The sequence below is a fragment of the Cricetulus griseus genome, chromosome 4 (genome assembly GCF_003668045.3).
Source record: "Cricetulus griseus strain 17A/GY chromosome 4, alternate assembly CriGri-PICRH-1.0, whole genome shotgun sequence".
Classification (NCBI taxonomy): domain Eukaryota; kingdom Metazoa; phylum Chordata; class Mammalia; order Rodentia; family Cricetidae; genus Cricetulus; species Cricetulus griseus.
This window is the reverse complement of record NC_048597.1, coordinates 133,401,183-133,684,564: the sequence shown is the minus strand read 5'-3', so window position 1 is coordinate 133,684,564 and position 283,382 is coordinate 133,401,183. Positions and strand designations below refer to the sequence as shown.

General features: G+C 46.8%; 9 protein-coding genes, 1 long non-coding RNA gene and 2 pseudogenes across 25 annotated transcripts in view; 6 read left to right on the top strand and 6 right to left on the bottom strand.

Moving 5' to 3' along the window:
- The window catches only part of Col5a3 (collagen type V alpha 3 chain), a 51,795-nt gene extending 9,835 nt beyond the window's left edge, over positions 1-41,960 (top strand). The window contains exons 10-72 of the mRNA XM_035444199.1: positions 384-488; positions 1,332-1,478; positions 3,946-4,059; positions 4,158-4,304; positions 6,417-6,464; positions 6,537-6,578; positions 7,066-7,128; positions 8,145-8,219; positions 8,316-8,402; positions 8,860-8,916; positions 9,009-9,062; positions 9,842-9,895; positions 10,586-10,639; positions 10,721-10,774; positions 10,952-11,005; positions 11,633-11,677; positions 11,798-11,851; positions 12,409-12,453; positions 12,582-12,635; positions 12,754-12,798; positions 13,885-13,938; positions 14,029-14,073; positions 14,205-14,258; positions 16,059-16,103; positions 16,300-16,353; positions 16,493-16,600; positions 17,794-17,847; positions 22,112-22,165; positions 24,258-24,302; positions 24,530-24,583; positions 24,711-24,755; positions 25,273-25,326; positions 25,448-25,501; positions 26,081-26,134; positions 26,254-26,361; positions 26,519-26,608; positions 27,092-27,145; positions 28,258-28,365; positions 29,135-29,242; positions 29,327-29,380; positions 29,931-29,984; positions 32,112-32,219; positions 33,063-33,116; positions 33,303-33,356; positions 33,436-33,489; positions 33,610-33,663; positions 34,572-34,679; positions 35,334-35,387; positions 35,557-35,610; positions 35,790-35,843; positions 36,204-36,257; positions 36,411-36,518; positions 36,638-36,691; positions 37,267-37,320; positions 37,490-37,597; positions 37,880-37,933; positions 38,015-38,050; positions 38,875-38,928; positions 39,462-39,660; positions 39,747-39,859; positions 40,398-40,466; positions 40,731-40,970; positions 41,066-41,960. Coding sequence (XP_035300090.1) covers positions 384-488; positions 1,332-1,478; positions 3,946-4,059; positions 4,158-4,304; positions 6,417-6,464; positions 6,537-6,578; positions 7,066-7,128; positions 8,145-8,219; positions 8,316-8,402; positions 8,860-8,916; positions 9,009-9,062; positions 9,842-9,895; positions 10,586-10,639; positions 10,721-10,774; positions 10,952-11,005; positions 11,633-11,677; positions 11,798-11,851; positions 12,409-12,453; positions 12,582-12,635; positions 12,754-12,798; positions 13,885-13,938; positions 14,029-14,073; positions 14,205-14,258; positions 16,059-16,103; positions 16,300-16,353; positions 16,493-16,600; positions 17,794-17,847; positions 22,112-22,165; positions 24,258-24,302; positions 24,530-24,583; positions 24,711-24,755; positions 25,273-25,326; positions 25,448-25,501; positions 26,081-26,134; positions 26,254-26,361; positions 26,519-26,608; positions 27,092-27,145; positions 28,258-28,365; positions 29,135-29,242; positions 29,327-29,380; positions 29,931-29,984; positions 32,112-32,219; positions 33,063-33,116; positions 33,303-33,356; positions 33,436-33,489; positions 33,610-33,663; positions 34,572-34,679; positions 35,334-35,387; positions 35,557-35,610; positions 35,790-35,843; positions 36,204-36,257; positions 36,411-36,518; positions 36,638-36,691; positions 37,267-37,320; positions 37,490-37,597; positions 37,880-37,933; positions 38,015-38,050; positions 38,875-38,928; positions 39,462-39,660; positions 39,747-39,859; positions 40,398-40,466; positions 40,731-40,970; positions 41,066-41,212 — 4,632 coding nt within the window. The 3' untranslated portion in view covers positions 41,213-41,960. The remainder of the gene's footprint in view (positions 1-383; positions 489-1,331; positions 1,479-3,945; positions 4,060-4,157; positions 4,305-6,416; positions 6,465-6,536; positions 6,579-7,065; positions 7,129-8,144; positions 8,220-8,315; positions 8,403-8,859; positions 8,917-9,008; positions 9,063-9,841; positions 9,896-10,585; positions 10,640-10,720; positions 10,775-10,951; positions 11,006-11,632; positions 11,678-11,797; positions 11,852-12,408; positions 12,454-12,581; positions 12,636-12,753; positions 12,799-13,884; positions 13,939-14,028; positions 14,074-14,204; positions 14,259-16,058; positions 16,104-16,299; positions 16,354-16,492; positions 16,601-17,793; positions 17,848-22,111; positions 22,166-24,257; positions 24,303-24,529; positions 24,584-24,710; positions 24,756-25,272; positions 25,327-25,447; positions 25,502-26,080; positions 26,135-26,253; positions 26,362-26,518; positions 26,609-27,091; positions 27,146-28,257; positions 28,366-29,134; positions 29,243-29,326; positions 29,381-29,930; positions 29,985-32,111; positions 32,220-33,062; positions 33,117-33,302; positions 33,357-33,435; positions 33,490-33,609; positions 33,664-34,571; positions 34,680-35,333; positions 35,388-35,556; positions 35,611-35,789; positions 35,844-36,203; positions 36,258-36,410; positions 36,519-36,637; positions 36,692-37,266; positions 37,321-37,489; positions 37,598-37,879; positions 37,934-38,014; positions 38,051-38,874; positions 38,929-39,461; positions 39,661-39,746; positions 39,860-40,397; positions 40,467-40,730; positions 40,971-41,065) is intronic.
- A 4,230-nt stretch (positions 41,961-46,190) lies between these two features.
- On the top strand, positions 46,191-46,552 carry LOC100763579 (annotated as a pseudogene).
- Positions 46,553-80,175: 33,623 nt separating this feature from the next.
- Positions 80,176-135,510, top strand: Olfm2 (olfactomedin 2). 3 transcript variants are annotated; one of them, XM_027411460.2, is made up of 6 exons: positions 80,176-80,677; positions 127,722-127,871; positions 130,309-130,455; positions 130,730-130,949; positions 131,259-131,365; positions 134,425-135,102. In XM_027411460.2, the coding sequence occupies exons 2-6, from the start codon at positions 127,863-127,865 to the stop codon at positions 135,100-135,102; spliced, it is 1,161 nt and encodes a 386-aa protein (XP_027267261.1). In that variant the 5' UTR covers positions 80,176-80,677; positions 127,722-127,862. The 3 variants fall into 3 exon arrangements, 2 of the variants coding, with proteins under 2 accessions (XP_027267261.1, XP_027267259.1); XM_027411458.2 differs by lacking the exon at positions 80,176-80,677 and adding an exon at positions 81,322-81,456 and having other exon boundaries at positions 134,425-135,510; XR_004769564.1 differs by lacking the exons at positions 80,176-80,677; positions 127,722-127,871; positions 130,309-130,455; ... (1 more) ...; positions 131,259-131,365; positions 134,425-135,102 and adding exons at positions 81,320-81,456; positions 94,267-95,096.
- Positions 135,511-139,107: 3,597 nt separating this feature from the next.
- Positions 139,108-149,054, bottom strand: Pin1 (peptidylprolyl cis/trans isomerase, NIMA-interacting 1). The gene is made up of 4 exons (XM_027411461.2): positions 148,918-149,054; positions 145,270-145,488; positions 140,422-140,532; positions 139,108-139,643 (listed from the first exon to the last, which is right to left on the bottom strand). The coding sequence occupies exons 1-4, from the start codon at positions 148,973-148,975 to the stop codon at positions 139,534-139,536; spliced, it is 498 nt and encodes a 165-aa protein (XP_027267262.1). The 5' UTR covers positions 148,976-149,054; the 3' UTR covers positions 139,108-139,533.
- A 9,444-nt stretch (positions 149,055-158,498) lies between these two features.
- On the bottom strand, positions 158,499-160,321 carry Ubl5 (ubiquitin like 5). Its single transcript, XM_027411456.2, has 5 exons — positions 160,166-160,321; positions 159,844-159,910; positions 159,612-159,695; positions 159,428-159,465; positions 158,499-158,651 (listed from the first exon to the last, which is right to left on the bottom strand). The coding sequence occupies exons 2-5, from the start codon at positions 159,897-159,899 to the stop codon at positions 158,608-158,610; spliced, it is 222 nt and encodes a 73-aa protein (XP_027267257.1). The 5' UTR covers positions 159,900-159,910; positions 160,166-160,321; the 3' UTR covers positions 158,499-158,607.
- A 320-nt stretch (positions 160,322-160,641) lies between these two features.
- Positions 160,642-166,799, top strand: Fbxl12 (F-box and leucine rich repeat protein 12). 7 transcript variants are annotated; one of them, XM_035443491.1, is made up of 4 exons: positions 160,642-160,906; positions 162,081-162,917; positions 163,025-163,097; positions 165,347-166,799. In XM_035443491.1, the coding sequence occupies exons 2-4, from the start codon at positions 162,832-162,834 to the stop codon at positions 166,166-166,168; spliced, it is 981 nt and encodes a 326-aa protein (XP_035299382.1). In that variant the 5' UTR covers positions 160,642-160,906; positions 162,081-162,831; the 3' UTR covers positions 166,169-166,799. The 7 variants fall into 7 exon arrangements, with proteins under 7 accessions (XP_035299382.1, XP_027267251.1, XP_035299383.1 ...); XM_027411450.2 differs by lacking the exon at positions 162,081-162,917 and adding an exon at positions 165,073-165,258 and having other exon boundaries at positions 160,643-160,906; XM_035443492.1 differs by adding an exon at positions 165,073-165,258 and having other exon boundaries at positions 160,643-160,906; positions 162,081-163,097.
- Positions 166,800-178,512: 11,713 nt separating this feature from the next.
- On the bottom strand, positions 178,513-201,677 carry LOC100764753 (zinc finger protein 426). 5 transcript variants are annotated; one of them, XM_035443489.1, is made up of 7 exons: positions 201,475-201,668; positions 200,150-200,257; positions 194,371-194,456; positions 192,254-192,380; positions 187,629-187,700; positions 186,637-186,689; positions 184,981-185,045 (listed from the first exon to the last, which is right to left on the bottom strand). In XM_035443489.1, exons 3-7 carry the CDS (start codon positions 194,434-194,436, stop codon positions 184,998-185,000), a joined length of 366 nt encoding a protein of 121 aa, XP_035299380.1. In that variant the 5' UTR covers positions 194,437-194,456; positions 200,150-200,257; positions 201,475-201,668; the 3' UTR covers positions 184,981-184,997. The 5 variants fall into 5 exon arrangements, with proteins under 5 accessions (XP_027267254.1, XP_027267256.1, XP_035299380.1 ...); XM_027411453.2 differs by lacking the exons at positions 184,981-185,045; positions 200,150-200,257 and adding an exon at positions 178,513-178,908 and having other exon boundaries at positions 201,475-201,664; XM_035443488.1 differs by lacking the exon at positions 200,150-200,257.
- On the bottom strand, positions 178,915-184,025 carry LOC103161690 (zinc finger protein 121-like). The gene has a single exon (XM_027411445.2). It carries the CDS (start codon positions 183,336-183,338, stop codon positions 181,614-181,616), a length of 1,725 nt encoding a protein of 574 aa, XP_027267246.2. The 5' UTR covers positions 183,339-184,025; the 3' UTR covers positions 178,915-181,613.
- Positions 201,678-210,746: 9,069 nt separating the features above from the next.
- LOC100765042 (zinc finger protein OZF) lies at positions 210,747-222,117 on the bottom strand. 4 transcript variants are annotated; one of them, XM_027411442.2, is made up of 7 exons: positions 221,881-222,008; positions 221,475-221,590; positions 218,794-218,884; positions 217,898-218,024; positions 215,744-215,815; positions 215,185-215,267; positions 210,747-213,799 (listed from the first exon to the last, which is right to left on the bottom strand). In XM_027411442.2, exons 3-7 carry the CDS (start codon positions 218,824-218,826, stop codon positions 212,489-212,491), a joined length of 1,626 nt encoding a protein of 541 aa, XP_027267243.1. In that variant the 5' UTR covers positions 218,827-218,884; positions 221,475-221,590; positions 221,881-222,008; the 3' UTR covers positions 210,747-212,488. The 4 variants fall into 4 exon arrangements, with proteins under 4 accessions (XP_027267243.1, XP_027267244.1, XP_027267242.1 ...); XM_027411443.2 differs by lacking the exon at positions 221,475-221,590 and having other exon boundaries at positions 222,004-222,117; XM_027411441.2 differs by lacking the exon at positions 221,475-221,590 and having other exon boundaries at positions 221,881-222,017.
- A 257-nt stretch (positions 222,118-222,374) lies between these two features.
- LOC103161691 lies at positions 222,375-239,160 on the top strand. Its single transcript, XR_003484632.2, has 2 exons — positions 222,375-222,510; positions 238,691-239,160. It is a non-coding gene; the product is annotated as an uncharacterized LOC103161691 (long non-coding RNA).
- On the bottom strand, positions 227,909-228,166 carry LOC100765331 (40S ribosomal protein S27-like). The gene has a single exon (XM_027411457.2). The coding sequence runs from the start codon at positions 228,140-228,142 to the stop codon at positions 227,984-227,986; it is 159 nt and encodes a 52-aa protein (XP_027267258.1). The 5' UTR covers positions 228,143-228,166; the 3' UTR covers positions 227,909-227,983.
- A 25,601-nt stretch (positions 239,161-264,761) lies between the features above and the next one.
- On the top strand, positions 264,762-276,977 carry LOC100774275 (annotated as a pseudogene).
- Positions 276,978-283,382: the final 6,405 nt, after the last annotated feature.

Below are 283,382 nucleotides of genomic sequence, written 5' to 3'. Positions count from 1 at the left end.
AAACCCGAAATGAATATGGTGGAAGGAGAGAACTAAATCCTGAAGGTTTTCCTCTCACCTCTACATGCGAGCGACCTGGTACACCTGTGCCTGTACACACACTCACTTTAAATAAATCATGCTGGTGTGTTTTCTCCTGTGGTGTCATGGGGCTGGTGAGAATTTTGCTTCTGAGTTACAGGTGGAGATGCCCCAGGCCTCCCCCTCCTTAGGGTGACAGACGCCTCAGGCCTCTCCCTCCTTAGGGTGACAGATGCCCCAGGCCTCCCTCTCCTTAGGGTGCTGTGGGTGGAAAGCTCCGAGGCTCTATGGAAGGAAGAGGCAGAGATATTCTGGGGAACGAGGGACAGAGACATGGTGCCACTCCTTTTCCTCCTGTGCAGGGAGACATTCAGGAGCTGCTGCTGATTCCAGACCCTCAGGCTGCCTTCCAGGCCTGTGAGCTCTACCTGCCTGGCTGTGAAACCCCGGATCCTACAACCACAGGGGTGAGTGAGGGGCCCTGGGTGACTGGCTCTAGGTTTCGAGAAAGAGCGGGCTATGACCCAGAAACAAGGAGTCGAGCTGCTTTCCACCCTGAACACAGGACTAATCCCAGAAGAGATGGCCTTAACCTCAAGTGACATAGCATGCCAGGTGTGGCGAGGCACATCTGCCATCTCTGTATTCAGAGGCTGATGCAAGAGGATTGTGACTTTGAGGACAACCTAGGCTAGATAGCAGAATCCTGTCTCTAAAACAACAACAACAACAACAACAACAACAAATCAGTCCGGGCACGGGGAGATGGCGCAGTCAGGAAAGGACCTTCGCTTTCAAGCACCAGGACCTGTTTGGTCCCCAGAGCCTGTGTGGAAAAGCTGAACATGGTGGCACTTGTAACTCCCCGTGCTGGGAAGGCAGAGACAGGCAGATCCCTGGAGCTCACTGGCCAGTCAACCTGGCTTAACTGGTGAGCTCCAGGCCAATGATAAAATGGGTCTCAACAATAGTAAAAATAAAAAGGTGGATGGTGCCTGAGGAATGACTCCCGAGGCTGACCCCTGGTCTCATGTGCATCTGCACACAGTTGTGCACACTCCACACACACACACACACACACACACACACACACACACACACACACGCACGCACGCACGCACGCACACACATGCATGCACACACACATGCACACACACGCACCCACATGCATGCACACACATACACACACATGTAGCTAAGTGAACCACAGGTTGAATGACAATGATGGACCATATCATGGCCCTCAGTGAGTCAAGGATGGCTTTTCCAATGGGGAGAGTCTCTAGTCCTGATTAGAACTCTTTCCTCAGGCCCCCAAGGGTGAACCAGAAAAAAACACCCCTCGTCGCAAGGGCAAAGGAAAGAAAAAGGGGAGGGGCCGAAAGGGGAAGGGAAGAAAGAAAAAGAATAAGGAGACCTCAAGGCTGAGCCCAACCCCTGGAGCCTCTGAGAACCAGGTAAGAACCTGGGACCTCCCACTTTGCTCTTCATTGTCTGATTCCGACCCATTTCTGGTCACTCATCTTTGTATTGGTCCTCAAGGCTTGACACCTGAGCTCTGGTTCTCTCAGCCAAAGGGGATGCCAGGTCCTGTGTCAGGGGCTCTCCCATGTCTGTTCCACACAATCTCCAGTCTAGAGGAGCTGGAGGAGACACCTCTGAACACAAGAGGGCCTGATGATTCTTAATGGAATCATCAGGTGGGGTGACTGGTGCATCGGTTATTGTGCCAGTATGTGGGGTTCACTGCCAGGGGTCATTGGTGAGGGTTATTCCTTTGATGGCACCATTTGGGAACTCATATTGAAGTTCCAGCAGGGGAACACAGATACTCCCATACTCCAGCTTCAGGACAGACCCATGTAGAGCAGGGTGGGAGGAGGGGGACACCTGCCTAGCCAACTGACCAGCCCAGTCAGCCCTGGAGATCAATGGGATGACAGAGGGTGCTATTTAGTATTGCTGGCTGAGGATGCTGTTTATTGAGCTAAGTATAGCCAGTTCCTAGTTGGAGGTTTCCACTAGGAGGCCGTTAAGAAGGGTCACTGTTGGTGTTTTGGTGTTCTTTGTTGTGTGTGAACTTTTCCTGGGAAGACAGGGACAATAGATAGGGAGCCAATGACCTTAAAGGCAAGAACAACAGGGAACTAAGGTACAATTCCACTCAGGTCTAGCTTGGGGAACCAATGAGTGTACTGAATGTACTTACAGAGCTAAGGTGAGGGTTACAAACAGGGGTGTGGGTGACCTTTAAGACACCCTATGCATGGACGCTTACTTTCCCCTTGGCTATGCAAATGGAGTCCCCTTCAATTAGCGTTACACACTCTTGCCTTTCTAGAGATCAGGAGGCCATGTGCAGCCCAAGGAGAATTACAGATAGTTGGGAGAGAGGTATAGAAGAGAGTGGCTGGAATCTCTGATGAGTGGCCAATGGCCCTCCCCACTGCCTCCTTCTATAAAGGAATGGCCACAGGCTGGACCTTGAGGGTCTTTCATAGCCACAGTTGCTTTTGATGAAGGTGGCATAGCTATTAAGGATAGCGTTGGAGGACAGCATTCTGTACTAGTGGACCTGTTTCATTCCTATGGCTGTGCTAAAATATCCTGAGCAAGGATCTAGAGAGATGGTACAGAGGTTAGGAGCCCTTGCTGCTCTTGCAGAAGGGCACGGGTTTGGTTCCCAGGACCCATTTACCTGGCTCACAATAGCCTGTAACTTTAGTTCCAGGGGATCTGATGTCCTCCTCAGCGATCTGCATTCATGTGGTCCTCCAGCAAATGCACACACACACATCTGAAAACAAAACCCAAACCCGCCTATCCTGACCAAAAGCAAGTTGGAGGAGAAAAGGGGGCTTATTTCAGCTTAAAGTTTCAGCCTGTTGTTTTGGGGAAGACAGGGCAGCAACTTAATGTGTCACATCCACAATCGAGAGCAGAGAGAGAATAAACCCACGAATTCTTGCTTGCTTGCTCTCAGCTAGTTCTGCTTTTCTTGTACTGTTCAGAACCTCCTGCCTAGGAGGTGCCAGCCACAGTGGGCTGGGTCTTTCCACGGCAATTAACAACCAAGGCATTAGTTTAAGGTTAAGAGTTATTTGTTAGGGAGATTGCTAGAAGACACAATAGGATCATTTTTAGTGGAATAACTGGTTATTTCGGGGATCACTAAATAGTGACTTTTGTTGGATGATTCCACTGGTTGGGGGTCACAGTAGGCTCCCTGGATAGAAGGGTATCTGTCTGGAGCCTTTGGTGGCAATTATGAAGGTGGGGTTCACTTAGCAGTCATTAGTGCTTGGAATAATTTGGGTTAATTTTGTTGGTTATTCACAGGTGGATCACTGGGAAGGGGTTCTAAGTCATTGGTTGGGTCACTGCTTGAAGTCCTTGGTTAGAGGGGTCACTGGTTGTGAACCACACGTCAGTTCCAGATCTTTCTACCCCATATGAATTCCAAGAGTAACATGCCCTGTCAGCCCCTGGTTCTGACCTATACCCCTGTGGCTTTCTTTCTCTGCCTTGACCCAGTTCTTCTGCAGCTGTCCAGGCTGGAGGAGCTGCAGCCTGGCTGGCTGATGGTTGAGCTGGGAGAGAGCATGTGGGGCTGGGCTTCCGGAGTCTGGCCCTGAGTGCTGGCTCTTGACTGTAATCACTGGGCCCTGGAGCTGATTCAGTTCTGCTCCCAGGCCTGGGAGACTTGGCCCTGCTCTGCTCCTCCTGGATCTGGTTCTCCCTCTGGCCGCCTAGGACCAGTTGTGCCTTCTCCTCCACCAGCCTCTGTGCTCGGTGGAAGCTACCTCTGTCGACCCATCCCCAAATTGGGGGCTGCTCTAAGGGAGAGATCTGGCTCCTCTCTGGTCGCCTGTTTGTTGTGACTGGCCTTGCCCCGTGTCTGACACTCCTTCATACCTGCTACAGACCTTCCTTCACACCCCTGAGGCAGAGAAGCCAATTCCCCACCAGCCTCCGACTCTCACACCCTTGGCCGTCACCACCACTGTGACTATTGAACGAAATGCCACTGTCTTGCAGGTTGGTGGGGAGTGGATGGTGATGGGCCAGGAGGTGGGGTGGTGAAGGTGACAGATGTTAAGGTCAAGAGCAAACCTTGACATTCTCAATGTCCGCAGCAGGGATTTGACTCTGATACTGAAGCTGAACTCAGGACTCCAGAGAGTGAGGCTACTGAGGAGGAAGAAGAAGCAGGCGGCCCCACCATGCGCCCCAAGTTCCGGGCAGCAGAGCAGCCTATACAGACTGAGTTCCAGATCTTTCCTGTGAGTCTCGAGGGGCTGAGTCAGGAGACGGACTGTGTTTGTCTTGTGTCAACTGCCTTGGTGTGACCCTGGTGCAGTTGCAGCTGAAAATGTTTACCAAGCACTTAACAGTGTGACAGAGACCAGTGATGAAACTGGCTTTTAGTCTAAATAGGGTGAGAAGCCACTTGACTTCCAGTGGAACCCTGCTTTTAGCTCTCTGAGTGCCCTGCCCGCTGAATGGACAGTAGGGGGAGCCAGAGAGTCAGTGGGGAAGCTTGTGGTGTTAGCAAGCAATGTGAGAGAGAATACTTTGCTCCTGCTGGAGGCGCTTGTGATGGTTAGCATTGTCATCTCCACGGGCTCTAGAATCACCTGAGACACAAGCCTCTGGGGCATGCTTGTGAGGCATTATCTAGATTAGGTTAAATGAGGGAAGACCCACACTAAATGTGTGGCGCAGGCTCATGGGCTGGCGTCTCCTATTCAGTTAAAAGGAGAGACGGAGCTGAGCACCGCTACTCATTACTCTTGCCCAGCGTTGTGACTGTGGCTGCAGCATGACCAGTTGCCTCACGATGCCTTCCCTGCTGTGGTGGATGTTTCCCCTCAAAGTGTAAGCTGAAGCAAACCCTCCCACCACTAAGCTGCTTCTTGTCAACAGTTTCGTCACAGCAAGGAAAGTAGTGCAGAGAGTAGAGAAAGGCGTGAGGTAGGAGTGTGGTGGGACATCAAGTGAGCCGCAGGACAAAGTAGAAGTGAGTTCCTCTGGGGGTCTTGAATTTGTAGCGTCTGTTTGACATTCAAGTAAGATTTCAAACCAGGGTGGTTAGAAGATTCTAGAACTCAGGGGAGCCCATGTGGGCTGGGGAGAAAGGCTTGGGACTGACTCCTGAGCAGAGAGACAGGGTTCTTAGTGAAAGCCCTGGGTGGAAGCGCCTAGAGGGTCAGCCTGGTTCTCCTTGGTGCTGACCCTGACTTCTTGCCCTGTCACTCTTCTTGGCACTGTGACAAAATACCCGATAGAGACAACTTGTGGAGGAGAGGCTTGCTTTGCTCACATTTCAGAGGGGTCGGTCCACAGTTGCCTGACCTCACACATTTGCATGGAGCATCCTGGAGATGGGAGGGTGTCGTGGAGAGGATGCAGTCCCTGGAGAAGGAGAGGCAGGGAATGGTGGTGCTGGTTCTCTGCTGCCTGTTATCTCCCTCAGTAAATTCTCTCTGCAAACACCCAGACACACCCACAAGACCACAGTTATATCTCAACAATCTCCCAGGTGGTTTCAGTTTGTTTGTTTGTTTGTTTTTTGAGAAGGGTCTTATTATGTAGCCCCAGTCATTCTGGAATGTGCTACATAGACCCAGCTGACCTTGAACTTCTGGAGAGCTGCCTGCCTCTGCCCTGTACGGGCACGCCAAGTGGCTTGTCTTACTTAGGTGACTCTAGAGCCTGTGGAGGTGACAGTGTTAACCATCACATCTGTCCCCAGCAACGAGTGCTGGGATTAAAGTGTTTGCCACCACACCTGGCCTCTCTGATGCTACTTCAAATCCAGTCGCCTTTAACCCCAGCATGAAGAAGGCAGAGACAGGCAGATTTCTGAGTTTGAGGCCAGCCTGGTCTACAGAGTGAGTTCCAGGATAGCCAGGGCTACACAGAGAACCCTGTCAAACTCAATGAGGATAAGTCATCACATGTGTCAGGGGTTATAACTCTTTGCTTTATGGGTGTCACACTCTGACCAACTTCAGGGTTGAGTAAGGGCCCAGCATCAGTGGGTAAGAGGCAGGGCCATGATAAGGACCCTTGGAGCTGCGCCCTTCACCATCTCCTTCCACGGTGGAGTCCAGAGACTGAATTCAGGTCGCTAACTTGTAGGGCATGCACTTTTTTTTTTCTTTTTGGTTTTTCAAGACAGGGTTTCTCTGTAGCTTCAGAGTCTATCCTGGCACTCGCTCTGTCGACCAGGCTGGCCTTGAACTCACAGAGATCCCCTGCCTCTGCCTCCTGAGTGCTGGGATTAAAGGTCTGTGCCACCACTGCCTGGCTTAGGGCATGCACCTTCACAAACATCTGCCCTCATGTCTGTCTCCTTGCCCTCACGTCTCCTCTTTGCCCACTGTCCCCAGGGTGCTGGAGAAAAGGGAGCAAAAGGAGAACCTGCGACAATAGAACAGGTGAGAGGGTGGGGGCTGTGAGGAGGTGAGGGGCCTCATGAGAACAGGGGTCACACTTCTTTTTCCCTCCAGGGACAGCAGTTTGAGGGACCTGCAGGAGCCCCAGGACCCCGGGTGAGTACTGTTCCTAGTCCTGCATTCCACCCTCTACCCACTCTTGATTCTAGAGGCCCAACACAAATCAGTTATACTACCAGACACTCATGTGGCTGTTTCTCTCTCTCATCCTTCCTTCCTTTTCTTTTATAAAACCCAGGTTGGTCTTGATCTCACTGTGTAGCCCAGACTGGAATCCATCTCTTGATCCTTCTGCCTCAGCCTCCTGAGTGTGCATGGAAGGGATTAATTATAGTGTTGCCTGGAGGTTGTTAGATAGTGAGTCCTCAAAGGATGTGTCAAAAGAGGTCTATGGTGTGAAGTTGAGAGAGTTGCAGGTCACAGACCATGTGGCAGGGGGTGGTGGTGGTGGTGGTGGACGGGGAGGACTGGCTAAGAGGTAGAGTAGGGAGGCCAGCCTGAAGTCAAGGTCGCAGGTGGGTCAGAAGCCAGCTGCGCTCCAATTTTGCATTTCCGGTGACTTCTTTTTTCTCTGTCTTCACAGGGAATATCTGGTCCTTCAGGCCCTCCAGGCCCTCCAGGCTTCCCTGGGGACCGAGGTCTACCGGTAAGAGACTCCCCACTGAGTGTACCCCTCTGCAGTGGTGTGGGGTGTGTCCCTCTTCAAGGTGGGATTTCAGGTTGGGAGTGTGGAGATTGAGCATGGGCGGGGGCTGGAATTAGGAACACCATTGCTGAAGTGGTGACACTGGCCCTGTTGCTGATATTCCCCCATCTGTGACCTCCCATTGGTCATTGAGGAACTATCCCATTTTCCTCCTCATGCCTGTTTTATGTATCTTTAAATATTTTATGACATTTTAATTTATTTATTTTGTGTGTGTGTGTGTGTGTGTGTGTGTGTGTGTGTGTGTGTGTGTGTGTGTGCGCGCACGCGCACACACATGTTGGGTGGTGGTGTGTGCCCTGGCACCTGAGTGGAAGTCAGAGGACACCTTACAGGAGTCAGTTCTCTCCTTCCACCATGTGGGTCCCAGGGGATCAAATCAGGTCATCAGGCCTGGCAGCATGTGCCTTCACCTGCTGAGTTGTCTTGCTGGAACTCACTCCTTTAAAAATATTCATTTTATTTATTTATGCCTGTAAGTGTGCATATATGTGAGTGCATGTGTGTTCACACCTGTGCACATACAGAGACCAGAGAGGGCTTTGGATCCCTGAAATCTGGGTTACATTCCTTTGTGGCTGCTTGGCTTATCACTTGGGTGCTAGGACCCAAACTCCAGTCCCCTGTTGAACCACCCTTCCAGCCCCAATGAGTCTACATCTCTCTCTCTTTCCCCTACATGTCTCTGTCTCCCTTGTTTATCCATTTCTGCAATTCCCCCCGCCTTTCCTTCTTGAGTCTCTACTTAGTGTCTCTCTTATTGCCTTTGCCTCTGTTTCCGTCTCTTTGCTCTCTTCTCTTTTCCTCCTCAGTCTCTCTCTCTCTCTCTCTCTCTCTCTCTCTCTCTCTCTCTGTTCCTATCTTCCTTGGAGCTCTCCCTCTTTCTCCCCTCTCCCTTTCTGTCTCCCATCCTCACCTCTGCTCCCTTCATCCCTCTGTCTCACTCCCTCTCTCAGGGTCCTGCTGGCCTCCCAGGAATTCCAGGTGTTGATGGAGTCCGGGGTCTACCTGGCACCGTGATTATGATGCCGGTAAGGAGGAGAGTGTCCCATCCTCGGGGAGTGGAGTTCTGACTTCGGGGCTACCTTTCTGTGGACCTCTACTCATCATCACTAGTTGCTCCCTAGTTCCATCTTGCAAGCAGCTCATCATCAAAAGGGCCCCCAGTCTCCTTCCAGCAGGCCCAGGCGCAGGCAATACTGCAACAGGCTCAGGTGAGTGGGGTAACGGGAGTGAGTTTATATGAGGGACGGCAGAAATAAGACTCATGCAGGACTGGGGTGGGGGATACAGAGGACCTCTCTCCTGAAGATGCTTGCCTCTTTTGTTAGAGTAAAATCCTGAGTCTGGGTAGTTTATAAAGAACAGAGCTAATAATTCTGGAGGCCTCCTGGTTGGGTGCATTGGGACTGGTGGAGGGCAGACCATGACAAAACAGTAAATGTACTAGGACAGGACATTACTCTCATAAAGGTGCTGACTGCCATTGTGGGGACCCCAGCCTTCTGATTTCATCTAATCCCAGTCTTCCAAAAGGCCCCCTCAAAGTGTTATCAGCCTATGAACTGGGGGACACATTTGCAACCTGTGAATGGGAGAGGTGCAGGGCGAGTTCTTGTGTAGCGTTTCTGTGGTCTCCTGGGGAACTCTTGTTTCTGTCTGTCTTTACAGCTCTCCATGAAAGGGCCCCCTGGTCCAGTGGGGCTCACTGGGCGCCCAGGCCCTGTGGTGAGTAAGGGGTCTGCATTGGGGAGAAGGATACACCCCTGCCAGAGGACGGCATCACTCAAGCTGTGTTACCCCATCTCTTGTCTTCCAAGGGCCTCCCTGGATATCCGGGTCTGAAAGGTGAATCAGGAGAAGTAGGGCCACAGGTGAGATTGGAGGGATTTTTTGGGGGGGGGATTAGATGGGGAAAATTTCCTCCTAAGGATACAGGATAAAATGCCCGTTGGAGAAGACAGAAATAAACCTTTGAAATTTCTGCCCCTCCTAGAGAGCGATTTCAAATAGGTCCTGAGCTAGGGCCTGGGGCTAGGCTGGTAAAGCACTTGCCTAGCATGCTTGAAACCCTGGGCCACAGCCTCAGTATCACATAGACCAAGTGTGGAAGTGCAAAGCTGTCATCCCAGCACTTGCAGGTGGGGTGGCGGGCTACGGGGTGTTGAGGCTGGAAGATCAGGTGGTCGAGGTCATTCTCAGTTATTTAGACAGTTAGAGGCCAGGCTGGGGTATGAGACTCTGTCTCAAAAATAAATAAAACACCTTTAATCCCAGCACTTCAGTACCCAGAAATAGGGGTAGATTTCTGTGAATTCTTTTTTTTTTTTTTTTTTTTTTTTTTTTTTTTTTTGGTTCTTTGAGACAGGGTTTTTCTGTGTAGCTTTGGAACCTATCCTGGCAGTCGCTCTGTAGACCAGACTGGCCTCAAACTTACGGAGATCCACCTGCCTCTGCCTCCTGAGTGCTGGGATTAAAGGCGTGTGCCACCAATGCCCGGCTAATCTCTGTGAATTCAAGGCCATCCTGGCCTATATAGTGAGTTCTAGGCTAGCCAGAGTCACATGGTGTGAGCCTTGTCTCAAAAAAAAAAAAAAAAAAAAAAAAACATAAGCCTTCCTTTGTCATTCTTCCTTCTTGTTTCCCACTGTAGGGTCCCCGAGGATTACAGGGTCCTCCTGGACCTCCTGGCCGGGAAGGCAAGACAGTGAGTAACTTCTAGGTTCTTCAGTTGTGCTCTGCTCACCACCAGCACCTAATACAAACCCGGGCTTTGTTCCCTCTGGGTCTTTTGTTAGCAAAGGGACCTGAGCATTGAAGGCAGGTGGTGGATTTGCTACTGAGTGTACGATGAAGGGATCTGGCAGGTCATACTTCATAGGGACCTGAGAAGAGGGGAAATGCTTGGCCTGGGATCTGCAGTGTAGGCAGGAGCAGACGAGGAGCAGTCTGACATATAAAAGCAATCCTGCAGCTGGGCATGCAGTGCACACCTGTAACCCCAGAACTGGGGAGACCAGGCGGGAGAGCCTTTAACTTCTGCATAAGGTAAAGTGCTTACTGCTAGGTCTGGTGATCAAAGTTCAATACTGAGACTCACCTGATTGGAGAACAGAGCCGACTTCCAAAAGTTGTCCTCTTACCTCCATATGTGAGCCTAGTCAGTGTGGTGGCACGTGACTTTACTCTCAACATAGTGAGAGTAGGCCAACCAGGGCTATACAGTGAGAGCTAGACTCAACAACAACAACAACAAAAACAAACCAAAAAAAACAACAAAAAGAAAGTAGCCCCTGTGAAAGGAGTCAAAAAAGTCAGTCATAAGGATGACACTTGACATGCAGAGGGAAGGGCCCTGGGAAGTGTGTCCTTGACTTTGGCCTAACTTTCTTCATAGGGCCGAGCTGGAGCAGATGGGGCTCGGGGTCTCCCGGGAGACACAGGACCTAAGGTGGGTGTTGGGGCCAGGGCTGGTTGGGGGTGGAGAGTGTCAAGGTCAAGGGTTCAAGGCAACTGCTGTTTCTTCCAACAGGGTGACCGGGGCTTTGATGGCCTTCCAGGGCTGCCTGGTGAGAAGGGCCAGAGGGTGAGTGTGTGAGGTGCCCTCCCAAGTCCATGCCCTTGTCCCAGCACCCATCACTTCATTAGCATCAGAGCTTCACACTGTCTGAGCCTTCATGTCCCCACGCTGAGCTTTCTTTCTGAAGTGAGTGGTTCCTGCCCATGCTACTCCATTCAAATCCCTCCTCCTTCTCTGCTCTAGGGTGACTTTGGACATGTAGGGCAACCTGGCCCCCCAGGAGAGGATGGGGAAAAGGTAAGTTGGAGGAAAGTTTAGAAATGAGGCCAGCTTGGAGGGTCAGAAATCTAAGGATCAAGGACTTGGGTGATGGCTCAGCAGGAGAGCTCTTGCCTAGAATCCCTCAGTGTGCTGGGACAGTGACTCGGTAGAGCCCCAGAATAGAATCTGTCAGTGAGAGGCTGGGGGCGTGGCTCAGTGGTGTAGCATTTGCCTACTATGTATGAAATCCTGTTCTACTCCTAGCATTGAAAAAAAATTAAACAGGCCTGGCTGTGGTGGCTCACGCCTTTAATCCCAACACTCGGGAGGCAGAGGCAGGCAGATCTCTGTGAGTTTGAGACCAGCCTGGTCTACAAGAGCTAGTTCCAGGACAGCCTCCAATGCCACAGAGAAACCCTGTCTCAAAAAAAGAAAAAAAGAAAAGAAATTGAACAGAAGCAGGCTGATTGGTATCTGGGGACTGGCTAGGGCTGGATTGGAGGAGCAGGAAGCCCCAGAGGCCTCTGCAAGGCAGCATTGGAGCTGACAGCTTTAGGTTAGGATGTGGGATGGTAGGTTGAGGCCTGGAGTCTGTGAGACATTAGACTGACTCTGAAAGGGGCTGTACTTCCCCACTCCAAATAATGATGGCACTTTCCACAGGGCCTGCAGGGACCTCCAGGGCCCACTGGCCAGGCTGGAGAGCCGGTGAGTATTGGGAGACCCCTACTCCTTTGCTTGTGGTGGGGAGGTGATATCCCCTTGGGCCATGAAACTTCTAAGAGTATACACCTCTGATGCTGGGATTATGTGGCTTCTTCCTTGCAGGGTCCCCGAGGTCTCATTGGCCCCAGAGGCCTCCCTGGACCCCTGGGACGCCCGGTGAGACTCTTGCTGGCTGTCTGCTCCCTGTCTGTTTTAACCTTACCTGTCTTCCCTTACCCCAGCACCCCCATACTACGTGTGTGTGTGTGTGTGTGTGTGTGTGTGTGTGTGTGTTTGTGTGGCACTGAATAATCTCACAGCCTCCCTTTTCTCTCGATCCCTCTTTCCTTTCTGTGCACAACGCGCACATCCACGTGTGTGAATGTGGTTGCCTACACCACGGTGCAAATGAAACGTGGAAGTCCCGGGACAGTTAGGAATTGGCCTTTTTTCACTGTTTGAGGCTTTTTCTGTTGTTTTCCCACTGTGTCCCTGGGGCTTGCTGATCAGCTCCCTGTAGGGGATTACAAAGGCTAATGCTACCTGTCAGGCTTTTGCCTGGGTTCAGGGGATTCGAACTCAGACCTTCATGCTTGTATAACTAGTGCCTTTACCCACTGAGCCAGCTCCCTAGCTGGAATATTCTTTCTGTTGCCTGGTGTTTCCTTTTCTACATGTTTCTTAGTAGCTCGTACCCATATCCTGATCTGTCCTGGAATCCTCTGTCCTCACAGGGTGTGACCGGAAGTGATGGTGCGCCAGGTGCCAAAGGCAACGTGGTAAGTATCCCTTGCTCTTCCAACAGTCCGAGCCCACGATCATCTGTAGCCTTGTCTACTTGGAACTTTCCTGATCCTTCACACTCGGAACCTTCCTGGCTTCACTGAACCTACCCCTTTCCCCACAGGGTCCTCCTGGAGAACCAGGTCCTCCAGGACAGCAAGGAAACCATGGCTCCCAGGTTCAAGCCCTCTATCCCGACGGTGGGGATGTGGTGACAGGCTGAGCCCCAGTCCTGCTTTGCCCAGTTTTGCTACCCACTCACTTCTCATGATTCCCTCACCCTCTTTTTATCCCAGGGTATTCCAGGCCCTCAGGGGCCCATTGGCACTCCTGGGGAAAAGGTAAGTGGCTTTTCTCATGTCATCAGGAGAAGCTTCTCTCAAGGGCCCCTTTGAGGGACTTCCTCCTGATGAATAGTTACATTCCAGAAGCCAGCCCAGAGTAACAAGAGTGGCATTGTTGGGGGAGGGTTTCCAGGAGAATCTCACCAGGCTGGCAGACAGAGGAGCTGTTGTTAGCACAGAAGCCCACATAGAAGGGACTCCCAAGATGCTAAGGGGGTTAGCCTTCCTGGGGACCAGAGTGCTCTGTCTTTGTCCCTCTGCACATCTGTGGCTTGCTTCCCTGGCAGATACACTTGTGTGTGTACCTGTGTGTGTGTGTGCACACCCGCATGCAAGTGTGTGTGTGTGTGTGTGTGTGTGTGTGTGTGTGTGTGTGTGTCCTGGTTTGCTTCTCTGTTGGTGCAGTAAAACACTGATTGAGGAGGAGAGGGATCATTTGACCTATGCTTCCATGTTCCTGAGGGAAGTCAAGGCAGGGATCTGGAGGCAGGAACTGAAGCAGAGGACATGGAGGAGTGCTGCTCATTGGTTTTGCTCAGCCTGCTTTTTTTACACAGCCTGCTCAGGGTGATACCACCTACAGTGGGCTGTTCCCTTCCACATCAATCATTAATCAAGAAAATGCCTCATTTCTGGCAAACATCTGATAGGTCCCAAGATGGACACAGCACAGCAATCAGATCCTTCCAGGAATGGAAACTGGGACTAGGAGCACCTCAGGGCCACCTAAGCCCTTCCTTCTGAAGCAGTGGGTGGGATGTGCTTTCCTTCCTTCCTTCCTTCCTTCCTTCCTTCCTTCCTTCCTTCCTTCCACTCTTTCTTTTTCTTTCTTTCTTTTCTTCTTGTTTTTCAAGACAGGGTTTCTCTGTAGTCCTGGCTGTCCTGGAACTCACTCTGTAGACTAGATTGGCCTCCAAGAGACCTGCCTGCTTTTGCTTCCAGAGTGTTGGGATTGAAGGCTTGTGACACTACACCCCCAGATGTACTGTCAAAGAAAGGAGTCTTAAAGGTGTAGCATACCCCTGCAGTTCTAGCAATTCAGAGTATGAGCCAGCCTGGATTAGACTGTTCCTTTTCTTTCAGGGACCCCCAGGAAACCCTGGAATTCCAGGTGTCCCAGGAGCTGAGGGCCCCCCGGTAAGAATCAGGAACTGGGGCAAGAGGAAGGTTTGGGCATTCGTATGGCAAATTTGAGCTTTTGATGAGTTGATGTGTTTCTCCACCAAGGGTCACCCAGGCCATGAGGGTCCCACAGGAGAAAAGGGGGCCCAGGTGAGTGCCCAGGAGGGTGGCTGTGCTGGGGACAAGGTGTAGTACGTAGTTGTGGGACAGTAAGGAGACAAAGGGTACTGGGAACAGGGACGGTGTGGAACTGGATAGCACTGGCCTTATTTTCTTTTCAGGGTCCACCAGGGTCAGCAGGCCCACTGGGCTATCCTGGACCTCGGGGTGTGAAGGTAGGTAACACCAGAGGGCTTGAAGGTAGGATGGTTCATTAGTGTCGGTGTCAGAAAACCAACTTAGGGCTAGACATGGTGGTGCCTGTCGGTGGCCCCAGTATTTGGGAGGCAGAGGCAAGAAGATTGCTGCAAGATTGAGGCTAGCCTGGGCTATACAGTGAGTTCTAGGCCAGCCAGGGCTGAATTGCATTATTGTATTTTGAGACTTCGTCTCACAAACCAAACACTAACAACACACACACACACACACACACACACACACACACACACACACCTGTAATCGAAGTACTTGAGGGAGGAGGACCAGCATTTTAAGATTAGTCTCAGCTATACAAGTTTGAATCCAGCTTGCCTTAAAATAAGAATTAAAAAGAGCACTGTGGCTGTAGCTCAGTTGGTGGTAGCATGCTTGCCTAGCATAGAGGGAACCCAGGTTTCATACCCAAACCCTATACTCTCAGTGTGGTGGTACATGCCTTTTGTCCTAGCGTTGAGGTGGTAGAGGCACAGGGATTGGGAGTTCAGTGTTTTCCTTAACTATTAGTGAGTTTGAAACCAGCCTGGGCTAAATAAGACCCTGTCCCCAAAACAAAATGAAACAAAACAGACAAAAAACCACCTCAGCACTCGGGAAGCAGAAGCAGGAGGATTTCTGAGCTTCCTCACCATCCTGGTCTACAGAGTGAATTCTAGGCCAGGTAAGGGGAGCTACTGTTCCCCAAAACAACATGAGTCCCTCTCTCGATGGGCACTGATGGTGCACACCTTTAATCCCAGCACTAGGAGGCAGAGGCAGGAAGATCTCTGTGAGTTTGAAGCCAGCCTGGCCTAAGAGTGAGTTCCAGGACAGCCAAGGCTATCCAGAGAAAATCTGTCTGGAAAAAACAACAACAACAAAAAAGTCCCTCTTTAAAAAAAAAAAAAAAAAACAAGACAGAAAATAAATAAATTGAAAAATAGTATACTAATGGTTCTGTTTTATTGTTAGTACTTTTGTTCATCTTTTTCTTTGCTTAATTTATAAATTGGACTTTATCATATGATGTGTGCACAGAAAAGGCAACACAGATAAGAACTGGGTCTTATCAGCTTCAGGCAACCCCTGGGGGTTTCCTTGCTTATTTTGCAGATTACTGGGGGACTGTGGCTGCAGCCTGTGTTGTATCTGAATCTAGACACTTTGTAGCCAAGGGAGGGGCTAGTGGCAGCCAAAAGCTTTCTTAACTGTGGACCAGTGAATTACTGTGGGGCTGCAGAAAGCCATGCTGTTTCCAAACACATAGTTGTATCAGCTCCAACTGCTAGTTCATTCTGCAGCTGAGCCCAGTTCCGTCTCAGCCAAGTGCAGTTTGTCAGTGTGCTACAGGCAGGAAGTCAGTCCAGGGCATGCACGGGATAGTCATGCTGTCACCAGGCACAGAGTCTCCTTGTGGTCAGCACAATGGGGGAAACTCTCCCCTGCCTTGGGAGCGAGGCTGGACTCTGGAATGTTCTTTCTGCTGCCAGAAGGAACTATGGACACTGTGTCCTCAGGAAGTAGAAATGAATGGCACGGAGATTCAGCTTCCCTGTTCCCCCTACGCATATGAACTTGGGGCGGGTGGTGGCTACCAGGCATGCAGTGGGTGGGTACAGTAAGCTGAGAAACACACTGAAGGGCTCTGGGGAGACAGGGCCGTTTCCTTCATGGCTTCCCACCACACACTTACAACTGTCCTAACAATTTTAGGTTAAGGGGGAAGTCTAGAGCCTTCCTTAAACAGGAAAGGAGACTGAGAGCTCTTTTAATTTTTTTAGGGTACCTCTGGCAACCGGGGTCTCCAAGGAGAGAAAGGAGAAAGGGTGAGAATGGAGGGGTTCAATGGGGGAGGGGAGGAGGGAGTCCCCATAAAGAGGCCCTGGCCGTGGCCCTTCCCTAAAGCCCTGACTTCTGAGCTTCTCTTCCATCCTTGTTTCTTTCTACTACTCCCCCTTTCTCTCCCCTTTCTCCCTTCTTCTCACTTCTCCGTCTCCATCTCAATTTCTATCTCTCCCCCAGGGAGAGGATGGCTTTCCTGGCTTCAAGGGTGATGAGGGACCAAAAGGCGACCGGGTAAGACCAGCTCTAGATGAGGGACTGTGTAGGTCTAGGGTGGTTTGGGGAAGACACAGGGAATGAGCTGGGGTTCATTAAACAGGATGGGCAGAGTAGGAAGGAGGAATGACTATTTCAATCGTCCTTTTTGTTTCAGGGAAACCCAGGACTCCCAGGTCCCAGAGGAGAGGATGGCCCAGAAGGACAAAAGGGGCCTGAGGGACTGGCTGGGGATGAGGGTCCCCCAGGAGCAGCAGGAGAGAAGGTGATCAGATGGGGGCTTACTTGCTGCTGTCCTGCCACCCAATACGGAGATAGAACCAGGGATTTTCACATGGTAGAAAATAGCTGTACTGTAGAGCCATGTCCCAGCTCCTCACTGGGGAATTCTAGGCAGGGGCTCTATCACTGAGCCATTCCCCAGTCCCTCACTGAAGGATTCTAGGCAGGGATGTAAGGCTGACCTAAGTCCCTGCCATACTTAATTTCTTTGCTGAGCATTGTAAGAGCAATAACTTGCGCATACCTGTGGGATTTTTGTTTTGTTTTGTTTTCGAGACAGGGTTTCTCTGTGGCTTTTGGAGGCTGTCCTGGGACTAGCTCATGTAGACCAGGCTGGTTTCGAAATCACAGAGATCTGCCTGCCTCTGCCTCCCGAGTGCTGGGGTTAAAGGCGTGAGCCACCACTACCTGGCTGCACACACCTGCGTTTTATTCTCCACAGCTACTTTGTGTAATACACATTTTTAAAGATTTATTTTGTTTTTAGCAGATCATGGTGGCGCATTCCTTTAATCCCAGCTCTGGTGGGCTGGAGTTGGGCCAAAGGTACATAGATCTCTATGAGTTTGAGGGCAGCCATAGTCTTGTCTACATAGTGAGTTTTAAGACAGAGCTACACAGTGAGACACACACTCTCTCTGTCTCAAAAAATGAAATATATATATATTGTTTTTAAGTTTTTGGCTTTTTGAGACAGGATTTCACTGTGTAACCCTGGCTGTCCTGGAACTCAGTCTGTAGTGCAGGCTGGTTTGAACTCACAGAGATCCACCTGCCTCTGCCTTCTGAGTGCTGGGATTAAAGGCGTGCGCCACCACAGCCCAGCAAAAAAGGAAAAATTTATTCTTATTTTTAATTGTGTCTGCATGAGTCATTCACACATGAGTGCAGGTGCCTCTGGAGGCCATTCCCTGAACTACGGTCACAGGTGGCCATGAGCTCCCTAATGTGGGTGCTGGGAACTAAACTGCTGAGCCATGTCTTCCAGTCCCTGTAGTCAATATTTATCCCCATTTTACAGATCTGGACACTGGTTTGCACGGGTGAGTGAGCTCCCTGCAGGCACACCCCTCGTAGGAAGTCAGTTTCTCACTCTGCTGTGCGGGCATCTGAACCTTCCCCTCTGGCCTCTAGCTTGCAATGTCTGACCTTTGTCCTACAAACTTTCTTCTATAGGGCAAGCTGGGAGTGCCAGGTCTCCCAGGTTACCCAGGGCGTCCAGGACCTAAGGTAAGAGGCCTTGACACTAGAGGTGGGCAGGGGAAAGGTTCAGGCTGTGATCTGAGGGCTGAGGGCAAAGAGGGGTGTACAGCTCATGGGTCATGGGGAGAGCGTGAAGTAGGACCTGGGCATCACGGACTTGCTCTCAGATGGCCACTGCTTATGACCTACACGATCCTGAGTGAGGCTCTTCAACCCACTTTCTCAGCGGCTGAGTAGAGGCGCCTGTGGTGTCTGCCTTCTTCACTTGATGCTTTTTGGTGTGGCTGTTTGGTCCATCAACCAGCCGGGTGTGTTAGACTGTTTTCTATTGCTATAATAAAACCATATGAAGCTGGGTACTTTATGAAGAAAAGAGGTATGGTTAGCATAGTTTTGAAGACTAATAATTCAAAATCAGAGGTCTCTACTGATTGAGCCCTAGGTAAAGTCCATCCCTGGCTGAGTTACTTTGTTAGAGGATGATGCAGTGGTGAAAGCAGGTACAAGTTAGAGTGATCCAGGGATGGGATGGCCACATTTATTCCTTAATAACCACCCTCTCAAGACCAGAGAGACAGCTGTCAGTACAGTGCTGGCTGTGAAAACACAAAGCCCGGCATTTGAGTCCTGGTGCCCATGTGAAAAGCCATATGTGGTGGATGGCAGTGGGGAGGTGGAGAGGAGGGTCCCTGGGGATCAATGGGCAGCCAGTCTAGCCAATGAGCAAGCTCCAATTTTAGTGAGAGACTTTATCTCAAAGAGTTAAGGTGGAGAGGCTAAGGAGATGGGTCAGTGGTGAGAGAGCTTCCTGCAACAAGCATTCGAGTTCAGATTCCCATCTCCCACTTACACATCCAAGCTGGAGAAATGGCTCAGCAGTTGAGAGCCCTTGCTGCCCTTCCAGAGCTCAGTTCTCCATTGCCAGCTCAACTGTCTATGACCTCAGTGCCAAGGGATATGACATAGTCTATTCTCTGCCAGCAATCCTCTCTCTCTCTCTCTCTCTCTCTCTCTCTCTCTCTGAGACACACACACACACACACACACACACGCACACACGCACGCACACATGCACATACTAAAACAAAACTCTTAAATGGGAAGGAAAAAAGTCCAGGCAAGGCCTTGTGTGCACCTGTAACCCCAGGGCCTTGGGTGGGTGGGTGGGGCGAAACAGGAGGATCACTGGGGTTTGTTGTCCACCAGCCTGACTCCATGTTCAGTGAGAGACCCTGTCTCAAAGGAATATGACGGAGAGCAAAGGGGAGGATGTCAGGTACCCTGCTCTGGCCTCTGCTTGGACACATGTTCATACACTGTCTTAGTTTGAGTTTCTGTTGCTGTGAAGAGACACCATGACCATGGCAACTCTTATAAAGAAAATATTTAATTGGGGTGGCTCACTTACAGTTTCAGAAGTTCAGTCCATTATTGTCGTGGTGGGGAGCACGGCAGCATTCAGGCAGATATGGTTGGTGCTCACTTGCAGGCAACAGGAAGTTGACTGAAAGTCACACTGAGTGAAGCTTGAGCAAAACAGACTTCAAAGGTGACCCCCACAGTGGCACACTCCCTTTGAAGGTCATTGTCTTTCAAGCTACTGCATGTATCATGTGTGCATGCCCTCACATGCTCTCACACATGCATCCCACACACTAAAGTGGAGCACAAAGAAGTCACCCAGCATTGACTTCTGGCTTCCACATGCGTGTGCACACACAGGGACACACATGCACCAAACAAAAGCCCTCTTGGGTGAGTGAAATAATTCAGTAGGTGGAGGTGCTTCCTCCAAACCCCAGGACCTGAGCTTGGTCCCCAGCACCCCCTTGGAGGAAGGAGAGAACGGATCCCTGCCAGTCGTCCTTTGATGACCACCACATGTATGTGATGGTACACATGCACCCAGAAAATAGACATAGTAAAAGTGTCTTAGTTTTACTGAGACAGAGTCTCACTGTGTATAGACCAAGCTGGTCTTTAACACAGAGATCCACCTGCCTCAACCTCCTGAGTGGTTGTCATCAAATATTTTTTTTTTAAAAAATACCTTTTCTAAATGTTTTTTTTAGATTTTATTTATTTTTCTTTTGAATGGGTGTTTTGCCTGCATGTATGTCTGTGCACCATAGATGCATGCAGTATCTGCAGAGGCCAGAAGAGGGCGTTAGATTCCCTAGAACAGGAGTTACAGGATGTTGTGAGCCTGACATGTGGGTGCTGGGAAGCAAACCCAGGTCCTCTGGAAGAGCAGCCAATGCTCTTACCTGCTAAGCCATCTCTGGGATTTAACTGGGTGCCATGAGAACTCTTAACCCTCCTTGCTAGTCCTAAAGACCTCCCACTACACTGCGCTCCTAAAGGTGCCCAGCCAGGGGTGGGGCCCACAAAGACACTGGAACCCCAACAAAGGGAACTCACAGAAATGAGATCTGTCCAATCTTGAATTGATTATGACCTAACAAGTCTACTTATACAGAAATGAGGTTATGTAGAAACATGTGTGCCAATGTTATGAGGAATAAGAATTCGTGTGAGATTGTGCCACACCCCAGTCTGCATCCTGGGCGATCCAGCGTGAGTGTTTGTGTAAAGTCACTTGAGAATTGGAAGATACATGGAAGCAAATTTGAGTGCAGCATTCTTTTTTAAAAATTACATTTATGAGCCTGGTATGGTGGCACATGCCTTTGATCCCAGCACTCGGGAGGCAGAGTCTGGTTGATCTTTGAGTCTGAGGCCAGCCTGGTCTACAGAGTGAGTTCCTGGACAGCCAGTACTGTTACACAGAGAAACTCTGTCTGGAAAAACAAACAAACAAACAAAACATTTATGGGCTAGAGGTTAAGAGCTCTTGCTGCTCTTGCAGAGAACCTGGATTCAGTTCTCAGCACTCACATGGTGACTGTAATTCTATCTCTAGGGGACCCAGGACCCTTTTCTGTTCCCCATGGGCACTAGGTACACACAGATAGGACAACTCATGGTCAGTTCTCTCCTTCGGTCATGTGGGTGCTGCACATCAAATCTGAATTTGGGTTGGTAGCAAGCTCCTTTACTCACTGAGACATTTCACCAGAAACAGAATTCTTCCTGAGTTCCATAATTTTGTTGTTTGGAGTTGACATGGTTGCCTTGCCCACAGCTCACTGAAGACCAACTTTTTCAGACAAGATGTATTTGGCTCACGGTCTTGAGTGGCCCTGTGACTTTTGCTTCTGGTGGCAGGATGAAGGTGGCAGACAGGAGCCACTCACATCATGAACCAGGAGAGTGGGAATAGAGGAGAGAGGTGGGGAGACAAGAGAGAAAGGGAAAGGGAGGGAGAGAGAAGGGAGATACAGAGAGACAGAGGGAGACCAAGTCACCAATCCCAGCCATAGACATGCCCCCAATAAGCTAACGACCTCCCACAAATTCCCATCCCCTTTTGTTGGCCTTTGGGTTGCTTGTTTTGTTTTTGTGTTTGTGTTCAGATGTGTGTTGGCCTCCATATGTGCAGATAACCCTGGGCGTGGAAGCTGGAGCCTGATGTCCAGTATTTCCCTCCATCACCCCCACCTTGTATATTGAAGCTGGGTCTCCCACTTGAATCCAGAGCTCACAGAGGCCAGTTTTCTGGCTAGCCAGTTTGTTCCTTAAGGGACTCCCTGCTTCTACCTCCTGAGTTCTGAGACTACAGGGGGGCTGCCACACCCACCCACCAGCCCTTCTTATTTTTTGTTGAGACAGGGTACCATGTAGCTCTGGCTGACCTTGAACTCCTGATCCTCCTGTTTCACCTCGAATGCTGGGACCACAGGCAGATGCTGCCACACCTGTGTTATGTGGTCCTGGTGGTGGAGCTCAGGACTTCCTGCATGCTAGGCGGGCGTTTTACCAGATGAAATGAGAGAATGTGCGAGTAGTCCCCTGACATTCTCCCATGGCTTCTCTATGTGTGTTGGCATGTGCACCTGCACACATAAGTATGCACGCCACATACACATGTACACAAAATTATAAGTGACGAGTGACTGATGGCTTTGTGTAGACCTAAGAGAAGAGCATTTAAGGTGAAAGAAGGGATGTGTGCAAAGCCTCTGTGGAGGGAACATGCTAGCATACCTGGGGAAAACGGAGGAGGTCAGTGTGGCTGCTGTGAGGTGAGAATCAGAGATGAGGTGTGCAGGAGGGTGGAGGCTGAGCTGGGGCTGGAGGTGATGCAAGAAGGCCAAAGGATGGAGCCAGGGGCTAATTCCGCCTTATGTTTACTAACCCCAGAATCTCATGTTTCATTCTGTCTGTTCAGGGATCTACTGGATTTCCTGGACCCCTGGGACCACTGGGGGAGAAGGGCAAAAGGGTGAGTTGTGATTCAGGGGGTATGGGGAGGGTCAGCCTGGCCCAAGGGCAGAGCTTTTGTATGCCAGGAGGTCAGTGTTGGGACAGCTGTGCTTGTTAGAATAAGTTTCCCTGTCAGCCAAGGCGTTCAAAACTCTCCCACAGGCACTCCCACTGACAGACGTCTGCTCCCACAGATGCTCCCACTGACGCTTCCACAGACAGACACTCCCACAGACACTCCCACAGACAGACACTCCCACAGACAGACACTCCCACTGACGCTCCCACTGACGCTCCCACAGACACTCCCACAGACAGACACTCCCACTGACGCTCCCACTGACGCTCCCACTGACGCTCCCACTGACGCTCCCACTGACGCTCCCACAGACACTCTCACGGACACTCCCATGGACACTCCCACAGACACTCCCACAGACAGACACTCCCACAGACAGACACTCCCACTGACGCTCCCACAGACAGACACTCCCACAGACAGACACTCCCACAGACACTCCCACAGACAGACACTCCCACAGACAGACACTCCCACAGACACTCCCACGGACGCTCCCACGGACGCTCCCACGGACGCTCCCACTGATGCTCCCATAGACACTCTCACGGACACTCCCATGGACACTCCCACAGACAGACACTCCTACGGATGCTCCCATGGGCTAGCCTGATCTAAACAATCCCTCATTGAGACTCCCTCTCTGGATGGTTCTAGATTGCTGAAAGCTGACAATTCACACTAACCACCACAGGGCTGGAGAGATGGGTCAGTTAAGAGCACTGGCTGCTCTCCCAGAGGACTGGAGTTTGGTTCTCAGTGCCCTGTCAGGCAGCTCACGACCATCTGTAGCTCTGGCTCCAAGGGGTCTGATGCCCTCCTCTAGCCTCTGGAATACCTGCACTTTCTTTTCTTTTTCTTTTTTTTTCTTTTTCTTTTTCTTTCTTTCTTTTTTTTTTTTTTTTGGTTTTTCAGACAGGGTTTCTCTGTGGCTTTGGAGGCTGTCCTGGAACTCGCTCTTGTAGACCAGGCTGGTCTCAAACTCACAGAGATCCACCTGCCTCTGCCTCCCAAGTGCTGGGATTAAAGGCGTGCCCACCAACGTCCCAAAACACCTGCACTTTCATGTACCAACCCACACCCAGACACACACGCACATGCACACACACACAAATAAAAATAAATCTTACAAAAAGAAAACCTAACTGATACAGCTCTATCCCTTGTCAACAGGACACACTAACACATCAATTTAAAGCCATAACCCCCCACTTCCTGTCCCCAGAGTCTCATGCTTCTTTTTTGTTTGTTTGTTTTTGTTTTTTTGAGATGGGGTTTCTCTGTGGCTTTGGAGGCTGTCCTGGAACTAGCTCTTGTAGAACAGGCTGGTCTCAAACTCACAGAGATCCACCTGCTTCTGCCTCCCAAGTGCTGGGATTAAAGGTGTGCACCACCAACGCCTGGCAATCATGCTTCTTTCTGAATGTAAAATATAACCTAACTTGAAAAACCTCCTGGTCTTTCTTTCAAACTGCCAATGCTTTAAAAGCCAAATATAAGCCGGGTGATGGTGGCGCACGCCTTTAATCCCAGCACTTGGGAGGCAGAGGCAAGTTCTGTGAGTTCGGGGCCAGCCTGGTCTACAGAGTGAGTTTCAGGACAGTCAGAGCTGTTACACATAGAAACCCTGTCATGAACCCCCCTCCCCCATAAAAACCCCAAACCAAAAAAAGCTAAAGGCAAAAACAAATTACAATGCCATGGAAATGATTCCTATTCACAAGGGAAGACTAGAGGCATGGTGAGGAAATACTGGACCAAAGGGCAACTGAAACCCAGCCGGGAAAACACCAGATTCTGTAGCTCCATGTCTGATATCTGGGGCTTCTGGTTAAAAGGGCTTAGGGCTCCACCCCTCCAGAATTGTTGCCTACAACAGATGTCTTCCCTTTGGGCAAGCTTCGCTACGTGCATGCAGTTTCCTTTGCAGATAGCCTTGTATTCATACATCCCCATCTGTAAACACATATGTATCTGTGTATCTCATGAAGCACAAGGCAGTTCTCACTTGCTGTTTTGACTTGCTTTCCAGGGCAAAGCAGGGCAGCCAGGGGAGGAAGGAGAACGCGGTGTGCCGGTAAGGAAATGACTCCTGCTCCACACAGGAGAAGATCTGAGGGAAGATGGGTATTGAAGTCATGAGTGGGCAGGCAAGGGCTTGGGTCCTGTCCTGTCCCTGTCCCTCCCTGGTGGAGCTGGAGGGACTCTGGAGGAAGGGACCCTGTGTGGTGGCTTCTCCCAAGCCCACCCACCTTCTCACTTCTCTCCTTTCATTTTTCTTTTTAAAAATCTCTTTCTATGCAGGGCACTCGAGGAGACAGGGGACAACCAGGGGCCACAGGCCAGCCTGGCCCCAAGGTATGGGAGTGAGTGGGGGCTAGGGGATGACCAAAGGCCCTTTGTCTATCTCAGGCTAACTCAGTTTCCTGCCCAGTCCTCCCAGTTGAACGTGTTCTGGGCTTGAAGCTCATTTCTTCTGTTCTAGGGTGATGTGGGCCAAAATGGGTCTCCTGGGGCCCCTGGAGAAAAGGTGAGTGAATGCGTGTGTGAGAGTGAGTGGGATTCTGAGCAGTGTGTGTGTCTGTAATGAGCTCAGCCTCTAAGGCCAGAGATCTATGAGTTCAATTCCCAGTTGTGCTACTTGCCTGCTGTGTGACCTTGGGCAAGTTGCTTAGCTTCTCTTTCTTCAATTTCCTCTTTTATAAAATAGGGTAATCACGGTCCCCACCTGAATGGGCTGCAGTGATGAATAAGGTGTGCTGCCTTAAACAAAACAAAACAAAACAAAACAAAACAAAACAAACCCTCTTTGTGCTTGTCAGCATGTGGAGGTCAGAGGACAGCTCGAAGGAGTTGGTTCCCTCCATCCAGCTGTGGGATGTGGGGATGAAGCTCTCTCAGGTCATAGGCTTTATCTGCATAAATGCAAGCACCTTTACCCACTGAGCTGTCCTGCCAGCACTGTACTGGCTTTTAGGGTCATTTTTGTGGACTTAAATGCAAGACACTCAGGAGAGATGAGGTAATGAATTTTGGTTCCATTTCAGGGTCTCCCCGGTCTGCAAGGTCCCCCAGGATTCCCTGGACCAAAGGGTCCCCCAGTGAGTGATGTCACCCTGACTCTGAGTCAGTGGGGAAGGGTGCAGGGTGGTGTGGCTCTAAATCTTCTAAGTCTTCTAAATGAAGCTCCGAATCTTCATTCCCTTGTACTTTGTTCCCCAGGGTCCTCAGGGGAAAGATGGGATACCTGGTCACCCTGGACAAAGAGGAGAGTTGGTGAGTGACCCTTGACCTCTGACTCCTGACTATGTTGGGCCTTGTATGTGGACAGAGGAGCATGTGCTTGTAGATGTGGAGACCAGAAAAGGGTGCTGGGTGTCTTCCTCTGTCTCTCTGCATCTTACCTTTTGGGACTGAGCCTGAAGCTTGCCATTGTGGCTAGGCTGGCTGGCCAACAATTCCCAAGACCCACCCACCTGTCTGTTCTCTACAGTGCTGGGGTTACAGGCATGAGAACTGTTCATGGCTTTTACGTGGGTGCTGGGATTCAAGCTCAGGTTCTCTTGCCTGAATAGCAGGTGCTCTCACTCACTCAGTCACCTGCCTGGTTCCCACCTTGGTTTTTGAGACAGGGCCTCTCACTGGAATGTGGGGTTTGCTGATTAGGAAAGCCTGGCTTTCTAGTGAGCCCCAGGGGGCCACTGGTCTCCATCTCCCTGTCACTCAGATGAGGCATGGGTCACAGCACACCCAGCTCTCTGCATGGGTGCACAGGGCATTTTACACACTGAGCCCAGGCCCTTGGGCTCCCCTTTTCTTCTTCCCATGTGACACCCCTTTCTGTTTCTTTCCTAGGGCTTCCAAGGTCAGACAGGCCCCCCTGGACCAGCTGGTGTTCTTGGTCCTCAGGTCAGACTGGGCCCCAGCAGCCTTTTTCCCTATTTTCATCACCCAAGAACACACGGGGCTGGAGGTCTGATGTACTCCCCACCCTCAGGCTGTTCAAAATGTCCCATGCTTGTTTCCAGGGAAAGGTAGGGGACGTGGGGCCTCTGGGCGAGAGGGGCCCCCCAGGGCCCCCTGGACCTCCTGGTGAACAAGGTCTTCCAGGCATGGAAGGCAAAGAAGGGGCCAAGGTAAGATCTTGGATAAACTGCCCCAAAGTCATCACCCAAAACATGGGCCTCACATTGTGGGAGGAACAGCTGGAAATTAGCCACTTGGGAAGGGGGTCAAAGTCTGGGGGAGACATCCCATTTCTGAGTCTAACTTCCTTTCCTTGGCTCCCTGCAGGGTGAGCTAGGACCCCTGGGGTCCCCCGGAAAGGAGGGGCCACCTGGGCCCATGGGCTTTCCTGGCCCCCAAGGAGCCCCTGGTGACCCAGTGAGTATCTTTGGAGAGTCCACTGGAGTGTGGTGCTGAGGGGCAGAGAAGAGGAGGTTCTTCCAGAGTGGCTACAGTGATGGCAAACTGGAGAGGGGAGCCTGGCTAAAGACATGTAATGGTTATGGCAGCCGATGAGATAGCTCAGTAGGTGAAGAGGCTTGCTGCCAAGCCTAGACCTGAGTTTGGTCCCCAGGACCCACATGATAGAAGTGTCCTCTGACCTTGACAAGTGTGCCATGGCAAGTGTGAGCCACACACACACACACACACACACACACACACACACACACACACCACACACACACACAGAGAGAGAGAGAGAGAGAGAGAGAGAGAGAGAGAGAGAGAGAGGGTAGCAGAGAGATCTGCAGAACTCAAGGCTCACCTGTGGTATGTCTTGGGATAGTGAGGGTCCCACAAAGTGAGGGCAAATCCTTGGGATCCCTGGGAGATTTTCTGACTGGTCATTTCTTCCCTCAGGGACCCATTGGTTTGAAGGGTGACAAGGGTCCCCCCGGCCCTGTTGGGGCCAATGTAAGTATAAGCACTGGCTATGGGGGAGAGGGTTGGAGAGGCTGTGTCTTCAGAGCTTGAGGTTTTCAGGGTAGAGCCTGTGCTTTAGGGGAGTGCGGGTGTTGAGCACACCCAGTTTCGACCCCCAATAACCCAAGTCTCACCTGGGAAGCCTCAGCTTCCTCTTCTAAAATAGCTGTCACAGGACTGGGTGGGGAGCTGGCTTGTCACACAAGTTGGTAAAGTCCTTGCACACAAGTATGAGAACCTGAGTTTAGAACCCTAGCTCCTGAATGAATGTTGGTGGGTGTTGGTAGCACACCTGTAAATCCAGCCTGGGAAGCCAGAGACAAAGGGTCCCCAGAGGAAGCCGGTTAGTGGGACTAGCCATATCAGTGAGCCCTGGTTTTGACTGAGAGACCCTGCCTCGATAAATATGGCGCAAGATTGAGGATGAGTCCTAGCAACAACCACAGGCCCACACATACACACATGGCACACGCACACACACGTGTGTCCATATGTGTACACACACATACACACGGAAAAAGAAAAATATTATATGGGCCACATGTGGTAGTGCAGGACTATCCACCGGCATGTGGGAGGCTGAGGCAAGGGGAGGCTAGCCTGGTCTACTTACTAAGGCCCTGTTGAAGGGAAGAAACAGAAGGGAGGGAAGGAAGGAGGGAGGGAGAGAGAAAGGAAAGGGGAGAGAGATGGGAAAAACAGAGTACATGGAGTGTCGGGAAGAGGACTTTAAACCGGCTGGTTGTGGGAAGCATCCCTGAGAGGTCATATCTGAGCCGAGGCCAGAAGAGATGAGCAGCAGTCCTGGGGGAGCCTGGGTATAGGACCACGTTCCACAGGTTTGAGGAGCAGCAAGGTCTGTGTAGCTGGGGCTGAGTGAATGAGGAGAAGATGATGGCAAACCATGCGGTTGTGGTGGGGGCAGTTCATACAGGGCTTCGTGGGCCTCAAGAGGAGGAAGGTGGGAGCCACTGAGATTTGTGGAGAGGGTCATTCCCTATGTGCTCAGGAGCACCCTCTGGCTGTGTGTAAGATGTGACACTGGTGTCAAAAGTCCTGTCGTTTTAATCATTCCTGATTCCTGGCCCTCCTTCCTTTTCCAGGGCTCCCCAGGTGAACGTGGTCCTGTGGGCCCTTCTGGTGGCATTGGGCTTCCTGGCCAGAGTGGTGGGCAAGGCCCTATTGGTCCTGCTGGTGAGAAGGGGTCCCCGGTAAGTGTCTGTTGGGTGACTTTTGCTGGGGAGATTTGAGCAAGCATCTACTCACTCCAGATAGGACATCAACAACTGACCAATGAACTTCTATTTCTGTGGGCTGGGGAGAGGAGCACTCAGTGGGTAAGAGCACTTACTGCTCTTGCAGAGTACCTAAGCTCCGTTGCTAGCGTCCACCTTGGTGGGTTCACAGCTGCCTGTAACTCCAGCTCCAGGTGATCTGTCACCCTCTTCTGGCCTCCGTGGGCAATTGTGCCCATTTGCACAGACCTACCCATTCACATACACATACACATATACATAATTAAATATAAAATAAAACTTTAAAAAAGCCGATTTTTAAAATGATTTTTGCTCAAGTCCAGCTTAATGAAGTTGTGGGCTTATTGGGATTACTTACAGGAGCATGGGTGAGGAGTTACAAAACATAGCTGACACAAAGATAGCTGCATTACTGAATGGCCATCCCAGTCTGGCTCATGGCTCAGAAGAGCTACATTCCTGGAGCTCCCTGTGCAACTTTCAGGCAGTTTGACAGGCCAAAGACTCTCCCTGATAGTTGTTAACTGCTCCTACAGCCTTGAGGAGGGGGCCTGGTGAATCCTGTAAGTTTCAGGAACTTTCTGAGACTTGTGGGTTGTTTGTATCCTGAAACTTAAGGAACTATCTTCAGGATGGATAGTTTCAATTTTAAAGAAATTTTTATATGGATGTCTTCCCCTGTGTCCCCTGCTCCTAACTTTTCTCCATCCTCTTCTTCCATCAGGGAGAACGGGGTGCCCCTGGTCCCACTGGCAAAGATGGTATCCCAGGGCTGCCAGGGCTTCAGGGACCCCCTGGAGCTGCGGGGCCTTCTGGTGAGGAAGGAGACAAGGTGAGGGGACTAAGGGGAGGGACTGCCCAGGGAAAGTGTGGGTCTGGTGGGGGCTGGACACTTCCTAATGTATTTGTCCTGCAGGGGGAAGTAGGGATGCCTGGTCACAAGGGAAGCAAAGGGGACAAAGGAGATTCGGTGAGTGGGCCCCCCAGGGAGGGTATGCTCATGGGAGGGGATGGCCTAGGCTCTGCTTCCCTCAGCCGAGTTTTGGCACCTAGCTCACTGGAGCTGAAGGTCCAAAGGTCCCTGTCTGAGCCCTGACAGCACAGAAGACTAAGAAAGACCTCTCTAGGGATGGTGCCATGGCTCAGGGGGTAAAGGCATTGCCACTAAAATCCATGACCTGCATTCCATCCCCAGGACTTTCATGGTGGAAGAAAACAATTGACTAGTACAAGCTGCCACACACATGCACGCACACATACAAAATACATAAGATAAAAATTTAGAGAAAGGGCCCTCTGGACCTCAAAGTCTCCCGTTCTTCTGTGGTGAGAATCTGCCATGGCCTGGAGCCAGCAGCTCTTCCCCCAGAACTTAAGTTCCACACCCATTCCCAGCACCGACAGGTTCCTCTAACCCAGGCTGTGGCTGAGGCTGACTTGATCCTCCTGAGTGCTGGGACCACAGGCATGACCTCCACGCTCAGCTCTTACAGGATTTTCTATTTTGTTTACCACTTCAGGGCCCACCCGGACCCACAGGGATAAGGGGTCCAGCAGGCCATCCAGGCCTCCCGGTGAGTGCGCTCAGCTTGGTGACTCTGCCCTGGGTCTCTGAAGTGAAGACAGTGTGCCACTCTTCTGAATAAAATCCCAGCATCCTTGCCCAACCTTGGTCTCCCCTCAATGCCAACACCCATGATGAACTCAACTCTGACCTTGAACCCCCTCTCAGCCCATACTCTCTGCTTTCCGCATTGATCTTTATCTGAATCAAATACCCAAGTCATGCAAATCCCATCTTTGCCCTGTCTCCCCCTCCAATGCCGGCCTCAAGTGGGAACTTGAACTTTGAATTAGACTCCAGCCTTGCCTTAGTTAATTTTCTGTTACTGTTACAAAATCACTGAGGCTAAATGATTTATTTGGGTGATTCATGGTACTGGAGGCTGGGAAATCGCTAACAGTGGTACTGGCATCTGGCCAGGGTCTTCTTGCTTTATTTCAACATAGTGTGTTCTTAGCAAGTATGTGAACTTGGGTCTTTCCTTCATTTTCTTATAAAGCCGCTAATACACCATTGTGGGGCCCCACCCTCATGACTGTATCTGATCCTAAGTACTTTTATAAAAGGCCCTACCTCCAAATACTATCAACATATGTCTTAGTTAGGGTGTCTATTGCTGTGAAGAGACACCATGACCACAGCAACTCTTATAAAGGAAAACATTTAATTAGGGCTGGTTTACAAGTTGGAGGTGTAGTCCATTATTACCATGGCGGGAAGCATGGCATGCAGGCAGACATGGTGCTGGAGAGGTAGCTGAGAGGTCTACACCTGGGTCTGCAGGCAGCAGGAAGAGAGCTGACACTGAGATGCAAAGCCCCCCGCCTAGTGGCACTTCCTCCAGTAAGATCACACCCACTCCAACAAGGCCACGCCTCCTAGTGGCGCCACTCCCTATGGGCCTATGGGGACCATTTTTATTCAAACTATCATATCATATGAACTTGGAAGGAGGCTGAGGATGGGATTTAGTTGGCAGAGTGCTTGTCTATCATGCACAAAGTCCTGGGTTTCATCCCTAGCACACCAAAGCAGAAAGATCATGAGTTCAAGGTCATTATCAGCAACAAAGTGACTTTGATGTCAGCCTGGGCTCCATGAGAGACTGTATCAAAGCGACATGAATTCTGGGATCAAAATTCTAAAACTTTGAGTTTTGTTCAGTAGTAGGCTGATCCAAATCTTTCCCTGAGGCCCTGATATGTGAAGAAAGCATAGTTCCTTCTCTAAATGAGGAGCGTGGTGGGCAGAGCCAGCAGTGGCCTGCAGCCAAGGCCTTGGGGAACTGTGGCTTCAGATCCTAAGCACCCAACTTTTCCCACCCTAAGGGCTGCGGTCATCAGGCCCAAGACTACTGGTGAAAGACTCCCCTGAGACCCCTGTGCCCCCTTGTGCAGCAGTGACTGACTAGCTTCCTCTGACTTTGTCCCGTTGTGTGACAGCTTTCTGCTGACCTTGTCCCATTTCCCCTTTCAGAAACAAAACAAAACAAAACAACAAAAACCTCTCTACATACGATGCTCTATTTCTTTTGCGGGGAGGAGGATTTTTTTCCAGACAGATTTTCTCTGTGTAACAGCCCTGGCTGTCCTGGAACTCTCTCTGTAGACCAGGCTGGCCTCAAACTCACTGAGATCCACCTGTCTCTGCCTTCCTAGTGCTGGAATTAAAGGTGTGCGCCACCATCCCCAGCTTGATGCTGTGTTTTCTAATAAGCTTGCTTAGCATAAGACAGCTTGTGCTGTCCCCGACCCCAGCTCTCTGTCTTCTCATCTCCTGGCTACCTCCTCCTTAGGAACCCTGTCACTGAAGAATGACCTGCTGGTCCAGGTCAGAGTGTCACCAAACCATATTAGGTCATAACTTCCAATCTATCCCCAAAGACCATCTGAACCTCCTATGAACCCTGTTCATAACTGTTCCTGAACCACAGTCCTGCCTCAGCATGTGTCAATAACTTAAAACATCACCTGGTACCTCATTTCTTCAACTTTGATCCTCAGCCTCAACTTCACATCAAACTAAAACCTGACTCTCACCAAAGCTGGTTCCATTCCCTAGCCTCTGTCCTAACCTTTGACCCTGTCTGCAGCCATTGATCTGGACACCAATGTGTTTGTCCCCATCTTCTTCATAGGGTGCTGATGGGGCTCAGGGTCGACGGGGACCCCCTGGCCTCTTTGGGCAGAAGGGAGACGATGGAGTCCGAGGCTTTGTAGGTGTAATTGGTCCTCCAGGGCTGCAGGTATGTGTTTAAGTTTGGGGGTATCACCTCTTGATCCCCTCACCTTGGGCTCCAATCTTTGTGTGTGTGTGGTGTTTGTTGCTATCCCTGAGTCCTCGTGATTTATACAGATGAAAAGCACAGAGGGCTGAACGTAATGGCGCACACCTTTAATTCCAGAACTCAGGAGGCAGAGGCAGGTGGATCTCTGTGAGTTTGAGGCCAGCCTGGTCTATGTAGAGTTCCAGGCCAATGGGCTACATAGTGAGTCTATCTTAAAGCAAACAAGTTACAATATGAAGGTTGGCATGTGTGCATGTACATGTGGAGGATGAGAATTGACACAGTGTTTCCCTCTATTGTTCTCCATCTAATATATCTATGTGTATATATATATATATATCTCGTGTGTGTGTGTGTGTGTGTGTGTGTGTGTGTGTGTGTGTGTGTTTGTATGCACTTGCATGCTCATTCACACTTTGGCACACACGTGTGGAGGTCAGAGGACAACTTGTAGGAGTTAGTTCTCCTTCCACCATCTGGGTCCCAGGGATCAAACTCAGGGCATCAGGTTTGGTGTCAAACACCTTTACCCACTGAGCCATTTCGATGGCCTTCCTCACCCTATTTTTGAGACCATGTCTCTCATTGAATTTGGAGCTCCTTGATTTGGCCACTGACTGCCATCAAGCTCCAGGGGTCTCCTGTCTCTGCACTGGGGTCACAAGCAAGCTCTGCTGTGTCTGGCCTTTTGAGAATGGCTCTAGGATGCAGACTTGGGTCCTCACACTTGTTCAGGAGGTGCTTGACCAATGGGCCCTCTCACCAGCTGTCTGAACTACAGTTTGATTCTCTGTTTCGCAGGGGCTGCCAGGCCCTCCTGGGGAGAAGGGCGAGGTTGGAGACGTGGGATCCATGGTATGAACTTTCTGGGGGATATGGAAGATGTGGTGGGGGATTGGAGTGACCACTGACTCATCTGGAAGTTCACGGGGTACACTATTGTCTTAAGGGTCACACACATCTCATAGGTTATTTGTGGCTACTGTAGCCTTTCTGGTGGAATCATGCAGGTTCATTGCCTAGTCTTTGGTTCTTTGACAGGGTCCCCATGGAGCACCAGGCCCTCGGGGTCCCCCTGGGCCCAGTGGATCAGAGGTGAGAATTCTGGAATGGGCAGAATGCCTCTTTGGGTCTGCCACACTTCCAGGAACTCACACTCCCCTTGTGTCTCCAGGGCCCTCCAGGGCTGCCAGGAGGAGTAGGGCAGCCTGGTGCTGTGGGTGAAAAGGTAAGAGGAGAGCTTGAGCCTGCCCAGGATGGAGGGGACAAGGCCTGACCCTGCTGCCAACAGCTGTGTGAGTACCCTTCTCCCTGCCTGTCAACTTCCTATTTTCTTTGCCTTTCACAGGGTGAGCCAGGGGATACTGGAGCCGCTGGACCCCCAGGAGTTCCTGGCACCCCCGTGAGTCTCTATAGAACATTGCCCTTGTACTTACCACAGGGGACTGCTGACCTTGAGCATGTCAGGCTACTATGACCTCCAGGTGGTTCTTAGAGCACCCCAACTCCTGGACATCCTTGGCTATCTTGACGAAAGGAAGATCTCAGGGAATTCCACAAGCTGCCCACTGCATAAGGGTACAGGGCTGAGGAGACAGCTAGGGTTTTTTTTTTTTTTTTAAGAATTTTATTTATTTATTATGTATACAACATTCTGCTTCCATGTATGTCTGCACAACAGAAGAAGGCGCCAGATCTCATAACAAATGGTTGTGAGCCACCATGTGGTTGCTGGGAATTGAACTCAGAACCTCTGGAAGAACAGCCAGTGTTCTTAACTGCTGAGCTATCTCTCCAGCCCCAGCTAGGGGTTTTAATCCAAGCAATAAACCTTGAATTGAGGGAAAAGTTGTTCAAAGGGGGACCATTATCTAATGCACCCAAGGGCAGGCAGCACATGGGGTAGGGTAGACCAATGGGCGACTGAGTCACCATCCCTGACTCAGATAGTCCTAGTTCTCTGGCATCAGGTTCTCCTGGAGTTGGAGTTAACAGGTGTTATGAGCTGCCTGGTGTGGGTGCTAGGAAATGATTTTGGGTCCTTTTCAAGAGTAGTATGTACTCTTAATTGCTGTGACACTTTCTAGCCCTGCTAATCTTTAAAAAAAAGCTCTATATTGTATTTACTACTGTGTGTGAGAGTGTGGTGCATAAGTGGAGGTCAGTTTTCTTTGACCATGGGTTCCGGGGATTGAACCCAGGTTGTCACACTTCCAAGCCAAGTGTCCTTATCCAAGGTGCACTCTTTGTTATGCTCTGAAGAGACCATGCCACTCTGACCTTTGACTTCTGACCTTTGTTTTTACAAAGGGGCCCAAAGGCGAAATAGGTGAAAAGGGGGATTCGGGTCCATCAGGAGCTGCTGGACCTCCAGGCAAGAAGGGACCCCCTGGAGAGGATGGCTCTAAGGGGAGCATGGTAAGTCCTAGGAGGACACAGAGCAGAGAATGTGGGGCCCTTGTTATATTAGAACCTGATACCCAAGATAGGCCAGGCATCTCTTCCTCCTACTTGTTTTTAATTTTTCTTTTTCAAAAAAAAACGTAGGTGTATGGGCATTTTACCTACATGTATGTCTGTGCACCACGTGTGCACAGGTCAGGAGAGGATGTTCCATTCTCTGGAATTGTAATTACACAGAGGGGTGTGAGCCAACTTGTGGGTGCAGGTGCTGGGAACAGAACCCTGTTCCTCTGGAAGAGCAGCCAGTGCTCTCAACCACTGAGCCAGCTCTGCAGCCCCTCCTCTTCCTATTTTCTAATTCTCTGGGACAGCCTGATAGAGACTGGATGAATCAATGCAACAATGAATGAATGAGTGAGTGAGTGAGTGAGTGAGTGAATGAATGAAATATGGAAATAGAATGGAGAAGCGGAACCCTCCTGCTGGCCCTGAGCAGTCTCTTATGCATGCAGCTAACACCTCAAGGCCTGAACTATAAAACCCCAGCCCTTCACTTCCTGTTTTGTTTGTAACATGTCCCCTCAGCTGGCTGGGGACATTACCTGGGGTGTGAAGGAATGACTCCTCACTCATTCTGAGATGTCATCAGTCAGCACTTTTTTATTCTAGGGCCCTACAGGACTCCCTGGAGATCTAGGGCCGCCGGGAGATCCTGGAGTTGCGGTGTGTGTAAACTCTTCCTGTAGCCCAATATGTTTCCTAAATGTGTCTCCATGTACCCCATCCCCGCCCCCGAACCTGGACAGCTGAGAGGCGTGAGTGACCTCTTGCCTCTCCAGCCCCATCTCTACCACACCTACCCCAAGACTCCCCCACTGTCTCCCCTCCCTAGGGTGTGGATGGCGCTCCAGGAGAGAAGGGAGATGCTGGTGATATTGGGGGGCCGGTGAGTGGGGGGCAAAGTATTTGGGGATGGCAGAGATCTAGTGATGGGAGTGGGTATCTAGGGCGTCTGCAGGGGCCCATGATTGTGAGTGATTGGTGGGGGAGGAGGTGGTGCAGGGCGGTGTCTGTGGGACTGTCTTCAGTTGTGAGTTGATGCTGTGGCTTCTCTTGGCTAAACAGGGGCCACCGGGAGCTTCAGGAGAACCTGGTGCCCGTGGACTCCCTGGCAAGAGGGTGAGCGATGGTTTACTGCAAGGGTCTCAGGTCTACCTCATGTTAGGCAGTGCAAGAACCCCCTCTCCACACACACCCCACTCTTACAATTTCTGAAATTATATTAATTTACTTACTTATTTACTGTTTATTTAGGTGTGTGTGTGTGTGTGTGTGTGTGTGTGTGTGTGCGCGTGTTGTGTGAACATACCACAGTTATTTGTGGAGGTCAGAGCACAGTTTATGGGAATCTGCTCTCTTCTCCTACCATGTGGGTCTCAAGCAACGCCCTTTACCTGCCTAACCAACTTGCCAGCCCACACACCCACTTTTGACATAAACCTGAAAGTTCACACTGACCCTCACACTTGCCCTCCTCAGGGTCCCCCTGGCCGCATGGGTCCAGAAGGCAGAGAGGGAGAGAAAGGAGCCAAGGTGAGTACCCCCGGGATGGATCTTTGTGTCCCCTGACCAGAAGCAGGCCTACCCCTCCCTCTGAGGCTCCAGCCTTCAGCAGGCAGTCTCAGGGGACTGAGATTGCCTTCCTCAGTCCCCTGAGACTGCCTTCCTCACCCCTGTCCATTTCAGGGAGATGCAGGGCCTGATGGGCCCCCAGGCAGAACAGGCCCCACTGGGGCTCGAGGGCCCCCTGGACGGCTTGGGCCTGATGGTCTTCCCGGGATCCCCGGTCCTGTGGTAAGTGGTATAAAATGGGGAGGGGGCATCATTGTCAGGGCTTCTAGCTTGGGGCTTCATCACAGTTGAGGCATGATGTAATGTTTACACTGGACACCCCTGTTCTGTCTCCTCCTCAGGGTGAACCAGGCCTCCTGGGACCTCCGGGGCTGATAGGCCCTCCAGGGCCTCTGGTAAGAGACTTCTCTATCCCTGTGACCACAGCTCTGAAAGCTACACTAGGCATCCAGGGGCACAGAGTGGGCAGTGGTGCTGACGGCACAGGCTAGCTCCTCACTGCCATGCATCTGCCGACCCTTCTAACTGACCTCACACAACAAACCTTCACACCAGTGGCCTGTGTTCATCCCTTACAACAACCATATTTTAATGTTCTACACTGACCCCATCCTGGTGTCTACACTGACCCCATCCTGGTGTCTACACTGACTCCATCTTGATGCTCCACACTGACTCCATCTTGATGCTCTACACTGACTCCATCTTGATGCTCTACACTGACTCCATCTTGGTGATCTACACTGACCCCATCTTGGTGACCTACTCTGACCACTTCTGCTGATCCTGACCCCTGGCAATCCCAGCCACCCTCCCTCCCACCCCCGTTTTTCTCACTACACCTCCTGTCTCCTGACTGTCCCATGGTTCCAGCCCTGGTCATTTGCATTTGAAAGCTGGGTGGCTCCCTGGTGTACCTTACCATCCCAGGTTTTCAAGGAATCCCAAGCTGAACCTTATGTTTCTCTAGGGCCCCCCTGGCCTCCCAGGACTGAAGGGAGATGCTGGCCTCAAGGGGGAGAAGGTAAAGCCTGCCTCTTTCTGTTCTTTCCCACACCTCCCTCAGGTTTACCTCCTGCCCTGGACAGAGGGCGGGGGAGGATTGGGCATTTACCGCTCCCCAACTCATCTCTTCTAAGGTTCCAGGAGAAAAAAATCCCAACATGTCTGTTTGATGTGCCTTTCTCTTTCAGGGCCACATTGGGCTAATAGGGCTTGTTGGTCCCGCAGGGGAGGCCGGTGAGAAAGGCGATCAGGGGTTGCCAGGAGTGCAGGGCCCTCCAGGCCCCCAGGGAGACACCGTGAGTGTGTGTCCTGTCCTTGGCAGGGAAAAAATGTTCAAAGGGGTGATTTGAAGGGTGGGGGATGTAAAGTGGGGGGCTGTGTTTGGGGGGATGGGAGCCTGTAACTGGGGACTGTCATGTAGGAAGCTATGTCTGGGTACTTGAGGGCGTTTTAGAAGAGTTGGGAGTTTGTGTATGACTTCAGACATTCTTTGGGGTGTATAGAAAGATGTGTGTGTGGGAGGTGTTGCCTAATAGGGTAGAACCCCATTAAGGATGACCCCAATGTCCCTTTTCCAGGGTCTTCCTGGCCCGGCTGGTGCATTAGGTCACCCTGGTCCCCCAGGTGTGGTGGTGAGTGTGGGGTATTGGTGGGATGGAGAGGTCACCGTGATGGACAGGGTTGGGACCTCAGCATTCCCTCTCTTCCCACAGGGTCCTCTGGGACAGAAGGGCTCCAAGGGGTCCCCGGTGAGTGACACTACTCCCCTGGGTTTCCATGTCCATGGTCCCCACCCCTCTCCACCCCACCCTCCCAGCCCCTTTCTTTGTTCATTGGTTCACTCATCCTGTGTTCAGACCCTACTGTTGTGTCCTTGGAGTCTGAGGTGCTGTGTGTTGTAGGAGGAGTTTCTGAACTGCTGTAAGGATAGGAAATTGTCATGCTCACTAAGTTGTGGCTTGCAGGAGGTGCTGTGCATACATAGGTGCTGATTTCAGAGGACAAGGGAATGAAACACACAACTTAGATTTAGCACAGGACACCGAGAACATCTCCCGGACCGTGTGTGTGTGTGTGTGTGTGTGTGTGTGTGTGTGTGTGTGTGTGTGCGCGCGCGCGCGCGTGCGTGCATATATGTGAATGTATAGACACATACATACATATGTGTGTCCTGCCCTGGGTGGGGTTAAAAGTGTGCAAGGGTGATGACTTGAAGTGGGGATATGGGTCAGGGATGAGGGGGCTGTGTTGAAGAAAGTGGGAGGCTGTACTGGGGAGTTTAGTGTGGGAGGCTGTGTCTGGGGGCTTGGGAGGCTTCTACACGTATCCATGGGTGTATGTATGCACAGCTGTTTATGTATGCACATGCATGTGTGTGTGAGTACATATGTGTAGGTGTGTATGCATGCATGTGTGTGTGCAAGCGAATGCATGTGTTCAGATGTATGCATGTACACGTGTTTATGTATGTGTAGATGTATATTTGCATGTGCAGGCTGCACATGTATGTGTTTGTGTTGGTAGAAACAGGTCTCCATTGACAAGATTCATTCTAAAGTGATCTCTCCCACAGGGATCTCCTGGTCCTCGTGGAGACACTGGGCCAGCAGGTCCTCCTGGCCCCCCGGTGAGTTCCTAGAATCTGGAGGAGAGCAGGAATCAGGCTTGGGGTCTTCCAGTCTGTGGTTCAAAAATGCAGTTCCTTGAAATCCTTGGGAGCAGTGTAGCCCAGTGGGTGGTGGCACACACCTATCGTTCCTGCACTGCAGAGGTGGGGGTAAGAGAATCAGGAGTTCAAGGTTATCCTCAGCTATAGTGAGTTTGAGGCCAGCCCAGGGTACATGACGCCCTGTCTCATAACAAACAAATATCCAAAAGACTTTCAAGGACAGTCTGAGCTTGGGGACGGCTTGTGGCAGTCACAATGAGGCCATTTGTGAGGCTCTGACCTGGGCTTTTCTCCCTCGGGCCTGCCTGCTCCATCCCATCTCTCTCTCCCTCCTCCTCCATCTTTTTACCCGTCTCTGTCTCAATACCTATTTCACTCTCTGCTCCTCCCTGCCCTCTCCTTCCTTTTCCGAATCACTCTGCCTCCCATGTCTTCTCTGCCCATCTATCTGACTTTTCCTCTCCTCCATTTCCACTCCCTTGTGAGTCCAGGGTCCCCCTGCTGAGCTGCATGGCCTGAGAAGGCGCCGCTCAGTGTTGGACACCCCGGAAGGTGGCCTGGAGGAGGTGGTGGCCTCACTCAATTCGCTGAGTTTGGAGCTGGAGCAGCTGCAGCGACCTCCTGGCACAGCCGAGCACCCAGGCCTCATATGCCATGAGCTTCACCACCACCACCCACACCTGCCAGATGGTGAGGTCTAGGTCCCTCCTGGGAAGGGCGGGCAAGGGCTTCCCCATTCCTGTCCACTGACCTATCTGGGTTTGGCTCTGTGGTAGGATACTACTGGATTGACCCCAATCAGGGCTCCTCACGGGACGCCTTCAAGGTTTTCTGCAACTTCACTGCGGGAGGTGAGACCTGTCTCCATCCAGACAAGAAGTTTGAGATGGTGAGTCAAGGAAACCATCCTGTCTCTCCCCCACCTCCTCCATCTTTGGCCACTGGTGGGACCTTATCCTGCCTTCAAATGACATATGTCCCTCCTGCCTGTGTCAAGTAATGCTGTGTAGTAGAGGAACTAAATATAAACCTCCAGGCAAGGGTGCTGCCAAGCAATAGAGCACTTGCCCAGCATTCATGAGCCTCCGGGTTCCAGCTCCAGTGCTATACACAGGGCAGGGGTGGGGTAGGGTGGGTGGGGTGGCTGTGTTTCATCCCCCGAAACTTAAAAAGCATGCTTAGTCCCAGGCTCCATTCCCTAGCAGTACCAAGCCTTCTGTCCCCTCTACTTGAGCATGGACAGGGCCCTGGGTTCCACCCAGTCACCACAGAGAACGGTGGTGAGGGAGCTGTAGACCCATCTGCCAGCCCCCTTGCTGTGCCCTTGCTGAGGGCACTGCCTGTGGCATCCATGATCCACCATGTCCACTGTGAGGAGGTTGAGGGGACTTGGGTTGGTGCCCAATGACCGGTTTAACCTCCCTCAGGTGAAACTGGCCTCTTGGTCCAAAGAGAAGCCTGGAGACTGGTACAGCACTTTCCGCAGAGGGAAGAAGGTGGGTTGCCAAAGGCTGGCTTGGAGGATGGCATGAGAATTTGTGGGAATTGGTGTGGGAATTTGGGATGGATAGATAGATAAGGGCATGCACCTACAGAGCATTGGGCTCAATTTCTAGCACCACATAAACCAGTTCAAGGCCGTCCCCAGCTACATCAGGAATTTGAGGTGTGTCGGGTCTGCCAGTGGACTGACTCTGGGAAGCACGCTCCTCAGCAGGAGCAGGAGCAGGAGCCCCTGACCCTACCTTGCTCCACTGCAGTTCTCCTACGTGGATGCTGATGGCTCCCCGGTGAGCGTGGTCCAGTTGACCTTCCTGAAGCTGTTGAGTGCTGCAGCCCATCAGAGGTTCACTTACTCCTGCCAGAACTCCGTGGCCTGGCTGGATGAAGCTGCGGGTGACCACAGGCGCTCCATCCGCTTCCGAGGGACCAGCTGGGAAGAGCTGTCCTTCAACCAGACTACAGCAGCTACCGTCAAGGTCTCCCATGATGGCTGCCGGGTAAGGTCGTGGGGTTAGGGGGCTGGCTAGCGTGGAGTGGGGAAGCCTCCACTCCCCCTCGCTCTAACTCCCCCTCCATGCCCTCTCCTGGCCAGCTCCGGAAGGGACAGGCGAAGACCCTCTTTGAATTCAGCTCTTCTCGTGCCGGTTTTCTGCCTCTGTGGGATGTGGCTGCCATTGACTTTGGCCAGACAAACCAGAAGTTTGGGTTTGAACTTGGCCCCATCTGCTTTAGCAGCTGAGCTTTTGGGGTGGGAAGGAGGTCGAAGGGAGCCCATGTGGGGCTACTTGGTGCTGAGGCTTTGAGGCCTTCTATTTATCACCAGGGACTCTGGATCCAGGGTTGTGTGACTCTGTTCTTTCTCCTGTGTGTGGATGAGAGTGGAGAGCCCAGCTCCCTCCTGTTCATCCCAAGGCAATAGCCAACAGTATGCTGGCTCTTTCTCTTCTCCATCCAATCACCCACTGCCTCCCCGAGACTTCCACGCAGTGAGCTTATAACTCAGAGCTGATGAAAGCCCCGCCCCTGCCTCTCCACCCTCCACCCCACCATCAGTGCCCTCCATACCTCTTGGTGCTATACCTTCCCATAGTGACGCACTGGATACCTCCTGGTCCCTGGCTGGGACCCTCCCCTCTCACTCCCTGCCCCGGGATGTGTCTTCCTTCTGCTTCCTTGACCCAGCCCTGCACACTCTTCCTCTCCCCACCGTGCCCTACTCCCTGTCCCCAGGCATTCTGGGGACCAAGATGTTGGGCACAAATCAGGATCCTATATGGTGCTGGCCTGTTCATAACTGGGAACTGTATGAAAAGGGGAATGAATGCTCTGTGGTCTATTTAATCTGCTTCCTTCTGAAGGAAGTCTGGGGTATGATGAGAGATTCCAGAAGGATCTCTACCCTCCCTCACCCAGTATGCACCCATCTTTCCCAGGTCACAGGGCAAAATTGGCATCTCAAGAATAAAATAAGAAACTGTGCTCTCTTTTTTTCTTTTTTCTCTTTAAAATGTTTCATTTGATAAGGGTAGTGGTGGTATGTCACAACATAGGTGGAGGTAACAGCATGTGTGAGGAGACCAGAGCGTGTGTGAGGAGACCAGAGCGTGTGTGTGGAGGTCAGAGCATGTGTGTGGAGGTCAGAGCATGTGTGTGGAGGTCAGAGCATGTGTGAGGAGACCAGAGCGTGTGTGAGGAGACCAGAGCATGTGTGTGGAGGTCAGAGCATGTGTGTGGAGGTCAGAGCATGTGTGTGGAGGTCAGAGCATGTGTGTGGAGACCAGAGCATATGTGAGGAGACCAGAGCATGTGTGAGGAGATCAGAGCATGTGTGTGGAGATTGGAGGACAACTTGCAGGAGTTTGTCCTCTCCTTTCACCAAATGGGGTCCAAGGATTGAACTTGGGTCCTCAGACTTGAGGATGGCAACACCACACCTGCTCAGTCATCTCTGGCTTAACTTTCTCTGTCTTCCTTCTTCCTTCCTTCCTTCCTTCCTTCCTTCCTTCCTTCCTTCCTTCTTTCCTTCCTTCCTTCCTTCTTTCCTTCCTTCTTCCCTCCTTCCCTCCCTTCCTCCCTTTCTTCTCTTGTTTATTTCTCTTTTAGCTTTTAAGACAAAGTCTCTTATTGGCCTGAAATTGGCCAAGTGGGTTAGCCTGGCTGGCCTGTGTCTGCCTCCCAGTGCTAGCACTACAAACACCCAGCACCACACTGTCTTGTTTTTCAACCTTGGTTCTGGGTGCGAACTCAGACCTTTATACTTGTGAAACAAGCTCTTTACCAAGCACTCTCCCCAGTCCCTGGACACCTGTCTTAAAAATTTAGGAATGCCTTCTGAATATCATGTGTCACAGAGGCTGAGGGCCTCTTAATCTTGGGCCTGGGCTGGCCAGCTTTCAGTCCTGTGAGGAAACATCTGGGGCAAGCAATGCCGAAGGGCAGACTAAGCCTGTGCTTTGGGGGCTTCTTGGTCTGTGGTGGATTGGTCCCAGCACTTTGGACCTGGGGTGGGGCAGAGAGATGTAGGGGAACACATGGTGGGGAACATGGGGTACATGGTGGGAACATGGGAATACATGGTGGGAACATGGGGAGTGCATGGTGGGAACATGGGGATACATGATGGGAACATGGGGATACATGGTGGGAACATGGGGATACATGGTGGGAACATGGGGAGTGCATGGTGGGAACATGGGGATACATGGTGGGAACATGGGGAGTGCATGGTGGGAACATGGGGATACATGGTGGGAACATGGGGTACATGGTGGGAACATGGGGATACATGGTGGGGACATGGGGATACATGGTTGGGAACATGGGGATACACGGTGGGGACATGGGGATACATGGTGGGGACATGGGGAATGCATGGTGGGAACATGGGGAGTGCATGGTGGGGACATGGGGATACATGGTTGGGAACATGGGGATACACGGTGGGGACATGGGGATACATGGTGGGGACATGGGGAATGCATGGTGGGAACATGGGGAGTGCATGGTGGGGACATGGGGATACATGGTGGGAACATGGGATACACGGTGGGGACATGGGGAGTGCATGGTGGGGACATGGGGATACATGGTTGGGAACATGGGGATACATGGTGGGGACATGGGGATACATGGTGGGGACATGGGGGTGCATAGCTGTTCACCTCACAACACTCAGGAATCAGAGAGCAAAAGAGGAAGGAAGGTGCCAAGTTTTTGAGACTCATTCAAGGGCTCCCCCGTGACCCAATTCCTTCACTGGGCCCCACCTGAATCTTTTTCTGATGTCACTATCAACTAGAGACGAAACTATTAACATACAAGGCTTTGGGGAAACGTGTGTGTGTGTGTGTGTGTGTGTGTGTGTGTGTGTGTGTGTGTTGAGAAAAGGTTTCCCTGTGTAGCCCTGGCTGTCCTGGAGACCAAGTTGACCTCGAATTCATAGAGATCCACCTGCCTCTGCCTCCCCAGTGCTGGGACTAAAGGCCTGGGTCACCATGCCTGGTTTGCTTTGGGGGATCTTTAAGATGGTTCAGGAGATAAAGGTGCTTGCTACCTGTGCTGGTAACAGAGTTCAATCCCAGAACTCACATGGCTGAGGGAGAAAACCAACTCCTGCAAGTTGCCCTCTGACCTCCATAGGCATGAATGCCCTTCCCCCAGTAAATAAATGTAAAAAATAAGAATTTAAGATTTAAACCAGGCCAGTCGTTGTGGTGCATTCATTTAATCCCTGTCTTTGGGAGGCAGAGGCAGGAGGATCTCTGTGAGTTTGAGGTCTGCTTGATCTACATAGCAAGTTCCAGGAGAGCTACATAGAGAGAGACACCCTTTCAAAGAACCAAAATCCAAACAAAAAAAGATTCAAATATCCAGGGACTATATGTAGAAGTTGAAATATTCCCTCTTTTATTTTTTTCAAAGAGTCATGTAGCCCAGACTGCCTTGTAATCACAGTACAGCCAAGGGAGACCTTAAACTCCTGGTCTCCCTGTCTTCACCTCCCCAGTGCTGGGATCACAGGCATGCACCTCCACATCTGGGTAATGTCTTGCTGGGATGGAACCCAGGGCCTCTTGCAGGCTAGGCCAGCACTCTGCAACATTCTCAGTCCACATGTTGACAGTAGGCCTTCAAGTCTCTGGCTTGCCTGAGAGGATGGCTCCAGAGGTTTCCATTGTTCACGGTGATAGTAGGAGGTGAAATGAAGAGTGTAAGGTTTGAGTGGTAGTTCAGGGTGAGTCTCGAATAGAAAGAATTCAAGTAGGAGTTAAGTTTGCTGTGATTTGGAGATTGGAAAGCAGGGGCTGGGTGAATTCACCTGAAACTGAGGGCAAGGCTGCAGCTCAGTAGTAGAGAGGTGCAAGGTTCTGGATTCCAAATCTACCTTCTCAGAAAAAAATTGTACCCCAGGCGGTGGTGGCACATGACTTTAATCCCAGCACTCAGGAGGCAGAGACAGGTGGATCTCTGAGTTTGAGGCCAGCCTGGTCTACAGAGCGAGTTCCAGGTCAGCCAGAACTACACAGAGAAACCCTGCTTTAAAACACAAACAAACAAAAACATGCATGGGAGATGACTGGAGTTGGAGATTGACCTCCTTCCTCTACATTGAATGGGCCTGTGGCTGTGGATTGAGGAGGGGGTCCTTTGAGTTACAGGTGGAGTGATGCGTGAGAAAGAGTAGAACAGGGGGATTGGAGAGATGGGTCAGTTGGCAAAAGCACTTAACATACTGCAAGCTTAGGGCCCAAGCTTGATTGCTGGGACCCATGTAAAGGTGGAAGGAGAGTACTAACTCCACAGAGCTACCTTTGTCCTACACACACACACACACACACACACACACACACACACACACACACACACACGGAATTCACAATCAAGAATAGTTACACAGCATTGGAGGTAGCTGCACTGGTAACTTGCCCAAATCATGAAGCCCAGATCTTCACAGTTCTTTTTTTTTTTCCTTTTTTTAAAAAATTTAAATTAGGAACAATCTTTTTTACATGCCAATCCAAGTTCCCTCTCCCTCCCCTTCTCCCCTGCCCCCCCACCGACCCCTTATCTCATCCCCTTTCTACTCCCTAGGGAGGGTCAGGCCTTCCATGGGGGATCTTCAAAGTCTGTCATCATTTGGAGCAGGACCTAGACCCTCCCTCATGTGTCTGAGAGAGTATCCCTCTATATGGAGTGAGCTCCCAAAGTCCATTCTTATACTAGGGATAACTACTGTTCCACTACCAGAGGCCCCATAGATTGCCAAGACCTCCAAACTGACATCCATATTCAGGGGGTTTGGATCAGTCCTATACTGGTTTCCCAGCTATCAGTCTGCGGACCATGAGCTCCCCCTTGTTCAGGTCAGCTGTTTCCATGGGTTTCTCCAGCCTGGTCCTGACCCCTTTGCTCATCACTCCTCCCTCTCTGCAACTGGATCCCAGGAGTTCAGCTCAGTGTTTAGTTAGCTGTGGATCTCTGCTTCTGCTGCCATCAGCTACTGGATGAAGGCTCTAGGATGGCATATAAGGTAGTCATCAATCTCATTATCAGGGAAGGACATTTAAGGTAGCCTCTCTACTATTGGTTAGCTTGTTAGTTGGGGTCATCCTTGTAGATCTCTGGACATTTCCCTAGTGCCAGATTTCTCTTTAAACCTACAATGGGGAGGCTACACAGCAACACGGCGGAGGCGGGATTGATCTTCCATAGAAACCTCCACCATGAATCTCGTCAATAAACCCAAGAGTGAGATGACCCCAGAAGAGCTGCAGAAGCCGGAAGAGGAGGAATTCAACACTGGTCCCCTCTCGGTGCTCACACAGTCAGTCAAAAATAACACACAAGTGCTCATTAACTGTGGCAACAACAAGAAGCTCCTGGGACGGTGAAGGCCTTTGATAGGCATTGCAACATGGCGCTGGAGAATGTGAAGGAGATGTGGACTGAGGTCCCCAAGAGCGGCAAGGGCAAGAAGAAGTCCAAGCCTATCAACAAGGGCCACTATATTTCCAAGATGTTCCTGAGTGGAGACTCTGTCATTGTGGTTCTGCGGAACCCACTCATTGCTGGCAAGTAGAGTAGAGGCCTCTTCCCTCTACCTGTTCCCAGCTTGCCCTGCCGAGGCTCACCCTGCCCAATGGAATGGAAATAAAACCCTGTGTTTTTTTGTAAAAAAAAACAAAAACAAAACAAAACAAAAACCCAAAAAACCAAAAAAAAAAAAAACCTACAATGGCTCCCTCTATTATGGCATCTCTTATCTTGCTCTCCTCTATTCTTCCCCTAACTCAATCATACTCTGGTTTCTCTTCAGATCATATAAATCTTTTTTTTTCCCTACCCACAAAATCCACATCCTGGTTGACCACACTTAAATTAACAAGAAGCAGAACTATGGAAGCCAGAAAGCAACATTAGTACATTTAGGGACTTTCCTGGTTCCTGGGACTACAGCCCAGGTCCCTAATGGGTTGTCTCTGCTCCTATTTGGCAGGTGTACATGCTGGATTTTAAGGTCAGTATAGTGCCTCTAACATGGCGTCAGTTGTGCTGAGGCCTGGGGGCTTGTTATAGAGCAGGAGCATTACGATTTTGACATCAGTCTGGGCCACATAGCAAGACCTATCTCAGTGGTTATGAGACTGATCTCCCGGATGGGATGTGCCTCTGTGGGGTCTGCGGAGACCTCGGTTACCATGGGCAGCTTGGGACTCGGTATAGTGCCTGCTGAGGTGAAGGTGGGTTTGGATGGAATTGCGGGTTAGATGTTGGCCTGGGTTTGTTTTTTTTTTTAAACAGCTTTGTGGAATTCTGATCTACATAACATGTAATTCACTTGTTTAAGATATATAATTAAGTGGTTCTTAGTAAATTGAAACTTGTTCTACCATTGCCACAATTTTAGGATGTTCACATCACCCCAGGAAAAAAATCCTGTATCCATAAGCAACTGCTTATTCTTCTCCATCCCTAGACGGCTTCACTATTTATTCTGTTTCCAAAGACCCACCTCTGCTGGCATTTTTATATACATGGAATTAAAGGGCTGGGGCGACCGTGAGTAAATGCTTGTTGCCAAGCTCAACAATTTGATTCAGTCTCTGGAACACACTTGGTAGAAGGAGAGAAGCAATTTCTGCCAGTTGTTCTCTGCCCTCCTCACTTATACATACACAACCATACCATGAATGAGTAAGGGCAATGGGAAATTTTGTTGGCAGCCAGGTGGTGGTGGCTCATGCCTTGAATCCCAGCATTCAGGAGGAGGAGGCAGGCAGATTTCAGAATTTGAAGCTGGTCTAGTCAATATAGTGAGTTCCAGGCTAGCAGAGATACACAGCAAAACTGCCTCAAAAAACAATAATTGTGTGGGGTAGGGTGGGGTGGGGTGGGGTGGGGGTGTTTATCCTGCTGTGTGTCTGCTTACCATGTTCATGCAGTGCCCACGGCGGCCAGAAGAGGGCGACTGATCCCTGGGACTGAAGTTGTAGATGGTTATAAGCCATGATGTTGATACTGGGAATCGAACCCTGGTCCTTTGGAAGATTAAGTCAGTGCTCTTAACTGCTGAGCCATCTCTCCAATCCCAAAAAAAGGAAAAGAAAAGAAAAAGAAAAAATTGTTTTAAGGGTTAGGCATAGACTCATAGATAGAACTGTACCCTGAATTTCCCACCCCACAATGAGGGATTGGGGGCATGGCTCTGCAGGAGAATATTTACCTGTCATAGCAAGACTCTGGGTTCCATTCCCAGCACCACAAATAAATAAATGCGGATGAATAAATCATGTCTTACAATACCCAAGACAGCAGTGTAAATGTTGTATGTGAATAGTCATTGCTTAGGGACTAATGATAAGGAAATTTTATGGAGCCAGGACTCAGCTGGCAAAGGACTTGCCTAGCACACACAAAACCTGGTTCCATTCCCAGCGTGGAATGAACCAGATGTCCTGGAATTTGCTTGTTATCCCAGCACCTGGGTTAGGCAGGAAAGGCAGGACTCCAACATTATCCTCAGTTACATAATTCGGCTTGGGGCTAGCCTCAGCTCCATGGGATCCTATCTCAATAAAACAATAAGCAATTCAAGCCCTTGCTTAGTCAGTACAATCCTTGGATTACAATCATGAGGAACTCTACAGGATTTCCAGAAGCCAGGTGAAATACAGCCAGACAGACTGGCTTGTACTTGTAACCTCAGAGCTGAGGAGGGAGAAACAGATGGATCCCTGGGACTGGATGGCCAGCCAGCCTAGTCTACTTGGCAGTCTCCAGGCCAATGAGAGACCCTGTTACAGAAAACAAGCTGGGCAATTGAGCAATGACAGTGGAAGTTGTCCTCTGGCCTTCTTCACACTAAAGCACACATGTTCCACACACACTTCAACCTGCCAGCACACAAACAAGAAGCAAAACCAAATATCTCAGCAGGGCTCAACACATCACACATACTCTGGGTTTTTATTTCATTTTAGTTTTTTCGAGACATGGCTTCTCTGTGTAGCCTTGGCTGTCCTGGAATTCTCTCTGTAGCCCAGGCTAGCCTCATACTTGCTAAGGATGATCTTGAACTCTGGATTCTCCTGCCTCCTCCTTGGTTTTGCAGTTCTGCCCCCATCTCCCCGGGGTTTTATGCAGTGTGGGGATGGACTCCCCAGGTTTGTGCATAGTAGGCAAGCTCTCTACCCAGTGAGCTACAGTCCTAGCCCATATTCTCTTTCTAATTTTCATAGTCCACAGGAGATTAGGGAAGGAAATTGAGTCAATGATGGGAAGTTGCCTTGCCCCATGTATTCTCTTTTCTAGATAGAGTCCTGTAAAGCCCAGGCTGGTCTCAAACTCACTATGTGGCTAAGGATATCTTTGAACCCCTGATCTTCTGCTTCTGTTTCCCAAGGACTGGGTTACAGTTAGAAGCCACCATGACTAGTTTTATACAGTGCTGGAGACAGCCTGAGTCTAGACAAGCTCTCTGTCCATTTATCCAGGTCTCCACTCACACGGTCCAGGGTCTGAATACAGATCTTCCCTGGTTTTGCAGTTCCACTCCCCATACCCCCAGGCTTGCCTTTTGGAGAGAAGGGATGATTAGTACATAGCTTAATGGGGATGCTTTAATTAGCCAGGAGCTTGTTAATGAATGAACAACTCGACCCTATAAATTTCAGGTTAATTGACAAAGGTGTAAGGAGGGAATTTCAGTCTGAGCTCAACTCAGTTTACCCAGCATCATGGCCAGTACTCAGGTGGCTACTGGGAAAGCCCCCAGCTGATTTGCATATTCAATAGCTCTAATTAATCACTCCATTTCCTCAGCAAGTACTGATAGTCACTGTTCCCAGCTGAGGATGCAGGGGCTAGCAAGGGGCTGCCTGGGCTGCATAGGGAGCCACTTGTGAATATGCTCAGTGGAGGCTTGTACACGTGGGCACATAGAGCTTCATCAGACCAAGACACACGCCTTGACACACACAGAACTCAATACGTTCAACTCATGCTTGTCATTGCTGCGGCTCAGACCTGTGCTTTTTCATTTTTTACATCTTTTAAAATGGAATTTATTTATTTCCATCCTTCCTTCCTCTCCTCTTACCTCTCCCTTTCCTGCTTGATTTCTGCAATTTTATGTGGTGCACACGTGTGTGTGTGTGTGTGTGTGTGTGTGTGTGTGTGTGTGTGTGTGTGTGTGTGTCCTTGTTCACACAGGAAGACTAGAGGAGGATGTCAAGAGCCCTGCTCTCTTTCTCTTCATCTCCTACCCATCAGACAGGGTCTCACTGAACTTGGAGCTAACATAGCAAGCCCCAGTGATCCTTCTGTCTCCATCCCCAGCGGTGCTGGGGTTACAAGTGCACAGGATCACACCTGGCTTGTTTTTAAGTGTGGTTACTGGAGCTCTGAACTCAGATCTGCTGGCACCAAAAATGCTCTTGCCCACAGAGCCATTGCCCAGCCCCCCCCGTTTGTCTTCTCTTCTTCCCTCTCCTATCCTTTTGTCTTGTTTTGTCCTTCCTTCCCTCCTTCCCTCCCTCCCTCCTTCCCTTCCTCCCTCTCTCTTTCCCTCCCTTCTTTTCTTGAGTTTTTGACAGAATCTCATGTAACCCATGAGTTCAACGACAAATTGGAGGCTAGCTTGAGGTATCTGTGAAAGTTGGTCTAAACCCCACTCCCCAAACAAAAGGATACCAGTTAACTCCCCAAGTCCCCGGTGACACCTCCCAGGTGTGAGGATGGCACACTTCACCACACTGTTTCTTATGGTTCTGGGAAAGGAACCCAGGGTTTTGTGTGTACTAGGGAAGTGCTCTAGCCACTGAGCCACAGACCCAGCCCCTGTGCTGTTGTTATAATTGAGGAAGGGTCTGGCGGTGTAGCCTGGGCTAGACCTCAAGACCTTCCTGCTTCTGCTTGTGCTGGGATGACAGGCACGCAGCACCACACCAGCAGACAACGGCCTTTTTTTTTTTTTTTTTTACTCACAAACCAGTGCAGGCAGAGCCTGGAATAAGCTCTGCCACACCTTCTGGCTAACATCCAACCTTGGGGGTGGAACCCAGGTTGCATAGTCACCTGAGCTAGAATCCTGACTCCAGCCCTTTATAGTTGTGTGACCTTGGGCATGCAAGTTAGCCTCTCTGAGCCTCACTTTAGTCTCCAGTAAACCTGATTCTGGAATTACCGCAGGAGTGGAAATGAACATGGAACCACTGAGGAGGAGGCAGAAATGTGACTCCTCAGGGGTAGGACTGCTCTGCTTCTAAGTCTAGTTCCGAGTTCCGTGTGACCGCAGATGAGGGCTCTGTTTCCTGTCTTGGCAGAGCCAGGAAGCCTTACTGGGTCTCCTTGTCCCGCCAGCATGGCCCTCAATTCCCAGGCCTGTGATGAGAAGCACATGTTCTGGCCTCCGGCCTGCCTTCCCTCCCTCCTCTGCCCCCACTGAGGCCTCCTGAGTCATCCTGGCTGCCCCTTCTCCCAGGCTCATTCCCACGCCTCTGGGGCGGCTGCTTGTGTGTCAGAGGATGTGTGTGTGTGTGTGTGTGTGTGTGTGTGTAACCGTGTGGACTCCTTGCCAGCGATGGTGACTGGGAGGTGACTGCCCAAACCGTGCCTTTGTGGTATGGTCTCTGTCATCTGCCTGTGCTGTCCATGCAAGTGTGCACACCTGCACATGTTAACCATGATCTTAGCTTTTTTGTTTGTTTGTTTGTTTGTTTGTTTTGAGACTATCCTGGAGCCCTCTGTGCAGACCAGGCTGTCCTTAAACTTAAGAGATCCACCTGCCTTTGCCTCCCAGCGCTGGATTAAGTCATGCCGCATTGTGCCAGACCCTAAATTTTATGTATTGATTACATTTTATTTATTTTGTGGTTGATGGCTCATTCATGTCCACGACACGACTGTGGAGGGTCAGAGAACAACTTGCAGGATTTGGTTCTCTCCTTCTACCATGAGGGTCCTAGGGATCAAATCCAGGTGGTTAAGTTTGGAGGCCAGCCTGTTCATTCACCGAACCATCTTGCCTTTCCTGGTTTGTGTGTGTATGTGATATGTGTTTTGGCATATGTATGGTGTGTGTGTGTGTGTGTGTGTGTGTGTGTGTGTGTGTGTGTGCGCGCGCGTGCGCACGCGCGCGTGCATGTACTCAAGTTTGTGTGCCTGCCTGCGGCATGTAAGACATTAGGGGCCTCCTCTCTTGCACCCCAGTTTATTTCTTTGAGACAACCGATCACTGCACTGGGGTCACTTTTAATAGGCTGCCTGGCCAGCGAGCTCTCAGGATCTGCCTATCTTGGCCCCAGATGCTAGGGTTACAGTTTCAGTTTTTTACTGGGGTGCTGTGGCTTGGAACCCAGAGGTCTTGTGCATGTACAGTAAGCCTTTTTATCCACCGAGTCACCTCTCAGACCCTCTTATGGTTGCTTGCTCTTGAACTTGTTATGTGTGTAAATGTGTGCACACGTGTGAGCTCTGCTGTGAATGTGTGTGAGCACATACATGGACACAGTTGCTCCATTGCCTCATTTATTTTGTATTTATCCTTCGACAGTTTTGTTTATGTATATATTTTATCATGTGTAACCCCTTTACCTTCTCCCTCTTCTGCTGAACCCTTTGCTGTTCCCAAGAAGACTACACCTCCTCCTTTTTTTTTTTCCAGACATGTTCCCTCAGTGAACCTGGAGCTCATAGGTTCAGCCATGCTGTCTGGAGACAGAGACCTGGGGGTCTCCCCCCCACCCCCACCCCCAGTGCTGACAGTACAGGAGAGTGTCAGCACACACAATTTTTTTTTACATGAGTGTTGAGGATTGTCAGGTCTTCATATGCTTCTGCAGTAAGCAGGTTACTGACTGAGCCATCTCCCAACCCCTGTTTGTTATTCTTTGTTTTGTTCTTCAAAACAGGGTTTCTGCGTGTAGCCTTGGCTGCCCTGGAACTTGTTCTATAGACCAGACTGTCCTGGAACTCACAAGGATCTTCCTGCCCCTGCCTTCCAAATACTGGAATTAAAGGTGTGTATCACCACCGCCCGGACGGGATCCAAAGCTACACAGAGAAACCATGTCTCAAAAAACAAAACAAACAAGCAAAAAGAATGTAAGAGAGACAGACTGGGCTACAGCTCAGGGTACTGTTGCCTAGCATGTTTGAGGGTGGGAGTTTGGGTCTCAGCATAGCAGGAAAGAAAGAGGGAAAAGGGAGGAAGGAGAGAGAGAGAGAGAGAGAGAGAGAGAGAGAGAGAGAGAGAGTTCAAGGAAGACAGGTGTGAGAGAATTTAGCTCGGTGCAGTGCTTATCCGTTTATCCAGAGCTTGAGTCAGAAGGTGGTTTAGATTTAAAAGGGTCTTTGGTGTGGGAGGGGCAGATGGGTTAATTACAGGCTTGAGGTATCAGAGCTGCACAATGGAGGAGGCTCTTGTCAGCTGAAAGTATCCTGAATATTTTCTGGGAGGCAGAGGCAGCAAGATCTGGAGTTCAAGGTCATATTTGGTTACATAGCAAGTCCCAGGCCAGCCTGGGCTAAAGGATACCCTATTTCAAAACCAAACAACAACAACAACGAAAACGCAGTTTAAAAAAAATATATGCACGTGGGGCTTTGCATGTATGCTGAGTTCTTTGTGTATGTATGCTGGGTTATGTCCTGGGTGTGGTGTGTTTTATGTGATGCGTGCAATGTGTTGTGTTATTGAGTGTTGTGTTCTGTCTGTGCTATGACATATCTGGTATGCTTTGTAAGCTGTTTTGTTGTTGGTTCTGTGTGTTGTATTGTGTGGTGTGTGTGATATGTTGTGTGTTGTGAATACTTGCTAGTGTAGGTACATGTGTATGTGCACATGGAGAGAGGCTGATACTGAGTGTTTGGTTTTGATTGTCAGGCAGGGTCTCTCACTGAACTTGATACTCACTGCTTCAGCTGTGCTCAAAATCCAACCAAGTGCCGAGATTAGAGACTCAATTTGGCTAGGGAATCTGCCTGACTCTACCACACCCAGGTTTTCTTGCAGGTGATAGGGATCTGAATTCAGGCCCCCATGTTTAAGAAGCAGACTTCTTTATCAGGTGAAGAGTCTCACCCCCCCCCCCAACACACATCTTCATGGTTTAGCTCTGGGAAGCAAGAACCACACCAGGAGCTAGGTTTGATGTAGTTTTCCTGCTTCCCTCACTAAAGTTCAGATGTTAAAAGGCGGGGCTTAGTGTAAAGTGCTAAGACCAGTAGGGGGCACCGAGAGGCGGCATAGTAAAGAGCACTGGACTACGTAAGGGATGAGTGGGATCCTGCTTACTTCCCACTAGGCTATGGTTGAGCTTTTTGTTGTTCTGAGTGGGTGTGTGTGTGTGTGTGTGTGTGTGTGTGTGTGTGTGTGTGTGTGTGTGTGTGTGTGTGTATTTGTGTACATATGCCATAGCATGCATTCAGAAGTCAGAGGATAACTTGTAGAGTTGGTTCTCTCCTTTCTACATGGGGTCAAACCCAGATTGTCAGGGCTGGCAGCAAGTCCTCAATGCCTCTTATTCCTTTCTTTCTTTCTTTCTTTCTTTCTTTCTTTCTTTCTTTCTTTTTCTTTTTTTTTTTCTTTTTTTTTTTTTTTGAGACAGAGTTTATCTGTGAAACAGTCATGACTATCCTGGAACTCACTCTGTAGACCAGGCTGGCCTCAAATCCTAAGATCTGCCTGCCTCTGCCTCCTGAGTGCTGGGATTAAAAGCATGAGCCACCACCACCTGGCTCTTTTTATTTTTTCTCAAGGCAGGGCTTCTCTGTGTAGCCCTTACTGTTCTAGAACTCACTGGGTAGACCAGGCTGGCCTTGAACTCAAAGATCCACCTGCCTCCACCTTCCAAGTGCTAGAATTAAAGGCCATCAAACTAGCTTATTTTTTTTTCTTTACTGGCTGCCATTCCGACTGGGTGAGACAGGATGCCCACACAGTTTTGATTTGCATCTCTCTGATGACTGGTGAAAGACAGCCTTGGGGTTTATATTACAGCAACATAAAGTGGGGTGAGACCCTATGGGACTTGGTAGTACAAATTGGCCGAAGGCTGAGAGGATGGGACTAGAGGTGGTGAGTCTTGCTGGCTCACCAATGAGCTGCTGCCTCTTCTCAGGGGAGGTGGCAGCGGTGCACAGGCAGTTGTGTGCACCACCTCCCAGCTTTCCATATATGTATATATGAAGGCTGGAGAGATGGCTCAGTGGTTAAGATCACTGGCTGCTCTTACAGTGTTTAACCCCCAACACGAATGTGGTGTAAACCGGTTCCCAGGGTATCCCACCCCCTCTTCTGGCCTTCTAGAGCACTAGGCTCATATATGGCCCACTGAGATCCATGCAGGCAAAGCTTCCATACTCATAATTTTGCTTGTTTTTGAGACAGGTTTCTCTGTGTGACTGTCCTGGAACTCATTAGACCAGGCTGGCCTTGAACTCAGAGATCCGACTGCCTCTGCCTTCTGAGTGCTGGGATTAAAGGTGTGCACCACCACTACCCAGCTCAATGTATTTTTGAAAGAAAAGTATTTTTTGATGATTGTGTGTATATGTGTAAGGTTGTTTTGCCTGCCTGTATTGTGTGCACCATGTATGTGTCTGGTACCCCAGAAGTCCAGAAGAGGTTGTCTTGTTCTTAGAACTGGATTTACAGATGGTTGTGAGCTGCCATGTGGGTTCTGGGGAATTGAACATGGGTCCTCTAAAAGAGCAGCCCATGCTCTTAACCTCCAAGCCATCTCTCTAGTAATCCTCAAAATACTTTAATAAAGCCTGTTGCACAAGAGATTAAGAGGCAAACAGGGAAAGAAACTTGTGCCTGGAAGTTTGAATGTGGGCTTCTCAAAAAGAGTTACAGAGGGAAAGACTCACCTAAGTGAACATTCAGGCTCCTCGACAGGTCACAGTGAACTGCCTCGGCATTAGCCATATAGACATTTTATCTCCTCTCAAAAGGTCACTAAGACACCCTCCCCTCTTCTCTCGTCTATACCTGAGATTATGGGGTGGCTCAGGAGATGCCTTGGATGGAATTAGAATTGGATAGGATAAAACCAGAAGTTGCTGGGTTGCACAAAAGGTCTGGGACCTATCTGTCCTTCCCTGTAAATGAGTTTTCTGGTGAGATTCCTAAATGATTGCAGATTTGGGACTGGTGACTGTGTTGAAATTCTTGATTCTTTGCAGACAGAGGCTTTCCTGTCTCAATCCCAGAGCTCAGGAAGCTAAGGCAAGGCCATCCTTGAGTTCCAGGCCAGCCTGAGCTACACGTCAAGACTGTGACTCAAGCAAAATAAAACAAAATTTGACTACGAGAACCTTGACACAACCAAGGACAGCAAAGAGCATAGTGCCAGCCCCAGGCTAGTGTGCTGGTGGTGGCACAGGCTACCTGTGAAGCAGGACACTAGCCACAGTGTGGTGGGGACCCTGACATCAGCACTTGCCGCCATGACATTGAATATATCTGCTTTGGTCCCACGATCAACAATGAGAGCCCAGGGCTGGGCACGTCTCAGCTGGTAGGACACTAGCCTAGCATGCATAAAGCTCTGGTGCCATCCCCAGATCTGAACTGGGTACAAGGACACATGCTTGTCACCCCACTACTCAAGTGGTGGAGCAGGAGCTCTGTCATCTTTGGCTACATATGGAGTTGGAGGCCAACCTGGGCTACATTTTAAAAAGTAAAGCAAATAGTGTGCTATAGGGGTTTCCACATGAGGAATTAGTCACAGGGATATGAGGCAAGTTTGAAGAGTGATTTGAGAGACTAAGAGGGATCTGTAGGGTCAAGCCTCCATCTTCCTACAGACAGGAACCAGGGAAGAACTAGTCTTCAAAGTTCCAAGTGGCAGGAACTGAGCCTCAGCGGGGACTTCCTAAAGGGACTGAAACCACAGAGGTAACAATAACCGTATCTAGACTCATTTGCAGGAGGAGGAATGGAGAGGGGGGAGGAAGAAAGAGAGGGAGAAGGAGAGAGAAGAAGAGATAAGGACAGACAGGGAGACGGGGAAAGGAGATAGAGACACTCTGGTTTTGTCTTTCTTCCTGCCCTCTATTCTCCTAGTATCAGGCCCTGGCTACAAGCAAGGGAACATGGGAGATGTAGTTTACAGGGTGCAAAGGGTGCCTGGGAAATGTAGTTTACAGGATTTGCTTGTGGAAGAAACTGGAGAGACAGGTAAGTAGAGGAACTGAGGATTTAAGGACCAAAGGTTACCCATGCCACAGAAGCCATAGGTTGTCTGTGGAAGTGATGGCCTCCCTGGCACTGTTCATAGAGCACACTTACTATGGTCTGGATAGGCTGGTATGGCCCCAAAGGCTGGTAGGTTTGAGCACTTGGTCCTTACCTGATATTGTTTTTAGGAAAACTGAGAACTATTCAGTAGAACTGCATGGTGGGGGCTGGGCCTTGAAACTGGAATCTGCTTGACCTGATCGCTCTCCTTCCTCATTCGAGAAATACCGGGAGTCTCTACCATGCTCTCTGGCTGCCATGCACTCCCACCATGATGGAGTGTGATCTAACTGTAAGCCAGTGAGGCTGAAGAGATGGCATAGTGGGTAAGCAAGTCCCAAGACCTGAGTTTGGATCCTTAGCACCCACATAAAAATCCAGGTACAGGGACAGAAAGATGGCTCAGTGGTGAAGAACACTGACTGTTCTTTTAGAAGGCAAGAGTTCCATTCCCAGCAACCCATGTCAGGAAGTTCACAGCTACCTATAACTCCAGCTCCAAGGGCTCTGACACCCTCTTATCTGGCTTTCATGGGAACACAGAAACACAGATACACTCAGACACACACATAGAGACAATAGAGACACTCACACAGACAGACAGACAGACTCTCTCTCTCTCTCTCTCTCTCTCTCTCTCTCACACACACACACACACACACACACACACACACACACACACACACACACGACCGTGCCTTTAATCCCAGGGTGAGTAGAGGCAGATGGATCTCTGTGAGCTTGAGGCCATCCCACTTACATAGAGAGTTCTGGGCCACCCAGGGCTCCATACTGAGACCCCGTCTCTCTAAACAAAAGCAGGTGCAATGATGTGCTGGTTAGTTTTGCCCACTTGACACAAACTTAGCATGCCTGGTAAGAGCGAATTTCACTTAAGGAATTGCCTTCATCATTTCTCTAGGGTGTTTTCCTAGTTGGTGGCTGATATGGGAGGACCCAGCTTGCTGTGAGCAGTACCATCCACAGGCAGGTGGTCCTGGGATGTAGGAGAAATCAGGTGGAGGAAGTCACGGAAAGCAGCACTTCTCCATGGCCTCCTTGAATTCCTTCCTCGGCTTCCTTCAGTGATGGGCTGTAACCTGTAAGTCAATAAACCTTTCTCCACCCAAGTTGTTTTTAGTTAGTGTTTTTAGCACAGCAACAGAGAGGCCAACTAGAACAAATGGCATGAGTCTACAGTCCCAGTACTGGGAAGCAGACAGAAGGGTCTCTGCAGGATACTGACCAGCCTAGTCTAACCGAGTCAGTGAGCTCCAGGTTTAGTGAACTCAAATAAACTTTCTCATCCATTTCCTCTCCCTTGAGTTGCTTTGTTACTTTCTCATACTGACTGAGAACACCTGGCAGGGGTCATCCAAACTGAACAAAGGCATCCCCTCCCAGACCACAGCCATCCCCATTTACAGTACAGCAACTGTCCTCCCAGCCTAAAGAGCCCTCAGAGGACTGCCCCCGAGGAGGGGTCCCGAGACCCCTCTGGGGCTACAGGATTGATTGAGAAGCTAAGATTCTGCCTCAAGACCAGATCCCGTCTTTAGAGTTCTCAAGGGCTCTGGGGACTGGGAACCAACCATCTACCTATGTGTCAGAGAGATGCCTCTTGACAAACAGCCTGGGTGAAGAACAGAGGTGTCTTCGTGTCTGTGGTGATGGTGAGGTGCACACAAGGGTGCCAGAGGAGGACAGCAAATCTTTATCACTTGTCAGTTTACTGCCTCGGGACAAGTGACTCCCATGCTCACCATCTCTACAGGGTTAGCTGGCCAGCAAGCTCCCAGCATCCTCTTGTCTCTGTCCCCCAGCTCTAGGGTTACAGGCACATGAAGCCAGGCCCAGTTTTTAAGTGGATACTTAGAATTTGAACTCAGGTCCTTTTGTTTCTATGGCAAATGCCATCTCTCCTATTCAGGGAAAAAGGTGTCTTAACAGGAAACCTGTTTGGCTAAGGTCACCTGGTGTGGTATTGACACCAGGACCGCTGGCCTCCTAGATCTCCCTCTTTGCCTGTGCAGAACTGTCACCAGAGTGCTTACTGCAACCCACTAGAATCTGCAAGGTGGGGGCCTTCTTCACCTAGCGTATTTTTGTGGATTCATGTGTGGTGCATGTGTGATGTGTGTGTTCCTGTGTGCACATGTGTGTATAGGGGCCAGGGATCAATGTCAGGTGTGTGTTCCTCAATCATTCTCCACCTTCTAGTGTGAGTGGGTATGCACAGGCATGTGTGCAGACACCAGAGCAGGACACTGGTACCTTCCTCTGTCTCTTTCTGACTGATTGCCTGAGACAAGGTCTCACAGGACCCAACACTCTGGTTTTCATCGAGGCTGGCTGGCCAGTGTGCCCTCAGCTCTGCCTCATCTGCCTGTCTCTGTTCCCAAGCCTCTACCTCCCTCCATCTTTTATGGCCAATTTCCCTGTAATCTAAGTACATCCCTCCTCCTACCTCAACACCCCCACACCACCACAAAAGGAAATAAAGAAAGATAGATAGATAGATGCCATTGAGAGGCTTCAGGAAGGGAAGGAGATTGGGGACACTCCTGGCTAGTACTGAAAAGCAGACAAAGACTGCAGAGTCTCCCAGAAGAAGGCGGGACAGGGATGCTATTCATATGTAAATGAGGTATGAGGCTTTGCTAATATTTTGATTCTCTTGAGAATCCAGCCTGTCATCTTGCACCATTAATACAGGACAGAGGTGGGGCTGTGGAGAGGGCCTATGGGAAAAGGGTGACCTGAGAGAGGGGATAGGGAATGCCCCTTGTTGAAGGCCACCCAGCTGTTCATCTCATTGGTTTGTCTCAGTGTCTTTTCTGCACTTTCCCCCACTCCCATCTCTTAATTTAATTTTTTTCTTATATTTTTATGTATGCACTTATGTTTGCGAAGGTCAAAGGACAGCTTTCTCGTGGGTCCTGGGGATAGAGCTCAGGTCGTCAGGGTGGGTGGCAAGCACCTTCACCCACTGAGCCATCTCAGTGGTCCCTCTTCCTGTTTTTTGTTGCTGAGAGAGGATCTCAAGTACTCCCAAGCTGGCCTCAAATTTGCTGTGTAGCTGAGAATGCCCTCAAACTCTTATTTTTATTTATTTTTTATCAGGGGCTCCCTTTACACTATGAACCTGTAGGTTGTAACCCCTTTGGGGTCCAATAACCCTTTCACCGGGGTGGCCTAAGACCATCAGAAAACAGATATTTGCATTACAATTCATAAGAGTAGCACAACATAACATTACAGTTATGGAGTGCAACAAAAATAATTTTATGGTTTGGGGATCATCACAACATGAGAAACTGTATCAAGGGTTAGGAAGGTTGACATCTAGCTTGGAGCTGGCTAGACACAACTTTGGGGCCCTGAACTCACAGAGATCCCTCAACTCCCTTAGTGCTGGCATTAAAGGGGTGTGCCACCATGCCCAGATGACCTCTGACTCCAGATCCTGTCTCTACCTCCCAACTCCCAAATGCTGGGATGACAGGTGTGTGCCACCATGACTGGGTTCTGTGTGTGTGTGTGTGGTGTGTGTGTGTGTGTGTGTGTGTGTTGTGTGTGTGCGCACGCGCGCGCGCGCGCGCATGTTTCCAAATAGGGTCTTACTCTGCAGCCTTGGCTGGATGGAGACTCTCCATACAGCCCAGGCTGGCTTCAAACTTCCAAATCCCCTTGCTTCTGCCTCCCTAGTACTAGGTAACAGGTGTGCACAACGGCGCCAGCTTTGCTCTTTGGCTTTGCGACCCATGGTTCCCAGTGCCCACCTCTGCCCCGCCTTCCTTCCTGACATTCACCCCTTCCCCAACTTCTAATTTCCCAATCTATGCCTCAGTTTCCATGTTGATTATTGAATCTCTTTTCCTACTAGGTCTCCTCCCTAGTCCTCCCATCCCTCCGCTAGCCTTATCTTCTTGGGAAAATCCTAGGATGAAATTGACAAGAACGTGACAGCCCCCTCCCCCATCTCCTGACCTTCTACATCTAGGTTTAAGGGGATGGTGAGTGAGGGGCTGCCGGTTCTAGTCCCTGGCTCCCTTGACTCACCCGTGTCAGCTCCCCACCTGCTGGCAGTGGCCCCACTCTGCGGGGCTGTCGCCCGGAGCCGGGCTGGGGGCGGGGCTGGGGGCGGAGCCCGCGACAAAGGCTGGGCGCGGGGCGTGGAATCCCGGGCCGCGGGCGAGGCGGGGTGGAGGCGCTCGGGTCGCCCGGGCGGGCGGGCGGGGTCGCGCCTGGCGGCGGGTCCCCATTACCCAGGCGCCTGTCGGGCGGGGGGCGCGTCATGTGGCCGCTCACGGTCCCGCGGTTGTCGCTGCTGCTGTGGCTGCTCTGCCCAGGCCTCGCCGGACAGGTAGGGGCCCCGCGGGCAGGTGCGGGCGCTGGGGAGCCCTGGAGGGGACGCGGTCTCGGAGGGGTCCCGCGAACAAGAGCTTTGGGGTCCCACCAACCTCCCCTTCCAGAAACTGCAGGATGGCGAGGGGTTTATGGGGAAGCTCGCAGCAAAGGAGGGGTTGGAACCTCCACCCTCGTTTGGGGAAACCCTGGGGACTCCCAGTGCGACCTCAAGGTGGGGAGGTTGGGGAGACCCTAGTTTTGGGGTTCCAACCCCTGGATGAATCTCAGCTCACATCCCATTTTCTGGCTGTGAGATTAGGGAGGGAAACTTCAAGGGGGCTTTGGGGTGTCGCCTGCCACTTGCTCATTATAGCTAGGGTGGTTTAGCATCTGAAGATGCCCCCATCCATTACCTGCACCCCTATAGTGAGGAAGGGGGCGGGACTCACGTGTCAATGACTGACAGGGATGTGCTCCAGGTACTTGCTGCTCCCAGGTGCTGGGGAAACGTGTGTCTTTGTGTTGTGGCTGGGTGTGACACAGGGGAGTTTGTGTGTGTGTGTGTGTCCAAATGTGAGTGAATTGGGGTGTGACTGGGAGAGGGTGAATGTACGTGTGGGAGAGTGTGAGTGACGGTGGGGGCGGGGTGACCCGAGGGTGTGATGATAAATAGGAGTTGTGACCCGGCCTGAGGACCCGTGAATCTCCTTCAGCTCCTGCTGTATGTCAATAACGCGGTGTGACAGTTGTCCTCATGGCTGTGCCCAGATGCCTGGGCTGTCCAAAACTAGCGTGACAGTCAGGTGTGTGGCCATGTGAGGGCACTCTGTGCCTTTGGTTGAATACATCACTCTTAAACGGGGTGTTCAGGGTGACAAGCTGTGTGTGCAAACGTGACAGCCAGGCCCCGTGTGTGTCTGCTCTATGCATACCCCATTCCTGCTCTGGTGGAAGCAGGTGGCTCCCTGTGGTACCCCATCTTCTGGGCAAGCTTGGAGAGCTTTACAAAATGGGGAGGGTCCAAGCTTTCTTCTACTGTTGATAAATCTTATTCTTCCTCCATCTTGGGGGTGGGAATACCCCAAGATCTCATGGGGGGGGGAAGCCCAGAGGAAGCTGGTGTCAATAAAACAGTAACATGATAGCAAACGTTGGAGAAAGTCTGGTGCTCAGGATTGTCTCGAAAAGAGCAGGAGCTAAGGGACTCAATCCTCTGAGTGTCCTCTTTGTGGCTGGTACACCGGCGGGGTGACCCTCATTTAAGAAACAGGGAAACTGAGGTACAGCAAAGTCACTTGCTTGAGTCCAGACAGCTCAGGAGTAGCATACATAGTATGAACTGAGGCAAGTCTTTGCTAAATAATCCATTCCACTGGTATGCACTGCCTGGGTAGACATGACTAGGCGGGGTTTCCAGGTGGGAACACAGAATAACAAGGGTCTGGTCACCTTCCCTTTTCTGATTAAGACAAGAGGGGATTGAGCAGTAGGTACACCCCATTGTGGGGCGCTGTCAAAGACAGAGGTTAGGGTCCATGTAGGATTTCCACCAGAAAAGGTTGAGGGGTTCTCTGCTGTCAGCCCATCAAAGCACAAACACGCAGGGTGGGGAAGGTGCAGCAATTTGCACACAGTAGGCACTGAGGATTTGAGCTCAAAAGAAACTAGATACACCATGTGTGAAAAAGACAAAAAGAAAAAACCCACATACACTTGAAAAACGGCTGGAAAAACATCAGCCAGGAGGGTTAGTTTCTGAGGGTGATTTAGTTTCTGAGGGAGTCACCCTTAGGGTTCCAGTCCCATGGCCAGTTTGCTGAGAGACCCCAAGGCTGGAGGGAGGGGTTCGGGGCGGGGCTGATTGGGGGTGGGGCTACTCAGAGAGCGAGGGCGGGGCCACATGTCAGAGCACGCTGGGGCTAAAGTAGGGAAATCTGAGTCCCGCCTGGAGGGGCATCAGTTACTGGCTGCAGTGCCCCAGGTAGACACTAGGGGGCACCACGTGACGGCTAAAAAATAGCCAGTGGTTAACATCAAGGGGAGAGGGAGGAGAGGGCAGGGGAAGCGAAGAGGGAGAGGTGGGGTTCCGAGGGAGGCGGCCCTGTCCTTATTTCTCCATCTAGTCCCAGACACCCCTCCCCAGTCCCAACGGAGCCCTCTCTTGGAAATCATTTCCTTAGCCATTCAATCACCAGATCTGATTAAACAGTGAAGCCCTGCCCTCCGGAGCTGACCTTCAGGCGCAGCAGACAGATGAAACCACACAAATGTATAAAACAGTGCCAAGAGCTGCATCCACATATAATCCTATGCAAACAGGGGAAATCACAAGTAGGAAGCCAGGCGTGACCCACACCTGTAACCCCTGGTGCGGGGAATCAGAATCCAAGGTCGTTCTCCATTACATGTGAGTTCGCCTGACCACACACACACACACACACACACACACACACACACACACACACACACACACACACACACACCCCATAAAGGAGATTACAGAGGACCAGCTGTCAGGAGCACTTGGTGTTTGTTTTACTTTCTGTGCTGTGATACAGCACTCCAATGGAAAGCAGCTTGGAGGAGGAGATGGTTTCTTTGGCTTGTACTTCCAGGTGGCAGTCCACCGTTGAGGGGAGTCAGGCAGTCAAACAGTGGCTGTGGAGGAGTGCTCTTTCCTGCCTCACTCCCTGACTGTAGTCAGCCAGCTTTCTTATACAGTGAGGTCCACCTGCCTGGAGATGGTGCTGTCCACACTGGGCTAGGCCTTCCTGTGAGTCAAGACCATCTTTCACAGGCATGCCACAGACCAAATTTATCTGGCCAGTCCCTCAGCTGAGGGACAATAGAAAATAACCAGGGTGCTACTCTTGCAGAGGCCTGGAGCCAGATTTCCAGCATCCTTACGGAGCAGCTCACGACCCCAGTTAGGTCCAGCCAAGGGGATCCAACACACTGTCTGACCCCAAAATGTGTACAGGTACATATGCATCAATTAAAAAATAAAAGTACCCCCCCCACACACACACACAAGGTTTCTCTGTTAGCCCTGGCTGTCCTGGAGCTCACTCTGTAGACCAGGCTGGCCTCGAACTCACAGCAACCCACCTACCTCTGCCTCCCAAGTGCGTGATTAAAGGTGTGCACCCCCATGCCAAGCACATGAAAGTACGTCTTAAACAAATGAGATAAGGGACAAGTGGGGACTCTGAGCTAGTGTGGTCCGGGAGGTGTCTCTAAGAAATGGAATTAGAGGTATGTGTGTGAAGGGGGTGAGTGAGACAGGCTTTCAGGAGGACATTCAAGGCAGGAGGAACGGTTGAAGCATGCAAAGGCCCTGCGGGTCAGGGACTGGTGGGAGCCTGCTGTGGACCCATCAGAGTGAGGAAAGAGGAATTTGGGGTTGGGTGAGGCCAAAGAAGGCCAGCCAGGCAGAACCACGGAGAAGCTGTGACTGAGAGTGGTTGGGGTTTTGTCTGTCGAGGAGGAATTGGCACCTGTCAGAGACGTTTTTCCTGCCTGTCCAGAACTGGTCTCTTGTTCTAGGTCCTGGCCACTTCACTGTGGTTCTAGGTGAGTGTCTGTGAATGTCTGTGTGTGGGGGGGGGGCGCAGAAGTCAATGTGGGTGTCTTCGTCAATTGTTCTCTACCTTATTTTAAAATATTTTTTAGCTTTTATTTTGTTTTAGTTATTTTATGTTGTGGGCACGTGCCTGCCACTGTGACTGTGTGGAGGGGGTGGGTGCGGGGTGTAAGGAGGAGGTGGGGGGAGGAGGGGAAGAGCAGGGGGTGGGGTTCGTGTCTGTTCTCTCCTTTCACTTTGGTCAGACTCAGGGCTGAGTGACTTTTTCTTTTCTTTTTTTTTTAATGATTTATTTACTAGTTTTTATGTGCATTGGTGTTTTGTCTGTATGTATGTCTGTGTGAGGGTGTCAGATCCTTTGAGACTGGAGTTGTGAGCTGCCATGTGGTGCTGGGAATTGAACTCAGGTCCTCTGGAAGCACAGCCAGTACTCTTAACCACTGAGCCATCCATCATTCCAGGTCCAAATTTTATAATTTTGAGTTTTTTAACCGGACAAGGTTTCACTGTGTAGCCCTGGCTGTCCTAAAACTTGTTCTATAAACCAGGCTGGTCTTGAACTCACAGAGATCCGCCTGCCTTTGCCTCCCAAGTGCTGGGACTAAAGGCTAGCACCACCACAGCTCAGCCCTTTTCTGTGGGCCCCTGGCATACATCCTTCCACCTTAGTTTTAGAGACAGTCTCTCACTGGCCCCAGAGCTCATGCTTTGGCCCATGACCACTGAGATGCATTGGCCCTTTTCTGTCTCCACCTTCCCAGTTGGAGTTCCAGGCCTGTCCACCTATGCTTGTCTTTTATGTGGCACTGGGAATCTAAAATCTGGTTCCCATGCTTGTGCCACCAACACTTCACCCACTGAGCCAACTCTGGCCCAAGTGCATGATTCTTGAGTGGCTCAGAGCTGCCAGGGACCCTGACAGCCCTAAACCTGCCATCTCCCGTTGGGGAGTCATCTTCTTCCTGATGCCTGAGAAATCCTCCCTGAAGCCTAGCTTTGTTTTACTTTAAAATAGTTTCGTTTTTGTTGAGACAAAGTTACATGTAAACCAGGATGGAACTCACCAGGCACCCAAGGATGGCCTTCCACACGTGGTCCTCCTCCCCCACCTCTCAAGTGCTGTGATGACAGGTGTGCACCCAACACCCTCCTTAGCTTTACCTCAGTGTTATATGAGCTTAGGGCCAGTACTTTTCTGGGGTCCCCACAGGATGGAAATAACTAGTTTAATTTAACTATACGCCCCAGGGCCTTTGCACTTTCCAGACCCTTCCATATAACTGGATGCTGTCCCCCCAGAAACAATCATTTCAATGCCCTCTCCTCTTCTTTCCGTTTAGTAAATCACTTCCTCCAAGAAGGATGCCCTGAGCTGGGTGGTGGTGGCCCACACCTTTAATCCCAGCACTTGGGAGACAGAGGCAGGAGGATCTCTGTGTGTTTGAGGCCAGCCTGGTCTACAAAGTGAGTTCCAGGACAGAAACCCTGTCTAGAACCCCCCTCCCCCCAGAAGGCTTCCCTGACCATCCATCCAAAATCATTTATTTGAGACCATTATGAAATGAAACTAGAGCTATTTGAACACACATAAGCACTGCAGTGCCACAGCCGTCAATCTGAAAACTGAGGGAGCTACTGACTAGCTAGAGGGAGGGTAACATAGAGAGTGGAAACATTGCACAAAGGGATCGTTTGTACCCCAGAAGACATCTCCTCACCTGCTAGAAAGAGACTACAATTGAAAGCTTGAGGACTGGAGGAGTATAGCTGGTTGACAAGATGCTTGCCTGTTTTATATGAAGCTCCAGGTTCCAGTACCTCAGCATCACATACAGCTGGGGATGGTGTCAAGTGTTTATGATCCTTGGGAGGTGGAGGCAGGGGATCAGGAGTTCAAGGTCATCCTCTTCTATATAACATAGAGTGTTTCAGGAAGCTTTGGCTATATGAGATCTCCACCCCCAGTCTAAAACAAAACCAAATCAGGCTGGGGTGTAGCTCAGCATCCAAAGCTCTGGATTCCATCCTAGCATTACATAAAATAGGTGTGGTGGTGCATACCCATAATCCCAATTCTCAGAAGACATAGGCAGGAGGTTGACACTAATTTGGGTCCAGCCTAGGTTACAAAATGAGACCCTGTCACAACACAGTACAACAAAACAATGTACATATGTGTCACATAGTTCTGGAATTTCACATAGACTTGGAACTTCAGAAAGCAAACCCCTGGAGAAGTGGGGACCCCTATGCCAAGGGAGGTGCCTGAGGCCATAGATATCAAGCCGAGGCTGAAATCCCATGGAAGGATGCTGCTATTTAGAGCGGGACGCTGAACTCGCTCATTTTTCCTAGGTGTTAACATTCCAGAGGACTGGGGGTGGGAAATCTGGACAAACTGCAGGAAGAGCCTCCTGGGCCTGGACCCCAAACTGAGGAGCCGGGCGACACCTAGTGGTGGAGTGAGGTTTGTGCAGGACGTGAGGTTTCGTGTGTGTGTGTGTGTGTGTGTGTGTGTGTGTGTGTGTGTGTGTGTGTGTGTGTGTGTACAAAGAGCATAATATCCTCAGAAGCACTTCTATTGTTTTGTTTTTAAATTGTAATCACATTTATTTATTTGGGGAGGGGAGAGTTGTTGGCCTGGTGCCCATGTGGAAATCAGAACATGTGGAGGTCAAAGGACAATTTCTGGGAGTCAGTTCCCTCACCATTTTGGTCCCAAGGTTGAACTCAGGTCTTTCAGTTTGGTGACAAGCCACTTTAGTCTCTGAACCTTCTCACCGGCCTCACGGTTTTTTGAGAGAGGATCTCTCACTTGGCCTGGAGCTTGCCAAGTAGGGGCTGACTGGCCAGTGAACTCTGGGGTGACACACTGTGCTCCTACATTCAGGAAGCTGAGAGTCTGTGCCAGCCCCTAAGGTGGCAGCCAGTTCTGCTGCACTTCATCCATCCACACCTCGGGCCAATCTAAGAGGAAGAGGGGACAGCAGAGTGGTTCGGACACACTTGATGGGGTGTGTTTGGAAAGCATAATCACTTCGACACCAGCAAACCCAGGTGTCTCTGCTGCCTGGTCCCCCCCACCACCTCATGTGTACATGTGTGTACATGTATGTACATGTTTGTAGGCTAGTGGCTGCATATGCACGTGGTGGTCAGAGGTTGGCATCTGTGGTCTTCTTAGGTCACTCTCTATTTTATACTGCATCGTTTCTCCGTGAACGATTGTGTTAGTCTAGCAGGCCAGCTAGCTCTGAAGATGGCTTCCACCTTGTGAGATTACAAGCAGTCCATGCCCACCTGACACTTACATGGGCTCTGGGGATCTGAAATCATGTCCTCACGCTTGTATGGCAAGCACTTTGCCCAATGAGCCATTTTCCTAGCTCCTATTTCATTTGCTGTTTTTTTTTAATTGGTATTTATTTGTTTATTTTTGTGTGCACATGTGTTTGTCTGATCATGGGAGTCAGAGGACAGTTTGCAGGAGTTGGTTCTCTTTTTCCGTCATGTGGTCCGTACTGGGGATAGAACTCAGGTTATCAGTCTTGGCTGCAGTCATCTTTATCTGCTAAGCCATCTTGCCAGCCCCTTTACAATGATCTGTACTACTGGGTACTCAGTCCTGCTTTGAAGACAGAACTATAAAATATCACTGTACAAAAAAAAAATCCAAAATTAAAGTCAGTTGAGCCCATACAACTCCTCATCCCTGAAGCCCGGAGGGTTCTAGTTATCCTCAAGAAAAACACAGTCAATGCACTTTCTTTTCGTTGTTTCTCTGGTCATTCTGGAGGAAGTCACTGAAGACACAGAGACATGAGACACAGCTTGCTGTGGGGTATCTGGCAGTCCACAAGTCAAAGAGACGGGTGCAAGTTGGGAATGGCAGTGCATACCTGTCATCTTAACCCTCTGGAGGAAGTCGAAGGCTGGCATGGGCAACTTATTAGACTTTTGTTTGAAAATATAATAAAAAGGGGTTGGGGCATGGCTCATCTGTAGAGCCCCTTCCTAGAATTCCCCATGGAGGGGCTGGGGACATGCTCCATGCCTGTATGCAGTACATTGTATACAGTACACAAGCGTTGTATACAGAGGATCATTTCCCAAGCTGACATGAGCTGGAAGGACACAGGTTCTGGCATGGGAATTCAGGCTGAGTATGGATGGTACCCCGAGAGGGGAGGTCAGAGGTGAATTTGCAAAGGGTGGTTGTGATCTGGCTAGAAAGACCTTGAATTCAAGTTAAGGATTTCAAAATGTATTGAGTTGTTAGCAATCAGTCACAGGGACTGGAGAGATGACTCGGTGGTTAAAGCACTGGCTGTTCTTCCATATAACCCAGGTTTGGTTCCCAGCACCACATGACAGCTAAAAAACAACCTGTAACTATAGCTCCAGAGAAATTGGTGCCCTTTTCTGACCTCCTCAGGCACCAGGCACTCATGAGGTAAACAGGGATATATTTATGCAGAACACCCACACGTAAAGTAAATAAATCACACACACACACACACACACACACACACACACACACACACACACACACACACACACACACACACACACAATTTCTGGGAGTCAGTTCCCTCACCATTTTGGTCCCAAGGTTGAACTCAGGTCTTTCAGTTTGGTGGCAAGCCACTTTAGTCTCTGAACCTTCTCACCGGCCTCACTGTTTTTTGAGAGAGGATCTCTCTCAGACACACACACACACACACACACACACACACACACACACACACACACACACGGACACACACGGACACACACGGATAAATTATCATAATGATTCTTGTGAGTTCAAGGCCATCAAAAGACCCTGTCTCTCAAAATGAAAACAATCAGAACTCAGCTTGGGTTGTGGAGATGGCTCAGTTGGTAAGGTGCTGGTCTAGCACCACAAAGCCCTGGGTTCTATCCCCAGCACCCCAGAAACCATATGGTGTGGCACTCCTGTGATGTCAGCACTGGGAAGGTGGAAACAGGAAGATGAGGAGTTCAAAGTCATATTTGGCTGTATAGCAAGTTTGGGGCTATCCTGGGCTACATGAAACAATGTTTTAAAAAAGGTCAAGAGCGGGCTGGAGAGATGGCTCAGAGGTTAAGAGCACTGACTGCTCTTCCAGAGGTCCTGAGTTCAATTCCCAGCAACCACATGGTGGCTCACAACCATCTGTTATGAGATATGGTGCCCTTTTCTGGTGTGCAGATATACATGAAAGCAGAATGTTGTATACATAATAAATAAATAAATAAAATCTTTAAAAAAAAAAAAAAGGTCGAGAGCACTGGCTGCTCTTCCAGCAACCACATGGTGGCTCACAACCATCTGTTATGAGATATTGTGCCCTCTTCTGGCCTGCAGGCATAACAGTGTATACATAATAAATTAGTAAATCTTTTTTAAGTAAAAAAAGCAACTAACAAAAAGCACAGAAGTGTCAAAACTTGATTCTAACAGCAGAAGTTCAGCATTTCTAGTACAAAATTAGAAATCCCAGGACAACCTGGTTTAATCCCTGCTGGGAACTCGCACCATCCTCTTACTCAATGTTGTGAATACAGAGGCCACTACAAGTTGGCCTTGGAGCTATGAAGAAGTTCTAAGGAGTGGCTGAATTTGTCTAAGGGGAATCTGGGACTCATGGGACTGAGAGATGGCACAGCAGTTAAGAGTGTTTGTTCCTCTTTCAGAGGACTCAAGTTTGGTTTCCAGCATCCACATGGGACAGCTGACAGCTGTCTATAATTAGAGCTCTGGAGCATCTGATGCCCCCTATGGCCCCTGTGGGCATTACACTCACATGTGCACATACTCATATGCAGACACACACACACACACACACACACACACACACACACACACACACTTGTGCCTTTAATTCCAGCACTCTGGAGACAGAGGCAGGCAGTTCTCTGTGAGTTCAGCTAACCTGGTCTATAGAGCAAGTTCCAGGATAGCTTGGGCTGCTACACAGAGAAACCCTGTCTCAAAAATAAATAAATAGGGCTAGAGATATGACTCAGAGGTTAAGATCACTGACTGCTCTTCCAGAGGTCCTGATTTCAATTCCCAGCAACCACATGGTGACTCATGACCATTTATAATGAGATCTGATGCCCTCTTCTGGCCATGCAGACAAAATACTATATACATTATAAATAAATAAAATCTCTTTTTTTAAAAAAGGGAGAGACTTTTAAAAAATAAATGAATAACTAAATAAATAAGAGACTCTACCAATTGAGACAATCTGCTATATATGACCAGAAGTGGGGTTGTTAGGTTATATAGGAAATCCTGGCAAGTCATAGTGGTGCACAATCCCAGTGCTCAGGAGATAGAGGCAGGTTATCTTTGTGAGCTGAAGGTCAGCCTGGGCTACAAAGTGACATCCACAACAGCCAGGAATACATAGAGAGACTCTATCTTAAAAAAAAAAAAGAGGTAGAGAACTGGCTGCTATAAGCTGACCTCTGACCTTCACATCCCCACTGTGACACACATCAAATAAAGTTTCTGGCAGATACACAAATTAACCCTTCTACCAGTCAGACTCTGTTTCACATCCTTTGGATTCCAGGTATTGGGATGGCAGGTGTGAACCACCATACCGAGTTTGTGTGGTGCCAGGCAATGATCCCAGAGCTTCATGCTAGGAATGTTCTCTAGCCACAGACTCCAATCCCCAGCCCCCCTTTTTATTTTGGGACAGGTTCTCATTCTTGATCTTCCTGCCTCAGCCTCCCAAGAAGCTGAAGTTACAGCCTGTGCCACTGTATGTTTGAGAAAATTTTGGCTTTTCCAGAGTCTTCTGTCTGTTGAACTGTTGTGATGAAAGTACTCAGGGGGAAAGTTTGTTTTCACTCACAGTTTCAGGGTGTGGCCCATCACAGCAGCACCAGGGAAGGCAATGTGACAGAGTTCTAGGAGCTGATCACTCTGAACCTACAGTCAGGGACAGAGTGAGGATGTAATATAGTGCTCAGCTGGCTTCCTTCACTCTTGGGCAGGCAGTTTCCTAGGGAATGGTGCTGCCTGCAGTGGACTGACGGAGACATGTCCAGAGGCCAGCATATCACAGCATTCCTCCCCATCCTCTGGCTTCTGCAGTCATTATGCCTCCTGTCCTGTGAGGATCCCTGAGCCGTGGGTGTGGTGGCTGGATGGGGCAAGCATTTAGTGCCGAGCACTCAACAGTCACTGTGTCAACACTTTGCACAGTTATGAGTCTCTGCATTACCTGCTGCACACTGTAGAGAGATGCTTCTCTGGATAAGGTTGAGAGCAGCAATGACCTATGGGTAGAATTGAGATACCTAGAAGGCAGTTTGACAAGTTGTCCATTCAGCAAAACAGTGGTAGGCTGCACCTTAGGGACTATGACCTCCCGAGCCATGCACCTCTGAGCAGGTTTACACACCATCAGAAGTTCCCTTCTGTGGAGTAGGCTTCAAATACAACAGATAAGGTTGGCTACTCCCATAACCATTATTGCACTATTGCAGCAGTGGCCACCTCTTGCCTGGCAGGTTGGTGGGATTCAGCACTGAGTAAGACCATCAGTGTTTGGTTTTGTTTTCTAATGTGGGTTCTGGGGACCCAGCTCAGGTCCTCATACCCGTGCACTAACCTATCTTCTCAGACCCCAGAGGACTGAGTTTTGTACATAACCTGAGGTCCACTTCCACTCTTCTCCACTATGAACAGTCCAAATGAATCAGCTCCATACAGACTCTGAAGATGAATGCTGAATGATTTGGAGAAAGTTTCTCAGCACCTCTGTGCTTCTACTTCCTCGTTTTTTCTTGTTTATTTAATTTGCTGTTCTGGGTATTGAACATAGAGCCTCATGCAAGCTGGGAAAGCACTCTACCACTGAACTCCATCCCTGTTAAGTCTTATTTAAAATGGAAATTATTGCTGTGTGTAGCAGTGTATGCCTTTAGTTCCAGCACTCAGGAGGCAGAGGCAGTCAGATCTCTGTGAATTCAAGGGCAGCCTGCTCTACATAGAGAGTTCTGGCCTCACCGTGGTGAGACCCTGACTCCAAAAGGGGGTGGGGTGAGGAGAGATGTCAGTAGGTAAAGTGCTTGTCATGCAAGCATGAGGACCTGAGTTTGGATTCTGAGAACACACATAAAAAGCCAGGCGCCACTGTGTGCACTGTATCCTAGAGGATGCAGAAGGAGGAGGATCTGTGGGGCCTCTGGCAGCTGGCACAGCCAAGTTGATGAGCTCTGCATTCAGCAAGGAACCCTCTGTCAAATCACAAGTGGAGCCCAGCAATGGTGGTGCGCCCTTTTAATCCCAGCACCTGGGAGGCAGGGGCAGGCAGATCATTGAGTTCAAGGCCAGCCTGGTCTAGAGAGTGCAGTCCAGGACAGCCAGGGCTGCACAGAGAAACCCTGTCTGAAAAACAAAACAAAACAAAAAACCGTAAGTTGGTCCCCATAGAGGAAGATACCTGGCCTACCTACTTGAGCAAGTGTACATGTGTACACATGCACCTACACTTACAAATGTACAGACATGAACATGCATACACGTAAGAGCTGGCTTTGGTGTGGGGAGGAGGGAGGAGAAAGGCTTGGGCCATAAGCTCTAGTTTCTGTGGGTCTGTCAGGGCTGAGCCTAAGGTATGGGGTGAAGCCAGAATTCTGTGGTGTGTGTGTGTGTGTGTGTGTGTGTGTGTGTGTGTGTGTGTGTGTGTTAGGGGTTAGGGATCTCTAGTGGAACAGAACTGATAGAATGAATATATGTGTATTATATATTATATATTCATTTGTTTATTTAGAAATATTGGAGATTTACTAGAGTGGCTTACAGGCTATGGTCCAACTAGTTCAACGATGGCTATCTACCAATGGAAAGTACAAGAATCCAGTGGCTATTCAGTCCAGAAGGGTGGTGTCTCAGCTAGCCTTCAGTGTATGCTGGGATCCCAAAGTAGGATCTGATGCTAGTGAAGAAATGGACTTGCTAGTAAGAGTGAGGGCCAGCAGGCGAAGAGCAAAATCTCTGTGAGTTCAAGGCCAACCTGGTCACAGAATGAGTTCTAGGACAACCTCCAAAGCTACAGAGAAACCCTGTCTTGGGAAAACAAACAAACAAGCAAAAACAAAAAAGAAAAGAAAAGGAAAGAAAAGAAAAAAATTCCATCAAAGGTATACCCAGCCTCTTACATTTTAGTTAATTCCAGGTGTAGTCAAGTTGACAACCAAGGACAACCATCATAGTGTGTAAGGCAGGAATAGTTGTTAAGTTTTATGTCAGGCATGAGGCTTTATTCTAGCACTCAGATATAGAGGCAGAATGTTTGTTGCAAGTTCAAAGCCAGGGAGGGCTTCCTAATGAGCTGCAGGAAGGGCAAACCTTCACAGTGAAACCCTGTAAAATTGGCTGGGATGTAGCTCAGTCAGTAGGTTGACTGCTTAGCATGCACAAAGCCCTGGGTTCCACCCCCAGCACTGAATAAATCAGGGATGGTATGCAGGCCTGTTATCCCCAATTCAAGAGGCAGAGGCAGGAAGATCAGGAGTTCCTTAGTGATCCATAGTGATTTCAAGGTTATGAGGCTCTATCCAAAACCTAAAATACAAATAAATCTGTTTCATGCAGGCATGGGTTACATACCCTAAAGTGACCTGCCTACTTGAGGAACAGTTCCTGTTCAATGGGACGGCTCTAGCACCTCCCCACTTTCCCTCCTTTACCACAGCCCTGCCAGTTCCTATCTACCTTCCCTGCCTCTACTGATTTGCCTTTTTCTGGGCATTTTATATAAATGGGATCATAAACTCAGGGGATCGTCCTCTCCAGCTTTTTTTTTTCCTTAGAAAAATGCCTCTGTGGTTCAAGGCATGGACAGTTCCTCCTCTGTGGGCTGAAAGTCTGTTAGATGAGTGTCCCGGTCTGATTGTGCACTCATCAGGTAATGCACAGTTGGGTTATTCATGGCTAGAAAGCCCACAGCTATGAATGTCACATGTGTGTCTTTGTGTGAACTCACCCTTTGGTTACTCTGGGTAGATGGATCCTTGGATTTTTTGATAAATTCCTGCTTAGCTTTCTCAGAGGTTACTAAGCTGTAGCTCCAGCAGTGGCCACACTTTCTATTCCTGGCAGCAGACTTAGGTACCAGAGATTGGGATCCTCCATATGCTTTTTTAATACTTTCTTTTAAGTCAGGATCCCCAATCCACTATGGAGCTGCACAATGTAGCTGAGGCTGGTCTTTAACTCTTTTTTCCCCTTTAAAAAATTATTTAATTTATTTATTTTATGTGCATTGGTGTGAAGGTGTCAGATCCCTTGGAACTGGAGTTACAGACAGTTGTGAGCTGCCATATGGGTGCTGGAATTGAACTCAGGTCCTCTGGAAGAGCAGCCAGTGCTCTTAACCTCTGAGCCATCTCTCCAGCCCTGGTCCTGAACTCTTTATCCTCTTGTCTCTGTTTCCCACGCACTAGGATTATAGATATGTTCCATACCTGCTTTATGCAGTGCTGGGCATGGAACCCAGGGCTTCATGCATGCAGGGATGCTCTCCACCAAGATACATCCCAGCCCTGGTACTCTTGCGTGAGTGTATGCATGAGAACACATGTCTATGGAGGTCCAGGTTGACTTTGGGTGTCTTCCTCGATCACTTCTCTATTTCTTTACTAGTTTTGAGACATAGTCTCTCACTAAACCAGAAACTCACTGATCCAGCAGGGCTGCCTGGAAAGTGAGCAGCCTCCCCCCGCCCCGCAGGGTCTTCCTGTCTCTATACCCCATCCTCAGGGCAGAGATTACAAACATGGGCCACCACAGCAGGTTTTTACATGGGTTCTGAGGATCTGAACTCAGGACCTCATGTGGCAAACACCTTGTGGACTGAGCCATCTCCCCAGCCTCTTGGATACTCTTTTTTAAAGTATTCATTCTTAAGTGTGTGAGCCTGATTGTGCAGAAGTATATACCACATATGTGCAGGAACCCTGGGAGTCCAGAAAAGGGCTTTGGATCCTGAGGTACTGGAGTTATAGACTGTTGAGAGCTGGCACATGGATGCTGGAACTGAACCTGGAAGAGCAGCCAGTGCTCTGCTGAGCCAGCTCTCCAGCCCCGTCTGACAATTTTAATGGAGACCATTGTAGTGGGTAGCATGAGTTGTTTGTCTCATGAAATACACAGGCAGGGAGTCTGAGAAACAGGTAGATGTAGAGATGAGAACTCTGGATGGAGATTCGGACCACAAAATAAGCCTTGGTCAGAGATTCAATTAGTCAGTCAGTTAAGAGCAATTTCTTATATTTTTGGTTGTGAGCCTAGCTTTTAATGGCTGAGCCATCTCTCCAGCCCAAGAGCAGTTTCTTAGTGGTGACACAGACCTGCCATTCCGGCTCTCAGAGGTGGAAGCAGGAGTTCAAGGTTACCCTTAGCTACATAGGCCAGCCTGGGCTACCTCAGACCTGACTAAAACAGAGAGGATGGGGCTGAAGATGTAGCTCAGTGGTAGGGTGTTTGCCTAGCATGTGTGAAACTTTGGACTTGATTCCCAGCACTGAAGAAAAACAGTGGATAAAGAAATACTTACAGGCTGGAGAGATGGCTCAGAGGTTAAGAGCACCGACTGCTCTTCCAGAGGTCCTGAGTTTGGGTCCCAGCAACCACATGGTGCCTCACAACCATCTGTAATGAGATCTGGTGCCCTCTTCTGGTGTGCAAATATACATGGGAGCAGAATGTTGTATAATAATAAATAAATAAAATCTAAAAAAAAAAAGGAAATACTTAGACAAGGTAAAGGTAGATGGTGCTAAGAGCTCTGACTTCAGAGGTGGTGGTCAGGGAAGTTTCTTTAGGTAATATTTAGGCCATATTGGTGGTAGGGGTATGAATCTGAGACACAGTGCGTGCTTAGCATTTAGGAGGCCCTAAGTTCCTTCCCCAGCACAGAAAACAAGTAAACACAACTACAAATAAATTACAATAATAAAGTAAATAACATTAAAAATAAATAAAACAAAAATGATATTGGGGCTGGGGAAATAGCTTGCCACATGAGCATGAAGACCTGAGTTGCGACGCCCAGGGTCCATTTTAATGCTGGGCAGATGGCCCAAACATCTGGGAGGCAGAGCAAGTTGCTGGCTGGGTGTCAGACTAGCAGACTGGCAAGTTCCTGGTGTGACTGAGAGACCCTAACTCAGTGAACAAAATGGAGAGTGATGGGAGAAGGTACTTGATATTGGCTTCAGGTACATACATGTGGGCAGGTGTGCCCCACACCGAGTACCCTCCTACACCATGTACTCCCCCCCATTTAAACACACATTACATATGCATGCACACAGAAACAATGATGTCCTAGTCACTCAGGGTCGAATCAGGGAAGCAAGCCACATTAGGTGTCCTAGTGGGACAGGGTTTGATATGGGTGTTTCCTTGGGTGGAATCAGTAACTGAACATTCAGATGGGACACTTGGGAAACCTGTGACATGTCCCAGAGAAGGGTGTGTGAAGAGGATGGGGCTCTGATGTGGGAAGAGGGCACCCTCTGTAAGAAACACCGCTCCCCCACGGGCTCTGACATGGTTTTGCTGAACAACCAAGAGGGTGGTGTTAGGATCCCAGCAACGTGTAACAAGTCACACTGAGTGCCACCCATGCCTGAGACTGTACCTCTGAGGGGACATAGGGCTTTAATTTTTTTATTTTTTTATTTTTTGTTTTTTTAAGATAGGGTTTCTCTGTGTAGCCCTGGCTGTCCTAGAACTCATTCTGTAGACCGGGCTGATCTCAAACTCACAAAGATCTGCCTGCCTCTGCCTCCTGAGTGCTGGGATTAAAGGCGTGCTCCACCACTGCCTGATGTAACATTGAGCTTTCTGGCTTCCAGTTTGCCACACTTGAGCCCCAGGTTCAAGTAGAGGCCATGCCTCAAGGGAATAGATGGGGAGTCACACAGAACAGCCCATACCCTCTTCTGGTCTCCACACCTGCACTAGGACTCATGTGGTAGACGAGAGAACAAACTCCAGAAAGTTGTCCCCTGATTTCTGTGTCCCTCCACATCCACAAACAAATAAGTAAATGTAGTTAGAAATTTCAAAAAAGAAAAAGAAAAAAGGCCACCCTACTCCAAGCAGAAAGAAAGGGAAGACGTAGCCATCTTCTCCCTCCCTCCCAGTCTCTATCTGCTCCCTCCCAAGGCTTGTGCCGGACAGGAAGCCAGTGGGCAAAGTCCTAGGAAATGTTGTTTTCTGGAGGACAGGGCATGTTGCTTACCCCCACCATGGTGAAGGACATGAACAGGCCAAAAACGTTGTCAGCGAGCAAGGACAGCAAATGCAAAGGGCTGACACAGGAAAGAGCCAAGTAAATATGCAGAAACAGGGAATCGGGGAAGGTGGAAAGATCTAGAAATTTGGGGATGGAGAAGGCAGAGGCGCAGGAAGGACAGGCAGAAATGATAAGGTGTTCCGAGAAGGGAATGCGTGTGGAGACTGGAAGGTGATGGAATTAATCTATTGTGTGTGGGCACGTGCTATGACAAGCATGTGGAGGACAGGTGACAATCTGAGGGAGTCAGCTTTCTCCTCCGCCATCTGGGCCCTGTTGATCAAACTCAGGATTTCAGGCTTGGTAGCAAGTGTCTTTTTCCACTGGACAGTCTTGCCAGCCCGGGAAGGCTACTGACATCTTTAGGGAGAAGAGTTTGGGAGGCATGGAGGAGGGAGAAGAGGAATATTTTATGAGTGCTCTCTGTCTTTACAGCCTGGCTGTATGAGCTAGGCCTGTTTCCTGGCACCCAAGGTGACGGGGTGAGAGAGTGTGTCATTCTCTAAGCCAGGGGGCCCACTGCAGCTTAGTGATCTTAGGGTCCTCCCCTTTGGATTAAACAGCTCATGCCTGCCCAAGTTGTCTCTGCCTGCCCCAGGTCCTTTGCACCTCTGTTTCCCACCATTTGATAATCTCCTGGTACTGAAATGGCTCCCTCCTTCACCTTCTGGTGTGGCTTGACTGTCACCTTCCCTAGTCACCATGTTTAAAGGTGTTCCTGTGGGCTGGGACATGGCCCATTTAGTAGAATACTTCCATCCAAGAATAAGTTCAGACCCCCAAGTCAGATGTGGTGTGCCTGCACTGGGCTGCCTGGGAGGCTGAGACAGGAGGGGCTCTGCAGCTCCTAGACTGGCTAGCTTAGCTGAATCAGGGCGTTTCAACTTCAGTGAGAGACCTGCCAGGTGTGGTAACTCATGACTTTAGTCCCAGCGTTTGAGAGGCAGTGGGAGCTCTGTGAGTTCCAAGCCAGCCAGGGCTACACAGAGTCTCAAAACTAATTAAATAAAAAGACTAAATTTAAAGAATAATTAGTTAATAAAACAAGGCAGAGAGGCACTGAGGAAGACATTCCATGTACACCTTTGCCTCTACACACACACACAACTCCACCCCCTTCCTTTTGATATCTACTTGTACTTAATTTTCTTCCTTGATGTCTTGTGCCACTTAAATTTCTTTTTACACTAGTTTAATGTGCTAACGGGGGATGGGATGGGTGGCTGTGTGGCCACCATCTTCAAGTGGAGGTCAAAAAACTCTTTGGGGCAGTCGGTTGCCTCCCACCATGTGGAGCTTAGAGATTCAGGTTGCCAGGCTTTGTGGCTAGCACTTTTACCCACTGAGCCATCACTCCCCCACCCCCATTTTTGGTGGATGGAGCCCTGGACTTCAGACATGTTAGGCGAGCCTCTGCCACTGAGTCACATCCCCAGCCCTTCAAGTCCTTGTCGGTCTCCCCAATGCAGTGCTCACGGTCGGTCTGTAGTTGAGCCGCAGGCCACCTCCAGCCTCTTACACATATCTGACCCACCAGGAACCCAGAACCACTTTGCACTGCTTCTCAGTGGGGTCCAGATAGTTCGGGACCCCCCAGCACCCTGAGGTTGGGCGCTTCCGCTCTGCTAGCGGCCGGCGCGGTAAAGGCCTGAGTCATCGCCGCCTCCAGACGGCGGCGGCCGCCGGCCGAGGGCGACGGCGGCGACGGCGGGAGGTGATGCGGGGACGCCAGGAGGGGGCGTGAGTGCAAAACCCCAGAGAGGCGACCGCGGGCCGCTCCTCGCCCCACCCCGCCGCCCGCTGCGCTTCCCAGCCTCCCACCCCGGGGACCATCCCAGAGAAGGCCTCCGGGCGGGCGCTGGAGGAGACCCGGTGCATAAGTTCCCCTCCTCCGCCCCAAGTTCAAGTTGTGAATCAAGCACTGCGTTGGGACTTGACTGCCTGCGAAAAGAACTGGCTGGGCCGGCGGCGGTCCCGAGGGGCTGCCCAGGTGACCCGCACTCCAAGTCCTCCCTGGCCCTGAACCCACAGGGGGATCCCCTCCAGAAAGATCTGAGACTAGGGAAGCCGGGAGGAAGAGTCCCGGCTCTCGGGAGAGCACCAAGTGCGGTGCGCACCGCTCGCTGCGGCGGCGTCGTCGTCGTCGCGGGCTCGGGACCCGGCTCAGCTCAGACCGAGCAGGTGGGTGGGGACACCCGACCCCCACCGGTCAGCTTTGGGTGGCGGGTGTGGGGTGGGTTCTGACTGCTGAAACCTAGCGGTTTGGGAGACGGGGTGTTGCTGGCAGGGGAGCCCGGGGATCGCCACTAGGGTGCAGAGGGGACTCGAGCGAGGATGGGGGTGGGATGTGCTGGGGGGAGGGGGCGGGGCTGGGATGCCGCGGCGGCGGGGGAGGGGCGAGGATGTCACCGGAGGGGATGTCCCCACTTCTGCAGGTGGGGGAAGGTCCGCCAGAGGCTCTGCGGGGAGGCGGGGGGGCCGGGCGGGTGCCCCCCTATTCTCCCCTCAGCCCCGCTGGCTCCGGGGCCGGAGCCGTGACGTCACGGCGGCTGGAAGTGCCCGGCGGTGGCGCGGGAGGGGGTGGCCGAGCCGGCGCCTTATAAAGCTGAGCCCGCGAGGCGCGCAGAGCCGCAGCCGCGTCCCCGGTGTCACCCCATCCCCATCCGGCCGGCCACCGCCCCCTTGGACCTGGTCATCCCGCCATCGCGGTCCTCCACTGCCCCCCACCCCGGTGGGGTGGGTGAGCGACAGCTTGAGTGCCGAGCAAAAGGGACAGAACACCTGCTTTTTGGGGTGCTGGCGCGGGGCATGAGGCGAGGGGCGCGATGTCGGTGCCGCTGCTCAAGATCGGGGCGGTGCTGAGCACCATGGCCATGGTCACTAACTGGATGTCGCAGACGCTGCCCTCACTCGTGGGACTCAACAGCACAGTGTCCCGCGCGGGCTCCTCGGAAAAAATCGTGAGTGGCCACTCGGGCTGGGGGACGCTCCGGAGGGGGGGCGTGGTGCCCGCAGCCCCCGCGGCAGCTCCTGGGAAAGGGACCCCAGAGCCCCAAAGTGACAGAATCCTGGGTAGAGGCAGGGATTTCTTCTCCCGGGGACGTGGTCTCTTGGGGGGTCCCCGGCTGGATCCCGAGGCACAAGGGAGCCTCATGCCCCGCATAGCTCTGGCTTTTATGATTGCATTTGCTGGGCTAGCGTCCTCTCTGAGGGGACCCGCCAGTGCCACCGAGGTACAAGCTGGCTCAAGCCCCAGGCGGAGGCGGCAGGGCTGCGGAATTGAACCAGATCCCGGCAGAGTGGGGCGGAGCTGGGCGGTTTTGGGGGAGCCAGGAGGGTGTTCTGCTATGTTGGAGTGGGTAGGGGACATCTCCGTGTCTCCATACATCTTCAGCCTCTTGGACTCTGCTTGATTGTGTCTAAGTGTCACTGAGTAGTGCTCGCTCTCTCTCCTTCCCTGAGTCTCTCCCCCCTTCTATTTCTGTCTTTCTTTCTGACTTAGTCTCTCTCTCTCTCTCTCTCTCTCTCTCTCTCTCTCTCTCTCTCTCTCTCTCTCTCTCTCTCTCTCTCTCTCTCTCTCTCTCTCTGTCTCCTGGCTCTATCCCTGAACCTAGTACCAGCATCTCCCTTCCTATGTCTGTCTCCCAGAGGACTGACTATTGATCTCCCTAACTCCTCACCCTGAGAGTTAAGAGGGGGGCTCAGACTGGGGCAGAACTCATCAGCCTCCCTTCTATTTTATCCCCCTGCTTCCTTCTGGTAGCTTCCTGCGGGGGGGAGGGGCACATTCGGTTCTATTAATCCCTGTGGCTCTGTCCTGTTGACAGGGAAGGATGCTCTTCCATTGAAAACTTCCCTCATGCCCCGCTCCCTGTTCCTACCGGAGCCCCTCTGATCTTTAGTCTGTTTGTGGGATTCCCCTCAATTTCACCCGTCCATCTCCCAATTCTACCCTTCATGTTGTTGCAACCTCACCAGCCCCTTTTGCATCCATAATAACCCTCCCCTCCCCACCTGAAAAGGTCTTTGCTCCCAAAGCTGCAGCTGTGGGATGTGAGGGAGCCAGGGCACCGGTTCAGCCCGCTCAGGGTATGGCCAACCCCGGGCCAGGGAAAATCATCCTTTGCAATGTGATGTCTTTATCGGTGTCTGTGACATCGAGTGTCATATGTGTATGCCTTGGTGTGTCTGACTGCACCTGTGGTCTGGGGGTTTGGAGGGGCCAGCGAAGAGAAACTTTAGTGTGTCTCTGACATAAGGGTGCAGATGTATTCTCCCAAGGGTGGGTGTGTCCCTGTGTGATTGCTTTCCGATGGACATGTGTTCTGACAGTGCATCTGCAGTTGTATGTCCCTGACTATGGGTATGGGTGTGTTATATGACATGTGTTTGTATGCACAGGTGTGACACAGCCTTCTGACTGTTGTCATCAGACTGGTGACAGTGATGGTGTCATTGAAGTCATAAGCCAAATTCACCTTTCCATCTGAGTGAGAGTCTGTGTGAGTGCCTGTGTGCTGTGTGAAAGTGTCTGTGTGTATACGACCACATGTGCAGGCTGGGTAAGAATGTCTGAGTGATGATTTTTGTTTATGTTGAGCATATGCAGTGTGTGTGTGTGTGTGTGTGTGTGTGTGTGTTTGTGTGTGTGTACATGCATGCATGCCATAGTGCACATGTGGAGATCAGAGGGTGACTTGCAGGAGTCATTTTTCTCTTTCTATCATCTGGGTCCTAGGGATCAAACTCAGGTCACCAGACTTGGTGGCAAATGACTTAACCCAGCCTTGAGTTATGATTTTGTGTGTTTATACATTAAATTTTGGTATGCTTGTGTTTATATATACATATGTTTATGTATGCTTTGTTGGTGTGTATGTGTGCTGCTCTTTGTGTATTGTGTTTCTGTAAGTGTGGGGGAATGTGTCTGCGAACCCAGGCAGACCTGACACCTTGCAGCTAACAGCACCTTGGTGTAGAGTTCCCCCAAGCTGAAGCCCCCAGTTCTCTCATCCTCACCCCCACTTGCTCATTGCTGCAGCCTATGGCCTGATGCAGCAGGTTCACAGTATTTGCCATGCAGCTGAATCTGTAATCACATCTGAAATATTCTTGGATTCTATCTTCAAGTGGGTATCTGTTACATCCAAGCACATAGTGAGTCTAGAATGAGTGCTTTTTCATGTTTCTGGAGCTGAGGAGGTGGATGAGTGGGTGCAGCATTTGCTTTGCAAATGTGAGGACCTGAGTTTGAATCTCCAGAACCCAATAAAGTTGGATGAAGCCATGCATATGTGTAATACCAGCAATCCTATGGAGAGATGGACACCGGAAAATTCCTGGAGGCTCAGGGGTCAGCTAGTCTGGCATGCACAATGGTGAGCAAGAGACCCTGTTTCAAACGAATTGAAGTGTAAGGACATACACTTGAGGTTGTCTTCTGACGTCCACGTGTGCACCATGGCATACATGCCCCTGCACACACATGCTTATACATACACATTCCGACACTCACAGACACACACAAAACCACACCAAGACTAAATACATTTTCAAGTTTGTAAGTCAATTTCACCTATAAAATGTAAATAGTAATTCTTCTTAAAATGACATTTCTTTAGTTTGTGTATGCTTATGGGATGAGTATCTGTGTGCTATAGGGCTCATGTGGAGGTCAGAGGACAAAATCAGTTTTCTTCTTCCACCGTGTGGATTCTGGAGAGAGAACTCAGGTTGTTGGTCATGACAGCCCGCTCTCCGGCCCAGGAACAATCAGTCATTCTTACACTACAGAATTGTGTGGATAACAGAGGCCTGATCCCATTCCTCCATCTATCCATCTAGCTGTAAAACCATCACCCCTCCTTCCCCATTACACCTTCTCTCCTTCCCTTCCTCCCTCCTCCCATTAATTCACCCATCTATCCATTCTTCTGTCTGCCCACCCTGTCATCTTTCCATCCGTTGACCCCAAGGGTTGGGGAAAACAAATTGAAGACTCCCTGTAGGTGCTCAATAATGGGTTGTGGGAAAGGGGTAGAACCCTAAAGAGGGGAGGCTAATGGTAAATTCATACACAGTGGGAATTCCTAAGCTATGACTCAGAAGTTTGGGTGCTGTGCCTGGCTTAATAAAGAGCACCCAGTGGCGTGACAGTGAGCCCTGAGGTGGGATGGGCTTGTCCCTGAGTCTACCAGCCCCGCCCACCATGATGCTCAGATGCAACATAGCCTTGTGTTCACAACCACCTCTGTGGGACTGAAGGGAAGCTGCCTCCCCTCCTTCCTTTGGCTGGCTTCCAGCCATGAACCATCCCCCGGAGATGGGAGCCTTGAGCCGAATGGCTCCTCACCCAGGGACCATAAATCTGGACTCAGGCTAAAAGCTGACATCTCTGTTGTCAATGGCTGCCATCACAGAGGACCTGGAGTGAACTACCTGCATTTTATATATTCTACTCTAGCCTGCCCTCCTGTGAGTTCATGTGTGTATGCATGTGTGTGAGAATGTGCATGTGTGCATACATGTGAGTATGTGTGTGTGAGTGTGTGTATGTGTGAGTGTGTGTGAGTGTGTGCATGTGTACATGCATGCATGTGTGTGTATGTGAGTGTGTGTATGTGTGTGTGTGTGCATGTGTACATCCATGCATGTGTGTGTGAGTGTTGTGTGTGAGTGTGTGTGTATGTGTACATCCATGAATGCGTGTGAGTGTGTGTGTGAGTGTGTGCATGTGAGTGTGTATGTGTGAGTATGTTTGTGAGTGTGTGTGTATGTGTACATGCTTGTATGTGTGTGTGTGTGTGTGTGCATGTGTACATGCATGTGTGTGTGTGTGTGTGTGTGTGTGTGTGCGCGCGTGCGCGTGCGCGCGCGTGCGCGCGCTCTCATAAGGCAGCAGTCATCCTCAGATGTTATTTCTTAGGCACACCCCACCACATTGTGTTTTATTTTTATTGTTTTATTGCCTTTTAATTTATGTGTTGTCTGTGTTAATGGTGTGAGTGTGGAGGTCACAGGACAAGTTGCAGGAGTCAGTTCTCTCCTTCACCATGTGACTCCTAAGGATTGAACTCAGATTGTCAGGCTTGCCTGGTAAGAGTTATTCATGGAGCCATTTCACTGGTTCCATTCCCCCCTTTTTGAAGAGCTGAAGGACAAAAGGGGATATCAATGAAAGGGTTCCATTTGATGAGGATCCTTTGCCCCTACGAAGAAAAGGGAGGGTCAGAGCAGGGGTCAGCAGAAGGCTCTTTGAGTACTGAAGATGTCTGATGTCTGGCATCTATGTTTTTTCTTGGCAGTTTCACAGGAGGGGGAAGTCCCAAAAACCAGTCTAGAGAGGTCCTGCAATGCCATGGTAACCAGCATCCCCAGTGCTCATCCACTGAGCTCAGACCAGGTTTATTTCTTGCTTCTGAGATGTCTCTATTCTATGCTGGCTGCGATGGGAGGGCTGTGTCCCAGGTGGTCTCCTGGAACCCAAAATTATGGGGGCTCTCCAGTCACACCACCATGGAAGCAGGACTCAGAGGAGGGGGCACAGCAAGACCCCCCAACAGCTCCCAAAGCTTTGCCCTGATATAGCACAGATTGCTATTGCTCTCAGTCCCCTGGCTCAAGGGAGTTACAGGACTCATGACTGGAGGAAGCAAAGGGGGATCCAGGCTTGTCTACTGCCTCATTGCCAAGCTCTCTTCTCAACCCAAATTAGGGTGTTAGGAATAAGAGCTGCAGTTAGACCTGGGACTCAGTTGGTAGAGTGCTTGCCTCATCTGCACAAAGCCCCAAGTTTCATTTCCCATACTTATTAAACTGGGCATGATGGCACATGACTGGAACCCCAGGACCCAGAGGTAGAGGCAGGAGGATCAGAAATTCAAGATCATCCTCGGCTATATAGCAAGTTTAAGACTGGCCTGAGCTACATGAGACCCTGTTCACAAGGAGGGAAGGAAAGATGGAAGGGGATGAGTAGGGAGGAATGAGACTTTACTCGGGGTTAGTGGTGTCCTCCCAAGGCTTTTGTGGACACAAGGCTGGGGATCACAAGAGTAGGACAAAGTGGAGGATGATGGGAGCTGGACCAGTGTAAATGCCAGAGAGGTGAAGAGACAGGGAGATCGTGGAGCTGGTCTACTTTAAGCATAGGTTGGTTCTAGGCTGCTTGATTCTACCCAGATACCTGAGATGTGAGAGAGTATGAGGGGACCGGCTGCTTTGCAGAAAGTGCTGTGAATGCTAGAGAGAAGATGAGTAAGAGCAAGGAGCATGGCTCGGTGACAGAGTCCTGCCTCGATCCCCTCAGTGAGGAGCTGGGGATGTGGCTCAGCAATAGAGCCCCAGACTAGAATCTGCCTGTCTTAGTCTCTGAACTTTTCTGCGAGGAGACACCATAACCAGGGCAACCTATAAGAAAAAACATTTAATTAGGGACTTTCTTACAGTTTCAGAGAGTTAGTCCATGGTCATCATCATGACAGGCATGGTGGCAGGCAGGCATGGCACTGGAGCAGTAGCTGAGAGCTCACATCTGATCCACAAGTTGCAGGCAGAGAGAACAAGACCTCTTAATCCTTCCCAAACAATTCCCGAAACTAGGGACGAATTATTCAAACATATGAGTCTACTGGGGACCTTACTATTCAAACCACCACACCCAGTGAGGGGCTGGGGTGTGGCTCAGCAGCAGAGCACAGGAACAGGATGCTGGATGCCCTGGGTTCCATTCCCAATACAGTCAAGAAAAAAAAAAGGTATGTCACATGTGATGAACATATGGTGATGCACCTCTGTAGCTCTAGCCTTGAGAAGCTGAGAGTGGATCATCATGAGTTTAAATCAGCCTGGCTACACAGCAGGACCCTTCTCCAGAGAGGACTGGAGGGAGGGGCAAAGGGAGGAAGGGAAGGAAAGAAAGGCAGGCTGTACATTCTTCATAGTCTTCACTGTCAATTAGATCTGCATTCCTCATGACATGACAAGGCATGCATGGTGACAGGACTATTTCTGGAATGTTGTAGTGGCAGAAAAGAAGTAATGAAAACAGCCCCAGTGTGACAGGGCTATTCTAGAGGTGGCAATACCTAAATTAAGTTTTTTTGTTTGTTTGTTTCTTGGTGGCTTTGGTTTTTTGTTTTTGTTTTTTGCAACAGGGTTCTCTGTGGAATAGTCCTGGCTGTCCTGGCACTCACTCTGTAGACCAGGCTGGCCTCGAACTCACAGAGATCCACCTGCTTCTGCCTCCCAAGTGCTGGGATGAAAGGCGTGCGCCACCACTGCCTGGTTAAATAAAGTTTTTCTTGTTCTTGACTTGCTGGCTTCCATGCTGGGCAAATGCTACACCGTGGAGTTCCAGCTTCAGTCCCCAAGGGAGTGTGTGTGTGTGTGTGTGTGTGTGTGTGTGTGTGTGTGTGTGTGTGTGCGCGCACAGGTTCACTCATGTCACAAGACAACACACTGTGGGGGTGAAAGGACAACTGTGAGATGGCCCTAGCCTTCCATTTTGTTTGAGGTAGAGTCTCATTGTTTGCCACTGAATATTCTACAACAGATGCCCCACAGGCTTCTGGGATTTTTTTTTCCTTTTTGTGACAGAGTTTCTCTGTAGCTTTGGAGTCTGCCATGGAATTCGCTCTGTAGACCAGGCTGGCCTTGAGCTCACAGAGATCCACCTGCCTCTGCCTCCCAGGTGCTGGGATTAAAGACGTGGGCCACCACTGCCTGCCAGATTTTTCCATCTTTACCTCCCATTGCATCATAGCACTCATACAAATGGATACTACCCCTGGGTGGGGGGTGCACACCTTTAGTCCCAGCACTCAGGAGGCAAAGGCAGGTGGAGCTTTGTGAAACGGAGGCCGGCCTGGTTTACAGAGCAAGTTTCAGGACTCGCAGTCAGGTATACACAGAGAAACCCTATCTTGAAAAGCAAACACACACACACACACACACACACACACACACACGAGAGAGAGAGAGAGAGAGAGAGAGAGAGAGAGAGAGAGAGAACCAAAACAAATGGACACTACCATGTCCACGTTTATGTGTGTTCTGGGGATTTGAACTCATGCCCTCAGGCTTGTACAGCAAGCACCTTGGACAATATCTCTAGCCCATAAACTGGAAGAAATTACCTGAGTGAAGGGGTACCAAAAAGGAAAGCTTAGAAGTGAGGGCCACCTGCTTCCTGGCGTGCACTGAGAGAATTGCAAGCAGAGGCTCTGGGACCTGTGTAGACATCCCTAAAATAAGATAGAAAGAGAAAAAAAATGGGCTCATGCTACAATGTGTGTGTGAAAGTCAGAGGATAACTTGTAGGTATGAGGTGGGAAATGGGGTGCACACATGTTCCACAATAGTGCACATGTGATCCCAGGACATTTCTTCTCTCTGCCCATCACCCCCTTTTAAAGAATACGTTTGTTTATTTGTTTAAATTTTTGAACGTTTTATTCATTTATTATTTCTATGTGTATGGTGTTCTGCCTGACTTTGTTGGCCACCCATTTGCAGTGCCCATGGAGGCCAGAAGAGGGCGTCGGGTGCCCTGTGACTGAACACTGATGGTTGTGAGCTGCTGTGTGGGTTATTGGAACCAAACCCTGGTCCTCAGCAAGAGTGACAAGTGCAGCCAGGTGTGGTGTCACACCATTTAATCCCAGCACTGGGAGATAGAGGCAAGCCCTCTGTGAGTTCCGGGCCAGCTAGGGCTACACAGTGAGACCCTGTCTCAGAGAAACAAACAAAAAACCAGAGAGTGACAAGTGCTCCTCATGTTGGGCCAGCTCTGCACTCCTCTCCAAAGTCTGCTGAGGCAAAGTCTGCTATGTGCTTCCTGAGCTTCACACTCCAGGCAGGCCAGCTGGCCTGAGAACTCACCCCGGGATTCCTGTGTCCACCTCCCACCATATTGTAGGAGAGGTGAGACTGCTCACCTCTACCTGCTTGTTTGTCTGTTGTTTTTGTTTCCTATGGACCCTGCAGATGGAAGCCATTGGATTTGGGCAGCAAGCACACTTCCTCCATGAACCATCTCGCTTGTCCACTTTTAAACTTTCTACACAACTACTGCTCTTTCTTAGATCTCTCTCTCTTTTCCTCTTTCCCTCTCTTTATCCCCAGCGGTCCGTGTGTTGCTTACCTTGACCCTGGACTCTTGGGAAATTCTCCTGCCTCAGTTTCCCAAATAGTATCTAGGACTATCTACATTTGCTATCAAGCCTGGATAATTGATTATCTTTCTCCTTGTCTTCATTGTGTATCCATCACCATTGTAAATACTTTGTGAATGTTTGTTTACTGACTATGAAAGTCTCCCTGGGTGTGTTTGTATCTGTCTATTTGTGTTTGTCATCTTTCCCCCTGTGTTTCTAAATCTGGTGTGTTCTGTTTGTGTCTCTGCCCTATTTCCTATGTCTCATTCCTATCTCTGTTTTTTTTTTTTTTTACTCTGTGGCTTTGGAGGCTGCCCTGGAACTAGCTCTTATAGACCAGGCAGGTCTCGAACTCACAGAGATCCACCTGCCTCTGCCTCCCAAGTGCTGGGATTAAAGGTGTGCGCCACCAACGCCCGGCTTCATTCCTATCTCTGGATCTCATTTGTCTTTCTCCTGTGTGTGTGTGTGTGTGTGTGTGTGTGTGTGTGTGTGTGTGTGTTGGGCCTGAGGTCAACCTCCACTATCATTCTTTGCTTTTTAAAAATAACATTTTTTTATTTATTGGGGGATGGGGTGGGCTCATGTTGCAATATATGTGTGAAAGCCAGCGGATAACGGTTGTCTCTCTACCATGAGTGAGGCACCAGGGATCAAACTTGGGTTTTTAAGCTTGGTGTCAAGTTCCTCTATCCACTGAGCCATCTTGATGGCTCTGTTTTGTTTTTGAGACAGGGTCTCCCATCTTTTACCTTGAACTTGCTGATTTGGCTAGCCTGGTCAGCCAGTGAGCCCCAGCGATACACATGTCTCTACCTTCCTAGCCACTCTGTATCTGTTTAGTGGCTATCTGTCTCCCTGGGACCATAGGACTTTGATAGCAGTGGAGGATGTGGAGATTAGATTAGAACTCACCCCCTCCAGGCCTCCTAAGCAGCAACCAGAGGTGGTATTGGGAAGGATTATCAGACCTGAGCCAAGAAAGACTAGAGGGTTCAGGGTGTCTGGACCCCTGAGGACCATGGCAATGGTAGCTTAGTCTGGTGGAAGCTGAGCCCCCAATTTCCCCTCCACCCTGTGCCCATCACCCTTGACTCCCACTGTCCCTGCTGCCACCCAGCATCAGCTCCAGGATGGAACAGCTGTCTGGCTCCAGCCTCTGAGGCTCATTCTGAACAAGCGAGATGATTGCAGGGAGTGATGGGAGGAGAGAGAGGGGAGGGGAGGGTGACTGGGCCAAAGAGAAATCAGGCTTGATTGTCACTGCTGCCGCTGCGGAGAGGGCGGGTAGCAGGTGGGGTGGCGTGTGCCCAGGAGATGAGGAGGCCAGGCGAGCAAGGCAGAAAAAGGCAGAGGGATATTTGTCTGCCCAGCCCGCCAGTCCATCTGTCCCCACTTCTGGTCCTCCCTCCTGTGTCTCTCTCTGTGATTCAAAGAGGAACCTGTCTCCTCCTCTGTCCCTACTGGTCCCCACCTTCCTGCTGTCACCTCTCTAGCTATCTCTCTCTACTTGGATTTCTGCATATTTCTGAGCCTGACCCTTGCCTGACCCTGGACACCACTGTCCTTACCAGAAGCAGGGCTGCCTCTCTTTTCTTTTAGCACTCCAGACACATAGACAACGTGATTTCCCAGGAAACCGATGAACCACGACCTTCAATAGAGGGATATTTGCAGAGATATCTCAATTAGGACTAATTAATTAAGCGAGCCACTTGGCCTGCCCTCTCCCCAACCCCACAGTCCTCGAAGCCTCCTGGGAGGAACCAGCCAGTGAGTGCTTGGCAGAGAGTCCAGCTTTGACTGCCTGGATGTCTGATTTATCACAGCTTGCTCCTCACTACCTCATCAATCCATCCAGAAAGACATGGAGGCACTAGCCTTTAATCCTGCACCCAGGAGGCAGAGGCAGGAGTAATCTCAGTGACTTCCAGGCTAGCCTGGTCTACATAGTGAGTTCTAAGTCAGCCAGGGCTACATAATGAGAGCCTGTGTAAAAAATAAAAATAGAAACACAAAACAGAAAGGCTAAGTGACCATGGGAAGATGCCTGACTCACTCATTCCCAGAGTATACAGAAGTGAAATATGATGTCATATGGTATGTGAGAGGCTCTAGGACAAGTCAAGCGCGTCACTCATTTGGGGAATGTCTGTGTATAGCCAGGCATGTCAGTGTACTGAGATGCAGCTGGGCGTGGGGAGCCCACCCGAGGGTGTGGGCCATGCTTTGTGGATTCCCTGTATTGTTCTGAGACGGGGGGGGGGCATGTAACCCTGGGGGTCTGCCGCTGCCACCAAAGAGGAGCTTGAATTCAGCATCTGCCTCTGGAGTAGCTGGATGGTAGTCTGTGTATCCCATCTTCCTATTTAGGTGGTGCTGGGGTAGAAACCAGGGCCTGTGGTGTGCAGGGCCAATCCTCTCTCCACTGATGTACCTGTGTTTGCAGGTAAAGTATCAAAGACATAACAGGGCAGAGACATGGCACCATCTACAGCTTCCATGAGATCCAGTAAGGGAGGCAAATAAACACACTGGATAAATTACCATACCACATGCCCTTCCCTGCCCTTACTGTGGGCCAAGAGAGTTGAGCTACAGCTGTTTTTCCTTTTTCTTGTGTGTGGTGTACATGCATGCATGTGTTCATGTGTATGTGTGTACATGTGCACACATAGACTTGCAGGAATCGGGCTCTCTCCTACTATGTAGATTGAACTCAGGGCATCAGGCCTGACAGAAAGTGCCTTTACTCATTGAGCTATCCTGCTGGCCTACTTTAGATAACTTCTTTTCTTTTTTATTTAACTTATTTATTTTTATTTTATGTGCACTGGTGTTTTGCCATGAGTGTCAGATTCCCTGGAACTGGAATTACAGACAGTTTGGAGTTGCTATGTGGGTGCTGGGAATTGAACCGGGTCCTCTGGTAGAGCAGTCAGTGCTCTTAACCATTGCGCCATATCTCCAGCCCTATTTAGGTAACTTCTCAACACAATGTCTGCCTGTGTCTTTGTACTGTACACACAAGATTTACCAGAACAGAGAGTAAATATCCCTTTTTGGTTTTAATTTCTAGCTATAAAGCCTTTAAAATAATACCCAACTCAGCATCAGGGCTCTTGGGATTAGATTAAAGAAATGATTATGTCTTCAGTTAACACAGACCTGATGACACAAGCCTTGATGTGAGGACCAAAGATGTCACTCAGCCAGCACTATAACAAACAGGGCCCAGACCTCAGTGGGGAGCCACCATGTATCCCAAGATGTGGCTGTTAGCACAATAATAGGGTAGTCTGGGGACCATAAGCAATTCTTTTTTTAAATCCCAATTTTCATTTGTCTTGTGTGTGTGTGTGTGTGTGTGTGTGTACATTTGCATGCATGAGGGTGCACATGTGTGTAAGTGTATGAAGAGGCCTGAAGTTGATGAGGAATCATCCTCCATCCCTATTCCACTGTATCCATTGAGGCAGGGCCTTTTAATCAAACCCAGAGCTCACTGATATGACTAGTCTTATTAGCCAGTCTGCTTTGAGGATCCCTATCTCTGGCTGGAATTACAGGTGGGCTGCACCCGTGCAGTATTTAGGTGCATTCTGGGGATCCAAACTTCAGTCCTAACACTTGCTGTTGAGCCTTTAACCGTGAGCCTCTTCATGACCAGTTCTTGATGCGTATCCAGGTCTACTGACCAGCTCCTGCTGAGGCATGTGGTCAAGGGCGCTGACGTTTGCGAGTGTGTTCTCTGGCTATTCCAGTAGTGACTGCACTGCTAATGAGCCAGTTAGCATCCAAGAGTTCAGGTGACACCATATCTATGGGCGTCATTTCCCAGTGTGAGAGTGTGGAAACCCTCTCTCCATGAGGGACTGTGACTTGGAAGTATAAACCCAATAAACCATTTCTCCCCAAGTTCATTTGGTCAGTTTGTTATCACTCTGGCCAACAGCTTGGAGAGCCGAGTGTGGTGGCACACCATGGCCTTTGTAATCTCAGCATCGGGGATGACGGAAGGAAGATACAGAATTCAAGGGCTGGGACTGGTGATGTGGCTCGCTGGGCATGCACCAAGCCCTGGCTTCCATCCCCAGCATGGGATAAACTGATTGCGGTAGCACGTGCTCGTGACTGGAGCATGTAGGAGAATCAGGAGTTCAAGATCAGCCTCTACTACATAGTGAGTTTGAGGCCAGCCTGAGCTACCCAAGGCCAAGTTTCAACCCCTCCCACAATGCATTTTCTATTTACAGTGTTTTTATCTGGCTGCAGCTCCATCATGTCAAGGAGCATCTGTTTGAGACTAGAAGGCTTATGAACAAAAGGAACGTTTGTGGCCGTACAGAACTACATGCAGTTTCATGTATCCTCATAAACATCCACTAATACAAACACAGCTTATCCTGAAGTCACACGGCTTTGTACATGTACCCGTGACTGCTCACAGATGTGTCCAACTGTTGCAGCTATGTCTGGAATGAGTCATGGTGTATCCAAGCCGTGGCAGGAGGGGTACCTCTGGAGGCCATGCAGCTCCTTGCTGCCTGTTCCCTTACTGCCCTCTGCAGGTCCCTCCCTCGTTTTCATGCCTTTTTTGTTGTCTGCCCACAGGTCTGGGTTTCTGGAGCTTCCAATCCCTGTGGATCTTCAGCTCCGTAGCCCTGTATCTTACATGTGTGTCCTAGGATGTGTGGGGGCACACATGTAGAATCTAGAGGCCAACGTCCGGTGTCTTCCTCTATCGGCCTTCACACCATCATCATCATATATCACCATCATCACACTGTTATCATCATGATGTCATTATCATCGTCATTATCATCATCATGATGTCATATCATCGTCATTATGTCATCATGCCACCATCATATCACATCATCATCACCGCCGCCACCACCACCACCATCATTATTACTGTCAAGACAAGGTTTTGCTAGGTAGCTCTGGCTGGCCTGGAACTTGCTATGTAGACCAGGCTGGTCTTAAACGCACCTGTTTCTGCCTTTTGAGTGCTGGGGTAAAAGTCGTGTGCCACCATGGCCAGATTCACCTTATTTTTTAGGCAGAGTCTCTCACTAAACTAAAGAGAGCTCATCTTTTGACTACACTGACTAGCTAGTGAGCCCCAGGAGCCTCCCGTCTCTGCCTCACCATCACTGAGGTTGTACGTGCGCACCTCTACATGTAACTTATATACACGTGCTGGGGTTTCGATCTCAGCTCCTCATGCTTGCACAGCAAGCAGTCCCACCCTGTGCCTGCAGTTTTAACCATCTTGACTCTGTGCCCCAAGCCCATCTCCTTACTCTGGTGCATTGGGGCATAATTACTTTTTTTCTTAATGGAACCACATTCCTGACAAGAAGCAATTTTGGGGAAATCAGTGCTTATTTCTTTTCCTGTTCTGTGATAAAATGTGCCAACAAAGGCAACTTAATGAAGGGTTTGTTCATTTGTTTGTTTTTTGGACTCACAGTTCCTGTATACAGTCCATCAAAACAGAGAAGTCATGGCAACAGGGGCTGGAAGCAGCTGGTCACTTCGTGTCCAAAGCCAAGAGGCAGAGAGTCATGCACGAATACATGCTGCTGCTTATCTCACTCTCTCCATGCTCACACTCCAGAATCCCAGTCTGGAAATGGCCCCACAGGGGGCAGGGTCTTCCCATCACAATTAATGCACCCAAAATAATCCCATACAGACATGCATGGAGCCTTTTCTCCAGAACAGTCTAGTTGTGTTGTTGGCAGTTACCACTAGCCATCCCATGTTTGAGTGGATAGAGCTCAGCATGGTGGGGTAGGTTTGGCTGTAGGAGACTGAGATGGCTGGTCACACTGAATCTCTGAAGAGAGGGAGAAGACATTGATTATAAAGCTTGAAGTCTGGGTTGGGGAGATAGCTCACTCAGTCTAGACCTTCATACATATGCATGAGGATCTGAGTTCTGTCTCCACGACCCATGTAAAAGGTGTGGTGGTTTGTGCTTGTAGTCCCCATGCTGGGGAAGCAAGGAGGGTCCTTGAGGCTTGCTAGCCAGCCAGCCTAGTCTGTCTTATGAAAGACAACTGTCCCCCAAAATCAATGTAAATGGCTCCTGAGAACAACACCTGATATATATATATATATATATTATATATATATAATATATATATATGTATATATCATATGCATGTGCACACACACACACACACACACACACACACACGAAAAATCTCAAGACCTGTTCTCAGTTACCCACTTCCTCCACTGAGGCTCCACCTCGAGCATTACTACCTGGGGACCAAGGGTTCAAGAGTGTGATCCTGTGGGAGGTACTTCACATTGAAACCATTCAATGGGCTATTTGCTCACCCCAGCTAGCAGAGACTGGACTCTTGGGATCTAGGAGTGTCTCATTCCAAAGGTGTCCTGCTCAGGGTGGGTTCATAGGTCAGAGCATCCCCCTGGGAGTGGTGCTGAGACAGAGGTGATGACAGACACAGCCCCTCACTCAAACACTCGTCCTTGTGTTCTGTGAACAGACTAACTGATAACCCTGATGACGGACTGTTAGAGAAACCCTGATGCAGGGCCAGCAGGATGGTTCAATGGAGAGAGGTGCTGAGTTTGATCTTCGGGGTCCACGTGGTGGAAGGAGAGAACTAACTCCTGAAAGTGGTCCTCTGACCACATGCTCACCACGGGGTGTGCCCACACATAAACATATATACACAATAAATAAATAAAATGTAATAGAAGCCAAGACATGGGGTCAGCAAGGTGGTTCAGTTGGAAAGGAAAGCTCCTGCTGCCTAGCCTGACGACCCGAATTTGATCCCTGGGATACACATTATGGAGGAAAGAACTGACTTTCAAGTTCTCTGATCTCCACACACACATGCTGCAACACACACATAGACAACATACACACAAGAGAGACATCATACACACCATAATGGTAAATAAGGTATTTAAAATAATAAACATAAACCAGGGAGAAAGAGTGGTGCATACAATCAAGGTATGGAGATGCACGCCTGTCACCGCGGCATAGAAGTGGAGGCAGGAGGGCCATCCTGGGATTCACAGTAGGGAGGAGGCTCATACTTTTAAGGAAAGAATACATTTTAGATGTCATGTTGGAAGATGAAATGGTCTTGCCTTCACTCATCCAGGAACACAGCAGTCATTTGTGGTAGATGTTCATCCGAGAGACCCTGACCTAATGCGGGTGGGCTCCATGTGTGACAGGGTGCTTAGAGACTAGGACACTGTGACTGTGGAGTCACCTGGTGGACCCAGTGGTGAGATAGACCAAGCTCAGATCAGACTGCAGGTCCTGATAGACAATAGCCCTTGGGGTTTTCAGATGCTCCAAAGCTGACTTGACCAGATTCTGATCAAGCACAAACGCTGACAGAGAAGGGCTGAGCATGCATCTAAGGCTAGGCTCCCGAGCCTTGGAACTTAGACCAGAAACAAATCCAACTTTTAACAGATCAAAGCAGTGCTGTGGACTCTAGAGAAAGAAGGGCAACCCAGATCCTGAGATACACCAGGATGTAACTGAGTGCTGGCATAGACCAGGGTTGACCTGGGTCTTGAGCTAGACCATGGTTGAAATAAGTTCTGGCATAAACCAGGTAGGAGCTGAGTGCTGGCGCAGACGAGCTTTCTAGTTAGTTGTTTTTCTGTTGCTGTGATAATACAATGAACTTGCTGGCAGTGGGGGCGGGGTGTGTGGGTGTCTATTTGATTTAACACTTCCAGGTCATACAGTTCATCATTGACAGACATTAGGGCAGGGATTCAAGCAGGAATTTGAAGCAGAAACCAATGGGGAATGCTGCTATCCAGCTCCACTTTCCCAGGGACAGCACTATCTACAGTGAGCTGCCACCAATCACATAGTTGCCTACAGACATTGCCACAGGGGGCCAATTGAGACCCCCTCAGATGACTGGAGGCTGAGTCAAACTGACAGTGAAGGAGAGCTAAAACATGAGGCCAACCCACATCCTAAGCTAGATCAGAGCAGAATTCATATAGATAGAACCAGGAAATATGTTTATTTGGGGAAGTTTGTGGGGCCCATGTTTTCCCTACCTACTTTTTGACCCGTTTCTTACAAGCTGTTGAGTGTCTGAATTTTAGCGGTTGTTGTTTGTTTGAGACAGGGTCTCACATCACCCAGTCTATCCTTAAACTCTATGTAGTCTAGGCTGGCCTTGAGCTCCATGTCCTCCTGCCTCCGTTTTCTAAGTGCTGGGATGACAGGTGTTTGATGCCAGGTCTGGCTTGAGAAGGTCTCTGTTATGTTGTTTATGACAAATGTCAGCTGACTGGGATGCTCCTGTCTCCACTTTCAATCTCACTGTAGAAGCTCTGGGATGACATATATGCACCACTCTGTCCAGCTTTAGGTAGGTTCTGGGGATTTGAACTCAGGTCCTCATGCTTGCATGTCAGACACTTTACCCACTAGAACCATCTCAGCCCCAACTCACCAACTTTTGAAGTTTTCTTCTGCAACTCACATCTGCATGCACAGCATTGGCTGAAGGAAAGCACATGGCCACTGTGGGGGAGTATATCCTGTCAGGCACCCAAGAGAAAAGGATTTGAATTTATTTTGAAAGTTTTATACTTACATATGTGGCAGGCAAATATACTGGGGTGTGCATGTGGAAGGCAGAGGACTAACTTGGGGGAGTCAGTTCTGAGCCTTCTCCATGTGGATCCTAAAGATGATGGGTCGCCGGGCTTGGTGACAAGCTATTTTGTCCACCGAGCCATCTTACCAGCCCAAGACTGGAATATTTGTCAGCATTTTAGTCTCTATTACAGTCTCTTAAACATGCGTGGTGATGTCACATACTTACATACACATGCCACCCACATGCTTGCTTAATTTCTTCGTAGTCTGTATGTATTTATTCTGTGTTTCTGCACACACGCGCCACAGCCCAGGATGTCAGAGAACAACCTGGGGGAGTGAGTTCTTCTTCCACAACAGGGATCCTATGAATTGAACTCTGGTTGTCAGGCTTGGCCACATGTGCCTTTCCCCATCTTGAGGCATGTTTCTGGACCCCATTCCCAATATATGGCCCCTTCCTTCCCACCCTTGGGATGAAGATTGGAGTTGTATATATCTCCCTGCATGAACCTTTATTTGTCTGTAGGTAGGGACCCTAGGGAAACAAGAGTCCCAGAGCTTCTGCTAGAGTTGAGAAAACAGTGTGGGCCCTTCTCTGCCCCAGAGTGGGCGGTAGTTTTCCACGGTCACCAGGGAAAAATAAAACCAGACACTGGAAGAACTCTGTCCTGGCGGCCAGCTTTCTCTTCCTTGCCAGCTGTGGCTTGGGAGGACAGCCTTGAGGCGAGAAACAAAAACCCAAAGGGACCTCCTTCCTCCCCACTGGCTCACCCGCCTGGTGCCACCAGGGACCCTCTCCTTACCTCTCTCTGCCAGCCTCCCTCCTCCTCCCAACTACTCAGATATTCCAAGGCAGGAAATTCATGAATATTTATAAGGTCCTGGCAGTGAGGGAGATAAAAAAAAAACCATTTGAAATTTATGAAGCTGGATCCATCTATAAATAACAGACCCATGGCTGGTGGGGTACCTCCCTCACCCACTGAGGGCTTCAAGTTCAGTACCAGATCTAGTGGAGCCTCCCAGAGCTGCTCCTCCATGAACACACATGTGTACAAACATACAGAATGCATACAGAATACATACAGAATGTATACATGTGAATACCCAGTATGCATGTGTATGTGGTATATACACGTGTGTATAGGAGTCACACACCCATGTACACACAGAGGCCGCTCTGTCACTCTCTGTCTTACTGCTTGAGATGAGGTCTTTCACTGTAACTGGAGCTAGGCTGGCAGCCAGCACACCCGAGTTCCTCTGGTCTCTGCCTCCCATAGCACTGCACATATGGGAACCCATGCACAATTTCTACATGGGTGCTTGGGATTAGAACTCAGGTCCTCATTCTTGCATAGCAAAAGCCCTTATCCTCTGATCCTTCTCCCTGACCCTTATACACACAATTTAGCATTCTTCTGTTCATGACATACACTTGTTCATATCCAGATGAGTAAAAAGACGTGCATTCACACTCACCAGAGTCTGCCTCCCTTTCACACACTCAGGTAAACACCCAGCTGTTCAGAGTGGAGCAGAATTTGTCTAAGCTATCTCCTCTGTTCACACTTGGGAAAAGTCAGCCACTCACACTCACACACTGGCACACACTGAAGGAAGGCCATACCCCAACTCATGAGCCCCTTCCTGTCCCGTGACCCAAATCCAGAGTCCCTCTCTGGGCCTCAGTTTTCCCATCTGCATAAGAGACATGCTGAGAGTCTTATCTCTTACTGGGGTTGTCTGGATTGTGTGTGTGTGTGTGTGTGTGTGTGTGTGTGTGTGTGTGTGTGTGAGAGAGAGAGAGAGAGAGAGAGAGAGAGAGAGAGGGTGGAAACCAGAGCCTTGTGCCTGCTAAGTAAACAGCCTTTGGCTCAGCCACCCCACAACCTCTTTGTTATTTTTAAAATATGTACAGTAGAAGCTGGGGTGTGGCTCAGTCATAGAGCCCCTGCCTAGAATCCCCCAGTGAGAGGCTGGGGTGTGGCTCAGTAGTAGAGCTCTGGCCTGCTTTGCTCAAGGTCCTGAGTTTCATCCTCAGCACTACAAACAAAACAAAACACCAGGCATGGTGGTACACACCTGTAATCCTGGGAGAGGTGGAGGCAAGAGGATCAGACTTCAAGGTCATTCTTAGCTTGAAGTCAGCTGGGGCTGCATGAGACCCTGTCCCCTAAATAAATAAATAAAACAAAGTCCAGGGTTGGGGAGAGGGCTCACTTGGCAAAGTGCTTTCCATGAAAGTCTGAAGCTGTGGGTTTAATCTCCCAGAACCTACTCACAGTGTGTTCCTAGGATCAGTGCTGGGGAGGCAGAGACAAGAGGATCCCTGTGGCTAGCTAACCAGCCTAGCTCAGTCATTGAGCTCCAGGTTCAGTGAGAGATCCTGCCTCAAACTGAAAACTCCTAAGATGGAGAAGCAACTGAGGAAGATAATCTGATGTCAGCATCTGACCTCCACGCACACATACATGTGCATAGGCACACACAAGCTCTCTCTCTCTCTCTCTCTCTCTCTCTCTCTCTCTCGCTCTCTCCTCCCTCTCTCTCCTCTCTCTCTCTCTCTCTCTTCTCTCTCTCCTCTCTCTCTCCTCTCTCTCTCTCTCACTCTCGCTCTCTCCTCCCTCTCTCTCCTCTCTCTCTCTCTCTCTCTCGCTCTCGCTCTCTCTCTCCCTCTCTCTCTCCTCTCTCTCTCTCTCTCTCTCTCTCTCTCTTCTCTCTCTCTCTCTCTCTCTCTCTCTCTCTCTCTCTCTCTCTCTCTCTCTCTCTCTCTCTCTCTCTCTCTCACACACACACACACACACACACACACACACACACACACGGATGGGTAGGGCACTTTAGAATACAAACTGAATACAAAGTCCTCCCTCTGGACCAGTGGTTCTCAACTTGTGGGTTACAACTCCTTTGGTTGGGTCAAACAACCTATTTACAGAGGTTGCCTAAGACCACCAGAAAATGCACATATTTACCGATGATTCATAACAATAGCAAAATTATGGTTATGAAATAGCAGCAAAAAATAATTTATTGGTTGGGGTCACCACAACATGAGGACCTGTATTAACGGGTCACAGCAATGGGAAGGCTGAGAACCGCTGCTCTAGACAACCTTGGCAGGCGCTCACACTGGCCATTGATCACCTGCTGCTTTAGAACTGGGGGTGTCTTCCAGTCTTTTCCAGAGTGTGCTGATCCCCAAGCAGAGGCCATGGATATGGAGGGCACAGCTGTATGGTAAGCATATTGCATCAGCAAGGAGTTTAGGCAGAAACCCAAGAACAGCTTCTATACTCCCTGGGCCCTACCAATGAAAGTCATTGGGCCACTAAGCGTTTGTGCAACCCCAGCATGGTTGCCCGACACTAGTCCCTGTTTTCAGTTCCCTGGAGCTGAAAATGAGGCCAACTTGGCTCTGAACATCTCGTGACACAGCTGAGGGCCCTTTTGGATTCATTAACTCACTGCAGGAGACTCGGCCTCTGCCTCCCTGATCTGCCTGGGAACTTCAAAAGGGAGCCTTGAGGAAGACGATGCCGTGAAAAGTGGAGAGCTCGTTCAGTTCTTTCACCCCTAATGGGAAGCATTGCCACTGCTCTTGCTTTGCATATGGGAAAAGTGTGGCTCAGAGAGATTAAATCACTTGCCCAAGATCACACAGCCAGAAAGTGGAGGAGCCAGGATCTGAACTTAAGTCAGCCAACTGTGGGATTTGTGTGTTTCTAAGTTGCACAAACTTAGAGCTAGTGACTCATTCAAAACTGGGCATGGCAACTCATGCCTTTAATACCAACACTCTGGAGGCTGAAGTAGGCATATTGCTGAAAGTTTAAGGGCAGCCCAGGTATATAAAAAGTGAGACCCTATCTCAAAAAGCATGGGGGTGGGGCAGTTTGTGTGTCCACTCTGAGAGGAGAGAGGAAGACAAGATGTTGTCAGAGCAGGACAGGCAGGTGAAGGCAAGGAAAAGGTCCCATGAACACCTTAGAAAACAGGCATTCCTTCTGTTCCTTTGTGCTCCTGTGACCTTGCCCGCTCTGTCCGGCATGTGAGGGAGGATGGAAGGGAGGGAAGAGGGATGGAGAAAGGAGAGAAGGATAAAAGAGGGTAGGGAGAAAGAATGATGAGAGAAAGTAGGAAGGAAAGGCAGAGGAGGTGGCTTAGTGGGTGAGATTGTTTGCTTAATTTTGGGTCCTGAGTTCAAATTCCCAGGACTCACATAAAGACCGATGGGATAGCAAACACCTGCACCCCAGTTCTCTTGTGTGGAGGTGGGGTGGAGTCAGAGGAATCCTTGGAAGTTCATGGCCAGCTAGCCGGTGTATGCAGTGGTGAACACACAAAGTGACCCTCGTCTGTCCTTGGGCATGAGAGGGTGTTCCTAGAGGTGGTGACATTTTAGTTAAACATGGAGGGATTCGATGACCTAGGAGGGTTTCAGGCTGGATGGAGGAGAGCGGCAAGAGAAGACCTGCCTCTATAGTTCCCCAGCCTGTGCTCTAACCCCAGCTCTACCCCAGCTCTGCCGTTTATCGGAGAAGCAGACAGCACTGACTCGGGTTCTCTCTCTTTCTGGAAATACTGTGCAGATATTTATTTATCATCTACCAGGTGGTAAGAGGTGTTTTAGACATGGGGAAAATAATGGGGACAGGGTGTTCTTGTCCTCGCTGCTTCCTTCCTGATTAGCTGTGTTATTCTTCTGTGGCTGTAATGAAATACCTGAGGTTGAGTGACTTCATAAAGCAAAAATGTGCTTTATGTGCATGCAAAAAGTCCAAAGTATGGGGTTGGTATCAGACAGGCTCAGGGGAGGACTTTGTGGAGGGAACACACAGGTGTCCCACCATGCAGCCCTGCTCTGAGCCCCTTGCTGCTAGGGAACCCTAAGGCAGAGGGTCTCTACTTCTGCACCGCACCCCCACATCTGAGCTCACTTGTTGCAACAACGTCTGGAGAGACTGAACAGGAGAAGGACCCCCCCCCAGAATTACCATAGTTTCCTGGGTGGTGACCTCTTACTAGTGACTTTCCTGTGACCACTTACTAAGTGACCACTTACTAGCCCCTTCTCTTATGTTGCCATACTGGGAACCCAGAAACTTTTGGGGGGAAAGCAACATCTAAGCTAGAGCATAGTTCATCCACCACGTTCACCAAGTGTGATGGTAAGGTTTCAGTCATGACAAGGGTCAGTGAGAAGGAGACTAAGAGGGTCTGGGGCTGCTGAGATGGTGGAAGGAGAGAACCAACTGTGTGAAGTCATCTTTTGATCTCCACAAGCAAGTTGGGGCATGTGTGATGACACCATAGACAGTGTGTATGTGCTCGCACACAACAAACAAATAATTGTAATAGGTCAAGTAAGATAAGTTTTTTCAAAGGTCTGCTTTCAGGGAGCAATTAAGGAGAGCTTCTTGGAGGTGGTGGCTTTTCAGCCTCCTTCCTCATTATGGGCAAGAAGGATGGTGCCTGGAGACATGGGTCAGCAGCTAAGACTGCTTGCTGATCTTGCTAAGGACGCAGTGTGGTTTCCAGCACCTGTAATTGCCTGTGGCTCCAGTTCCAATGCATCTGGTGTTCTCTTCTGGCCTTCAAAAGCACCTGCACTCATGTGGCATACATTCATGTAGACACACATATACTATAAATAAAAATAAATAAATATTTTTTAAAAATTGAACTGCCGGGTGTTCAATTTAATCTCAGCACTCTGGAGGCAGAGGCAGGCAGATCTCTGAGTTTGAGGCCAGCCTGGTTTACATAGTGAGTTCCAGGACAGCCAAGGCTGTGTAGAAAGACCCTGTCTCAAATAAAAATAAATAAACAAAAAAAATAAACAAAAGAACAAAAATATGGAACATTATCCTCCTTCTTTCCAAGTCTAGTTTTGGAGATGTGAACAGGGGTGAATGTCCTATAGTGGGTAGCTTGGTTTGGACAATTGTGGAGAACAGGAATCTGGGCTCTCAGTTCTAGGTGCGGGTTGTGTATCTGGTGTCCATGCCAGACCCTTTCCTTGTACTGCCCTGTAGGATAGACCCATGAAAACTACATTTCCCAAGTGCTCTTGCTCCCTGGCTTTTTGCTCAGTTCTGGCAATGGAAGGCTGCAGAGGGAGTTTGCAGGCTGGAGAAAGGGGAACCCGGAGGGGCTTTCACGCCCTCTCTTCCCTTTCTAGTGCAGTCTTCCACTTCCACGTGACCTGAACAGTGGCTCCAATTTTTGGACTCTGGCCACACCATCTATCTTAGTCAGGGTTACTGTTGCTTGACAAAACAATATGACCAAAGCAACTTGGGGCAGAAAGTGTTTGTTAGGGTTCCACATCACTGCTCATCCTCACAGGAATTCGGGATGGGAACTCAAGCAGGGTAGGAACTGGAGGCAGTGAGCTGATGAGCTCACCGGCTTCCTCATCATGGCTTGCTCAGCCTGCTTTCTTCTAGAACCCAGAACCATAAGCCCAGGGCTGGCACCAGTGGGCTGGGCACTCCCCCATCAGCCACTAATTAAGAAAATGTCCTACAGGCTGGCCTGCAGCCCCATCTTATGGGGACATTTTCTTAATTGGGGTTCCCTCCTCTCAGATGACTTTGGCTTATGTCAAGTTGACATAAAACTAGCTAGCACATCATCTTTTCCCTGCCTAACCTTGGGAGCACTTTTTTTTTTTTTTAAAGATTAATCATTTTTATTTTATGTGTATAGGTGTGTGTCTGTGTGTGGGAATGTCATGTGTGTGCAGTGCCCTCAGAGGCCAGAAGAGGGCGCTGTATTCCCCAGTGCTTTAGTTACAGGCAGTTGTGAGGCTTTGGATGTATGAGCTGAGAACTGAGCTCAGGTCCTCAGAAAGAGCAGTAAGTGCTGTTAACTGCCAAGCCAGGACCTCGGCCCCTGGTGACACCTGACAGTCTCCAATCTTCACTGCTTCCATAGTTCCTCTTCACCTATCTCCTTGTCTTCAAATCTTTCTTGGGGCCATCTAGTATTGGTGATTCCATCTCTGTCTGGGTGGACACAGAAGCCCCTGCTACCAGACCTTCCTTCTAAGACACACCTTAGCATCCCCTGGCAATGGAGACTGGTTGCCTAAGACATACCAAAAGCTCTGTTTTTACAAATAGGGAAACTGAGGCACAGTAGGTTCAAGTCTCTTGCCCAAAGTCACAGGGCTAGAAGGAGACACTATGCAAAGTTCTTTGTCCACACACACTGGGCGAGGTTGTGTGCCTGAGCCTTGCATGTGGCGTGAACATGGGTGATAATGCAATTACCACTTACAGAGCCGGTCTCCAGAATGCTGAGCCTGGAGGTGCCTGCCAGAGCTCCTTCAGTGGGCGGGCGGGACACAGGTGCAGCTGGCCACAATGCCTACTGATTGAAGGCCCTTCTGGGCTCAGCCACCTGGCAGAACAATGACAAGCTCCCGCTGGCTGTCATTCGCAAAGGAGCAGAGGGGCAGAGGGCCTCTCTGCCTGGGAGCTGCTGCTCCCCAGCTCTGCCAGGATCGATTTTCCCTTCAAGTGGCCCATTCTTGCTAACAAAGGGCTCCGGTGACCCAGGTGGCCATCACCGCCCACTCTCTTGCAACTGCATTCTGTCTTTGTGTAGTTCTCTTTGGGTTCTGGGGACAGAACCTAAGGCTTCATGCATGCTAGGCAAATGCTGGGCCACAGCTTTCTGCCTTGGACATGAATTATTTTGAAAGACCTGGGAAAGAGCAAAGAATGTGTGGAACTGGGGTTTCTTTGGCTGCTTTGCCTCAATTAAGTTATGGGATAAACAGTGTCCCCCCTCCAGAAGCACACGTGTCTTAACACCCAGTGTGGCTGTGGGTGGAAATAGGGCCTGTGAAAGGGAACCGATGCAGGCTCCAAAGCCAGTCAACCAACAGCAGTTCAAAAATATTTGGTAAAGTGCTGGGTATAGTGTTGTGTGTCTATAACCCCAGTGCCTGGGAGGCTGAGACCAGAGGATTGCCATGAGTTCAAGACCAGCCTGGGCTACATGAGTTCAGGGCTAATGTGGTGGTGGTGGTGGGGACGTTGTGACTAACCCAACTATCCAACTAGTCTTTGTCTTTCATCTTCTCCAACTGTAAAATTAAGTAAATATCTTTTCTGTATAAATTAACTAGCCTCAAGCATTCTGTTACAGTAATAACAGTGATGCTTATGCAGGCCTCCTGAACAGAAAGTAGAGCAGAGGAGAAATTAGGTTTGGAGGGAAAATGGAGAAATACTAGCTCACCTCCCAGACCTCACTCCCACCCTCACTCCTAGTTCACTCTTCAGCCCCTCATTAGATAACTTTTGGGTTGGGCTACTAGGGCAGAACCTTAAGAAAGGCAGGGACCTCATTCATGGCTGCATACCTGGGGTCTTGGACAGTACAGGGCACATAGTGTCCACTCCTGGGATGAGCAGGTGTCCTATACCCACCAGATCTTTGGGTTGTTCCCTCTGCCAAGAGCTCAATCGCTGCCCTGTGGCTTCTGGCTCATCCAGCTGTCCTTCCAGAGTGCTGGCCCTCAGCTAGCCCTGTGGCCTCCAGCTCTTACAGGGTGCTGGCCCTCAACTAGCTCTGTGGCCTCCACCTGTCCTTCCAGTGTGCTGGCCCTCGGCTTCCTCACCTGGCACTTGTCATACCCTTTTAACAGTCACCTCTTCACTTGTCTCTTCTTGACTTGTGTGTGAATTTGTGGAGCTCAGGAGCTGCTGTCCTAACCCTCTTTGTGAGGAAAATAGCCTCAGGCATCTCATGAGCTCTCTCTGAACTGCAGGCTTTAAGAGCTCACAATACATTAGCGCCCTGCATCCGCAAACCATCAACTGTACTGTCACCAGCTTCCTTGTTTGGGAAATGAGGAACCTGAGGCTCAGAGACAACTTGCCCACTTTTGGTATTGCAGAGCCAACTCAGGGGTCTGTGAGATGGTGGTAAAGGTATTTGCCACCAAGCTGGTCCACCTATGTTTGATCCCTGGAACCCACACAGTGCAAAGACAGAATTAACTCCCAATTGTCCTCTGACTTCTACAAGCTTGCCATGACATGCGCACAAACATACATACATGCATACATACACACACATGAATAAACACATACATACACAAAGTATAATTGGAAAAAAATTTCTAAGTTCACACTACCCGACTCTTCTTTTTTCGTACTCTAGGTCACACCCATCCAGCAATATGTATTTGTTTGGTTATGTTGAGACAAGGTCTCTCTGTGTAACCCTTGCTTCCTGGAACTCATTATGTAGACCATGCTGGCCTCCAACTCTTAGAGACCCTGCCTGCCTTTGCCTCCTGGGTGCTGAGATTAAAGGCGTGCACCACTATGCCAGGCTCATCCATTGTGTGCCACACTGCATAGGGAAGCTTTTGCTGGCTTGTATGGAGACTGGGTCTTTCTACAGAGCCCAGGCTGCCTTGGGCTCCGGGCATGGGCATGTGCTGTGCCATGTCAGCAGGTGAAGCATTTAAATAAGTAAACAGCTTCTTCAGAGCCCCTGAGATCCCTGCTGTCCTTAGCCTCTAGCTGCAGCTGGGCAACTGTGATACAGAATGGTTAAGTCTCTAGCCCAACATCACACAGCAGAACTAAGGTTTGAACACAGGAAACTTGAACCCAGGGCCAGCTGAGAAGACCGAATGCATTTTGACATTTGTTTGAAACCTTGGAACGTTATGTCTAGAGGTGCAACCAATTGATGAATGGTCTGGACACCCAAAGGAAGTAGTCACCCTAGAGAATCTCCCAGTGAGGGGTTGGGACTCAGTGGCAGAGCTCTGGTCTAGCATGCTCAAGCCCTGTGTTCGATGAACAGCACAGAAAGGAAGGAAGGAAGAGAGGGAGAGAGGGAGAGAGGGAAGGAGGGAGGAGAAAGAGAGAGAGAGAGAGAGAGTGAGAGAGAGAGAGACAGAGAGACAGAGAGACAGAGACAGAGACAGAGAAGAGAGCGGGGAAGGAGGGTGGGGGATCAGCTGCTCTCCAGGACTCCCAGGCAGCTGCTGGCCTGGGCCTCCTTGAACAGCAGGTAGCTCCCGCTCCTTGACGCCCCAGCCCTGTACAACCACCACCGTCTGTCTCCAGCCTGCCCGGGAGCCTCCTTGCAGCAAACGTTTCATTTTGTGCCCGGGTGTCCCTGGCTATCCGTGCAAACGCCTCCGCCAGCCACAGAAGATAAATTTCTCCCGCGCCGACCTCTCCGCGCAGCGGGATTGATTTCCGAACTCCAGCCCCCGCCGCAGCTCGCGCCCAGCCCCCACTACGGGCACCGAGGGCTGCAGATTTATACCCTGGCCAGAAATTGAATTCCTGTAAGTTGAGGGAAGTGTCTAAAAAGCTCATCCGGGCTCATTTTTACTTCTGACAAACTTCAGGTGAGAGATTAAACAGGAGTCGGGCTTCCAGCAGCAGGGACCCTGCAGACTGAGAAATCACCATTTATCTTTTATCTCTGCCTCCCAGGGTTGAGAAAGCAGTGTGTGTGTGTGTGTGTGTGTGTGTGTGTGTGTGTGTTGTGTGTGTGTGTGTGTGTGTGTGTGTGTGTGTGTGTGTGTGTGTGTGTGTGTGTGTGTGTGTGTGTGTGTGTGTGTGTGTGTGTGTGTGTGTGTGTGTGTGTGTGTGTGTGTGTGTGTGTGTGTGTGTGTGTGTGTGTGTGTGTGTGTGTGTGTGTGTGTGTGTGTGTTTGAGAAAGCAACGTGTGTGTGTGTGTGTGTGTGTGTGTGTGTGTGTGTGTGGTGTGTTTGAGAAAGCAACGTGTGTGTGTGTGTGTGTGTGTGTGTGTGTGTGTGTGTGTCGAGAACCCAGAGGCTGGCTTTTTGGTCCATTCACAATGATGCGACTTGAAACTGCTCATTTGGATCTGCAAGATGGCTCACTGGGTAAAGTCACTTGCCAGGAAGCCTGAGGACTGGATGGAGTTTAATCGCTGGGATCTACATGTCAGAGTGACAAAACCACCTCCCCAAAGTTGTCTGCTGACCTCTAAACATTTGCCATGACAGCCCTCCCTGACAAATGAGTAAATAATAAATAAATAAATAAATAAATACCCAGTACAAAAACAAAGAAGGGGCTGAAAAGATGATCAGAGATTAAGGGTCCACACTGCTCTCAGAGGGCCTGAGTTCTGTTCCCAGCAGTCAAGTTTGGTGGCACACAACAATCCCTTGTAACTCCAGCTTCATAGAATCCAAAGCCTTCTTCTAGCCTCAGAAGTCACCTACACACACACACACACACACACACACACACACACACACACTTCAAAATAACATGAATCTTTTTAAAAAATTGAAACACTCATTTTAAGTAGGTTGTGTCAACCTGGGCTCTTGGTAGTTCTTACTAAGCTTCCCTGGGCTGTGTGGCAAGGAAGATCTCAGAGTCTGTGGATAATTCCAGAACCCTCAGTCTGACTGCCCCACCACTGTGAGAGGCTCAGGGAAAACCAGGGAGGAAGAAGCAGGATGGTGAGTGACAGGTTGGGAGAAGGTAGAAGGAAGAGCCACTAGAGAGGCATTGCTAGCTCGTCTGGAAAACCAGCTGTCTGATGCAAATGCAGCTAGCTGCTCCCATCCTTGGTTCAAAAGCCGCTAAGTATTAAAGAAATGAGTCCTTGATGTCAACACAAAAAGGATCAAAACGGAATCTTTCTGAGAAGACAGGCGTTTTTATGTCTCTGTGAACTTCGCTAGATCTGGCCTCTGGCAGGGAGGCCGATAGAACAAGCCAAACTGTAGGCTGAGAGCTAAACGACTGTGAATCTGGGATTTGTTCATTCAGTAATTCATCTGCAGCTACTGCTGACAGACAATAGGCATCTGGGGGAACCTGCAGACAAATGAGATGGGTATAGGGACATGAGTCCTGGTCCCCCTTTATTTCACTTTTTGGGGGATTTTTGTGGTGGTACTGGGACCCGGGGACTTGTGCAGGCGCCATGCCCCTGAGCCACACCCCCAGCTCCTCGCTGAGGAATTCTAGGCAGGAGCTCTATCCTGAGTCACACCCTAACCCCTCACTGGGGGATTCTAGGCAGGAGCTCTACCTTGAGCCTTGGCCCCAGACCTAACTAAGAGAGTCTAGACAGAAGATCTATCCTGAGCCACGCCCAGTGAAATTCCCAAGCTTAAGAACCAGTAGGAGGATCTGGGAATGAGGCTCCGTGTAAAGATCTAGGCAAACATGGGCTTCCAAAATCAAACAGCTAGTGAGACATTTTGCAAAATCTCTGAGTAGTGTCTTTCAAGCAGTGTCTGTCAAGGTCACAGGAAAGAGTGGAGACACTGTCCCAGAGCAGAGAAGAATAAGAAGACGAGGTGACTCAGTGCAGTGTGGGATCTTGGATTGGATTCTGGACCCAAAAATGGACTTGAGTGGGAAAACTGGAGAAACTGGACAAGTCTGAATTCAGTTAGTAGTGTTGGGGGTTCAATTGTGATCAATGTGCTGGGGTTACATAAGGCATCAGCAATGCAGGACGAGGGAGGACCAGGCAGGTGCTCCCTGGGCTGTCTTGTGGAATTTTCCTGTAAATCTAAACTTATTCCAAAGAAGACATTTATTAGAAAAGAAGTCAGCAGGATACCCACAAGCATTCTGGAAGCTGCGGGGTGGGGGTGGGGCTGAGAGTGAGGGCGCGGGTTGTGTGTGATAAGAGCCTGGGGCTGTGTGGATCACAAGCTCAGCTCTGTGATTAGCTCTGGGTGGATAGTAATTGATGACATCCCCAAAGCATGCCTGTGACACCCACATTGGTTCAGATATGGTGCAAGGCAGTCCCCAGGTACACACTCTATTGAAATGGTGGAACTGTATGTTTACATGTGTCTGTAGTGTGTGTGGAGGTTGTAGCTCAATGAGAACACCCAGATCTTCCCTGTCCATGCACAACCTTCGCTTTTTTCATTTTTGTATGTATTATGTGTGTATGTACGTATATGTGTATATGTGTGTATACATGTGAGCATGTGTATATGTGTGTGGTGTGTATATGTACTGTGTGTATGTGTGTGCAGTGAGATAGACCATTTTTATTGCCCTTTTATAGATGACACAGACCAAGTGATGTGCTTGGCAGCCTACCAAGCAAGAGGAAGGAGCAGATCCGGGACTTGAACATTCATTATGGCTTAATCTCACTGGGTTCTTCATTAGAAACTAGCTGCCAAGCACTTAGCACAGGGTGTCACTCAGAGGAGTGAAATGAATGTCCACTGTTGTTTATTAATTATGAGTATGGCTGTCATGGATGTGCTACTCAAGGATTCCTTGCATAGGGCTGTCACCTAGCACTGTCACAGTGTGTATATATGTGAGTGTATGTGTGTGTGTGTGTGTGTGTGTGTGTGTGTGTGTGTGTGTGTGTGTGTGTTTACCCTAAATACTATGGGAACATTTAAGCACGGGAGGAGGGCTGGGTTACTCTATTTACTTTGACTATAACAAAATTCCAGGGACTGGGTCATGTATAAAGAAGAAATGTTTTGAGGCTGGGACTCCAAGCTTGAGTGTCCCTGTGAGTTTATCCTCTGTTGAGGGACTCATGATGGATGTTGTCACAATGTTGGGAATGACTACAGAAGGGGCACCCGATGTGGCAGAAAGTCAGGGCTGTGCAGAAGGCAGGCTCACTTCTGTTATTTAGTTATATTAGTTAGAGTCAGGGTTTCCATATGTTGCCCCAGACTGGCCTTGAACTTACGATTGTCCTGTCTCAGTCTCCAGCTGCTGGGATTGCAGGTGTGAACTATCATGCCTGGCAAGGCTCACCCTTTGCAGTTATTTCCTGGGGTGAACAGACATCTACAAATATCTACAGACAGGGCACTGATGACAGACAGAAGTCCAGCTTGGAGAATCAATGTGCTTTAGTGGGGTCACTTACAGGAATATGGATGAGGGGTCACTTACAGGAGCAGAAAATACTCAAAGACAGCTGCATCACCAAAGCCCACCCAGCATGGGTGACAGCTCACAAAGCTGGGAACCTGGAGCACACTGCACAGCCTGCAGGCTGATCAGTGAGTTGGAGAGTGTCGTTTCCAGAAAGCTCAGCTGGTCTGAGCCTTTTCCAGGCAGCTGGGATGGTCTTAGTGTCCTCTTTGCCATTGTCTGAGAGTGACTCTCAACAGTCTTTACGACCTATGTACTCTTGGGCAGGGAAGGGGCCTAGTGAATCTGGCCATTATCAGGGACTTCCTGAAGCCATTTTCAGTGGTTGGCTTCCTGTGTTAAGGAGCTTCCTTGAAGCTCCACATCTTACAACAGTGGTTCTCAACTTTCCTGATGCTGAGACCCTTTAATACAGTTCCTCATGTTGTGGTGACCCCAACCATAAAATGATGTTGTTGCTACTTCATAACTATAATTTTGCTACTTTTATATCAGACGCGTAGGATATCTGATATATGACACCTTTGAAAGGGTCATTCGACCCCTAAAGAGGTCGCAATCCACAACTTGAGAACTGCTCTACATTACATCCTGTTTGTCACCTCCTTGTAAACACCCTGCCCTAAAATATCCTGTTGTTTCACTTCTCTTTCAAAAAACCTTAGATTTATTCATTTTATTATTTTTGTGTGTTTGGGTGTTTTACTTGAATGCTTGTTGCTTGTATCTGCTGCCTGCTGAAGAGGGTGCTGGATCCCCAGGACTACAGTAGGAGCTGAGAACCAAACTAGGGTCCTCTGCAAGAGCAGCAAGTGCTGGTAATCACTGAGCCCTCTCTTCAGTGCTTGTTTCTTTTACACACTGTCTTCAACAGGCAGTGGTGGTGCACTCATTTAATCCCAGAACTCAGGAGGCAGAGGCAGGTGGCTCTCTGAGTTCGAGGCCAGCCTGGTCTACAGAATGAGTTCCAGAGTAGCCAAGGCTGCACAGAGAAACCCTGCTTTGAAAAACAAACAAACAAACAAACAAAAAATTCCCTTCAAGATGGAAAGTTTTAACCTTGGACGAAACTACTACACATCATCCTCTTCTGAGAAGCACCTCTCAGTAATCACCGGCATTGAGCCTTCAGAAGACACATACACACCCAAACCTTAACACGGCTCAGCTAAGAGCTAGGGAACTTCCACTCTGCTGGTTGATTGCGGATCTTTGTTCGTGTTGTGTTGTTTCCCTCCCAGGCATGACAGGCATTCCTGATATTCCAGTACTCAGCAGTTCAAGGCCAGCCTGAACTACATGAGACCCTTTCTAAAATGAGCAAAAAACTGGGCTGGGGAGATGGCTTAGCTGATAAAGCACATGCTATGCGAATATTCAGAACCCATGTAAAAACCTCACATGGCAGCATGAACCTGTGACCTCAGCTCTGGAAAGGCAAAGACAGAAGGATCCCTGGAGCTCTCTGGCCACAATTCTAGTGAATCAGTGAATTCAGTGAGAGACACCTTCAAAAAGAATAAGATGGACAGCTATAGAGGAAAACCCCCTGTGTTGGGCCTCCACACATGCATACATACACACAAGCATATATGTAAGACTATATACACATCCTCACACTGGTAGATGGATAAATGAATGAATATGCAAATGGATGGATCAGTAGATGGAGGGGTGAATGAAGAGATTGATATATGAATGAGTGATGAAGAGATGGATAGATAAATTAATAGTTGGATGGGAGGAAGGATAGATAATAGATGAATGGATTCTTGCATGCATGGACAAAGGAATAGAAATATAGATGAATTAATAGATTCATGAATAGATGGATAGATAATGGATAAATGAACGAATGAATGAGATGCACATGAATGGATAGCTGAATCATGGATGGATGGATGGATGGATGGATGGATGGATGGATGGATAGGTAGACCATAGGTGGACATATGGACGGATCATAGTTAGATGGCTCATGGATGGATGGATGGATGGATGGATGGATGGATGGATAGATGGACCATAGGTGGAGATATGGACGGATCATAGTTAGATGGCTCATGGATGAATGGATAACGGATGAAGAATAAATAGATGAGTGAGTGAATGACTGAGTGTGAGAATGCGTGAGGAGGAGGGCATTCTCAACAAGAATATTACCTGCTCTGCCCCTTGGCTGTGGTCAGAGCCACTGTGGCTCAAAGTGAGGAGGCCCCAAGGATTCCCTGCCCTTCAGCCTGGCCAGGTAAGCTGTTATCTTTTTTAAGGCCTGACAAGCTTATCACTCAGTTGGGATTTGCTCAGCACCTCCAGGCCTGCCAAAGGCAGCAGGCTATTATCTCAAGTCCTCCAAAGGGCTGGCTGCTGACATAGTTCAGATGCAGCAGCCAGGCATGTCCTTGGTTCATTTATCACAGCCCCTCTTCCAAGACTGCCTTGGAACCTGCTGGGAGCCTGTGTCAGCCTGATCTCAGACAGCCCTCCTGGGAGAGAGGGACAGAGTGGCATGGTAGGAGGAGGGGCCATTCTCTATGTATGTGTGAAGATATTTGGTCTCTAACTTACCAGCCCCACCAACATTTCAATAAACAAACATCTTCAATAAACAAACATCTTCAATAAACAAACATCTTCAAAGGTTTAGAGGAAAAGGATGAGGCGGGTGGGGGTGGGGCATGTAGCCTAAACGGAGGACATATCTGGATCCTGGCTCCACTACTTACAGGCTGTGCCATTGTGGCCTAGAGTCTTGACTTCTCTCTGCACTAGATAAAAGTGGCACCTCTCAGCCTTGTGATGAGGATTAAACCTGTTAGTAGATTCTAAGAGCACCATCAGATGCAGTTATCACTGGGGCTTCAAGTATCCTTTATTCCCAGCTTGGCATCACAGGTTCCAAGTCACTGTGGTGCTGGGACACCCCCCCTTCTCGAGGATGGAATCTGCCTCATACATGCTAAACAAGCCCTCTATTAACTGAGGTACACCCCAGAGTCTTTGTCAGTGTGTTCTTTTAAAAGGTGGAGCCCAGCTGGGGGTGGTGGCATGCACCTTTGATTCCAGTACCCTGGAGCCAGAGGCAGGTAGATCTCTGTGAGTTCAAGGCCAGCCTGTTCTACATAGCGAGTTCCAGGCCAGTCAGGGTTACACAGTGAGAAACTGTCTCAAATAAATCAAAAAGAGGTGTGGCCTGATAGATAGGGGTGGCCAATGTTTGGGAGGGACTGTGGGCCCAGCCTCTTTTGCTTCTGACCTGGGGATTTGTCATAGTATCTTTCCTTGTTTCTGTGACAAAAATACCTTGTAAAAAGCATCTTAAGAGACTGAAGATCTGTTCTGGTTCATAGGGCCAGTGAGATGGCTCACCTGATAGAAGCTTGCTGCTCAAGTCCAGGACCTGAGTTTGATCCCTGGAACCCACATGAAGGTGAAAAGAGAACTGGCGCCATAGAGTTGCTCTCTGACCTCCACATGCATGCTGTGGCATGCACGCCCCTCCCCACAATAATAACCAAGCAACGAAGAGATGGCTCAGTGGCTAAGAACACTTCCAGAGGACCTGGGTTCAGTTCCCAGCAACCACATGGCACCTGACAATTGTCTATAACTCCAGTCCCAGGGGACTCAACACTGTCTTCTGGCCCCTGTGGGAACTGTATATGTGTGATACACAGACATATGATGAGGAATGTCCTTCTGTATATATATATTTCTCTTATTGGTTGATGAATAAAACACTGTTTGGCCAATAGAGCAGGAAGATAGGCGGGACTAGAAGATGAGGAGGATTCTGGGAAAGGCAGGCAGAGAGGGGTCGTGAGAGATGCCATGTAGAGATTTGGAAGACAGGATGCGCCAGGCATTCTCTAGTAAGATAAGGCTATGTGAAAATACATAGAATCATACAAATGGCTTAATAATTAAGACAGAGAGCTAGCCAATAAGAAGCTCTAGCCATCGGCCAACAGTGATTTTATTCATCAACCAATAAGAGAAACATATATACATCAGATATGCATTCAGGCAAAATAGACATAAACATAAAATAAAATTTAAAACAGGATTTTTAATTAAACACACACTCTGACTCACAGTTCAGGGCTAGTCCATCATGGCATGGAGGTCAAGCCAACAGCAGCTGGTCATGAAGCCTCCACAGTCACAGAAGAGAGCAATGGTCACTATTGATCAGCCCACTATCTCCATTTTGGTTAGTTCTCCCACCCAAGTTTGGTTTCAGTCTTGCTGTGGTAACACCATGGCCAAAACAACTTGGTGAGGGATAGGTTTATTTGACCAATAGATGGGGAGTCAAGGCAAGGAGTCAAGGCAGGGAGTCAAGGCAAGAGCCTGGAGGTAGGAACTGCAGCTCCGACCAGAGGGTCACCCTTGCTGGCTGGCTCAGCTTGCTCTCTTATACACACCAGGGGTGGCACTGCCCACAGTAGGCTGATCCTCCCACATCAACCATCAATCAAGAAACTGACCCATAGGCTTGCCCGCCCGACCAATCTGATGGAGGCATTTTCTCAATTAAGGTTTCATCTCTCCAGGTCACTCTAGCTTGTGTCAAGTTACAAAAAATGAACCAGCACACCTGGGAATGGTCCCACCCACAACTGTGATGAGTCTTTCCACATCAATTAATGTAATCAAAATAACCCCACCCCCACAGGCAGGTCCCTTTCCCTGGTGATTATAGATCCTGTCAAGTTGATAATTAGCAATGCCCATCATGAGGAATTTTTATACTTCTGTTGTGAGCTGTGACATTATGTGACCATCTCTAGAGCCACCTTGATGATGTCACTATGTCCTTGAAACTTGAGAGTGGTGGGATAAATAAACCTCTTTTCTTTCAAATGAGTCAGGTATGTCAGTGTAGTGATTAAAAAACAAACAAACAAAAATCTAGGGGGCTAGCAAGGTGGCACAGTGAATTAAAGCTCTTGCCATACAAACCTGAAGTCCTGGGTTTGAGCCCCAGAACCCACAGGATGGAAGGAGGACCTATCCCCACCCCAAGGCTGTCATATGGCCTCCATATTCCAATGGTTTGCTCGTGATCAGACATTCCCACAAATACACTCAAAATAATAATAAATAAATAAAATTTGAAAAAAAACAAATACAGTGTTGGGAGATGGTTGAGTTGGTGCAGTTCTTGCCTTGCAAGCATGAGGACTCTATTTTTTGTTTGTTGGTTTTGTTTTTTGTTTCTCAAGATAGGGTTTCTCCAGCTCTGGCTGTCCTGGAACTCGATTTGTAGATCAGGCTGGCCTTGAACTCGCTGAGATTCACCTGCCTCTGCCTCCTGAGTGCTGGGGTGAAAGGCGTGCACCACCATACCACACCTCTATTTCTTAATAACGGGAGCCTAATGTACATGCTTGTAACCCCAGTATGGGGAGGTAGGGAAAGGAGGGGCCCTGGGCATCACTGTCAGAATTGAGAGCTTCAGGCCAGGGAGAGACTCTGTGTAGACATGAGGTGAGGTTGGCAAGATGGCTCAGTGGATAAAGGTACTTACGGTGCAAGCCTGGTGACCTGAGTTTCATCCCCAGATCCCATGTAAAGATGTAAGGAGAGGATGACACAAAGTTGTCTTATGACCTCCACATGCTGACACACAAAGTGATAAAATATTCATAAAGAGGTGAATGACTCCTGAGGAATGATACTTGGGCCTGTCCTTTAGCCTACACACACACACACACACACACACACACACACACACACACACACGAGCTCGCCCACACACTCTCAACACACACAAAGTTACTTAACTGGCCTTTGGGTATTATGAGGGTGGTAATTTTAATAATAGCTCAGAGCTGGGGTACAGCTCAGTGATAGAGAGCCTTACTAGTACATATGAGGCCCTGGGCCCCATCTTCCTCATGATCAAGAAAATTGTGCAGCGTAATGATGATGGTAGTCGACTTCTGTGACTCTGCCTGCTTGGGACTGTTCTAATTCTAAATGCATAAGCTATTGGCTATCTTTTTAAACTGTTCCATCCTCCCAGGAATCCTTGTGAGGTAGGGACAGTTAACATGCACAGATAATTTAAACAACTTGCCTGGGTTACATAGCACTCAAACCATCCACTGAGAGCATGAATCTGGACAGAACCTTGTAGAACGGGCTCTACTCTGATGGAACAGGAGTGAAACACATCCAGGGGCCAGGTGTGGTAGTGGACACCTGGAGGACCAGCACTCTGAAGGTGGAGGCAGAAGACTGTGAGTTTGAGCCTGCCTGGGCCACAGACTGAGATTTTGTCTGGAAAAGAAAAGAAACAGAGAGAGAAGGAGGGAAGAGAAAGAAAGAGGGAGGGAGGGAGGAAGAGAGAGAAAGGTGATAAAGAAAAGGTGAGAAAGAAAGAAGATTGAAGGTCAGGCAGAGTGGGGGAAAAGGAGAAAGAAGGGGGAGGGCAGCTTTTAACCGTAAAGATTTTGGATTTTGCCCGGAAAGACGTGGGTGACATCACAGAGTCCTTTTTGGGAGGCCGTGGGAGAAATCCCCGCCTGTTCTCAGTACCAAAAATAGTTGCTGCTTCTTGGGAGCATCTGGTGTACTTTGCTTTCAGGACACTGGGGACAGCAGAAGTGACCAGTTTTCTCTTTTTGAGTTTTCTGCTGAGGAACTCCAAGCCAAATTCTTGCCCAACCATATGCTGTCAGGGTCGGATTTTAACAGGTTCATTTTTCTCAGTCTCCTTTCAGCTTGTTTCTTCTTACTCCTTTGCCAAAATTAAAAAATGATTTTAAACAAGCGAGCCTGGGCCTCGGTTGGTTGAACGCTTGTCCAGCATGTAGGAAGCCCCGGGTTCCATCCTCAGAGTACCATAAAACTACATGTGCTGGCATAAACCCAGACTGGGTTCACTGTCATCCTCAGCCACATAGAGCTGGAGGCTAGCCTGGGCTGCATGAGACCCTGTCTCAAACAAAACAAAACAAGGTGTGAAGGCAGAAGGGTGATAAGAACCCTAGCAAGAATGATGGACTGGGGTGTGGCTTGGTGATGAGTCACTTGTCTAGCATGAACAAGTCCTAGGTTCCATCTACATCTCCTTACAGAAGGATTCATGTTCATTTTTTTAAGGTGGGGGTGGCTATGTTGGCAGTGAGATGGCTCAGTAAGTAAAGGCTCTTACTGCTAACCCTGACCACCAGAGATGGAGTCCAGGGACCCACAAACATGATGGAGAGAACTGACTCATAAAAGTGGTCTTCTGACCTAAACACACACACACACACACACACACACACACACACACACACACACACACACACACGGGGGGGGGGAAATAAACACAAATAACATGCATTAAATTAATAAATATTTTTCATGTGTGGGTGTTTTGCCTGTGTGTGTGACTGTGTACCTCATGTGTGTAGAGCCCATGGATGCCAGAGAGGGCACTGTTATCCCCTGGAACTGGAGTTACAGACATCTGTGAGTAACAACCTTGTGGGTGCTTGGGTTCCCTGGAAAAGCAGTTAGAGCTTTTAGCCACTAAACCACCTCAATAACTACTCCCTCACCCATGCAGTTTTTAAAAACAGGAATGGATTTGGGAAGAGCTGAGTTGCTGAAGAGCTGGCTACCAAGCAAGCATAGAACCTGGAGTCCCACCAGCACAACACACATCTTTTAAAAAGGCCTGCGTTGTAATCCCAGTGCTGGCAAGGCAGATACGGGAGAACCCTGAAGCTCTCTGTGTTGTTCTTTTGCTTAAATTTCTGGAGCGATGGAACACGAACCAAGAGATTCATTAACCGTGGAGTTTATTAAAAGGGGTGAGGGGAGGCGAAGAGAGAGAGAGATGAAAGGAGGGGGAGAAAGAGGGAGGGGGCGAAGGGCGAGTGAGAAGGAGCAAAAGGAGAGAGCGAGAGAGCGTAAGTGGGTGGGTGGGGGTCTTTTAAAGGGTCCTTTGCACCTACCTGCAGACTACACAATCATGGAACCCTGGGCTGCCCAGGGTACTGCCTGAGTGCATTCTGCCAGGTGACAGGGGCAGACCAGCATAATGCCTGAATCTTTACACTCTGGCCTGCCAGCTTAGCTGAATTGATGAACCCCAGGTCAATGAGGGGCACTTTCTGGAAAAAAAAAAAAAAACAAAGTGGAGGGTTTGTTTGTTTGTTTGTTTGGTGTGTGTGTGTGTGCAGAGGCAGCCAGATCTCTGAGTTTGAGACCAGCTTTGTCTATATACTGATAGGACAGCCAGGGCTACATAGAGAAATCCTATCTCAAACAACACAAAACACAACAAAAAAAAGAGTGAACAGCACTTAGGGCTTGGGGAATGACACCCAAGGTTGTCCCCTGGTCTCCACATTGACTCATTGCACCACCACACACAGGCACACACACACACACACACACACACACACACACACACACACACACAAGGCAAACTTAAAGTCAGTGATAAGAACCTCAGACTTAGAGCTGGGAGCTGGATGGTACAGCCCTTTTGCAGAATTCCTGAGGTCCTGAGTTCCATATGTATATGTGATATTTTTGTGTGGTACTGACGATGGAATCCAATACCTTATGTATGCTAAATAAATACTCTAGGACCCAGAATTCCCAATTTTAATGACTATATAGTATTCCATCTTGTGAATGCACCTTATGGTTTTAAGTTATTCCATCAATTATCATATAATTAGAAGCTCAAAAAAGGGAACACTCCTATCTGTCTAGTTTTAATCAGTGCCTAATAGAAATCCTTGTAGGGGCCAGCAAGAGAGCTCAGTAGGCAAAAGTGCTTGCCACTAAGCTGGATGGCCTGAGTTCAATCCTCAGAACCATATGGCAGAGGAGAATAGTAAGCTGTCTTTTGATACATACATCCATGTCATGGCACATGTGTGCACGTGTGCACACACACACACACCCCCACACACAAAACAAAAAAAACCCTTTAATTTAAAAAATATTTTTAAAAGATCCTTATAGTGGACTGGTACTTGGCCATATGATCCTTATGATTTGTGTGGGCTGGATTTGAGGTCTCAAATTGGCAGGGTAAAGTGCAAGAACAGACGTCTGACCACCTTGGCTGTGGGTTGGCAGCCCGCCCTCCCAGTGTGTCTGATCCCACTCTCAAATTTAATTGGATCCATTGTGTGGTGTTTTACATATCCTTGTAAACCACTTAGATGCTTTTCTGGAAGGAGGAAAAGTCCAAATAAATATATAAGCCCCAAGCCACCTCGGCTTGCTGATTAAATTACCCAGTCTCAAATTCGATTCCATCCTCATTTTATTAAGAGGCAGCTGCTTGCTCTCTTCCAGTTGGCTAATCCTCCCACAAGCAGTGTTCAAGGGGTGGGTGCCCCCAGGGGACTCAGCCACAATCCTCTGTATCAGGAAGCCTTTTTTCTTTTCTTCATTTTAACAGAGTTGGGGATAAAACTCAAGGCTGCCATGGCTACTAAGGCTAGTGCTGAACCATGTCCCCAGCTCCTCACTGGGGAATTCTAAGCAGGGCCTCTACCACTGAGCCATGACCCAACTCCCCACTGGAGGATTCTAGGCAAGGGCTCTACCACTGAGCCATGACCCAACCCCCCATTGGGGGATTCTAGGCAGGGACTTTACCATTGCCCTGCATGTCTCAGGCTTAATTAACCCTGAACCTGTTATGAAGCCTTGTGCTTAATTGGGGCAGCAGCTTCCATGAAAGTATTGGAAAGCTCCAGCTCACAAAATGTGATGTGAAGAACATCTACTTGAGGGCACAGCTTATCCTCTTAGAGCCCATTAGCAGGAATATTAAGATGGGAACCAGAACTCAGCAAAAGAGAGCACCTGGGAGGCTGGAGAGATGAGTCTCTCTTGCAGAGGACCTGAGTTCAATTCTTAGCACCCATGAGAGGTGGCTCACAAGTGTGTTTAACTCAAGCTCCAGCAGATCCAACGCCCTCTTTGGGCCACTAAGGGTACTGCACTCATGTGTGCATATGTATATATATATACACACACATATAATTAAAGACCTCCCTGACAAAAGTTGCCGGGCACAGTTGGTGGTGCACACTTTTAATCCCAGAAGCAGGAAGATCTCTGTGAGTTGGAAGCCAGCTTGGTCTACAGAGTGAGTTCCAAGACAGCCAGAGCTGTTAAACAGAAAAACCCTGACTTAAAACAAAAACAAAACAACAACAACAACAAAAAAACCTGTCTTTTGTTGAGAGTATGGGATGGCTCAGGAGATGTCTTGGATGGAATTAACTGGATAGGGTAAAACCAGAAGCCACTGGGGTTGCACAAGAGGTTTAGGACCTGTCTGGCCTTTTCTGTAAATGGGACCCTCCAGGAATTAGGGACTTTGGTACCAAGATAGAGAGACTCCAGCCTTGAAGAAATGGCATTTGGACTCTTTAACATCAAGCCTTCTAGGCCATTCCCTCATCTTCCATAGACGTGAACTTGATTGAGCATTTGAACTTAACCCTGCAGGGCAAAACTCAGGATTTTAGTGTGCTGAGACCTGGCGGCCAAACCTCAGGCATTTAATTACATGGCTGCAGAGAACACCCCAGCGAGGCGCATGCCACACAGACAATTATTTCAGGAAAGCCACAGAAGCCTTCTTCGTGATACTTGCTTCTCGTTTACAATTCGTTATTTCATATGTTGGGAGAAGTGTTGTTTGTTTCAAAGGACATGCTGGAGATGCAGGCTGGAGATGCTAATTATGCGGACGGGCTGCTTTGTTTTTGCATAAATGAGAATCTTTGGGGGGAGTTCTAGCCTAATTGCTTGGGGACCTGAGCCAGTTGGAGGATGGCAGAGACATTTGCGCTCCTGTTCATTGTTCAGTTTTGAAAGAATTGCATTTGTTATGAAAGGAGGCTAAGCAATGGTGCTTTCTTCAGGGAGCAGGGGAAGTCTTTGGTGGCCATTTTTCCTGGGTTAGGTGGGGCTCCTGGCTGAACCTGGTAGACTAAGCCTGTAATACCAGTACCTGGATACAGGAAGAGTACAAGAGGACCAGCCTGGGGAACTTAGTGAGACTCTCAGAATGAAGAATAAAAGGATGCTGGAGAGATGGCTCAGCAGTTAAGAGCACTGGCGGCTCTTCCAGAGGACCTGGGTTCAATTCCTAGCACCCACATGGCATCTTGCAGCTATAGCAGTTCCATGGGATCCTGTGCCCTCTTCGGATCTCTCCAGGCATGTATGTGGTACACAGACACACATGGAGGCAAAGCGGAGGCCACCACACAAGGTTTTACAGTGTGCAGTGCAGGCACCTTTGAAACTAATCTGGTGTAGAACAGCTTTGTTTACTGGAGGCTCTTGTGGGGTGCAGAAAAATTAGCCCATGGACCCAGAGTTGAAGAGCAGCCCAGCCCTCCCAGCTCTGTGAGATATCCTAGAACAGCCACCAGTTCTCCCATGGACGCCAGCCATGGTGGCACTGGCCTGTCATCCCAGAACTCTGGAGGTGAAGTTTCAGACCCAGGTCATCCTTGGCCACATAGTGTGTTTGAGGCCAGCCTGGGCTACATGAAATCCTGTCTCAAAGCAAACAAAACGAAACAAAATCAAGAGTTTTCCCACAGGTAGCTGGGCATGGTGGCACACACCTTCAGTTCTGGCAGGAGAGGCAGAGGCAGCTGGATTTCTGTGAGTTTGAGGCCAGCTTGTTGTACAAAGCAAGTTTCAGGATTGCCAGGGCTATTACACAGAGAAACCCTGTTTTGAAAAACCAAAATCAAATCAAAACAAACAAAAACATTTAGAGTTCTCCCACAGTGGGCTGGAGATTTGGCTCAGTGATTAACTTGGCTGTAGTTCTTCTAAAGGGCCCTGGCTTAATTCTCAGCACCCACATGGCAGCTCACAACTGTCTGTAACTGCAGCTCCAGGAGACTGAAGACATATACATGCAGGCCAAACACCTGTACATATACAACAAAACAAGCAAAAATTCTTACCCAGAAGGCATGACTCACTAGGACATGGGATGAGGACCTCAGGAGTGTTGATGGGAGAGGTGCCTCTATACTTCTTTCCACGGAGCTGAGTAAACACCCACACCCGGTACACACAGTGTCTTTTCTGAGTATAGAGTGGACTGTGACAGCCTGGGGTGGGAAGTCCTAGGTGGGGCATCACGGCACTGTATTTGTCTTTAAGTCTTTATTACCACATTATACATAATAATGGTTATGACAATTTTATAACATGCATGCTGTACTGTAATTATATTCATCTTGTCACTCTCCCTTGTCCCCTCCCACTCTTGCGGCTCTTCCCTCCTGCCAGCCAGCACTCCCTTCTACTATCATGACCTCAACCCCACCCTGAGACAGAGTTTCTCTGTGGCTTTGAACTCTGTCTTGGAACTCACTCTATAGACCAGGCTGGCCTTGAACTCATAGAGATCTGCCAGCCTCTGCCTTCCAAATGCTGGGATTAAAGGTGTGCACCATCACCACCTGGCTTTGATGACTTTGTGTGTGTGTGTGTGTGTGTGTGTGTCCCAGTGAGTTTCATGGGGGCTGCTTACAGAGTGTGAGAGGGGGACTGTTCACAGGGCTGTGGGCTCCTCACCAGTGGCCACACTGCTGAAGAATGCTGCTTCTAAGCAGGGTGGTGGTGGCTGCACATGCCTTTAACCTCAGCACTCGGGAGGCAGAGGCAGGCGGATCTCTGTGAGTTCAAGACCAACCTGGTCTACAAGAGCTAGTTCCAGGACAGCCTCCAAAGCCACAGAGAAAAAAAAAAAGAAAAGAAAACTGAGTAGAGTCCATTCAAGGAAAGCCACGTGGACTCTTACAGTGGAAGGTCCCCCAATTTAGGCAGGGAGTATGTAAGCACAGCCTGAGTCATTACCATGGTCTGTGAATGGTTATTTTTCTTATAAATTAGTGAGGAGTGGTGCTCGCTGTGTAGCTAGCTCATTTGCTCACATTTCAATACAAGAGTTTATTGAGTGGGAAGAGAAGGCAGTGTGCAGCAGGAGTCCCGAAGATTGCTTCTGACTCAGCCTGGCTTACATCTGCCTTGGGTCCTGGGCATTGTCTCTGTTTGGGATCAGTAACAACCATGCAAATGATGGATTTCATATTGTTTCCTTCTCCAGAAAACACTTGTGGTAGGACAGACACACTATAGGCTGGGCTGGGCTTGGCGGACAGAGTTCTTGCCCAGCATGTACAAAGCCCTGGGTTCTTTCCTCAGCACTGCGTGAACTGAGCATAGCAGTATATGACTGTCAGCCTAGAGCTCATAAGACAGAGGCAGGAGGATCAGGATTTCACCATCATCCTTGGCTACAATAGGGAGTTCAAAGCCAGCATGGGCTACATGAGCTCCTGTCTCAACACAAAAAACAAGCATGCTGGATAAGACCAGAATTCTCCATTTCTCAACTCATGGCCGCTACTCACAGTCATTTGCCTAGACCTGAGCAGTCGCTCTGAGCTGGGCTCTTTCGAGAGTACCTAAGTCGGCGTGCATCTCTCTTCTGCTTAGAACTCTCTATGGCTTCCACCTAACTCAGACCAGAAGCCGAAGTCCTGGCAGTAGCTTACCAGCTCCTTCACGGTCACACTGTCACCTCCCACCCTTGTCTCCCTTCACTTAGCCCCTTGCACACTCTACTCTGGTCACCCAGGTACATGATCCTGCCTCGGGCCTTTGTCATTGCTGTTCCTCCTGCCTCGGACGCCTCTCCATACACTTGATGCCTGGTCACACCCTGAATGTCTCTCGCGTGCCCCCACATCCTTTCCCCTGTATTTCTTTTGTCTATACTGTTCAACAATTTTAAATATTTGATCTTCACTTATTTATGTCTTTCATGTGTTTCCTCCACTTTTTAAAATGTGTGTGGGTGTGTACACATGTGTGCATACAACAGGCAAATGTGTGTACATGCGAACACCAGAGGACAGCCTCAGGCATAGTGCACCAGTAGCCATTCATCTGTTTTTGAGATGGGTCTCCTCACTAGCCTGGAGCTCACCAAGGAGGCTAGGCTGGCCAGACAGCACAGAGATCCTCCTGTAACCACGCCCCCAGAACTTGCACCACCGACCTTGACTTTTTTTTTTTTAAGATTTTATTTATTTATTATGTATACAACGTTCTGCTTCCATGTACATCTGCACACCAGAAGAAGGCACCAGATTTCATTACAGATGGTTGAGCCACCATGTGGTTGCTGGGAATTGAACTCCGGACCTCAGGAAGAGCAGTCGGTGCTCTTAACCTCTGAGCCATCTCTCCAGCCCCCGACCTTGACTTTTTATGTAGGTGCTGGGGATCCAAACCTGGGTTCTCTCGCTTATGTAGCAAGCTCTTTATCCACTGAGCCATCACTTCCAATGCAGATGTTTGTGTTTTAAGATGTTACCACCACTTTTTTTCTCTGAAACAGGATTTCCTTAAGCACTGCTGGGAGATCGCTGTGTTGATTTGAACTTAGTGTGGATACAAGATCAGCATAGCACACTCCAGCACAGAACTCCTGCACGTAAGCCTTCCTCCTGCTTCAGCCTCCCAAGTAGCTGGGACAGTAGTACATCACTGCACCAGACTGAAGCAGGGTCTCTCTAAGTAGCCCCAGCAGGCCTCCAATTTATGATGGGTTTACAGCCAGGAATCCAGCTCAAAGTCACTGCTTTTTCAGCGGCTATTCTTAGGTCCCTTTGCACATGGAGATTTAAAGTGCTGAGAGTTTCCCTTCTTGGGGCTGGGGCTCAGTGGGTAGGTGGCTGGCCTATCATGCAGGAGGCCCTGGGTTCCATTCCTAGCACCTAATAAACAGAAGTGGTGGTGCGCTCCTGTAATCCCAACACTCAAGGCTGGTAGATCACAAGTTCAAGGTCACCTTCAGCCATATAGCTAGTATAAGGCCAGCCCGGGCTTCAGGAGACACAACATGCACGTGGCAATCCAAAGACAACCTTTGGTTTCAGGTCCTGCTGCCCACCTTGTTTGAGACAGTGTCTTGTTCATCCCTGTAGACATCAAGGTAGAAGGTCCAAGAATTTCCAAGGATTATCCTGTCTGCACATCCCACCTTGATGTAGTAGTGTTAGGGTTACACACACATTCTGCTGTGTCTGGTTTATGTGGGCTGTGGGGATCCAAACTCAGGTCCTCACAGTTGCATTTACCCCTTGAGCCGTCTCCCAGACCTCTCTTTGTATGTGTGCATGGGTATGTGTGGAGATCAGAGGAGACCTCAGCTGGTGATGTTCCTCAGGTTCTTCCCACCTTCTGTGTGAGACAGGGCCTCTCACTGGCCTGCCAAGGTGTCTAGTTGGCCAGTATGGTCAGCAAGTTTCCAGGGATCAGCCAGTCTCTGTCCCTGGCTTTTCTCATGGGGTCTTCAGTTCTAAACTCAGGCCCTCATGCTTGCAAGGCCATCTCCCCAGCAAAGGGCTTCTGTCCTTCCCAGCAAGATGGAGGGGAGCCCTTCTTTGGGTTCCTACTCTCGGACTACACCCTTTCTTCTGCAGACTCTCTTCCAGAGCCCGGAAGAGGGCTGGCAGCTCTACACCTCAGCCCAGGCACCCGATGGTAAATGCATCTGCACAGCTGTGATCCCTGCACAGAGCACCTGCGCCAGAGATGGTCGGAGCAGAGAGCTTCGGCAGCTCATGGAGAAGGTAGGGACCTAACAGGAGCCAAGCTGGGGGTGGGTCCAGGAAGGCTGAGATGGTCTCTTGGTTCCCACTTCACCCCATGTCTCCATCTGGGCTGAATCACAGAAGATCCAGCCATGTAGATTGTTCTGAAGTGGCCAATGACTGGGATCCTAGCTATGCAGATTTTTTATTTGTTTGTTTTTCTTTCTTATTTATTGATTGATTAAATATTTTTATTCATTTATTTTTTGAGACAGGGTTTCTCTATGTAGCCCTGGCTGTCGTGGTGCTTACTCTGTAGACCAGACTGGCCTCCTGCTCAGAGATGTGATTGATTCTGCTTTCCAAGTTGTAGTTCTTGTAGTGCTAGGGAGGCAGGGAGTACCAGGGCAGCATCCAAGTCACTTCTTGTGCACTCAGGCCTGGCAGCCAATGCTCTATGCAGCCTTAGGTGACACTGCTAAGAAGATACTTGGTGCCCTTTTCAGGCAAGGGTCTAACCTGTACTGTCAAGGCTCATGCAAAGATTCTGTAGCTGGGAGTGGCTTTGCACACCTATAATACGGGGCCTTTGTAGGCTGAGGCACAACATCTGCCACAAGTTTGAGTCCAGCCTGGGCTATATAGGAAGATCCTGCTGAGTGGGAGGTGGGGAGTTGCCACCAAGCCTGATGGCCTGAGTTCAATCTCCAGGCCCCACATGATAGACGAGAGAATGAACTCCCACAAGGTGTACTCTGACTGACACACACCAAACAACAAATGTAATTTTAAAATACTTTAAGAGGGGTGGGGGAGGTTAGGGGTATGGTTCAGTGGGTCACATGGTAATACGGACCTGAGTTTGCATACCCAGCACCTACACAAAAGCTAGGTCTGGCAGTGTACGTCTGTAACCCAGTGCTTGGAAGGTAGAGAGACAGGCACAGCTGGGTACCTGAACCTGTCTGGCTGAAGTATGAACTCCAGACTTGGGGGCTGGGTCTCAAAAAACAAGGTGGAGGGTGATTGTGGAAAAAACCAATATCAGTCTCTGGCCTCCAGACACACTTATGTAGATATGTATGCGCACACACACACAAATATGCATGCATAGACACACAGATATGTATGCACACACAAACACATATACACACATACACACAGATATGTATGCACACATACAGATATACACTTAGATATACAGATTTGTATATACACACACACACACACACACACACACACACACACACTCACACATGTGATTCCTTTTCACCCTGGCTGCCTCCACTTCATCTGTCCCCAGGATATTTTAGACTCTTTGCTGTCTGAAGTCCCTGTTACTTCCCATTTGTCAGCTGTGATGCCTGCACCCACCTCCCTCATTGAACAGAGGATGAAGCTGAGGTTTGGCAGAAAGGAGAGCACCTGGGTACCTGCAATCTCCATCACTAACTCCCAGAATCCTGCTCTGCCCACCCCCTTACAGGAACTGCTTTTTCCCAAAGCTGTGGACTTTCATGCTGTGCCTTTGATTGTTCATAGTGGCTGGAAAAAAAAAGGTTTTTTTGAATGACTAATGATGTGTACCTCAAGGTCTTGTGTAGCCTAGGCCAGTAGTTATCAACTTGTGGGTCTCGGTGTCTTTGGGGGTGCTGAACAACCCTTTCACAGGGGTCTCCTAAGACCATCAGAAAACACAGATATTTACATTATGAATCATAACAGAAGCAAAATTACAGTTATGAAGCCACAACAAAAATAATTTTTTGGTTGGGGGTCACCACAACATGAGGAACTGTATTAAAAGGTCTCAGCATTAGGAAGGTTGAGAACCGCTGGCCTAGGTTGCTCTTGAACTCACTATGTATACAAGGATGACCTTGAACTCCTCATCCTCCTAGCTCCACTTTCCAAGCGGTTTGTGTTTCGGTTTTCACCACTGCACCGGGTTTATGCTGGGGGTGGAACCCAGCTTTGTGCATGCACAAAGTACTCAGTACCCTCCCACCTCCACCTTTTGTTCTTTTGTTTATTAGAGGCAAGATTTCACTCTGACCCATACTGACTTGAAATTCATTCTGTAGCCTTAGCTGACATGACAATCCCCCTGCTTTAGCTTTCTGGGTGCCGGGATTACAAATGTCACCCACCACTCCTGGCTTCTTTTGAGGGCACCCTTGAAATTCTGCTCCTTTAGCCTCTACCTCCAAGTGCTGGGATTATGAGTGTATGCCACCACACCTGGTTCTGCTCTTCATCTGATCTTCTGTGTGGAGGGAGAGCTTACTGCAGGTTAGGAGGGTGAAAGCTGAGAGACAGGGCGGAAGTCACAGGTGTGGAGGGATGGCCTTGGAAGGTTACTAGTGAGATCGGGGAGAGGAGGGCTGGCAGGCATCTTTGCTGGACCTGCTTGCCTCTGTTTCTGTGAGTGGCTGGGAGGAGAAGCCCATTGTCTACTGAATGGTTCTCATTCTAGGTCCAGAATGTGTCTCAGTCAATGGAGGTCCTTGAGTTAAGGACATATCGGGATCTCCAGTATGTTCGCAGCATGGAGACGCTCATGCGGAGCCTGGATGCAAGACTCAGGGCAGCTGATGGGTCAGTCTCGGCCAAGAGCTTCCAGGTGGGTTCTTCCGAGTTCAGCTCAGAGGTCTAGAGAATGGTTGGAGAGGCATGGGGAGGTGGCCTAGTGAAGTAAGAGTATTTGCTGTGAAGCAAGACGGCCTGAGTTCCAAGGATGGGGGTCATGTCTGAGAAGAAATGAGAAGTTGACTAGGCTCTGGGGTCCGGAAGGCATCCTTTGGCAAGGACTGAGCACTGTATCTGAGATGACAGGGTGACGGTATGGGCCGAGGGTCAGGGGTTGGAATCGGCAGCCATTCTCTCCTGGTAATCAGGAACTGAAGGACAGGATGACAGAGCTGCTGCCCCTGAGCTCGGTGCTGGAGCAGTACAAGGCAGACACACGGACCATTGTGCGCCTGCGCGAGGAAGTGAGGAACCTTTCTGGCAACCTGGCTGCCATCCAGGAGGAAATGGGCGCCTATGGGTATGAGGACCTGCAGCAGCGTGTGATGGCCCTGGAGGCACGACTCCATGCCTGTGCGCAGAAGCTGGGTGGGTATGCTTTAATCCCTAAACTTGGCCCCTTATCTCCACACCAGCCCCAATGCTGCCTGTGTGCGCCAAAGCGAGGCATGCTTTGGCATCTAACTGCTAAACCTTCCTGTTTAGCCTCAAGGCGACAGCAGGCCCCAAAGCTGGAAATGGTTTTGGATTTTGATTTCCAGCCCTTTATGCCCATCCTGGGATCACAGCCTGGATGTCTCCTCCCCAACCCTTGACCCCATCCCTTCCCAAGCTTCCCTTGAACTCCTTGAACTCCTGCTGCCTCCTGTTCTCACTCCCACTGTTCCCGTCTCCCAGGCTGTGGGAAGCTGACAGGGGTCAGTAACCCCATTACCATTCGAGCCATGGGGTCCCGATTCGGCTCCTGGATGACTGACACAATGGCCCCCAGTGCAGACAGCCGGGTGAGTAATCCCATCCCCAGAGGCGCCCAGAGAATCCGCACTTGTGACTCTTACTTAGGTTTTATTTTTATTTAGTGTATATGGGGGAGGGGTGGTAGGGTTCATGACCAGTGCTACTGAAGCCAGAACAGTGCATTGGGTGTCCCTCCAGCTGGAGTTACAAGTGTTTGTGGGCCACCTGATATGAGTGCTGGGAATTTAACTCAGGTCCTCTGCAAGAACAGTAAGTACCCTTAACTGTTGATTTTTTTTTTCCCTTTTTCTTTTGAGACAAAGTCTCCCTCGGTAGACCGGGCTGACCTCATACATAGAAATCTGCCTGTCTCTGCCTCTTAAGTGCTGGAATCAAGAGTGTATGCCACCATGTCCAGCCTCTCACTCTGTTTTATTTTTTTATTAAATTATTATTTAGTGTGCATATGTACCAGTGTGACACAGCATGTGTGTGGAGCTTGGAGGACAACTTCCTTGAGTCAATTCTTTCCTTCCACCTTGGGTCTTGGGGATTAAACTCAGGTCGTCAAACTGGGCAGCAAGGGCCTTTACCCTCTGAGCCATCTCACCAGCTCACTCACACACCAGGGACACTCACAGCCCACCATCCTGCGTCCCTGAGTCCTTGGACCTCCCCTTGACTGCCTAGTGGCCATGTTCTTCTGTCCTTGTGAGTCTACATCTACTGACTAGAGAATATGGTTGCAGGGTGTACTCGTGTGTCCCTTAACAGCAGGGGACACATTCTGAGAACTGCACAGTTAGGCATTCTTGTTGGAGTGCAAACATCAGAGTGCTTGCACAGATTAAAGATGGCATGGGGTCAGGGAGGAAGAGAGCATAGTGGGCAAGAATGTTGACTGCACTAATTGGAAACCTGAGTTCAAACCCTCAGTACCCACATAAAAAGCCCTGAGTGGTATGTGCACCAGTGCTGTGGGGAGCAGAGACAGGAGGCTCACTGGTCACCATCTTCAGGTTCAGTTAAAGGCCACATCTCAGAGAGATAAGGAGGAGAAGATTGAGACAGCAGGACACCTGGTGTCCTCCTTGGACCTCTGCCTGTTTCATTTCTGTAGTTGATCCAATACTCGGACAAAAAGCAAATTAGGGAAGAAAGGGGCTTAGTTTAGCTTACAGCTCCAGGTTAAAGACCATCATTGTAGAGAAGTTGAGGCGGGAATTTAAAACAGCTAGTCACGTCACAACCGCAGTCAGAATCAGAAAGACGTGTGCATACATTCTTGTCTGTGTTCAGTTCAACCTCTCCATTCTTATACAGTTCAGGACTCCTTGTCTAATGAATGATGTAGCCCACAATGGGCTGGACCTTCCCACATTAATGAAAAATTAAGACAATGAACGCCCTACTGACATGCCCACAGGCCAACTCAATGTTGACACTCTCTCATTGACACTCACTTCCTAGATAATTCTCAGATGTTTCAAGCTGACATTAAAGCTAACTGTCACAAGCTGGAGAGATGGCTCAGTGGTTAAGAGCACTGGCTGCTCTTCCAGAGGTCCTGAGTTCAATTCCCAGCACCCACATGGTGGCTCACAACCATCTGTAAGGGGATCTGGTGTCGTCTGCTGGCCTGCAGGTGCACGTGTAGATAAAGCACTCATACATAAAATACATAAGTAAATAAACCTTAAATAGCTAACCATCACAAGGGTGATCACCAAGTGTCACAGAGCACAGGCAGTAACTCAACACCATTCCACTGTGATCACTGACCTTGACTGATGACAATGGCCCAACCAATTGGTTAGTTTGGAATCAGAATTGCACTTACCTAGTCCTGTCCATTCTTAGTCAGGGACACTTGGGCAGGTGCCTTAATATTGTTCCTCTAATTTTCTTATCCTCAACAATGGGCCTTAGCTTGATAAGGAGGGCATTCACAAGAGCTTTTAGCTGATAATGGTGCTGAGAGATTCAATGACATGCCAGGCAACCTTGTGCTTATGGGATTTAGCACTCACAATGAATTTGGGTCAGGCAGGGAAGCACACTCCTTTAATCCCAGCACTTGGGAGGCAGAGGCAGGTGGATCTCTGTGAGCTCAAGACTAGCACGATCTACATAATGAGTTCCAGGCCAGCCTGGGCTACATAGTATCTTCTTCTTCTTCTTCTTCTTCTTCTTCTTCTTCTTCTTCTTCTTCTTCTTCTTCTGTCTCATGGCTTTATTTCCTTTACTTTGTAATGCTCAAATTGCTTGTTATGAGTTTCCTCTCGTCTCTGGATGATCCTATCCTATCCTATGGAACACCACCAATTTAGGATCTTTTTGTTGTGTCTGTTCATAAAGGTGTGTGCACAGGCAGGTGTGTGCCAATGCATGTGGAGGCCAAGTCAACGAGAGATGTTTTTCTCTATTGCTCTCCACCTTGTCTTTTTCCTTTTAGTATGTGTGTGATATGCACACATTTGTGTGCAGATGTGTGAACTCACAAAGGCCAGAGGAGGACATCAGATGCCCTGTTCTATACTGTTTTACTCCCTAGACACAGACTGTCTCACTAAATCTGGAGCTAGGCTGGCAATCAGCAAGCCCCGGTGATCCTCTTGTCTCTGCCCTCAAAAGCACTGGGGTTACAGGCACATGTGGCCATGCGCAGCTTTTCACGTGGATTTTGGGTTCCAACTCAATCTTCATGCTTGCAAATAACACTGTTAATGGTTATTACAGAACTTGCGGCTCATCAGTATAGCTATGCTGGCTGGTCAATGAGCTCCAAAGATCTGTCTCTTGACCCCCCCAGCACTGAGGTTACAGCTATGTGCACCACTATGCTCAGCTCTTTAGTGGGTGCTGGTGATTCGAACTCAGGTCCTCATGCTTGAGTGGCCAGCACCTTACCCCCTGAAACCAGGCCCACTAATGCACATAGTCACCAAAGTATAACCAGTCCCAAAGGCCTTAGGAAGGACTGTAAGTAAGCAGTGACATGAAGACGATGGCTGATCACTGATGATCAAGGTTGGTCTTTCCTGATTGGCCAGTCCCTGAAGGTCACAGGTTACAGTCTCTCTACTGACTGGTGCTGCTCTCGTAGGTCTGGTACATGGATGGTTATTACAAAGGCCGCCGGGTGTTGGAGTTCCGTACTCTGGGAGATTTCATCAAAGGCCAGAACTTCATCCAGCACCTGCTGCCGCAGCCGTGGGCAGGTACGGGCCATGTGGTGTACAACGGCTCTCTGTTCTACAACAAGTACCAGAGCAACGTGGTGGTCAAATACCACTTCCGGTCGCGTTCTGTGTTGGTGCAGAGGAGCCTCCCAGGGGCTGGCTACAACAACACCTTCCCCTATTCCTGGGGCGGCTTCTCAGACATGGACTTCATGGTAGACGAGAGCGGGCTGTGGGCTGTGTACACTACCAACCAGAATGCAGGCAACATCGTTGTCAGCCGGCTGGACCCTCACACCCTGGAGGTCGTGAGGTCCTGGGACACCGGGTACCCCAAGCGCAGTGCGGGGGAGGCCTTCATGATCTGCGGCGTCCTCTATGTGACCAACTCTCACCTGGCCGGAGCCAAGGTCTACTTTGCCTACTTCACCAACACGTCCAGCTACGAGTACACGGATGTGCCCTTCCACAACCAGTACTCGCACATCTCCATGCTGGATTACAACCCCAGGGAGCGGGCCCTGTATACCTGGAACAACGGGCACCAGGTGCTGTACAACGTCACCCTCTTCCATGTCATCAGCACTGCCGGGGACCCCTAGGTGCCCCTGCAAGGCTGTGGGGAGCCGTCCCACACTGCCTGTGACTCCCCCAGTCTTCTCTTGGTCATGCCCTTCCTTTCCCTTCCCAGATCCTTCTCTCCCCACCTTCCCGGCCCAGCTTTCTGTTCTGAATCTCTATCCATGCGTGTCCTCCATTTTATTGATCTCTGCTTTTGATACTTCACTTGAGTCTTTCTGCCTTTTTATGGATGCTTCTCTTCCTTGTTGATCGAACTTCTCTCCTTTCCCCCGGTCCACTCCCTGTCCTCTCTCCTCCCCTCCCAGTTTCCCCCACGTCCCTTATCCCTCCCTCCCTCTGGATCTGAGTGCATGGATTTTTTTTTTTAATTTATTATTTACACATTTTCTTTCTGGGTTGCCAGAATAAACCGGACCTTTGACATTTGATGCCTGGGTTGTTTTGTACCCAGTGGTGGTTAGAAAATGAGACAACAGAGTCCCTTTATTCTCTGTGCTTAGCATGATCTGAGGCAGTGTCCTGTAACACCCCTTCCCCAGGCTGGCTAGCCCCTGCAGGAGCCCGCCAAACCCAAAGGTGTTTCAATCAAAAGCAATTCATTTAAAAGCAATTGGAATCCTAACAACAGAGAATTCTATTATGGTGATGAAAACTGGCTTTAAGTGAATATTCCCTGGTTGCTGGCTCACAATGGCACATCACTGAGCTGTCTGGAGATGTTCTAATAATTTGGCTGCTTTTCTGAGAGGGGTTAGCCCCCTCATTTCTTCTCTGTTTTGTAACTGCAGAAACTGTTTCTACACAAGCCATGCTAGCTAACAGCAAGATTAAAACTAACTTAGAAGTTGCACAGGACCAGGTTTTGGGCAAACCCTCTGCACTCCACATGAGAATTCTTTTGTAAGAGGCTGGGACAGAGTCCTGGGAGGTGGTTAGGCTGAAATGGGGGTGTCAGGTACTTCTCCTTAGGTAACCTCCTGCACCTAGCACTTATTTCTCCTTTTTCCTTAATAATCTATTCAATCTACAAAAAAAAAAAAAAAAAAAAAAAAAAAAAAGCAAGCTGACAAAAACCAGGTATAGGGAGGGTGACAGGACAGGGCTAGGCAGTCAGAGGCCTGGTGATCCTGAGCTGGCCAAAGGCAGGCCTGGTGCTAACAGTCCTGGAATAAGACACAGGCTTAATTAGGAAGCAGGGCTCATGCAGCACACGATGGAGCCCGGACTTCATTCATGCTAGGCAAATACTCTGCCAACTGAGCCACAGCTGACTTTATGTCAGCCACATTTGCCTGGGGGATGAGGCCAGAGCTGTGGTTCTCAACATGAGTCTCAAGCCCTAGTCAAACCTCTAGATCCAAAAATTTGATTCATAACAGCAGCAAAATCAGTTGTGAAGTAGCAATGAAAATAATTTTACGGTTGGGGGTAGCCACAACAAGAGGAATTGTATTAAAGAGTGGAAGCGTTAGGAAGGTTGAGAACCACTGAGCTAGAGTTGAAGCTGAGGCCAGGCGTTAATTAAAGACGAGGGATGAGTTAGTAGGGCAGGGAGTAATGTTCAGGGCTTTGGTCTGGAATGGGGTGGTGAGTGACACATGCTGCATCCCCATCCCCCATGTCAGCCCATTGAACCCAGAGCAGGAACAGCACGTGAGGATCTCCACTGGTTCTGACCCTACCCTGCTGAGGCCACCAGGAAGCTGCTGTTCCTATCTCTAATTAATGGCCTCTGTGATTAAATCATCTCCGGGAACTTGGACTTGGATGCCATATTGGGAAGGAAACCCATGAATAATGAATGGAGCTGCCTAATGCACTCATTTAAAACCAATTTCTAAAGGCACCCTCACCAAGAGCAATTAATTCCCATGTAAGTGAACAAGCATGACACTGGAGGGGGGGGGGGAGAAAGTCCTGGGTTAGCATGAAGAGACAGACTTTAAGCCACTACAAACAGCAAAGGCTTGGCACGGAGGCACCCACTAGTCATCCCAGTTCTTGGGAGGCTGATATCACCTGTGTGAGACCTTGTCTCAAAATCCCAAGTAAGAAAAGGGAGTTTGTATGCCTCCTGCCTGTGACTTGTGCTCAAGGTGGTCTCAGATCTGGAGAATGAGGCTGCATCTGTAAGTTCTAGCCTTTGCAGAGGACACTTGTGCCTAGACATGTTCCCACGAGGACAGGTCTGTCATGTGTGGGCATGGAGAGTGTTTATTTGGGCCAGGGCATCTGGCAGAATATCTACCCACTCTATCATCCTTACACACATACACACTTGAATGTACATACATGCACGCACGCACCACAAAGGATGAACAAGCAGTCCTACCTTCCTTACTCATCCATCACGGTCAGAGTCTTTTGTCTATCTTCAGCTATGTGGTGCTGAATTAACCAACTTTCCCTAAATCATAGTTGAGCATTTGGCTGGCTAGTCAGGAAGCTGCTATTCCCTACTGCAGCAATAACAGAATCCTGTGTCTGGTCTAAGAAGAGCCCATTAAGAATGAGCTGTGGAGTCTGCACAAAGACAGGTTTCCATCCCCAAGAAGGGGTGGGGGAGGGAAGGGTGGAGGGATACTACATTGTTGCCATCCTAAAGGCCCAGGATTTACAGCCAGTTCCCAGTAGCAGGCCTGGGTGGGAACTTGGAGCAGGTGAGGGAAACCACAGGTAGTTAATAATACATGTTGTGGACACTGAGTTGGCTCCCGGGGCACATTTATCTAACAGCAATGTTCAGTCTTGGGTTTTCACCACTGTATAGACAATGGAAGGGGTTGGCTGGGGTCCAAAGGGCTAACCCCACACAGAGGGTCCAGATCATACAGAACACAGATACCAAGTCACATGGCCATACACAGGGATGCACCAATTACCACTGTGGTAATATCTGGTTCTTGCAGGCAGTGGTTCAGATGTGGTAGTAGCCCTGGGGAGATCCTTCCAGAGTTCTTGCAAGCCAGGACAGGGGTCCTCTTCTTCCCCCTAAAGGAGTTCCACTGCCTCCTGAGCCCACCCAACTACTACAAGGCAGCAAAGCTGTGACTGCTTGCCTTGAGTACCACTGGCCACTGGAGAACACTTTGCTGGAGGGTTAGCCAACTCAGCTCAGCCTCTGCCTGCCTGAGCTGGGAAGAAACTCATTAAAGCTTCCTAATGACAAATGTTCCAGCAGGCAGCTGGCAAAGAGCGGTTGCTGTAGAAAGCAGCCAGATGGGAGCAGGCTCAGGTGACTGTTCATGAGACTCAGGCCTGTGGGGAGGGAGGGCTCCCTTGGGGTCCAGGCTTAATAACGCTCTGGTCCCCAAACCTTACTGGTTGCAGCCACCCCCCACCACCCATGCTGGCCTCATCACTTGTGAGTTAGACAGAAACCTGATTGAATTCTGAGCCCCCAGGCCAAACTAGGCTCAGGGGCATCTTAGGAGACACAGGCCCCCTAGTCAAGGGGGGAGAGCCCCTTCCTTCTCCCCCCAGCCACTTAAAGCAACAGCCATTGCCCAGATCCCTCTATCAGGATTCCTGTTTTCCTGGGAGCTGACAAAGCCCCCCTCTCCTCTAGTCAAAGGGGCCTCTGTTGCCATGGAAACGGCATCTGGAGGGTGCTAGGTCTGGTGACTGAACCCAGGAAAAACCAGCCAGAAGTGGGTGGCAGATGCTGGATGCAATATGTTCTCACCAATAAGCAGTCTCTGTGTGTGCAGGGGATGGGGTGTGCCAAGGCAGGTGCTGAGCAGGGTTCCCCAGGATCTCTCCAGACCTACCCACTGGAAGCATGGGGGGGTGGGGGTCCTGTGTATCCTTGAATAATCTACAAGGGGCTAGGCATAACTGCAGCTGCCCTGGGAGTCTAGCTAGTGGGAAGATTTCTTGCCAGCACCCCAGGCCCTGAAAAGGCAGCTTCTTAGGGCTTGAGAACAGTTTGGACACCTGGGTTTGGGGTGTGATGGGTGACAGTTCCTCCCCTGAGACAGGAACCCCACACCCCATCAGGAAGGTAATGAGATACAGTACCACCAGCCAGTGGTTCCAGATTTAATGGAAGGCGCATGGGGCGCTGCACCACACCCTGAGGCTGAGTTGCTGCATCGCCAGGTGTGGAGTGTCTGCTTTTTGCAACTGAACAGAGGAATGGAGCATAAAACTAACAAGAAACAAGGCCCTCCTGCCTGCCTCTGGGACCTAGGGGGAGGGGTCAGGTCACCTCTGACCCACTAAGCCTGAGGGCCTCCACACCCCCACTGCCCTTCTGAAGTTAATTCCTTCAGAAGGAGCCTGGCTAGGGCAGCCCCAACTGGGGGCAAACAGGGAAAAGGAAGCTCAGAGTCCTTATCTCAGAGCCCCCTCCCAGCCATTTTAGGAATAATAAATACTGTGTGACAGTAGCAGGAAGGGGCGTCCATGGACTGCTTGGCAGCCTGAGTAGGCCGGCCAGTTGCCTGTCCTCATTCTGTGCGCAGGATGATATGGATGCCCGAATCTGTGAACACTGGCCCACTCATCTCCCCTGTCCGTAGAGCAAACGATGCATCCTCAAACGGTTTCTGCATCTGACCTGTGTGAAACAGCAGAGGTGGTGGGGGTCAGGCGCGAGTTGCACAGAGATGGGGCTCCTGCCTGCACCTAGTCTCAAGCATATTCATCACAGGGTTTATGGCCCTGTCACCCTGCACTGCTGAGCTGTAGCCCAGCTGAGGGCCACAGGCCCATTAGGAGGCTCTGGGAAGCCCAAGGACAGCATGAGGAATGGCAGGCAGTGCTGTGCTGTGCATTTAGACACACTGCATGATGAACTCTCTTGGTTCCCAGCTGAACACCATCTGTCCTGCAGGTAGCTTGGGCTGCCAGCAGAGGGCCTCGCTAGGCTCCCTCTCCCAGGCAGGTGCCAACACTTAGAACTCCCAGCCCACAACAAGGAGATGAAGGAGAGAAGGGAGGAGGAAGGGATCCTGATTTCCTCTGCCCTTGGAAGACATTCTGAGCTCTGTCTGGGTCACCAACTGGACCTGACCTTGCCTTGCCTGCCCATTTTCCCCACCTGCCAAAGGGAAGAACATGATTCTCAGGGGTCTTGTCCTATAGCTAGATGCCAATGACAGAACAGAGTCACCTTGATGGGCCGGTGAGGGGGACAATGATCCTGAAGGGAAGATACCAGGGAGGTTTTACATCCCTTTAGCAGCACAAAAAACACAGGCCAGGAAGCCTGAGGGCTGTGCTGCCACCTGGTGGATTAGGAAGGCACAGAGTAGGGTTTCTCCCCCTTCGTGGGCCCAACCACCCCCAACACTATAGGGAAGGGGCTGAGTGTAGCGGTACCCACTCTTGCCTACCTCTGCTGAAGGCACCCAGGTCTCCCCTGGCTTTGGCAGAGCTGCAATCGCTGAACTGTGAGGCCAGAGATTCAAAGTCTTCTTCTCCTGACTTAATCTTCTGGATGTAGCCTGCAGGGACACAAGGGGAGAGCCCTAAGTCAGAGAGACACAGGGGCCAGCCAGGATGCAGGGAGAACAAGGCACTCCCAGGAGCTGGGCCAGGCCTGGCCTGTGCACCATGCTCCCTATAAAGACATGCTGCTGCCTTTCTGTTGTAAGACTTCCCACCCCCTCATGCCTAAGCAATCACACCTGTGTCCTTATCATGTGCGCACATGAAGACAGTCCTCCCACATGCATGACCCCAGGGTGCAAACCTGTCTGCCATCCCCATGCACCTATGGCCCTACTATGTATGACCTTAGTAACCAAGCTAGTCACCCACAGATGCCCAAGAATATAAGGACCCCTCCAGACACACAGTGACCTCTTTTCAGCCCTGGACACAAACAGTTGGAACCTCACAGCAGATGACTGCCCACCCCTAGTCCTGGGGCAGTCTCAAGGCTCTGGAGACCACAGGTGGCTAGCATACAGCCAAGCTCTGCATAGGAGCTGGTGACATCCTCAGCTGTGGGCCTCAGGAGTCCCCACCTGTGCAACATGGAGGCACAGAAGAGCTCTCACTAGGACATTTTGATGAGAACCTGAGGTGAGGCTGTAAGGGATGTGTGTGAGCGCCTGCACAGTTGTCCCACAGGCAAGCCACACAACAGGTACCACAGGGTATTGGCAGAGCTCAGGAGGTATTAAAGCATCTCTACTGGGCTGTGACTCCCTGCAGGGTTAGGAGGTCAGGGCTGCTGGGAGGAAAGTGAATGATGAATGAAGCAAAGTCTCAAAATAACAAAGTCATGTGTCACAAAATCTGACTGAGTTCTATCCCCAGAACCCACAACAGTAGAAGGAGAGAACCAACTCCTGTAAGTTGTCCTCTAACCTTCAAACACACATGCCAATCACCAAACCCTACCCAAACAAAATGACACAAACAAACAACAGAATGTAAAGGACCTAGGCTCAGGGGAGTGAAACACAGCACCAGGTCTGTATGACTAATGTCTCAGGAGCAGGGTGCACAGACATGCAGATGCATGGGAAACTGCTATGCTCACACAGACACCTGCTAGATTGGGAGTTGCCAGGCACCTGAGTCCAGGCAGTGCCTGAGATGAGCATGCCTGCAGTAGCATGCCTGCGTGCATACAAATAAATGAGAGTAAAAGAAAAAAGAATTGAATTGGTTAATGGGAGCTCTCACTTCAGAGGGTTATTTGTGGCATGAATGAGTGACTGCCATAGTCAAGGCTAATGCACAAGTCATTGCTCTGCTAAAGGCTGCATGATAAAGTCCCAATGTTCGCTGTAAAGAAGCCCTGGTTCCTGGTAAGACTGTCCTTGGAGATAAGGAGTCTACAAGGATGGGCCCTGAAATGATAAGTACCTGTTCATAAAAAAGTTTTAGCTCAGCTGGCAGAGTGCTCGCCTTTCTGCACCAGGCCCTAGGATCAATTTCCAAACTAGGGATGGTAGTGCAAACCTAGAATCCCAGCACTTAGGAGCTAGGTGGACAGGTTAGAAGTTCAAGGTCACCTTTGGCTACACAGGGAGTTTAAGGTCAGCCTGGGCAGCATAAGTTCTATTATTAAAGGAGGCAGATGGGGCGAGCAAAGATAGCCAAGGGGCAGGGCACCAAAGGACACAACAGAAGACAAGAAAAGCAATCTCAGCAGGAACCTGATGGGGAAAGTGAGAAAGGCACAGGTCTGTGGTGGCTGGTGAGAGGGAATCTAGAGGAAAAGCATGGGGCATAGACTTTTCCAGAACTGGGACTCAAAGAAACTTCTGTCACCTAAGCTACCGAGCTTGTGGCACTGTGTTACAGCGACTAAGGGACAGAATGAACCAAAAGGATGTTTCCTCATCCTAAAAGTGTTTAGACAATCCCCTTGCCCATCTCCCAGTTCACAGGTGGCCATAAGGGAAGAGACTGGTTATGGAAGAGGTAGTAACATCATTGGATATGCTATCCTAGAAGACCCAAGACCCAGCAGGAGGGGCCCAGAAACCCAGCCACAGGCCATCAGGCTGGCTGGGCACCACTCCACCAGAGGAGACAGCTGATCCTTGAAGCCTGGGGAGGGTGCTGCATGTACTCTTATTCTGGACCTCCCCAAATTCTGGCCTGGATAAGTGGAAACAAAGCAACAGAACAGGGAGCTAGGGCCTACCCACACACAGCCAGACTGCCTCAGACAAGGACACGGTGATGACACTAGCTGGGCCTCAGGTTTCTTCTGGCAGTTGCCCAGCAGCTGTGGAGGAACCAGTGCTGAAAAAGGAGCAGGGATGCAGAGGTGCTGCTTCCAAAATGGGCAGTCTGTTTCCTCAGGGCAGAAGGAAAACTGATGGTACCTTCCAGACCAAGGCAGGCAACTGGGGCAGGCACTGTCCCTATCACTGTTACCTGATTCCCCTGCAACAAGTTCTGGGTTCAAGGTGAGCCAGTGTCTCCAAACAAACATGGGACTGGAGAGTAAACCACGGGTCAGTGGTTCAATGATGGATGAAGAAATTATTTGGTTTTTTGTTTTGGTTTTTGACCTTTGTGTTGACTTTAGAACTCAACACAGAATTTTCTTCTGGGACCTAGGTTTGGGTCCTGGCACACATATGGCAGATTATGACTGCCTAGTTCCAGGGGATCTGATGCCTTCTTCTGGCTTCCATGGGTAGCAGGCATACATGTGGTATATATACATACATGTAGGTACTCACGAATACACATAAAGCAATCCTAACAAATCATACAAAGGGCCAGCAAGATGGCTCAGCAGGTGATTGCACTTGCTGCCAAGGCAGATGATCTGAATTTAATACACAGGACTCATATGGCAGGTGAGAGCTCACCCCTGAGAATTGTCCTTTGACTGCCACACTTGAACACACGCCATTTTCATACACATAAACATAAACACACACACACCCAAGAGATGGCTTAGAGTACTGGCTGCTCTTACATGGTAGCTCACAAATCTACCTCCAATTTAAGGGAATGCGATGCCTTCTTCTACCTTCCACTGATACCAGGCACACACATGGTGCACATATATACATACGGGCAAAAGACACACACATATATTTATCAAAAATAGACAGCCTGAAAAAGAAAAAATCTTATAGCAAAGAAAGAATGATTGAATAACAAAGTCTGTCAACCTTGCTGTAAATTACAAAGGAAAAACTGGAAGGGGCCAGCCTCTGCCTGTGGTACAACTGACTCATCACTCTATAAGATCAGCTCTGTGCTTACCAGACCATCCAGATGCCCAGGCTCCTCCCTAAAGGGCAAAACTGACTCCTGTCAATGCACTGCTACAGTGGCCCTTGGGATAAATATAAATTAATGTTCATTTAACAGAATAGAAAATTGAGTCCTGAGTAAGGCTCTGAGTTTCTCAGACCACAGAGCTTACCAGACACTGCCACTAACTAGGGTATGCTGGCTTTCTAGACCTGGTGGCAAGTAGAAAGGAAAAGAGGGAGGGGCCTACATGGGCCCAGCTCATCCCAAGTATAGGCACTTTTTTTCAAGGTCTTCAAGTAGCCTAGACTGGCCTTGAGCTCAATATGTAGGACCTAGAGTTCTACTTGAAAAATTTTCAGGGGCTGGAGAGATGGCTCAGAGGTTAAGAGCACTTAGTGCTCTTCCAGAGGTCCTGAGTTCAATTCCCAGCAACCACAAGGTGGCTCACAACCATCTATAATGAGATCTGGTGCCCTCTGCTGGTGTGCAGACATGCAGGCACTGTTGATATAATAAATCCTTAAAATAAAAAAAAAACAAACAAAAAACAAAAAAAAAAAACTCATGTGACAAGTGTTTTCACTGAGGTCAGAGGACAACTTGAGGGAGCTGATTCTCTCCTTCAACTGTGTAGGTCCCAGGAACTGAATTCAGGCCCTTTGCCCACTGAGCCATCTTTCCAACACCAAGCTTGAATTTCTGATCCTTCTGACTCTATCTCTATGCTGAGATTACAGGGTGCAGGGTACTAGAGACTGAAGCCAGGGCTCCCTGCAAGCTGGGTGAGCATGCTAACAACTGAGCTATATTCCCAGTTCAATACAAGCACTTCTCTGGAAGTTGAGCAGACTGGGTGGAGGGAGGGTCTGGTGGGACTTCTGAAAGGCCCCCATGATGGGTAGTGCTTATTGTCTATGTGGCAGAATGACCTGGAAGATGTGCTACTGGGAACCCTGTGGGGACCATCTTGATTATGTTAGCTGATGTGGGGCGACCCATCTCACTTGTTGGCAGGACCATCCCCTGGGGTAGGGGATCCCAGCCTGAAAACTAGAGAAGGTAAGTTGAGCACTAGCACAGGCACGGTGTTCTTTCTTCCTGACAATGTTGTGATGCCACTCTGACTCTCTTGCTGTGGGGAACTATGACCTGGAATGGAATGTGAGCCCAAACAAACCTTTCTCCCTTAAGCTGCTTCATTTTTTAAAACCTTTTTAAAAGTTTGCAGTTATTGGTTGGGAAGGCAGGGGTGGGGGAGCACAGCAGCACATATGTCATGGTGGGCTCGGGAGGCAAGAGAGAACAACTCCCAGGAACAGGGTCTCTCCTCCTACCACATGTATCCTGGGAATGGAATTCAGGTCCTCGGGTTTAGCAGAAATTGACTTTGCTGGCTGAACCCTCCTGATGCCCTTGTCAGGGTGTTTTGTCACAAAACAGGAAAAGATAGCCACACCCCTCCAGAGGACCCCCAACAATGCCCCATCTCTCCCACTCACCATTGATCAGCTCCAGGGCCTCTTCCTTGCTCCTGGTGATCTTTTCCTGCCGCCAGGAAGAGGGCCTCCGAGACTGGCTGTGCTTCACCAGTAGGTGCGAGCAGCGCACCCTGGCAGGCTCCCCCTGGCCATTCTTGCTACTGCCTCCAACACTGCTGCCACCACTGGGCCGCTCCCACTGGCTGGCGTTGGTGATGTGATTGAAGTAGTATACACGGCCTGGGGGAGAACAGCACCTATTTAGCTGAGGCTGGGTTGAGGAGGACTCTATCCAGAAAGCCAGGATGAGGACTGGCTTAGGAGGATGCTGTCCCCACCAGGACCTGTCTCAGACAGGACTGTGCTAATATTCTAGGTAGATACAGACACTAAACTAGCAAAACAGAAAAAACAGCTTCCAGGTCTGCAGGATGTCTCAGCAAGGAAAGGAATGTGTCAGAGTCTGAGAACCTGAGTTTGAACTCCAGGAATTGCCTAGTGGAAGGAGAACCCACCCACCCCAAGATGTCCTCAGGCTACCCTACAAAATAAACATGATCAAAAGTTCAAGAACATTCTCAGCTATAGTTTGAGAGCAATGTTGACTACATGGGATCCAATTTAAAAAATATACAAACAGCCAGGTGTTGGTGGCTCATGCCTTTAATCCCAGCACTCGAGAGGCAGAGGCAGAAGGATCTCTGTTGAGTTTGAGGCCAGCCTGGTCTACAGAGCGAGTTCCAGAACAGGCTCCAAAGCTACACAGAGAAACCCTGTCTCGGAAAAACTAAACCAAACCAAACAAAAATACCATGGGGCTGGGATCTAGCTTACTGATAGAACAGTGCTTGCCTGGCATTTGTGAGGTTCTAGTTCAGGTTCCAGTATCAGACATTCACCAAAAAGGTAAGTATGGCGGTTTCTATCCATCGCTCCACTGCAAACAAACCAGGCTTCACCTCCCACCTCTGCTCACAGCAGCAGCTATATCTTGTGCACAGACAGAGGCAGATACCTCAAAGGAGGGGGGGTTCAAGACAGGGTTTCTCTGTGTAGCTCTGGCTGCCCCGGAACTCGCTCTGTAGACCAGGCTGGCCTCAAACTCAGAGATCCACCTGCCTTTGCCTCCGGAGTGCTGGGATTAAGGTCGCACGCCACCACTGCCAGGCCCAAAACTTTATTCTTAATCCTTACCCTGGTGGCCTAAATTGAAGAGCAAGAAAGCAGCATTACTGGGGGGGTTGATGTCATCTAAGGGACATCTAGGTGACAGTGAGGAGCATAAAGAAGGTAACTCAAAAGCTTAAGGGAAAAGCCTGGCTTGATGGGGCACAGTCTAGAACTAGGGAGGCTGAGGCAAGAGGATAGGTGTCTGCTGTTTGAAGCCAGTCTGGGTAAGTTTGCAAGACTGTCTCAAAAAAACGTGAAGGAGACCTGGTTGTGGTGGTATACACATGTAGGATTTGCTGAAGGAGGTGGAGGCAGGAGGATCACAAATTCGAGGCTAGCCAAGCAGTGTTGACACACACCTTTAATCCAAGCACTTGGGCTGCAGAGGCAAGGGGACCTTTGAGTTCAAGACTGGCCTGGTCTATAGAGTAAGTTCAGGACAGCCAGGGCTAAACAGAGAAACCCTGTCTCAAAAAACAAACAAACAAACAAAAAACAGGAAAAGGGGGCAGGGGAGGAGGGGAGGGAGAGGGACCAGGGATTGACATATAAAACAATCTTGTTTCTAATTTAAATTTTAAAAAATTAAAAAAAAAAAAACAGGAAAAAAATAGTGAAGGAGGAAAGAGGAGGGGCAGTGAGGGACATGGCAGGAGCTTGAAAGAAGGACCCAGTAGATTCTGGGTCACTCCAAGGGCTTAGAGTCTTTCTGGGTTACATAGGTGACTCAGCATCAAGAAGGGCCGGATGGCTGGGTGGTGGCAGCTCAGGTCTTTCCCAGCACTCGGGAGGCAGAGGCAGGTGGATCTCTGTGAGTTCAAAACCAGCCTGGTCTACAAGAGTCAGTTCCAGGACAGCCTCCAAAGCCACAGAGAAACCCTGTCTCAAAAAACAAAAACAAAACAAAAGTCTATGTAGCTCAGGATAACTATGAACTGGAGAACCTCCTGCTTCTGCCTCTTAGGTACTGGAAATTTATCTACGTGCTACCACACCCACCTAGAAGTATGTTTATGCTTAGGCCAGGAATGGAGCAGCCTGGATAGGAGCAAGGACTCTAGGGCTAAATACAATAGGCCATCTCCCTGAACCTCAGCTTTCTCATCTGAAAAACTGGGGCAAGAGAATAAGGACATCAGAACTAGGCATGGTGGCACATGAGTGTAGTCTCAGTGCTTGAGAGGCTGAAGCAGAAGAACCATGAGTTAGAAGCCAGCTTTGGTTACACAGCAAGACTTTTATCTTAGTGTGTGATAGTAATCCCAGCACTCAGAAAGGTGAGGGTGGGGACCAGAGGTTCAAGAAAGCAAGTTCAAGACTAGTCTTCTCCCCCCCCCTCTCAAATTTAAAAAGAAAAAAGAAAGAAAATAGCTGTGGGTAAATGTGTTTGCAGCCACGTCTGAGGATGTGAGTTTGATCTCAGGTACTCTCATGGTGAAAGAAAGAAAAAAAAACCTCCTGCAAAAGTTATTGTCTGATCTCCACAAGCATACACACAAAATATACTACTACTAATATTACTAATAAAGATTCTGTCTCAATAAATACATTGGGCAAAGTGGTGCATGCTTATAATCCCAACATTTGAAGGGCTAAAGCAGGAGGATCTAGCAACCTGTCCACGTGAGATCCAGTCTAACACCCTTTCACCTCCCCCTCCCAAACAAAAGGGTGAAAGACACATTAAACCTAGCCGCGTTAATTCAGAGAGAGCTAATGTATACAGTGTCCAGCACCCTGGTGCTCAATAAGAATAAGTGAGCTCTGTAGGCAGCAGGACCCTGGTTCTACCGGAGATGCCTATCCGCTCCTCAGGGCGTTGCCACTGACACTGGCAAGGGGACTCTGGCGGTAGGAACTCACTGCATTCCCAGTCCCTGAACTGCATCATTTGGCGAGTTCTTTGCGTGTCCTGGCTTCAGTTCCCTCACTAGAAAAATGAGAGCAAACCATCCCTTGAAAGACGGGCACGACAGAGAAACGGGAGAGAGAGAGGGGAGACCGGGAAAGGGAGAGGATGAGCCAAGGAAAGAGGGAGGGAGAGAGGAGGGGGGGGCAGGACGGAGATGAAGGGATCTAGGGAGGGTGGGGGACGTACAGACTTGTGAACGAACTTGAGCTCCTTTAAGCCAGCGCTGTCGCAGGATCCCGTGCTGGAGATGAGCCGGCACGTGTCACAGATGCTGCCCCAGAACCCAAATCAGGGCGGCCCACGCCCTCTAGAGGCACCGGGTCGGGTCTCCTCCTCCCAAAGGAGCCCCGCGGTGCAGCCTAGTGTCCTGAGGACGTCCGGCCCGGTGGTGAGCGACGGGCCGGCGTGCCCGTGCCCGCCCCACCTCTTGCCTCGGTCTCTGGCTCTCCGGGCCCGTTACGCCGCGGAGCCCAGACCTTCACGCCTAAGGCAGGGCGCCTGTCCTCGTGAGCTCGGGCCCGCCTTCTGCAATCTCGCGAGGGCCCGGCCCGGCCCGGCCCGGTCCCTGGCCGACCCCCAAGACGTACCTGAGCTACGACTCATGCGCTTCTCCCAGCCCGGCGGCAGCTTCTCCTCGTCCGCCATCTTCCCTCCTGCCGCAGCGCCCGCCCCGCCTCCGCTCCGCCCCGCTCCGCCTCCGCAGCTGTGACCCCGCGCCGGCCCAGCGCCACTGTCGATTGGCTCGCCCGGCTCAGACGCCCGTTGGACGGCCCCACGGCGCCGCTAGAGCGCTAGCATTTTATTGGGCTCACTCGCGGCTTCCTGGACCGCCCCTGCACACTCTCCGCCCCCCCGTCCCGACACCGCCGCTGATTGGCCCACCTGGAAGCGTCGCCCATTGAACGCTCAGGATTCCTTTAAGCGTCAAAAGGTCTCTGCAACCTTCTTGGTGGGCTTAGCCCGCAGAGTAGAGCTTATTGATTGGCTCCTGCGGCAACCAATCCCGCCTTATTGAGCCGTTCTTGGAGGTCGGCCAGCCTCCACGCGGAAGCGGCTCGCTGGTAGGGAGGTATTCGGTACTTTTGCTGTATTTTGCCGTTGCCATAGCAATTCAGTTGCCTTGGTGATAAGAAGCCAAGTGCCCAAAGCCTAAATTTGGCTTTTTGGTTCTCTTCCCACCTGTTTCCTCCAAAGCGACGCCAGTCCTTTTTGGGTTTTGCAAGGCTAATCATTTCTTTCTTTCTTCTTTTTAAAGATTTATTTATTATGTATACAGTGTTCTGCCTACATGTAGACCTGCAGGTTAGAGAGGGCACCAGATCTCATTGCAGATGGTTGTGAGCCACCATGTGGTTGCTGGGAATTGAACTCAGGACCTCTGGAAGAGCAGGCAATGCTCTTATCCTCTGAGCCATCTCTACAGCCCCAAGGCTAATCATTTTACCCACTTTCCAAGTTTTCTTTAGAACCTACTTCAACTTATTCCTTCTCTGCCTGACTCCTTCCTAGGTTCCTGGGCTGGGCGATGGCATTATCACTAGGATGAAGAAAAGGAATAGGCTTAAGTCAATTGATAGTCTGTGGAGGAAACTGATGTGGTGGTGCATTCCCAGCACTCAGGAGGCAGAGGCCAGCCTGGTCTATGAAATGAGTTCCAGGACAGCCAGGGCTATACACAGAAACCCTGTCTCAAATGAAACAAAAGCAACAACCCTCCCCCCCCCAAGAAAAAGGAGAGAAGGAAAAAGGTCTGCGGAGGGCTACAGAGATGGCTCAGTGATTAAGAGCACAGACTGAGCCGGGCGTTGGTGGCGCACGCCTTTAATCCCAGCACTCAGGAGGCAGAGGCAGGCAGGCGGATCTCTGAGTTTGAGACCAGCCTGGTCTACAAGAGCTGTTCCAAGTCAGCCTCCAAAGCCACAGAGAAACCCTGTCTCGAAAACCAAAAAAGAGCCTGGACTGCTCTTGCAGAGGACCTTTTCAGTTCACCAGGTCTGCACATGGTGCACATTCATGTATACATGCAGGCAAAGCATAACACTTTACAAATGTTGCTTTATGCCAGTAATAGCAGCACACACCTTTAATCCTAGCACTTGGGAGGCAGAGGCAATAGGATCTCTCAGTTTGAAGCCAGCCCAGTCTACAGAGGGAATTCCAGGACAGCCAGGGTTACACATAGAAACCCTGTCTCTAAAAACCAAAAAGTGACTTTAAAAAGCTATTACACTGGGCTGGAGAGATGGCTCAAAGGTTAAGAGCACTACCTGTTGTTCCTAAAGGTCCTGAGTTCAATCCCCAGCAACCACATGGAGACTCACAACCATCTGTTAATGAGATCTTCTGCCCTCTTCTGGCCTGCAGGAATACATGCAGACAGAACACTGTATACATAAAAAGCAAACAAACAAACAAAAACACCAAATCTTAAACAAAACAAACAAAAAATCCTATTACACTTCATAAGGAAGGATGCCATGTTAACCTTGTAGTTAGAGGACAATTTATGGCAATCTATTCTCTCCTTCCACCACGGGGTTCTGCAGGTCAAACTAAAGTCGTCACGCTTGGTAGCAAGTGCTTTTACTCATCTTGTTGGCCCTGGATACTTAATGATTTTCAAAGACTCCAATGGGTGAAGATTTAATTCCAGTTCATCAATAGTGTAGACCCTTGTGTGACCTCAAAAGGATGATGCTTAGTGACATGAACTCATGAAAGAGGAGTAAAAACAAGATGTGGTGCTTGGGTTCAAAGCTTGGCTCTACCACTTGCTGTGAACTACTTACCTTCAATGATTCAGCTTCTCCCATTGCAAAGTATAGATAAGTGATAATACCTCTTGCTGATCTGAAGGTCAAATGACTTATCCCTATGTAAAGTCCTCAGGATGCTGGGTGGTGGTGGCACAAGCCTTTAATCCCAGCCCTGGGGAGACAGAAGCAGGCAGATCACTATGAGTTGGAGGCCAGCCTGGTCTACAGAGTGTATTTCAGGGCAGCCAAAGCTGCACAGAGAAACCCTGTCTCAAAAAACCAATAAATAAATAAATAAATAAATAAATAAATAAATAAAGTCCTCAGGATAGGTAGGTGTTAACCAGTTAAAAAAAATTGTTGTGTGTAAAAAAGCAAATCACAAGACACATAGCAATTACTCATAGAGATCCGCCTGCCTCTGTCTCCTGATTGCTGGGATTAAAGGCGTGCGCCACCATCGCCTATGCTCTTAATCACTGAGTGGGTAAGAGGATTTGCTACCAAACCTCACGGTTTGATACATGAGAATCTCTATGAGTTTGAGGCTAGTTTGGTCAACACAGTGAGCTCCAGGACAGCCAGGGTTACACAGAGAGCCACAGTCAAAAAAGAAGAAGAAGAAAGAAAGAAAAAGAAAAAGAAAGGAAAGTGGGGGAGAATAGCCCAGACTGAGTTCAAATTCTAGTAATGAAGGAATTACACAATTACATGACAGATTTAATAATGGTACTTTCTTATTTCAAACCAGTGCAGAAGTATATAGATTAGATAAGAGGCCTCACTGCATTCTTCCCAGCCAGTTCTACCCAATACACTCACATAAAGTTCCAATAAAAATGTTTATTTTATTCAGGGTGTGCATGCCTTTAATCTCAGAACTCAGGAGGTAGGGGCAAGTGGATATCTGGGTTTAATGCCAGCCAGATCTACATACAAGTTTCACATTGGCCAGAGCTACATTCCTAGAACCTGTCTCATAAACAAACAAACAAACAAAAACCCCACCTCAAACCAAATAATGTTTATTACTAACCTGAGTGTATGGCCTGGTGCGTGTGTGGAGGCCAGGGGGTAGCTCTGTTATGGGGTAAAAACCCAGAGATCACTCAGTACGACCCAAGTTCGAATTTTCGAATTGAGATCTGTATTAAGATGGCTGGAGACTGCCTGGAGAGAAACACTTGTCACAGAGCAGTCCTGAATGCACATTACAGGGAATTTTCAAAGGCAAAGAACACAGAAAAACTACATTCTGGTTGGCAGATGCAGCAGAAGCAAGCAGTTTAACCAGAGCCAAAACATGCAGTTTGCTGGGGCATTACAACCCTAAATTTCTAGAACAGGGATGGATGATTTCACATGGGACTTTTCAGGGCTGAGGGTAGAAACTAAAGATGACTTCAGCTGAGACAAGATGGAGAAACCTTTACCCGGATACAAGCTCTATGTAGTTGGTGTTCTCTCTCTCTCTCTCTCTCTCTCTCTCTCTCTCTCTCTCTCTCTCTCTCTCTCTCTCTCCTCTCCCTACCTTTCCATGGGTTCCAAGGCTGGAACTTAGCTCATCAGGCTCAAGTAGAAATACCTTTGCCAGCCCAGCTATCCCACTGGTCTTTTCTTTAAAAACAATAACTATGCAGGTTAGTGAGATGGTTCCATGGGTAAAGTGCTTGATACACAATTGTGAAGTTCTGAGTCTAAATCAGAATCCACATAAAGCTGGATGCAGTAACAAGCAAGCACTAGCAACCATATTTCTACATCCAGGAGGAGGCAGTGACAGCCGAAGTCCTCAAGGCTCCTTGAGGCTAATCTTGGCTGTCAACTCAACTACATCTGGAATCAACTAAAAAGAAAGAAGTGGGCACACCTGTGAGAGTTTTATTTTTTATTTTTTATTTTTTGTGTGTGAAGGATGTGGTAGTTTAAATGTAATTGACCTCCAGAAGGTCATAGGGCATGGCACTTTTGAGAGGTTGTGGTCTTGCTGGAGTAGGTGTGGCCTTTTTGGAGGAAATGTATCATTGTGGATGCAGGCTTTGAGGTCTCATATGTGCTCAAGCCATACCCAGTATATCAGACCACTTCCTGTTGCCTACGGGTCAAGATGTAAGAACTTCAGCTCCTGGGCTGGAGAGTTGGCTCAGAGGTTAAGAGCACTGGCTGTTCTTCCAGAGGTCCCGAGTTCAATTTCCAGAAACCACATGGTGGCTCACAACCATTTGTAATAAGATCTGGTGCCCTCTTCTGGCCTGCAGGGATACATGCAGGCAGAGCACTGTACACATAATAAATAAATAAATCTTAAAAAAAAAACCCAAAACTTCAGCTCCTCTGGCACTATGTCTGCATGCATGCTGCCTTGCTTCTGCCATAATGATAACAGACTAAACCTCTGAAACTGTAAGTGAACCACCCCAAGTAAATGTTTTCCTTTATAAGAGCTGTCATGGTATCTCTTCACAGCAATAGAAATCCTAAAACAGCTGGATTATTTTGGGTAGGAGACTCACCCTAAATCCAGGTCATTTGAGGGCAGAAACACACACTTAATCTAGGCCATATCTTCTGGTGGCAGCCCGTATAAAAGAATATGGAAAAAGGAAGCTGTTGCTTTTTAATTACTTGCCCTCACTTTAACGAGCAAGTCCATCTGTCCTGTTCTTGAAGCAATCCTTTGCTGGTGTTAGTTCCTACTTCCAACATAAGACTTGAAACTGGCAGCTCTCTAGGACTTCCCTGGAACTCTAGCACCAAATTGGGACTGCTGAGACATCCAGTGAACTGAACAACCTCCAGATCATTGACCTTTCCCTCAAGAGATGGCCATTGCTGGATTACTCAAATCAAAGCCTATAAGCTACTCTAGTAAATCTCATATATATGCATATATTTGTCTTTTCTATCAGTTCTGTTCCTTTAGAGAACTTAATATAACTTGCAAACCAGCTAGCCTTAAGTACTAGCAGGGAGCAACAAAGACACCAGGTCTGAAACAAGGAAGAAGGTTAGAACTGTCAATATTTTCCTCTGACCTCCATAAGCAGGCCATAGCACAGGTACACATGTAAACTCAAATATGCACATCAAGATAAAATATAACCATGCCAGCTCAGTGGTACAACCAGCTTAGACTGTGCAAGGCTCTGGGTTTGATCTCAGCACTGAAAAGAAAAACAGAAAACAAAAACAAGAGTGCTAATGTATACTTATTTAAAATTCCCAGCCGAGAGATGGTGGCACACACTTTTAATCCCAGCACTTGGGAGGCAGAGGCAGGCGGATCTCTGTGAGTTCAGGACCAGCCTGGCCTACAGAGGGAGTTCCAGGACAGCCTCCAAAGCCACAGAGAAACCCTATCTCGAAAAACACAACAACAAAAATCCCAAATACAGGGTCGATGAGATAGCTCATTGGTTAAGGGTGTTGCTGCCAAGCCTGATGACTTGAGTTCCAACCCTAGGACCCACAAAGTAGAAGAGAGAACTGACTCCTACAAGTTGTCCCTTGACTTCACATTCACACCATGGTATATGGATGTCTGCCCATTCCCCACATACATACACATATGTAAAAATGTAATAAAATTTAAATCCAAATAGAATATATGTATTAATTAAGTACTTATTTATGTATGTTGTTGTAATGGCTATTCTTGGTTGTCAAGTTAGTACACCTGTGAGGGATTTTCTTTCTTAATTGAATCATCTGAGGTGGAAGACCATCCTAAAATCTCAGTATTTGTTTGTTTTGGTTTTTTCGAGACAGGGTTTCTCTGTCTAGCTTTGGAGACTATCCTGGCACTTGCTCTGGAGACCAGGCTGGCCTCAAACTCACAGAGATCCACCTGCCTCTGCCTCCTGAGTGCTGGGATTAAAGGCGTGCGCCACCAAAGCCCGGCTCTAAATCTCAATATTTTGAGGGGAGAAAATCCACCTTTAATCTGAGTTGCATCTTTTGGCTGACAGTCTCTATAAAGGACATGGAAGATTTTACTCTTTGCCTGCTTACTCACACTTTTTTTTTCTTTAGATTTTAGTTATTTATTATGTATAAAACATTCTGCTTCCATGCATATCTGAACACCAGAAGAGGGCACCAGATCTCATAGTGGATGATTGTGAGCCACCATGTGGTTGCTGGGAATTGAACTCAGGACCTCTGGAAAAGCAGCCAGTGCTCTTAACCTCTAAGCCATCTCTCCAGCCCCTCACTCACACTCTTACTGGCCAAGTTCATTCCTTCACTGGCATTAGAACCTACTTCTTCATGAATCTGGTCTATACTGAAGACCAGCTGAGAGACCCAGTCTCATGGACTGAATGAAGAAATACTGGATTCTCGAACTTTTCACTGAGACACGACCACTCTTGGAATAGTTAGACCATAACTGTAAGTCACTCTAATAAATCCTGTTTATATACATAGCTTCATTGTATCAGCTGTTTCTCTACAAACCCTAATACAGTGGGCTTTAAAAAAATAGGATCTCGGACTGGAGGGATAGCTCAGCAACCAAAGGCTAGGCCCACAACCAAAAAAATAGGATCTCACTATGTAGCCCCTTGTTACTTTTCTTACTCCTGTAACAAAATATCCAATAAAAACAATTAACCAACTAGCTACACATCTAGCTGCCTTCCATTTTTTCACATACCATCTCATGCTTAAAAATTGGTCCTACCTTGGCCACCCAAGTAGCTTTATTTGTTTTACAAATATGTATGTGTTGCTGGGTGTTGGTGGCGCACGCCTTTAATCCCAGCACTCGGGAGGCAGAGGCAGGCGGGTGTCTGTTGAGTTCGAGGCCAGCCTGGTCTCCAGAGCGAGTGCCAGGATAGGCTCCAAAGCTACACAGAGAAACCCTGTCTCAAAAAATCAAAAAAAAAAAAAAAAAAAACCAAAAAACAAACCAAAACCAAAACCAAAAACAAAACAAAAAACAAAGAAAAACACAAACAAACAAACAAAAAACAAGTATATATGTGTGTCTGTGTTTCTGTGTGAGCCTAACTGTGGAGGGTGAAGGACAACCTCAAGTGTCATTTTAGGAACACAATCTACCTTCTTTTAGACAGTCACTGGCCTAAAGTGCATCAAATAAGCTAGACTGCCTAGCTAACAAGCCCCAGAGATCGCCTATTTGTTCAATGATGAGATTAAAAGTGTGCAGAGCATTTTTACATGGATTCTGGATGTCATACTTGGATCCTCATGCTTGAAGGACATGCATTTTACCTGTTTCTGCACAAAAAAAAAAAAAAAAAAAAAAAAAAAAAAACACTGGGCAGTGCTGGTGCACCCTTTAATCCCAGAGGCAGTGACAGGTGGATCTCTGTGAGTTAGAAGCCAGCCTTGTCTATAGAGCACCAAGACAGGCTCCAAAAGCTACAGAGAAACCCTGTCTCGTAAAACAAAAACAAAACAAAACCCCAAAACATTCTTCTCAAATTAATGAACCTCTGGTATTTAGCAAAATTACAGGAAACAGATAATCTCACTTTTCTTTTCCAAACTTTCACCACACTGTGAAGAGTAGATGAAGATAATGCATGTATAGGCAGTATTTTCTGGCAATTTCTTTAAAGCAAAAAATGAGAGAGGCTGGAGAGAGAGAGATGGCTCAGAGGTTAAGAGCACTGACTACTCTTCCACAAGTCCTGAGTTCAACTCCCAGCAACCACATGGTGGCTCACAACCATCTATGATGAGATCTGAGGGCCTCTTCTGGCATGCAAACAGAACACTGTATATAAAATATATAAATCTTTTAAAAAATGAGACCATACTAAATTGGTCATGGTGGTGCTTGCCCTTTAATCTCAGCACTTGGGAAGTGGAGGCTGGAGTTCAAGATCATTCGTGCTACATAGTGAGTTTGAGGTTAACCTGCTCTACAGGACTCTGAACCATTTTTTATTTAGCTCAGTTCTACTGTTTGTCCTTCTACTATTTACAGACCAAATCTGTTGAGTTTCTTTGCTAGTGGGGATTCTGCAGAGTTAGAGTCAGGGTGAAAAAAGAAATATCATACAAGAAGACAATCCAACTAACAGGCCCACTCTTTTGATAACCCAGCCATCCATAAACAGAATTCTCATCATCTAACCATTTCTTGTATTAGTTACTGTTAAGGTACTTGCCCCAAACCTGATGACCTGAGTTTGATCCCCAGAACCGACATAACAGAAGAGAACTGACAAACTGTTCCCTGAACTCATAGTACCCCCATCCACATACAAAATAAATAAAAATCTTACGGCAGATTAAGGAAAGCATTTGTTTTGCCTTATAGTTTTTTAAAAATTTTATTTATTTATTATGTATGCAATTATTTACATGCATGCTTGCACACCAAAAGAGGGTACCAGATCTCATTACTCATGGTTGTGAGCCACCATGTGGTTGCTGGGAATTGAACTCCGGACCTCTGGAAAAGCAGTCAGTGCTCTTAACCTCTGAGCCATCTCTCCAGCCCTTGCCTTATAGTTTAATAAGGGAGAGTCCTTCGTGGCAGAGAAGGAATGCTGGCCAAGAACCCAAGTAGCTAAATGCATAGGAAGCAGACTGGTTAATGCTGGTGCTCAACCCATTTTTCCCAAGACAGAGTTTTCTCTGTGTAGCTTTGAAGCCTGTTCTGGAATTCACTCTATAGACCAGGCTGGCCATGAACTCACAGAGATGCGCCTGCCACTGTTTCCCCAGGGCTGGGATTAAAAGCAGGTGCCACTACCACCAGGCTCAACTCATTCTTTTTGTTCAGTGCTGACCAGAATGGTACTATCCATGGATTCAGGATTCATCTTCTTTTAGTTAAACTTCTCTGGAAGAGCCCCTGAATTATGCTCAAAGGTATGTATGCATCCTGGGTGATTCAAAATGCTATTGACAATGAAGGTTAATCATCACACGTAGTGAAGGACCTGCTTTTTAATACCTCACAATGGAGACTGTATTTTACCCTAGTCTTGAAACCATTGTAGAGATGGTTCAAGATACTGAAACCATTGTTGAGGCTTAGGAGGGTAAAGAAACTTCCCTAGAGCAATTCAGCTGTGGGGCAGGTGTCCTACTCACAGTCTTGTGAAGCCAGACCCTGTTCCAGCTAGCATATCTACCCTCCCTATGCAGGTTAATGGTTTATGAGGACGGCAATACTCACAGGATCTCTGCCCATCAGTGACCCAGAGGCAACAGCAGAGCTCCGGGTCCCATTCTACTAGGCTACTCTTCCCTCATGACTTCACACCTGATCCTTTTGCCTCCATCTCTCAAGTGCTGAGATGTCAGGTGTGCACTACCAGGCCCAGCCTCCAGTTAGTCTTCCTCAAGGAACAGGGTACGGAACTATACCCACCAGACACCAGCTCTCCCCTCCGGATACAACCTTCATGTAAGTATGACAGCAACAAAGCAGCATCAAAGTCTTTATTCATGTGAACTGTTAAAAATGTGCATCTATACCAGTGTCAAATGAGGGTGGGAGAGGAAGGCAGGGTAGTCAAGGAGAAGGATTCCCGTCTATTGGTAATAAAGCTCCAGGTTCATCCCATCATGGATTTCATCTGAAGACAAGTATTAAGGAATTTTCACTGAGGGCTGACTCTACCCTTTACCCACTCACAGTTGGATGGAACCTTGTGGCTCGACAACCAACCTTGGAATAAGGAAGCAATTTTAGAATGTGCACTTTGATCTAAGAATTCAAGCTATAAATAATGTAAGTGACCATCACTGAGAAGGCAAAACTGTTTGTCATCAAAGCCTGGTGTAGAGTCAGATTCTCAAGTGCCCCAGGCCTTCACACACAGCAATAATTAACACATTTTCTTAAATGTTCATACTCAGGCTGAAGACATAGAGCAACAGTTGAAGGGCACTCATGGCTGCTCTTGCACAGGAACTGGGTTCAATCCCCGCACTCACACGACGGTTCCAGGGAATCTGAAGCTTCCTTCTGGCCTAAGTCAGCAGCAGGCATGCATGTGGTGCATAAACGTAATTGCAGCAAAAGACCCAGAACCCCTCCCCTGCCCCCATAAAAAAAAAAATCATACTGGTTGTCCACTAGTCACATCTGAGGTATACTCCACCTCCACTTCCTGTCCAATATCCATGTGCTGTTCAGTCATAAATATTTTGAACCTGAACGTCAAAATCCTTCTGAACCAAGTTAAACTATTCCACCACCCTCCTCATCAACAAAATAACGCCATACTTTCCATTTTCTCAGTAGTCCCTATCTATAGGCCACATTTTAAGTTAAACAACCCTACAGGTTTCAATATAGAACCAGAACTCAAGTATATGGATTCTTTCACAAAAGTCAGGAAAAGGATACAATCTCCCAGAGACACGTGGTCCTTAAAAATCGTGTACCTACGGGACAGACATCTTTCAGAGAGAAGCTTATTTGGCGGGGTTGAGGTGGGCTTTTGTCTTGAAAGCAAGCTGAGCCCTCATCGGGGTTGCCTGAGGCGCTCCCCCAACCGCAACCTTCTAGCCTAATCCCCACCAGCACTTACCATTTTTTAAGGACGATCTTATTCCAGCGGGTGCCAGTTTGGGCTGCTATCAGTTTCTTCAAGTCCCCGATGGTGTCATCGGTGCTGGGCACGAAGGAGTTAAGGTAAATGGAGGGAGGAGGTAGAACGAGGAAGACGGTATTAGGCCTCCCCATCTACGCCATTTAACCACAATTTGCCTAACACCAGCAGCTGCCCCAGAGACCACGGCCGGTCACCCCCTGGTGGATACTTGCACTTGACGCGGACTTTCTTTCCGAGACGGTCGTTGCAAACAACCTCAATCATCGTGACTGCGGCTACACCGGGGGGGGGGGGAGATGATGGGAGATAGCGGAGTCAGAACTCTGGGGTCGCCCAAAGTCCCTTCCCGAGTGGAGTTCTCTGTCCACACCACCCGAACACACATCCCCGGCAGCCCCGTCCGGGGTCTCAGCGGCGGGGACCCAGACAGTCGCGTCTCCGCCCCTTACTCCCGCAGGCCCAGCCCCGGCCTCCGGCTTCGCCTCCCGCCGCTCCCCGTGATCCCGGGCCTCTCAGTTTAGCTCCCTCACCTCTAATTCCCCTCGAATTTATCGACGACACAACTCCCAGCTCGAACGCCGAGCCCTGGCCCGATTTAGGGCTAGTAGCAGGAAGCGGAAGTGATATAACGGAAACATCCGCTGTTAGGTGCTTCCGGATTCCGGGCTTTCACAGACGCGGTTCTGTGGCGCAGTTTGCCGAGCCGAGGCTGGGTTGGAAGACTGTGAGACTGAGCGGCGGTCCTAGTGGATTTACAGCCGACGGTCGGAGCAGTGTTGGCGATCCCTTTGTTGTGGAAGAGACCCAAAGCGTCTGCCATCCCCAAGCCAAACAAACCTCCTACCGCAGAATCCCGGCTGCCCAGCGGACCTGGAGTCGCGCGGGTGCCCTGGCTGCCGCGCTCTCGGTGTTCATTCAAAGCTCCGTCTCGGCCCCTGTGCTTGCCGTTACCCTCTGACTACAGCGACTGCTTCCGAGACCCTAGGGGTGCAGACTGCCGCCGATGAAAGCTAAGCTGTGTCTCGGGCGGCAGGCCGTGCTCCACACCACCCTATGTGTCTGTCGGGGTCCTGCCTGCGAAGATGTTGGAAACACCATCCTGGACAAAAAAAAAAAAAATCGATTTTTTTTCTTCTTTTTTTAATCTTCGAGGAACACCTTGTTACAGATTACAGAATCGCGAGAGCTGATGGGGAAGGAATCCCTCTCTAAATTCAATCAGTTCCCACCTCTCCTGAACGATAACTTCTTAGCAGACAGTACTCAGTAAGGTAAGATATACACATATATTTATTTTTTAAAAGTTGCTTAATTTTCTTGACATGGGGTGTCAATATATAGACCAAGCTGATCTCGAATTTGTGGTACTAATGTCCACCCTCGGAAGTTGCTGGTATTATATAGGCCAGTGTATTAGAAGCTATCCTGGTCTATATAGCGAGTTCCAGGCAAAACTTTGTAGAGAGACTGTCTCAAAAAGAAAAAGAAAAATCTACCAGGGCCTTGTGCTTAGCTAATACCACTTATACAAAATTTATCCTTACGAGTAGGCAGCAGAAAGCATTACTTTTTCTTTTTATTGCGGCTTGTGGCCACGCCTCCCTGGCTTGGCAGTCCTGGCCCCTCAGCCTCACCCCAGTTACACCTTTCGGTCTGGAATGAAGTCCTGATTCACGTCCTTAGTGTTCTGATCTGGTCCATCCTCTTCCCGGTGCGTCGTTCCCGTTCAGAAAATACTTCCCAGGCTCAAGCATACGTACCAGAAAAATGGGGTTTCTTTTTTTTCTTTTTTTTTTTTTTTTTTTTTTTTTTTTTTTTGTTGTTGTTGTTTTTCGAGGTAGGGTTTCTCTGCGTAGCTTTGGAGCCTATCCTGGCACTCGCTCTGTAGACCATGCTCTGCCTCGAACTCACAGAGATCCGCCTGCTCTGCCTCCCGAGTGCTGGGATTAAAGGCGTGCACCACCAAAAAATGGGGTTTCTTACTTTCCTTTTCATTCTCTTCTTTTTCTTTCCTTTCTTTTCTTTGATGTTGGAAATGGAACCTAGGCCTTCTAGCATGTTAGGCAAAGGCTCTCCCACTGAGCTGCACACCCAACTCCTTGCTTAGCTCTTGCTTCTGCCTCCAGCGATGCTCTTAGGGTTCCGTTCCTGCTCTGAACCCCTCGTCCAGTCCTAAGTCCCCCAACCCCTCCCTGCGACGCCCCCCATTCCAAACTTGACTCAACCCTCTATATCGGACCTTGTTCCGCCTAAGCTAGGCTTTACAAGTTTGGTCGTCGGCCCCAGCTAGGACCCCCAGTTGTTGACACACCTCTGAGCCCCTTCAAGGTACGGTTTCTGGCCTGGCGGCTCTGTTAGCTTTCCCTATCCAAGTCACGGCTCCTGGGCGTAAGGTCCGGTTCCAGCCTGCTCTCTGACCGGGCCACATCCGTAACTCTCTTCTAGCTCAAGTACAGCCTGTGGGCCCGCCACTAGTCGCTCGGCGGTGGACGCTCCCGTTGGCCTCTTCCTACTGAAGCCAGGTCTTTTACTATTGTGGCTGACCACCTCCAGGCTGCTCCTCTGACTGACCTCGGCTACACCCCTGCACTCCGGCGCGTTTTTTCAAAATGCCACGCCCCAAACATCTCCGCGGCCCCGTCTCTCTGTCTCGTCTTCGTTTCCCCTCCGCCAGAGCCCCGTCTTTTAGGCGAGCGGCTTCAGTCTGTCCCGAAGATAGTTTACACGCCTCGGCTCGCCACGTCTCCTGGTCCTGGCCACGCCCTGAACCCGGTTCTGCCGGAGCCACGCCTTCTTGGTTGCCCCTTCCCCTTTCGATTGGCTGCTGCACTTAGCTCCGCCTCCTGGCCACGCCTCCGGGACTCCCTCGCCGAGCCACACCTTCTGGGCTGGCTGTTCGCCTCCCACCCTGGCCCCGGCCGCGCCCTGGGCCCCCTCCTCACTCAAGCCACACCTTCGGGGCTCGCCTACTCTGTTCTACCCGCCGGCCTCGTCAGGCAGGCAGGCAGGCCTAGTGGACTCCAGTCCCGGCCTCCCACCGGCGGAGAAGCCGAGCCGCCGCAGCCCGGGAAAGGAGAGCAGCGCTGCCAGGCAGGCCTCTGAAAGTCGCGCCGGCTTGGCCAGTCCAGCCACCTAAGCGCCCTCGGGAGCGCGGGCCTCGCCGCCACCGGAAACGGAAGCGTGGGACAGCAGGACCATGGCGACGCTGTTTGACCTCCCGGACTTGGTGCTCTTGGAGATCTTCTCATACCTCCCGGTCCGGGACCGGATCCGCATCTCCAGGTGCGGCCCCGCTCCTCGGGGGAAAGAGCCGGGCAGGGGCTCGGCAGGAGATGCGAGTCCGGTCCCCGTGGGCCGGGGTCGTTCTAACGGCCGGTCCACTCCTCCAGGGTCTGTCACCGCTGGAAGAGGCTAGTGGACGACCGGTGGTTGTGGCGACATGTTGACCTGACGCTCTACACGGTATGCGGCACGCGGGACCCGCGGGCGGTGCCCGGAGAACCCTGGGACAGAGTGGGGTTTGCTTTGTTTTGTTTTCTAGTGTGTGTTTGCTCATTTATTTATTTACTTGAGGCTTATGGTTTTTTTTCTTGATTTTTTGTTTTTTGTTTTTTTTTTTCTTTGGGGAAAGGCTGTTTTGAGACAGGGTCTCTAGCCCAGATTGGCCTCCAGATTCCTAGGAAGCTGAGGATGACCTCGAACTTCTGATCCACCTCGCCCTTCTAAATACTGGGATTACCAGCATAGGCACCCAGGACTGGTTTCTATGATACTGGGAATGAAATTTAGGCTTCCTGAATGCTAGGAAAGCACTCTACTGACTGAGCCTTGTACTTCCAGCTCACTACAACTTCCCTCAACCCCCTGAGTGCTAAGATTACAGGTGTATGCCACTATGTCTGGCCCAGGAAGTGTTTGGTTTTCTTTTTTTTTCTTTTCCACTCGTGACATGCTTTCTTTGTACCCTTAGCTGTCCTGGAGCTTGCTTGCTTTATCCTCCTGCCTCTGCCTCTAAGGGCTGAGTGTGGGCCACCATGGCCAGCTGGTTTGGTTTGGTTTTGAAGTGAGTTCATGCTTGGAATTTCCTGCATGTCTATCCTGACACTAGCCTTTACCTCCTCCTCCTCAGCAACCCCAGACCTCAGTTTCTCATCCAAGAAATGGGGATTAAAAAGAGTGCTTGCTTCACCCTGATGAAGCTCTGGTCTCCATTCCTAACACCAAGAAAAAAAAAAAAAGAAAATGTACATGCCTGCCTGGTGTATTGTCGGACTTAGTCAGTTGCATAGGGAGCTGGTTTAAACCAGTATCTGGTCTCCAGCATATGATAAATGTAAACATAACTATTAGCAGTTTTCTGGTTTTGTTGTTCTCTTTTGGTTTTTGAGAAGGGTCTCATGTGTCCCAAAATAGATTTTAGCTATAACTGTTAGTCTCGAAGTGGACAAGAGTTTATTCTGGAGCCAAATGTAAGTGACCATGGCTTGAGAGTACAGTTAAGCTTCCACTCAAATACATGTTCAAACCTAACAGTTACATGAAATTTTATTTTATTTATCTTTTTTTTTTTTTTTTTTTTTTTTTAGACAGGGTTTCTCTGTGAGTCCTGGAACTCACTCCATGCAGGCCTTGGAATTCAAACGATCTCCCAAGTACTGGGATTAAAGGTGTTGGTTGCTACCACTCAGGGAAATCTTATAGTAACAGAATAGAGAAACTTGTAAATCAAGATGCCTTTCAAAAAGATGAACCATCTCTCCAGCAACTACACAAAATACTTTTAAAAAGGAAAAGATTTTAATTTCTTTCTGAAAAAGTGGTCAATAAATGTATACCTTAAAGCTGAGCCTGATACAGGTCTGTAATCCCAGCTACTACAGAGGCTGAGGGAGGAAGATCATAAATTCAAGGCCAGCCTGGGCAACTTAGCTGAACCTGTCTTGAAATACTAATTCTGAAAAGACCTGGAACTGTGACTTAGTCCTAGAGTGTTTTCTTGGCCTGTGTGAGGTCCTGAGTTTATTCCCAGTACCACCAAAACCAAGTGTATGCTCTGAGCTGGGGTTTAGCGGAGTTTATGGCATGTCCTTAATATATGTGAGGTCCTAGGTTCCATCCCAACACCAGCAATGAATCACTTGTTTTACATAGCTGTTTTACCCCTTTTTTGAAAAAAAAAATACATTTTTTTGTGTATGCGCAGGTGCAAATGCCCATGTGTAGAAGACCATGTAGAGGACAGAGGTTAATGTAGGGCATCTTCCTTGGCCTCTCTCTCTTGAGACAGGATCTTACTCAGTAGTCTGAATTTGGTATGTAGACCAGACTGGCCTGGAATTTAGAGAGATTCCCCCTGCCTCTGTGCCTAGTGCTGAGATTAAAGGTGTGTGTCACAACCCTGGACTCTGCCTTGTTTATTTGTTTGTGTTTGAGACAGGATCTTCCACTGAACTTGGAGTGACTAGACCAGCTGGCCAGAACTGTGGATCCTCCTGCCTCAACCTTCCCTGTGTGCTGGCTGGGTTTAATAGCATGAGTCTTGATACCCAGCAAAAGAAACTCCCTTGCTTTAGGGAAGGAAGCTGGCAGAAGAGCCGAATCCCAGGGGGACAGCAGAACCCAGGTCCTAAGCATGTCTGTTACCAGCGAGGTGGATCCTTTGGGAGCCCTTGTACCTCTCACCCAGTCATCCCACTCTCTGGCTCTTACAGATGCGTCCAAAAGTCATGTGGCACCTTCTGCGCCGGTACATGGCATCCCGGCTCCACTCACTGCGCATGGGTGGCTACCTGTTCTCTGGCTCTCAGGCCCCACAGCTGTCCCCTGCCTTGATGCGAGCCCTGGGCCAGAAGTGCCCCAACCTGAAGCGCCTGTGCCTGCATGTGGCTGACCTGAGCATGGTGCCCATCACCAGCCTGCCCAGCACACTGAGGACCCTGGAGCTGCACAGCTGCGAGATCTCAATGATCTGGCTGCAGAAGGAGCAGGACCCTACAGTGCTGCCGCTGCTGGAATGCATCGTGCTGGACCGAGTGCCTGCCTTCCGTGACGAGCACCTGCAGGGCCTTACCCGATTCCGAGCCCTGCGCTCACTGGTGCTGGGTGGTACCTACCGAGTCACCGAGACCGGGCTGGATGCCAGCCTGCAGGAGCTCAGCTACCTGCAGAGGCTAGAGGTGCTGGGCTGTACCCTGTCAGCCGACAGCACCCTGCTAGCCATCAGCCGCCACCTCCGAGATGTGCGGAAGATTCGGCTGACCGTTGGGGGCCTCTCAGCCCAAGGCCTGGTCTTCCTGGAGGGAATGCCTGCCCTGGAGAGTTTGTGCTTACAGGGTCCCCTCATCACCCCAGAAATGCCCACACCCGCTCAGATTGTGACCTCCTGCCTTACCATGCCTAAGCTCAGAGTGCTTGAGGTGCAAGGGCTGGGCTGGGAGGGCCAGGAGGCAGAGAAGGTCCTATGCAAGGGCCTGCCCCACTGCATGGTGATTGTCAGGGCCTGTCCCAAAGAATCCATGGATTGGTGGATGTGAAGGTACCACCCATCCATCCCTGGGACCTATCCTAGCTTTTAAAGTTGACCTTGTAAGCAGCAAACTGAAGCATGTAAATTAACCAGGCTTGAGGAAACTGGAGGTCACAAGAAAAAGAAGACAGGACCTTGGGGCCTGCAGAGCTGGGGTTGTCTGCCATTTGGATGACCTCAGCCTTGTCACCCAGCCTCTGGGAGGCCCAGTTCACACATTTAGAAATAGGCATCATAGCTACCTCATGATTCATTTGCAAATCTCCCCCACAACCCCACACCCCCACACCCCCTCTCCCCTCCAGTACCTGGGCATCAAACCCACAGCCTTAGGTATGTTAGGCCAGCACTGCTGTGCCCCTGAGCTATATACTGGAGCCCTGGAAAGTCTTAATCTCTAATAGACCCCAGAAGAGCTCTATAGAGGGGTCATTTACAGGGTTCAGGGCTCTGTGATTGTCTGCCTGGTTCTCTGCCTATATGCTTGGGAGACAAAGTCAGGGGCAAGGGAGACAAGCTGTTGAATTATCCTAGTGTTCTAAAAGGTTCTCAATTGTATTTTCTGTATTTTGTATCCTGCCTTTTTCAAGTTTTCTACAGCATATAGTATTTTACTATTAAAGAAGATTAATGGTTTTTCAAAGTGTATTCCATTTATTTAACAAGGATTGCTCCTTCCCTGGCACTTACTATTCACAGGCAGTTTTCTTTATCTATCCTTTTTTTTTTTATTACAATTAACTTATTTGGTGTTCATGTGTGTGGGCACTGTAGTACATATGTGGAGGCCAGAGGCCAGAGGACACTTGTTAGGAGTCAGTTCTTTCCTTCTATCCTGTGGGTCATAGGGATCAAACCTAAGTGGTTAGGTTTGGTGACAAGTGCCTATACTGTTGAGCCATCTTACCAGGCTATTATTTTTAGGCAGGAGCTTCTAATTTCAACCCCTAATTCTCCTGCCTCCTCCCAAGTGCTAGGATGGAACCCAGGGCTTTGAGCCTGCCAGGCAAGTGCTCTACCCACTGAGCAACACTCCCAGCCCCTTCCGGGCACCTTTCTAGGTACTGGGCTGCACAGTGAACAAAGGGAAAACCCTCAGCTGCGAGTGTAGATAGATGGCAGGTGTCTAAGGAAGTAAACACATCTATGAGCCAGACATGGCACAGACCTTCCAGTATTCAGGTCAGCCTGGGCTACTGTAGAGAACCTCTCAGATGGTGAGCCAGGGTGTGTCATGGGATACAGACACCAGCTAGGGAGGGAGGGTGGATCTCTGAGGTCTGAGAGGTGAAGAGATAAGATGTGAGGACAGTTAGGGGATGACAGGAAAAGCCAAGACAGATTGGGTCCCAGGGAGTGGGTCAGGGGCACAGCCCTTGCCTAGAGTGTATAAGTCTGTCCTCAGTACTAAAAAACCAAAATGGACTGGGGAGATGGCTCAGTGGGTGAAGGTGCCCTCTGCCAAGGCTGATGACCTATAGTGGATAGAGAACTGACTCCTGCAGATTGTCCTTTGACCCACACACACATGCTATGGCATGAGTAGATACCCATATTTGCGCGTGCTCACACACACACACACACACACACACACACACACACACCACCAACATCAACAAAAAGACCCTGAGATAGGAAATGAATTGGGCATTTCCAGAGACAGCATTGTCAACAAGGGAGAAAAATGGATCCTGTCAGGTCAGATGGGGGTGGGGATGGGGTGGGGGCACAGGCTAACTGTGTACTGGTGCCTCTTCCTGTTTTTGGAGTTGGAACAGCTTGATCATGCAGGTGCCAACTGCTTGATGACACTGAGCATATAACTTTGATATGAGCTTGGTGGGTGATGCACATCTGTGGTCTTTACCACCTGCTGTGGGTGGAGTCCAGGGGTGTAGAGAGCTGAATTGGAGGCGTTCACTTCTTATTCCAAGCTCACCCATCAGAGGGGACCTGGTGTGTTTCTTGCCTTAGAATACAGTCTTCATGTGGGCCTTCAAGGGGATTCAGAGCCACTCAGGTGACCTATTCACATGGAGCTTGGTATTTTTTTTATTTCTGCCACTGGAACTTTAGGTTATCTGTTGAACCTCTAAACCCAGAAGTAACTACATTAGAAAATATGAGTTTGGGAGGGAATTAAGGCAAAAGGGCAAGTCCCTCATGAATAAGATTAGTATCCCTATCAAAGATATTTCTGAGGGAGGCTAGGGAGCTGTCAAGGTGTGTAAGAGCACTTGCACAAGCCTGGGGTTCTGAGTTCAAATCCCCCACCACCCACAGAGAAAGCCAGGTGAGGCTATGCCAGCCTAGCTCCTGTTTCAGTGAGAAACCTGGTCAGTCATAAGGGAACAAGGCAGAAAGTGACAGCAGCATATCTTAGCATGTGCCCATGTGTACAACATTCTTCCCCTGCATAATTAAAAATTGCTCCTTAGATCCTCTGAGGACATAGAGGAAAGGCATTTGACCCGTGAAGGCTTCAGCAGACACCACACCTACTGCTTCATCTTGGACTCGAAGCTTCCACAGTTGTGACCAATACTTTTCTGGGTTTGCTTGGAGAGGGGTGGGGTGGTATGTGAGTGCAGTCATGTGTGAGACAATCAGAAGCCAACTTTCAGAAGTCAGTTCTATCCTTCCACGGTGGGTTCCTAGGCTCAAAGAAAGCCAGGTGGTCAAGCTTGTGGAGCAAGCATCTTTACCCACTGAGCTCTCTTAGTTTAATTTTTTGGGACAAGGTCTTCCTATGCTGGCATGAAACTCACTATGTAGATGAAGGTGGCCTTGAACTTGTGGTTTTTCTGCCTCTGCTTCTCCTGTGCTGGGATTTAAAGGTGTGTGCTACCATGTCTGGCCAATATTTTATTTTTAATTGCCATGTATATGTGCACACAGTCTGAAGTTGTCCTGGGTGGCTAGAAGATGGCATTGTATCCCTTAGAACTGGAGTTAAGGTGCCTGTAAGATGACCGATATGGGTGCTGGGAACCTCACTCAGGTATTCTAAGAGCAGCATCTCTGGGAGAGCCATCTCTCCAGGCCAGCAAAGAAAATATGAGAAGATAATGTTGCTTCTGGAGTTCTAGATCCTTCAGTGGCTCCCTAGTGCACCAAGGCCTTGAGTAGAACTCAACGTTTTTTCATTTTTAAAAATTATCCTTAGCTGGGTAGTGGTGTACACCTTTAATCCCATCAGTCAGGAGGCAGAATCTCCAACTTTAAGGCTAGTCCAGAGCTACATAGAACAACAACAAAAACCAAACTCTCTTACACACACACACACACACACACACACACACACACACACACACACACACACACACACGTATGTATTTATTATGTGTGTGTGTGTGTATGTATGCAGGTTCACATGTATGTTTCATAAGGACTGTGGAGGTCAGAGGACAGCTTACATGTATCTGCACTCTCCTTCCTCCTGGGATCTAACTCAGGCATCAATCTTGGTGGCAGGCACCTTTACCCACTGAGCCAGCCACCCACCATCTAGGCCTGAGTTCAATATTTTTAGTTTCCCAGGAAGCTCTTTGCAGTCATGTCATTTTTCCGACTTTACACTTAACTACTTTCCATTCTGCTGGACTTGCTCAAACCCAGACACTGATTTCAGAGGCCAAGTCATCTCTTGCCTCAGGGCCTTGAAACCTGTATTTCTTTCTTTCTTGTTGTAGACATTCAGAATTTCTTAACTCTCTCAGCATTTTGCTGAGGGTGAAGTGGAAAGGCCAGCAGCTGTGAAGTGGTGTCTGGAGACTCAGCTGTAAGCTACTGACAGTAACAGTCCAAGGAATTTTTTTTTTTTTTTTGAGACAGGGTTTCTCTGTGTACTCCTGGCAGTCCTGGAACTTGCTCTGTAGACCAGGCTGGTCTCAAACTCAGAGATCCGCCTGCCTCTGCCTCCCCAGTGCTGGGATCAAAGGCATGTGCCACCATTGCTTGTCCCATGGAGTTCTTTTAAGAGACCTTTATTCCAGGAAGTCATTGTGATGGCTATTCTTGGTTATCAACTAGACTACACCTGGAATTACTAAAATCCAAAAATAGAGGGCATATCTGTGAGGGATTTTTGTTTAATTTGAAGTAGGAAGACATATTTCTAATCTAGGTTTTTTGAGTTAGGAAGACACACCTTTAATCCAGATCTGGAGGCGGGAAGATACCTCCTGAAGACTAAATAAGGACATGGAAGAAGGAAGCTTTTGCTCTTTGCCTGCTTGCCCTGGGCTTTCTAGAGCACCTATTCCTTCACTGGCATTACAGCCTACTTTTTCAGGATTCCAGCATCGACTGAAGACCAGCTGAGACACCCAGTCTTATGAGGCCGAGCAACTACTAGATTCTTGGACTTTCCGTTCATAGGTAGCCTTTGTAAATCATTCTAATAAATCCCATATATATTCATTCTATCAGTTCTGTTACTCTAGATAACTCTAACTAATACAAATTTTGGTACCAGAATTGTTTCTAGAGCAACAGAAGTATAACAGAAGTATGAGGATGAATCTTTTAAATATCTAGAATAGGCTTTTCAATTTGTCAACACCCATGGTTACCAAAGCCTCTCCAGTTGCTGAAGCTTCTCCTGGGAACTGGGAGAGTACTGAAAGCCCATGGTATGAACTATATTACAAACTTAAGGATACAAATGCATTTGTCTATCTTGATTTGTCAATTGTGCACTGCAGTGGATTTGGTGACTCTGTATAGGAAACTTTTGACAGTTTGAGGAAAAAATAAGGAAAATGATGCTGGTTAATTGACCTTAGCATCTCTGGATAAAGTAACAAAGGGTAGGGATGCTCTCCATAATAAATTAACCAACTTCCAGCATCTCAGAATATGGCGAAGGATAACAATGAATTTAGTGACACAATTCACGTGTTCCATATTTGCATAAATAGTCTAAAGGTTTCCAAGTGTGCCCTGGAAGAGAGTCTTCTTTCTAGCACCTACAGGGTTCAAGTTGTGGAAATAAAAGTGAAGCCCTCATAAGGTTGGCTGAATTACAGCAAAAGCTAAAGTCCCAGCCTAGGAGGGTATCAGCAGTTAATGTAAGGACATTGATTGGTAAAAAATGGAATCCCGTAACTTGGGATGGAGATGTGTGGAGAACCCTACTGAAGCTGAGAACTTTGAGCCCTCAGATTCTCAAGGGTTTATTTCACTGGAAGAAGTAGTCTCTCTACCCTGAGCTCCACCCCGTGAAACATTGCCTTTTCATCTTTGACTGAGGAAACCAGTTCTTCATTGGCTGCTAAACTTGCAGCGACTTTTTCTGAAGGAAATGCCAGCCAAGACAATACTGATGTCCCTCAAGGCCCACCAATAATTGCCTCCAGACCTATAACCAGACTTAAGGGTAAGCAGGCTCCTGGAGGGGAAGTAGAAAGTATACTCTGAGAGGTGTACTACACTACTAAAGAGCTTAGTGAGTTTGCTAATTCATTCAGCAGAAGTCTGAGAAATATGTGTGGGAATGGATTTTAAGGGTGTGAGGTAATGGTGGAAGAGACATAAAATTGGATCATGCTGAGAATATTGATAAGGGCTCTCTGAATGGAGATTGTAGGTTTAATATACATACATGCAGCTTGTTATGGGTTGTTTTTTGTTGTTTTTGTTTGTTTGTTTGTTTTGGATTTTCTTTTTCAAGACAGGGTCTCACTATGTAGTTCTGGTTTTCTTGGAACTCTCTGTATAGACCAGGCTGGCCTTGAACTCGAGATCTGCTTGCCTTTGCTGGGATTAAAGGCATATGCCACCACTACCAGCTAGATTTTAGGTTTCATATGGAAGTTCACAGTTTAAAAAGGCCTTGAAAGTTTATATGAATGGTGGCTGAAGCATTGTCAAAAGCTGGCCTACTCAAAAGGAGATAGAGATGCCTGATATCCCTTGGCCTAGTGCTAATGAAGGGACTTTAAGGTTCAGGGCAATTGCAATGCTGGAGTGGATTCACTGTGTAAAACCTAATCCTGCACAATGGGAAGGCCCAGAAAACGTGCCCCTCACTAATCCTATAGGACATAAAATGGTAAGAGGGACACCAGCATATTTGAAGAGCTTTCTTTCTTTTTTTTTTTTTTTTTCGAGACAGGGTTTCTATCCTGGCACTCGCTCTGGAGACCAGGCTGGCCTCGAACTCATAACAATCTGCCTGCCTCTGCCTCCCGAGTGCTGAGATTAAAGGCGTGCACCACCAATGCCCAGCTTGAAGAGCTTTCTTTCTTTCTTTCTTTCTTTCTTTCTTTCTTTCTTTCTTTCTTAGTTCAAGTTAGGGAACAAGCTTGTTTCACATCTAAGTCCCTTCTCCCTCTCCCTCCCCTCACCCCATCCCTCCTCCCCCAACCTACCCCCCACCCCATCCACCCACCACTCCCCAGGCAGGGTAGGGCCCTCAATGGGGGCTCTGCAGAGTCCACCAAATCTTCCTGTGCTGAGCCTGGGCCCTTCCCCATGTATCCAGGGCCAGAGTGTAACCCTTCACGTGGGATGGGCTCTCAAAGTCCCTTCTTACACCAGGGAAAATGCTAATCCACTTCCAGAGGCTCCCTGGAGTGCAGAGGCCTCCTTATTGACATCCATGTTCAGGGGTCTGGATCAGTCTTGTACTGGCCTCCCAGACAGCACCTGGTGTCGATGTGCTCTCCCTTGTTCAGGCCAACTGTTCCTGTGGGTTTCTCCAACCTGGTACAGACCTCTTCACTATGAAGAGCTTTCTTGTTACCCTTTTCTCTTGTGCCGGACTTAAAGGTTGGAGATGCTGCTGCTCAGTTGGATGAAATAAATGCCGTGGGTTTAATTGGGCCCTGAAGCAGGCAAGGTGATTATAGTTATCATAATGATCAACACAAAGTAATGTCCATAATGGCCTAACTCGAAATGCACAAGCAAAGGGAATTTATGGTGGCATGACTCTTTTGGACCTTTGGTATTGGCTAATCAGTCACAGTGTTCCCAGGCATGAAATAGACAAGAAGCCTACTGAATTTTTTGATCTATATAAGCAGAAAAATTCTCAAACAAATGAAAAAGAAAGGCTACATTGGATCATGGAAAAATATAGTCAGACTTACTGTTGGACCACAGCTTCTGAATAATGACACAGAGACCTTTTATTAATTATGGAAGTCTGGCCTTAACTTAGGCTTGCTCCCAACTAGTTTTTAAGACTTAACCTGTCTGTATTAATCTATGTTCTGCCATGTTGCTCATTACCTGTCCTCAGTACCGATGTCCAACCTCTTCCATGTCTGGCTGGCAAATCTCCTGCCTCAGATTGTTTTTCAGAGTTCCCAAATCTGCCTGTAAGTCCTGCCTATCCTCTCCTGCCTAGCTATTGGCTATTTAGATCTTTATTAAACCAATCAGAAAGGTGCCTTAGGCAGGTGAGGTAAAACAGAGACATTTTCAAACTGTAGAAAAAGACTGTCCCAACACAGAACCCCTTGAATAAAGGATGACCAGGTTCCTCTGAGGAAGGACCTTAATAAAACACATAAAAGCTTTACTGTTAGCCTTTTTCTAGTCCTTATCCAGAGAAAACAATGGCCTTTTACACTAGGGGAAAGGAAACAGTCAGATTTTCCAGGGTCTATTGGATTACAGACTCTGAATTAATGGGGATTCCAGGAGATCTTAAGAAATATTGTGGCCCTCCAGTTAAAGTAAGAGCTTATGGAGGTCAGGTGACTAGTGGAGTTTTGGTTGAAGCCTCACTCACAGTAGGACCAATGGGTCCCTAAACTCATCCTGTGGCTATTCTACCAGTCCCAGAATGTATAGTTGGGATAGATATACTTAGAAGTTGGCAGGATTCTCACATTGGTTCCCTGACTTGTGGAGTGAGGGCTGTTATGTTTGGAAAGGCCAGTGGAAGCCTTTAGAGTTGCCTCTGCCAGGGAAAATAGTATATCAAAAACAGTATTGCATCCCTGGAAGAACTGCAGAAATTAGAGACACCACCAAAGACTTGGAAGATGCAGGGGTGGTGGTTCCCACCACATCTCCCTTTAACTCTGGTCCTGGCCAGTGCAGAAGACAGGTGGATCATGGAGAATGACGGCTGACCATTGAAAACTCAATCAGGTAGTTACTCTGAGCTGCTGGCCTTCATGTGGTGTCCTTACCTGAGCAGATTAATACATTTCCTAGCACATGACATGCAGCCATTGATCTAGCAAATGTCTTTTTCTGGTACCTGCTCATAAAATCCATCAGAAGCAATTTGCTTTCAGTTGGCGAGGCCAGCAGTGTGTCTTAGTTAGGGTTGTGTGAAGAGACACCATGACCATGACAACTCTTGTAAAGAAAACATTTAATTGGGTTCAGTCCATTATCATGACTGGGAGCATGGTGGTGTGCGAGCAGATGTGGTGCTGGAACTGAGAGTGCTACATCTTGCAGGCAACAGGAAGTTGACTGTCACACTGAGGGAAATTTGAAAACAAAAAAGAGACCTTAAAGCCTGCCCCTACCTGAAACACTTCCTCCAACAAGGCCATACCTCCTAATAACGTAATTTTCTTCAAACCACCACAGTATACCTTTACAGTTTTTTTTTTTTTTCTAGGCAGGGTTTCTCTATATTGCTTTGGAGCCTGTCCTGGCACTCACTCTGTAGACCAGGCTGGCCTTGAACTCACAGAGATCCACCTGCCTCTGCCTCCCCAGTGCTGGGATTAAATACCTTTACAGTTTTACCTCAAGGATATATTAACTCTCCAGCCCTGTGTCATCATTAGAAGAGATCTTGTTCATCTGTCTTGTCCACAAAATATCCCATTTGTGCACTATATTGATGACATTGGACCAATCGAGCAGGAAGTAGCAACCACTGTGAACTCATTGGTAACACATTCATATAGGAGAATGGGAAATAAATCCAACCAAAACTAAACGGCCTTCTAACTCAGTGAAATTTTTAGGAGTCCAGTGATGTGAGGCACGCAGAGATAGATACTCCTTTTAAGGTGAAAGATAAATTATTGCACTTGGCCCCTCCCACCACCAAGAAAGAAACACAATATTTGAATTTTTTAAAATCACTTTTCCTTATTTAAAAAATAATATTTGAATTCTGGAGACAGCACATTCTTCACTTTGACTGTGTTACTCTGGCCCATATACCAAGTGACCCAGAAACCTGCTGGGTTTATGTGGGGTCTGGAACAGGAGACTCTTCAGCAGGTCCATGCTGCTCTGCAGGCTGCTCTACCACTTGGGTCAAACGATCCCAGGAGACTCTATGGTACTTAAGGTGTCAGTGGCAGATAGGGAAGGTATCTGTATCTTTGGTAGGCCCCTTAGGTGAGTCATAGCAGAGACCTTTGGGATCATGAAGCATAATCTACAAACAACTATTCTCCCTTTAAAACACAGACAGGTCTTGGCCTGCTAGTGGGCCTTAATGGAAACTGAGCATTTGGTAATGGGCCACCAAGATTCTATGAAACCTGAGCAGTGCATTATGAACTGGGTGTTATCTAACCCACCAAGTCAGACAGCAGGACGTGCACAGCCACAATCTATTAGCAAGTGGAAGTGGTACTTATGTGATCAGACCCAGGCAGGTCCTGAGGGCACAAGCAAGTTACATGAGGAAGTTGCTCAAATGCCTGTGGTTCCTACTCCCATTACAGTGCCATCTGCTGCCGAGTATGCACCCTTGTGGGTATGTAGTATGCCTTGCCGAGTATGTAGCCTTGTGGGGTGTAGGGTGTTCCCTATGATTGGTTGCCTGAGGAAGAGAACCAGGGTCTTGTTTACTGATGGTTCTGTGTGTCATTTGGGCACCACCCAGAAATGAACAGTTATTGCATCACAACCTCTTTCCGTGACAACCTTGAAAGATACAAGTGAAGGGAAACTGTTACAGTGGACAGAACTTCGGGTAGTATACAAGGTCATACTTTGTTTGGAAGGAGAAATGTCAGATGTGTGATTGTTCACTGATTCATGGGCTGTAGCCAGTGAATTGGCTGGATGGTCAGGAACTTGGAAAAAGCAGGATTGGAAAATTGGTGAGAAAGACATCTGGAGAAGTATGTGGGTAGATCTCTCCCAATGGTTGAAGGATATGAAGTTACTTGTGTCCCACATAAATGCTCAACCAAAGGTGACTTCAACTGAGGAGGCATTCAATCAAGTAGGTAGGATGACCCATTCTGTGGACAGATATCCTTTTCTCCCAGCCATTCCTGTCATTGCCCAATGTGCCCATGAACAAAGTGGCCATGGTGGCAGAGATGGGGGTTATGCATGGGTTGAACAACATGGACTTCACTTACCAAGGTTGCTGTTGAGTGCTAGATCTTCCAACAGCAGAGACCAGTACTGAGCCCCAGATATGGTACCATTTCCTGGGGTGACCAGCCAGCCACCTGGTGGCAGGTTGACTACATTGTACCACTTCCTTCATGGAAGAGACAACGCTTTGTCCTTACTGAAGTAGATAGTTATTCTGGTATGGATTTGCTTTTCCTGCATGTAATGCTTCTGCCACAACTGTCATCTGTGAACTTACAGAATGCCATATTCACAGAATACTGTCATGGTCTTCCACACAGTGTTACTTCTTTTCAGAGAAGCATGACAGTGAGCTCACAATCATGAAATCCACTGCTCTTACCATGTCTCTTACTATCCTGGAGCAGTTGGCTTCATAGAAATAGCCCCCCCCCCCACATCCCTTTGGCATTTTAAGACAGGGTTTCTCTGTGTAAGAGCCCTGATTGTCCTGGAACTCATTCTGTATGTAGTCAGGCTGGCCTCAAACTCACAGAGATCCACCTGCTTCTGCCTCTCAAAGGCTGGGATTAAAGGCGTGTGCCACCATACCAGGCTCTAAGTTTCTCTTTAGTCCCCGCCCCCCAAGTGTCTTCAAAAGGCTATTCCAAAGCTGGGTGACACAGTTACAGCAATTAGGTGACTGCAGCCTGGAGAGCTGGGGCAGGGTTCTCCAGAAGGTAGTATATGTGTTGAATCAGCACCCAATACATGAAATGGTGTCTCCGATAGCCAGGATTCATGGGTCCAGAAATAAAGGGATAGTGAGACGTTCTGTTCACTATCACCCCTAGTGACCCACTAGGAAAATGTTTGCTTCCTGTTCCAGGAACGAGTTGAAGTTCTGGGGCCTAGAAGTTTTGGTTCCAAAGGGGTAGCACTCCTGCCAGCAGCCATAATAAACAGTCCATTGAATTGGAAGCTCAGACATCCCCCTGGCCACGTTGTCTTCTGATGCACTTAAGCCAACAGGCTAAGAAAGGAGTAACAGTGTTAGGAGGGGTGATTGAATTACCACAGGGAAATTGGGTCGCTTCCCCACAATGGAGGTAAGAAAGGTTATGTCTTGAGTGCAAGTGATCCTTTAGGGAAGTGGTTCTCAACCTCTTGATCTGCTGTACTGATCTCCAACCATAAAATTATTTTTGTTGCTACCTCCTAACTGTCATTTTGCTATTGTTACGAATCATAATGTAAATATCTGGTATGTGGTATAACTGATAGGCAACCTCTGTAAAAAGTCATTTGACCTCCAAAGGGGTAACAATCCACAGGTTGAGAACCACTGCTTTAGGGTGTCTCTTGGTGCTGTCATGTCCTGTTATTAAAGTCAGTGGGAAACTACAATAGCCCAGTCCTTGCAGGATGACAAAGGGCACAGACCCTTCAGGAATGAAGGTATAGGTCACTACTACAGGGAAGGAGCCAAGATCTGCTGAGGTGCTTGCTCAGAGTGGAGGAAATCCAGAATGGGAAGCAGAGGAAGGCAGTTGTAAATACCAACTAAGGCCACGTGACCATCACAGAAACGAGAATTAAAATTGACATGTGTGTTTCTGTTTTCTTAAGAATGCATTTGTACAGATATTTGTTTTCTTTCCTTTTTATCATGTGATGTAACATCAATTAAGAGAGTATCAATGGTTACTATATTTAAGCTGAGATACTAAAAGAATATCTCTCAGGGGACATTGCCACCTATTCTAAATTTATAATGTTTTTGGCTGTATGAAGGATAGTTATATCATGTTTAGGCAAACAACCTGGTTGTTTGCATTTAGAATATCATTATTAATTCAGTTAACAGACTGAATCAATATGGTGGTACACATTTGTAATCCCAACACTTATGAGATAAAGTAGGAGGATTACAAATTTGAGATCAGTCTGGTTTACATAGGAAAAACAAAACAAAACCGATCTGCTGATTTATGGTGTCAATGTCAGCATTAAAAACAACACATAGGTCAAACAGCAAACTCATGCCTGCAAAAGAACTCCTCCACAACATACTCCTCACTACAAATTAACAACATAGGTGCATTGGTGTCTTCTATTTGGGGTTTATTGTTGAGCTTGTATTAGATCACTGCTACTCTGGTTAGAGTATGAGCCACAGAAAGCCATTGGGTGGCACAGCCCTAAAGGCCTTACAGGACAAAATCCAAAGCTGTTCAAGCATCAGAAATACACAAATTTGGATCACTGAGATGAAACCTGCTATTGCTGACCTTGGGCCATATCCAGGAATTGCTAGAGATGGTTTGCAACACAGCAGAACATGATGCCAGCCACATTCATTGTGATTAAATTCCACAAAGTTTCTGTTTCCATGATGTATAGTACACAGGACAAATCCCAAAGAAGGCTTATCGTCAGCCTCACTGTTGCTCAACTCAGCAGTGCAATCTTATTGTCTTGTCAGTCTGTGAAGTAGATCTAAAGAAAAAAAAGAAAAGAAAATTCAGGGTTCTCACTGTTCCTACATTGCATGTTACGGGAATTTCCACTCTCAGTGTAAGATTTCTCTGATTGTGAAACTGAGGTATTTCCCACTATTAGCTATTCACTCACTCTTTCCTCAACTTACCTCTTTTTATCTACAAATAGCTACGAAAGCATTGTGTGTGTGTGTGTGTGTGTGTGTGTGTGTGTGTGTGTGTGTAGTGCTGGTTATCAAACCTAGGGCCTCATGCATGCCAGGCAAGCATTCTACTACTGAGCTATATCCCCAGCCCCTCAAAAGATATTTGAACAACATTAAGAGCTGGGCATAGCTGGGCATGGTGGTACATATCTCGAATTCCAGCATTCAGGAGGAAAAGGCAAGCAGATTGGCATGAGTTGGAGGCCGGTATTGTCTATATAGGGAGTTCTAGGCCAGACAGGGAAACATGGTGAGACTTTGCCTTAAAAAAAATAAAATAAAAATCTGGCCCTTGCCTATAACCCCAACACTTGAGAAGCTGAAACTGAACTGTCACAGGCTTGATGTTAGCATGGGTTGCATGCTAAGTTTCAGATAACTTGGCATATAGAGCAAGACACTATCTCACCCCTCATTCCCAAAATAACTGTATTAAACCCCAAACCTGGCTGTTAGCTACTGCAGGTGAATCATGGCAAATGGAGAATATATATGCAGGACACACAGGAAAGATACTGCTGAACTTTGCCAAAACAAGGTGGAACAGTTCTTCAAATTTCCTGCTTCACAGAAAAGTCTGTCAGATATTCCAGGCCTGTAGGCTGAAGATGGATGCCCCAATGTTACAGAGGAACCTTGGGTGACTGTCTAGGGAGCCAGATGTCTGCCATTTTATAATTTTGGAAGTTGCTTGCTCTGCACTTTTTGTTTACTCAGGTAATATTGTATCCTCCTGGGGTCTTTAATGGAATTGAGGACTAGTTATAGTTTTCCTTAGTTATAACAAGATAAATTAGGTACAAAACTTTGGATTCCTCAAGAGAGAATAGATATGAAGTACTTTCTCTAAACTTGCCAAACACAAATGGACTGGACAATCTAAATGTAATTCTTTTTTGTTGTTGGTTTTTCAAGATGGTTTGAGTAACAGCCCTAGCTGTCCTGTAACTAGCTCTGTAGACCAGGCTGGCCTTAAAACTCACAGAGATCTGCCTACCTCTGCCTCCCAAGTGCTGTGATTAAAGGTATGTGCCACCACCGCCCAGCATAAATGTAATTCTTAATAATTACTCTTATTGTATATAGTTTCATTTATTAAAGTTAATACCTTTCCTATTTAGACAATACCTGATAGTTGTTCATATTGTATATAATTTTACCATGTATATCAGAGTTAAAAACCTTTCCATTTTACTTAGACAAAAAGGTGGATATTTGTGGAATAATCTTTTTCTACACTGTGAAGATGTATCACTCTGACTGGTTTAATAAAAAGCTGAAGGCCAATACCTACACAGATTTTCAGGGCACAGAGGATGCTAGGAAAAAAGGTAGAGTTGCCAGGAGACTTGTAGGAAGCATGACATGTAGGAGATGAGGTAACAGGCATGTAAATAGAAATGGGTTAATTAAGCTGTAAGAGCTAGTTAGGAAAAAGTCTCAGCTATTGGCTGTGCTTTCATAATTAATAATAAGTCTCGGTGTGTTTTTTTGGGAGCTGGTAGGACAGAGAAAGACTTGATATAATATATAATATATAGTATATATCTGAAATAGAATTTGAGGGTATGGGTACAGCTCCAGGGAAGAACACATGCTTAATATATATGAAGTCCTAGTTTAATCCCAGACAACAGATTAGCTAATATTCTGGAAGTTCACTTTTTTTCATGGAGCAATCCGGAAGGCACAGTGATTTAGTGGAAAGTGTGGTAAGAAAGATACAAACCACTTTAGAAACAATTAGGGAAGAATCACAAATGTTCAAAATAAATGAACATATACTGAAAAGGGGACTAGTATGTGGCAGGTAAAGTGCTTGACTAGTATGCCCAAAGCCCTGTCTCACTCACCAGCCCTGAATAAAAACTGGGTAAATCACAACACTCAGGAGGTGGACACCGGAGGATCAAGGGGTAGAAGGCCATCCCCTGATACACACAGTTTGAGTTCAACTTGGTCTGCTTCAAACAGCAACAAAAATCAGAAGATCCTATCTCTGTTAGCATATATTCCAAGATGTGGTCATAATTCTCACATACTCTGCACCCATTTTCTCTTGGTTATAAATTGCCATGATTATTAAAGGCTCAAGGGCAATATGTAGAAAACGGACTGCAACTTCCTTACCTTCATCATCTCCACTGTGAGATCACGAGTAAAGAACTTAGCAGAATAACTTTTCCACATCACGTACAACAGGTTCTCCACTGCAAAATCTTATGTCTTTCACAAGTCCACAAGAAGTAGGGCTTTCATATTTGTGACATTATATGGCTCCAGGGTAAGCTCACATACTAGGGCACTTTGATGACATTCCATGGCTCTCATGTTTCTTAAATTCATGGGCATTTTGAGAACAAGAGAGATTTCATGTCTTTCAAGTAAGCTGGTCTGCAGGCTAACCCACATTTCTTACATTAATAAGGCTTCTCACCAGTGTAATTCCATTATGATTAAGACGTGGAGAATTCTTGAAGGACTTTCAACATTCCTCTCATTCAAAGGATTTCTGTTCAGGCTTATTTATTAAATGTTCAGTTAGTTGATAAAACTTACTGTAGTTTTTTCCACATTCTTGATACTTAGAGGAAACCTCTCTATCACAAATCTGTGCATGGTGATAGAGGTTTGAGGATGTTATGAAGGCTTTCCCACATTCCTTACATTTGTAGGGCTTCTCACCCATATGAGTCCTTACACGTTCAGCTAGGCTAGAAGAAACAGTGAATTCTTTTCCACAGTACTTACATTTATTGGGTTTTATCCCAGTGTGAATTCGAATGTGCTTATTAAGGCAAGAGGAATTTCCAAAGAGTTTTCCACATACTTTACATTCAAAGGACTTTTCCCCAGTGTGAGTTTTCACATGTTCAGTCAGCAGGTAACACCTTTTGTATGCCTTCCCACATTGCTTACATTCATAGGGTTTCTCTCCTGTGTGAGTCCTCTTATGGATGATCAGACATGAGGATGTAGTGAAGGCTTTCCCACACTCCTTACATTCATACGGCCTCTCTCCAGTGTGTGTTCTTATATGTTCAGTTAAACTTGAAGAAACAGTGAAGTCTTTCCCACAGTACTTACATTTATACGGTCTGATTCCAGTGTGAAGACGAATGTGTTTATTACGGCATGCAAAACTCCTAAAAGATTTTCCACATACCTTGCAATCAAAAGGTTTGTCTACCATACAAGTTTTTAAGTGTTCATTCAATAGATAACATCTTTTGTAAGATTTTCCACATTCCCTACATTTATAAGGTTTCTCTGCACTGTGAGTTCTTACATGTTTCCGTAGATAGGAGGAAGTGGGGAAGGCCTTCCCACACTTAGCACATTTATAGGGTTTCTCTCCAGTATGTGTTCTTAGATGTTTATGAAGGTAGGAAGATGCCTGGAAGGCTTTCCCACATTCCTTGCATTCATAGGGTTTTTCTCCAGTATGACTTCTTAAATGTTCAGTCAGGTTTGAAGAAATAGTAAAGGATCTCCCACACAACTTACATACATAGGGCTTCTGCCCAACATGTTTTTGTATGTGTGTAGAAAGTCCTGAGTGCTTAGTAAAAGCTTTTCCACATTCTATACACTTATATGGTTTCTCTCCAGTATTAATTCTGAAATGTTCAGTTAGACTTGAAGAAGTTGTGAAGGGTTTCTTACATATTTTACATTCATAAAGTTTTTCCCTAGTGTGAGTTTGGATGTGACTATTAAGATTTGAAGAATACCCAAAGATTTTCCCACAAACCTTACATTCATAGGGCTTCTCCCCAGTATGGGTTCGCATATGATTATTAAGATTTGAAGAACAGCCAAAGACTTTCCCACAAATCTTACATTCATAGGCTTTTATGGTATATTTTTGAATAGGCAGAGCTCCACTTGTGGAACATGTAAAATCTCCTGCAAATCGAGTCAATTCACAGAATTTTTCCCCATTATACATTCTCATATGTACTTTAAAATATGACTGATTAAGGAAGTCAGTACATTCAACAGGCTTATCCTGTAAGTCTGTTCTCTGTCGAGTAACATTTGGGGTCACAAAGTCTCCTGCATACTGACTCAACACAGAAAGTTCCTGCCTCATAGATGTTTTCTTATGCAGAGTGAGAAAGTGTTTTCCATATTGACTAGAGTCACAGGCATTTGAATTTTCAGTTTTCATGTGCCTTTTAAAATATGAATGTTCTCTGAAGATATTTTTATGTTGCATACAATCACAGAGTTCCCAAGCACTGTGTCTTCCTTCCTGTTGATGAAAGAATGGATAAAACCAATGGATTGTTCAAAATTAAGGGTTTCAACCTCTATGAAGACAGAAATATTATTAGATGCTTGGCATTCTTATCACATATATACAATTTCTGCTGTTTTTTTTTTTCCCCAGTTGAATGAAGGGACCTTAATGCAAGAATCATCTATATAATCTGTTTTAACTTTGAAATGATTCATGTATGTCGTCATAAAATTCTCTAAAGACTCTCAAAGCAGAGTACATATGTGGCAATGCATATTTGTGGAAATTCTGAAGACCAAACTTTTAAGCATGGATTGGGGTACCCCAAATTCAACATATTCAGAATATCCATTGCTGGGCATTGGTGATGCATGCATTTAATCCCAGCACTCAGGAGGGAAAGGCAGGCAGATCTCTGTGAGTTTGAAGCCAGCCTGGTCTCCAGAGCGAGTGCCAGGATAGGCTCCGAAGGTACAGAGAGAAACCTTGTCTCGAAAAACCAAAAAAGAATATCCATCAAAGACAAGGTTCTCTCACAAAAGAGATTGTCATTCCTCTTAAATGTTTCTCTTTATTTATTTATTTATTTATTTATTTATTTATTTATTTATTTAATGTTTTTCAAGACAGGGTTCTCTGTGTAACAGCTCTGGCTGTCCTGGAAGTAGCTCTATAGACCAGGCTGGCCTCGAACTCAGAGATCTGCCTGCCTCTGCCTCTCAAGTGCTGGGATTAAAGACATGCGCCACAACCACTGCCTGGCACTGCGTTCTCTCTCTCTGTCTCTCTCTCTCTCTCTCTCTCTCTCTCTCTCTCTGTGTGTGTGTGTGTGTGTGTGTGTGTGTGTGTGTGTGTATGTTTCCCTTTTGCACTAATTTTCTACAGATGAATCCCTAATCCTGTCACAGTCTTTTAAGAAATTTCTTTAAATTAATTTTAGAGGTCACCCACACTGTTGAATCTCCTCTGTATAAGTGAATAATGATTAAAGTATATTATTTATAGCTAGCATTGTGATGTACTTAAAACCCAGCATTTAGGAGATGAAGATAGGAGGATCAGGAGTTGCTGTCCTTAGCAACATAGCAACTCTGAGGATAGGGACTACATGAGACCCTATCTTTTAAAGATGCATTATTTAACGGACTATGATTTTTTTTTTTATCATTTTCATGACATTCTTAAAGTTGCTATGTGATTTCTAATCAAGCTGAAGGAACAATAGTGCTAGAACCAGCTTAAATGTTTAAAAAATATTAAGCATGTTATAAAATTGTTTTAAAGAGCCAGGAAGATGGCGTAGCAGGTAAAGTACTAGCCATGCAAGCCTGACTGATGACTGAAGAACCCAAACTAGTCACAGTAGCATGCATCTGTAATTTCAGCACTACTACTTTGAGACAGAAGGCAGAAACAGGAGAATTGGCCAGAACCTTATGCAGTAGCAAACATAAGAGCGACACTGTCTCAACATGGTTGAAGGACAGAACCAACTCCTGAAAGCTCTCTTGACTTCCACAAGAGGGGCATGACATAAACTTCCCCTGGCACATGTATGCCAGTATGCACATGAGCACGCGCGCACACACACACGACACAAAAATAAAACACAGATAAATAAGTTGCTTTAAAAGTTTAATGTCTAGCCCTGCACCTTGCCTGGGCAGCACAGAAGAGGTGAACCTGTTGGTAGAGACACAGGTGAGCCAGCCCTGGGGTTTGAGATTGGGAAAGCTAACCCCACACCTCCTTGTCTGGTTGGTATGTGATGGCCTGGATGAGGGAAAGATTCCCTCCACATCCCATCACCACTGTGGCAGGCGGGAGAGCTGGTCCTGCCCCTCACCAGCTGCAGCACTCAGAAGAGTGGGCCCTGCACCTTGTCTGGGCAACATAGCAGAGCTGGCCCTTGTGGTGTGGATGCAAGGGAACATGCCTCCAAAGTCATGAAAGCAGGAGAACCAGCCCCACCTCTTGCTGACTGCTGCACTGGGAAAGCCAGCCCTGGTGGTGAGGATGAGGGAGAGCTGGCAGGCTGACCAACTCATCTTAGAACCACCCAGGTCCAGAATCAGGGCTATGAGTTGGCCCACCCCAATGTGCACCCCCATCTATGAACTGCTGGAGCTCGTGAAGAGGCCAGTCCTACAGATCCAAAGCTGTACAATCTCCATGACACAGAACAACAACAGAACATCAAAGAGGAGTCCCAGTGAGGGACTATGTTAAAATACCAGTATCTACAGTGTAGCAGAAGCCAGAGGCCTTGAGCCAGACCAATGACTCACTGCAATGTGCACTTGCAAGTAAAGCTGTATGGACCAATGGACACACTGTGTGACTCGCTGGGCCACATTACAGCTTCCACCACAAGATTTTTTTTTCTCTTTTAAATGTTTTTAAGGGGGGCTGAGGAGGTTACAAGGGCAAAGGCTGGATACAAAGGGACGGGGAGGTGAATGGGATTAAGATGCATGATGTGAAATCCACATAGAATCAACAAACGTTTTGAAAAATTCAATGTCTAGTTACATATGTAGAAATGTGTACTTGTGGGAACCTTGAAGGATTTGGTTTCATGATTGTAGACTATTATTTTTAAGGTGTGTTACTTTTGTTTATGCTGTGGAACATTTGTTTAATGATGTAAAGATGTGTTGCTTTTTTAAAATGCTGCATTTAACTCTGTGAAGCTGTGGTTCTTTGCCTATCTAAAACCCCTGGTGGTCTAATTAAAAGAACTGAACGGCCAATAGTGAGGCAGGAGAAAGGATAGGTGGGGCCAGCAGGCAGAGAGAATAAATAGGAGGAAGGAGCAATAGGAGAATAAAGTTGGAGGAAGGAGCAAGAGAGAACAAAGAGAGGAAGGGGTCAGGGGCCAGCCACCCAGAAGTCACGGAGTAAGAGTGAAAGTAAGATACACAGAAGCAAGAAAAGGAAAAAGCCCCAAGGCAAAAGATAGATGGGATAATTTAAGATAATAAAAGCTGACAAACAAGCCAAGCTAAGGTGGGTGATTATAATTAAGAATAAGCCTCCGTAGATTTACTTGGGAGCTGGGTGGAGGGCCCCCAAAAGACCAAGAACAAAGAACAAAAGAGCCAAAAAAGTGTTAACTAATAACTACATTTGACAATGTAATATTGAGCATTTCTAGTTTAAAATGCTGCTCCCTACCCACACAATCCTGAGTGAATGCTACTTATTTTCCATCAGTGGAATTTTTAGTCTTTTCAGAGTATGGGAAATAACAAACATCTTTGATTAATCTTACCATTTTCACCACATTGAAAGATTGTTCCCTCAAAGTGTCTTGCAATTCCCAGTCTAAAAATGACATAAAAACAAAACATAATCAAGATTTAGAAATGAGAGGTATGTTACAGGAGTAGAAAGTAACAGATCTTACCCAGTGTGGCAGATAGAATCAGAGGGTTGAGGCAGAAAGACTGAGTTTAAGACTAACCATGGCTACAATGTGAGATCCCACTAAAATAAGTAAACAAAAATACAAAAAAGAAGAAACTAAATTTTGATCATTTTAATTAGGTTAAAACTTAGCAAGGGTAAAAATGTGAGTCATAGTTTTATCCAATTTATTACAATTTTTTCTTCTTTTTTTTTTCTTCCCATGACATGCTCTCTCTGTGTAGCTGTGGCTGTCCTGGAACTCACTCTGTAAACCAGGCTGGCCTCAAACCCAAGATATTCATCTGCCTTTACCTTCTGAGTGCTGGGAATAAAAGTGTGCATCACCACTGCCCAACTACAAATTATTTTTTAAATGAAAGCTGATGGTGAAAAAGAACATTACCAGGCATGATGGTAAGGAAAGATCTCAACATAGCATAGGACAAAATTATAAAAAATTAACAAAACAGGCATTTTGTGGGGTCACAGAAAAAGTCTGAGCAAAGTGTAAGAAATCCAGAATTGCTTCTGAAATAAAGGGCAGGCACCTTCTGAGATGAACTGTATCTTTGAAAGTTTCATTTTAAGACTGGAGATATAGCTCAGTAGTAAGAGTGTTCGCCTAAGCAACCTCAAGGCTTAATCCCCACTACTGAAAAAAAGTTTTGTTACGGCTGGGTGTGGTGGTGTAAACCAACAATTCCAGTACCCAGAAAGTAAAGGCAGAAATACTGTAGGCACCAGCATGGGCTACACAGGGAGACCCTGAATCAAAGGGGAGAAAACAAAAAACTTTATCCTATTTCCAAATTTAAGGAACTTCTTGATCACAATTGTTTTCCCATGATTACTCACCTTCTGTTTGCAATGTCTCTAAATCCTCTTCTTCCAACCAGGAGATCAGACTGGGTTTGCTGACCTCACATCCTATACACAGGGAAAATGCATTCTTGGAGTGGTTCATACTCAACAGAAAGAAAATGATCAATTTTAGGGCCCCTCTCCCCCGCTTTGTGTGTGTATGTGAGTGTGTGAGTGAACACGAGCCCAGAGTTGATGACAAGTGTTTTCCTCGGTTACTATCTACCTTTCACACTGAGGCAGGGTCTTGTGCTGCACTCAGGACTCATCAGCTCCAGCAAGTCTAGCTCGTCAGCTTCCCAGAGGGCTCTCCTGTCTCCTGGGGATCACAGGCAGCCACTGTGCCTGCCCATTTTTCACATGGGTTTTGGGGTGCAAACTATGTTCCTCATGATGGTACAGCAAAGTGCTTTATCCTTGAGCCATCTCCCTGGCTCTGTAGCTTGTTTTCTAAGACAAAGTCTCTCATTAGGACTTGAGGTTCACTGATTAAAGGCGTGAATCACTGCACCTCCCTTGCTCTACATTTTTTTGAAATACACACACACACACACACACACACACACACACACACACACACACACACACACACACAACCTGGAACTCACTGATTCAGCTAGACTGTCTAAGGCAGTCCTCAGCGACCTTCCAATTCCTGCCTCCCCACATACACACACTGTAGGAACTATAGGTACAGCCACTACACCTGGCTCTTTAAATAGTACTGAGGATCTAAACTCAGGCCCTCATGCTTGCCCACGAAGCACTTTACCAGCTGAGGCATCACCCCCCCACACACACATTTTTCCTCTTTCTAATTTCTTAACTAGATTTATTCATTTTGTGTGAGTGTTTTGCTTGCATATGTGCGTATGTCTGTGTGTGTGTGTGATGTACCATGTGTGTACTTGGTGCTAGAAGAGCTTAGAAGAGGGCACAGGATGCTTCTGAAATGGGAGTTACAGATGGTTGTGAACCACTATGTGGGTGCTAGGAACTGATCAAGTGCTCTTAACCTCTAAGCCAGCTCTCCAGCCAATATTATTATTACTAATGTGATTTATTATTGTTATTATCCTTATTATTTTATGCATATGGTGTTTTGTTTGCATATTATATCTGTTCACCACATGTCTACAGTACCCAGAAAAAAGGGAACTGGATCCCCTGAAAATGCAGTTACATGAAGTTGTAAGCTGCCATGTGTGTACTGGGAATTGATCTCTGGTCCTCTGGAAGAGCAGCCAGTGCTCTTAACTTCTGAGCCATCTCCCCAGCCCCCCTCCCTGTTTTTTGTTTTTTATTATTTATTTGTGTGCATGTGTCTGTTTATGTATGTGTACCTACTGAAAGTGCCCTTAGAGGCCAGAAGAGGGCGTCAGATCCACAGAAGCTAGTTACAGGTGGTTGTGGGCTGTTCAATGTGGGTGCTGGGAACTGAAAGAGCAAGTGTTCTTATGCACTCTAGCTAATGTTTTTTCTTGTTGTTTATGGTAGACTCTCAAATTAGGTAGCCCAGGCCAGCCAGCTCTCCTGTCTGAGCTTTCCAAGTGCTAGGAGAAAAGGTATGTGCCACACTGCTCTCAGCACTTAAGAAGTTTGTTTCTAAAGAATGTATGGGAAATGTTTCAAAAGGACTAAGCATGTAGATCAACATTTTCTGAACCCTAAAGCCCAAGTTAAAGCTCATACAAATAGCTGGGTGGTGGCGCAACACCTTCAATCCCAGCACTCGGGAGCCAGAGGCAGGTAGATCTCTGTGAGTTCAAGGCCAGCCTGGTCTACAGAATGAGTTCCAGGATAGGCTCCAAAGCTACAGAGAAACCCTATCTTGAAAAACAAAACCAAACAGGAAAAAAAAAAGTCCATACACATATTAACAAAACACTAACTCTCAGTCAAACAGAAAAATAGTGAAACAAAAATATTTGTTCTTCTAGGGAAAAAATTTTTACCATGATCTCAGATTATGATTTATCACAGATTCATCATGGTAGCTTGTTAAAATTTAGATGCTAGGAGCTGGGTGTAGTGGTGCAGTCTTTAATACCAGCACTTGGGAGGCAGAGGCAAGAGCATTTCTGTGAGTTTGAGGTCAGCCTGGTCTACATAGAGTTTCAGGACAGCCAGAGCTACATAGTGAGACACCCGTTTCAAAGAAAAATTATTAAAGTTTATATGCTAGGGTTAGGGGTGTAGTACGATGGTAAAGCACTTGCTTAGCCTGTACAAGGCCTAGGTGTATTCTGAGGGTCTGTAAAAACAAACACCCCTCTACAAACAAAGAATATGTGACAAGGATATACTCAGATTTTCTTATTTAGTAATCAAAGGACATGGATGATTTACATTTCTAACAGGGTGATGGTATTGATATTGGACCACATTTTGATAACCCTGATATTCTATTAAAACTTACAGGGAGGCTGGGGAGATGGCTCAGTGGGTAAAAGCATTTGCTGTGCAAGCCTGATGACCTGAATTCAAATCCCTGGAATCCACAGGTGCAGAAGAGAATGGACTCCTAAGTTTCCTTAGACCTCCATCCAGTCACTCCAGCACATGTGTGTCCATGCTCTGACACGCACACATCATACACAAATAAAATTATAAAAAGAAAACACCTCATAGGGATGGGGAAAGGCTCAATGGATAAAGCATCTGCTACACAAGCATGAAGACTGAGTTCAAACACCCAGAAACCATGTGAAAGCCAAACACAGCAACACAGCATCTACAATCCTAGGAGACAGGAGGCAGAGATAGGATCCCAGAAACTTACAGGCGAGCTAGCCTGGTACATTCAGCAGAAATACAACAAAGAAACCCTGTCTAAGATGGAAGGTGAGGACCGACACCAGAGTTTGTCCTCTTACCTCCCTCCACACATTCCCTGTGGCATACATGTGTCTGCACTCACATATACTGTACACACATATGTACCTGCACACACACATTACAGAAGTCGCCTCATAACCCCACTATTAGTTTCTATGTCAAAGAATTCACCATTAACTGGAAACCAAAAAATATTACACAGAAAATTCCAGAAATAATCTCTAAGTTTTAAACTATGCAATTCTATTAGTAGCTGAAGAAAGCTCACAGCTTCCTACTCTACCTTTGGCCCATCTGTCACTCAACAACAACACTTTCTACTAAATAACTAACCCATTAACAGTGGAGTGCTGATGCTGCCCATCTGGCCTTGTCAAAGAGAAGACATAAAGTACTTCATTTAACAAAGGTTTCAAGGCAGGTAGGGCACACACATACCTGTAATCATAGCATTTGGAAGGAGGCAGGAAGACAGTGACTTTAAGGCCGTTCTTGGTTACATACAAAGCTTAAGGCCAGCATGAGTACAGAGGCAGGCTCTACTCTCACAAAAGGAAATGAAACAAAAGCTCTTAATTTAATAAAGAAAAAAATCTTATGCCAAAGTAGTGTCTTTTTTTGATTTTTCAGACAGGGTTTCTCCGTGTAGCCCTGGATATCCTAGAATTTACTTTGTGGACCAGGCTGGCCTCAGACTCACAGAGATCCACCTGCTTCTGCCTTCAAGTATTGGGATTAAAGGCGTGTGTCACCATGCCCAGATAGCTAGTGTCTTAGTATCTACAGTAAGAATGATCCTTGAACCAGGTGTGGTAGTACACACCTTTACTCCCAACAGCTGGGAGGGAGGCAGGCTAGTGGCTCTTTCAGAGTTCAAGGCCAGCATGGTTTATATAGCAAGTTCTAGGTCAGCCAGGGCTTCTTAAGAAAAGGGGATAGTGTGGGGTCCTGGAGAGATGGCTTAGCACTTAGGAGCATTTGCTGTTCTTAAGGCACTTCACAGCTGTTCCAGTGGATCCAATGTCCTCACTGGGTAATGCTTGCATATGATGCATTTCCATACATATAAAAAAATTAAATCTTAACAAATTGTTTTTGTCCCCCCCCCATAACTTTTCTAATTTATTTTTTATGTATTTTGAAATAGGATTTTGTCACATAGCACACACTGGCCTTGAACCCATGTATCCTAGGTTGGCCTCAAACTCTAGGTGATACTCCTGTTTCAATCTTTCAAGTGCTGAGGTTACAAAAAGATCCCACTGGGGGCAGGAGAGGTGGCCCATAGGTTAAGAGCACTGACTGCTCTTCCAGAGGTCCTGAGTTCAATTCCCAGCAACAACATGGTAGCTCCCAACCATCTGTAATGAGGTGCACTCTTCTGCCTTCAGGCATACAAGCAGACAGAACATTATATATAAATCAATAAATCTAAAAAAACAAAAACAAAAACAAAAATGATCCCACCATACCTGACTTTTGTTTGCTTTTAGGGGGGGAGGGGGAACATAAGAATTCATAGAGCAGCCAAGCAGTGGTGGTGCACACCTTTAATCCCAGCACTTAGGAGGCAGAGACAGGTGGATCTCTGAGTTCAAGTCTACAAAGTAAATTCTGGAATAGCCATAGCTGTTACACAGAGAAACCCTGTTTTGAAAAACACTGCACAACCCAAATGTGCCTCTTCATTTCTTAGTGTATTCAGATCAAGACCGCTGACCCCTCTGTATGCCCAGAACATCCTCCTCCTAAGGCACCAGGAGGGGCGATGGCAGTCTTACCTGCTGAGAACAGGTTCTGGTAGTTCTCCAGCATCACCTCTCTGTAGAGGTCTCTCTGAGTTTGATCCATTATAACCCACTCCTCTTGGGTGAAGTCCACAGCCACATCATCAAAGGTCAATGAGTCCTAAATCATACATGCCAGTCTGAGTAACAATTTAGTCACCCACATGCATTACAGATGAAGACATGAAACCCAACTCTTCCCAGAGATTGGTGGTCTAGATCTCCCTGCCCACAGTCACTGTCCATTTCCCACAGATGTATGGTTTTAGTGACCTTCTCCCAACTAAACAAACAGTCCTTCTCTCTGTTTACCTAAAATGTACTCCTGAGCACACCATATACACTTGGTAAACAGGTTTTGATGAACAGTCTTGGGTTGGGAGATATAGCTTAGTGGTAGTGTGCTTATCTAGCATATTCAAGGCCCTAGGTTCAATTCCAAGCACAGTAGAAAAGACAAAAAGAAAAAAAAAAAGGAAAAATTATTTCTTTTTTATGTGTAATGTGTATAGGTATTCAAATTTATGGGTACATGTGTATTAGAGGCCAAAGTCAATATTGGGTATCTTCCTCAATGGCTCTCAAACTAACATACTGAGGCAGGGTCTTTGACTTGAAACCAATGCTCACTTACTCTGTTAGCCCTACTAGCAGGCTCACTTATTAGATCCTGGCTCTGCCTCCAGAGGACTGAAATTACAAATTACTGAAATTAAATGCTACTACACCCATCTGGCTTTTACATGGGTGTTAAGGATTTGAACTCTGGTCCTCACACTTGCACAGTAAGAGCTTTACCCACTGAGTCATCTCTCTGGTCTCAGGGATTTTTTTGTTTGTTTTTTGTTTTTCGAGACAGGGTTTCTCTGTGTTGCTTTGGAGCCTATCCTGGCACTCACTCTGGAGACCAGGCTGGCCTCGAACTCACAGAGATCTACCTGCCTCTGGCTCCCAAGTGCTGGGATTAAAGGCGTGCTTCACCAACGACCGTCAGAGGGATTTTTTTAAAAAGAGAACTTGTTTCAGCAAATGGATCTCTGTGACTTTGAGGCTAGCCCAGTCTACAGAGCTAGTCCTAGGACAGCCAAGGCTACACAAAAGAAACTCTATCTCAAAAAACCAACAAAACAAAAAACTTGAACTAGAAATGGGGGGAGGACTTATTTCTGGGGGCTGGAGAGAAGGCTCAGTGGTTAAGAGTACTCATTGCTCTTGCAGAGGACCTGGGCTCTGTTCCCTTACCAGCAAATTCTAGTTCCAGTGGTTCTGATGCCCTCTTCTGACCTCTGTAGGTACCAGACATGCACGTGATACAAATATACATTCAGGCAAAATACACACATAATTTAAAACAAGCAAACAAAAAAGAACCTATTTCATTGAAGGGGCAGGGTACACCCAGCACAGCACACATATGGAGGTCAGAGGACAATTTGCAGGATTTAGTTCTTCTATCATGTGGGTTCATGGGAACTTAAACCTTCAAGCTTGGCAGCAAATGTCTTGATTTGCTGAGCCATCTCACCAGCCCCAGTATTTTCTAAAAACAGAGTCTACGTATTCTCAAACTGGTCTCTAACTTCTTGTGTAGCTGAAGATGACCTTGAACTCCTGATCCTCCTGTCTCTACCTAAGAGGGTAATTTTCAATTTCTTTTTTCTTAATTTTACTTGTATTTACCTGTATGTGTGTTTGTGTGTGCACATGTATGCAGGTGTCCATGGAAGCTGGAAACGGGCATCAGATCTCTTGGAGCTGGAGTTACAGGCAGCTGTAAGCAAGTGTTGCACGAACTGAGCCACACACCCACTCTCTATATACACAAAAAATATATACTCTTCCACCTTAAAATTCTGCCGGAATACTTGGCAAAATAACAAACATATCTGTGTTACCATGAGTATCAATATTAGTCAGTAGTTACTGAGATCGTGAGTAGAATTTCAGATAACATCTCATCAATAATTGTGGTTTGCTACCCCCTTGGGGAAATTCAACTGGGCTTTCAGTCTTGGTTTTTGGCTCTGTGAAGGTAGAGTCACAGCTACCTAATGAAACATTTCTACCTGGTGCAGGCATGATTGGCATTTTGTGACACAGTCTCTGCATACCTGGTAAAAATCTCTCAGGCAGTGGGCCACCATGATCTCTGCCTTTTTCTTTTCTTCAAGGCACATTGCATCAACAGAAAGACCACCTGGAAGAAAGAGAAGGTGTAAGAAGATTCCCGAAGATTCCCATCTTTCTTTCTTTCTTTCTTTCTTTCTTTCTTTCTTTCTTTCTTTCTTTCTTTCTTTCTTTCGAGACACGGTTTCTCTGTGTAGCTTTGGAGCCTATCCTAGCACTCGCTCTGGAGACCAGGCTGGCCTCAAACTCACAGAGATCTGCCTGCCTCTGCCTCCTGAGTGCTGGGATTAAAGGCGTGTGCCACCAACACCCGGCTGATTCCCATCTTTCTTGTCCATATTCTTCAGTTCATCTATCCTAGTGTCAAATACACGAAATTCTATATACTTGAGAAAAATTAGATATGTATGCTACTTTTAAAAAATACTTCTAGGGCTGGAGAGATGACTCACTGGTTAAGAGCACTTGTTCTTGCAGAGAACCCAGGTTCAAATCCCAGCACCCACATGGTGTTTCACAACCACCCGTAACTCCAGTTCCAGGATGTACATGATAGAAACATACATGTAAGCATAACACTCACACACATAAAACAAATCAATCTAAAGATAATTTTTAAAAAGAAAAATATTTATATTTACTTATTATATGTGTATAAGTGTAGAAATGTTATAACACATACATGGGAAAAGACAACTTGGGGGAATTACTTCTCTCTTTCCACCATGTGGGTTCCAGGTATTGGACTCAGGTCATCAGGTTTGACAGCAAGTGCCTTTACGCATGAGCCATCTTACTGGCCCTATGTGTTTTCTTGAGACAGTGTCTTACATAGCCCAGGTTGGCCTAGAACTTCTGATCCTCTTGCCTCAACACCCAAGTGCTGAGATTATAAGCAGGTCCCACCAGGCCTGACTGGATATACACATTATTGATAGATATGAGAGCAGCTCTGTCTCATCTGGAGTCAGGAAAAGAATTTGTCAGCCATGCTGCCCACTAGGAAAACCATAATGGTCTCACTTTACATGTAAAGAAGAATCAGCCTAGAGAAATGAAGTCTTCACTTGGCATGGTAATTAGGCAGCACACTGTTCTGTCCATCCAGAGAATGATCTACAAAGGCTCCATTTTTCTTTGGAATGAGTTTATTAAGTATCTAACAAACAAAAGTAAACATATAACTAATATATAGCAGATAGAGGGAAACATCAGATATATGGCAAAACATCGCAAATGGCATGCTCAAAACTTAGAGCAGGCATCGCCTGGGGAAGCCACCTTGAAGCAGCCAGTTGGAACAAAGTGTCCCCTCTGGGTGACTTTAGAACAAATAAAGAAAATACCACCAATTCAAAGAAGTCTGCTTCTAGTGACACTCCACCTCTCTCTGCACACTCCCCAGCAAAGGGGTGAATTTGAGTTGAGCACTGCAGAACCTATGACTAGAGCCAGCTCAGGTCTCTCGAGTAACACTAATTATCTAGCGGGCGATGACTACCTTATGACTGATGTCTGACTCCACTGATCTTAACCTTAATTTCTCCATCCTCCTAATTCCTTTTTCTTCCTGTTCTCATGATCTCCTTCTCTTGAAGGCTCAAAAAATCTGATTTGTTTCTAGGATATGATAAATACACACAGACTTTGCAAATGTAATGAAAACCTAAAGTGGAGACTTAAAAAAAAAATTGAATGTGTGTGTTGAGAAAATGGGCCTGTGCTTCCTTCCCCAGGTACTTGTAGCCAAAGAGGTCAAAGGACAACTTCTAGGGAGTCTCTTCTTACACCAAGGGATCCAGGAACTGAACTCAGGCTGTCATGTCTATACAGCAAGTATATTTACCTAACAAGCCATCTCCACCAGCTCAGTTACTTTTTAATGTTTGTATGTGTGTGTACATATGTGAGGGTGTGCGTGTGCATGCTCATTTGTGTGCAAAGACTAGAAGACAAAGACAAATCCCACAGAACTAGAGTCAGGCTGTTTGTACAACACCCTGCTTACTTGTGTGCTGGATCTGAACTCTGACCTTCATGGTTACACATCTAACTTTCTGAACACTGAGCTCTCTCTCTCTAGCACCCTACAGTGAATTATCAATGGGAAAAATATCCTAATGGGCTTGACCCAGGCAGAGGTGTGTGTATGTGTGTCATCAATCTGGGTGTCTTCTTCAGAGTCGGCTCCATTTTTTTTTATTTTTATTTTTATTTTTTGAGATAGGGTCTCGCTGTATTAACAATAGTTGGCCTGAGCTCTCTATTGACCAGGCTGGCCTCCAAACTCAGAGAGATCCACCTGTGCTGGGATTAAAGGTGTGTGCCACCATGCACAATGTCCACTTTCCCCACCCTCTGAGACAGGGTTTCTCTGTATTGCCCTGGCTGTCCTGGAACTTGTTCTGTAGAACAGGCTGGCCTTGAACTCAGAGATCCACCTGCCTCTGCCTCCAGAGTACTGGGATTAAAGGTGGGCACCACTACCATCCAGCTGTCCACTTATTTTTTTTTTTTTTTTTGAAAAAGGGACTCCCATATAATCTGGCACTGACTGGCTAGACTAGCTGGCAAGCAAGCACCAGAGATCCCCTCTTTTCCACCTCACTAGTGCTAGGATTCCACACATGTGCTACAATGTCCAGGATTTGTATGCAGATGCCGGGAATCTGAATTCAGGTCTTCACACTTGTACAACAACTACTGTTCTCTGACCTCCAAATCTACTCAACTGCACACAAATAAATGTAAAAATAATGTAAAAATAAAACTTTTTAAAGTACAAGCATAAATGTATCATTATTTTCATGTTGGTGTCTCCATTGATCTCCTGGGGACAAAGCTCTTCCCTGGAATGTGGTTCGATCCTCATTCACACACACACACACACAGAGCCCAATTGCTCCACTATGAGAGCTAGCTCATTAGGAATCCTTTTAGGCAGAGAAGGCAACAGGAATGTCACTCAGACCCCTGGCCTCTTCAAAGACTCCCCTATCGGGAGTGACTCCACCTCCAGATGTGTGGATATGTAGGAGTCCCACAGGAATGGTTGGTTATACCAGGTGTTTTTTTCAGGGAATGAGAACCACAATTTGGGTAGTGAGGGGAACAACAAATCTACCTAAAGAGATTGTATCTGTTTACAAATATAAAACACTGGCTAGGGGGCTGGAGAGATGGCTCAGAGGTTAAGAGCACTGACTGCTCTTCCAGAGGTCCTGAGTTCAATTCCCAGCAACCACATGGTGGCTCTCAACCATCCGTTATGAGATCTGGTGTCCTCTTCTGGTGTGCAGATATACATGGAAGCAGAATGTTGTATAAATAATAAATAAAATCTTAAAAAAACAAAAAACAAAAAAACACTGGCTTATCCAGAGAAGTACCATAAGCAATTTGTGTGGTGAGCTTTCCAGTGTCAACCACTGATTCTAATTCCTGGAACCAATCCCATTTGGTAAATTGTCACTTTCATGCTCTCTCCTATTTGTCCCTTTATTTACATCATTGGAACACTTAATCTCCCTGTCAGTTACATGTTGAAAAATATATTCTTCCTCAGCTTCTTCCATAACCTGAGGATAAATAATGTTAAATCTGGAAGAGATGCTCTAAGAACTCTACTCTCTTATGGAGCTGTAATCAGCCGCTCACTGAACACTTACCATACACATCTCCTTCCCTTTCAGCACGGCTCGCTCCTATAGCTTTTCTTTTTGGTTGCAGCTTACAAATAACTCTTTCAAGGCTAAGAGATGGCTTAGTAGGTAAAGTAATAGCCATACAAGCATTCGGAAATGAGTTAGGACCCTCAACAAAATATGGAAATACTGGGCAGGTGTGGTGGTCTGAGTGCTGGGATTACAGACGTGGGGCAATTCTTTTACTTTGAGACAGGGTGTCACAGAGTTACCAAGTTGATCCTGAACTTGGGTCTGTGGCACAGGAATACTAGCTATTGTGACGATGGCAGCTTCTTCCTTTTCCTCTTCTCTTCTCTTTTTTTCTTCCTTTTTATTTTAGTTTCATTTTTTGGTTTTTCAAGACAGGGTTTCTCTCTGTGTAACAGCCCTGGCTGTCTTGGAACTCACTCTGTAGACCAGGTTGGCCTCGAACTCACAGAGATCCACCTGCCTCTGCCTCCCAAGTGCTGGGACTAAAGGCGTGTGCCACCACCGTTGGCCCTTCTTACTTTTTAAAGGGGCTGGAGAGTTAACCCTTTACCTCCAGTTGGTAAAGTCCCTGCCTTACAAGTAAGAGTACCAAAGTTCAATCTTCAGACCCCAGGTAAGAAGAGCTGGGCATGGAACTGGTGGCATGGCTGAGAGGTTACGAGTTCATACTGCTCTAGGGAAAGACCTGGGTGTGGTCACCCACACTGAATAGCTCACAACCACCTAAAATGAGACACCTCTGGCTTTCATAGACATCTACACTCATGTGCACATACCCACACAGACATACACATATACATATAAATAAAAATATAAAAAAGTAAACCTTTTTTAAAAAAGATTTTATTTATTTATTATGTATACAACATTCTGCTTCCATGTATATCTGCACACCAGAAGAGGGCACCAGATCTCATTATAGATGGTCATGAGCCACCATGTGGTTGCTGGGAATTGAACTCAGGACCTCTGGAAGAGCAATCAGTGCTCTTAGCCTCTGAGCCATCTCTCCAGCCCAAAGTAAACCTTTTTTTAAAAACAAAAGTTGGGTGTGGTGGCAGTACACTGTTATAATACCAGTGCTGGCAAGGTGGAGAAGCAGATCCCCTGAGGTTCTCTGGATAGTCAGCTTAACCTACATGGTGAATTCTGGGCCAGTAAGAAACCCTATCTCCAAACAAAGGTGGACAGAACCTAAGAAACTACACCTGAGGTTGTCTTCTGGCCTCTACATGCATGTACTGCCACACACTCACAAACAAGCATACAAATAAGTACAAACAGAGGCTACAGAGAGGTCAGGGGTTAAGAGACTTGCTACTCTCCCAGAGAAAGCTGTGTTCAGTTCCCAGCACCCACACTGGGCAGCTGACAACCATCTGTGAATCCAGCTCCAGGATACCTGAAGCCTCTTCTAGTCGTCATGATGCCTACATGCACACGTGTACATGTGTGTGTGCACACACAGACACAGACATGTATACATAAATAAGAGGAATAAGATAATCCAAAATAAATAAAAAATCAAAGTAATGTATAAAATAAGATAGGCCTAATGGTATGAGCCTTTAGTCCCAGTTACAGGAGAATCACAAAACATGTTGTTGGTTGTTTTTTACTCTGTGGCTCTTTTGGGGGTGCCCACCACCCAGCTCCCAAGTAAATCACACATTGAGGCTTATTCCTAGTTTTGAGTGCCTGGCCTTATCTTGGCTTGTTTCTAGCCTGTTTCTCTTGTCTTAAATTAACCTGTCTACCTTTTCCCTCTGAGCTTTTATCTTTCTTACTTCTGTATATCTTTCTTTCTTACTCTGTGGCTGGCTGGGTGCCTGAGTGGCTGGCCCTGGTGTTCTCCTCTCCTTGTTCTCTTGCTGTTCCTCACTTCCTCGTCTCTCCTTCTATTTATACTCTTCTGCCTCTGGCCCTGCCTATCCTTCCTCCTGCCTTGCTTCTGGCTATTCAGCTCTTTATTAAAATGACCAGGTGTTTTAGACATGCAAAGAATTACAGCTTCACAGAGTTAAACAAACAGCATAAACAAAAGTTACACACCTTAAAATAATATTCTACCACAAAGACAGACTACCTTGCCTATAGAGCAGGTCCAAGTGCAGGGCAACTCAATGAAATCCTGTCACAAAACAACTCTTGCCTGTCAGGTGCAAAACCCCAGGTTCAATTAATTTTCAGCACCCTAAAAAGAAAAAGGTCAATCCTTAGATGTATGTTGTGTATGAAATTGTAAAAGAATAAATAGGGTCACGTGAGGTGGTGCACGCCTTTAATGCTAGCACTTGGGAGGCAGAGGCAGGCGATCTCTGTGAGTTCAAGGCCAGCCTCATACACTTAGCAAGTTCCAGGCAAGCCAAGGCTACATAGTGAGACCCTGTCTCAAAAAGACTAAAAAAATCCCAAAGAGTAAAAACAAAACAAACAAAATAGTAGCAATAGGACAGGTCAGCTGGAAAAGCCAAGCCTGATGAGTTAAGTTTGATGCTCCTCCATAGTATGAGGGAATCAACTCCTTCAAGTTGTCCTCTGACATTCACAAACGTCTTGGCGTTTTCACGCACACACACACACACACACACACACACAGAGAAACACACAATAAAAATAAAAACATTATAACTAGCTGGGTGGTGGCGGCACATGCCTTTAATCCCAACACGTGAGAGGCAAAGGCAGGTGAATCTCCAGGTTTGAGGCCAGTTTGGTCTACAGAGCTAGTTCCAGGACAGCCAGGGCTGCACAGAGAAACCCTGTCTCAAAAAAAAAAAAAAAAAAAAAAACAAAGAAAGAAAGAAAAGAAAAAAGATAACTATACCACAAATCACGGAGATCTTCGTATGGCTAGTCAGAAATTAGTATTCATGTATGAAATGCAAATGTGATTCTTAAAATTTAGTAAAAAAAGTACAGTGTATCATCATTATTTTAAAAATATCATTAATTTTTACAAATGTGTGTGCGTGTGAGAGAGAGAGACACCACATGAATACAGATACGAGAGAGAGAGAGAGAGAGAGAGAGAGAGAGAGAGAGAGAGAGAACACCACATGAATGCAGATACTTTGAGGGGCCAGAAAAGGGCGTCGGATCCTGCGGAGAGATTCAGGAGGTTGCGAGCCTTCATGTGGGTGCTTTTGGAAGAGCACCAAGCTCATCACTTATCTATATTTATTAGTATTTTACATGCATTGGGCTCAATAAAAATATAGAAAAATTAACAAAAACGTTCATTAGCTTAAGAACAGAAGGGTACATATATGTGTACATATAACAATGTAAATAGAAATACATGCATGAGACGTACACCTACAGATGCTCCCCCCATCCCAACTTGGGGTGGGACCGGGCTCAGCAGACACCACATGCCCACTTCTGAGCCTGATCTCTCCCGGCGCTCACCCGTGCACGCGGCAGCCGCCAGGTCCATGAGGCGGGGGGACACGCAGGGACGCCCGTCAACGCGTCTCCAACGGCGGAAATAGCTTCTCCTTGTGGTTTAAAGAAGAAAGGAAGGTGTAGCGGTTTGGAGGCTGTGACGTGGACAAGACAATAGCTGTCGCGCGGCGGACTGCCAACGCGACGGTTTTACGACACTTCCCGACCTCACGGCGCAGGCTCCCGCCGGCTCCTCCCACGATCCCGTCACACTCGGGCGTCGCCGGCTCCTCCCACGATCCTGTCACACTCGGCCGTCGCCGGCTCCTCCCACGACCCCGTCCACACCCGGGCTCCGGGTCCAGAACCACAAAGACTCCGAGTCGCTCGCGGAGACTGACAGAAGGAAAAGCCGACCACCGTGACCCCGCTTCCTGTTCTGCCTCCAGCCTGGGGTGGAGGAGTTGTAGGGCTGATGGATGTGGCAGGCAAAGGGCCCGAATGGAGTGGTCGTGGGGGTTACCATGCTGAAAAATGCTTATCAAAGGTTTGTGTTTGGTGGTGTTGAGACGTACTACTCAGGTTGTCCTCGAACTTGTCCTGTAGCCGAGGATGACCTTGAACGCCTGATAATCTCGCCTCCACTTTGCATGTGTTGGGATTGTAGGAACGCCGGCAACTACATGCAATTTAACAAATACAAAACTCTGTCCAAATCCCTAAATCACAGTTCTGCCCGTCCATGAGATGATCCGTTTCTTCCATACCCTCAGTCCAATGTCCTCTTCTTTGGATATCCTAATATAGTTTGAATTTCTTTACATTTTCCTTTGTGTGTGGTGGATGGGCAAGTGCCATACCACTGAGCAGTGTCCCCAGCTTTTTATATTTTCAACTACATATAATTTTAACACTTCATTGTATACTTTTGTTTGGGGGGGTTATGAGACAGTCTTTCACAACATAGTCTAGGCTGGCCTTAAATCCCAGATCTTCTTGATTACAGCCTTGACCAAGTTGCCTGGCTAATTTATAGAACTGTAAAAATTTGGAGGTGCTAAGACATGAACTCAGGGCTTTGTACTCCTAGACAAACACTCTGTAATTGAACTATACATTCAGCTCTCAATGATACACTTTTGAGACATTAAAAAACGTTTACACTTGACTAAATGTGGTGACACAGGCCTTTCATTCTACCACCTGACAGGCAGAGGCAGGTGCTCTCTGTGGATTCAAGGCCAGGCAGGGCTATACAGTGAGATCCTGTCTTTAAAAAGGGACACATGTGGAGGCCAGAAGTCAGCCTGTGGAAATCTGGTCTCCCATGTGAGCATGTGGGCTGAGGTGTCACTGGGTGGCAAGTACCTTGGCCCACTGAGCCATCTCACTGGCCCTTTAGGCATTTTTTGTTTTGTTTTGTTTTCAAATATCAATGTTTTTGTTTTTAGGCTCTTACCAAATGATTCAGAGTATGTTGTAGCTTGTAAAATGGCACTGGCATCTGACATTCTTCATTTACTAATTACAAAGTTTCTTATTTAATGTGTTAAGGTTCTTAGCAGTTGACCTTTGTATAATTTTGTGTTTTACCTACACACACACACACACACACTCTGTCTCTGTCTCTCTCTCTGTCTCTGTGTCTCTCTTTACATATCTTGGTGTCCAGGGAGGCCAGAAGAGGGCACAGGATTCCCTGGAACTGGAGCTACAGATGATTGTAGCCACTGTGTGGGTGCTGGGAACCACACTTTGGTCCTCTGCACCAACATCAGATGCTGTAACTCTGAGCCACCTCTCCAGCTTCATAAGTTACCCTTTGACACCGAGTTACTAACACATTTTATTAAGAAGTCTCATGGTTCAGCATATAAGAGCATTGGTTTCTCTCAAAGAGGCTCTAAGTTGCATTCCCTGCATCCACATGGTGGCTGACACTTGTCTGTAACTCCAGTTCCAGGGGCTCCAATACCCATTTTGAATCTCCAGACACCAAGCATTCATGGGGCACACACACATACATATCAAAGAATAAAAATTATTAATTAAATTATGCTTATGATACTTGTGCATCAGAGCTTATTGCAGCACAGTTATACACGCCTTTAATCCCAGCACTCAGGAAGCAGAGCAGGAGGGGATCTCTGAGAGTTTGAGGCCATTCTGGTCTATAAAATAGTTCCAGGACAGCCAAGGCTACACAAAGAAACAATGTCTCGAAAAACCAAACAAACAAAACAACCAATTTCTCCTCTTATCTTCTCTCTGATCCACTATTTTAAGTTCTTTGTAAGTTATTTTGTAGTTTCCAAGTATTTTGCCTGTTATTTTGTTTGACTTCTCATTTAATTTCATCTTCAATTATTATAAATTATCTATAGGTCTTATTCTCTGTTAAGAGTATATGTGCCTGTGTGCATGCTTATACATGCATGCCTGCATGCCACAGTTCATATGTGGAGATCAGAAAACAACTTGTGGGAGTCGCTTCTCTCCTTCCATCCTGAGTTCTGGGAAGCACCTCTACCCATCTCACCTTGAACCACCTCACCAGCCCAAGTTCTTATTATTATGAGAGAGATTTACTTTGAATGCATGTGGATGGGAGCATTTTCTCATTGTCTCTTTGCATGTGCTCTGAGGCTCTGTTATAAAGTGTGTGCTGGAGCTGGGTGCGGTGGCACACACCTTTAGTCCTAGCACTCAGGAGGCAGAGTCAGGCAGATCTCTGAGTTTGAGGCCAGCCTGATCTACAAAGGGAGTTCTAGGACAGCCAGGGATATATGATGAGACCCTTTTTTCAGTGTCTCAGTGAATCCTTTTTTGAGAGTCTCACTATGTAGCATGGGCTGACTTGTGATTGTCCTGCTTCGGCTTCCCAAGTACTAGTGTTATAGTGTGTGGCATGATTCAGAGCCCTCAATCCCTTTTCAGAGATTACTTCTACCTAATCAAGAAATTGAGGTAGATCAGGTTAGCTCAGAAGTTTGAGGACAGCTTAGCAAACAGTAACACTGAGCCCCCAAATAAATAAAAGCATATGCACTTGGAGTTGGCGCTGTAGCACAGTTAGTAGGGTGCTTGCCTTGTATGCTTGAAACTCTGGGAGAGGCCAAAGGAGGACCAGAAGTTCATCCTCCATGGCACATGAGGTTTGAGATATCCAGAGCTGTATGAGACCTTTTCTTAAAAAAAAAAAAAATACAAGGGCAAAAACTGATCTTAGGTTCCACCAATTTCATTATATTTGAGTTTAATTTATCATGTTTTAGATTCATTAAGACTTTTTCCCCCATTGAGATAGGGTCTCATGATATAGTCCAGTCTAGCCAGAAAGTGTAACCATCCTGCCTCCTCCTCTAGAGTGCTGAGATTACAAACACCCACCATCACACTGGGCTCATTCTGGTTGTTTACATCCTATGAGGACTACAGATACTTGTTTAATCAGGCAACTCTCAAAATTGGGTCCGGTATGCAAGTTTCCTTCATTATTAAAATTCCATTTATTGGAGGAGGTGGTGGCAGGTACATTACTGTGAGGCATCATGTGCGCTCCAGGAGTTGAACTAAGACCAAGTGTCTTTACCCACTAAGCCATTCTGTTGTATGCAAGTTTAATAAACATTCTGTGGGTTGTGGTTTTGATGTAAATTCTAACTTCCAAGCCTTTTTAGGGCAATATTTTGAAAGGGGGAAAGAAAACAGCAGTGGGGAGATGGGAGGACAAGACAGGGAAATGAGAGTTTTAGCACACGTGTACACATGTGGAAGTCAGGGGACTACTTGAGGATGTTGGTTCTTTTCTCCCACCATGGTTTTAAGAGGTTGACTGATGGTCAGCGGGCTTCAAGACAAAAACCTTTATCTGTTAAGCCATTTTGCTGGCCTGAAAACCACCATTTTATATAATAATTATGCACATTTTATTTTGTGTGCAGTGCAGTGAAATTGACATGTGTATGCATACACATGCCAAGACCAGAGTTCTTTGACCACTCTATACCTTTAGTCTCTTGATATAGGGTTTCTCACTGAATTGAAAGTTCACCTATAGAGTAGGCTGGGTGGCCAGTGAGCTCTCAGGATCCACCTGTCTCCATCCCCAGTGCTGGGGAAAAAGGTGTTTATAGCCATACTCAGCATTCCATGCATGTGCTGGAATTCAAACTCAGGTACTTATGCTTGCAGAACAAGCAGTCTTTTTCACTGCGCATTCCAATTAGCTGGGTTATGGTGGCGCACACCTTTAATCCCAGCAATTGGGAGGCAGAAGCAGGCAGATCTCTGAGTTTGATGTCAGCCTGGTCTACAGAGCAAGTTCCAGGACAGCCAGGGCTACACAGAGAAACCCTGTCTCAAAAAACAAACACAACATCAACAAACAAAAACCCCCAAATACCCCTTCTACTGCTTTTGCTGAAATAGAGGTGCTATGACTATTTTATGCCTATAAGGAGAAAAGTAAGATTAGACATAAATTCTGTCAGCAGTAAGCTAAGTATACAAAATTGGAACTATAACTACAGAAAGCATGCAAGGGTATGGGTACACCCCTGTAATCCTAGCATTTAGGAAGAGAAGGCAGGAGCTAGAGAGCTGGTTCAGCACTTAAAAGCATGCATTACTTTTGCAAAGGACCCAAGTTATGTTCTCAGCAGTTCAAAACTGCCTGTTACTCCAGCTCCATGGGATCCGACACCTCTGGCCACTGTGGGCACCTGTACTTACCCACACAGAGATGGCACACGTATACGTAACTTAAAATTTTTTAATTTATTATTTTTATTTTATTGGTGTTTTGCTTGTATATATGTCTATGTGAGAGTGTTGGATCCTAGTTACAGACAGTTGTGAGCTCCCATGTGGGTGCTGGGAACTGAACCCAGGTCCTGGGGAAGAGCAGTCAGTGCTCTTTTTTGTTTTTTTGTTTTGTTTTGTTTTTTTAAAGATTATTTATTTATTATGTATATAACATTCTGCTTCCATGTATATCTGCACACCAGAAGAGGGTACCAGATCTCATAATGGATGGTTGTGAGTCACCATGTGGTTGCTGGGAATTGAACTCAGGACCTCTGGAAGAGCAGTCAGTGCTCTTAACCTCTGAGCCATCTCTCCAGCCCTTGTTGTTTTGTTTTTTTGAGACAGAGTCTCAGCTCTGGCTGTCCTGGAACTCATTATGTAGACTAGGCTAGCCTTGAACTCACAGAGATCCACCTGCTTTTGCCTCCCAGGTACAGTGATTACAGATGTGCACCATTATGCCCAGCCAAAAAACAAAACAAAAACAAAAGCCAAACAAAAGAACTTAAAAAAAAAAACTTAAAAAAAAAATGAAAGTAGAAGCAGGAGGATTACAAGTTCAATGTCATCCTGAGCTACATAGTGAGTTTTAGACCATCCTGGGGTACTGTCTCAAGTAAGAGACTGCCTCAAAAACAAACAAACAAACTTTTAAAACAAAGTATAGGGCTGGAGAAATGGCTCAGAGGTTAAGAGCACTGTCTGTTCTTCCAGAGGTTCTGAGTTCAATTCCCAGCAACCACATGGCTCACAACCATCCATCAAGATCTGGTGCCCTCTTCTGGCCTGCAGGCATACATGCAGGCGGAACACTATACATAATAAATAAACAAGTGTTAAAAAAAAAAAAAGGGAAATCTTTAAAAAAAAAAAAAACAAAGTATAGAAGGCACTGCAACAGAACACATTTAAGGTTATCAGGAAAACTTCTAAAATCAAAGAAATAGTTGGAGAAATCTGGGCTGCCAAAATTAAGAAATCCCTATAATCTCTCATGCAAACTTGTACAGCCACATGGAAATCAGTGTGGCAGTTCCTTAGGAAGCTGGGAATAGATCTCCTCAAGCTCCAGCTATGCCACTCTTGGGCGTATGCCAAAGGACTCTACATCCTACCACAGAGACACTTGCTCAACCATGTTCATTGCTGCTGTAGTCATAATTGCCAGAACCTGGAAACAATTAGATGCCCCTCAACAGATGACTGGGATAAAGAAAGTGTGGAACATTTACACAATGGAATATTCTCAGCTGCTAAAAAACAAAACAAAAACCAAAGAAATCATGGAATTCACAGGTAAATGGATATAACTAGAAAAACATCATCTTGAGGTATCCAAGACCCAGAAAGATAAATATGGTATGTATTCTTATATGTGGATATTACCCATTAAATATTAACCAAGCTACAATCCATAGACCCGGAGGTCAAGTATGGAGGTAGCAACTAGATGGGACACATGAACTCCCTGGGAGGTAAAATAGAACAGATAGTTATAGATGGGGTGGGGGGGACGGGATCGGGACTGGAAGGGAAAGATCAAACGGGGAAGGAGAGGGAAAAGTAGGGTAAAGGAGGAAATAAAGGGAGAGACTGTGGTGGTTGAAAGAAAATGGCCCCCAAAGGGGGTGGCACCATTATAAGGTGTGGTCTTATTGGAGTAGATGTGTGTGGCCTGTTGGAGGAAGTGTGTCACTGTGGAGGCAGGCTTTGAGGTCTCATATATGTTTAAGCCACACCCAAAGAGACAGTTCACTTCCTGTTGCCTGTAGATCAAAGCTACAGAATCCTCAGCCCCTTCTCCGACACCATGTCTCTTCTATGTGCACACCGCCATGTCCCACTATGATGATGTTGGACTGAACCTCTGAACTGAAAGCCGCCCAATGAAAAGAGTTGCCGTGGTCATGGTGTCTCTTCACATCAATAGAAACCCTAAGATAGACAGCTAAAACTAATGGTGATTTGAGGGGTCATATGGAAAACTAACACAGTAGAAGCTTATGTGTACATATGTCTTCATATATATGAATGGAATCACCAAATAACTGGGGAGACAACTGCAACTAGAAATCTCTTGTATTAAATGAAACTGAGAACTTGGGTTACATCTAATCAAGTGGTCAGCCAAAGGGCTTCATGAAAACCCCAAACAACCCAGGCTGATCCCAAGGCTCTTGGTTGCTCTCCACAAACTGATGGTAAGGCTTCGTTGCTGGAAAGAACACCTACAAGGGTTGGAGAGATGGCTCAGAGGTTAAGAGCACTGACTGCTCTTCCAGAGGTCCTGAGTTCAATTCCCAGCAACCACATAGTGGCTCACAACCATCCATTATGAGATCTGATGCCCTCTTCTGGTGTGCAGATATACATGGAAGCAGAATGTTGTATACATAATAAATAAAATCTTTAAAAAAAAAAAGAACACCTACATAATTCATTGAACATGGAGAAGTTGGGCTGGCACCTACTTAAGAGCCTTCACTCCTACTGCCTAGTGTTCCTGGCACTGGAAAATAACTCTGCATTCTACAAACATTTCAGTCTACAATGGTGAACTTTGGCAAGGTACACTGGTATAATAGTGGACAAAGCTTGTGGGAATAGCCGACCTACTGGATTGGTCTACTCCCATGAGATGGAACCCATCCCCAACACTGCTGGGGTGGCCAAGAACTTGAGACTATATAGGCCATGATCTTGGGAGAAAACCAAAAACTACTGTTCTAAAGGAATATAGCAATAAAACTACCATTAACAACATTCTGCTATACTTAAAGATCAGTGTCTTGCTCAGCCATCATCAGAGAAACTCCCTCCTGCAGCAGATGGGAATACACACACAGACCCACAACTGGACAATGTACAGAGAGGGAAGAGACCTTGGAATACTCAGTCCTAAATGGGATGTTTCCATCAAATTCCTCCCCTCAGGTGATTGAAGAACCAAGGAAACAAGGCCTTCTAAACACAGCAGGAATGACACACAAACTTAGAGACTGTGGCAGCATGCAATGGTCTGAGCCAGATGGCATCTGTCCCAGTGTCGAGAGGGTAAGTGGACACAAGTCCCCATATCTAACACAGAAGCTGTTTCCAATTGATAACACTCTCAATGGAGTTTTCTCAATGGAGTCTCACTGGACATACAAACCACTCTTAAGGGCAGGCTCCACATCCAGCAGTAGATGGCCAACACAAACCCAATGGCATTACTGGAGAGTTTCCCCCTCTCCCTTTTTTAAGACAAGGTTTCTCTGCGCACTTTGGAGCCTGTCCTGGAACTTGCTCTGCAAACCAGCCTCGAACTCACAAGAGATCTGCCTGCCTCCACCTCCCGAATGCTGGAATTAAAGGCATGTGCCACCAACATCTGGCTGTTTTTCCCCCCATCTTAAAGGTCTCTGCATATATATTAGTTTACAATCTTGTGTTTTTCTGGGATTTCTATGTGTGAATGTGCCTCTGTGCTCTGTGTTTCTTGTGCTTTTTCTTTAGCTCTTTCCCTTCTGTATGTTTGTTTATATTATGTCTTATTTTATGTTATTGTTACTTTTTAGGTGTCTTTGAAGGGGTTTTGTTTTCGACAGGGTCTCAATATGTAATTCTGGCTGCCCTGGAATTCCATATGTAGACCAGGCTGGCCTCAAACTCAGATTCCCAGTGCTGGAATTAAAGGCATGTGTCACTACCTCCATCTGAATGGGAGGGGAGTTGGGAAAGGAAACCTTAATTAGAATATATTGCATGAAAAAAATCTATTTTCAATTTTAAAGAATTGGAAAAAAAAGGATACGATCACAAGAATGAAAACCCGTAAGATGGAAACTCCTACACCTTCCACTACATCTTCAAATTTTAAAATGATGTGGTTTAATCCTTGCACGCTAGAGGCTGAAAGTAGACCGCATGAGTCCCAGGACAGTCTGGACTATACAGTAAGACCATATTATCAGAAAGGGTGTGGGGGGAAATGTGGAGCTAAGGACATATCTCAGGGTAGACTGACTGCCAATAAAAAGAAAACTAAAAAACAAACAACAGAAAATAAAACAAAACCCTATAATTATGAAGTAATTTAGGATGCCCAAGTCTTAAAAATCAATTAAAAACATAAAGTGGACCCCAAGATGGCTCAGCATGAAAGGCCATTTGCTGCTAAGCATGACAACCTGAATTTGATCCCTGGAATGCATAAGGCAGAACTGTCTATTGCAAGTTGTCTTCTGTTATGAACCATGTATGTGCTGCCTTCTACAAAATAAAAAAGTAAGAATGTGGCAGCTGTACCCTAGGCACTACCCAAAGCACAACAAATAATACATAAAACACCAACCATGAAGAGATGGTTGCTATGAGTTTCTATGGGAAGTCATACGGTGCCCGACTAAATGGAGTTTCTTATGCATTGTACCGGGAAAGGGCACAGTATAATACCCCATCCAGACCCACAGAGGCAAAAACAGAGCGACAGAGGCTGGGGTAAAAGCAAGCAAAAAAGTATTAGCCACAATATTTATTGAAATTTCTGCTAAGAAGGAAAGTATGGCTGAAAAAAAATTTTAAGATCAATAATTTTGAATAATTCTAATGAGTAAGAATATAGGTTATGTCTCTATTTCTCTTCAGCTTTCATCTAGATTGATTTAGGACCTGGAACATACAGGTTTGGTGGGTTCCCGGAAAAGAATATGGTTTGACCTCTGGATTGGTGTTCTTTTTGAAAAGACTTCATTATTCATGGTGTGTGTATGTTCACTTGCACATGTGTATCCAGAGACCAGGAGTGTGACCCCCTGGGGCTTAAGTTATAAGCAGTTGTGAACACATCTACATAAGTCCTGGGAACTAAACTCTGGTCCTCTGAAATAGCAGCAAGTATTACTAACCACATGACCACCTCTCCAGTCCCCCAATTGTTTTGAATATGAAAAGTATGGGCCAGTGAGATGGCTCAGTGAGCAAAAGGTGCTTGCCAAGCCATGCCTGACAACCCAAGTTTTATCCCTGGGTGGAAGGAACAGACAGACTCCGGCAAGTTGCCTTCTGATGTTCATATGTGCACTGTGACACATATGCCTTTCCCACTTCCAACACACACACACACACACACACACACACACACACACACACACAGAAAACAACCATAAATATAAAATGACTATAAAACACATAGTCCCAAGCGTTTGCAGTGTTTGTAATCTTAAGGAATTACCCGAACCTGGGAGGAATTGTATTATGATTTGTATCTGAAATGTACCCTAAAGTTTATGTACTGAAGACTTGATCCCCAGGGCTGTAGTGTTCACATTGTGGGATGTGAGAGATACCTGGATCACGAGGGCTCTGGCTTCATCAATGACTGATCCACTTATGGATTCACAGCTTGATGTGTTTTGGGGAAAGGACTTTGCTAGTTTGTTTGCTTACTTATTTATATCACCTTTTACCTAAAAGTTGTGAAAGAGGAAAAAGGACATTTTAAAGACCATGAGAACTGTACTATGAAACTTAGCTGCTGTAAGTTATTATAGGGTAGCATGTTTAATAGTATGACAAGCCAACTTACCTACACTACACTAAAACAATGTTTATATTCCAAAAGTCCTCATATCACCAGCTTGCTACCCAGAAGTTTTAACAACCAAGATGAAATGGCATTGCTTAGAGGAAAGAAACATATCACTCTAGGAATATCAGGACAGATATCAAAAGTTCAAAATAAACAGTCATCCAAAGGCCTTACTGCTGCCAGCAATACCACATTTCAGGGCACATGGACAAAATTTCCATATAGTTGATTTCTCATGGATATGAATTATAATGTTTACTAAACACTGAGGGTTAAGTTCATGTGGCTTACTCACATTCCTTACCTTCAAACAGTTTTCTAACTTCTGGAACAAATGAATTAAAAATACTAACAGAACTACAACCTTCTGTATGTCTTCTATCAGTGTATTTCCCTTCGTTGTAAGTCTCACATATCCAGTAAGTTCCTAGGAAATAGTGAGGGCTTTAATATTTCTTTCCTTAAATTCATGGGGCATCTTGAATAGGGGCTTTTTATGTTTTCAAAGGAAACTGTCATAATTGGGGGCTGTTCCACATTGCTTTCTTAATAGTGTAAACTCCAGTATGATGTAATCAAGACATGGAGAGATTAAGGATTTTTGGCATTCCTCCTATCTGAAGTCATTTTGATCATCTTGAGTTACTTACTATTCGGTTAGTAGGTAAAATCTGCTGTAGGCTTCCCTACATTCTCAACAAAAGGTTTCTCTCTAGTGTGGATTTTTACATGGTGAATGAGGTTAGAGGATGAAGTGAAGGTTTTCTCACATTCTGTACACTCATAGGGCCTCTCACCAGTGTGAGTTCGGATATGCTCAGTTCGGCTTGAGGAAGTAGTGAAATCTTTCCCACAGTACTTACACTTATAGGGTTTTGTTCCGGTGTGAATACGAACGTGTTTAGTAAGGTATGAAAAATACTGAAAGGATTTTCCACATACATCACATTCAAACGGCTTTTCTACTGCATGAGTTTTTAAATGGTCATGTAGCAGATTGTACCTACGGTAGGCTTTCCCACATTCTTTACACTCGTAGGGTTTGTCTCCAGTATGAATGGTTAAATGTTTGCGTAAGTATGAGGAGTTGAGGAAGGCTTTCCCACATTCTTTACATATACATGGTCTCTCTCCACTGTGAGTTCTTAAGTGTCTCCGAAGGTATGAGGAAGCGTGGAAGACTTTCCCACATTCACCACATATGTGAGGCATCTCTCCACTGTGAGTTTTTCTTATATGGTTATGTAGGTATGAGGAATTGAGAAAGGCTTTCCCACATTCCTTGCATATATAGGGTCTTTCTCCACTGTGAGTTCTCACATGTCTACGCAGATTTGAGTAAGAATGGAAGGCTTTTCCACATTCTCCACATATATAGGGTCTCTCTCCACTGTGAGTTCTTCCTATATGGTTCCGAAGATATGAGGAAGTGAGGAAGGCTCTTCCACATTCCTTACATATGTAGGGTCTCTCTCCACTGTGAATTCTCACATGCTGACTAAGGCGTGGGGATGAAGCAAAAGCTTTCCCACACTCTTTACATGCAAAGGGTTTCTCTGAAGCATGGGTTGATATATGTGTTATAAGGCCTGACCTCTTAGCAAAGGCTTTTCCACAATCCTTGCATTTATATGGTTTCTCTCCAGTATGAGTTCTAAAATGTTCCACTAGCCTTGAGTAGGTAGTGAAGGCTTTCCCACATTCCTTACATTCATAGGGTTTTTCTCCAGTGTGACTTCGTAAGTGTCTGTTAAGATTTGAAGAACGTCCAAAGGCTTTTCCACAAATCTTACATGGATATGTTTTTATGGTGTGTACTTGAACAGAGGCATCATGACTTGAGTGAGTAAAATGTCCAGTGTTGCAAGTACTGTGAGTTTTCACATGTGTCTTGAAATATGAATGCTCACTGAAGATTTCTCCACATTGTACATAGTAACAGAGTTCTCGTGCACTATGGCTTCTGACCTGTTGATAAAGGAATGACTTATGGTTAGAGATTTTTCATCCTTATTGAAGAACTCCTTAAGTGAAGGCAGAAAAATGATTTTTGCCATTTTGACTACATGCAAAATTCCTATCCTAAAGTCTAGAACCATCTATTTTAATTTGGAAAGATGCCTCAGTATTTTAGTAGTTTTGCTTTTGAAAGAGGGTCTTACTATATAGCAATGGCTAGCCTGAAGCTCAATACGTAGAGAAGGCTGGCTTAAAACTCACAGAGATCACTTGCTTTTGTCTTCTGAATGCTGGAATTAAAGGATGTGACACCACACCTGACTCCTTGCCTTTTCTTCTTTCTTTCTTTTTGAGAAGGTACCTAGGTGCCTCTCTATTAAATAGCTCTGGCTGTCCTGGAACTTGATATGTAGACTAGGCTGGCCTCAAACTCAGAGATACACCTGCCTCTGCCTCCCAAGTGCTAGGATTAGAGGCGTGCACCACTACCACTCAGATCATGTTTTCTTTCAAAGTGAAAGATGCAACAGTAGTTGCCATTTGATCTAAGCTCAAAATAATCAGGATATACACAAAATAGGATATACACAAAATTGCCTTAAAAGCTAGTATCTGGTTATACTTGTGGGATCTCTCTCTCTCTCTCTCTCTCTCTCTCTCTCTCTCTCTCTCTCTCTCTCTCTCTCCCTCTCCCTCTCCCTCTCTCTCCCTCCCTCCCTCTCTTTATGCTGGGTGAGGTATGTAGATCTCAGAGTTTGAGACATCTAGACAGTGAATACCAGGCCAGCCAGGGCTATAGGAGAACCTGTTTTAAATAAACACAATAAACAAATACAATTAAATTTATTTTGGAGGGGAGAATGTATGTGGCATTGTGCATGAAGAGGTTAAGAGGACAACCTGTGAAAGACAATTCTTTCCTCTTACCATTACCATGTGGGTACTGTGAATCAAACTCAAGTTGTCAGACCTGAAATCAAAGAGTCTTTACCCACTGAGCCATCTTGGTCAGAGGGATTTATTTATTTATTTATTTATTTTATTTATTTATTATGTTTACAGTCTATACAGTCTTCTGCCTTCATGCCAGCAGAGGGCACCAGATCTCATTCAAGGTGGTTGTGAGCCACCTCGTGGTTGCTGGGAACTGAACTCAGAACCTCTGGAAAAACAGTCAGTGCTCTTAAACGCTGAGTCATCTATCTAGCCCCAGAGGGATCTCTTAACAAACAGGTTTTATGATAGGTTTGGGACACCCCAAAATTCATTATGTTCAACATACTTCTCAGATATCGGGCTGTTCCTTCCTGGGTGCATGCTATTTGGATTCCTATAATGGAATTCACAATTGCCTATGAATGAGGGAAATGACAAATATCTCTGGTCAATCTTACTGTTTCTATTCCACTGGAGGTCTGTCTCCTCAAAAACTCCTGACGAAATGTTGACTCTTTGGTGCCAAGTGGCATTTCCCATTCTGGAGATAAACAGAAAAAAATATTTAAGAGTTGAAGAAAAATAAATGGTCACTTACAAAGTTAAAAGACACAGGGCTTTTTTGATCGTTCCTACTGAACCTAGCTAGGAAGAAAGAAAAGTGTGATAATTTTGATCAGGTCAATAAATTGACTACACTAAAGATGTGAGTTTTAAATGTTTTATTTCAAACTGACTCTTTGAAAATTAAAACTCACGTCGAAAAAGAATCACACTATTAGTGCTGCAAAGTAGCGAAGATCTGAGTAAAGAATATATTAACAGACAATAAGCATGAAACACAATAGGTCATTTTGCAAAATTACAGGAAAACCCGAGAAGGCAAAAAATAAGAGTCTAAGAAGTAAAGGATTCTGTACCTTTTCAGGCACATGGCCCATGCTTAAAGTCTAAGAAAAGTACATCTTTAAAAGATTTCACATTTTAATTCTAAACATATTCTTCACAAACACTCACCTTGGAGATCTTCTCTGTGCAAATCCTCTTCTTCCAACCAGGAGATAAGACTGGGTTTGATGACCTCACATCCTTACACATGGCAAAATGCATTCATGGAGGAAGTTCATGCAAAAGAGTATAAAAATCAGTATAATTCTGGACTTCTTTATTGTTGCTGTTCTATTTTGTTTTGCTTTGTTTTTGGACAGGGTATCACTATGTAGTCCTGGCTGTCCTGGAACTTGATAGGTAGACCAGGTTGGCCTCAAACTCACAAAAAGCTGCCTGTCTTCTTCCTGAGTACTTTGATTAAAGGTGTGTGCCACCATGCCAGGCCATGAAGCTGTGCTTCCAATGAAAGCAGGGCAATTATTTCAGAGAGGTTAAACAAGCAAACACTTCCTTTTCTACGTCCTGATGATTAATTACTGCTGAATTAGCACACAAATTAATGATTACATACACTCTAATAAAACACTAATACTTCAGGTCAAATAGAAAGTAAAGTGAAACAAAGATAATTTTACTTTCATCTGGGTCAAATTCATATAAGTAGAATGTACTTTGAGTTTTTTATTCAGTACATCAAAAGAAGAGAATGACTACATTTCTATATTCTTTTCTCTCTTTTTTTGAGGGGGCAGTGATGGGGATTAAATACAGGGACTTTCATATTTTGAGACAGGTTCTCACTATGAGCTCTGGCTGTTCTAGAATTCACTCTATAGACCAGGCTGGCCTTAAACTCACAAATCCTATGCCTCCCAAATGCTAGGATTAGAGCTATGTACCACTCTGTCCATCGTTCATCTAGTACAGCATTTTGAGAGCCACTACAGAAAATTAAAAGGCATAGCAGCCCCCACTTATTCATGGTTTTGCTGTAAGTAGTTAGTTACATACTACCCACCTGTCCTGGAAATATTAAATACAAATTTCCAGAAAAGATTCATATAAAATTGCACACCATTGTGTAGCATTATAGAATCTCACACTATCATGCAAATCATCCTTTGCACCTGCTACCTGCTCCACAGTCATTTAGCACCTTTCTGAGTGGCTTGCTTGTTGCAATACAGTAAAACTTGCCAGGCATGGTGGCACAAACCTCTAATCTCAGCAATTGGGAGACAGAGGCAAGCAGATCTCTAAGAATTCAAGGCCAGCTTGATTTACACAATGAGTTCCAGTTCTCAACAAGTTCCAGTTCAGCCATACTGAGACTGTCTCAAAACAAAACAAAACAAAACAACAACAACAAAAAAACAATATAGCCCCTCATTTTACTAATCACTATGTAATTAGTGATTACTAATTACTCAAAACATAACAGTAGTCATGATGGCAATTCAGATATGCCAAAACAAAGTTGTAAAGTGTGGAGGAGAAACCTGTATGCTGAGGTTGCTAGTATCTACTCTCAGGAGTTATAGTTTTCTTTTTTCCTGTTTTTGGTTTTTCAAGACAGAGTTTCTCTATGTTACAGCCCTGGCTGTCCTAGAACTAGGTTTAGACTAGACTGGCCTCAAATTCAATTCTACCTTCCGAGTGCTGGCATTAAAGATGTGTGCCACCACATCTCACTCAGGAATTTTATTTCTTATTTGAGTGTTTTGCTTTCATGTACATGTGTACTTTGTGCACACAGAGGCCAGAAGAGGCAGCCAGTCCCTGGAACTGAACTTACAGGTAAAGTTGTGAGCTGCTGTTTGGGAGCAGGGAACCAAACCTGGGTCCTTTGCAAGAGTAACAAATGCTCTTAACTACTGACCATCTCTGCAGCCTAAAGCTAATGAATAATATCTACTCTTAAGTTCCCAGCCAGATGTTACAGTACATATGTGTAATACTGGCACTTGGGAAGTAGAGAAAGATCAGGAGTTCAAGGTCAACTTTAACTACAATGAGATCTTGTTTCCAAAAATTAAATCTCCAATCCATAAAATCAGGAAAAAGGAACTCAAAATGTTACCATAACTGTATATACAGTTCAGTTCCATCTACAGTTTTAGGCATCCACTGGGAATCTTGGATCTTATCTTCCACAGACAGACTATGGTATTAGGACAAAGTCTGTGTGCCTCTACTTTCCCTTGCATTTTGATCCCTCAGGACGGCCAGGACATGCCATCCTTCTCCCCAAGAAGCCATACAGAGTGGTGGCAGTGCTACCTGCTGAGGCCAGGTTCTGGTAGTTCTCTAGCATCACTTCTCTGTAGAGGTCTCTGTGAGCCTGATCCAATAAAATCCATTCTTCTTGGGTGAAGTCCACAGCCACATCATCAAAAGTTACCGAGACCTAAACCACACACACACACACACACACACACACACACACACACACACACACACAGAGAGAGAGAGAGAGAGAGAGAGAGAGAAAGACAGAGACAGAGAGACACACACAGAGAGAGGGAGAGAGAGAGACACAAAGAGAGACAGAGAGAGAGAGAGAGACAGAGAGAGAGAGAGAGAGAGAGCTTGAGTAAACAATAACATATGCACCAATGTTCTCTACAGCTGAAGAAGGGTTTCTGTAAAACCCATACAGAAAACGGAGAGCTTCCACTGACTGCCCCAGGGATTGGCAGCCCTAACCTTGTCCACATCTACACATACTCTGTTGCTCTGCTCCAGACATTTACTATTAATGACCATTCTGACAGGTGAACAGACCTTGCCACAACCAGACTAGAAGCTCTTCTCTCAATTTCTTAAAACATACTTCTAAGCACACTACATAATTACCTTAATGATGATAAATACTCAACAAAACAAAACAAAACAAAAAAACAGACACTAGATCTTCCTTATCATCTGTCAGAAAAACTAAACTGAACTGGCCATAAAGTGCAAAGAGTAATTAATAATTATTGAAATCCTGGGATGACATTCAGGTAATACCTCAACTGCATCAGAGTCCCCACTCTCAGAAATTCAGCTAGGCACTCAGTTCTTGAGGGGGCTTCTACTTGTTTTAGAAGCTCTGGACATAAATCTGCCCCAAAGGAGGTGTGCCTACAAGATAGGGGTATGCATGTCATTTGTGAGACACAGTTCCTACATACCTGGTAACAATTTGTCAGGCAATCAGCCACCATCTTTTCTACCTGTTTTCTTTTCTTCAAGAATGGAGTCTGAGTCCCTTACAAAGAGTTCCTGGAAAAGACAGAAGACATGAGAGCCTAGAGCTGCCTTTAATTCTTGTACACCTTGACTTCATTCTGTCTACCTTTCCTGTTACCGTGATAAAATACTCTGACAAAATCCACTTAAGGAGAAAGGGCTTATTCTGGCTTACAGTTTTGGGGTACAGTCCATCACATCACGGTGGGAAAGTAAAGGAGTTTATAGCAGCTGGTCACATCACAACCACAATCAGGAAGCAGAAAAGCAATGACTGCATTGCTCAGCTCACGTCCAATTTTTACAGTTCAGGATCCTTGCCAGAGTGAAGATGGGACTTCTCTCATAAATTAACCTAGTCAAGACAATCTCTCCCAGACATTTAGAGGCTATCTGCAACCTAGACAGTACCTCAAAGGTGTGCCAGAGATCTGTCCCCAAGGTAATATTAGAACCTGTTGACAATTAACAATAACTATTACACAGCCCTAATATGAAATCCATGTAATCCTGCACACCTGAGAAAACTCGCCCATATATACAAATATGTGATGCCAGAGCAGGCCTGTGTCACCTACAACCAGGAAACAGGCAGATAAACCATGTTACCCACTGGGAAAAATGTCTCATTTTATAGGGAAGACAACTTCAAGTCCGAGAGGTAACACTTTATTTTCCCCTTGTAATGAGGATTTATATAGTACTTTTCAAAACACACATACCAAGGGCCAGACTTAATCTGCACTATTATGGTTTGGGTATTGAAATGGTCTCACAAATTCATGAGTTGATAGCTTGGTAATACAGCAGTGTGCACCTCCTTTGGTAGGTGACTGGATCATGAGAGATCTATCATCAATTGATTAAACAATTGATTAAGTTATAGACACATAACTTAATGGGCATGAGGTAGCAGGATTTAGGGTGTGGGACCTAGATGGAGGAAGTAGGTCACTGAGGATGTGTTCCTGAAGAAGGTATATTTTTCTGCACTCTTCCTCCTGCTCTGTTTCTGCTCCCTGGCTGCGGTGGGATGAGCAGCTCTGCAGGAATACACAGTGAGACCCTATCTCAAAAAAAAGTAGGCATGGTAATATACATCTGTAATCCCAGCACTAAGGAAACAGAAGTGAGAAGATTGTGAGTTCAAGACCTCCCTAAGCTACATAAGGAGACTTTATTCAAAGCTAAAATAAAGAAACCACATCACTCACTTCCCCCTCACTCCCAATCATGCAAGAGTGGAGGGTGGGCTCAGCAGGTAAAGGTACCTACTTGCCTGCTGACTGACTTCAATCCCCAGGGCAGCTGCAAGTCATCCTCTAGCCACCACGTGTGGCACCTTTACACACACGCACACGCACACGCACACGCACACGCACACGCACACACTAATATGAAAGTATACTAAAAAATGTAAAGTGTGTCAGATTTAGGGGTGGGATTTTCTAAAGGTTCAGTGCTGAAGTCAAGTGAAGACATTCACTTGAAGATTTCATTTAGGTTATTGCTTCCCATACCAACCAAAACAAGACATAACACTTAACAGATATTTGAATTTGGAGTGCAACATTTTCAAGATTTGACTGTGCTTTTAACACATGTACAGTCGCCTATATGGCCTCCAGTTTCAAGTGCAGGCCAGACCAAGTTAAGACAACTATAGTAGAAGGGGGCTCAGTAGGCACAAGAGCTTACCACAGAAGCTTGGAGACCTGAATTCAGTCTCCAGAACCCACTAAAAGAAAGAATGGACTCCACAAAGTTGTCCTCTGGCCTCCATGTGTGTGCTGTGGCACATGCAAAGCCACACCCACCACCATACACATGTATACAAGGATAATAAAAATCTTAAAGCATATAATAGAAGGTTTTCAAGCACCTGAACCGATTCATCCGGCAGATCCGAAGAGGTCCAAGTGCCAGACACCAGACAACGCCTTAGCCTTCTTGGTACTTTACGGTAATCCTAAACCTTTTGTATATCTGCTGCTGTATCTGGAGGCTAAACTCAGAGCCTCATGCTTGCCAACTAAGTTCACTCCCATTGAGCTACACACACTCCAGGCAACATGCCCTCTTTTAAAGATTAACTCCTCTGCTTTTGAGAAACAGTTGTGGCTCACAACCAGAACATCACAGGGTAACTACAGACACAGAGTTACTAAAGTAGAACTGAACAATTCCTGACCCTGTGGCCCAAGAAGCTTATGGGACTTACTACCAACTCTTACTGCAGTTTACAAACCTCTCCTTTGGAGCCACTGTAAGTAGACAGGGAAAAAAAAGAAAAAGAAAGAAACACAGGCATTTTTAAGCATCCCAGGCGACTTCAATTAGAAATAGCAAAACGTTTAACTTTCTTAAAAAATGTGAGACTCTTCAAAAGTTACTACAGAGCCAGGCAGGGTGCCAGACACCAGAAAACCCAACACCTAGGAGGTAAGGGCTGGAGGATCAGGAATTCAGGGTCAGCCTCAATAATATAGCAAGGTTGAGACCAGCCTGGGTTACATGAGACCATATTTCCAAGAACAAACAGACCATGGGCATGGATCACTGAGCAAAGACCGAGCACCCACATGGGAGAAAAAGAACCAATTCCTGAAAATTGTTCTCTGACCTCTGAGCCACGGTAGTTCCCGTTTTTTGAAACTCTCTAAGGTTGCACTGGCCTAGCAACTTCAGATGAAGAGGGCAGGGTAGAGTACTCTTATTCACACCACAGTCACACAGCATCTACATATATGTACGAAATATCCAGGGCGGGGGTGTGTACAACAGTTTTAGTAGCAGTAAAGTTAAGAGGAGGAGAGGTAAAGGGAGAGAGAAAGAAAGAAAGTAGAGAAAGGAAAGGCAAGGAAAAGGAAGGAAGGAAAAAAGAAAAGGGATGATTAGAGAACTAAACATTCGGGGGGGGGGGGTGCACTGCAGAAGCAAGCGGATCTCAACGAGTTCGAGGTCAGTCTGGTCTACACATCGAGTTCCGGTCCAGCCAAAAAACAAAAACAAAAAACATTCACACTCACCCCCAAGCAGAATACTCTTCGTATCTCAATGTCATGTGACAGAATTAAACAGACAATGCCAAAGACAAAGCCACACTGTAGCGAGGAGAGATTCCTTCACAAACCGCAGCCCGTGGCGCTCACCCGCGCTCCGCGGTCGCCGGGCTGCAGGGACACGCCGGGCGGCTGCGGGGACACGCCGGGCGGCTGCGGGGACACACCGGGCGGCTGCGGGGAGACGCCGGGCGGCTGCGGGGAACGCCGGCGGTTGCAGGACGGCTGCGGGGACACGCCGGGCGGTTGCAGGGACGGCTGCAGGGACACGCCGGGCGGCTGCAGGGACGGCTGCGGGGAGACGCCGCAGGGAGACGCCGGGCGGCGGGGTCCCGTCCTTCCGGAAGACTGACTACTCCGGAAGGCGGCTTGGGAATTTTCTGCAGAGCAGGGCCGAGCGGACGGCAAGTCTCCAGGAGGCCGGGAGAGCGTTCGCAGCTGCGGAGGCAGGCGAGACGCACGTGAGACCCGCCCGTCCCGGGCTACCGGGCTGCGCTAACTGCGGACACAGCCACGCCTTAAACTGACCCTCCTCGGCCGCCGTCGCCTCCACTCTGCGACTCCCTAGGAGTAAAGACGGACCAGAGGCGAGGAAAGGTACTGCGAACTACAGGACACAGCCATCGCTAGACAGTGTCTTTGGGGGCTATGCTGGCGTCACTTCCGCTTCCGTTCTGGAGGGTACCCCGGGAGATTCGGGTCTCAGGCCCCCTAGACAGAGGCTGGATTCTAGGAGCTGGCAAATGGCCCTAGGGGTTCAGAGTGTTCCTCCTGTGACGGACCCATGTTTGATTCCCAGCACAGCTGTCTGTAGCTCCATCACGCCTGACTTCAATCTTAAGCCTCTCTCTCTCTCTCTCTCTCTCTCTCTCTCTCTCTCTCTCTCTCTCTCTCTCTCTCTGTGTGTGTCTCTCTGTCTCTGTCTCTCTCTCTCCTCTCTCTCCTCTCTCTCCTCTCTCTGTCTCCCTCTCTCTGTCTCCCTCTCTCTCCCCTTCCTCCTTCTCTCTGCCTCCCTCTGTCTGTCTGTCTGTCTCCTTCCCTCTTTCCCTCTCTCCCTCTCTCTCCCTCTCCAAAGGCAGGCAGATCTCTGTGAATTCAGGGCTAGCCCGCATCGTGAGTCTGAGAGAGACTGAGGGTATTCTCAAGCCAAATATGAGTGACTATGGCCCGGAAACAAATTTGAAGTTACCCCAGATTCCACATGCAAATGTGGTAACTGTTTCACGAAATTCATAGTAACAGAACAATAACAAAAAAAAAATCATAAGCCAGTGAAAAGTATTAGCCAGCTGGCGACTACACTGAGTGGTCAAGATGTCAGTGTAGCCCCAGGCTTCCTCAGCGTGAGCTTTTAAGCACAAAAACCATGTTCTGGATAGACATACCTCAGTTAACAAGAACAGTTCCCCGGAAGTGGAACTTCAGGAGCTAAACAAGCCAGGCTAGTACATTTAGAGACTTTCCCAGAACTATAGGGACTTTGATGGATTAGGTCTTTTTTAGTTTTGGCAGGTAATGTTGTCTACATGCTGAGTTTTACAGCATGTATGATACTTCCATCATGGAGTCAGTGGTGCTAAGGTCTGTAACAATAGGACATTTCCTTAGTGATTGATGTGGCAGTGTCCAGCCTATTGTGGGAGGTGCCACCCTGGGCTGGTATTCCTGGGTTCTATAAGAGAGGAGGTTGATGGGGGCTGGAAAGCTGGCTCAGCTGCTCTTCCAGAGGACCTGGGTTCAATTCCCAGCACCCACATGGCAGCACACAACTGTCTGTATAATTCCAGTTTCAGGGGATACAACACACTCATACAGAAAAATAAATCTTTAAAATTTAAAGAATGGTGGGTGCTGAGCAAGTCATAGGAGCAAGCCAGTAAGCAGTACCCCTCCATGGCCTTCATCAGTTCCTGCCTCCAGGTTCTTGTCTGAGTTCCTGCCTTGCTTTCCTCCAGTGATGGATTGTGCTATGGAAAAGTGAGTGAAATTAACCCTTTTCTTCCTAGCTTGCTTTAGTCATGGTGTTTTATCACAGTGACAGAAGCTCTGACTGAGACAGGTCTCTTGCTAATGACATTTAATTCTTTAGTCCAGTTGGCCAGAAACCTTCAAACTTACCACAGGAGCAACTCTTAAACTTCTCTCTGAAACGTCACAAGCTATCTCTCAGTTGTTCAGATTGCTCTCTGCATCCTTATCTTCCAAACTCCCACAGAATAGCCCATTAAGCTTAAGTTTCAGTCAGTCTACTATATGACTGAGACCATGTATCAGAAAAGTGGAGAATATTGAGGATATACAGTAGATAAGGCTTTTCATTCTGAACTGATAGGATGGGTATTCTGGGGAGTGAACTATGCTAGACACTGGGAAGATTGTACCTCCCTGAAGAATTCAGCAAGTGAAAAAGAAATTCAGGAGACAGGGAGGGAAATAGGACTAGCAATATAAAAACCACTGTGTTTCAATATCCTTAAAAAGCATGTACTTACTTATGTATAGTGGTAACAAGACTGGCAACGGAATGCTGGACATAGGTAAAAAGAACTGGGGAGCAGTAAAGAACAACATCTATAACCATTAAAGATCCCAGAAGTGGGGAGACCCATGCAAAGCAGGATGGCCACAGTTGTAATTGTGAGAAACATCAAGCTGTGTCTTCTAACTGTTCTAGGTGCGTGTAATTGTTTAGAGTAGTCAGATATCAGCAAAGGCCAGAGAATTTCCAGCATCCCAGCTGCTCTTTCGATAAGAGATAATGGAGTGCTGCTGGGTTTTGTAGTACAGACGTCTTAACCTCTCCTAGTTCTTGATTTAACCCTCCTAATATTTGAGCTGTTACCATTAGTGGCTTTGTTAATAGCCCAGGCCAGTTTTGTAGTCGTCTGCTGAATTCCTACAAGGCCAGGTCCAAGCAGAAGAGAAGTAGCTACTGTAGCTGCCTCAGGGATGGACATAAGCTTTAAATGGTGATCACAATCATTGGGAAGGTTTCCACGTTCTGTGCATAATGCAGTCAGATGTCAGTCAATGTGGAAAGATGTGGCCACAACCACATACACCAGAAAAATTTGATTCAAAGAGAAGTGGAAGTATGCTTCCTGCAGAAAAGAGACCAGTCCACAGGTAAAGCTTTTTTCGTGCATTAAAAATTAGTTGTGTACAACCCCACACTGAGAATTTTCCTCAATATGTCAAAACATAAAAGAGTTATAGAAGACAAAAGACATGGAAGTCCTTGAATATATCGCTTAGGCTGGAATGTGACATTGTCCCTAGCAATGTTAACATAGTCAATAGGAGGAATTCCTAATCCCACCAAATTTGTCTTTAATGAATTTGGTATAGAGCTGGGCAGTGGTGATACACACCTTTGGTCCCAGCACTTAGGAGACAGAGGCAGGTGGATCTCAGTGAGTTCGAGGCCAGCCTGGTCTACAAAGCAAGTTCCAGGACAGCCAGGACTGTTACACAGAGAAACCCTGCCTTGAACCCACCCAAATTGATATAGAAGGGTCACCAAAAATGAAAAAAAGAAGTCTTATTAAGCACCCAATAGCCAATTGCAGCCATAAGATTATTGCCCAAGAGTCTTATTGACCTTAAAGCTAGTTCAGGGATGGACTGTGTGCTATAATAATATCCATTTTTTGCCCTTTTCCCATATTTGATAATGATATAGCCCTTGATCCCCAAATTCAGCTTGTAATTTAAATATTCCAAAATCAGTATTCCATTTTTTGATTGATAAATTATGTCATTACATATTCTCAGGCTCAGATTGTTTAAAAATTACTCCTTCCTTATCTTCTAATTAGCAATGCCAACCTCCAGAGTTCTAGTAACATGAACACTTGAACATCTCAATACTATAGGTTGGCCCAACTTTGGTGCCACCTGAAACTTTAGAGGTGGACAACTTAGTGTCATTATAATAAATAAATTATGGAGTTATAGCCTGATGATTTTACTTCAAGGTTCATTCTGCTTCCTGACACATTTTCTTTTTCTTTCTTTTCTTTCCTTCCCTTTCTTTCTCCTTCTTTCCTTCTTTTCTCCCCACCCTTACTTCTTTCTTTTGTTTTGGCTTTCGAGACAGGGTTTCTCTGTAGCTTTGGAGCCTGTCCTGGATCTCACTCTGTAGACCAGGCTGACCTTGAACCCACAGAGATCCACCTGCCTCTGCATCCCAAGTGAAGGGATAAAGGTGTACACCACCACTGCCTGGCTCTGACACATTTTCTTAATCTGTCCCCACTTAGGGATCTTGGTTCTGCTTAATGAATCTGTTGAGTTGCCGATTCTTTTGTACTGGTGATCTTCATCTTCTTGAAGGATTTTTTGAATGGGTCCTGATGTTGAAAATCCCATTGCTTTACAGTAGAGGTTTATATGCTGTTGTGATATTCACAACAGTTGATCTGAATCTGAAACAACACAAGCAAACTCACCTCTCCATGTTTCCATGGACCTGCTATGCCAGTCTTTCTCAGATGGGTAACACCACCATATAGTAGTTTTTAGCTTATTTTTAATGACCCTGTTTCTTTCCAATGGTTTCAGCATAGGGTTTGTTATGCTCATCCAAGATTTCAAAATTTGGAGTCTACAGAAATTTCATAAGTTGGCCATGAGGGGAAACTGGTAGAACTGCCCCCATTTAACTTATGAATATAAACCTTCAAGGAGTGATAGCTTGCTTTAGGTTAAACTTTGACAACATACAGAAGACTATATAAAGGGAGATACAAATTGGTCTCACCCTCCAGTCTTGTCTGTAAATGAGTTACATGTCTGTTTAAATGACTACAAACATAATTCTGGGCATTTAATGATTCATAAAGTAACAATACTTTAAATTGCCTTTTAATAGTTTATTATAAATGAGTAATTTTATAAGACTAGAATTTTATAAATTAAGGTAATTTATTCCCATTAAGATTTGGGCCTTAAGCCAGAACTTGGCATTAGGAAAATTATCGGGAATCCACAAGGATGATCCCAGCTAAAACCCTAAGCGTTAGTGGAGAGGGTGCCTGAATTGGCCTTCCCCTGGAATCAGATTGGTGACTACCTGAATTGTCATCATAGAACCTTTGTCCAGCAACTGATGGAAGCAGATGCAGAGATCCATAGCTAAGCACTGGGCCAAGCTCCCAGAGTCCAGTCAAAAACAGGGAGGAACGATAATATGAGCAAAGTGGTCAAGACCATTTTGGGGAAACCTACAGAACAGCTGACCTGAGCAAGTGGGAGCTCACTGACAGCAGGGAACCTGCAGAGGGCCAAACTAGGTCTCTGAATGTGAATGACAGTTGAGTGGCCTGGGCCACTGGCAGTGGGACCAGGATTTCTCTCTAGTGCTTGAACTGGCTTTTTGGAGCCCATTCCCTATGGAGGGATACCTTGCTCAGTCTAGATATAGGCGGGGAGAGCCTTGGTTCTGCCTCAAAGAGAGATGGGCCAGACTTTGTTGACTCCCCATGGGAAGCCTTGCCCTCTCTGAGGAGTGGGTGGGGGTGGGGTGAGGGGAAAGTAGGGAGGAAGGAGGAGGGTAGGGAGTAGGATGTAAAATGAGAAATTGGTATGTAAAATGAGAAATTGGTATGTAAAATAAGAAAAGATTTTAATAAAATCTTTATTTAAAATAAAAAATGTTTAAAAAATAAAAAAAAAGGTTTGAGCCTTAAAACTTATGATTTTTTTAATATAAACTGTTTAGCACCAAAGTAACTTTAAGTTATAAATACAGTTCAAGAAGACACTGGGAACCTCTTGGGCGTGGTTTTGAGCATCTGAGACCTCGAAGCCCATCCCCAGTAACACTTCCTCCAACAAGACCACTCCTACTTCAACAAGGCCATGCCTCCTAATAGTGCCACTCCCTATGGGCCTACAAGGACCATTTTTGTTGTTCATAATTAAAACTGTATTGAAAAACTGACACCAAAATAGGAGATCATCGTTGTATACTTTATAAAATCAAACACAGTTACATTGTCTTGGTAGAGTCACTGAACTTGATAAGGCTTTCTGTGAAAAACACAAACTCAGGAACGTGTATAGATGATTAGTGTTGCTTTCTTCTAAACGAACAGCCTTCTGTGAGCCTGGCTTTTCCTCCTGTGGGCTGGCACAGCTCTGTTGAACAACCTACACAAAGAACCAATGTCTGAGCATGGCTGAAAACTGTAGTAATCTTGTAGCAACCTGGACATTTCACATCCATGAAGTAAGAATCTGGGCTCTAAACCAGTCATTTCTTCTTATGTTTCTTCTTTTCCTCATTCAAGGAAGGGTGTAATAGGTCTCTAGTCAGAGGCATGGTGATGGCTCCACCAGCACCAGTGATCCAAATCTCTGAGGTGAGGTGCTTGCTGGCCATGAGACTATCTTTATTCAAACCACCACATATGTTTTTGTCTTTACCTGTTTTTTTGTTTTTTGTTTTTGTTTTTGTTTTTGTTTTTGGTTTTGGTTTTTCTTTGAGACAGGATTTCTCTATGTAGCTTTGGAGCCTATCCTAGTACTTGCTCTGTAGACCAGGCTAGCCTCGAACTCACAGGCATCAGCCTGCCTCTGCCTCCCAAGTGCTTGGATTAAAGAAGTGTGCCACCACCACCTACCCCCCGGCTAAAAATTTATTTATATTTTTACATGCATTGGTGTTTTGCCTGCATGTATGTCTGTATGCGGGTGTTGGACCTTGGAGTTACAGACAGTTGTGAGTTGCCATGTGGGTGCTTGAGTTGAACCCAGTCCTCTAGAAGAGCAGTCAGTGCTCTTAACTGCTGAGCCATCTCTCCAGCCCTAGAATTTTAGTTTTTAATCCTCCAATCCCACAACTTTATAGAACCAAAAGGGGATGCAGCACTCAGAGAGCCAAACATCTGTAACTATATTAGCTATCTGTGCCTTTCTATACAAATCTCTTGATTGAAAGTTTTTAAATACCATAATATATAAAGATATTAATAAATAAATCTACCATTTTTATAAGACATTGTCCTTAAAGGAGGGGGTTCCAGGCAATATTTATTTTTATTGGCTTATGCCCAGTATATTAACAGCCTTTTGTAGCTGTATAGGTGGACTTACTCCTTCTGTTCTTAGCTTTTAGCCTGCATATTGTTTGAGGTTTTACTCTTTGGCCTTTTTTGAGGGGCCTTCCACCCAGCTCCTAAGTAAATCATTCATGGAGGCTTATTCTTAGTTATGAATGCCTGGCCTTATCTTGGCTTGTTTCTTGCCAGCTTTCCTTAACTTATCCCATCTACTGTTTGCCTCTGGGCTTTTCCTGTTCTCTTACTTCTATGAATCTTACTCTTACTCTGTAGATTGCTGTGTAGCTGGATGGCTGGCCTCTGGAGTCCTCCTCTCTTGCTCCCCTCCTTCCTTGTTTCTCCTTCTATTTATTCTCTCTTCCTGCCAGCCCCTCCTATCCTTGCTCCTGCCTCGCTATTGGCCATTCAGCTTTTATTAGGACCACCAAGTGTTTTAGACAGGCACAGTAACACAGCTTCACAGAGTTAAACAAATGCAGCAGAAACAAAAGTCACACACCTTAAAATAATATTCCTCAATACCCGTATATCTTAGTTCCTCCAGAAAACCTTGAGGTCTAATGTAATTAAGGCCTAATTCCACACATGTAGCTAAGAGAGGGAGTGCCTGGACACTCAGGTGAAGGTCCATTGCCCTTGTGTATCGCCCCCTTTTTGAAGGATTATTAACACCCCAAAAGCCCAGCTTGTCCACAGAAGTTACTATGAGAGATTTTAGTTATAAGGTCACTTTTAACCTTTTTATGTACGAGCATCCTATTAGCTGATTTTCTTATATACACATTTATATCTAGTCCCTACTAGAAATAGCTTACATATTAATTGTTATTAACCACACCATGCCATTTAAAGGAGGTTTTGTTGATCTCCTTTTGCTTGTCATGGAGTTGGGGGACCAGCCTGACTCAGACAGAGGCATACCACATCAAAGGGCAAGGCAGTACTGAGAACAGAAAGAACATCCTATCTCAGAGGAAGTAAGTGAGCTTGGAGACCCGATTTCCATTGTAGGCTCCTATATAATATAAATTGTCATTTCTGGGTACAGAGCCCATCGACATTCTCTGATAGCATTGTCAAAGCCTAATGTTTCTAATAACACCTCTCTGAGATCGGATTGAGAGTTTCTTCATGCAACCAATTCACGAATAGAAGGAATTCAGCAGGGTTTTAACAGGTTCTGGTCATCTTGTTCCAGTCATGGGGTATGAGAGACTCTGTCCCAGCTAGCCCTCTCAATACTCCCATAGCACATGGAGGTTTAACTCTGTAAGAGGAGATGGCTTGTTTAAAATCTCTAAGTATCTTGTAGGGAGTAGGCTCATGTTCTGCATGTATTTTCCTCTTTTCCACAGGAAAGTTATCATCAACCCTGGGTAGAAAGGGTTAGTAAGGCACTGGGGCTACAAAGAGGTGAGGAATGATTGCCTCACGCCCCCCCTCCTTTTGAACTAAGTCCCTCCAGCTAATGTAGAAGCACCAACAGAGAAGGTTAATAAACAACTTTTCACAAAAGACCAAGCTACACAATTGACACTCACATGCAGAGGGCCTAGGTTGGTCCTGTGCCAGCTCCCTAGCTGTCCGTCCAGAGTTCATGAGCTCCCACTAGCTCAGGTCAGCTGTTTCTTGGTTTCCCCATCATGATCTTAACCTCTCTGCCCCTCCTTGCTCCTGTAATCCCTCCACCCTCTCTTCAACTGGACTCCTGGAGCTCAGCCCAGTACTTGGCTGTGGATCTCAGCTTCTGCTTCCATCAGGTACTGGATGAAGGCTCTATGATGACAACTAGGGCAGTCACCAATCTGATTACAGAGGAAGGGCAGTTCAGGGATCCTCTCCACTATTGCTAGGAGTCTTAGCTGGAGTTATCCCTAGTGGGTTCCTGGGAGCCTCCTTGCCACCAGGTTTCTCCCTAGCCCCACGATGGTTCCCACTATCAAGATATCTCCCCTGTCACTCTCCGCCTCCATCCTGCCCACGACTCGACCATCCCGATCACTCATGTTCCCATCCCCCCATTCCCTCCCCTTTACCCCCCCACCGCCCCCAATTTACCTAGAACACCCCACCCATTTCCTCTTCCTAGGGAGATCCACGTGTCCTTCTGAGGGTCCTCCTTGTTACCTAGCTTCTCTTGGGCTGAGGATTGTAGCCTAGTTATCTTTTGCTTTTTATCTAATATCCAGTTATGAGTAAGTACATACTGTGTTTGTCTTTCTGGGTCTGGGTTACCTCGCTCAGGGTGATTTTTTTTCTAGTTCCATCCATTTGCCTGTAAATTTCATGATGTCATTGTTTTTTTCTGCTGAGTAATACTCTTTTTGTGGGGCCCCTAGAAGTGAGACCAGGACCTGTTCCCAGTGCATGAGCTGGCTCTTTGGAACCTATTCTTTATGGTGGAATGCCTTGTTCAGTCTTGATGCAGGGGGAGGAGCTTGGTCACAGTGGGGGTGTGGGTTGTAGTGCAAGGATTCCCTGTGGTGGGTGAGCTGAGTCTGAGCCTTGGAAGGCTGCAGCTCTAGCTGCCTCATCAGTTCAATTGTTTCCCCTACAGATGAGGAGTTGATGGTCTGATGAGACCAGCAGTGAATAATTCCTATAGCTTTGGGGAGACGGGAGGCTTTTTAGCATGGCTGTAATTTGACCCGAGTTAGTTATTGATTCTCCTTTTGTTGTTAGTAGCCCACGCTCTTTCCAGATGGCAGCATGGGACAGAAGGATATGAAAAGCTTAATTGGAGTCTGTATAAACATTTAAGGTCCTCTTGCTGACTGGAAGGTACAGGTGAGAGTTATTAGGTCAGCATGTTGGTTAGTAGTATGGGTGGAGAGTACCCTGTTTCAACCACCCCAATATCTGACACTAAGGCATAGCCTGCTTTTCAGGTTCCCTCATGTGAAAAGTAGCTGTCATCTGTGTACCAGGTATAGGTGACTGAGGCAATATGCCCTCCTGTATGTGAGAGGGATGGGGCAATAGTTCTTCGAGGGGTTCAATGTAAGAATGAGGTGGGGAGTGGTTAGTGTTTGGTGGAGAAAAGAGATTTGAGATTTTGAGGGGTGGGGAAGAATAGAAACTAAGTGTGGCATCTCCTACTAGTGTTACATGAAGAGAAACCAAGAAGGAGGCAGAGTTTGTAACCCTTTATAAGTTAGGAGATGGGACAGGTTGTGGGGGAGAAGATAGTGGTGGGTGACCCAAAAGTTAGTTTTTTGATTGGTGAATGAGGAGCTCAGTGGCTGCTAAAGCTTGTGTGCGGGGTGCCCATCCCTGGGTGGTAAGATCTAGCTTTTTTTTAAGGATATGCTACAGATGCAAAGGAAGGCTCCAGATGGTGGCCTAGAACCCCAAAGGCATATCCCTCTTTTTCTGTTACACAGAGGGAGAAAGGACATGTTAGGTCTGGGAGATGAAGGGCTCGAGTCTGGAGGAGAGCCTGTTGGAGCTTCTGAAAAGGCTTAGTAATGGGATTGAGGAGATGTTCATGTGGGGGGCCCAAAGCTGCCTCATATAAGGGGTGAGCAAGGAGGGAAAAAAGAGGGGATCCAGGAACGGAAGAAGCCAGATATTCCTAGGAACAATAACATTTCCTCTTTAGTAGAGGGGGCTGCAAGAGACTGGATTGGGTGTTTTCTTTCTAATGTCTTTGTGAGTTGGGGTAATGGTTAGTCCCAAGTAGGTGACCTGAGAAGTTGATGGTTGGACCTTGGAAGGTGAGATTCTGTAGCCCCAGCTGGACAAGAAATTTAGAAGAGCAGAGGTGTTAGTTTGGCTAATTTTTAAGGATAGGATGCAAAGTAAAATGTCATCTACATACTATATGAGTTTGGATTTGGGGAGAGACAAAGAGTAGGTCAGAAGCTAGGGCCTAGCCAAATAGATGTGGGCTGTCTCAGAACCCCTGGGATAGGGCAGTCCAGGTGAGCTGTGTGGAGAGGTGGGTGTCAGGGTTAGTCCAAGTGAAAACAAAGATATTTTGAGACTGAGTGCTGCAAAGATATTTTGAGACTGAGTGCTGAGAGGGCTAGAGAAGAAAGCATCCTTGAGATCAAGAACTGAGAAATGAGAGGTCCCTGGGTTGTACTGGAAAAAAGGGTGTGGGAATCTGGCATCACTGGATAGAGGGGGACCATTGCAGAAATAATGAGCCAGAGGTTTGAACTAGGTGGTAAGTCATGTTAGGTTTCTTAACTGTAAGCATAGGGGTGTTAAAAGGAGAAGATGTAGGACAAAGTAGTTTTTTTTTTTTCTTAGAAGTCAGAGGTGATATGTTTAAGTCCCCTAAGGCTCTGGAGCAAGGGTGGATACAGAAGTATCAGATCCCCTTGGAGCTGGAGTTCCAGGCAGTTGTGAGCTGCTTGACATGGGTGTTGGGGAACAGAACTCTGGTCCTCTGGAAGAGCAACAAGTGCTCTGCTGGGCCATCTTTCCAGCCTTCTTTTGTTTTATTTTATTTTATTTTTAAATTAAAGTCAAATGTAGCCCAGGCTGGCCTAAAACTAGTTATGTAATGGAATATGACTTTGAACTTATGATCCTCCTGTCTCTGTCCTGAGAGGACTGAAACTACAGGTATGGACCATCCATAACTTTAGGCAGTGTTGGGGATAGAATACAGGCTTCCTGTGTTCTGGCTGACACTCTAGAAAACTAAGCTTAGCTGCATATCCAGCACTCACTATCTTGTTAGAGAGTAAAACTTAGAACACCAGTTTCCTTTGAGATTGGTCATTTGGGGTAAGATATCATATCTCATTGGAAGTTAGGCTCTAAATTATAAGGCCTCACAAATCAGAAGACAGGTTCCAAGTAGTAAGATCTGATTGTGGAGTGAGAATTTCTGCTTTCATTTTTGGCTTTTTTTTCTCTATTCTCCAAACCTCAACAAAGAATCAGGATGCTTGTTTATGTCCTCTGTTCTGGTGTGTGTTTGTTTTTTTATTTTTTAAAAGATTTTATTTATTTATTATGTATACAACATTCTGCTTCCATGTATATCTGCACACCAGAAGAGGGCACCAGATCTCATAATGGATGGTTGTGAGCCACCACGTGGTTGCTGGGAATTGAACTCAGGACCTCTGGAAGAGCAGTCGGTGCTCTTAACCTCTAAGCCACCTCTTCAGCCCGTGTGTTTGTTTTTTGTAATTTAAGATTTATTTATTGGGCAGTTGAGAGGTATAGCCAGGTGGATATCTGTGTGTTCAAGGCAATCCTGGTCTACATAATGAACTCTAGGCCAGCCAGGACTACACAGAAAGATTCTCTCTCTTCCTCTCTGTGGATGGCTATTCTTGGTCAACTTGACTACACCTGGAACTAACTAAACCCAAAAGTAAAGGGGACACTTGTAATGGATTTTTGCCTAATTTGAGGTAGGAAGGTCCACGTCTAATCTGGATCTTTGAGGTAGGAATATTTTCCTTTACTACAGACTTTTTGAGCTGGAAAAAACACGACTCTAATCCAGTCTTGAAGTGGAAAGTACACATTTAATCTAGGTCATATGAGCTGTGAAAACCCACCTTTAATATAGTCCACACCTGCTAGAAGCCTACATAAGGACACAGAAGAAGGAAGCTTCTGAGCTTTGCCTGATGGCTGTCACCTCACTAGCATGTCCATTTCTTCACTGGTGTTAGAGCCTACTTCTTCAGGATCCCAGCATATACTGAAAACCAGCTGAGACATCCAGCCTTATGAACTGAGCAACTACTGGGTTCTTGGATTTTCCATTAACAGACAGCCATTGTTAGATTAGCTGGGCTGCAGTGTGTAAGCCATTCTAATAGATCCACTTCCTATATACAGAGATCAATTCAGTCTATTTTCAGTCTATAACTTCTGTAATTCTAGAGAACACTAATTCTCTCTCTCTCTCTCTCTCTCTCTCTATATATATATATTATATATATATATATATATACATATATATAATATATATATATGTATGTACACACACATATATTCATATAAGATATAGCACCAATGACAGAATGAAGAAGTAATTTAATGGGGCTAGAGTGTTGGATTGATTGGTAGTTAAGGTCAATATACTGCTTTTGCAGAGAACTAGTGTTCAGTTCCTAGCACCCAGATTGTGTGGCTTACAGCAGCTTTTAACTCCAGCTTCAGGGGGATCTGACACTTTTGGCCTCTGCAGGCATGTACACACACACACACACACAAATAAAAAACACCTTTAAGGGGCTAGAGAGATGACTCAGTGGTTAAGAGCACTGGCTGCTCTTTCAGAGGTCCTGGGTTCAATTTCCAGCACCCACATGGCAGGTCACAACTGTCTGTAACTCCAGTTCCAGCGGATCAGATACCTGTACACAGATATACATGCAGGCAAAACACCAATTGACATAAAATAAATTAATCTTTAAAAACCACCTTTAAAAGGATTTTTATGTTTGTGTATGGATAGTTTTGCCTGCATGTATGTTTGTGCAATACGTGTGTGCAGTTCCCAAGAAGGCCAGAAGAGATTGGATCCCCTGGAATGGTTAAGCTGCCATGTGGGTACTGAGAACTAAACACTGACCCTCTGCAAAAGCAGTCAATGCTTTTAATCTTTGACTTCTCTCTCTGTCCCCTAATTTTTTATCTTAAAAATAATAAGGTCTATAGGATGGTTTAGTGTGTACAGGTGCTTTCCCTAAGATACAACCTTCCATCTTATAGGGAAGCTGTATAAAACTCAGGGAGTAAACAACTCAATAGCTTTAGGAAGTCTCTAAAACTGGCCTTTTTCACTAAGCCTATTTACTTTTCTGTTCTGTGATAAAACACCATGTCTTATAAAAGAAAGAATTTAAACTGGGGCCCATGATTCCAGAGGCTTAAAGTCCATGACCATCATGGTAGGAAACATGACTGCAGGCAGGCAGCAGGCAGCAGGCAGCAGGCAGCAGGCACAGGCAGCAGGCAGCAGGCAGCAGGCAGGGAGGCAGGGAGGCAGGGAGGCAGGGAGGCAGGGAGGCAAGCAGGGAGGGAGGGAGGGAGGGAGCCAGGCAGGCAGCAGGCAGGCAGCAGACATAGTACTAGAGCAGCAGCCAAAAGCTTACATCTTAATCCACAGCACTAGTCAGAGGGAAAAAAAGCAAACTGGGAATAACACAGGCTTTTGAAACCTCAAAGCCTACCCCTATTGGGGGCATTTTCATTCAAACGACACAACCTCTGCCTCCTCAAGCTTATAAGCAGTAAGAATTGATGAGAGACACCAACACAAGCTGAGCAGTCTGAAAGAGAATCACATCAACTAAGCTGCCTGGAAAGAACAAGCTGTCAAGCTGCCTACAGGTTATCCAGTGCACTCCATGCTGGGGTAGGATTTTGGTGATGCACTGCCTTTGAGTCATTTCTGCTCCTGTAACTAAACTGTCACCCATATTCCTGTGAGTAAATGCAATGAAAATCATTGGTTCACTACTTTGTTTTACTATCTGTTCTTCCTTCCTTTTCCAGTTGTTTTGTTTTGAGACAGGGTCTTTCTACATACCCCTGGCTGTTCTGGCACTATGTAGACCAGGCTGACCTCGAACTCCTTGTCTGTTCTTTATCTAGTATAAGTAGACATTTGCTCACATCCCCCCCAGAAACTGAGCCACACAACATTCCTGGAAGTCACATAAAGGTGGAAGGAGAGAGCCTACTCCACACAGCTGTACTCTGGTCTTCATATGTGTGCTATGGCACACATATGTACATGTGCATACACACATGCACAGTTACACAATAAATAATAACTAACAGAATAATAATAATAATAATAATAATAATAATAATAATAATAATAATAATAACAATAACAATCGTGGGGGCTGGAGAGATGGCTCAGTAGTTAAGAGCACTGCCTGTTCTTCCAGAGGTCCTCAGTTCAATTCCTGACAACCATATTGTGGCTCACAACCATCTGTAATGAGATCTTGTGCCCTCTTCTGGCCTGCAGGGATGCGTGCAGGCAGAACACTGTATACATAATAAATAAATGAATACTTAAAGAAAAAAATAAATATTTTACATGATGACCATTCTATTTAAAAACTTTTGTGTGTGTGTGTGATTTTATGTGCATGTGCCAGTAGTGTCAGAGTGCCCTGGAACTGGAGTTGTGGGCCACCCATCATAAATACTGAGAATTGAACTCTGGTCCTCTACAACAGCAGTACATGCTTTTAACTACTGAGCCATCACTCAAGACCCTGAATTTATTTTAAAAAAATTCTTTGAGAATTTTTAAATTTTGTGTACAATGAAATGTGTTCTTATTTACCTCTATTTCCCCATAACTGCCCCCCGTTTATTCCTTCATGTACATAAAGATGAAAGGGCTTGGTGACATCAGGTAGAGTTAAAGCAGAGGCCTGTACAAGCACCTCTTTCAAATTCTTAAAGGCCTCTTCATGGCCCTCAGTCCATTCCAAGGGCTGTTGTCTCCTTCCATATGCAAGTACAAGGGCTTGGCAATTTTAATGAATCCTGGTATCCAGAGGTGACAACACCCAACAGCACCCAACAGAATCCTGGAATTCCCTAAACTGCTCCAGTCTCCTGAGGGCTAGAATTACAAGTGTGTACCACATCTGACTTTTAAATGTCTATAGTTATTAAGCTTTGTGAGTTCTTAAGTAATTGTGACTTGAGGAATATGAAAATACTCTCCCATATAGCTTACAATCATAAGGCTTCTCTCCAGTGTGGGCCCTCTGATGCACAGAAAGGTTTGAGTTAGGAGCAAAAGCTTTCCCACATCCTTCACATTATTGGGATTTTCCCCAGGATGGATTTGCAAGTGTCAGTTTAGGTCTGAAGAAGCAGTGTAGGATTTCCACATTCTTCATGTTCTTAAATGTTCAATAAGACAGAAAGATCTAGCAAAGTCGTTCCCACATTCTTTACAAACAAAAAGCGTTTCTCCAGTGTGTGTTCTTATGTGTGAAACAAGGCAAGTAGAGGTAGAGAAGGCTTTCCCACATTTCTTACATCCACGGGACTTCTCTCCACTGTGAGAATGTACATGTTTAGTAAGTCCTGATGGCTGAGTGAAGGTTTTCCCACATTCATTGCATTTATAGGGCTCTATTCCTGTGTGCGTTTGAATGTGCTTCTTAAGGTGTGAGGAATTTCCAAAAGCATTTCTACATTTCTTACAGTCATAAGTTTTTTTTTTCAGTATGTATACTTACATGTTTAGTTAAGTAGGAGGAAGGCTTTCCCATGTTCCTCACATTCATAGGTCTTCTCTCTCTCTCTCTCTCTCTCTCTCTCTCTCTCTCTCTCTCTCTCTCTCTCTCTGAGACAGGGGTCCTCTGTGTAGCAGCTCTGGCTTTCCTGGAACTCTCTTTGTAGACCAGGCTGTCCTTGAACTCACAGATGCCTCTGCCTCTGCTTCCCGAGTGCTGGGATTAAAAGCTTGTGCCACCCCTGCCCAGCCATAGTTTTTCTCTTTCCTGTGAATTCAGACATGTTGAGAAAGGCTCCAAAATTGAGGAAAAGGTTTCCCACATTCTGTACATTTACAAGGCTTCTCTCTGGCGTGGGTTCTCATGTGCTTACTGAGGTAAGTGGGATACTTAAAACTTTTTCCACATTATTTGAATCTATAGGGAGTTTTTACACTGAGACTTCCAAGATCTGTGGAAAGAATCAAACTGCTTCCATACTCAATCCATTCATAGGTTTTTTTTTTTCCATTGTAGGTTTCCAGACGGACCTGAAGATTTGACTGGTTAACAAAGGCTTGCCCACAGTCACTGCAGCCAAAAGGATTCTCTTGCAATCATGTGATCTTGCACATATCATTAGGAGTTGGCTGAGACTCATTAAGTTCAGAAAGTTTCTCTCTAATAGAATTGAATAAGTCTCTTCCATGCTGAAAACATTCACAATTGCTCCCTGTATCTTGAATTCTCTTGTATGCCTTAGCATCCAAGTGTTTGATAGAGACTTCATCATATTGAGTAAAGTCACAGACTTCACAGACATCACTGATTTTTCTTTGTGGATAAATGGAATGAGTAAAGTCCACTGTTTAGTAAATAATGAGAATTTTCATAAATTGTGTTACATTTGTATCTGTCCTCCTAATTGGGTGATGGAACTATACTGATAAGGTCCTGTGTCATTTTCTAATTGTATGTATAAAGAATGTACACTTATGGAAACTCTACGGAAAATAGTATTTTGTGGTTTTTAAAGGGTTTGGGGTGTGTGTGTGTGTGTGTGTGTGTGTGTGTGTGTGTGTGTGTGTGTGTAAGAAGAAATCAGGGAAGTTAGAGGGATGGCTCAGCAGTTAAGAACACATATTGCTGTTGCCAAGGATCTAGGTTCAATTCCCAACACCCATATTGTAGCTCACAACCATTTGTAACCCCAGTTCCAGAGGGTCCAACAGGGATGCATGTAGTACACATATATTCATGCAGGTGAAACATGCATACACATAAAATTTTTTCAAAGGAAGAAAATGTTTATTTTGGCCCAAGTTGGATAAAGTCACATTTTTTTTTCAAGACAGGGTTTCTCTGTGACTTTGGAGGCTGTCCTGGAACTAGTTCTTGTAGTCCAGGCTGGTCTCGAACTCACAGAGATCTGCCTGCCTCTGCCTCCCGAGTGCTGGGATTAAAGGCGTGTGCCACCACTGCCCGGAAAAGTCACACTTTTTATGAGACACTTTGGACATCCCCACAGATACTGTAGTCACAGGATCTCTCTAGATATTGTTCCCTTCTGGGTAGATGCTTCTTCTCCCAGAATGCTCAAACTTTTCTGAATGTAGAAAAAAGATTTTATTTATTAATCTTACCACATGTATCCCACTGTAGGTTTGTTCCTTCAACAACTCCTGTTGAAATCTAGACTTACCACTAAAAAGTTGCATTTCATTTTCTGAAGGGAAGAAAGGGTTTGAAGGAAGATATAGTTGAATTCATGTTTTGTTTTTTGTTTGCTTGTTTTGTTTGTTAAGACTGTGTTTTTGTTAGTGTGTATGTAGATGTGTTTGTGTAGATGTATGCCATATGTCTGTGATTCCCACAGATACCAGAAGAGGGCATCAGATGCCCTGGGAATAGTGTTACAGGCAATTGTGAACCTTTTAATATGGCTATTGGAAACCAAATTTGAGTCCTCTGGAAGAGCAGAAAGTGCTGGTAACCACTGAGCCATGTCTTTGGCCCAAAGGCATCAGAAATTTTAAAAAAAGGTAGGAGGCCTTGGGAGATGGTTTGATGGATAAAGTGTGTTGAGCTCTGCAAGCATAAGGGCCTGAGTTTGGATACTCAGCACCTATGTAAAAGCTACATGTGTCTAATGCAAGCAATATAACCAGCTTGGCTGAAATGTTGAGTTCTAAGTTCAGTGAGACTATGCCTTATAGAATAAGGTGGAGAAGAAATTGAGGAAGACATTCCAATAATAACCTCTACACACATACACACACACACACACATACACACACACACACACACACACACAATTATCAAAAGATAGAATTTATTTGTAGTTGTTTTCCTTTATTCTTGGGTCCTTGCTGCACTGGTTTCCTCTGTTTCCTGATTTCTGGGATCAAAGGACCTGGACTAATGTATTTCTTTTTAATTAAACCCAGCTGAAAATAGCGGGTGTGATAACACATGACTTTAAATCTCAGCATTCCAGAGGCAGAGGCAGAAGGGTCTCTGATTTCAAGGCCAGCTTGTTCTACATAGTGAATTCCAGCACAGCCATGGCCATATAGAGAGACCCTGTCTCAAAAAATGGACAAACAGTTGGGCAGTGGTGACGCACACCTTTAATTCCAGCACTCAGGAGGCAGAGGCAGGTGGATCTCTGTGAGTTAGTGGCCAACCTGGTTTCCAAAGTAAGCTCCAGGACATTCAGGGCTGTTACACACAGAGATTCTGTCTTGAAAAACTAAAAAAAGGGTGCTGGAGAGACAGCTCAGTGGTTAAGAGCACTTAATGCTCTTCCAGAGGACCTGAGTTCAATTCCCAGCATCCACATGGTGGCTCACAACTGTCTGCAACTTCAGTTCTAGTGGACCTAACACCTGGACACCCTCACACAGACACACATGCAGGTAAAACATCAATGCTGCTGGGTGGTGCTGGCATACACCTTGAGGCAAGAAGGTCTCTGTGAGGCTAGCCTGGTCTACAGAGTGAGTTCCAGGCCAGCCAGAACCACACAAAGAAGCTCTGTCTCAAAAAAGGAAATAAACAACGTGCCCACAAAAAGAAAAACAAACAAACAAAAATAAATATAACTTGGAGACAGAAATGGCTTAATGATTAAGGTTTACTGCTCTTGTAAAGAACCCCAGTTTGGTTCCGATCACCAATGTTGGGTGGCTTAAAACTGCCTGTAACTCCAGCTCCAGGGGATTCAGTGCCTCTGGCCTCTGCAGGCACCTGCACACACACACACACACACACACACACACACACAGAGAGAGAGAGAGAGAGAGAGAGAGAGAGAGAGAGAGAGAGAGAGAGATGCCTTCCTTTCACATAAAAATTTTAAAAAGTAGGGGGCTAGCTGTGGAAATCAGTATGGCAACAACTCAGAAAATTAGGGATCAACCTACCTCAAGACCCTGCAATACCACTGTTGGGCATATACCCAAAGGAAGCACATTCACACCACAAGCACCTTTGCTCAACTATGTTGATAGCAACATTGTTTGTAATAGCCAGATCTTGGAAACAACCTAGATGCCCCTCAACTGAAGAATGGATAGAGAAAATGTGGTACATTTACACAATGGAGTACTACTCAGTGGTAAGAAACAATGACATAAAATTCACAGGCAAATGGACAGAATTAGAAAAAACCATCCTGAGTGAGGTAACCTAAAACCAGAAAGACAAATATAGCATGTACTCACTAGTAACTGGATACCAGACATAAAGCAAAAGATACTCAGCCTGCAATCCAGAACCCCAGAGAAGCTAGAACCCTCTTCCAGAAACAGATGGAAGCAGTTGAAGAAATCCACAACTAACCAATGAGTCAAGCTCCTGGAGTATAATCGAAGTGAGGGAGGAGAGATAATATGAACAAAGGAGTCAAGACCATGATGGGGAAACCCACAGAATCAGCTGACCTGAGCTAGTGAGAGATCACTGACTCAGGTCTGACAAATGGGGAACCTCCATAAGACTAAACTAGACTTCCTTAATATAGGTGACAATGGTGTGACTGGGACCATATATGAGACCACTCTAATGACTTAGTGAAGCCCATTCTACATGGAGAGATACCTTGCTCAGCCTAGACACAGGGACGTGTGGGGGGTGGAGAGGTGCCTTGGTCCTGCTCAATGAGATGATGGGACAGACTTAGTAGACCTCTTAGGGGAGGCCTTACCCTCTCTGAGGAGCAGATGGGAGGTGGGAGGGAGTGGGGAGAACAGGAGGAGAGGAGGGAGGGGGAACTGGGATTGGAATGTAAAAAGAAAATTAATAAAAAGAATTCCTAAAAAATAAATCTGAGACAAATGAAGAAATGAAAAAATGGGGGCTAAAGAGAAGGCTCGGTAAGTAAAAGCACTTTTTCTTGCAGAGGAATTGAGTTTGGTTCTGAGAACCCACATAGTGGCTCACAACCATCAGTTAACTCTAGTTCCAGGTGATCTAACACCCTTTTCTGGTCTCCAGGGATGCTTGCAAACAAACAAACAAAAAAAACAAAACAAAAAAACCAAACAAACAAAAAACAAAACAAAACAAAACAAAAAACCAAACACATAAAATATTTTTTAATTTAAAATCAAATCTTTAAACAAATTAGAAACCAATATTCCACCCTTAGGACTTCTTCCCCTCTCTGGAGTTCTTTCTTATTTTTTCCTTTTCTTTAATAATTATATGCCCACTCTGCTTTTTTTAAAAAAAAAAAAGGCAAAAAGATTTAGAAGTCAGGTGGGGTGGCATTAAGTTGTATTGCCAGAGCTTGGGAGGCTGAGGTAATAAGAATGCAAGTTCAAGATCAGCCTGGGCACAGAGTGAAACTACGTCTCAGAAAAGGGGAGGAGGAGTGGACAGTGCAGCTCAGTGAAAAAGTGCTTGTTTAGTGTGCACAGGATCTCCAGAGTAGCTAAAAAAGGAAGAAGAAGGAAGGAAGGAAAGAAGGAAGGAAGGAAGGAAGGAAAGAAGGAAGGAAGGAAGAAAAAGAATGTAATGCCACTGTCTGGGTTTCATTTCTGTTGCTGTTATAAATAGTGTGACGATGGGAGGCAGAGGCAGGCGGATCTCTGGGAGTTTGAGACTAGCCTGGTCTACAAGAGTTAGTTCCAGGACAGCCGCCAAAGCCACAGAGAAACCCTGTCTCAAAAAGCCAAAAATAAATAAATAAATAAATAAATAAATAAATAAATAAATAAAATAAAATAAATAGTGTGACTAAAAACAACTCTGGACAAGAAAGAGTTTATTTGGATTACAATCCCAGGTCATAGTCTTGTCATTGAGGGAAGTCAGGGCCAGGAATTCAAGGCAGGGACTTAAAGACAGGTCTGCTTGCTACAGCATTACCCTTGATCAAGGAACTCACAGCTTAAAGAAATGCAACAGAAACTGTGGAGCACACTGCTTGCTGCCTGGCAGTTTATATGCCAGCTATCTTTCTTTCTGTTTTGTTTTTTTTTTTTGAGACAGGCTTTTACTAGGTAGTCCTGGCTGGCCTGGAATGTAGATCAGGTTGGCCTCAAACTCAGATATCTGCCTGTCTCTGCCTCCTGAGTTCTGGGCTTACAGGTGTGGGGCACCACACCCAGATTTCAGCTACCATTCTTATACAGCTCTGGGCTACCTACGTAGGGCATGGTGCTACCCATAGTGTGCTGGACTCTTCCACATTAATTAGCAAATAAGACAATCCCCTACAGACATGCCCACAGGCCAATCTGATCTATGCAATTTGTCTGTTGAGAATCTTTTACTAGATAATTCTAGGGGGTGTCAGGTTGACAGTTAAAGACATGAATTATTATTTTAGATAGTTTAATATAACTGATTTCTTTAAAAATAAAAGCCGAATACGCACATAAACACATCTAGAGACACTTTCATACACACATATATTCATTTCCGTGGTGCTTGGGATGGAATCCAGAGCCTGTGAATACCAGACAATACCCCTGGAGTCACACCACTGGAGTCACACCACCCAGCAGCAAGATGAATGTAATCAGGGTTGGAAAGTACCAAATACCACACATCTTTGCATACATCTAAATGGTGGTATTCAAGAAGAAACAGAACAGAGAATACAAGTTGGGTTCCTAGTACCCTTACAACTATCTGTGATTCCAGCTACAGGGGATCTGATACCTCTGGAGCACCCACACTCATATGCAGATACATGTAGACATACATATCTACACATGACTTTTAAAATAGTAAAGGGAGTTGGAGAGATGGCTCAGTAGTTAACAGCACTTGCTGTTCTTGAAAAGGACCTTGTAAAGGTTGAGTTCCCAGCACCCACAGGGCAGCTAGCACCGTCTGTAACTTCAGTTCCAAGGGTTCTGAGGCCCTCTTCTGGCTCTGTGGGTACCAGTCATGCATGTGATGCACTTTATATACATGCAGGCAAAACATGTATACACACAAAGTAAAAACTAAATAAATGCTAAAAATAGTAAAAATAAATCTTTATTTAAAAAAGAAGGCCAGGCCGTGGTAGCACATGCCTTTAATCCCTGCACTTGGGAGGCAGAAGGAGGGGGATCTCTGTGAGTTCAAGGCCAGATTGAGTTCCAGGACAGTCAGGACTACACAGAGAAACCCTGTCTCAAAAAAAAAAAATACAAAACAAAAAAGGAGGAGGAGGAATAAAATATAGAACAGAAGCTGGGAGGCCTGGTGGTGCACCCCCTTTAATTCCAGCATTTGAGAGCCAGAAGCAGGCAGATTTCTTTGAGTTAGAGGCCTGACTGGTCTACATAGAGAGTTCTTGGCCAGTCTGAGCTATTCAGTGAGACCTTGTCTTGAAAGAAAGATAGAAATGTCTTCATGGACAAAAGATGAATGAGGATGCAAAGCTGAAGACACCCTATTTTCTCAGGTAAATAAATTCATTCTTTTAATATCAACAGCATTGTAAACAGTTTCTTTCATACTCACCTTGGCGGTCTCTTCTTTGCAATGTTCCCACATCTTCTGGGAGATCTGACTGGCTTTGAGCAGTACACAACCTGCATCTAGGGAATGATGTAAGACAGAGCAGACTCATGGAAGCATCGGGTACCTCCAGGTAATCTAGGAATGCTGCTCCTCATTATACCCATGAAATTATTTAAGAAAGGCTGATGTGGCCAGGCGATGGTGGCACACGCCTTTAATCCCAGCACTCGGGAGGCAGAGCAGGCGATCTCTGTGAGTTCGAGGCCAGCCTGGTCTCCAGAGCAAGTGCCAAGATAGGCTCCAAAGCTAGAGAAAGCCTGTCTCGTAAAACCAAGAAAGGAAGGAAGGAAGGAAGGAAGGAAGGAAGGAAGGAAGGAAGGAAGGAAGGAAGGAAGGAAGGAAGGAAGGAAGGAAGGAAGGAAGGAGAAAAAAGAGAAAGAGAGAAAGAGAGAAAGAGAGAAAAAGAGAAAAAGAAAGGCTGCTGTGGTTTGAAAGAAAATGGCCCCCAAAGGCTCATAGGGCGTGGCACTATTAGAAGGTGTGGCCTTGTTGGAGTGGGTGTGGCTTTGTTGGAGGAAGCAAGTCACTGGGGGTAGGCTTTGACGTTTCAAATGCCCAAGCCAGGTCCAGTGTCTGTCTTCCTGCTGCCTGGACGTAGAACTCTCGGCTCCTTCTCCAGCGCCATGTCTGGCTGTGTGTGCAGTGCCGTGCTTCCCACCATGGACTAAACCTCTGAACTGTAGGCCAGCCTCAATAAATGTTTTCCTTTGTAAGAGTTGCTGTGGTCATGGTGTCTCTTCACAGCAGTAGAACTTTGACTAACACAGCTGAAAATTACCTTTCTCTGTCTCTAAAAGATTATCTCTGAACCCTGGAGCCCAAATCAATGATTATGTGCACAATTATAACTAACACTCTCACTCAGGAAACTGAGTTAAACCAAGACTGTCTTCTGCCCAGCCTTCTTCTCATCTCTCTCTCTCTCTCTCTCTCTCTCTCTCTCTCTCTCTCTGTCTCTCTCTTTCTCTCTCTCTCTCTCTCTGTGTGTGTGTGTGTGTGTGTGTGGTGTGTCTCCAGCATCTTATGGCACTATGTAGCTGAGGTTACCTTTGAACTCCTGATTCTCCTTCCTCCACCTCCAAAGTGCTGGAATTACAGATGTGCATTGCCACATTGCCATTTGGACCACATTAAGAATTTATTTATTTAGAGTATGTGCGTGTTTGTGTGTGGGTGTTTGTTCACATGTGCTACATCCTGAGTGGAGGGCAAAGGACACCTTGCAAGAGTCGGCGCTCTCTTTCCATCTTGTGGCTGCCAGGGGCTGAAATCTAGTCATCAGACTTGGCCACAAGTGCCTTTGTCTTCTGAGCCATCTTGCCAGTCCTCTGGGATCACATTTTAAAAGTAACCATGGTAAAAATTACAATTCATCAGTGCTTGGACTAGGCTTCTGTTATTTTTCACAAGACTCAGAACTGACTTCAGTGATGCTGAAATACAGTTGATACATAGTACTCCTCTCCTCCCTAAGGCACCAGGAGGGGCGATGTGTGCTATGTGTATGCAGGCAGTCTTACCTGCTGAGAACAGGATCTGGTATTTCTCCAGCATCACCTCTCTTTATAAGTCTCTCTGAATTTGATCCATTATAACCCACTCCTCTTTGGTGAAGTCCACAGCCACCTCATCAAAGGCCACCAAGTCCCGAATCATATACATGCCAGTCTGAGTAACACACGACAATAGTCATGTCTCCACAATGTTCTCTGCAGAGGAAAGAAAACAAAGCCTACACAGGGTTCTGAGGGCTTTGCTAGTCCTAGATCTTCTCAATAGTCACACAGTCACTCTCAACTGAAGGCATTCATGACGTTAGTGACACATAAGAGGATCTCAGTGTAACTAGACTGGGAACTCCTTTCATCTTAGTCTCCCCACCCCACAGTACTGGGAAGGGAACCTAGGGTGTCACACATACTAGGCAAGTTTTCTAACACTGGGCTGCATCCTAGCTCTTTCTTTCATTTACAACATTTTTATTACATTTATTTATCCATGTGTGTGTGTTTGCATGTGGGAGCATGCATGCCACTCTGAGTATGTGGAGGTCAGAGAACGACCTGAGGGAGTCAGTTCTTTCCTTTCAATATATGGCTCTCAGAGATCAGATTCTCTGAGAGCCAGCTGTCAGGCTTGGTGGCAAGAGCCTTTACATACTGAGCCTCTCACTGGAGTAGTCTTTGTATTTTGGTTTTGCTTGCTTATTTTTGATACCGGTGAGTTGAGCTCAGATGATGACTCAGTAGTGACAAAGTATTGGTTATTCAAGCTTGTTTTCTCAGGACCTATGTGAGAGCCAAATGAAGTAGTGGCTTCTGAAATGCCAGGGCACCTACTGAGATGGGAGAGGGAGACATGGGAATTCCTGGAGACTCCCAGGCCGTCTAGTTTGGCACACACAGCTGGGAGGGATGAGACCCTGTCGCAAACAAGCTGGGTAGGAAGGAATGACACGTGTGCGTCATGCACTCTCTCACACACTTGTGTTCACAGACTGAAACATGTTTAACCTTCATTTTTAAAACCTGTGTGTTTTGCCTGTAATTGTGTCTGTGTGCTATGTGTATGCAGTGCCCACAGAGGCCAGAAGAGGGTGTCAGATCCCCGGGACTGTGCTGGGAATTGAATCCGGTCCTCTAGAACAGCAGCTGGTGTGCTTCACCAGTGAGCCCTCTCCCCAGTCCCATAGATTTAAAAAGAAAAAGAGAGGGGCAAGAAAGATGGCTCAGAGGGCAAAGGAGTTTGCCTCCATGCCTGATGGCTTGAGTTCAGTCCCCTATAAGTTGTCCTTTGACCTTTAAACACATGCTGTGGCATGTGACACATTCACACAAAATATATAAACAAGATGTATTAAAAATATTTCCTAAAAGAGAAGTTATGAATTCAAGTCTGTGTGGAAGGAAATATCTACTTGTGGAGGTCAAGTATGTCCATTAGGTGGAACAGTTTCTATTTACCTGAGTACAATATGGCAGGCAGGCAGACAACATTCTGGAAGATTTTATCTTTTTTTTTAATCAAGGAACACTGGGTTCCTAGAAAGAGCTCCTGTCTAAAAGAGAGAAGATATGACAACTCAGAGCTGCCCACAGTTCCCACAGATACATAACTAAAAGCCTTTTTACCCTATAGTGAAATCCCCTGCTGCTGGCTCTTCCAGATGACCTGAATCCAGTTCCCAATACCCATATCTATGACTCATACTTCAGCAACTTTAGCTCTTCTGGTCTCTGAGGGTACTGTGCTCATGTGCCCATACCCTAACACAGACACATATATACACAGAAGTAAAATAAATCTTTTTTGTTTTTTGAGACAAGGTCTCACTGTGTAGATCTGACTGGTCTGGGACTCTGTATGTGGGCCAGGATGGCTTTGAACTCACATAAAGATTAACCTGCCTCTGCCTCCTGAGTGTTGGGATTACAGGTGTGAGCTAGTACACTAGTTTTGCTTTGTTTGAGACAGGGTCTTGCTTTGTGGCTCTGTCTGACTGTGTATTCACTATGGAGCCTAGGTTGACTTCCAACTCTTAGCAATCTTTCTGCCTCAGCCTTCCCAGTGCTGGGATCACAACCATGTACATCACTCTGGGCTTCTCGATTGCTCTTGTACCTTGGAAAGGAATGCATTCTCCACATACCCATCATAACCTCCTGTTGCCCCTGGAGTTAGAATAAGTAAAACCCCAGGCAGCCAGGAGTACATCAGAATCAGGAGAAAACACTCACACTCAACTAAACCGTTCCAATGTGGAAATATGTCTCGGAAGAAAAGCAGGAAACAAGTACCGGGCAGATGCTGAAATCATTAAACCAAAAACAGTGGACAATAACATTACATGTTGCCAATTTCGTGGGTGTGGAACATGTATAGAGATACTCACACACCTGGTTCTGACAGCCTGATTAGTCAGGTGGCAAGCCTGAACTCAACTCCATCCACAGTTAATGAAGTGATGTGACGGCTTATGTAGTCACTGGATGGGACCTACAATCACCTAGGAAAGGACCCTCTGGGCAAGCCTGTGAGTGATCTTCTCAATTAGGTTAACTGAGGCAGAAACAAATACACTAAATATGAGCAGTATCATTCCTTCTTTGAAAAACGATTTGTACTCTTTTGATGTATGTGTGCATGTGTTTGCCACATGTGTGCAGTTGCCTATGGATGCCTGAAGAGGGCATTGGATGCCTTGAAGCTGGAGTTAGAGGCAGTCTCAAGCCACTATATGGGGCTGGGAATCAAACCTAGGTCCTATGTAAGAGCAGTGTATTCTCATCTGTTTACTTAATATATATATATTATATATATATATATATATATATATAGAGAGAGAGAGAGAGAGAGAGAGAGAGAGAGAGTCAGTTTCACCGTGTAGCCCTGGCTGTCCTAGAACCCACAGAGATCCGCCTGTCTCTGTCTCCTAAGTGCTGGGATTAAAGGCGTGCACCACCACTGATGTCTACAATGTATTCTCTTAACCACCCAGCCATCACTCAAGTTTCACATCATTCCTTAAAATATTTTTTAATGTATGAGGGTATATTACCTGCATATATAGGTCTGTGCACCACTGTGTGCCTGGTGACCTCAGAGGCCAGAAGAGAGTGTTGGATCCCTGGAATTGGAGTTATGACAGTTGTGAGTCACCATGCGGATGCTGGGAATTGAACACTGGTCCTTTGGAAGAAAACAACTAGTGTTCTTAACCACTGAGTCATCTCTCTAATCCCCTATTCCTTTTCATTCATAAAAAGGAGAAAGTTGATGAACACTAGCATTTGTCTTTTTCAGTTTCATTAAAAAAACTTTTTATTTATTTGGGGGCAAACCATGCAAACCACAGTGTATAAGTGAATGAAGATCAGAAAACAGCACAAGGGATTTGGTTCTCTCCTTCTACCATGTGGTCACGAGGCTCTAGCTGAGGTCGTCAGGCTTGGTAGCAAGTACCTTCCCCAGCTGAGCCAGTGTGCTGACCCCTCTGCCTACTTACCTCAAACTCCTGCCACCATGACTTTACTGTGATGGACTATACCTCTGAACTGTGAGCCAAATAAACTCTTCCTGGTTCTGGTTATTTTTGTGGGGGTATTTAATCACAGCAACAGGAAAAGTAACAGTTACACCAGGTTAGTGGGTAAAGATTGGTTTCTACATAGGAACCTTCAGCTGAATTTCTGTTTGATTTTTATAGCCCTCTTCCTTTAATCTATACAGAAGGCTCAGGAAATATCTTTTCATGAAATTGGTAAAAAACAGATTAATAAAAGGCCCTCCCTCCACCTTTGCAAAGTTCTGTGCTTGACTAGTATGCCTTGTTAAACTCTCATATCCAAGCTATGAGAGCAATACAAATCAACATTGAGATATTAAATTTAAACAGGAACTGAGTCCCTCGATTTAAACAGGAATAATCAGAGCAGCGGAAATCATGAATGAACAAGAGATCAGACCAACTTTTTTGAGTAACTGTGCTCACACCTGTATCTGTGCACACTCACAAAACACTTTATCTGGATTGGTAAGAATGTTCCATGCCACCAAGCCTGAAGATTTGAGTTCAAGTCCCCAGCACCCACAATACAAAGCAGAGAGTTGGTGAGATGGCTCAGGGAGTAAGGGAGCATGCTCCCAAGCCTGACGACATGTTTGATCCAAGTGTAGGTAACCATAGTCATGTTGTTTTGTGTATGTGTCCATGTGTGTGCATATATGTAGAGGCTAGAGGTTGACTTCAAGTGTCTTCCTTAGTCATGTTATACTTCTTAAAGATTTATTTTTATTATTTTAAATTATGTGTTTGTGTGTGGGTGCCTGTGGAGGCCAGAGGGCATTGGATTCCCTGAAGCTGCTAGAACTACAGGTGGTTGTGAGCCACCAATGTAGGTGTTGGGAACTGAACCTCTGCATGACCTACCTTACGCACTGAGCAACCTTTCCAGCTCTCTCCAAATTAGGGTTTTCAAGACAAGAGCTCTCATTAAACCTACTGATTAGACCGTTTGGCCAGGTCACTTCTAAGATCTTCCTGGCTCCAACTCTTCAGCTCCCAGATCACAGGCACTCATGCCCCTGATGTGGTTTGGAATTATAGGCATGTGCTACCTACTACACACAGCTGTGCAAGTGCCTACTTGGAAAAAAAAGACTTGTTTTTGGTGTTTGTGGTGTATGTACAAGTGTGTTCATGATCTTGTGTGCAGAGGCCAAAGGAGGACATTGGTGTCCTTCTGTCACTTTCTGCTTTATTCTCTTGAGACATGGTCATTCAACAAAATTGGAGCTAGACCTACAGTCAGCAAAACCCAGAGATCCTCCGGCCTGAACTCCTGCACAGCTCTGGGGATAAACATATGTACAGCCACACTTGGCTTACTATGTAGGTAACTGGAGATTTGAACTCAGGTCCAGATGCTTGCAAAAGTTTGTGTTCAATTTGTGCCTTGAGAGGCAGTCCATGGGTGACCTCAAGATGTAAGTCCTAGTCAAATGGGTGATATCAGCTCTGATACAGACTCATCACTTGTGAGACAGTGGGGAATGGAGTGATTTTAAGTGACATCAGCAAAGTGGGCAGCTTCCAGGCCCGGGTGATATAGAGTGGAATGTGGGAGTGGGGTACCCTTTTGGGTTGATATCCCATGTGAATGGAGAAGAGTGTCTACTTCTGCCATGCTTGGGTGAAACAATGGCTTATGTGGAAATGTGAGTCTCCACCCTATAAACTAATTAAATCATGAGCAAAACAGAAAGCCTGGCACCACCTAATAGGTTTATTTTTGTTTGTTTTTTAATGAAAGTATAAACTTAAACAGACCATATATAATATATATATATATATATATAATGAAATATAATGTATATATATATATATATATAAATATATACATAATGAAACAGCCACCTAGTCCATGAGCAATTTCTGGAAAGTGGGTCAAGAAACCATGTACCCTCAATCTGTCCTGCACCCTATGAGATGAAGGAACGATGGAAAACTAAGCTTTGAAGACTTGGAGCAACACTGAAACCTAGAGGTCCATTTGTTGGGTTGGAATCTAATTTTGAAACAGGGTCATGTAACCCAGGCTGTCCTCAAACTTGCTATGAAGCTGTGGATGACCTTGAAACACCTGATCCTTCTGCCTCCACCTCCCAAGTGCTGGGGTTCCTGTCATGCACCATCATACCTATTACACAGTCCTGGGGATGGAACCCACAACTTTGTGCATGAGAGGCAAGCACTCTAACCAACTGAGCCCCAGCCCCAGCTCCTGGGCTGGAATTTTAAGTTGCTTAGAGAGTCTGTTGTACCTTTTAGCACTGGCTATGTTGAATTACTGAGGAAATGAAAGTCTTACTGACTGCCTTTTCCAATTACACATTTGGAAAAGTGAAATATGTGCCAGGGCTCCCTTTTCAATACCTGTAACTCCAAAGTCAATAAAAAGGTAGGTGAGATGGTTCAGCAGGTAAAAGGTGCCATCAGGCCTGACAACCTGAGCACAGTCCCCAGAGCCCACATGGGGCAGGGAGAAACTAACTCTTACAAAGTTATCCTCTGACCTTCACATAAGTGCTATGCTACATGTATGTACACACACACACACACACACACACACACACACACACACACACACCAAACAATGATGATGATGATGATGATGATGATGATGATAAAGATCTGCCAGGATCTGGTCACAAACACTAAACTCTACTCTGGCTTCAGCAGAAATAGAGATGTGTGATGTTCTTTGTTAGGTGATAGGATTCTAACACAGGTCTCATACATATTAAACATACATTCTGCAGCTAAGCTATGTCTCCAGCCTGAAATGTGATATTGATGACTCTTTTAGCCTGTATGAATCAAGAGATACCCAGCATTCATTCTGAATGGAACAATTTTTAGGCAGTAGCCAATAGTTTGTTGTAACATGGGGACACCTGTTAGCCAGGGTCTTACTCAACAGCCTGGGCTAGCCTAGGTTATGTATCACAGGCTTGCCTCAAATTTGAAGCAATCCTCTTGTCTCAGCCTCTAAGTGCGAAGATTAAGGCATGAGCCACCACATCCCGCTTGGTTTTGTTTCTGCAGTGCTAAGTGTAGATCCAAGGCCTCCTCACACATGCTAGGACTCTATGGACCCAGCCTGGAGACTGTAGTTTCCAGGAGCATCTTGCCCGTCATAAGGCTAAGTATAGTTAGCAAGCTGAGTATGGAGGACCATGGGCTCAGGGTCTTTGAAAGACTATTTCCTAGACATCCAGTATGTAGCCAGAAAATGTGATTTTAAAGTACATTGCAAGAGGCTGAGAGGGTCTGGGGCTGAGGATTTGGCCCAGTTGGTAGAGTACTTGGCTAACCAGCACTAGGCCCTGGCTTCCATCCCTAGCACTGCATAAAACCAGGTCTGGTGAAGCATGAACATAATCCCAGGACTCAGGAGGTGGAGGCAGATGGATAATGAGTAGAAGGTCATCCTTGCCCATATAGTTTGAAGGCAGCTTGGAATACCTGCCTCAAAAGAGAGTGCTGTTTCTTCCATCAAGAGCATTCTAGTAGATACAAACTAGAATGATGACCTCAAGGCTCCAGGAAGCTTGAGACTACTGAAACCATTACCATGATGGAGTCTCTGAAAGTCCTAATGGGAGTGTGTGTTGTGATCCTATGTGTGGAGAGCAAAAAACTGTTTGAAGAATTTGGTTCTATCCTTCCATCATATGAGTCCGAAGAATTAAACATCAGCCCTGCCTATGTATGACATATTGAGTGTCCAATGCATGTCATTAGAAAAGGCTGTCATCAATGTATTATCATACTTGTATTCCTGGACAAAACTGGATGAAGTGAAGATTCTCTGTAACAGGACTTGAAGGAACCAGCTTCCTTTTGGCAGCCATAACAGCCGAACACGTGCTTGCCATAAACCTGCCTTGGTCACGTAGAGGTCAGATGCCTGTCTCGTGACAAGGAGCCAATCAGAAGTTAGCTGGTGGCGCTATGCTTTACGACCCTGGGTGTGCTTTACGGACAAGCGCACAGCAATGACGTAGAGAGCATAGCAACCACCCTGGGAGGGCCTATGAGCCATAGCAACCAGTTGACCAATCAACACAGGGCAAGCCCTCCAAGCCTGGAAGCACACCAATCGTGCCTGTGCGTAAGCCTGTGCGTACCCCTAGACACTCCCCTTACGCTGCCCTATAAGATCTTTTGGGAGACCCAAGGAGCCGTCTTTTCTCGCCATCCGCCATGGCGGGTGGGTGAAAGACCCGAGCTAACATGGGGTTAGTTCGTTAAACTACAATAAAGCCTCATGCAGTTTGCATCAAGCTTTCGCCTCCATTCTGTGTTTGGGGTGGCCGCCGTCCTGGGCTAAGATTCTGGAAGCCTCAGCTTTCTGAGAGTCTTACAGACTCAAGCTGAGGTATTTGTAGTGGCTTGGAAAAAGCATGTTGTTTCCCTAGAGATGAAGGCAAACTGCTGCTGAGAAGCTACTGAGAAAGACACTAAATAGAATGTTCAATCCAAACCTATGCCAGCAAAATATCTACAGGATGAATATGTATTTTAATAAAATTAGATATTGAGTATGGAGACCGTAGTCATAGGGCCTAATGGACGGGACCATAACATTAAGACTGTGGTGACTTACTATGAATAGCTATTTGTAAATCTAATCTGTCTAGTTTGTTGTGAGTCAGTCTTCCCCACCTTAAGTTGGTCCTTTCAGGCACTTTGACAGAACAAGGAGAAAATAACAAATACACTCAATGCTTTGTACTCATTGTGAATAACAAACCCTTCTCAAGTTCTTCCCCTCTTACTGTTATGTTCAAAGAACAAACTGGCCAGTATCCATTTAAAATTACTTCTCTCCATGAACTGTTGTTACCCCAAGGTGGCAGCAGTTCTATGCCTGTTTTGATGGTCACTGTTTTTCTGCTTCTGACCAATTATGTGTCAGATGCCCTCGAAAATAACACACTAAAGCAGGTACGGTGGTATTGAAGGGACCAGCCCCCCATTTCAGCAGCCATGACAGTAACACATGCTCGCTATGTATGACCTTGCTTTGGACACTAAGAGGTCAGATGCCTGCCTCGTGGCAAGGAGCCAATCAGAAGTTAGCTGATGGCGCTATGCTTTACGGCTCTGGGTGTACTTTACGGACAAGGGCACAGCAATGACACGCAGGGCATAGCAACCACCCTGGGAGGGCCTATGGGCCATAACAACCAATTGGCCAATCAACACAGGGCAAGCCCTCCAAGCCTGGAGGCACACCAATCCTGAGCCTGTGCGTACCCCTAGACACTCCCCTTATGCTGACCTACAAGATCGCTTGGCAGCCAGCTCGAGGTGTCTTTTCTAGCCATCCACCATGGCAGTCGGGTGAAAGACCCGAGCTAACTAGCTCGTTAGAAAACAATAAAGCCGCCGGGCATTGGTGGCGCATGCCTTTAATCCCAGCACTTCGGAGGCAGAGGCAGGTGGATCTCTGTGAGTTCGAGACCACCTGGTCTACAAGAGCTAGTTCCAGGACAGCCTCCAAAGCCACAGAGAAACCCTGTCTCGAAAAACCAAAAAAAAAAAAAAAAAGAAAACAATAAAGCCTCATGCAGTTTGCAGCAAGCTCTCGAATCTGCCTGGTGATTGGGGTGACCGAGGCGTGGGCTGAGACCCTGGAGGCCTGAGTTTTATGGGGGGTCTAACAGTATATACCTTTAATACCAGCAATAGCAAGGTTGAGATATAGGGATCATGAATCAAGGCTAGCCTGGCCTACCAAAACTCTGCTTCAAAAAGAGAAATAAATAGGATGGCAGGACTCTCCGAAATGGGTCTTTCTACCCAATGCTCACCTGAGAGCATCCGAATCGCCAGATCCTTGCAACCGCAAGTCTTAAGGCGAGACTCAACTAAACGTATGTTGGCAGGTGACTTTTTTTTTCTTCTGGAAAAGAAAGAAATCAGGAAGTTTCCCTAGGGGCTTTTGAAGAGGAGAAGACTTGAAAACAGGCCCTAGTCACGCGTAGTGGCTATGCCTTGTAATCCCAGCACATCGGAAGTTGGGTCAGGAGGACTCTGGACTAAATTGTGAGACACAGTCTCCAAAATGTTTTAAAAAGAAAAAACGCAAAAAGCACCCCGGGGACACGGTGTACCAATCGAACACTTCAGCCGGCCGAACAGGAGCAGGCGCGCTGGTTCCCGGGCCCTCCACGTCACTAGGCCCTCTCTAGGTAGGACCAATGCCAATTTGTTCTTTGACCAACCGGGATGGCGGCGGAAGAGAAGACTGCGTTATGGTGTCACTTCCGGGACAGCCTCCGGCGGGGGGGGGGGGGGGGGGGTGCGCAACCTCGGGCTCGGCGGCAGCGGCGAGCTGGGACTAGCACAGGCTGCCACTCGTACCCACCTAGGACATCGACTTTAGGAACGAGCCGGCGCGTTGGGGCGGGGCCTCTGCCTGGGGGCGGGGCCTCCCATGCAGGGCAGCGTCCCTCCCTCGCGGGGGCCTCCTGCCCGGGGGCGGGGCCGCGATCCGGGCTGCGCGTTGCCGGTCCTTTGCAAAGGGGCGAGGCTGCTAGTACTGCCCTATCCAGAGGCCCGGAGTCCCAGTCTGGGGCGGGTCCGCTGCCCAAGTTTGGTCTGGAGTGGGGGCAGGGTCGGGTTCGTGGTGAGCACAGCGGGATAGACCTGAAGAGCAAGGTTCCCGGTGGGGACTTGCCCCGCCGGATGCTCAGGAAAGCCTTGCTGCATGCCTGCCGTCTATTCACCAGCAGAGCAGCAGCCCAGCCCACACAGACTGATCTCCAGTCACGTACTGGGAATGCCAGGGCTAAATGCACTAGGGCTCAGAAGCTGAGAACAGACAGGCGAGCTGAACAGGACTGACCTCTAGTCTAGAACGTTTCCATCCTAGTTAGTATCCAGGGTGTGGCTGGTTTGCTGAGACCTGGTGTATCAAGTGTGAAGTCCGGGATTCTAACCACAGCAAGAGAGAAACAAACAAACAGTAGCAGCAACAAAACCAACTTTAAAAAGCCCTAGGACTTACTGTGATGGAGGGAGATCCCACTGAGAAATCTCACTGAGGTGGTGATGGGGATCGAATCCAGGGCCACCTTGGACCTTAGGACCTAAGGAAAACAAAATGCCGGGTGTGGTGAACATTTGTAACCTCAGTGCTGGGGGAGAGAAGAGGAACCCTGGGGACTTAATGGCCAGTCATTCTAGCCCACTTGTTGCATTCCAGGCTAGTGAGAATTGTCAACATGCCCCAGCGACTTGTGGTTTTTTTTTTTTTTTTTTTTTTCTCTGAGGCTGGGCTTGCCTGTTGGCACAGTGGGAGCCTAAAACTGTGGCCCAGGTCCCGGCTTCTTGGTTTACTTGAGTTCAGACATTGGGTGCATTTGGGTGGTGAGTGCTGCAGGCATAGCTTGGGCAGGATCCGTTTCAAATTAATTTTTTGAGACAGCGTTTTTTTCTTAAATTTGTGTTATATTCCATTTAGTGTGTGTGTGTGAGAGAGAGAGACAGACAGACAGACAGACACACACACAGAGGGAGACAGAGAGAGAGAGAGAGAGAGAGAGAGAGAGAGAGAGAGAGAGATCAGTTAGTGTGTGGCAGAGTGGTACTTGGCCTTGTATGTGTAATGGAGTGACCTTATACTGTTATTCTTTTGTTTAAGCTGCAGCTGCTAATATAAAGAAAGGTAGTCAGCCAACCCCAAGAGGAGCCGAAAGGAAGAGAGCGAGGGATGGGTGGCAGGACCTTTTAAAGGAAAGGTTGCATATGCGCACTGGGGCTTTGCCCCTCACAGGTTGCAATGCATGGCGGGTGAGTGAGTGCCCCGTTGTTAGGGGGCGGGGTCAGGGTCATCCAGGTGTTTTGTTCTTACATAGACTCTATCCCCAAACACCAAAGAAAACTAGTAAGAGGAAAACATTACTTATAGAAGCTTGTGGAAAAGTCCAAATTTCCTTCAACAGGAAAATTAAATTATGCTACCCTTGTTGAACAAAATACTTTTGAAAACAGTGGCTTGCAGATTGTAGTAGTTTTGTATGGTTACCACAAACTTAGTTTAAAATAACATCAGTTGAGCTTCGGGTGTGGTTCAGAGTTAGAGCAGACTAAAATCAAGTGTTGGCCAGGTTACTACCTCTCTCCTTTCTTCTCATTCCTGTTACCATCCCTTCCTCCTGTTCATTCCCTTTCTTTTTTTGCTCACTTTCTTCCTTCCTCTGTCTCATTGTCTTTTCTGTGCTGTGGATCTAACCTTTGACCTCTTGCATGCTAGGCAAGTGCCCTGGAACAAATATGCACCTCCATCACTACAATCTCTTCTTGAGGTTCAAACAGTGAAGGATGCCCTCATACTACCCCTCAGTGTGTTAGAAAAATGTATTTCCCAGCTGAAAAGATGTCTCAGTGGTTAAGAACACTTACTTCTCTCTAAGACAACCCAGATTTGTTTCACAGTACCCACATGGTGGCTCAAAACCATCTGTAACTTCTGTTCCAGGGGATCTGACATCCTCTCTGACTTCCAGTGGCAACAGGCACAGAGGTACATGCAGGAAAAACATAGCACATAAAATAAAAATAAAGCTAGAAAGTATTCACATTTCCCAGAGATCTCACTATTCCCCGCTCAGGGATGGTTCGGGAGGTTTGGTTTGTTTCTTGAACACCTCCAGATGAGTACCAACCCTCTTCCCCTCTAACAAACCAAGTCCAAGGCCCTGTGGCTGGGAAAAGAGGGACTCCAGCAGGCAGGCTCACCCAGGACCCTTGGGAGGCCAGTGAGGATCTTCACCAGCAGGTACTGGGTTGAGATCAATGCCTCTCCACTGAGGGGAAGGGTGAGAAGGCATAGGTTGAGAGGGCCTAGAAGGCCATATTCAGACAGCACTGGGTCCAGAATTTCTGAGAGTCCAGAGTCCAGTCACAAAGGCAATGTGGTGTGGAGGAGCAGGAGGTAAGAGCTGAGCACAACTGTGGACTCCCAGCAGCCAGCCCTGCTCTCGGGAACCAGTTTAGGGAAGGCAGAGACTGAGCTTATAGCCCACTTCCAAGTTTCAACCTTCTAGAGTAGCTGAATCGTGGAACACCTTAGTTCCGCTGACCCCAAATTCAGTGACCTGACTTTGGGCAGAGTGAAGGAAAAGAGGGTGGAGTAGCCCAAGTGTTTTTACAAAGAACTAAAACCATTAAAGCTTCCTACACCAGCAAGAGTGTTCAGTGTTTGCCGTCAAACCGGACAGCTTGAGTTGAATCCCTTTGCATGGTGGAGGGAGAGAACCAACTTCTAAAAGTTTCCCTCTGACCTCCACACATGTCTGCCTTCATAAGTAAATAAATGTAATTCAAATTTTTTGAATGGGGCTGTAGAGACAGCTCAGGGTTAAGAACTCTTTGCTGAGGTCTTGAGTTCAGTTTTCAGCACCCATGTAGAGCAGCTCAAAACTGTAGCTTCCACTCTAGAGGGATCTTTAGGCCGCCACTGGCTTTGTGTTCACATGCATATACCCACATACAAGTATATACACAATTTAAAAATAAAATGTATTTTAAAATTCTTGGGAAGAAGCCAGGCAATGGTGGCACACACCTCTAATCTCAACACTTGGGAGACAGAGGCAGGCAGATCTCTGGGAGTTACAGGTCAGCCTGGTCTCCAGAGTGAGTTCCAGGATAGCCAGGACTACACAGAGAAACCCTGTCTGGGGGAAAAAAAAAAAAAAAAAAAAACTTGGGAAGAAGTGGTCTCCTGCCTCTTGCCTCCACAAGGCAGAAGCCCCCTCTGACAGGATGGGGCCAACAAGGGAGCTGTTAGCATTGTGTAAAGTCAAGATACCTGCTTTGCCAGGATGACTTTGTCTAGGATGACCCCTAGACAAAGCCCTCTAAAGCTCCATGCTTGTTTGTTGGAAACATCTGTACTCTTGTGGGAAGGGCAGCTCCACTGTAAGGGAAAGGGGTTGGGAGGACTTCTGGCTGGAGCTGATATCTTGGGCAGGGCTCCAGAGGACCTCATACTTGGAGTCATGATCTGTTTTGTTCGGTTTGTAGTTTTGTTTTTTTGAGACAGGGCCTCACGATGTAGCTTTGGCTGTCCTTGAACCCCTATGTAGGTCAGGCTGATCTCAAATTCACAAAGATCTGCCTGCCTCTGTCTCCCCAGTGCTGGTATTAAATGTGTCTGCCACCCCAGTTAATTTTCTTTCATTTTATTATGTTATGCATATGAATGTTCTACCGGTATGCATGTGTGTACACCATGTGTGTGCTTCATGCCTGTGGAGGTCAGAAAAGGGCATCAGTTCCTCTGGGACTGGAATTACAGATAGCTTTGAGCTACTGTGTGGGCACTGGGAATTTAATAACTCAGGTCCCCTGAAAGACCTACAAGTGCTCTTGACTGCTGAACCAATTCTCCATCCCCTGGATATCATCTTCTGGATCTCAGTGGAGGACACTGTCAGCCTGCCCAGACTCTGGTCCAGACCCAGGAAAGCTCAGCAGAGCTGGGATTCAGAAACTGAGGGGCTGCAGCTGCCCCAGAGGCAAGTTGTCTGGCCTCATTTCCAGGGACTGGGTCTGTGAATTCCTCAGTGTTCACACAATTACAAGGAAGCTATACATCACATTTACATTAAGTGGGATGGGCTTAGACAAAATCATAGCACGTGGCAAGTCATACCTACTACACAGGAACTTGCAATATCACATAAACATAAGTGTAAAAGTGCATATTTACTATGATTATTTTGAGATGGGGGTCTCACTATGTTGTCCAGACTGGCTTCAAATGGACCATCTGCCTGAGCTTCCTGACTAGCAGTGACCATAGGTGTGTGCCACCATGCCCAGATTATGCCTTTTTTTGTGTTCATTTTTAACACTAAGGTAAGGGCTGCTGAGAAGACTGAGCAGGACAGGAGCTGTCAAGCCTGGTGGCCTGAGTTTGGGCCCCAGGACCCATATAGTGAAAGGAGAGAAGTGTGACTCCCTCAAGTTGTCCTCTGACTCCACACACATACACATAAATAATGTAACAAAAATTTCCCATGTTCTTCTGGTGCCCATTTATAGCTCACAAATTGGTTACTTCACACATTACAGTAATAGCTTCATCAAAAACAGTCTGAACTATAACACTCAAGCAACAAAAGCTTTGTGTGGCCACCAGCCCTAGTGAGGTCAGGCCTACCTGCAGAAGGCAGTCCCACCAGGAGGCGGAGAGTAAGGGCATGACAGCAGGCTGGAGTTATTGCAAGCAAAGACTAAGGGAGGAGGTCTTGCCAGCAAGTGTCAAACTCTCCTTTCCCGTAGCAATATATTTGCTTCTTGTCTCCTGGTGCCTCTGAGTTGGCTGTAAAAGGGTCCAGGGTCTTCACAGACCAGCTCAGCAGTGTTCTTCTGGGACTTGAGCAGTCCTTTTGCCAAGAGTCCTGCACCAGCAGGCAGGATACCATCGTTTTATCATCACCCACAAGTCCTCCTTGGACTGTCTGATGCACTGCAGCTGCAGGAGAACTAGCAGCCCCAGAAACAAGGACCTGAGGTGGTAATGGTGGTGAGGGTAATGACTGTGGCCTGTCCCCTGTGGTCCATAATAGATGTGGTCAGTGCCTAGAGGGGTTTCCTTGGTGCCTAGCTCAAGGAGGCTGGAACTTGGGTTGCTCAGGACAGTGGCCCGCACAGTCAGCTGGTCAAATAATGATTTATTTTTCTTCTTTTTTATAAACTAGGCAAAAATGGTTCTGGAGCCTGGAGAGATGGTTCAGTGGTTAAGAGCACTTCTGCTCTTTCAGAGGACTTGAATTAGTTTCCCAGCACCCACAGTAATCAGCTCACAACTGCCTGTCACTGCAGCTCCAGGGGCTCTGACACCTCTCTCTTGCAAGGACACTGAACTAACTAAGTGTATATAACCTCATGCACAAAAACATAATTTTTTAAAAAATCTAAAAAATAGAATTTTCCTTTCTGAGGATGAGTTAGATGGCTTTTAAGGCCAAGTGGGGGAGGAACAGAGAAGGAGAGCAATGAAAGAGATATCTAAATAGAGGGAGCTATAATGGGGTTAGGGAGAAATGGGGTGCAAGGGAAATTCTCAGGAATCCACAAGGATGACCCCAGCTAAGACTCCTAGCAATGGTGGAGAGGGTGTCTGAATGGGCTTTCCCCTTTAATCAGATTAGTGACTATCCTAATTGTTATCATAGAACCTACATCCAGTAACTGATGGAAGCAGTTGCAGTGACCCACAGCCAAACACTGGGCTGAGCTCCTGGAGTTCAGCTGAAGAGAGGGAGGAGGGGTCGTCTGAACAAGGGGAGTTAAGACCGTGATGGGGAAAACCACAGAGGCAGCTGACCTGAGCTAGTGGAGCTCACACTGACAGCTGGGGAACCTGCATGGGACTAACTAGACCCTCTGGATGTGGGTGACAGTTATGTGACTTGATCTTTTGGAGGACCCCAGGTACATTAACTGGCTTTTTGGAACCCGTTCCCTTTGGTGAAAAACCTTGTTCAGCCTTGATACAGCGGGGAGGGGCTTGGTCCTGCCTCAACTTGGTATGCCAGACTTTGTTGATTCTCCAAGGAAGGCCTTACCTTCTCTGATGAGTGGATGGGAATGGGGGTATGAGGGGGCGTGAGGCAGGAGAAGGGGAGGGAGGGGGAATTGGGGTTGGTATGTAAAATGAAAAATAAATGGAAAAGAACAAGAATGATTTCTGTTTGGGGAAAACAGAAAGTATAATTTTCCTGTCTGTTTTAACAAAAGCTTTCACAGAATGCATAGGTCAGCTATTTGGGGGAATCTAAAAAGCAAACAATAGAAAGGCTGTCGATGGGAAAGGCAAGATTTTAAAACAGCATTCAGGAAAAATAAAATTAATTAAAGGCATGAAAACATGGGAGTAAACTCAGTGGGTAAAAAGCTTGCAGCACAGGGGTGAGGACCTGAGCTGAGTTCCCAGAATCCATGTAAAATAGCGTGCAGAGGAGGGTCTGTCATCCCAAGGCCACCATGAAATAGGAGGTGGAGACAGAAGACTCCAGAAGCTTGTAGTCTGGCAATTTGGATTGGAAAACAATAAGACCATGTCTCAAAGTGGAAGGTGAGGACTGATGCCTGAGGTTGTCCTCTGACCTCTGTGGCACAGGCAAGCTAGACTCATATGTAGGAACACACACAAGCACGCACGCACACACACACACACTTTCACTAATATTTTGGAAAAGGAATGAAAACAAAAATAAATACAAAGGAAAAACGGTGAGCAGAATGATTCTTACCTATAATCTTCGTATTCAGGTTGCTAAGGCAAGAGGATTGCCATGAGTTCCCAGCCAGCCTGAGCTACAGAATGAGACGCTGCCCCCCCCAATGAAATAAGACAATAAAAAAAAAGAAAAAGTGTGTGGGGGGGGAATGACGTACGTTTCAGCAGTTAGGAGCACTGGCTGCTCTTCAAGAGCACCCGTTTGATCCCCAGCACCCGCATGCTGTCTTACTACTACTTATGATTTTAGGTCCAGGGGATCCAGGGGCTTTTTCTGGCCCCCTTGGATACCAGACAAGCAGGTGGTATACAGACACATATGTAGGCAAAACACCCATTCACACAAAATAATAAAAAAGTAGGTGGTTGCAGTGGCACACACATTAATCTCAGCACTCAGGAGGCTGAGGCAGTCAGATTTCTCTAAGTTCAAGGCCAGCCTGGTCTACATAGTGAATTCCAGGGTGACATAGTCAGAACTTGTCACAAAAAACAAAACAAAGATAAAAAACAAAACAGTCTTAAACCCACAAAAATAAAATTAAATACAAGGCAGGCAGGCATGGTGGTACACACCTGTGATCTAAGAACTCAGCAGGCAGAGCACTAGGACTGCTTCTGAGGCCATTCTAGATTATTTCATAGTGACACCCTGTCGTGTGTGTGTGTGTGTGTGTGTGTGTGTGTGTGTGTGTGTGTGTGTGTGTGTGTGTGTATGTATGTATGAAGAAAGGGACTAATTCTTTGAAGCTACTACCTAGAGGCTGCAGGCCCTGATCTCCGAGTATATTCCGCTTGTCCCTAGTAAGACCTATTATCCATTGCCAACTGGAACACACACATCTATTTTGCATATGAACCAGAGACAGAAACTAAGAACTGTGGGCTTCAGGTCACCAAAAGCCAAAACAAAACAAAACACAAACAATATTTTTAAAAATTTCAGATTTTTTAAACGTATGTGTGTTTTGTCTGCATGTATGTCTGTGTACTATGTGGGTGCCTGGTGCCTCAGAGGTCGGAAGAGGACATCCAGACTTCTGAAACTGGAGTTACAGATGGGTGTCAGCTGCCATGTGGGTGCTGGGAACTGAACCCCAGTCCTTAGCAGGAGCAGCAAATGCTCTTAACTGCTGAATCTGTCCAGCCCACTTTCAATATTAGTCTTTAAGTGTTGACCAAGTGTCAAATCTATCTGTAGCTTGTTGATGTTAAAACAGACCACCAGACGGTCACATCAGTGGGCTAGCGCGATGCCTATGTGGGTAAAGCGCTTGCTGTGCAAGTACAATGACCAGAGTTCAAGTCTCCAACACCCATGGAATGGTGCCTGTGTCTGTAGCTCCAGCAGTTGGCGGGTAGAGGCAAGTGGATCCCTGAGACTCACTCACCAGCCAGTCTAGCCAGCTGGTGAGCTTTAGGATCAGTGAGAGATCCTGTCTGAAAACAACACACAAAAAAACCCAAAACACAGCAACAGCATGGGGAGCAGTAGAGGAAGACGGAAGACTTTCATATCAACTCCTAGCCTCCATATGCACATGAATACGTAAGCACACACATATGTACCACAACACCCATGAATTGTGTGTATTTATGGTATTTTTTTTGGGGGGGGGGGTTCGAGACAGGGTTTCTCTGTGGCTTTGGAGGCTGTCCTGAAACTCATTCTGTAGACCGGGCTGGTCTCGAACTCAAAGAGATCACCTGCCTCTGCCTCCCGAGTGCTGGGATTAAAGGTGTGTGCCACCAACGCCCGGCTATTTACAGTATTTTATATTATGATGTAAAGTATGTGTAGATAGACCCATTGGATTTCTGACACGTGTTTACTTAATTTATATGCTAAAGATTTATATAATTAAAATGTAGCAAAAATCATTAAATAAAATCATTAACTTATTGACTTATTGACTTTTATACTTTTATTAACTTATTGACTTATTGACTTTTATACTTTTATACTTCTACAACATAAATTCTAATTAATGATAACAAGTGGAAATACACCAGTTGACAAACCAAACAAATCCAGACGTAATACTGGGGCTAAAACTATAGGCACACCTGTGCACCACACATTTCATTATCCCCCTCCCCCTGTTTTTTTGGGTGACAGAGTCTCATGTAGTCCAGGATGACCTTGGAATCTGCTTCTCCTCTCTATCTGCTGAGTACTAGGATTTCAGGTGTGCTTGCTTAATCATTCTCAGTATGTTTGGTTCCGGGATGGAATCCAGGGCCTTGTGCATGCTACACAAGGACTCTACCAACTGAACCACAACCTGGCCCCCAGGTAAGATGTTGGTAACACCCAAGTCTCCACAGGAACACAGATGTAACACGACAGCAACATCATCCTTCTCCCAAGGAATCCCATTTAACACGCTCACAGAGGATATGGAAATGTGAGAAGAGTCCTGACGTTTATTTTACAACCTTACAAAGTTGGGTGACAGTCGAGAGAAGAGGCAAAAATGGCTCACATGCCAGTTTTGCATAAAACAGTGGTTTTTATTATATTACTAATCCCATTCCTTCCCTGCCCCTGAATTCCTCATTGGCTGAATTCTTCAGGAGGTGCAATCTTCCTGGTGTCTAGTATAGCTCACTCCTTAAAATACCCACTCTGTTGGTACAGGATGAAAAGACTTATCTAATGAATATCCCTGGGCTCAAGAGCCCCCACTTTTCTGATACATGGGCTCTGTCAGGTAGCAGACTGTAATTTTCAACCATAGGATAGACAGAGACAAGAAGACTCCAGCTGCCAGCTGAGGGAAACGGGCCTCCTCCTCCTCCTCTGTGGTTCTCTGATGAGCTCTAAACACATCTTATACTGAAATTGACCATAGTGATTTATTTTTGACACTAGGAAAGCACCTTAAAATTTAGCTACAAGTTAAAATCATTCCTATTAGTGGCTTTAAAAAGAACTAAACAGCAGAGCAGGAGAGATGACTCAGCAGCTAGAAGTCACTCTGCTCTTGCAGGACTTGAGTTCAGTTCCCAGTACTTACATTAGGCAACTCACAGCCACCAGTAATTCCAGTAATTCTGATCTCCATGGGCTCCCAGATGCACATGGGTACACACACACACACACACACACACACACACACCAAAACCAAGCTAGATATAATAGTATACCTGAATCCCAGTACTTGGGAGTTAGAGGCAGACAGATCTCTGTAAGTCTGATGACAGACCAGCCAGGGTTACATACAACGCTGTCTCAAAAATAAGGGGGGAAAAAGAAGGAAGGAAAAAAAAAGAAATAGAGACTGGGTCTGCAGAGATGACTCACTGACTGCTCTTCCAGAGGACTCCAATTCAATTCCCAGCACCCTCACAGCAGCTCACACCCGTCTTGAACTCCTGTTCCAGGGGATCTGACATGTATGGCAAAACACCTACGCAATATATATATCATATATATATATATATATATATATATATAAATATTTTTTTTTTTTTTTAAAAAGAAAAAGAAATAGAGACTGGAGGGATAGCTCAGTGGTTAAAAGCATGTAATGATTTTGCAGAGGACCCAAGTTCAGTTCCAAGCATGGCATATCATACAGCTAGCACCTGCATGTAACTCCAGCTCCAGGGTATCCAATGCCTTGGGCCTTTACAGGCACGTGCATTTTCATGAACAGATATATATAACATATATAATTAAAAATAATAAACACATTTTTAAAATAAATAATGAAATAAATCTAAAAAGCAAAAAATAAATGGAGCCAAACCTGGGCTCCAGGAAACATCTCTCAAATCCTTGACATAACCCTCTTGTTGGAGGAGGTCATATCTAACCCAGACTCTTTTTCTACCTGGAAATCCCCTCAAGGCCAAGTTAGGGGATAGAATAATAGAATTGTGGATTGTACAAATGGAACTAGGATGTTCCCAATAAAGGACCCAGACACAACACACCCAGCCAAATTTCAAGCGAGTGTCTTAGGCCTAGATTTCCAGGCCAACCAATAGGCCAAGCTTTGTTTTCCTGTTTATTGGAAACTATTAGACCATTGCCAAAAGCACTTTGGAGAATAAAAACTTTGGAAATCTCTTGTTTTACAGACACTGTAAGTTGAAATAATGTGTTACCATATAGACCAAAGCACATTGCTGGCCCTTCCAGGACATTCCTAATTCCTTTCAGGGTTACAGATGGTTCTGTTAGTCATGAAGTTACATAGCTTTTCGTTTCTGTGCATTAATCTTTATTTCTTGCTCCTGTGTAGTGTATATGCACATGTGTATTCATTACCTGTGTCTGGAAGTGTGTGTGTGCGTGTGTGTGCATGCGTATGTGTATGTGTGAGTGTGTGTGTGTGCTGGAAGTTGATGTCAGGAATCTTCCTTGGTCATGCTCCACTTTATTGAGGGAGAATCTTTCACTGAACCTGGATCTGAGGATTCTAGTTAGTCTACCTATCCAGTTTGCCCCAAGGATCCTGTCTTTGCCTCCAGAGCAGTAATTGCAAGTTTCTACTATGTCTGCCCATGACTTTCATGTGGATTCAGAGGGTGCAAACTCCAATCTTCATATTTTCTTGGCATGTTTTTATCCATTGAATCATCTCATCAGCACCTTTATCTTTGGGGCATATGTGTATATGTTATGTGTGTGTGTGTGATATGTATTAAATTAGTAAATTGTCATGCTGTCTGAGATCACTGAGGTAGGGCTGCTCTCTAACCAACTTCAGACCCAAGCATGCTATCTTAATGTGTCCAACAAGAACTCTTGCCTGGAAATGGGCTGGCTCCCTCTGGCCCTGTGAGAAGAGAGAACAGCAAAAAACAGCCCAACAAAACCAATAAGACTATCAGAAGGAGTAAAATACTATGTTCTTGAACACACTGTGAGATAAGCATTTCAAGGCAGCTTTCCAAACTAAAGACTCAGCTAGCTACTGATTAATTCCATGGTATAAAGATGCTTGTGGTGTGAACTGCCAATGGGAAGTCTCACCCAGGAGAACATGTTCTGCCTCGGATTCTCTGGTGGTCAGATGTGCCAGCTGACTGTTTTGGTGTCTGGGGCTTCCCCAGACAGTTTCTGCTGGGTGGTGTAAGAGCCTAGATTCATGCTCTACTGTGTTTCTGCTGCTCGTTTTATTCTTTCAAAACCATAAGCATGGCTAGCACGGATCCTTCCTTCCATGAGGTGCATTTCTGTTCTGAAGGAGAAAATATTCTAAGGCTGCTGAGCAAATCCCTGACTCTGAAGAACTTTTCTTTTGTATATTGGCTTTGTAGTGAATGAATCAGGCTGGTCTTTGTGAAGAGTGGGTGAGCAAGTTGAATGCTTTGAAGCTACACCATGTGGCTTAGGCTTCAGAAATGGTTACTGGGAGAAATAGGACTCTTTTGGCCAGGCGAGACTGGCATTTGCTAATGGCCTACTGGAAAGCTACTGAGGGTGGAGGTGTGGAAGACAGAAAAGTGTTCAGTGGGAAAAGGAGGTAGCAGATTTGCAGACCTATTGATGATGTTGCAATGGCAGACATACATCCTTAGTGAACAAGTGCAGGAGAGGAAGTGGAGGGCCGATGCCAGGAAAGGTCATCTGGCAAATGCTGTGGCGAAACTGAGATCCTGACACCTCTACCTGTGGCAGCAATGTATGGGTTGAGGGTTAGACTGATGAGGAGTGGAGTGGTGAGGAGAGAGAATTCCACCTTACTGAAAGCTGTACTCTCATGCACAGATGCTTAGAACAATGGGAGGAGGATGGGATCTGAAGGGAAGTAATAGAATACTCTACTTGGCAAGAAATAAAAGACATTATCCAGGGCTACCCAGAGGCTTGGGGAACCTCTGGTTACCTAGCAGGTGCAATGGCATGACCTAGAAGCTAGTGGTATTAAAACCGGATGCATGCGACTTCAGGTTGTTATTGTCACCACAGACCCTGCAGTGTGCAATGTGTTCCAAGAGTGGAGCATAAGGGCATACACCATGGATGCACAGGGCAGGTCAACTGACAGTACCAACATGTTGGAACTGGCTATGAGGGGCGCTCAGAGACAAACACATGACTGAGGATTTGTGACCCACAGCTAATAGCCCATGATACTCCTTGTATACAAACAACAAGAGACTCCAGGAGCCATCCAGGGTTGCAGCAGCTGATGACTTAACAACCGTACTTTGGAAACACAAATCAGGAATGGGATAATTAAAATATGCATTTGTTTATTTATTTATTTGTTGTGGTGGGTGTACTCATGACACAAAGTGTGTGTGGAAGAGGACAGCTCTTGGGAATTCGTTCTCTTCTTCTGGCATGTGGCTCTTGGGGATCAAACTCATATCATCAGGTTTGGTAACAAGCGCCTTTGCCTTCTGACCCATCTCACTGGCCCTGATAAGACCATTGAAACCACATCTTCTGCTGATCAGCAGATTGTCAGGATTCCGCTAATAAATGATACAGATAATTTATTGACTTGAGTGATTTAAAAGGTAACATAAAGAGGGGAGTTGGGACTGGACTGTGGGAAGCTGACCTCCACATATGCACCATGGGAGAGAGCTTACATCTCCCAGAGACAAATGTTCATGCTCACTGCTCTTCTTAAGTCAGAAGTGCCATGCAATAAGATAGATGGAGTGAGTAGCTAAGAACTGTGACAGGTGTTTAAAGATAAAAGATTGCACCTACAGAAAGCATCCTTACCCTCTGGAAAGCCCATGGCTAGTGCTTCCCTCGTGGTCCCCATTGCTACAGTGGCTCCTTCTGTTTTCTTGCTTACTAGCTCTCAAAACTGGTAAGTCCAGCTCCAGAAGTTAGGTTGACCTGTAAAGACTTTAGGCCCCACATCAAAGCTACAATCTATTGGAAAAGTGGGTCAACTAACCCTGACTTCGGTGGGTATTGGAGATGATACCAGTTTAATTTATGGTAATCCAAAATTGTTCAAAGGGAAATCAGTTACAATTGCTAGATTAGGAGAAGAAGGCTATGCCAAACAAGCAACAGTTCCATTTAAAAAGTGGCCAGCTTCCAGCTGGGCACATGGTGCTTACCTTTAATCCCAGCACTCAGTGAGGCAGAGGCAGGCAGATCTCTGAGTTCCAGGCCAGCCTTGTCTACACAGTGAGTTCCAGGACAGTCGTGGACTATTACACAAAGAAACCCTGTCTGGAAAAACAAAACAAAACAAAACAAAACAAAGAACAACAAAAAAGTGGCCAGCTTCCTAAACAGGGGCATGAAGTAATATAGCTCCCATTCCAGAGTAAATTGTGAGCATTGATATGTTAAAAGGATTAAAAATAGATTAAAATGATGGAATCTATCAATTTGAGATCAGGACTGTCTCTTGTAAGCTTCAACAGGTGCCTGTGTTGGTGAGTTACTAAAGTGATTCAAATGAAGCAACATCACCAGGTAACCATGACGAAATATCCCAGACTACAGAGGGTTTGGAAACATAAATTTTGATGCCTACTACTACTTAGTGGAGCAAATCCATATGGTCTGTTAGAAAACTAGATGATCATGGAAGAAGACCAAAGACTTCTGGGAGTTAAATAAGTGGCTTCTCCTCCTCTCATTGCTGCTGTCCCAGATGCTGTCATCTTGTTAGAGAAGGGCAGTGCCATTCAGGCACCCGGCTCAGATCTGGCTAATGCTTTCCTCACTGTATACCCATCACAATCAATGCAAGTCGTTTGCCTTTTCCTGGCAAGGGCAATTGTGTGCCCACCCCAGGGATATATTCATAGTCCTACCATATGCCATCACCACATAGCAGAGCATTTGCAGAGTGTAAAGGTGCCCGTCTCCATTCAGATAGTGCATTACATTGATAACATCCATCGTGCTTCAGAAGACGGAGAAAGAAGCAATGCCCGAAGCTTTAGTGTTAGTGATTGTTGGATTGAAATAATTTGGATGGGAAATTAACCCTGTGAAAATTCAAGGACTGGAAACTACTGTTTAGTTTGGAGAAAGTATTTTGGAATCAAGGCAGACAGTAAATATTAACTAAATCCAGACAGAAGAAATTGTAATTGCCCATTGTACAGGATAAGAAGCAACCCAAGGTCCATTGGTCTGATTGGTTTCTGGCATCACCATCCCTCATCTACAACAGTTTTGAATCTCCTATATGAAATAACTAGAAAGAAATGTCAGTTTGCCTGGGACCTAAGCAGGAGCAAGCATTTGAACACGCAAACCAGACAGTACATGGCACTAAAGGTCTGGCTGGTCAGAACAGTCTCCACTGAATTACAATGAACAGCTGGTGGGTTTATGCCTACTGGAGTTGGTGGCAGAACTAAGAAAAACAGAGGGTGCCTTCAGACTTTTGGAATAGAAATCCGTCCTCTGCCAGTGAAGTGTATACCCCTTCAGAGAAATAGTTACTGGCTTTTTCTGGGCTTTGATTGAAACTTAACCAGTAACTGCCCATCGTGAAGAACTGATGAGACTCCACACTTCAATTACAATATGGACACACATCAAGCCCACTCATAAAACAGGGCATGGGTAGGAGCCTAGTGTCGTCGAGTGGAAAAGCAAGCAAAAGGGAGCAAATGCAGGGCCTGGTGGAGTCTTGGCTACATGAAGAAATCAGTAACACTGCCCCAGCAGAATCTGACTGCTTCCTCACTTTGGATGTTAAAACAAAGTCTCCAATTAGATTGGGGAAAGTCTTTTGATCAATTGTCTCCTCAGCCTTTGGTATGAGCAGCCAATAGGCAAAGTTATATGCTGTCTATAAAGTTATTCAAACTGACTCAGGACAATGCCATATGTACATCAACTGGTCTGCAGCAAATGAAATGGCCTTTTGGATGGCCTGATAGCAAAAACACAAATAGACCACAAGTGGCAAAGAAGTGTGGAGAAAACCTGCATGGGAGAATTTTCAGCATTGGTCAATCAGTGGCACTGTACTTCATGGTGACGCTCACAGTGTGCTCACTTACCTCCATAAAACAAAGCATTCGGCCCAGATTCCACTGAGTGTGTAAGCTCCCTCTGATACGCACAAATGGGTTAATTACAAATCCAGACATCTTGGAGGGTATGCTGCTCACAGGTGGGCACAGAACTATGGGATGCCTACTACTCAGGATATCATAAAGAAGAGTGTCTCCAAAGATCCCCTCTGCCAGCAGATGCAGAAATGAGATATGCTACATCGTTGGAAAGATCATATTCATCAGGTAAAAGAACCAGGACAAATCTGGAAGATCAATAATGTGGGAGCTTTGACCTGATCTCAAAACTGTCAATCCATCTCTGTGGCAGTAAATGCTAACTTCTGGATATTTGGTTGTACATCCATATGCCATGATACCCAAATGAATACAAATGGACTCTAAACTATAATGCTAATCTTGATATGCCCATACAAACTCAGAGTGTTATAGGAACCACTTCAAATGTAAGTTAATATAGGAATTACTAAGATGCATGGTATAAAATGGATTTACCACATTCTCTATCATCTGAAAGCTGAGGGTTTGGTAGAAAAACATAATTGGGACACTGCATCAGTCAGGTTTCTCCAGAGTAACAGAGCATATAGAATAAATCTATCTATCTAGCATATGGATATATTTATAAATAGATAACATTTATATAATGTGTGGGGATTTATTAGAATGGCTTACAGGCTGTGGTCCAGCTAATCCAACAATGACTGTCTACCAATGGAAGGTCCAGGAAACCAGTAGTTATTCAGTCCATGAGGCTGAATGTCTCATCTGATCTTCAAAATATGCAGGAATCCCAAAGAAGTAGGTTCTAATGCCAGAGAAGGAATGATGTTGCTTTCAAGAGCAAGAGCAAACAGATAAAAGTGTGTTTCCTTCTTCCATGTCTTTTATAAAGACTGCCACCAGAAGGTGTGGCCTAGATTAAAGGTGGATCTTCTCACCTCAAGATCTGGATTAAAAGTGGGTCTTTCCACTTGAAATGATTTAATTAAGAAATCAATCCCTGACAAGTGAGTCCAACCATTTGGGTTTTAGTTAATGACAAATAAAGTCAAGTTGACAACCAAGAATAGCCATCACAGATGCTAAAACAGCAATTAAAACAGTTAGGGCAAGGCTTATTCCATTAATGGAAAGGTCATTTACTGGAAATGGTACAGACCGAAATAATAGGCCAATAGGACAAAATGAAACGCCATTAATATGAGCGATGACTCAAAATCTCCAAACCAGAGCTGGAGACAAAAGATGAAGCAATAGTGCTAATGTCCTGGGAGGTTAAGACAGGGGCTCAGGTATTTTTTGGAGCAACTTCTGATTTAGTGAGACTGGATATGTACTTCCCCATGGAGTGTCAATCGGAGTCCATGCTATTTGTTATACCTACCATTAATGTGGACTGTACCCTCCTAGATTTTTTTGGGCTAATCTTGGGAAAGTCAAGTCTGGCCTTCTGGGACCTCAAATATGAAGCAGAGTGACCCACCCAGACCATCAAAGGAGGATTAAGGTGATTTACATACTGTTGGAGCTAAAGAGCTGCCCATGCATGTATCAAAATAGCTCAATTAGTACTCTTTCTATTTGGTAGAACTAAAGTAAAACAAGGGAACCCTCTGACACTACCAACAGTACAGAAGGCAAAGGCTTTGGAGTAATCAATACTTTATGAATGCTGGAAATAAAGAAGCCCCTGAAAGCACTCCACATGCTATGAAACAGTAGTAGTCATCTGCCCAGGACATGATCAGCTGTCTCTTACTCCCATTAGTCATACAGGTTTGGCAAACCCTGGTTTTTATTTTATTGATTTATTTTTCTTGAGATAGGGTGTAACTGTGTATTCTGGCTCTCTTGGAACTCGATCTGTAGACCAGACTGACCTCAAAATCAGAGATCCACTACCTCTGCCTCCTGAGTGCTGGGATTAAAGGCGTGCTCCGTTATGCCTGGCTGAATTCTGGACTTTATATCTGTTATAGTTAATGTCTCAGCATATTACTGAAGGCTGCTTGATTGATACTGACCAATTCAACATTCTTCTTCTGGAAGCTGTGCTAATTCTTTGCTTCTGGACCAAGTGTACCACTCCTGTCAGACTATTGGTTTATGAGAGGGAGACAACTGAGGTATTTTTCCAGGCTAACAAAGATCTCTCTCTCTCTCTCTCTCTCTCTCTCTCTCTCTCTCTCTCTCTCTCTCTCTCTCTCTCTCTGGTTTTTCGAGACAGGGTTTCTCTGTGTAGCTTTGGAGCCTATCCTGGCACTTGCTCTGGAGACCAGGCTGGCCTCGAACTCACAGAGATCCGCCTGCCTCTAAGATCCCAAAGATATCTCTTAATTCTAGAACATTACTGATCACCCCAGAAAAACAACTGTGATTTCACCACGTGACTCCCTAGAGCGACTCAATGGATGATAGGGACTTTACATCAAAAATAAAAAGCAGCCACTGAGCTATCTCAGTGGGTAAATATACTTGCCTCCAAGCATGAGGACTGAGTTTGAACTCAGGAATCCATATGGTAGGAGAGAACACACTGACAAATTGTCCCAACCGCCACAAGGATGCTATGGCATGTGTACACCCACTCCCTTTCTCATGGAAATAAATGAATGTAATTGTTAAAATAACTGTAGGGACTGGAGAGATGGTTCAGCAATTAAGAGCACTTACTGTACTTGCAAAGGACCTGGGCTTGGTTCCTACCACCCACAAAGTGGCTTATGACCATCTTTAATGTCAAAAATAAATGAATAAATCTAATTTAAAAATAAAAAAATGAGGGGGCGAGAGAGATGGTTCAATAGTTAAAATTTAAGAGCGCATAGTGCTCTAGCAGAAGACCTGAGTGTAGTTGCTGGCACCCATGTGAGGGAGCTCACACCGCTTGTAACTCCAGCTCTAAGTGGGATCAGATGTCCTCTTCTGACCTCTGTGAACACCTTTACTCATATACTCGCACACACACACATAATTAAAAATAAAACCAATTTTTAAAAATGTTCTTAAAAGTTGCTACAAAATAACGCGATAGAGATGGACGTTATCTGTGGAGACATTTGTAAATGCCACAGGGTGGACCTTACTGCTAATCCACTAGACACCAACACACTTTGCCATCACTGATTCTGTTAAACAGTACCATCTTTATATTAACTGTCTCACTCTAAGAATATAATGTAATTCTACTGACAGTACCATTTCTACACAAGCCGTCTCTAATGTTTGAATTGTGTCTGCTTTGCTTTATTTAACATATCTTCTGATCATACATTCACTAGTGAGATATATGGGCTGTGTGATAGGAATGTAGTATATATACTTCTTTATAATAAGAGATTTTATTATAAAGAACTCCACTTTTTTTCGTCAGGGACACTCTTTCTGTATCTTGTGAGGATAACCTCATGCTTGGACCTGCTTTGACTACTATTTGCAGTAGCTGTATTTTTGGGAGCCAGTCCAGGGCTTATTACTGGGTTGCAAGATGAAATTTCAGTTAGAAACTTCACCACTAAAGTAGTGAACAACACTGCCTTCACCTTAACTGCTACTAAGACTTAAACCTTTTCCTCTTTGGGGAAAACACCAAATGGCTGATGAACCCCTGCCCCCAGGAAAACCCAGGGGCCCAAGATTAGCAACTCTGAGGAGGATTTGGCTGCCACAGTTTTAGGCGTGGCCTCAGATCCCAGGGCTCCTGGAGGTAAAGCCAAAGACAAGGATTGGATCCCTGTCACCAAGCTGGGCAGCCTGGTCAAGGAGGTGAAGATCAAGTCCCTGACGCTCTGCCTGTTCTCCCTGCCCTCTAAGGAATCCAAGATTAAGTCTCTTTCCAGAGGTCAGGGGTCAGGTAGCTGTAGGTCTTGGAAATGGCATGAAAACTGGCCTTGGCAAAGTCCAAGAAAAAAAAATTGACTTTTTCCTGGGAGCATCCCTAACACATGAGGTTCTAAAGATCGTGCAGAAGCAGACTAGGAATGGCCAGGTACAAGATTTATGTTGGGAACTACAATGGTTGAGTTGGTTTTGGTGTTAAGAGCTCCAAGAGATAGCCACTGCTATCAGAGGGGCCATCATTTTAGCCAAGCTTTCCATCGTCCCTGTGTGGAGAGGCTACTGGAAGAACAAGATTGGCAAGCCCCATACTGTTCCATGCAAAGTGACATCCACTGTGGCTATGCTAGTTCATCTCATCCTTGTCCCCAGAGTCACTGGCATCTCTTCTGCTCCTGTGCCCAAGAAGCTACTGATGATGGTTGGTATTGATGACTGCTGCACATCAGCCCAGGGGCTGCACTTTCACCCCAGGCAACTTTGCCAAGGCCAGTTTTCATGCCATTTCCAAGACCTACAGCTACCCGACCCCTGACCTCTGAAAAGAGACTGTGTTCACCAAGTCTCCTTATCAGGAACTCACTGACCATCTTAAAACCCTCATCGGAGTCTCTGTTTAGAAGACCTAGGCTCCATCTGTGGCCACCACATAAGGGTTTTATACAAGAAAAATAAATTTAATTTAATTAATCAATACATACCAAGGTATATTTGAGCGGCTGTTAATTATTATTACACACCTGGAGTGCAAAGAATTTTCAGCCATGTGTTATTTTGACTTTAATGATGATTATCAAAATATTTCTGCATTGATCTCAGATTTATAAATAAAATTAGTGAAATAACTCATTCCATAGGATTCTTGGGATGGGCTGCAGGCTGAGAAACATATGTGACATAATGATAATATCACTAATGACTGGACTTGTATTGATGGCATTGTGACTATGTTGTTGCTTTCACTCACTCACTCACTATAGTCCCTTAATATCTTGTAACTACACAGGAACAATTTAAAAACCAGATGTAATACACATTGTATTAGTATGCTGCCATGTACAGTTTAAGATTACTGAGAAGCTGGCTCTGGAAGTGGTGTCAGTCCTCCACTTCAAACCCAAATATGTTTGTCTTAGAGTGTCCTCAGTAACCTCCTGTCCAGGGATGGACTGCCCTGCCCAAGGACCTGTGAGGAAATGAATGGAGAATGAAGATACCATGTTGAAAAAGGAGAGAAAATAGACAGGATGAAAACATTTGTCCTTGAACACAGCTGGGGGTTGATCTATCTTATGGTAGTGCCTGTGATGGGAATGACCAATTGCAAGTGTATCTAGGAGACACTCTGAGACACTCTTTATCCACCAGAGGCTCGGTAGACTGCCCTGCACCCTATCTTGGACTTTCTGCTGGTGGCAGTGTCTGATATGATGGTCTACTATTTTCTGCTGCTGGCTTATTCTTGTTCTCCTGCTTGCTGTATAGTCAATAAACTCATTCATTCAGAACAGAAAGTACCACTACCGAGGATTGTCCACCTTACAAAACAGTGTTCATGTGAGTGCGTGTGGGCCCACACCTGCCAGGACAACCATGTGGAGGTCAGTAGATAACCTCAAGTATTTTGCTTTTACCTTGTTTGAGACAAGGTATCTTGGTCACTGCTACTTATACCAGGCTAACTGACCTGTGACCTTACAAGGAGTCTCCTGTCTCCATGTTATATCTTGCTGTAGGAGTTCTGAGATTATAGATGCATGCTACTAAGTTTGGCATCTAGAGATACAAATTCAGGTCTTTATGCTTGCGTGGAAAATATTTACAATAGAGTCATTTCTCTTAACACCCCTGTGATGGCTAATCTTGTCAACTGGATTACATCTGGAATCAACTAACATCTAAGCTCCTGGACACTCCTGTAAGGGATTGTCTTTTCTTTTCTTTTTTGGTTTTTCGAGACAAGGTTTCTCTGTGGCTTTGGAGCCTATCCTGGAACTCACTCTGTAGACCAGGCTGGTCTCAAACTCACAGAGATCCACCTGCCTCTGCCTCCCGAGTGCTGGGATTAAAGGTGTGCACAGCACTGCCCAGCAAGGGATTTTCTTGACCAGATTATTTGAAGCAAGAAGACCCTCCCTAAATCTTAGCAGCATTTTCTGTGGCACCCAGATAAAAGAATCTGGAAGAAGAAAACTGCTTTTTGTCTGCTTGTTCACTGTCCCTAGTGAGTCAATCTACTCTGTTGCTGAGGCATTTCTTCACCAGTATTAGAACCAATGTCTTTGGGATTCCAACACAGATTGAAGATTAGAACCTCTCCAAGCATCCTTCGGGACTCCAGTGCCAAATTGGGACTGTTGAGATATTCAAGCCTTGTGGACAGATAAACTACTGGATGTTTGCCCTTTCCAGCAAGAGACAAACATTGTTGGACTACCCAAACTGCATCCTGTAAGGCAACATAATAAGAATCTCCTTTTCATATATTGTAGGGGTTTGGATGAGAATGTCACTTCTGCGCTCCCATATTAGAACACTTGGCCCCTGTGATGCTGGTGATGTTGGTGATGCTGTTTGAGGAGGTTTAGGAGATGTGGCCTTGTTGGAGGAAGTATGTCACCAGAGGTGGGATTTAAAAATTTAAAGAATTGAGCCATTTTCAGTTGGTTTTCTGCTTTTGGTTCTGTATGTGAGTTCTCAACTTTCTGTTTCTGCCACTGTGCCTGCTCCCTGCTGCAATGCTGTCCCTGTCATTATTGATTCTAACTCTCCAGAACAGTGAGCCCAAATATATTCTTTCATATCCTGATCATGGTGTTTTATTATAGCAACAGAAAATCTCTATCATCTGTCTACCTGTCTATCTATCATCTGTATTTGCTTCATAAGTTCTGTTTCTTTAGGGAGAACCCTAATACAATCTGCCTCCATGTTTGTATGGGGACTGAGGAACAAATCCAGTGCCTTCTGCATGCTAGGTAAGTGCTCCCGATCTTCAGCTCTTTACTTAAAAAAAAAAAAAAGATTTATTTCTGTGTATATGGTGTGCTGGAGTTACAGTTGGTTGTGAACCATCAGATGTGGAAGCTGGGAATCAGACTTGTAGCCTATGGGAGAGCAGCAAGTGCTCTTAGCAACAAAGCCATGGCTCCACTCCTGCCCCTTACTTAAACAAAACAAAATAAAACAACAAACACACAAAAAGCACCTTTTTAAAAGATGGTTTCACTATGAATCTCTCTCTCTAAGTAGACCAGGCTGGCCTCAGACTCACAGAGATCCCACCATCTCTGCCTCCTGCTTGTTGGAATTAAAGATATGTACCACCATGACTGGCTTTAAAAATCTTTACTTTTTCTCTTAATTATCTCTGTGTTTGATAAGTGGGTACTCAATTACTGTGGCGCTCTAGTGGAGGTCAGGAGGCAACTTTGTAGGGTCACATCTCACCTTCTACTTTTACTTGGGTGGAACTGAAGTCTCTGTAGACCAGGCTGGCCTGGAACTCACAAAGACCCACCTTGCCTCTACCTTTGCTGGGATTAAAGATGTGTGCCACCACCACCCTGGCCCCAGTTTTGTTTTCTTTGTTTTTTGTTTGTTTGAGTTAGGGCTTAACTAAGCCTACTTAGGGAGTCTGAGGCCATCTTGGCTACATAAGACCTTGTCTCAAGTAGAAAAAAATTACTGTTAACAATTGTGGTTTGAGGGGCTGGAGAGATGGCTCAGAGGTTAAGAGCACTGACTGCTCTTCCAGAGGTCCTGAGTTCAATTCCCAGCAACCACAGGGTGGCTCACAACCATCAGTTATGAGATCTGGTGCCTTCTTCTGGTGTGCAGATATACATGGAAGCAGAATGTTGTATACATAATAAATAAATAAAATCTTTAAAAAGCAAAACAAAACAATTGTGGTTTGAAAGAGATATGTCTCCCAAAGACTCAGGGGTTTGAACACATGGTCCCCAGTTGGTGGCTCTGTTTGGAGAGGTCATGGGGACATACATGAAGCTTTGCTGGAGGAAGGATGTCACTGGGGGTAGGCTTTGACAGTTTAAAGCCTCACCCTACCTCTAGTTCACTGGCTTGCTTCTAGCTTGTGGTTGAGGTGTGACCTTTCTGTTTCCTGCTTCAGCTGCCATGTCTGCCTGCTGCTATGATTTTTTTTTTTGTCATGATGGACTCTTATCCCATGGGAATCATAAGCCCAAATAAACTCATCCTTTTGTAAGTTGTTTTTGGTCATGTGTTTTATCACAACAACAAAAAAGTAACCAATCAACAACATTGATAGGCCTTTATATACACATATATTACATTTTCATTATTTTATTGTGTGTATGAGTGTTTTGTCTGCAGTTATAGCTGTGCAACTGTATCTTTACGGTGCCTGTGAAGGGTCTCCTGAAACTGGAGTTATAGACAGCTATGATCAGTCCTGTAGGTGCTGGAAGTCAAACCTGGGTCCTCTGGAGGAGCAGCCTGTGCTCTTAAAAAATTGAGCCATCTCCCTAGCCCATATATATTAATAGCAAATATATCATATTATGTAATATTAAATACACAATTACTATACAATATTAACTATGTCATATATTATAGGATAGCAAATACATTATGTACTATATTATATAATATTAGATATACTATGTAAGTGTATACTATCATACTATCATGACTGTATTAGAAATTGAACCTGGGCTGGGTGGTAGTGGCTCATGCCTTTAATCCCAGCATGTGGAAAGGCAGAGGCGGGTAGATCTCTGTGAGTTCAAGGCCAGTGAGTTCCAGGACAGCTAGGCTTCACAGAGAAACCCTATCTAAAAAAAAAAAAAAAAAAAAAAGAAAGAAAGAAAGAAAGAAAGGAATTGAACATGGATCCTCTGGAAGAGCAGCCAGTGCTCTTAATCTGCTGAGCCATCTCTCCACTATCGCTCCTATATATATTTCTATTACATTTATTTATTTTGAGTTTGTATGTGTGTGGGCATGCATGTACCATGATGTGTATGAGTGCATGTCAGAAGAAAATTTATGGGAGTTGTTTTTCTGATTCTATCATTTGGGTTCTGGGAATTAAACTCAGGTTATCAAGCTTCAAGGCAAGTTCCCTTACCCATTGAGCTATCCTGCTGGCCCACAGGCCTTTATTGTAAGCACTACCTTTAGTTTTTATTTTTTCAATACATAAGTTAAAAATGTAGAAGGCTGGGGCATCTGACTCCCTAAATGACACCATTAGACCCTTTTCCTACCTATGTAGAATATAGCCAAGTGTTACACTGGACTCTTGTTCCTCTTGTTTCTGCCTCCCAAGTGCGGGATTCAAAGCATGTACCATCATGTCCAGCTTGCCTCATCATTCAATCCACATTTTATTTATTTATTTTCTATGCGGGTTGAGGTGAAGGTCTGAGGACAACCTGAGGGGAGTTGGTTCTCTCCTTTCAGAACCATATGCATCCTGAGGGTTGGTCTCAGGTTCATTAGATTTGGTGGCAGACACCTTTGCTCACTGGGGCATCTTTTTTTTTTAAGATTTTATTTATTTATTATGTATATATCATTCTGCTTCCATGTATATCTGCATACCAGAAGAAGGCACCAGGTCTCATAATGGATGGTTGTGAGCCACCATGTGGTTGCTGGGACCTCTGGAATAGCAGCCGGTGTTCTTAACCTCTGAGCCATCTCTCCAGCTCCACCGGGGCATCTTGATAGCCCTTGCTCTCTATTTCTATATGGGTAGCCCAAGGACACCAGTCAGCTGATAAGAAAAAGCTGCAAAACACTCACTTGCCTATTGGTCTCAATACTACTAGCTTGGCTGGTTTGATAATGTGCCTGGTTTACAATACAAAGGTATTGGGCCCTGAGACAACTCAGTGGGTAAAGGTGCAACTTGCCACTAAGCGTAATGATCTGAGTTCAATCCTTGGAACCCACAGGATGGAAGAAGAGCGCCAACTCCATAGCAAGTTATTCTGTCTCTTCCTACCATGATACCCATTTGCCCGTATACAAATAAATGTGATAAAAAATTAAAAAAAAACAAAAGGTGTCTATCGATTCAAGCGGTTTCTAAAATGATCAAGTTCTGGCATGCAATTATATTATGGCACATGATCACACCAAGAACTCACTACTAGGTAGGTGATCCCCTTTACAATAAAATCCACACCTCACTTCTTCCATGGATTGCTTTTCATAAAGGAACAAAATGAACCCCAAACATTTATTTTTCCTTTCTTTCCAAATCTAATGTTGGCTTGCTTATGATCCTGTGAAACTTCTGTCTCTGCGGAAAAATCTGGTAGTTGGAGGAGCCGAAGCTCAGTGGTGAAACTTGCCTCATATTTAATCTCCAACACTGAAAAAAAATGAGTAAAATAAGGAAACCCTGCTAAAGTGCCACACACATGCCACTTAGCATATGTAGAATTCAGAGGGTAACTTTCCGGAGTCTCTTCTCTGCCCTTCTGGGGCCAAGCTCAGGTAGTGAGGCCAGCACAGCAAACATCCTTACTAGCTGAGCCACCTCACTGGGCTCCTTCCTTCCCTCTTTCCTTTCTTACATGTCCCTGCCCCACAAGTTCCCCTTTCCCATCAAGAAATGAAAAGCCTGTTATGGTGTTACACACCTATAATTCCAGTATTTCAGAAGTGAAGCAGGGAATCAGGAGTTAAGGCCATCTGACATCCTGGGTTACACAGTCTCAGTCTTAAAAAAAAAAGTGAAAATGAGACTTAGGGTGTAGCTCAGTGATAGAACCTTTGTGTAGCATGCTTGAGGGCACTTGAAGTATAGTATGTAAAGAACTTTTACAATTCAACATTTAACTACTAATTTACTGTATAAATCATTAGGAGTTGGTTTAATACTACGTCCATTTAGCAGAGTAACAGTAGTAGTTTTAAGGGCCTATGACCTGTTCTAGCCATAGGTTCTTGGCCTTGATAATGGTACCACGTTTGACTGGAGAGGGCCATAAATCCAATCACAAAGTGACTGGTTACCCCCCTCACATTCATGCCAGGATTGTACCAGTGGGCATATC

Bases quoted from the DNA above. Each gene is read 5' to 3' on its own strand.
- Olfm2 (XM_027411458.2), top strand. From the start codon at position 81,322: ATGTCGGTGCCGCTGCTCAAGATCGGGGCGGTGCTGAGCACCATGGCC. The intron at 130,456-130,729 runs GTGGGTTCTTCC...CCTGGTAATCAG, and splicing joins TCTCGGCCAAGAGCTTCCAG to GAACTGAAGGACAGGATGAC. The intron at 131,366-134,424 runs GTGAGTAATCCC...CTGCTCTCGTAG, and splicing joins CCCCCAGTGCAGACAGCCGG to GTCTGGTACATGGATGGTTA.
- Pin1 (XM_027411461.2), bottom strand. From the start codon at position 148,975: ATGGCGGACGAGGAGAAGCTGCCGCCGGGCTGGGAGAAGCGCATGAGT. The intron at 140,533-145,269 runs GTGAGTGGGAGA...GTGTCCCTGCAG, and splicing joins GGCCCTGGAGCTGATCAATG to GCTACATCCAGAAGATTAAG. The intron at 139,644-140,421 runs GTAGGCAAGAGT...TGTTTCACACAG, and splicing joins CCTGGGTGCCTTCAGCAGAG to GTCAGATGCAGAAACCGTTT.
- Ubl5 (XM_027411456.2), bottom strand. From the start codon at position 159,899: ATGATTGAGGTTGTTTGCAACGACCGTCTCGGAAAGAAAGTCCGCGTC. The intron at 159,696-159,843 runs GTATCCACCAGG...CTTCGTGCCCAG, and splicing joins AAAGTCCGCGTCAAGTGCAA to CACCGATGACACCATCGGGG. The intron at 158,652-159,427 runs GTATCCTTTTCC...ACTTGTCTTCAG, and splicing joins CCACGTGTCTCTGGGAGATT to ATGAAATCCATGATGGGATG.
- Fbxl12 (XM_035443491.1), top strand. From the start codon at position 162,832: ATGGCGACGCTGTTTGACCTCCCGGACTTGGTGCTCTTGGAGATCTTC. The intron at 162,918-163,024 runs GTGCGGCCCCGC...CCACTCCTCCAG, and splicing joins GACCGGATCCGCATCTCCAG to GGTCTGTCACCGCTGGAAGA. The intron at 163,098-165,346 runs GTATGCGGCACG...TGGCTCTTACAG, and splicing joins TTGACCTGACGCTCTACACG to ATGCGTCCAAAAGTCATGTG.
- LOC103161690 (XM_027411445.2), bottom strand. From the start codon at position 183,338: ATGCAACATAAAAATATCTTCAGAGAACATTCATATTTTAAAAGGCAC.
- LOC100764753 (XM_035443488.1), bottom strand. From the start codon at position 201,502: ATGGACCTGGCGGCTGCCGCGTGCACGG. The intron at 192,381-194,370 runs GTATGCAGAGAC...TGTATGATTTAG, and splicing joins GCCTGAGAGATTTTTACCAG to GACTCATTGACCTTTGATGA. The intron at 185,046-186,636 runs GTAAGATTAATC...CTCTACCAACAG, and splicing joins CTTTCAATGTGGTGAAAATG to GTTCACCTCTTCTGTGCTGC.
- LOC100765042 (XM_027411443.2), bottom strand. From the start codon at position 218,826: ATGGTGGCTGATTGCCTGACAAATTGTTACCAG. The intron at 218,025-218,793 runs GTATGTAGGAAC...TGTGTGGTTTAG, and splicing joins GCCTGACAAATTGTTACCAG to GTCTCGGTAACTTTTGATGA. The intron at 215,268-215,743 runs GTGAGTGTTTGT...GTTTATCTCCAG, and splicing joins GCACAGAGAAGATCTCCAAG to AATGGGAAATGCCACTTGGC.
- LOC100765331 (XM_027411457.2), bottom strand. From the start codon at position 228,142: ATGGATGTGAAATGTCCAGGTTGCTACAAGATTACTACAGTTTTCAGC.